General features: G+C 48.7%; 11 protein-coding genes across 27 annotated transcripts; 5 read left to right on the forward strand and 6 right to left on the reverse strand.

Moving 5' to 3' along the window:
* Positions 1-13,542: 13,542 nt before the first annotated feature.
* ANKRD54 (ankyrin repeat domain 54) lies at positions 13,543-22,181 on the reverse strand. Its single transcript, XM_030549302.1, has 8 exons — positions 21,944-22,181; positions 20,208-20,255; positions 17,851-17,949; positions 17,538-17,609; positions 17,036-17,083; positions 16,795-16,919; positions 15,784-15,891; positions 13,543-15,309 (listed from the first exon to the last, which is right to left on the reverse strand). Exons 1-8 carry the CDS (start codon positions 22,179-22,181, stop codon positions 15,235-15,237), a joined length of 813 nt encoding a protein of 270 aa, XP_030405162.1. The 3' UTR covers positions 13,543-15,234.
* Positions 22,182-22,760: 579 nt separating this feature from the next.
* Positions 22,761-37,556, forward strand: EIF3L (eukaryotic translation initiation factor 3 subunit L). 2 transcript variants are annotated; one of them, XM_030545998.1, is made up of 13 exons: positions 22,761-22,882; positions 23,113-23,152; positions 24,846-25,056; positions 25,721-25,800; positions 26,879-26,940; positions 28,629-28,698; positions 29,192-29,265; positions 30,306-30,477; positions 31,281-31,435; positions 32,569-32,739; positions 34,807-35,304; positions 36,544-36,624; positions 37,327-37,556. In XM_030545998.1, exons 1-13 carry the CDS (start codon positions 22,850-22,852, stop codon positions 37,363-37,365), a joined length of 1,686 nt encoding a protein of 561 aa, XP_030401858.1. In that variant the 5' UTR covers positions 22,761-22,849; the 3' UTR covers positions 37,366-37,556. The 2 variants fall into 2 exon arrangements, with proteins under 2 accessions (XP_030401858.1, XP_030401867.1); XM_030546007.1 differs by lacking the exons at positions 22,761-22,882; positions 23,113-23,152; positions 25,721-25,800 and having other exon boundaries at positions 24,978-25,056.
* Positions 37,557-44,648: 7,092 nt separating this feature from the next.
* MICALL1 (MICAL like 1) lies at positions 44,649-74,055 on the forward strand. 2 transcript variants are annotated; one of them, XM_030546030.1, is made up of 17 exons: positions 44,649-44,811; positions 52,796-52,844; positions 57,112-57,253; positions 58,423-58,526; positions 59,468-59,604; positions 62,222-62,820; positions 63,361-63,424; positions 65,370-65,740; positions 66,054-66,532; positions 68,320-68,454; positions 69,247-69,373; positions 69,822-69,912; positions 70,422-70,495; positions 70,901-71,015; positions 71,420-71,466; positions 72,129-72,286; positions 72,325-74,055. In XM_030546030.1, the coding sequence occupies exons 1-16, from the start codon at positions 44,666-44,668 to the stop codon at positions 72,242-72,244; spliced, it is 2,796 nt and encodes a 931-aa protein (XP_030401890.1). In that variant the 5' UTR covers positions 44,649-44,665; the 3' UTR covers positions 72,245-72,286; positions 72,325-74,055. The 2 variants fall into 2 exon arrangements, with proteins under 2 accessions (XP_030401890.1, XP_030401881.1); XM_030546021.1 differs by having other exon boundaries at positions 72,129-74,055.
* Positions 74,056-74,610: 555 nt separating this feature from the next.
* On the reverse strand, positions 74,611-81,212 carry C1H22orf23 (chromosome 1 C22orf23 homolog). Of its 6 annotated transcripts, none has more exons than XM_030546080.1 (7): positions 81,145-81,212; positions 79,191-79,311; positions 77,899-77,961; positions 77,254-77,442; positions 76,586-76,717; positions 75,713-75,813; positions 74,611-75,388 (listed from the first exon to the last, which is right to left on the reverse strand). In XM_030546080.1, exons 2-7 carry the CDS (start codon positions 79,300-79,302, stop codon positions 75,284-75,286), a joined length of 702 nt encoding a protein of 233 aa, XP_030401940.1. In that variant the 5' UTR covers positions 79,303-79,311; positions 81,145-81,212; the 3' UTR covers positions 74,611-75,283. The 6 variants fall into 6 exon arrangements, with proteins under 6 accessions (XP_030401940.1, XP_030401912.1, XP_030401903.1 ...); XM_030546052.1 differs by having other exon boundaries at positions 76,586-76,708; positions 80,994-81,196; XM_030546043.1 differs by having other exon boundaries at positions 80,994-81,196.
* Positions 81,213-81,233: 21 nt separating this feature from the next.
* Positions 81,234-87,798, forward strand: POLR2F (RNA polymerase II subunit F). Of its 3 annotated transcripts, none has more exons than XM_030546114.1 (5): positions 81,234-81,355; positions 82,044-82,113; positions 82,942-83,072; positions 85,240-85,311; positions 85,687-85,840. In XM_030546114.1, the coding sequence occupies exons 1-5, from the start codon at positions 81,336-81,338 to the stop codon at positions 85,709-85,711; spliced, it is 318 nt and encodes a 105-aa protein (XP_030401974.1). In that variant the 5' UTR covers positions 81,234-81,335; the 3' UTR covers positions 85,712-85,840. The 3 variants fall into 3 exon arrangements, with proteins under 3 accessions (XP_030401974.1, XP_030401984.1, XP_030401964.1); XM_030546124.1 differs by having other exon boundaries at positions 85,690-85,840; XM_030546104.1 differs by lacking the exon at positions 85,687-85,840 and adding an exon at positions 87,613-87,798 and having other exon boundaries at positions 81,235-81,355.
* A 3,085-nt stretch (positions 87,799-90,883) lies between these two features.
* Positions 90,884-103,679, reverse strand: SOX10 (SRY-box transcription factor 10). Its single transcript, XM_030546137.1, has 4 exons — positions 103,533-103,679; positions 101,974-102,432; positions 93,898-94,163; positions 90,884-93,399 (listed from the first exon to the last, which is right to left on the reverse strand). Exons 2-4 carry the CDS (start codon positions 102,381-102,383, stop codon positions 92,684-92,686), a joined length of 1,392 nt encoding a protein of 463 aa, XP_030401997.1. The 5' UTR covers positions 102,384-102,432; positions 103,533-103,679; the 3' UTR covers positions 90,884-92,683.
* Positions 103,680-144,558: 40,879 nt separating this feature from the next.
* Positions 144,559-158,776, forward strand: PICK1 (protein interacting with PRKCA 1). 3 transcript variants are annotated; one of them, XM_030546172.1, is made up of 13 exons: positions 144,559-144,820; positions 145,858-145,951; positions 147,833-147,944; positions 148,866-148,994; positions 149,120-149,186; positions 152,070-152,159; positions 153,672-153,725; positions 153,830-153,892; positions 154,330-154,463; positions 155,049-155,141; positions 156,045-156,095; positions 157,844-157,988; positions 158,475-158,623. In XM_030546172.1, the coding sequence occupies exons 2-13, from the start codon at positions 145,911-145,913 to the stop codon at positions 158,525-158,527; spliced, it is 1,032 nt and encodes a 343-aa protein (XP_030402032.1). In that variant the 5' UTR covers positions 144,559-144,820; positions 145,858-145,910; the 3' UTR covers positions 158,528-158,623. The 3 variants fall into 3 exon arrangements, with proteins under 3 accessions (XP_030402032.1, XP_030402024.1, XP_030402019.1); XM_030546159.1 differs by having other exon boundaries at positions 144,564-144,820; positions 158,470-158,776; XM_030546164.1 differs by lacking the exon at positions 156,045-156,095 and having other exon boundaries at positions 144,562-144,820; positions 158,470-158,776.
* A 1,664-nt stretch (positions 158,777-160,440) lies between these two features.
* Positions 160,441-175,621, reverse strand: SLC16A8 (solute carrier family 16 member 8). Its single transcript, XM_030546151.1, has 5 exons — positions 175,273-175,621; positions 171,006-171,319; positions 170,187-170,330; positions 167,920-168,792; positions 160,441-163,651 (listed from the first exon to the last, which is right to left on the reverse strand). The coding sequence occupies exons 2-5, from the start codon at positions 171,232-171,234 to the stop codon at positions 163,263-163,265; spliced, it is 1,635 nt and encodes a 544-aa protein (XP_030402011.1). The 5' UTR covers positions 171,235-171,319; positions 175,273-175,621; the 3' UTR covers positions 160,441-163,262.
* Positions 175,622-178,569: 2,948 nt separating this feature from the next.
* Positions 178,570-198,000, reverse strand: BAIAP2L2 (BAR/IMD domain containing adaptor protein 2 like 2). Its single transcript, XM_030546182.1, has 14 exons — positions 197,016-198,000; positions 195,130-195,205; positions 194,776-194,862; positions 192,189-192,250; positions 190,814-190,885; positions 190,235-190,351; positions 189,629-189,775; positions 188,601-188,753; positions 188,131-188,272; positions 187,551-187,761; positions 186,646-186,717; positions 185,806-185,986; positions 180,554-180,594; positions 178,570-179,306 (listed from the first exon to the last, which is right to left on the reverse strand). The coding sequence occupies exons 1-14, from the start codon at positions 197,052-197,054 to the stop codon at positions 179,231-179,233; spliced, it is 1,476 nt and encodes a 491-aa protein (XP_030402042.1). The 5' UTR covers positions 197,055-198,000; the 3' UTR covers positions 178,570-179,230.
* A 1,448-nt stretch (positions 198,001-199,448) lies between these two features.
* PLA2G6 (phospholipase A2 group VI) lies at positions 199,449-224,790 on the reverse strand. 6 transcript variants are annotated; one of them, XM_030546186.1, is made up of 17 exons: positions 224,584-224,789; positions 219,828-220,071; positions 219,310-219,525; positions 217,845-218,025; positions 215,498-215,685; positions 214,635-214,731; positions 213,185-213,367; positions 212,704-212,812; positions 212,147-212,308; positions 209,993-210,083; positions 207,677-207,840; positions 206,952-207,102; positions 206,631-206,767; positions 204,832-204,986; positions 203,716-203,883; positions 200,877-200,950; positions 199,449-200,639 (listed from the first exon to the last, which is right to left on the reverse strand). In XM_030546186.1, the coding sequence occupies exons 2-17, from the start codon at positions 220,034-220,036 to the stop codon at positions 200,495-200,497; spliced, it is 2,430 nt and encodes an 809-aa protein (XP_030402046.1). In that variant the 5' UTR covers positions 220,037-220,071; positions 224,584-224,789; the 3' UTR covers positions 199,449-200,494. The 6 variants fall into 6 exon arrangements, with proteins under 6 accessions (XP_030402046.1, XP_030402053.1, XP_030402061.1 ...); XM_030546193.1 differs by having other exon boundaries at positions 224,588-224,610; XM_030546201.1 differs by lacking the exon at positions 224,584-224,789 and adding an exon at positions 224,038-224,057.
* A 2,806-nt stretch (positions 224,791-227,596) lies between these two features.
* Positions 227,597-237,782, forward strand: MAFF (MAF bZIP transcription factor F). Its single transcript, XM_030546240.1, has 3 exons — positions 227,597-227,781; positions 234,496-234,565; positions 234,891-237,782. Exons 2-3 carry the CDS (start codon positions 234,530-234,532, stop codon positions 235,302-235,304), a joined length of 450 nt encoding a protein of 149 aa, XP_030402100.1. The 5' UTR covers positions 227,597-227,781; positions 234,496-234,529; the 3' UTR covers positions 235,305-237,782.
* The last annotated feature ends 3,837 nt before the right edge of the window (positions 237,783-241,619 follow it).

Below are 241,619 nucleotides of genomic sequence, written 5' to 3' on the forward strand. Positions count from 1 at the left end.
CTGACTCTAAGCCCACGTCCAGACTAACCCGCGGCATCGGCGGGTTAAAATCGATTGCTCGGGGATCGATATATCGCGTCTAGTCTGGACGCGATGTATCAATCCCCGAGCGCGCTTACATCGATTCCGGAACTCCATCAACCCGACAGCCGCGGACATCGATGCTGCGCCGTCCAGACGGGTGAGTACCTCGATTTTAGAAATTCGACTTCAGCTGCGTTATTCCCGTAGCTGAAGTTGCGTATCTAAAATCGATTTTAATACCTAGTCTGGACGTGGCCTTAGGGTATGTGTACACTGCAATTAAAAACCTGCGTCTGGCCTGTGGCAGCTGGAGGGCACAGGGGAGCTGTTTAATTGTAGCATAGATGTCCAGACTTGACCTGCAGCCTGGGTTCTAGGACCCTGTGAGGGGGGAGGGTCCCAGAGCTCATACTGCAGACTGAGCTGGAATGGAATGTCTCCACTGCAATTAAACAGCATCACAACCTGAGCCCATCTGAGTCAGTTGGCATGGGCCAGGCGCAGGTGTCTAATTGCAGTGTAGACATACCCTAGGGCTCAGTACTGTAGCCAGGCACAGTTTGTCAGGCTCTAACAGGAGCATTTTGAGCCAGGGAAAAGACTAGGTTAAGGTTTTGGCTTTAGGTTGGACCTCTTATTTGGCCTTCCATTTGTCCACAAGGGGGTGTGTGCACTTTGGCTTAGCTGGAGGGCTAAACTAAGGAACAAGAGGGAAACGGCTGCAACAGTTGCATTCTCACAGCAAAAGGCCTGCAAAGTATCAGGCTGCAGGGACTTAGCAGAGAGCTGGCACTGCACCCCAGCTCCCTCCACACTGCTGTCTTCTCCAACAATGCTTTATAGAGCTCATTTAAAAGCAAGGATCCCATGACTACTTTAGAGGGAAACACAGCCCTAGAGTGAAGAAATGAAGACTCAGGACTCTGTGCAGTGTGTGAAATCCCTTTGACGTCAATGGAGCTGCACCAGGGCTGAATTTGACCCAGGAAAAGAGCACTAGGTAGTAAAGGATATTGTAGAAAGAAGAAGAAAGTGAGTCTGTATGATAGCAAAGGTGCAGAACTCCAAGAAAGCATCACTTTAAAATCTGGGTTCGGGTCCAGCTCTCCCACACATTTCCTGTGTGACCTTGAGCAAGGCACTTCATTCCCCCTGTGCTTCCATTCCATGTGTGTGTGAGGGTGATAATAATTCCTTTCTCCCACTCTCTGTCTTGTCTGTTTAGGCCCCCATCCTGTGACCAGTAAGCAGATGCTCAATTTCACGGAGATCAATGTGATTACTCATGCATGTAAAGATCAGCACATGTTTTTCAGGATTGGGGCCATAAACTCTTTGGGACTCATGGATGTCCACTCAGATTCATGTGCACTTGCATCAAGGGGAGCTGTGTGCACAGAGATGTGATCAGGCCCCATAATTGTTTTTCAGACTCTCCCAACTTGTCCCGCAACGACTCCAGAGAGCGTTCTCTGTTCACAGCTCCCCCCTAGGAAATACCCCATGGTCTTATCCAGAACAGACTCAATAGACCCAAGACTCTGTATGCTCCCTGCCAAGCTGGTCCTAAATTCTCTAGACAGACCCTTGGATTCTGTGGCAATCCAGCACAGCAGATTCAGATACATGTTTGCATTAAAGTTATTCTGAAAATGATTATTACACTCGGCATGATATTCTCCCTCTTATTTAATTAGCTATTGAACTTAATTAGTTTTGCACTGCCCACTGCAGGCTGCAGATTTTTGTAGTGGCAATGCATAAATAAATCCTAGATGTTCTCAAGTTGGAAGCAGGAGGTTTTGGCAGCTTGGCAGGGGGCAGTTAGGCCTGTAGGCTCCCTGGGAGGCCTGGGGAGTATTTGGATAAAGATATCAGTTAGATGTTTTTGCTGAAATGGTCCATTGATTGCTATTGTTCCAGGCTGTCTGCAGCAAGCACTGCCCTGCTTTATACTCAGTGCATATTTGGCCAGTTTTCTTTCCTCCTATAAGGCCTGGAGACTGAATATATTTGAAACAAAGGTTTAAATCCTGGTGCAAGGGGTGGATTCTGCAGTGGATGCCACAGCTGCAGAATTGCAGAGTACAGAGTGTCTTGTCTCATATGGTTAGGGTGACCAGATGTCCCAGTTTTATAGGGACCATACCGATATTTGGGACTTTGTGTTATATAGGCGCCTGTTACCCCTCCACCCTCGTCCTGATTTTTCATACTTGCTGTCTGGTCACCCTACATTTGGTCAACGTGACCCCAGAGCACAGGAGAGCACACACGTAAACAAACAGGCTGGTCCTGGTGTCACACAAAGCAGTGTGGGATAGCAGTTGGCAGACTGCCAATCTAGTGCAAAGGGGCAGTGTGTTCACATGAGCATTAGTCCACACTAAATAAGTGATGTGCTTAATATACTGTCGAAGTGATTATGGAATAGGTTTTACCTAGCCAGTTAGTACACTCTGAAGCATGGCATGATGCATTGTGCAGATGGAGGTCACTTGACTGCATACTAATTCAAGTTAATGCAGATGAACCCCGCTATGTAGACAACACCTAAATGAAACACTACTGGGTTAGTTAGTTAACTCTGATAAACATCTTTCAGAGGAGAAAAGCATTAGCATCAGGTACGCTGGGGTGGATGCTGCAGAAGCAGACACCTGTGGTCTGAGGAACGGAGCACTGGACTGGCACTCAGACCTCTTCTATTCCAAGCCCTGCACTGACCCACTTGGGCTTTCTGTGCCTCTAATTCCTCACCTATAAAAGTTAAATACTGATACCTCCCCACCTGCATAAAGCCCTTTTAGTATTTGGAAGAGAAGCAATTTGCAAATGCTGAATATTATTAGTAGCAAACGTCACTGGGAGCGAGCAGGAGGCAGAGGGACACAGAGATGAAGAATGTCAGAACAAGAAGAGCGAGAAAAGCAAATGAGAGAAACTGGTTAATGATTCATGGGCACCACCAATTCAGGGATCATTCCACCTCACCTCATCATTGTGTGTCCACATGAACAAGCAAAGGGGACAATTAGAAAGAGATTCCCTGGGGAAGCTGGAGTGAGTGGCTCCCCAGGCAGAATGCCATCTACAAGGAGAGAATCATTAGTGGCTGGCCAAAGAGGAACCAGAGTGGATCTGGGATATGCTCTTACAGCCTGTGTGTCACCCACCAAGGAGTGTAACTCTTGTGTTGTCCTAGTGAATCACTCCCACTGTGCCAGGTGCAGGGTCTAAGCAGGGTGGAGGTAGGAGTGGCTCACTGGGAGTAGCTATGCTGAGGTTTGTGCTGCTTTTGAGTTACCAACATCAAGCCACATCACAGACGGGGTGTGTTTATATGCTAGCTGTGGTGACGATGGGCTGCAGGCTGAACCTGTTCACAATGGGCATGGAAATCCAGGGCTGGCTCTTCCCAGAGGGTGCAGCCAGCTTCCCTGATAGGGGCACAGGGATCCAGCTCCATCTCTGCAATGGTAAATAGAACATCTTCAGAGTGTGCTGCAATATTAACCCCTTGGGTGCCTCTCTGGGATTGGGTAAGGATTGTTATCTCCATTGCACAGACGGATAAGAGCTTTGTGTCTTAGTCCCTGTGCCCACTGAAAGAAGGAAGGGCAGCGATGGGACTAAAACATAGATTCTCCTGGTTACTAACCCTGTAGTCAGTCCATTGAACCACAGGACTTACCCTTTGAGGAGGACTGCTCCTGTGGGCTGTGCCAAGAGGGCACAAAAATAGCTTGGCCCTTTCCTGCTGGGCTTCACTCTGAGGAAGTGTCAATTTTTTCTAAGCTATAACAGACACAACCATGATGCTGGATCATGGCATTGGGGTGGAAAAGACCACATGAGCACTGATAGCCCTGATTTCCTTTCCCCTCTCCTCTCCTCTCCTACCAGACCTGTGACTGAGAGTTCCTTCCGATAAGGTGTCTGGCTTACTCCTCCCAAATCCCACCCCCACCCAGCTGGGTTGTGTTAAAGACACCCAACCAATACCATCCCCACCATCCTCTTCCTGGACAAACAGCGTAACATGCAGGGAAGAGTTCAACAGCTAGCAGAGAATCCTTTCCTGCTGCCTCTCCAATCCCAGCTCAGCTGAGGGAACAGAGGTGATCTATGGTTCCCCCTTGTCAAGGTGAACCTGCTCATTAAATTCAGGAAAGGGGGGGAAGTGATCTTTGGTGACTGAAATATGTTGTGGTACCTTCCAGGAGAAAGAAGGAGAGTTGATGACCTGCCACACCTGCTATTCACACGTAAGTTAGTGAAGGGGTTCTGAAGAGCATATAGTCAGTCCAATAGTTACCTAGGGGGAGAAGGACTGAACTAGTCTCTATTAACAACTAACAGAGCTGGTTGGACAAAGCTAAAAAGGAAACCCCTAGGCCAGGTGGTCCATTCCTCACCTCTGACTTGTGTGTTGTTGTCCTGATTGCATGTTTTAAGATCAGACAGGAAAAAGCATGAACAAACTCCCAAACAATGAGGCATTCATAACCCCTTGCAAGCTCTTCCACAGCCTAGTAGAACTGTCTTGGAAAGCTCTCTTCCTTGTTTCCAGCCAACCAAATTAATGGCTGTGGTTTTGGGATTATTTTTTTATTTGGATGTTTAATTGTGCACTTTCCCCCCTGACCTTATGCCTCTGTTTATGATCTCTGGAGGTCCCTTGGTATTATTCCTCTGTCCTCACTAATGTCTGCAGCTCATCTGAATTCAGTAGCCACTGTAAATGCCATTAACACACTGCTTATACCCTCCCTCTGCCCACTAACAGAGATGGGATGCAGTTTCAAACTCCATCTAATTTGCTATTTATTCCCATTATCCTTTGTTCAGGGCTCCTTAGACAGTCATCAGTGCATGTGGTCATGGTGATCTCCAAAGTGACTTGAATTAATTCTGAGTAAGGACCAGGCTCATTGGCCAGATGACTATGGGGGAGGGGTCAAGTTATAACGTCCCAATTGTATTATAGCATAATAATACCTAGCTCTTATACACAGAGCCCTTCAAAACCATTTTTGCAGATCGGATGTGGATCCAAATTTTGTATCCATTAGGGCTCTAGTTATACAGCACTTTTCAACCTTAGATCTCACAGCATTTTACAAAAGAGTTCAGAATCCTCATCCCCAGATGGGGAACCTGAGGTGCAGAGGTACTGTGACTTGCCCAAGATGACCCAGCAGGTCAGTGGCAGGGCTGGGAATAGAACTCCTGAGTCCCAGCTGAGTGGCTTGTTCATTCTTCCCTGTGTATACTAGGCCAGCCTATGTTTTAACCATGTTTCCGATCTGTATTACAAACCTGCACAGATTACTGTAAAGTAACTGTATTCTTGTTTGGCTGGATCCCTGTTTTCAGCCTGGAGTGCAGGGCTGGGTTTTCTAGCAGTCCTTCACAGTGCCATGGAAAGACAAGTGAACTGCATTGGCAGAGCTGTTTGTGTTAGGAAACTCCCAGGTTTGGATTACAAAGCAGTGCTGCAGGTCAACAGGGGAGGCAGGGGGTGCTGCAGATTGGAAGGTCCCACAGACCTCTGCACCTGTCCTCTAGCTCTGACCAGCTGTACTTAGCCCTATCAGCTCCTTGCTTTCATGAACACTGATTAAGAAAAGCAGGGAGTTTGGATGTTACATCCCTGTTGAAAGCAACAGGTGCCCCAAATCTGGGGGATATAAGATGGTTGTGCAGACACAACTAGTGCCTGAGCAGCATGGAAAATTCATACAGTTCTAAGAACAGCAATAATAAAAGATCAGCTTGGTGAAACAAGAAAACAGAGAGACACAGCAGGGTTTAATTTAAGTAGAGTTAGACTGATTGCCACAAAACCAACTTTCCAATATATTTGGTGCAGTCCCTCTGCAAAGCCCAGCCTCCTCTGCAGACAGGTTTGACATTCTGATATCTCTGCTCCCAGCTGCTCATTGATATTAAAATCAGCTTGCTCTTTCACTTTGTTCATTTGTTCTGATTAACCCTTGGAAAACTGGCTTGACTGGGTGAACTTGGCATTAGGTACAGAGGGGAGATAAAATAGGTTTTGCAGGAAAAATCAGAAGCTGGGTTGGGAGAGTGTGTCAGCATTGTGTTGCTGTGGAGGGCTAGCTGAGGAACCCAGGCTGGCATGGCTCTGCGAGGGGGTGGAGGTGGTTACACGGGGGTTAACACAGGAAGTGAGGAAGGGACATTTGGCAGGGGAATTAGGCAGCTGCTGACTTGTTTGAGGGGGGAGGAGGGTTAGGCAGCTGTGAGGGGCTGAAGTGCATTTAAGGGGCAGGAGATGTAGTCAGCTGGCATGTTCCAGGAATTAAAAGGGCAGTTTTGCAGAGTTAGAACAAGTCATGAAAATTCAGCCAATATCATTTGAGGGTCTGGGTGGCCTGGAGTATGTGCGGGCAGGTAGGTAGATGAACTCTCTCTGCCTCCTCCCCCATCTTACTCTTGGGGACAGGTGCTGGCTAGAGACTAGGGTGACCAGACAGCAAGTGTGAAAAATCAGGATGAGGGGTAATAGGAGCCTATATGAGAAAAAGACCCAAAAATTAGGACTGTCCCTATAAAATCAGGACATCTGGTCACCCTACTAGAAACTGAAGTCCCCTGTGTGTTCCCTTAAGGGATCATGTACAGGCAGCAACTTCACAAGCTCTCTCACACCCTGCAAGAAGGTGCCTCTGCACAGCTCAGGGAGTGGGAGGCACTATCTTTAGGGGAGTTAAACCTCCATGGCCCACTTCTTCCTTGCCACATTTGCTGGTACTGCCATTAAGCAGGAAGGAGGGTGTTAGCACCACAGTAACAACGTTTTATTAGGTGAGCACATCATGTAGGAACTGGACTGGGACATCTCTCACCCAGCTGGTGGTAGGATTGCCAACTTTCTAATCGCAGAAAACCAAACACCCTTGCTCTGTCTCCTTCCCCCAGGCCCCACCCCAGCTCACTCCATCCCCCCTCCCTCCATCACTTGCTTTCCCCCACATTCGCTCATTTTCACTGTGCTAGGGTTGAGGTGCTGGAGAGGATGAGGGCTCTGGTTGGAGGTATGGAATCTGGGGTGGGGCTGGGGGATGAGGAGTTTGGGGTGTGGGAAAGGGCTCTGGGCTGGGGCAGAGGGTTGGGGTGTGGGAGGGGGTGAGGGCTCTGGCTGGAGGTACAGGCCCTGGGCCTGCGATGAGGGGTTTGGGGTGTGAGAGAGGGCTCGGGGCTCGTGGTTGGAGTACAGGGGGAAGGGAGGAGTGCTGGGGGAGGAGGGGCTGAGGGCTCTGGCTGGGGGTGCAGGCTCTAGGGTGGGGCCAGGGATGAGAGGTTTGGGGTGTGGGAGGGAGATGGGGCGTGGGGCTGATGGGTTTGGAGTGTGGGAGGGGGCTCTGGGCTAGGACAGGGGTTTGGGATGCAGGAGGGGTTTGGGATGCAGCAAGGGCCGCCTGCTTCAGTAAGGACTGTAAAATGCTTTGCGTTGAGATCCCTGGATGGAAAGACTATAAAAATTCAGTATTACTAGTTTGCACAGAGACAGGACTTTATCTACATGAGAAAGTTATACTGCATAAGTGAAGGGGTGGATATAAACCTAGGTTGTTATACCGGTATCACTCCCAATGGGAACACTCAGTCCAGCATAAGTGCCTTTCTTGGCTATCTGCCTAAACCTTAGGGATTCCCCCTCGTCTAGCACCTTGGCAGAGCAAAGTTGGGATTTCTTGTTGGGCTGTAATGAAGAGGACCTGCCATGTTGTTAAATAGATGAGAGCACCGCAGCTGCTGCTCGCTCACTGGGAGGGAGACAACGATCTAGTCCCAGGTTCCCGTTTATGTACCTGCTCCAGCTGATCACAGGAATCATGCTGGCTGTTGCCAGGGACAGTGTGACTGTACAGACTGCAGAAATATGCCTTGCCAAACCCACCTTGCTATTGTACAAGTGCTCCGTCGTTTGAATAAATGTCAGGCCTCGAAACATGCCCCAGGGGAGCCAGCAGTGTGTCTGTTGAGAGGATGGCATCTCGTCAAAAAGAACAAGCACACCAAGGAAGAGAGGGACTTGTATTTATTCTGGGAGAAGTTCAAGAGTGACCCAGCCTCTGCAGGGGAAAGGATAGCTGTGCGGCTCCACCAAGGGCAGGGGAGTCACAAAGGTTTGTGTGGGGTGGATTTTAATGTTCATGAAAGGAAAGTCCAATAGCTGTGGACTAGAAGCAGGAATAATGTAAGCTTAACTCTGCTACTCTCTGCTGATGCACCTCAGTTCTGTTCTGTACCTGCCTGGGCAGGTGCATGTGCACACTGTGACGAAGTGGAGCTGTTCTTAATGTTTCCTCTGAATACTGTGTGGGTGCCTCAGTTTCTGGCTGACACTCTGTCTCCGTGGCAACTAATGGCCTGGGCCCTTCCCCCCTGCAAGGGGATGCTAAAAGTGTGGGAAAACAAAGAGGTCAGGTGACCTCCTGGCCCGGGAAAGGAACAAAGCCCAGAGGAGGAGGGGCTGGAGGGGGTTTCAGTTTGAAGCTGGCTGAAAAATGGAGAGGAGTGTGCCAACGGGTCTGTGGCCTCCCTGGGGCCCCCAGATGGACTTAACTAAAGGGGGTCCTGTTGTCTGTACTGGCAAGACCTGTCTTGGACTGTGTTCCTGTCGTCTAAATAAACCTGTTTGGCTGAGAGTCATGGTGAATTGCAGGAAGCCGGGGGTGCAGGGCCTTGATTCCCCCACACTCTGTGACACACACACCCATGCACCATGTTTTTGTAGAGCTGTTCACAACCCTGGTTCTATTTCCTGCTTGGTGCCAGTTAATTTTGACCCCAGCAATGTGTATGAGTAGTCCCAATTGCTCTACGCATTCTGCATGGCTTTGCACTGATCTACCTTATTACCTGCTGTCGCCTAGCTCTGTCAGGTCCCTGTGGTGGAGTTCCTCAGTCTTCTCTAGCCTTGCCTAACCGAATTAATTTTGAGTCCTCTGCAAATGTTGCCCCCTCACCTTTTTTGGGATCACTGATAAATATATTGTTATGCTGAAAGGTGACAGTGGCTGCCAGCAGGTGGGTATTGGGATCCAAGACCCATTCATAGGCCTCCTTAAGCCAATGTCAACAGAAGCAGCAACAAAGCCCTTTTATGTGGTTAAAAACAGCTGGAAGCTTTGGGGCTACAACCTGGGGAACTAGCCTGCATGACAGGTAAGAGCTAAGTGCATGGCCTGAGAGGTGGTCCTGGCTGCAATCGCAGGGACTAGAATATGGGTTGCAAGCGGTGTGTGTTGGAGGCAAAATGCTGGGTGACGCTGATATAAGTGTGATCCTGAGAGGAAGCAGGAAGACCAGGTTTCTTGGGCACAGAGCCTGGTGGAGGGTTAGATTTGGGGATTTCTGAGCAATGAAATTATCTGTTGTTGTTTGCTTCCACTACGTTGAGGGAAACAGGACTTTGTGTACATATTTTTGTAACCAAGAATATACAGTAACTCCTCACTTAAAGTTGTTCCAGCTAACGTTGTTTCATTGCTGATTAGGGAACATGATTGTTTAAAGTTGTCCAATGCTCCCTTCTAACGTTCTTCAGCAGCCACCTGCTTTGTCTACTGCTTGCAGGAAGAGCAGCCCTTTTGAGCTACCTGGTCGGGGTTTGGAACCAGGGTGGACCAGCAGCCCCCCTATCAGCTCCGCGCTCCCCTAAGTTCCTTGTGCTGCAGCCGCCCAGCAGGCTATCAATCGGCAGTTCAGCTGTCCCTCCCCCCACTGCTATGCGCTCCTCCTGCCCTCTTCCTTGGAGCTGCTCTCAAGAGACTCCTGCTTGCTGTGCAGGGGGCTGTCAGGGTGTCCCCCTGCTCCTGCACCACACTTACCCCTTCTCCATATAGAGCAGGGAGAGGTCAAGGACAGAGAGAACTTGGGACAGCACCTGCTGTCTCAACTTCCTGATCCACTTAAAATGACAATGCACTTAAGAGTGGGTCAACTTACTTAAAGAGGCAGTGTGCATCTCTCTCCCCCCACCACCACCACAAGGTGTGTGTCTGTCTCTGTCTGCTATGCTGTCTCCCCTCCCTCATGTTCCTGCTGCCTTGTGTGAGAGGATACATTAACAATAATGTGTTAACCCTTGAGAGCTCAGCTGAGTGCTGGTTCATCATTTAGTAATAAAGCATTCCCTGGGACAGGGCTGGCTCTAGCCATTTCGTCGCCCCAAGCATGGCAGCACGCCGCGGGGGGCGCTCTGCCGCTCGCTGGTCCCGCGGCTCTGGTGGACCTCCCGCAGGCGTCCCAGCGGAGGGTCTGCTGGTCCTGCGGCTCCGGTGGAGCATCCTCAGGCACGCCTGCGGGAGGTCCACCATAGCCGCGGGACCAGCGGACCCTCCAGAGGCACGCCTGTGGGAGGTCCACCAGAGCCGCCTGCCGCCCTCCCGGCAACCAGCAGAGCGCCCCCCGTGGCATGCCACCCCAAGCACGCGCTTGGCGTGCTGCAGCCTGGAGCCGGCCCTGCCCTGGGAAATATCCCTCCTTCTTCCAGCCTATAATCTCACCATCTCAAGCAAGCTTCACAATCATCATAGCTGTGAACAGTATTAAATTGTTTATAACGTATACTGTGTATATCTATATAATATATAGATTTTTGTCTGGTGAAAAAAAGTCCCTGGAACCTAACCCCCCCATTTACATTAATTCTTATGGGGAAATTGGATTCGCTTAATGTTGTTTCGCTTAAAGTCACATTTTTCAGGAACATAACTACAATGTTAAGTGAGGAGTTACTGTACCTGACACATAACGGATTTCCCATTCTAACAGAAAAAATCCTGCAAGGGCCTGAATACTGGCTTAACTGCTTGGGCCAAAGGGGCAACCCTATTTAAATACTGAAGCTCTGGGACATCCTATTGTTAGCCGTAAACCACAATTTAAATTGTCCGTAAGTTCCTAGCCTTTATTTTCTGTCTCTTAACCAGTTCCTGATCCATGATCATGGTTTGTATCTCAATTGCCTACTTTATTTACAGACTCTCTCAGAAGCTTTCAGACAAATCCAGATAAACTCTTTATCTGCCAGTTCTCCTTTATCCGCTTGCTAATCAAACTCTGGCTCCTCACTGATTCACCAGTGGGCTCAGAGCTGCCAAGGCTGCTCTCCCACGCTGGCCTGGCTCTATGAAGAGAAATTATGTTTGTTCTGCACAGATCTTTCTGTAGCAAGGAGGATAAAAGATCAGATGCAAATACTGAGTGAATGGACAGAGGTAGATGAAAGGTTGGGTGGGGGGCAGCTGGTGATGATGGAGGATGGGAGTAATATAGTTTTCTCTCCTGAAGAGAGTTGTCTTGATGCCCTAGAGTTTAATTATTTCAGCAGCTGAAGACTGAGAGGTATTTCTGCGTGGGTATGCACCTGCACATGCTGGAGTGCATGTATCCCATTCATTTCTAATCGTACATGGGGAGCAGCTGCTTTAGAGTAAGTCCTTTTGTTCTTTGGCATCTATATAATTTCTGCATAGTATTTGTACGTAGTCACAGATGTGATCCAGTGCCTCAGTGCAATGCAGCCACATATTGGCCCTGTACATTGGATGTGCCTTAATAAACCCGTTCCTCAAATTGGCTGGCACTATCCATGAGGTTATATGGCTTGTGTCCCAGGCACATTGGCATGGCCTTCAGTGCCGAGGCCAGTCCCCAAGGCTGGGTGCTGTGTGTTCAGTCGCTGTGGAATTCACTCCTTGCTGAAGAATCTAAGCTGAAATTGAAAAATGTCTTAGGTCCCATGATTGCGAGGAAAAGCTTGAAAATGGGAATGGTACGTAACATGCTGCCTGCCTGAGTGTGCAGCTGGCCTAGTCCAATAGCTCTGAGTGGTGTCAACTGTGCCATTTGTTAATGAGTTAATTCTGAAACCCGCTGATGACAATTTTGTGTGAGACCAACGTGAAGCTGAGTTCAATATCAAAATAAACAGCACAGGGGAGATTGTATTGATTATTCATGTTCATCTTTAATTCAGTAAAAACCTAGATTTGTAAAATGTACCTGAAGCTGCCACAGAAGAGTGCTACAAAAGCCTGCAGTAGAGCACATGGGGCCTTCCACCAAGGGAAAGCTCTGGGATCCTATTAGGTGATGTATAACAGGCAACGTGGGCAGGACAGCTAAAGGAAATCAGGTACTGCAGACACAGTGAAGCATGATGAAGATACGATTTCTACATTCATAGCCACCCCTTCACTCTTATAGTAAACTAGAGCAACTGGGAGATCGGCTTAAGATGAGGACTGCCGAACTGAGCAGGATGGTAGGTTTGACTGTTTCCAGCCCAGGATTATGCATCATTGGATGATAGAAATGTGGTGATTACTGCTCTCTGGCCGGAGGGAAACAGCCCTGTGGAATGTCACTGTGAGCCCTGGTGCCAGCTTGGTCTGTGGGTATCTCATCCCATTGGACTGGCAGTAGAAAAGCAGAACTGCGAAGGGCAACTTGTACCATCTGATCGGTCTGCTCACCAGTTAAAAAGGATCTAATTTCCCTAAGGCATTTCATCTGCAACCAAGTGCTCTTACTAACCAGCAGCCGTGGCAATTTTCCCCAAAAACCCATCATCCTTCAGATGACATACAGCTGATGGCCCAGCCCATGGGTTGTTGAGGGAGAAACATAAAAAGCTGCTCTCTGAGAGAGGTATGCATTAGTGGGTAGTTGCAGGGGCTCAGAGCAGGCAACCACCATCATCCACACCCAGACATCACCCTTTATGACTTCAACCCTGTTTAGGGAGGTGGTGTAAAAGCTCAGCAGCTAACCTCACACTGTGGGGCCATGACACACTGCATGCAGCAACTTCTCATGCTCCTAGCCAAAAGGGCTCTGATCTCAGGTGTGAAATGCAACAAAAGCATACCGCAGTCAGTTCTAGCTTCAATACAAGCATCAGCGACAGCAACTGTGGCATTAAAGACAACCCTAGCTGCTCTTTCTTTAGCTCTTTTAATGGTCCCTTCTGTCTCACTTGGGGGATGCTCTTTCCCCTGTAATCTTTAGAATCTAGCCAATACCAGTCTGAGCCCCAGCATGTTGTCGCATTCTTCATTTGGCAAACTGTGATGATTTTACCATGTTTTCTCCCCTCCTGCTGCACACCAATGCTTGCTCTCAGACCAGTTGTGGTCAGACAGCATTGCTTTCCTCTCTGCAGAGTGCATGATAGCTCCTGGCCTGCAGTCCTACAACACACTGTGATTTGTGTAGGTTCTACAGCAAATTCATGTATTTATGGTTTGGATTCGTCAGCAATGGGATTTAAGATCAGAAGGTGAATCAGCAGCAGGGTCCAGGGGTCTGCAAAGAGGCCAGCGTTTGTGCTCAAGGCAACTCGACATTGTCATCTTTAATTCAAGCACTGCTTTTTAAGAGAAGTTGTTAGTGAGGCAAGGGTCAGGCCCCAGGCACAGGAGATAGAGGGAGAGATGTGAGTCTTGAGACGAAAGAACTGGTGGAGGACTCCAAAAAAGCTGACAGTATTTTAATGAATGTAAAATGTAGGAGTTCAGATTGCCGTCCACCCCCTTTCGTGTGTCTTTTAGCCAGCATGTCAGAACAATGTCTTAATATTCACAGTGACAGCTCCAGCAAAATCAAAACAGAGTCAGTCCCAGACTTCCCTCCCCAGAAGAGCATACAGAGCACTCTAAGCTGCATGCACCAGGGTGAAATCCAAGCTTTGGATACATGCGTCTAGTCAGTATCCTCTCAGACAAGGGATACACCTAAACAGCATCCAATCCTATTGTCCTCTGGATCTAAAAAAACAACTTGGAATGTTCATGATTCAGGGAAAGTACTGGCTGCTCTTGAAAATCAGTACCTTAAACAGAATCCACCCAGCTCTTATGAATGACCACACCCCAACAGATGGCAAAGAACATGCTGTTCTGTGGCAACTTCCTGCATCCTTTCCATGCTCCCCATTTCAGGCCTCTTGTGGGCATCACAACTCATCCAATCCATTGAACTTACTTAAGATTCCTTCCCCTCAAATGAATTTAGCGCTGATAAAAATGTGTCCAATTGATAGGCCTTCAGACTGGCATTTATTTTAGACCTGGGATTAGTGATACATGGGCAGAAACAACATAAGTTTGCCCCATCCTAGCAACATGGCTCAGGTCTAAGTTACATGTCAGCTACGCTGAGGTGGAAAGATGAGCTGTTCTAATAGCTCAAATCAAGGCCTGATCTCCTGGCTGAGACTGCTAATAAAAGGGAAGATCGAAGTCAGCCATGGTGCTGTCTTGTGAGACATAGATATCTGTCCCCTTAGAACTGGGCTAGGAGTGGGGGGGTGTCCCCCAACTCTAACTGGGCAGCCATAATCTGGTAACAACTTTATCTATATATTTATTTTTAACAAACCCATTGCTGTGGTCTCTGAGCACAAAGTTTTAGTGATTCCTTGAGGTGGGATCACATTGGAAGCAGCAACCTTGTGGTGAAAAGCTTTGTATCCCAGTCCCACACTGACACTCTTTCCCCTTTGACAGCAGGCCCCTGTCGGAGTTGAGGATGAAGGCCCAGGCTCTTTTTTTTATTTTATTTTTTCCTCTTCCTGGTTCCACCTACTCCAACCAATGCTCAGTGAGCTCTGCTGAATTTCCATCTTCACTTCCTGTGACTGCAAGAAGCCAGAGTCTCCCACCATCTGAACAAGCCTACTCACCCTGTGCAACTAGATACGGTGACCGTGTCCAGTCGCAGATCTGTACAAAGGCATGTCTAAGAGCTTTCCCTACCTGAATGCACCTGGGTGTGGCTGGTGACCAGCGGCACACTGGTGAGTGCCAACCACTCTGAGCTTGGGATGCTTTGAGGAAGGCTGCGTGTTCAAAAGAGGGACATGACACACAAGGCCAGCACATTCGTTAAACCATCCAATCTAGAGCAGGATGATAATAAGAGGGGCCCTTTGCTCCAAAAGTCAGGAGCTCCAGCATTCAATTGTCCTCCTAGGCACCTCAGAAGGAGGTGGTGATGGCAGCACTGGAGAGGATAGTCTGAGAGTTGAGTGCTACATTGGGGGGAGGGTCCAGCAGGAACAGGGTATCTGGCAGTGGCAGCAATGTTTATAATCTAGGCGATGCGCTCCAGCTGCCTCTCCCCTGGAGCCTCTCTTGTTGAGCAGGGGAATGATCTGAAATCCTGTTACCTCTTCTCCATCTTCTGCATCTGTAGACTGAGTGAGGTGAAGCTGGCCAGGAGGTCAGTGACCTCATCCACCTGCCGTAGAAACAATGCAGTTTGTTATCATAAGACAAGCACAGGCTGCAAGGGAAGGAAGACTGAGCTTAAAGCAGGATGTACCTCTTCCTTGCCTGGAAGGGCTCACATGTGTAGATGAGTGGGGAAATTCAATGTTCTCAGTCCATTTGGTCTTTGACCTCTCTGCTGAGTCTGCCGTTAAGGGTATCCTGGGCACTGGCAATGCTTTCTGTGTTGTGAATATCTACCCACCAGAATACAGACCTTCTTTTCACTACCCACTCCCACCAAATGAGTTACTACAAGACCTAGCTACTGTGAATCTTTCCGTCATTACATCTGGGCTCTAATGTGAACCAGTGACATGGAGGGGAATGTGTTTGTATCCTGGTCCCAGTCTTGGATGTTACTCTACTGAAGCTGTCTATTCTCTCTTGGATGTATGTGTGAAGCCAGCAACGCAGTATGGGAGTCATTCTGGCTGCCTCTTACCTGCTCCTTAGTACTGGTCCTCTGTAACCTGGAGCAGAGATCATCCAAATGCTCCCGCTGCTCATGCTGCCCAAGGCGCTCCAGGTATTCCCGCAACATCTGGATAATCTGAAACAGGCAATATGGTGAAATGCAAGAGCAGGACAGCTTTAACCAAGGCAGGGCACCGGTGGTACAAGGACAGAGGGACAACAGCAGCAGGCAGGCTATTACCAGTACTGCCACAAGCACAGTGTCGCTTCTGAGGTCTGGGGGTAGGCATCCACACAGGAGAGCAGAGCCATGCTCCAAAACAGCTGGACAGTGCCATTTGTAGAGGCGCAGTCCAGTGTGTCTCCAGAAGACAGGCCACATATTAATCAGATGCTGAGTTTTTTCAGAGGGGCTGGCCATTCAATTGATTCCTATCCATAGCTATTAGAACATAGTGATGAGACCAAAAGACCAAAGTCCTCAAAGGGCCAGCCTCACATCCAGTGGTTCCCTGGGTAAAAAATTCTTGTTGCTTTCTCCCTCTCAGGTCTTGCGTTACCCAAATCTCCTCCCTTTCCTATCCCGACTTGTGAACCTGGGCAGGTGGAGGTTCAGAGCCTGCCAACCAGCATTCTAGGAAAATGCATGGCTGTTCCTATTAGTCAGCTAGCTCGCCTAATGCCAGCACTGGGAGAACACATAAGGGGATTTCTTAGGGGTCCCTCCTATAGCCATTTCTTAGTTCTCACTAGCTGCCATTCAGCATTTTAGGGCCCACAAGCCCTGGAGAGATCCTGCAACAATTCCTAGTGGTGTTTACGGAGATGCTCTCCAGACGCAGAGAGAAGTGGGTTATCAAAGTCTGGGAGGGAGAAGGTCAGGAGTCCTGGAATTGCTAGCACGCTGGAGCAGCTGAGGTCCTCAAGCGAGGCACTTAAAGCAGTTACTAAACCCCACATGTCCTACAGAGTACACCGAAGAAAGGCAGTGCTTGGAGAGCAGATGCACACGGTATCAGAGAGTATGAATGTTTCTCACCTGCTTCACTTCAAGGCGCACGGCCTCCAGGCTCTGAGAGAGCCCTTCCTGCAGGATGTTCAGCTTGGACTTGGCGAGGTGCAGAGGAGTTCTCCCGGCTCGATCCAAGGCATCGACTCTGGCTCCTGAAAGGTGCACATGCACGGGGAGAGAGAGGTTGGTTTAAAAGTGGCGGTGGCCCTGGGGGAAGGTCAAAGAAGTGGTGGTGGTAGCTTTATAATTTGTTAAGAGGAAATGTTACCTCCACGCAGCAGCAGGGTGATGACAGGAACATGGTTTGTGCAGGCAGCTGGGAAGGGAAAACACAAGACACACAACTCAGAGTAGAGCTACAGTCTAGGGAAGGGGATCCTGCTCAAGTTCTAAGCCCCCTGGGCATCACAGCACAGGCAACCAGCTCCCTACAGGGTTCTTTGTCAGAGGGTACAGCAGCACTCCCTTTTGAAGCCTGCTCACCAATCAGGGTTTACAGCCTCTGCCAGCAAGCTGGATAGTCTCTAAAACGGGCCTCATGTTTCTCAGGGCCAGTAGGAGGAAGGAGATGTACTTCCTTCAGCTCTGACCCTTACGCCTTCAATTAAAGAACAAAGCTGATGGAATCCCAAGAGTCTAGAACAGGGATTGGTTGCCACAATACAGGGGAGGGAAGGAAGGAAGGAAGGAAATTAATGGGGATCTTCACAACTCTGGGCACAAAGATCATTAGGTTACAGAAGCCCTGATTTCAAGCTCCTGGCGCTTACCCAAGTGTAATGCAGTGTTCCCCAGTCCATCTCTCTGGTTCGGGTCTGCCCCATGGTCCAAAAGCAACTGCACTAGAAACAATTAAATGGACCTATTTCAGTCTCTTCCCTTTGCCCAGCAGGTCTAAGAGGGAAAAGCCAGCATTGCCCACAATTAACGGTTTAGAGGATCTTGAGAGGCAGCACATGCACATGCCAGGGATTGAAGGGGAAATGCTGCTTTTAGCAAGGTGTGCAATTAAGGAAATGCAGAGATTCCTCCAAAACCCCTCCCACAAGGAAACTGGATCATGGAACAACCCTTCCCACTCACCGATGCGATCATTGCCATTGCAGGAGGCGAAGTGCAGGGCTGTACGGCCTTTGTCATCTGCAGCACAGGGGTCAACCCCATCTTCTAAGAGTTGCTGCACTGACATCGCCGAGAAAGAGAGAAGGGGAGACCGTGTTAATTGGGAGGGAGAGCTGATCAGTAGAGCAGCTATGAGACACGCAACCAGATGAGTGCAAGAGCCAGATATGGGAATGAGAGAGACTGATAATGGAAAGAGATCCCCTTGTCCCACCTTATTTGTTCCTCTCTGTTCCCATCCATCCAACTACCCCTCGAACGCCAATGGAAGGGAGACCCTGGTGCAACTTAGACTGCCTCCGTTCCTCAGCAGAGAAGGAAATGTTTCTTTATGGGGAGAATGAGTAACAAGTACAACTCATAGTCACGGGACATTATTGGAGCAAACAGAATTCATGGATTCCAAGGCCCAAAGGGACCACTGTGGACATCTAGTCTGACCTCCTGTGTAACACAGGCTATAGAGCATTTTTTTTTTTAAATTCACCCTTGATTTAACAATGGTCAGTGACGGAGAATCCACCATGACCCTTGGTAAATTGTTCCACTGGTTAATTACCCTCACTGTTGACATCTTATTTCCAGACTGAATTTGTCTAGCTTCCACTTCCACCCACTGGATTGTGCTATGCCTTTGTGTGCCAGAACGAAAAGCCCATTATCAAACATTTGTTCCACATGTAGATACTTATGGACTGTAATCAAATCACAGCTTAACCGTCTCTTTGTTAGATTCAGAAAGCTGAATCTAGATAGTTTAACACCGTAAAGCATCTTTTCTAATCCCTTAAGCATTCTCATGGCTCTTCTTCAAGGTCAGTGACCTTTGAATACTAGAAGCAGTGAAATGAGCGAGGTTAAGATTACAAGAGTTATCAATCCTCATTCTTTGGGGTATAAATTAATCCCCAGCTCAGAAGGAAGCTCCCCCTGCATGGTTATTCAATTAGGGGGCTTTAAGTCTTGCTCTAAAGCATTCATTACTGGCCAGTGTTGGAGGCAGGACACTGGAGTGATCCAGCTATTGGCCGGTTCTAGTGTGGGGGTTCCAACATTACCTTCCTCCTGGGTTCTAGGGTTGGAACCATTATTACAACTGGGATTCCTTCCCTTGCCCCTCCTGGATTGTTTCTAAACTTAGTGGGGAAAAATGGTTCAGGGTTAAAATTGGAAGTAACACCTGAAAAGATGACTTTGCCCTTAGAATAAGTGCAATTCTGCTATCTTAGCCAGGGGACAAGAAGAAAGACTGACAGGCCAACTAGGAGGAAACATTAATGTGAAGTCCCACTTAATTATCTCCCAAGACCAGCAGGAAACAATTTAACCTTTCTCATTCTGACCATGTTTTGAGATGAGTGAAGATTTGGTGCAATGACAGAAAAGATCAAAGATTATTTCCAAGCTGATGAGTAACTGATTCAATACCAATCACTTCACTGGCCCGACAGGATATAAAACATTGCAAGATTTAATACAGGGATCTGCATATAGATTTAGAACATGTTTTACAACTATAATACAATGGGACACATGGCTTTTAATACAAAAGTCATACTGTATAAGTCATTTCTGACTCAGTACCTCAAGCTGAGACATGTTCATTAGCGTGCTGCATCAACAGATTTCAAAGCCCTTCACAAAAATGAGCAAGTGTCATCTCCCTGCCTTACAGATGGGAAAATGGGCACTCAGTGACTTGCCTAAAGTCAAAGAGTGAGTCAATACTCAATATTGTTGCTTTGTTCTCCCCCATCTGTCTGTATCCATGGGTTGTCTCTTGTCTTATACTTAGCTTGTAAACTCTTTTTGGGCAGGGATCATCTTTCTGTTCTGTGTACAGCACCTAGTACAGTGGAGTCCTGGTCTGTGACTGGGATGCGTAGGTGATATGGTCATACCAATAACAGTAGCAGAGGCAGGAATAGAATCTGCATTGCCTGAGTCCATTTCTCCTATCTGGTGTGTCATGCTCCCTGACAACAGACTGGGGCTGTTTGTGCAACAGTCACTTGTCTTTCTTTCAAAAAGAGCTTTGCTCTCCTGTCCTGCTGCAGAGTGACATATTACTATTGTTGTTACCTTGGCTGAAGTCTCTGTCACACAGAAAAAAACCCATGAACTGGAGAGGGTAGAAATGCTAGATTGAACTTTACACCCGCCCTGTCCTAACAGAACAAAACTATTTCTGCATGTGCAATGTCTGAACCGCTGGTTCTACAAACCACCTGTATTTCCCTTTCCTCCCCTCCAAAGCCAATTGCAAAACTGCCCTTCCAGGGAAAGGTTCTGAGTCGACCTGGCCATTGCAGGCTCACCTGTTTCTAAGTCGTTAGCATTGGCGGATTCTCTCAATCGTTTCAAAGCTGTGGAAAAGAGAAAGGATTACTGCAAAGAACATAGAGAACAGGGGTAGTTCCACTATTAGAACCCTCTCTTCAGGTCAAGTCCCAAATTCAGGAGCTAAACCACACTGGAAGGATTGGCTTGTCCCTAGACGAAGGGATATGTGAGATCAGGGCCCCAGGTAGCAGGAGACTTCATGGTTTTCTTCGAAAGGTGGTCATTAGCCTTTCCTGCCAGACAGCACTTCCCAAGGAAGCCTCTTTGTAGTGTAACACCGACAGATCCTGGTCCTCAACCTCAGACCTCTGGAGCTAAGTGCATGAGCCTCTACTGCATGAGCTAAAAGCCATATGGCTGTTAGCTAAGGCTGTAGAGCAGACTCATTAACCTCTCTGAGTGGTCTTGGTGCCCCAACAGGGGACAGAACACCACACCCAGGAAGTGTGTGGGTTACAGTAGCTCAAATTTGAAAGTGAATGAGAACCTTTTCCCAACTCTCCCATGCAGCTAATCTTAGACCTGGTTTACACTGGGGGAGGAATCGATCTAACTTACGCAACTTCAGCTACATGAATAACATAGCTGAAGTTGATATACTTAGATCTACTTAACATGGTATCTTCACTGCAGTAAGTCAATAGCTGACACTCTCCCGTCGAATCCACCTGCGCCCCTTGTCATGGTGGAGTCCAAGGGAGAGCGCTCGGTGGTCGAATTATCACGTCTAGTCTAGACACGATAAATCGACACCCGCTAGATCACTGCTTGTTGATCCAGAGGGTAATGTAGACAAGCCCTTAGATTCTGCCATCTCCTCTCTACTCCACCAATGAAGGGCGTATGAATTCTAATAAAACATCTTGATTGGAAGGGTAGGTTATACAAGGGCTTCCACCTAGACTCGGACAACTTGGCTATGTGTCTGTACCTGGTTACCCATCTCATGTCCCATTGCCAGCATTGACTCAGAGTCAGGTTGCTGCAATGTCATGCTATTACTACCATCCTTTTTCCTTCCCAGAGTGTTTCTTCCTTATATATTAATGGAAAGTATTGTGCTTCTTTGTATTCTTAGCAGCAGAGTTGGAAATGGCTCTCGATGGGGTTTGACTAGCACCAACTGAGTGACCTGTATTCCTCTTTGGTGGTTGCCATCCTGTGCACCAGAATAAGTCTCCAGCCTTTATGGTTGCAGAGGGCACGCTGTAAACAAAATATATGCCAGGACATCTGTCAATGCCTACAGCCAACTTGACCCAACAGTTTGGCAGTTTTAGTTCTGAAGCCTAGTGATATGACTTATGCTAGCCATTTCATTGCTAATCAATTGTTTAGCGCAGCTCGATTTACTGTGAATGGACTCTCATTATAACCTATTAGAGGCCAGAGCTGGGCTGGGGCCTGACTGGAGGAGGGTACCACCATTAACTGTTTTCCAATCAGACGTATGGTCTTCGGGGGGACAGGGCGGGGGCCCAGGCTGGAGCAGAGTCCTAGATTGCATTTCCTGCTCCCCTGCACCAGCTGGACCCAGCAAGGCCCCTCCAGCCGAGGGGAAGAGGTCACAGAGTGGGGCCCCCCGCTTCTCCCCTTGGCCGGGAGGGGGACTCCCTCCGTGCGCTCGAGCCTCATGCCAGCAGGGGGGCTGCGCCCAGGCCCTCCCCTGCGGGGACTGCGCCCATCTCCCCGCCCCGCGCTCGCCCCTCACCGTGGATCTCTTTGCCCGTGGGCCCCAGGGCGCGGTGCAGCCGGGCGGCCCTGCGCTGGCGGCGGGCGGGGATCTTGCCCGCCGGCGGGTCGCGCTGCCACAGGACCTGCAGGAAGCCGAGCGAGGCCGGGCCCAGCGGCTCCGGGGGGCCTCGCAGCGCGAACCCGCCCCCCGGGGGCCTCGGCGCCTCGTCCGAGGCCGCCACGGCCGCGCCAGCGCCAGCGCCAGCGCCTTCCATCCCCGCTGCCCCCGCGCGGCCTCCCGAGGGCAGGACCCAGACGCGCTGACAGAGGGCGGGGAGAACCAGTAACTATAGTAACGAGGGCGGGGAGTCAGAGCCTTTGACTGCCTTCCCCAATCACAGAATCCGGCCCCAAGCAGCCAATCAGAAAGGGGGGAACGGGGGCGGAGGGGGGGGAAGGAGGGAAGAGCCGGGGCAGGAAACGAATGACAGGCAACTGCTTCATCCACCTGGAGGAGAGTCTCCAGGCAGCAGCCAATGAGAGACAGTCTGAGGATGACAGATCGGTATTTCACCCAATGAAAGCTCTAACCAGTCCGACTAGCCGTCAATCAGAGAAGGGGTGAGGCTGGGGAAGTGGTTAAGGGTTTATTTGGGTTTGGAAAGAGGAAGGGGGCGCAACTTCCCAAGTTCCCCCCCTGCCTGCGTCACCCCCAGCCAGCCTCTCCCGCCCCGTCAGACCCAGTCACCCCGCACCAAGCCTCGCCCCTGGCCCAGCCCAACTCAGGCTGTAGCCAAGCCCTAAGCCCGCCCCCTTCCGAGCGCTGCCTAAGACTCGCCCCGCCCCTTCCGGTTCTCTGCAGGAAGCGGCCGCGTTCCCGGCCGGAGCCTCTTCCCTGTTGGGCCGCCTGTGCCCGCCGCGTGCCGAGCCCGCCGCCCGCACCATGGCCTACCCGGCCGAGGACTACGACACGGAGGTACCCGGCCCCTCCCCGCGGGCAGCGCGGAGAGGCCGGGCGGGGGGCGTGGCCTGACTCACCGCCAGAAGCTGGTTGAGGGGCCCGGGGAAGGGCCTGCCCCCCTCCCCCAGAACGGGGCGGGAAAGGGCCTGGCTTCCCCTCCTGACCCGGGCCCGCGGGGGGGGGTCCGTTGTGTATCTGAGCCCCCCGTGGTGACACCCCCCTTCTGTGTCTCTTTCTCCCCTCAGGATGCCTACGCGTACCAGGGTGACTATGACATGCACACAGGTGAGTCCTGCTGCCCGGCCGAGCCGGGTGCCCACGCGTTGCCCTGCCCCTACCCCAGATCACCCCCGGGAGTCCCTTCCCGCCCGTGTGTCCCTGAGCTACAACTGGCACATAGGGGATACTCATGTGACTATCCAACCGGGAGGGTCTCATCCCTGCCCACTCCACTCTCCCCTTAGTGGTTTCTCTGCTTTTTTGTGTGTTGGTAGTTGGTCAGAGACATGGCATGGTGCTAAGGGTATGTCTACATCTACAATTTTGCAGCGCTGGTTGTTACAGCTGTATTAGTACAGCTGTATAGGGCCAGCGCTGCAGAGTGGCCACACTTACAGCAACCAGCGCTGCAAGTGGTGTTAGATGTGGCCACACTGCAGCGCTGTTGGGCGGCTTCAAGGGGGGTTCGGGGAACGCGAGAGCAAACAGGGGAAGGAGACCAGCTTCGCCGTGGTTTGCTCTCGCGTTCCCCGAACCACCCTGCAAACCGCAGGGAAGGAGACCTGCTTGCACGGCGGTTCGGGGAACGCGAGAGCAAACCGCAGGGAAGGAGACCTGCTTGCTCAGGGGTTCGGGGAACGCGAGAGCAAACCGGGGAAGGAGACCTGCTTGATTACCAGAGGCTTCCTCAGGTATGCTGGGATACCTGCTTATTCCACGGAGGTCAAGAAAAGCGCTGGTAAGTGTCTACACTTGATTACCAGCGCTGGATCCTCTACACCCGAGACAAAACGGGAGTACGGCCAGCGCTGCAAACAGGGAGTTGCAGCGCTGGTGGTGCCCTGCAGATGTGTACACCTCCTAAGTTGCAGCGCTGTAACCCCCTCACCAGCGCTGCAACTTTGTGATGTAGACAAGCCCTAAGTCAGTGGTTCTCAACCTTTCCAGACCACTGTACCCCTTTCAGGAGTCTGATTTGTCTTTGCATACCCCCAAGTTAGAGTTCATGTAGAAACTATTTGCTTAGAAAATCAGACTAAAAATACAAAAGTGTCACAGCGCATTATTGCTGAAAAATTGCTCACTGTCTCATTTTTGCCATACAAATACAAAAAAAATCAATTGGAATATGACTATTGTACTTACATTTCAGTGTATAGAATAGAATCATAGAATATCAGGGTTGGAAGAGGCCTCAGGAGGTCATCTAGTCCAACCCCGTGATCAAAGCAGGGCCAATCCCCAGACAGATTTTTGCCCCAGATCCGTAAATGGCCCCCTCAAGAATTGAGCTCATAACCCTGGGTTTAGCAGGCCAGTGCTCAAACCGCTTAACTATTCCTCTCCCCCTGGATATGGCACTATAATCAAGTCATTGTATAAAATTTTAGTTTGTACTGATTTTGCAAGTGCTTTTTATGTATAGCTTGTTGTAAAATTAAGCAAATGTTTAGATGAGTTGATGTATCCCCTGGAAGACCTTGGTTGAGAACCAGTGCTCTAAGGGGTGGATATTGCTGGGGAAGGACTCCGACCAAGCAAGGTACCTCCTGAAATGTTACTCAACTCTATTCTGCTTTCTTGGTACTGGAGGTGCCTTCATCTCACCTTGTGGCCAGCTGGTTTGGATCCCCGATCCAGCCTGGTTGTGCTGTCTCTGGGCATCTCTCCAAGCTTCCTGGCATTTTATTAAATTCAGGAAAGATACAGAGCTATGCTCATAAATCATATGCTGCACTGCTGCCCTTTTCTTCCACAGGAGACCCCAAACAGGATCTAGCCTATGAACGCCAATATGAGCAACAGACCTACCAGGTGATTCCTGAAGTGATCAAAAACTTCATCCAGTATTTTCATAAAACTGTCTCGGATCTGATTGATCAGAAGGTGTATGAGCTTCAGGCCAGCCGTGTTTCCAGTGATGTCATTGACCAGAAAGTGTATGAGATCCAAGATATCTATGAAAATAGGTACAAAGCTATCCCTCTTACGGTGGGAATTGCTGTTGTAACTCCTCTTGAGGGGGTTGTGGTGGTGGTGGTGTTTTTTAATTAAAGGGAGCACCAGTCAGTTGATTTGATACAAATTTGGACTTTATTTAAAATGTGGACTGGGGGTAGATTTGGATGTCTGAGAAGGAAGAGATCCTTTCACTTCTAGATAACTGGTTTGCCTCAAACCCAGGTCAGTAGTGATTGAAATTCATACCAAATAAGTCTCAATCCAGTTCCTAATGTGCATATTAAAAAAAAAATGCCCCCATTGGTGCTCATTAGCTCACTTGCTGATAACATCAGAACATGCCAACGGTCAAAGAGGCCCCCAGTCATAGCATGTCTGACTCTTTTCTAGCGATGGTCCCTCCAGCTCATGACTAAGTCACACTTGCACAGGTGGTGTGTGAGACAAGCTTGCATTACTTCTCTGTGTTAAGGATAAAATAGGACATCAGTTTCCAGATCTGTTGAACTGGTCCCTCTCATGCATACTAGACTCATTTATAAATCTATGTGTGGAAATAGTTTTGATCTAACAAAGCATGTCTTCAGGATTGGAAATCTTTAACTCGATCCTTCTTTCACTGATGAATGAATAGTTTAATTTGTAATCTCCTCTGCATGTGTTTTTTCACAGCTGGACCAAACTGACTGAAAGGTTCTTTAAGAACACCCCATGGCCAGAGGCAGAGGCCATTGCACCACAGGTTGGAAATGGTAGGTATTTTGTTTATTGGAGGAAAGAGAGAAGCAAACTGCTTTACTCTGGAAAGAGACCCAGCTGATGTCTCTGTCCTGTCCTTTCCTGTTACACATCTACCCACTCAGTTCAGAAGCAGGCTTTCTAAGCATCATATTGAGAAGTGGAAGTGCTATAAATGTAAAATGTCAAGGGAGCTGAAAGTCACTGCTTTCTTTGCACAGGAGATATTTCCAATCTGTTCCTTTCTGTTGGAGCCTTCCCTGCTGATTTGGCAGCTGGACCCCCAATGCCTCTTCACATGGTGCCCTGGCACAGATGCTGTCTTTGCTGTTTCTGTCTGTTTTCTCTCTTCTTCTGTCTCTTCTTCCCCTTCCTTGCCCCTAATAGGGATAGCTCATTGGTTTGAGCATTGGCCTGCTAAGCCTAGGGTTTTGAGCTCAATCCCTGAGAGGGCCATTCAGAGATCTAGGGCAAAAATCTGTCTGGGGATTGGTCCTGCTTTGAGCAGGGGGCTGGACTAGATGACCTCCTGAGGTCCCTTCCAACCCTGATATTCTATAATTCTGTCCTTTGCTTTCTGTTTGTTTAGTTTTGTCCCCTTTCCTCCCAACACACCAGATTTCATGCTCCTCAAGATGAGCGTTGGCTATTGCTGGTGTTTGCTGGGCTTTGGAGCTGAATTCTGTGATGAGAGCTTCCCAATCTGCAGCTTCCCAGGCCTGTAATTGCTGAATGCTGTTCCTGTGGCCATCTGTTTCAGGAACTGCCAAAGAAGAATGGTGGGAAAGTGGGCTTCAAAGAATTGCCCACTGCTTTATCCACAACAGCACATCTGTCATTGGCAATGAGAGTGAATCCAAAGCCATGCAGCTTTCCCTATGCTCTCTGTTCCTTTCCTCTGTCCAGTGTCCCCAAGGTTGGGAAACACAAGTTCTTAAATGTTTTCTCTACTCAAGCCCCATAGGGGGACCCTCTTGCTCCTCTTTCCCTTATTGTAGCAGGGGGAAGACCACCAGTGTCCCTGAAACATCTGGCTATGTTGACCACTTGGCCAAATGTCTTGCTAATGTCCAGTTCTGCCATCTCTTCCAGATGCGGTCTTCCTGATTCTGTACAAGGAGCTCTACTACAGGCACATCTACGCCAAAGTCAGTGTGAGTATTTGCCTGTGTGGTCCTGCTAATTACATGCAGGCTTTCCTATGACTGTTTTGTAAAACTTGACCTCTCCTCCCTCTGGACCACACTGTTTGTGATTCAGATAACTCCTGCAGAACAAATCTGTTCATGCTTCTGATATGCTGCCATGAGATCCTGATTGCATCTTGAGAAACTTGTGCAAGCTTATGGTTGGTAATGCCTCATTTGAGTTCTGACATTTTAAGACTTGATCTTCCATCCTCTGCTGAGGCTTGTAATCTGGCTCTGCTTCTTGCTAGTGACTGCTAGCACAAAGTTCATAATAATTGGTTCAGGTAAGAGGACAAGGTCGTCGAGAAATCTATGATCTAAGTTAGGTCACACCTCCTTGGGTCAGTGGCAGTCTTTTTGTTCTGTGTTTGTGCAGCACCTAGCACAATGAGGCCCTGGCCATGACTGAGGCCTCTAGGTGCTGTGGTCATACAAATAAATAACTACAAATGACACCTGATTATTGTGGTGGGTGAATTAAGGAAAGAAGAGACAACAGAAAACAACTGGATTTTCTCCTTGACAGAGCTGTAATTCCAGGAGAAGTGTAGCTTGTTTTGTGTGTTTTTATGTAACTTTTACAATTGTCAGATGGGTGGGTGTAAGAAGCAGTGGAGTGGAGACTGATGGTGGAGTGCCAGAGTGAAAATGAAACTGATGTGCAAGAAAATGCAGCCTATCACTCCAAAGAGGAGGAGAGTGAAAGAGGGTTTTGAATCCCTAGTGGAGAAGGAAGATTGGGCAGAATAAATGGTTCAAGAGGTGAGAACAGGAAGGAGGAGAGAACTGAGACTTAGGGAGGAATTAAGCTAATTAGAAAGGGAGGATGTGAGACTTGACATGAATGCTGGAATAGGAAGATGGTCAGGTGATGGTTCAGAGCGGGTGGAAGAGGGAGAAGATCTAGCTGCACTGTTTGAATAGACTTGGAGAGGGGAGAAGCAGGGAGATTAGGAAAGAGATGTTGCATTAGTGTGAGATGTGATCCAGGGATTTACTAGGAATAGATTGGAATTACCAAGGAATAGATTGGGCAGGGGGAGGGAGGGCAGATTTTACAGGCATAGCATGGTGATTCTGTGCTGTGGAGTTCTTAAAAATGAAATATTGAGGAATGGAGGTGCTTCCCTGACACGCTTGCTCATTTTACAAAGTGGTCAATAGTGAAACACGAACTACCATGAAGAGGAAGAATTGACAGGATTTGTCAAGAGCCTTCGTGTGGGGGAGGACAGAGAGCTCTTCAAGATAATTTGAAGGTTTTGAGTCTGGGTGGTGATAGAAAGATGTTTAGGAGGAAAGGGGAGAAGTTCCATTTGTGAGATGTTTATTTTGGGAAAGCAGCAGGACCTCTGGAAGGAGTTCATTGAACATAAACAGTCAAGATTGCTTCTTGATAACACTAGTGTGCACTCATGGTTGTGATGGTGGGGTGTATGATGATGATGATTGGCCTGGTAGAGTATAAAGACGTTGGCAGCTCTACTGTCAGTGAAAGTGTGTCTCAGCTACTCTAGATTATGGCTGCACAAAAAGCATGATGATAGCCCTGAACTCATTCCTGCCACACTTGGGGGCCCTAAGCAGTTAGCAGGTAAGTGAAGCTAAGTAGACTGTATTGACTTCCCCACTCTCTCTACTTTTCATTACAGGGCGGCCCCTCTCTGGAGCAGAGATTTGAGTCTTATTACAACTACTGCAATCTCTTCAACTACATTCTGAGTGAGTTACTATGATCCACTTAGTGGTGTGTGAATTTTTGGGGCGGGGGAAGGAGGGAGGGAGGAAGAACAGAAGCATGCTTGCTTATGGATTGTAGAGGAAAGAATCCCATGGTCCTGCCCAAGGAAAGAAATTGTTGAATTGATAGCATGTCACATTCATCATCTGAAAACACACACATTCCAAATCCCTTCACTAATCTGAACTGCTCTGAGCAAAAGAAGAGAATGGGCCTTCTTTAGGTCTGCAAATGGTCGGTGGGTTATTGGAGGTGTCTTCTCCTTTTTCCTGGAGCCAGAGCACAGCTCCAAAGCAATGGCCAGAACCATTACATCATCTCTCTGTTGGGGACCTCGCTCAATGGGTGAGTTCTGTTCTGTCTCCACCCTTGAAGGGGAAAGCTACAGTGATGCCCATATTTCCCCCAACAGCTTCATGTCACTGTCATCCTACCCCTTGATTGTGGGTGATTACCTGTGTTTTTCTCCTACAGATGCGGACGGCCCTGCTCCTCTGGAACTGCCCAACCAGTGGCTGTGGGATATCATTGATGAATTCATCTACCAGGTACATGGCCTGTTGCTGGGCCTTCTGTTAGCATAGGTGCTTAAGACTGTTCAGTTCTCCATCATTCCTCCTTCCGTCCCATGTGATTCCTATAGCTGAGATCTCCCCACATGCAGAGCATCCAAGGGGGTACTCAGATTTGAGGTTCATGTTATTGGGGCATATTTGGGAAACTCTGGCATTTTATCCGTATTTCCATTTCAAGGTCCTGCATCCTGGCCTATTTCTGTAAAGTGCATCTTCCCTGACCCCAGCTCTCCCACATCTAAATGTTGGGAAGCTGCCTGGCTAAAATCATTTAGAGTCACAAAGAACTTACTAGAATGTTTGTCCACCCTAGCTGGCCAATGCAGGATTGTTTCTTATATATTGTATTTTTTCCACCTTTTAAATTTCTCAGTTGATGGTGCTTGTATGGCTTTTATTTGGAATAATCTCCAAGTCCAGACATGCAGAGCAATGCAACTAGTCTACATTCTGAGATCTTGCTGTCAGGAAACATTTCCTGATACCAGTTGTAATATCCCTTATTTTCTCCTTCCATCAGTCCACCCTCCCAGACCTTAAATTACATTTGTATTTCTGAATTCCCTTCTGTTTGTTGGATGTCTTGATGTGAAGGTGCCTGGCACTGTTCACACTATTCCAGGTGTTATCTTGTCATGTGCATATGGAGATGGACTGTCACCTCCTTGCTGTGTGATACAATGCTTCTGTGTGTGCATGTGAGCCACTTTTTCGGTGCCACTTCAGTCATGTCTAATTGTCTGTCCTTCACCTACCCCTTGGGTTTTTAGTGATGCTGCTTTCTAGGTTCTCCCTCATGCTGAGTATCTGCTTCCCGTTAGTCTTGCCCTAGGTGCATTGTGTTTGTAGAACTTTTCCTCTTGACCTGCCAAGTAATAACTCAGATTAAGTTGCTGTTGAAGCCTGTGACTTCCTGTACTTCAGTCATACGATAGAACTGTAGGGCTGGTGTTTAGATGAGTGTTTCCATGCTAGCTCCTTATCTGCTTGTCTGTCCTTTCCTCATCCCATAGTTCCAGTCATTCAGCCAGTACCGCTGCAAAACAGCCAAGAAGTCTGAAGAAGAAATTGATTTCCTTCGGTCAAACCCTAAGATATGGAATGTCCATAGTGTCCTCAATGTGCTACACTCCCTGGTGGACAAGTCCAACATTAACCGACAGCTGGAGGTCTACACCAGTGGAGGTAAGGGGTCAGGGCTCCCAAGTATGCTGTCCTGGCCAAGAGAAGTGATCAAAGGGAAAGGGAGATGAGGAATGGGATGCAAAATCTTTCTCCTTGAAGTTACTGGTTCTAGTCTGGGGTGGAAGTGACTGGGGACTGTTCTGTGAAATGAGCTGAGGTGTCTCAATTGTATTTAGCAAAAATCCAACCCATCACAAGTGACAGTAATTGTCCCCCTTGTTGGCAGCCTCAGCTTGGAGGCCCAGGATTGAGTGGGTCTGAGATGTAATCCCTTCTCATCCAAATGCACGTGATAGATTGGTGTTTGCTTACACTGCTGCTGTCTGTGCTGAGGAGAGAAAGCTTCAAACTCTAATGCTGTCGGTCCTGCACTTCTCACCTGCAGAAAACTCCCTCTAAAAATAGGTAAAAGCAGGCAATGAGTAGCTGCTGTCCAGGCTCTTCCAGTTGAGCTGTCTGTGCCCCAAGTAAAGCTCAGAGAATGCACATGTACCAGTAGAGTGCTGCTGTTTGCTGCATGGATGAGATTGCAGCGTTTTAAAGATTGGGACAAATCCTTGTTTAATGCCCTTTGACTTCCTATTGGTTTCATTGGCAGTTGAACTAAACCCTTAATTCTGGCAAGTGTTACCATGGGAAGGGATAATTATTTGAGGTTGATTGGGAAACAGGGTGAGAGCAGTGCTGAAAGCTGCATCTCCTGACTTAGTCACCCCTCTGATGTCCAGGGGGATGAGGTAGTTGAGCTGTGGGGAGAGAGCCCATTCCCCCTGTAGAAAGTGTGACACTTCCTCTCTTTCCAGGTGATCCCGAAAGCGTGGCTGGAGAGTACGGTCGTCACTCCCTCTATAAGATGTTGGGCTACTTCAGTCTTGTGGGGCTGCTGCGCCTCCATTCACTGCTGGGGGATTACTACCAAGCCATCAAGGTTCTAGAGAACATTGAGCTCAACAAGAAGGTAATAAGCCACAGCTCTTAAATGCTCCCTTCTGGGTTTAAAGTGCCTTTCTTTGAAAGGGCAGCAAATGCTATCTAAAGGTGTGAGAGCCCCAATCATCACAATGAACTGCCCAATTATGGAGCTATTCATTCCTGCTCTGAATGTCAGGTGAGGGGTGTCTACTTCCACCGTCACTAGGGGCTGTAGTCACAGCATAATGCAACACTTAATGCAAATCCTACACACATAGCTGTCCTCTGATGGCCCTGTGGCTGTTCTACCATGTATACGTGGTGTTGGGTGTTTGCTTTCTGGGGTCTAGGGTGCGATTCCATGCTGAGGGGAATGTTGATTGAAGCATCATATGCTGAAGTGATGTTGCAGTGCTAGTTAGTTGTGCTGGATAATGTTCCTTAACAGTATGGCACCCTGGTCCCATCTTGGCCCTGTTGGTACCAACCATTCTACCGCACATATCTGATCCTTTTTCTAGGATCATGCACCCCCTGTGATAGTTGTGATTGGTGCAGCTGGACTGCATCAATCAGGATGGTCACTGGACTGGTTTGGAGCTCTGCATGTTATCCATCTGTGTGCTTGTACTGTGGGATGTGGAATGGGCTATTTAAACAGCTTGCTGTGGAGTGACTGCAAGCACCCTGCAATGTATGAAATTCTATCTACTGAGCCCATGGCCTGTTTCCAGTGGGAAGGCATGGGATGTGTTTAGTGTGATACACAAGTAAAACTAGCATGTATGGGATGAAATGAAGAGAAATTTTAGGCTGAATATTGGGGGGGAATCCCCAGCAGTGGTGTCTGTTAGCCTGTAAATAATCTGTCCAGGGAAGGAGAGAACTTTTAAACACTAGCCTGGACAAGAAGAGATGAACATCGTGCTGGCAACAATCTTCCATTGCCAGGGAGATGGAAATGATCTGTTAGATCATTCAGTCTGTCTTCTATGATAGCTTTCTCATTTCTCTGTACAGGAAACACAGAGGGCAGCAGGTCATCCCTCTCCTTTCTCTATGGTAGGACTCGTTTGGAGACTGATGGAGATGGGTTCCCTGAAGGAAAGAGGTGTTAAAGGTTGTTGGGGGAAGATGTCTTTTCTAACTTTGCATGTTTGTGTATCTCTTCCTCCCCAGAGCATGTATTCTCGGGTGCCAGAGTGCCAGGTCACCACCTATTACTATGTGGGCTTTGCGTACCTTATGATGCGGCGTTACCAGGATGCCATCCGTGTCTTTGCCAACATCCTCCTTTACATCCAGAGGACAAAGAGCATGTTTCAGAGGACTACCTACAAGTATGAAATGGTAAGGGGGGCGAGGCCAGTGCACTATCCTTCTCTTACCATCTTTGACTTCTCTGCTGCTGTTGATACTGTTAACTTCCTCCTTAACCTTCTGTCCTCCCTTGGCTTGTGTGGTAATATTCTCTCAGCAGCTCTTTTTGGGTGAGGAGTCGTCCTTCCCAGTCCCACAATGTTAGCTCCATGGCCCCTCCTTCTCCCTCTACATCCTATTTCTGGGCAACCTTATCCATTTACATATTTTCAATGCCATCTTCTTGCTGACAGTTCACCAGTCTGTCTCTCCATTCCATGACCTGTCTCTTTCCATCCAATCTTGCATTTCAGCCTGTCTCAGTTCTTGGATGTCTCACTGACTGTTAGAACCAAGCACCTCACTTTCGTCTTAATTTCTACTCTCCTGTTCTTTTACTGTTGACAACACTAGGTTCTGTATCCGGATGGATCATTTGACTCCTCCCTCTTGCTTCTCACATGTCCAGATCCTACTGTTTCTGACTCTACAACACTTCAGAGATTTGGCTCTTCCTTTCTAGCCAAACAGCTAACTCTGCTCTCCACAGCCTGATTCACCTTTCAGCTACTGTGATCACCTCCTTGTTGGCCTCCGTGATACACACATTCCCCACCACATGCATTCAAAATGTGACTTCCTTGCATATTGATCTAAATTTGTCCCCCTGGTCTCTGTTCCACCTACTATCAGTTTTTAAATATGTTCTCCCCTTCAAGGCCCTATATAACTCTGCCTGTGTTTATGTATCTGACCTTGTCTTTTATCACATCATTCCTGCACCCTCTGCTTTCCCACTGGTGCCAGGTTTGCTGTCTCAGTTGTCTGCTTCTTCCATAACCATCTCCAAGATGCCCCTTTCTCCTGGTACAGCTCAATTCTGGTCTGCCTAGCCAATACCAACTCCTCCTTCCAAGTCCCCTCTTTTAGACTAGTGGTTTTCAAACTGTGGGTCGTGACCCACTACTGGATCGCGGAATGTAAGACACTGGGTTGCGGCGATTCTGGTCAGCACTGCCAACTGGGCCGTTAAATCCTGTCAGTGGTGCTGCCCGGCTAAGGCAGGCTAGTCCCTACTTGTTCTGACATCACGCCACACCCTGGAAGCAGCCAGCAGCATGTCCGGCTCCTAGGTAGGTGGGCCATGGGGCTCTGTGCGCTGCCCACACCCTGAGCATCTGCTCCGGACTCCCATTGCTAGCTGGGGAGGAGGAGGGGGGCGGTGACTGCGGATGAGAGCCTTGCAGAGCTGCTTGTGTGCCACCGCCTAGAAGCTGGACCTGCTGCTGGCCGCTCCCGGGGTGCAGTGCAGTCTGCAATGCCAGGAAAGCCAGAAAGCCTGCCTTAGCACCCCCCACTGCACTGCTGACCGGGAGCCACCCAAGGTAACCTTGTGCCCCAATCCCCTGTCCTAGCCTTGAACCCCCAAAAGCCTGGACCCCCTTCGTGCACCCTAAATCCCTCATCCACGGACCCCCAGACCCTGCACCCCGAGCTCTGAACCCCTCATGTGCCTCAACCCCCTGCCCCAGCCCTGAGCCCCCCCAAACCTGGAGCCCCCTCCTGCACTCCAAACCCCTCATCCCCAGCCCCACCCCAGAGGCTGTACCCCCAGCCCAGAGGCCTGACTCCCTCCTGCATCCCAACCCCAGCCCAGAACCCACTCCCACACCCTGAACCCCTCATCCGCAGCTCCATTGGATCATGGGCATCAACAATTTTCTTCAACTGAGTTGCCAGAAAAAAAGTTTGAAAACCACTGCCTTAGACTCTGTTCTTCTACAGTGCATACAACTGAATGAATAGTAGGTATTGAAAGAGAGATCTTTGAACTACCAATAGAGGCGTGTGTCTAAACTGATTAACCAGGCGAGCATTAGTAGCATTTCTGTAACTCATGTCTTACCTTATGCCTTCCCCTCCTATTGTTACTCCACACTCACCACATGGTGTCCCAGGTTATAAACGCTTTGGGGAAAGGACATGTCTCTGTACTGTGTGGCACCAAGCTCTCTTCTGGGAGAAGATGGCTTCTAATGACTGTCTTTTCGATCTCAGATTAACAAGCAGAATGAGCAGATGCATGCCCTTCTGTCCATTGCTCTCACCATGTACCCCATGCGAATAGATGAGAGCATCCACTTGCAGCTGAGGGAGAAGTATGGGGACAAGATGCTGCGCATGCAGAAGGGTGACCCACAGGTGTATGAGGAGCTCTTCAGCTATGCCTGCCCCAAATTCCTCTCCCCTGTGGTCCCCAACTATGACAATGTGCATCCCAACTACCACAAGGAGCCCTTCCTGCAGCAGCTGAAGGTATTCGCTGATGAGGTGCAACAGCAGGCCCAGCTGTCCACCATCCGCAGCTTTCTGAAGCTTTACACAACCATGCCTGTGGCCAAGTTGGCTGGCTTCTTGGACCTCACGGAGCAGGAGTTTCGCATCCAGCTGCTGGTCTTCAAACACAAGATGAAGAACCTGGTCTGGACCAGCGGCATCTCAGCCCTGGATGGGGAGTTCCAGTCAGCCTCTGAGGTTGACTTCTACATTGACAAGGTCAGTTTCTCTTTCCCTCTGCCACAGGAATGAACAACCATGATCAGAAATTCATCCCAATCTCGGGGGTACATGCCTTCTCTCCTCATTTCATATTCTTAATTGGAAGCTCATCCCCAGATGTGGTTCAAAGTGCTACTGTGATGCCAAGATCTTGTTGTTCAACAGTGTCCTTAATGGAGAAGTGGTAGTGCCAGGAGCATGTCTGGTCAGGCTCTTTGCCAGCCTTTAGGCCTGTGCCACTAGAAACACATCATACCTATTGGCCTGAGTAAACAGGCCCCAAATACTCCTGTCCCAGACTGGGGGAGACTTCTCCCTGTCACTGATCCTGGGCAGGATATGTTTCAATAATAGCTTAAGACTTCAATTTAAATACAGTGTCTAGATTTGCCAGCCTTCAGCGCCTCCCCTGCCCATCTCATTTCCCCACCAGGTGGGAGTCTCCTTGGCAACGCTGCTGCGTCACTAAGTGCTAAAGCCTTTTGCTCTGCCCACCCTCAGCTCTTAGCTAGCGTCTGCTGTGCTGGAAATCCAGACCCAAAGAATGATCAGACTCCAGCCTGTCCCTGAAGCTCAAGGCCAGCAGCTGCGCACAGGGAGGAGAAAAGAGTCCTTCCTGCTAAGTGAGGGCCTCCAGGTACATTGCCACTTGGCTCTTCAAAGAAAGTGTCTGTCGTCGTCACCACACCCCACACACCTGAATCTTGTTAGGGCACCTGGTGGATAGGATTGTTGCTTCTAGCCTCGTGGACCTTGGAGGTAGCCCTCTTCCTGCAAGGCCTGGCTCTTGCTTTGCCTGCGCCACCCACCCAAACCAAGTGGAACTGCCAGTGACTCCCAAGCATTAGCAGGAGCCCTGCTCCTTTGCTGCTGCTAGAGGGAGGCAGAGAGTGAACCAGACCTTGCAGGGGAAAGCTACCCTGCAAGGCCCGAGAGCTGGGATGGGGAGCCTCCACCATCAAATTGATTATCAGGGCTGAATGGAGACACAGCCACATTAAAGCATTGTGACTTGGAGTCCACCATGTGCAAGAGTAAATAAGAGCCTACCCCAAAGGGAAAAATTAAATTAGAGTGTTGTGGCTTAATTTTGAGCTCTTTCTGGTGACTAGTGCAGCTGAGGGGTGTCTCTGACACTGATCTCAGGCCTCAGTGGGTTCTTTCCCCCAGTAATGCTACTGTATACCCCAGAATTAACTCTGCTCCTTTCCTGATTGCTCCATGTTCTCTTGGCAGGACATGATCCATATCGCAGACACAAAGGTCGCTCGGCGCTATGGGGACTTCTTCATCCGCCAGATCCACAAATTTGAGGAGGTGAGCTGTGGGTAACTAGGGCAGGGGACTCTGAATAATCCCTGATAGGGAGCCTGGGGAAGGTCTAGGACTAGTGGGAGAGATGTCTGTGTGGGTAGGGACAACTTTAAGCTATTCCCTGGGGTATCCACCTGCGATGTGTTGTCCTCACACATCATTCTGATATGTTTGGTTCCACCTTGTGGGGGCTCAGTTTTCCTTAGATGAGTCTAACAGATTTCCATTAGTAGCACCAGTGGGAATCCATTACGGCCACCATCCTATGTAGGGCAGGAGGGACCCTTCTGAAGGCCTTGGGACACTGCTCCCGCATCTTTATAGGATGGCCCTGCCCTTTCTTGCTGCTGAATGCTCAGCAAGGAGGAACATACTGTCTCAGCCCCATTCTTCCAGCAGGGGCCACTGCAGGACCAGTCCTATCCAAGTGCTCGCTGCAGAACGAATGTGAACTGTCTTCACCCCATTCCTTGCGCTATCATTTTACTGAAAACACTTATACTCTCTTGTCCTGAATCTCCCCTGTTGTGGGGTGGGGAGATTTTTACTATTTTTTCTCCTTACTGTGGACTACGCTTGCTACTGCCTCAGGGCATTTGCACAGTTGAGTGTGGGAGTGTTTGGGAAGGTGCACTTATGAGAGCCCCAGCAGTGAGTGTTTTCTTGAACTCCCCTCTCTGTAACAGGCTGCTTCTTTTCTTCCAGCTGAATCGAACTCTGAAGAAGATGGGTCAGAGACCCTGAAACATTTGCTCAGGCTGACCAGCAATGTGGAGCGGGAGGGGAAATTATTCTATTTGCTGTGGGAAAGGGTAGTTAAGGATTATGGCATTTCTGGAATCTCCTGTGGCGCTGATATTTCTTACTTTGCTAAGTAGGTTGCTCAGATCACACCACCAAAGGACTGAGATCATCTAATAAACAATTGAAAATCTCCCCCGTGTTTTCAGTACCAGATACAATAACTTCTTTTTGGGAGAAGGTGGTTGCATTCTGGGCACAGTTGCTAGCAGTGTTCTCCCTTCCTCAGTCTCTCTGGGTAACAAGGATGGGGAACAGACCCCTTCCCTGCTTTCTAAAACTCTATGGACACTGTGAACCCAGAAGATTGTAGGGTTGATTGACGGGCAGGAAGAATGCTAGCAATCACACAGTTGGGGGCTGGAGGAAGTTAGAAACCAAATTGGTCATCCACTCACTTTCATCTATTCACCTCTTGAACTAAACTGAGCTGCCCATGACTCTGTTAAAAAGTTGATTTTTAATTTTTTTTTTAATTTTTTTGCTGCTTTGAGGTAAAAAGGCCTGGCATCTAGCTGAGGGTTTTTAAAGGAAGGGGATCCTGCTTATTTTCACCTTGCCCAGATCTGGTTTTGCTGGAGACTCAGGGTATGGCTACACTTGAAATTTCAAAGCGCTGCCCTGGCAGCGCTTTGAAGTGTGAGTGTGGTCAGAGCGCCAGCGCTGGGAGAGCTCTCCCAGCGCTGCACGTAAACCACATCCCTTACAGGTGTACCTTGCAGCGCTGGGAACTGTGCTCCCAGTGCTGCGGCACTGATTACACTGAGGCTTTACAGCGCTGTATCTTGCAGCGCTCAGGGGGGTGTTTTTTCACACCCCTGAGCGCGAAAGTTGCAGCATTGTAAAGTGCCAGTGTAGCCAAGCCCTCAGCTGGTGGTCTTGTAGACAGTGTGTGGTGTGAACCCTCAGACCTTAACTGAAGGTCCAGGAGTGAGACTTCTTCTCTCCCAAACATTCACAGGGGTGTGAGGAGGGATTTTGCTAATATCAATTGACAGTTTTACTTTGACTAAATCTCTTCTCAATATTTTGACCTGTGTCAGTTTCTCTAGTTCTCCAATCACCTGTGCATCCCCCTAGGCTAGACAAGACCTGAATTTCTGATGTGAAAAAACAATCGAAAAGCAATTTTTTTTTATTTTTATTTTTTTACAGAAATTGCTTGGGTGTTATTTCAATGAGCTAATATAGCAAAAAGGGTCCATCCCTAATTTTTTTCTGCTTGCAGACGATCTTTAAATAGTTCTGAATGTCTGAGAGGAAGCAACAACTGTAAGGGGAAGGCCTCTGAGTGATCAGAAAGCATGTGCCATATATACCAACTGTTAGTATCCATTCCTTTCATTCCTTTCTGCTGAGAGGGGCTTTGCTTGTTTCACACACTATTTTCTGTTTAATTAGTGTTCTGGAATAATTAGACTTCATTTTTGTGCCTTTATAACCATGCTGACTATGTACTAGGCACTGTCCAAATATCAGCTGCACTTTCTGCTCCAAACACTGAGAAGACAGGCAATTTGGCAGGAGTGGATGGGTGGGAGAAGAGATTGCATCAGGTATTTGTTCTAGTCCTCTTCCTAGCTGCTGTTAAATGGCATTTTCTTGTAGGCATCACACTACAGCTGGGTCTTGAGGGCTTCAAGGAGGAGATGGCAGAGATCTCATGGACTAGCACAGGGAGGGTGCTGTGTGGGAAGAGCTAGACACAGGTACATGAGGCTGGCAGGTTTGACAGGGTACATCTGCCATGAGTAGCAGAGTAATTATGACAGCAAACAGTTCCCCTTCCATGATCCCTAGTACACCGCATCCAACACTAATGTCTTTCTCAAAACGGGCTAAGGTAGAACAGTGGAGTTACTGAGCTACTCTTATTTTTCCAAAAAGTGTAATGAGATCTCAGCTTCCATCTGGCCAGCACCAAACTTGTTTCAACATCTCTTCTCAGGAAGACAGCTAGCAGGGCAGGACCTCTGCTTAGAGTTGCAAATGAATGCATTAGCTGTTTCCTGTAAGGCAAGGGTGCTGCTCGTGGGACCCAGCCTACTTTTAATCTGTCACTGGTATGTTAGGATTATAGACGCTTTAATTGCAAATACGCCATTTTAAACCTTAAATAATTAGTCACGTGCATTGTTCTCAGATAGTCAAACATGCCAGTTCCTCCGCTTGCATCTGTCAAAAGATTTCCTCATGCTACACATAATATATGTTACACATTTGCAGCCAGTATGACTGGCTCTGTGCCCTACGGCAGAGGCTGCGAAAGGTTAACTGAAAGGGGCTGGCTTTGTGGAAAGAAGCCAGAGGCGCTGTAGTTCTTGCATAGGGTGGAAAGATAGGCTCAGCTAGATGCAGTGCCTGGCACTGGCTGAAACTGGAGGAATGCAGGGCATTCAGCAGCAGTCAAACTGTAGGAATGTCACTAAGGCTGTTCCCAAGGCAAGGGAGATGGTTCTGTTATAATCCTTACTCCCAACCTCATCTGAGGGGGCAGAGTCTGACTGGGAAAGCCCCCTCTGGCAGTCCTGGCCAAAGTGGTTCTGACCAATGGGCCATCAGCACAAGTTGCTGCCATTGATGACTTGTGGCAGTAAGCGAGCTGGTCCTACTTCAAGCACAGAGCCTGGCAAAGAAGACAATCCAGCTGAAGAAACTTTTCCAATTCTGAGTGTCACATTGACCACCGACTACCATGGGGCATACACTGCCGAGACAATACAGTGGTGTTGAATAGTCATCCTTGTCGTACAAAAACTATTCTTGATGCAAAAGGTGACTCCTCTCCTTCCCCTATGCCATGTCATTTCAAGATACCTGCTCAGCAATTTTCCCTGTGTTCCTCAGGTTGGGTCCTGGCAGCTATAAAAGTACTTAAGGTGTAAACCCTGAAGAGGAAAGTGGAGTTTTAGCATGGTGTAATGGGATGAAACTGAGCTTGGGTAGATGTAGGGAATGAATGTTAGCATAGAACGTGACAACTCATCTCAGCAACATGGGCTACTGTGAGCACATCACAGCTGTCCTCTGCTTCCTCCACTGGCTACCCATGGAAGACAGTGTCCAGTTCAAGGCCTTAGCCCTTATCTTCAAAGCATTCAATTACAGTTGGGTGAATATATGATTTTTCAGTTTGGTGACAGTTCTGAAAAAATTCTGGTTTGGGTCTGACTGAATTTGAAAAATGCTCATGACTTGTCAAAGGCCATTTTGGGTTGAATGAAATGTTTAATTTGGAACATCTTGGGCAGGGTGCTTTTAAAAGGCTAGATCCAAAACCAAGATGAAGTAATGCAGCCACCACCTCCTTGACAAGTTTTAGAGCGTTTAGGGGTGAGGGCATTCAGCTGGGTTGTGGGAAACTTGGGTTCAATTTTCCCCTCTGTCTGATATGGAGAATGGATTTGACATTTGGGTCTCCCATGTTGCAGGTATGTACCCTAGCCACTGGGTTTCATTCTTACCTGTTGAAGCTGTTCCACTTTGTATAACTCATTACAGAGTAAGCCAGAGCGACTGCCTCTACGGCCTGGTGGTTTGGGCACTCACCTCTGGGAGATGGGAAGCCCAACTTCAGGGAAGAGCTTCAACAGTAGAGATTGAGAAAGACCCACATCAGAATAGCCCATAGCAGCTCTCCCACACTGCAGGAGTGTAAGTTTAAATCCTGTTTCCACATCTGGCAGAGGGAGGAAATGCTCCTGGGCCTTCCACAACCCAGCTGAGTATCCTACCCACAGACCCAGATTTTAAAGGAGGTAGTAGCACCACCTACTCCAGCTGTTGTGTGAAATGGCATCTTAGTCCACAAAAAAAAAAATTTTGGCTGAAACAATTCAGCAAATTTGTATCAAATCCATGCCTTTTTTGGCTAATTTACTATTTGCAAAAAAAAATTAAAAATCCTAGGCTACCCTAGCTCAGAGACAAAGATTGCAGTCAATTGCTCTGCTCCTTAGCAATAACAAAACTGCCTGCAGCAAGGGTGCAGTTTGTGCAGAGCCCTCTCTGCTGCTAATTCAAGATTCGGACCAGACTTCCACAGGAACTAAAAATTATCACGAACGTCACCACCTTCCGCTCCAAGTGCAGAGCCCCCCTTCTTTGATCTTGCATTTACCAATCTAAATATATAATACGGTGTACGTACACATTTAAAATATCCCCACAACATTTCCTCTCAGGGAGCGATCAAGAGACAGGAAGAACCACAGGGAGAGATGTTAGTCACGCTGCTTAATGCACTACTGGAAGATGTTCCGATACCACAGTGATGAGGGCTGTACAAGAGCCAGGACAGAACATCAGGAAGCATTTACTAACAGTGTGGTCTATTAGACTCTGGAATAGTATTGCCAGAAAAGCTGGAAGCTCCACCACTTCAGCAATTTAAAACAAGAAGGGACAAAGCTCTGGAGAGTATACTGCAGTTAATCCTGGGCTGGGCGGGGGTGACAGAGATGGTGTGATCCAATATGCAACCCCACGCTCTGAGTGTCCCTAGCCTCTATTTGCCAGAAGCTGGGAATGGGCCACAAGGGATGGACCATTTGATGATTGCCTGTTCTATTCATTCCCTCTGAAGCATCTGGAATTGGCTATTGTCAAAAGACAGGCTACTGGGCTAGATGGACCATTGTCTGACTCAGTATGGCCATTCTTATGTTCATTCCCATCTCGGATTCCTATAGAGTGCTGCAGATTGGATAAATAGCAAAAAGCTCATGGCTCCTCATTCCCAAGACTCGTGTGTAGCTATACAGAGGGATCAGACAGTATTGAATGGAAGACAGCCAAGAGACAGAATAAACTCTCCCAATCCCCACAGGGGAACTAGTGTCTTCTGTCAGTCTCTTCACACTGATGTTTTGAAAGTCAGGAGCTGTGTTTACAGTTTCAGCATGGGCTCTGTTTGCATTAATTTGAGCTTGAGGCCTGCATGGCATTCCTTTGGTGGAATCCTCATACACTATCTGGAGATATGTCTCAGCAAAAAACCACCACTGGACAAAATGCTTCTGAGAGCCCCGGTAGCCCCTAAAATTCCATCTACCTCAGTCCATGACTAGTACATTTTGCAAACAGGTTTTGAAATTTCAATGCAGAATCTGTAACTTAAATTTTCCCCAAAGGTAGGGGGTATCCTATATAGCGTGCATAAGTAGGAAGATTACACCTATTCTATTGTAGGATTTTCCAGTATCCATCAATGAGTATCCAAGATACCCTGTTGGGACTCAGGAGATCTGAGTTGCATTCCCTGCTCCGCCATTGACCTGCAGTGTGACCTTGGGTAAGTCACATCACCTCCGAGTCTCAATTTCCCCATCCGTAAAATGAGATAACAATACTCATCCTCCTTTGCGAAGTGCTTTCAAATCTATGGGTGAAAAGCGCTACAGAAAAGCAACCTACAATTAAACTCTGCCACTTTTTTTGTTCACCCCGTCTGTGGCGTATGGGCAATGAAATATTTCTAGCACACTGGAAAGCATTGGAGGCAGCACACAGAGCAGGCTCCAACAGCTTGTTAAAGGAATTGTGGCTTGCAGTGGTATGCTTTATTAATACTAGGTTAAGACCAAAAACATGCTCAATCAGTACATTCCATTCTTAGGTAGCAAATGCCTATAGAGTTGGAAGAACAGGCCCGAAGGGTGGAGGAGGCAGGGCTGGTAGCTGTCTAGGGCAGCAAAATGTTTTAACAACTGGCTGGCTGGATGCAGCCTGAGCCCAGTAAGAGTGTGGGAGTTCAGGAGAGTTACTGGTTTGCTTATGGCAGCAGAACCTTTCAGGCCCTGTGAGATGTGCAAGGGAGGTACATAATATAGTGTGGATTTCCAAGCTACCCACTCTCCTCTCCCTCCTTTGGTGCCAAATGCACCACAATATTCTTATTGTTTAGCCAGAGCGCCTGTTACACAAAATCCTGCTGTTCTCTCCAGCTGCCCTGGGGAAGGAGCTCAAATTAGGCCATCCCTGCCGGGCTACTGAGTAATGGTTGCAGCCCATTTTTCTCCGCTGGGTTAGTACAGGCGAAGGGAGGGATCTGCACAGAGCAGCACCAATAAAGCACATGCCCTACCGCACCCAGTCTGAGTCACACCCTGCTCCAGTCTCACTTATCTAACCAGTTTCTGATTTGGTTTCCAGGGTCCCTCCATAAGAACACACAAATGTGCTATCAGATACACAGTTATAACTTAACTGTAAACTCCCTAGGTTGGGCCTGTGACTTTATTAGCTGGTAAGTACCGTGTATACCTATGGGGCTGTATACAGAGGGCAAATAAAATATTATTCTCAGTTTTGTCCTCATCCTCAAAGGAAACCTGCACAAGACTTTCAAAAGACAAGCCTGGGAGCTCAAATTCATTACTCTGCTAGACACTAAAAATGATGGACTGAACAAAGACACTGGATTTATGGCTTATTACAACAATCTGTAACCCCCTAGCTCCTCCTCCCCTTTTTTGTCCTAAGACTGCAGAGATATTAAAGGGCCACTCTACCTTGAATGCTCCCTTCAAATACAAGTGCTAACTACTATCCTTAAACACGTTGCAGGTAGCTGAGCTGCTGCAGGCTGGGAGATGGGAGTACCTTTCCCAGCCTTAAGAGCTGTGCAGCTCCAAAGCATGTCTCCCCCACCAACAGAAGTTGTGCCAAGAAAAGCTATTGTCTCACCCACTTTTTTGGCTCTATTGTTATTCTCAGTGCCAGGATTGCTGGCAGCCCCCCGTGGCTAATAGCAGGCACTCGGGGAACCCCTTGGCCCGGGGCGGGCAGGCTGCGAGCCCCCTGGCGTGCTCAGACAGCGGACATGCCCAGGGCCAGCCGGACACGAGGTACCGGGCGGCAGTGCGCGACACTCCCCCTTGCTCCGGGGTCCGCCGAGCGCCCAGGCCCTGCCCCATGGCCCCTGGCCCGTGCCAGGCTGGGACCCTCCCCGCCGCGGCTCGGGACAGGTCTGAGCAGAGCCCGGCGCGGGGAGGGAGGCGCAGCCGGCGCCCGCAGGGGGTAGGAGGGAGACGCGGCGGGGCACGGAGCGCAGCCGAGCTGCAGCACCGGAGTCCTGTGATCCCCGCCCCGCAGGCGGAGCCCCCTGCCCACCGGGGCCGAGCGCAGGGACAGGAGCCCGCAGGCCGCTCCCGGGAGCCGCCCAGGCCCGGCCCGCGGAGCCAGGCCCGCTCCCCATGAGGCTCCCCCCGGCGGCGGCGCCCTGATCTCCGGAGCCGCCCGGATGGCGGGGCCCCGGGGCGCCCTGCAGGCCTGGTGCCGCCGCCAGTGCGAGGGCTACCCCGGCGTGGAGATCCGCGACCTCAGCAGCTCCTTCCGCGACGGCCTGGCCTTCTGCGCCATCCTGCACCGGCACCGGCCCGACCTGCTGTGAGTACCGGGCCCCGAGCGGCACCAGGCCCCGCAGCGCCGGCCTCGCCTGAGCGCCCATCCGGGGCGCCGCCGCGGCCCCTACACGGGGCGGGGAAGATCGCACCCGGGAAACCTGAGGGACTGGGGCGCGGGACACTGGGAAACGCCCTGGGCTAGAGGAAAGGGGGCCCAGGGCCCCCAGCTCCCTGGGGCAGAGGCACTGAGCAACCATCCTCATACCTGGGCTCTAGGGGAGGTGTCCCTGACGCCCAGAGGTGTAGGGATTTAGTGCACGGAGCTCCGGGACCCTTCCTGCCTCTGGGTTCACAAAGGGCGTTAACGGAGTGTCTGTTAGTGTCTTTTAGTTCTGAGATTTAAGAAGAGTTGAGGGAGCTGGGCCAGAGGGGCAGCGGGAGGAGTGGGGTGGGATGTTTGGAGACTGGCTCCTGGGTGTGCCTGGGTGGAAGCACCTTTAAAACATTTCCTGGATTGCAAGTGCAGTTCTTCCACATTTATTGCATCTCAATAGCTGTACCCTTGGAATGTAATAACAACAATAGGTTACATCTGTCTAAGGTCTTTAATCCATGGAGCTTGAAAACACTTTATCAACCCTATGAATTAAGCTTCGAGTATCTGTTAATTATTACCCACGTTCTACAGAGGGAGAAACTGAGGCACAGAGAGGTTATATGACTTGCCCACATTATCCAGTGAGAGTTGGGAATAGAACGCAGAATTCCTGATTCCTCGTCCCCTGTGCTTATCACAAGACAAATCACTCTGTTATTTGAAAAAATAAATAAAAATAAAAGTGAGGTTTGGGGAAGGAGCCCTAACCCCTATCTCTGAAACTGTCGCTATCAAATCTTATAGGATAGTCTGACGAGGACAGTAGGAAGTAAATGGGAAGTGATGTTCCTAATATCCTCCTATATACCCTGTTCCCCCCAAAATGGGCCTATACAGTATTACTGCAACTTGTGCCTGATATGCTCTATTCTGTTGGCTAAGGCATTTTTGCATTTATTTTGAAAATTCCCAGCACTGTCTCAGTCAGTAAGATTCTTCCTTTCCAACAATTGTTTATAAATGCAGCATGTATGGACAAAGCTCCGGAGAATATGCTGTAGGAAATGATCCTGCATTGGCCAGGAATGAGGAATGGACAAATGTTACTTAACAGGTGTCCTTCCTAGGCTCCTGTGATTCCATATGTATGCATATTTTTCAGTGGAGGAGGTTTGTGTGCTGATTCAGTTTCTTCCTGGCCTGATTAAGTGCCAGTGAGGAGGGCATGCTGCTTCAGTGGGGGACTTTCTGATCTTGGGTTAGGGGAGTGCCAGGTGCAGGCGTAACTAGTATAATGCTGCACTGAACACCAGAAACAAGTGATGATAACAGTGGAAAATAGCCGCTAAGGCTTCCCACCATGCTAGTGGCTTGGATTTTAGTTTCTCAGTCTGCACTCCTTTTTCAGGAGGCCCTTGGATAGAAGGGGAGGGACTGACAGATTAATGAGAGGGTCAGAGACAGGTGAGTTTGGGAATGGTGTTGCTGGGTTGGGGTGATGCTGTCCTCCTGGAGAAATCATATACCCAGATAGGCAGCTGAGATGATTCCCACTCCTCCCCCAAACTGCATGCTGTGGGCAGCTCAGAAATCCACCATCTGTCTATTCCAGTCTTTGCTGTGACTAGTGATCTGATGCTCTCCCCTTGTCCCTAGTACACACATTTCTTCTCACCCATAGGCTAGACTCTTAAATCTGACATACAGCAGTGCATGTTCCTTCCACTACCAAGGCATTTTTCTTATCACCCCAGTTGAGGTGGCTTAGCACAGTAGACTTCTCTTTTGTTTAGGTGCCCTCTGGAAGGCCTTCTATCCCAATAAAGATTGCTACCCAATTAACAAGAGACACAGTTTTAATATTTATGTGGCTGAGGAGCTGCAGCACACATCCTATTACAGTAGTTAGGTGAAGGTGCATGGATGGCGGATATAATAGGCCCCTGGTGCTGCGGTGGCTGCTGGACCCCGGTTGTGGGATTTTGGGGGGATTTTTTTGATTTATTATGCCCTATGCAGGTTCCGGGAAGGCTGAGGAGGCAGTACATGCTATCCAGCTCCCCAGGTTCATCAGTAATCTCCCTGGACTCCGGCCATTAGGGGTGGGGTGGGGTGGGGTGATTGGGTCTCTGGCCGGCCCTGGGCTCCTCTGGCTGGGGAGGGGCAGTTGGGGCTCCTCTAGGTATGGGGGGGGGGGATGTCGGGGCTCTGGCTGCAGAGGAGGGGGAGGTGCAGGTGGAAGGGGCGGAGCTGGGGCTAGCTTCCCTGAAGGGGGACTCCATCTGCCACCCATGAGAAGGTGCTATCTGAACTGGTGGGCTAGAGACCAAGTCTATTGCCTGCCTATTTCAGGAGTCACTTGCACAATGCGCAGCATGGGTCACTGGTGTGGAAGAGGCAAACTAAAACAGGGACAAGGAGCAATTCATACCCTTTTTATTTTTGCATGTATCTCGACTATTAAGGGGCTGAAAAGCAAACCAACAGGGCCAGCGTGAAAGTGAGATACCCAAAACCCTACAGTAAGCACCCCTCAGTCCTCTGAAGGCTTCCTCATTAAGTAGAATTACCATCCCGTTAAGCTTGCTCTTAGTATCAGTGGGCTTGAATCTGTTCCCTGGCAGATATCTTAACTAAGAGCATCTCAGTTAAGTGGAGTGAACTTTATTGTAAAGACAGACTTAGGGCCTTACAAGGACATAACATGTTACGGAAGGATTTTTCAAGGGGTGGCTGAAGGGTGTGCCGTCTCATCTGATTTCAGTCGCTTCAGCATGTCCTGTTTTGGAAACTCAAGGATATGGAGTAATAAATCTCTCAGACAGCGGAGCAAAAACATTCCCCCTATTCTTCTAAATTGTGTTTATAAAGCACCTTCAGTCCTCTTGGTAATAGTATCTGGCTGGTAATTGTGAATAGCCTTGTACTACAGTTAATGGGCTTCCAATGTGATGGGCCATTCCAGCCGCTCTCAAACAACCGTGCTGCTGCTGCTCATGCCGATTGCAGTGGTGCGAACCCAAGAGACCCTGAAGTTCTGGATACACATGCATTTATAGGCTATCATGTTCCAGCTCCATCAGGGTGTGAACGACATATGCATGCAGCAGCTGGATGGCGCTCAGTCATGGAACTCACTTCTGTGTAATAATACTAACCCAGCGCTCTGCTCCTTAGTATTTCTCCTGTTTCTAGAGTGTCTCAGTTTGTGCCTCTCCTCTTTATCTACCAGTTATGTGTAAAGCATTTAGCCTGTCTATTCTCTGGATGCGCTTGCTGCCTGTGGTGTCTGAGTGTTCAGTCCAGAACAGCTGCTGTGCCCCCTAGTGAGATGTCCTTGTCTTGATAAGTTCTTGGATGTGAAGGGGAAGCTGTTTGAGAAGAGGGGTATGATGATGCCTTTTCATGAAATGATGCAGAGACCATAGCCCGTCTCTTACCGTTGTTGAAAGTAAAGCTAGTTTCCATTCTTGCTCTCCTAAGTCCTCTCAAACTAGTCCAATTAATTTGAAATTCCACAGGTGGGATCTCATTGCTGGGTGTAAATACTCTCCTGGAAAGCTTCAGGCAAATGGGACAAGACTTTTGGAAGCAGCGAGAGTCTAAAAAAAGCAATGAGAGCTGCAAGTGCTCAGCACCTTTAGGATCTGGCCCAAGGTAGCTCAAGTTGGGCACCCAAACACAGGGGTGTTAAAAATATGAGCCTAAGCAATTTGCTGCTGGGGTACTGTGGTCTATGGGGTTAGGCACAGGATTGGGAGTCTGGAGAGGTGGCTTCTAATTCTGCTTTTGACCCCCACTGGTTTTGTGACCTTGAACAAGTGACTCAGTTCCTCTGTGCCTGTTTTCCCCATCTGTAAAATGGGCAACAAAGGTCAGTCTCCTGGCTGAGACCTGGACTGAGATTTTGGAGGTTTGGGTTCAGTCTGTGGCTTTGCTGCAGACTGAGTGTGTGACCTTGGGCAAGACGCTTAATTTCTTTTTTCCCCCATCTGTAAGACTGGAATAATATGTCCAGACCTACTTCACAAGAGGCTGAGAGGATTAATTAGCTAATGCTTGGACAGTGCTTTAAAAATCTAAAGCACAATGTAAGAATTTAGTGGGCTTCCCTTGCAGCTTAGTGAAGCAAGAAGCAGCTATGTACGTGGGAGAATGAACATCTCTTCCCATGTCCTTGCACTGCTGTCTTGCACAGAGCCTGTGGAGGGACATTTCGGGGTATAGACACCGAAAGACTAGGACAGTGTCTGGCCTTGGCATTTTTGGTGGGGAGAGAGAAGCAGATGTACACCGAAAATGAGAGGAGAAGGAGGGACACGCCCTAGCAGCATCAGATCTAAAATATTTAGTCTGTTTCGAGTCATCGGTTCAAATCCCAGCAGGGTCAGCTCAACTGTTCCCCTCTGAGAGAGGTAGAATTCTGTGCACTATGCTGTGTGGATTTTTCAGACAGGGTCTTAAAAGCTGAAATACTCCCTGCTGTGTGTGACCGTTAAAGAGCCCACAACGTATTTTGGAAAAATATGTGTTTGCTCTAGTGTTTGCTGTACAAAATGCCCCCTGCCTCCCAGTATTTTGTGGGCTTGTTGGCTGCTGTCCTAAACCACAGAGGCCACTACTGCTGCTGCATCTGTGTAATTGGCAAAGCACTTTGGGATGAAAGATGCTATATCCATGGAAATTCTGACTCCAAGTGTGTTCTGCTTTGTTGGGACTTGCTGAATCAGGGCAATCATTCTACTAGGTTGTCTTCCAGGAAACTGATTTAATAATGAGGAATGGTAATACAGATGCTTCATCAGGACAGTATTCCCATGAATCAGATATTATGGGACTGCCTTAGGCTGATGCCAAAGTAGTGATATGTATTTATCGAGGTGCTGGATAGTTGTGAAATTCTAAATTCTGGTATTTCAATCCAGGAGTCACCAAATAAAGCTAACGGGGTGTATTTTCCTGGAGGTTTACTGACCTGCAGCACCCAAATGCACTGGAAGGCTCCACCCCAATGCGTGTTAGTGACTCCCTCCCTGGGTGCTGTTGTGTGCCCCACGGAGTAGAACTTGGGCTCCTCAGGGCCAGATGGAGCTGTGAAAGGAATGTGATGGACAGGAAGAGGGGGATGGGCTGAAACCTACCCACCATTTGTGTGCTATGTTTCCCACCATGTAGATCTGAGGGAGGAGACCAGGTGGAGCATAGTGTTTGTGGAATTTATTCTCTACAGTCAAAGTTAAGACCCTTCTACCCTACCTTACTAGCAAAGCAACCTCTATCTTCGCACTCCCAGTCACTTGGTAACACTCATCATCATCTTCTTTCCGCATGCACACCCCACCCACCCAAGCAGAATGGGTCTGTCTGAATAAAGTGGTTTTGGGTTGGCAGAAGAGATTAGGGATAGGGATGAAGATTATTTTATATTTGGTCTGGCTTTGGATGCTCCTCATTGGCCAGTGCTATGGTTACTACAAACTCCACCAAAACCAGTGCTCAGTTTCCAGGCGAATCATGTACACAAGGAAAGCTAGGAAATTCAAATGACAGTTATTATTTCTGAAAAGGGAGACACAAGGTCAGCTGTCACTCTGATCTCATATCGCTTGTCTCGTGTTGCTGAGCTTCTTGTTTTTAAGAAAAACAGAACAAACAGAATTCTCAGGCTTTGAGTTATGATCATAAATATGTACAGGGAAAACACTTGTACAGACCCTTATCTTTAAAAAAAAAAAAAAAACAACAGACAGCTGTGAGCCAGTAAATCCAAAGTTAAGGTTATGGATGATAGGAAAAAAATGCCAAATATGGAGATGAAGAGTTAAGATACATCAAATAACCTTAACTCAGCCCTTGTATTCCCACATGCTCCCATTACATGGTACAGTGCTCAGCATACATGTGTGTGGGTGTGTGTGTGGACACATCTGTATGTGCCACCTACTTGACCAGGGTCTAGCCTCAAACTCCACTGGTCTTTGGTGAGAACAGCAACACCAATGTTTTGCCTCTGAACAGAGGAAGTATATTCTTGCTGTGTCAGAGACTGTGGGTATGTCTACATCTAAAATTTTGCAGCGCTGGTTGTTACAGCTGTATTAGTACAGCTGTATAGGGCCAGCGCTGCAGAGTGGCCACACTTACAGCAACCAGCGCTGCAAGTGGTGTTAGATGTGGCCATACTGCAGCGCTGTTGGGCGGCTTCAAGGGGGGTTCGGGGAACGCGAGAGCAAACCGGGGAAGGAGACCAGCTTCGCTGCGGTTTGCTCTCGCGTTCCCCGAACCCCCCTGCAAACCGCAGGGAAGGAGACCTGCTTGCACGGAGGTTCGGGGAACGCGAGAGCAAACCGGGGAAGGAGACCTGCTTGCACGGGGGTTCGGGGAACGCGAGAGCAAACCGGGGAAGGAGACCAGCTTCGCCGCGGTTTGCTCTCGCGTTCCCCGAACCACTCTGCAAACCGCAGGGAAGGAGACCTGCTTGTTCGGGGAACGCGAGAGCAAACCAGGGAAGGAGACCAGCTTGATTACCAGAGGCTTCCTCAGGTATGTTGGGATACCTGCTTATTCCACGGAGGTCAAGAAAAGCGCTGGTAAGTGTCTACACTTGATTACCAGCGCTGGATCACCAGCGCTGGATCCTCTACACCCGAGACAAAATGGGAGTACGGCCAGCGCTGCAAACAGGGAGTTGCAGCGCTGGTGATGCCCTGCAGATGTGTACACCTCCTAAGTTGCAGCGCTGTAACCCCCTCACCAGCGCTGAACTTTGTGATGTAGACAAGCCCTGTGACTGGGATTTATTTCAATGTCTCACAGATTTCCTGTGCAACCTTGGAAAGGTCACTGAGGGACTTTCTTCCATCCTTCCTCCTGCTGGGAGTAGTCTTATTGCCCATCTTTACACTAAGCTTTGCTGCGAAGCTAAACTGGGACAGTAAAGATGTGGACATTTTGTTTTTAGTGTAGCCACAACCAGTAAGTTTCCTCCTGGGTTAAAGTACTAAATGTAAGTAAGAGTGGCCCATTCTGACCTTTAATTTCTGGGCTTGTGTCCTCATCTGTAAAATGGAGATGATACTTATCTACATCACAGGTATGCTGTGATGCTGAGTTCATTGTTTAGTATAGAATACTGAGATCATCAGCTGGACGGTGCTGTAACAAGCACCAAGTGATGCTGTCATTACACTTCATATGTACACCAGAGACAGATCCAACTCCTATCCTACATTTTCCTCACACAGGGAACTGGAAATCTTACAACCGTTTTAACCCTTTACTCTCCACACTGGTTGGGCCTCTCCTGGCACAGGATATTTTAAACTGTTGCAGATAGGCTACATATACGCTCCACTGGCTATGATTTAAGTTGTCTGCAGCTGCATGTGAAATGCTAGAGTATGCTGGGGTTTAAAACGTGCCCAGATGCCTAGATTCTTGTCTGAATCTGGAAGGCATCCAGTGTTTAACGTTTCATCTAGCTGCAATACTGTATTTGATTGATCATCTGCCTCAGACCGGGGTGTAGGGGAGATGAGGGTAGAGTTGGATTAGTCTGAGGCACTTTCTCTGTATTTCTCCATGTTTGGGGTGTTTTTGGTACGTAATCTTAAATCTTCTACTCTGTCACAGTGGGGCTTCGATACTGGCTGGAATCTTTATGTGCAATTGGAATACAGATGATGATAAAGTCTGAATTTTCTGGCTTTCAGCCCTTTGTGTATTTTCAAATTGCAAAATTCTCTTACGGTCTATTGCCCTGTTTGCAGTCTTACATCTACTTTAACAAAGGTTTTGTTTGTCTGGGAATTTGGCTTTTTGTTGTTGGAATGCCCTTGTAATATTGGTTGTCCTGTGAACCTGTTTGTGGTGTCTTGTGGAGCCATTCCTCCCCTTTCTCATATCACCCCTCTGTGCTTTCTTGTTCCAGAGATTTTGATTCACTCTCCAAGGACAATGTCTACGAGAACAACCACCTGGTGAGTCCCCGTGAAGCCTTGCACTGAGGGAAAGAGGGAGTCAGGGACAATGGAAATAACATGATCGAGTATGCAATGTTGACATAAAGTGCACTCGAGGGCTGGGGGATGTGGTGGCAGTCATCTGTACAAGGCTAGAAAAATCTATTCACTCTGGATAAGGCAGAAGCTTATCTGGGTGAGTGAGGGGACCTGAAGTGTCTTCTTCCACACATTCTAAGCTTCCATTAAAGTGTTCTGAACTTTACCAAACAGCTGAAGACTGAATCTAACAAGAATCTGGTTAGTTTCACAACTGCTGTTCCCAACCTCATAGGTAGCAGTGTAGCTGTGTAGATTCATTGCAACTTCATGGCACTCCTTGGAAAAGCTATCATCTGCAGTAGAGGCAGACACTGGAGTTACTGACAGGGGAGGAAGGCCCAAAAACCAGAGGCTGGGAGCAGGACCGGCGCTAGAGTTTTTCGCGCCCTAGACGCACGGCCATTTCACCGCGCCGCTCCCACGGCTCTGGTGGAGCTGCCGCAGCCATTTCTGCAGAGAGTCCGTTGGTCCACGGCTCCGGTGGAGCTGCCGCAGCCGTGCCTGCGGGAGGTCCACCGGAGCCGCGCGGGACCAGCGGACCGTCCGCAGGCATGCCTGTGGCAGCTCCACCAGAGCTGCGGACCAATGGACCCTCTGCAGGCACGACTGCGGCAGGTCCACCGGAGCCGCCTGCCGCCCCCACCCCCCCGGCAAAATTCCGCCCCCGGAAAATCCTGGCGCCCTAGGCAATTGCCTAGTTCGCCTCAATGGAAGCGCCGGTCCTGGCTGGGAGTAGAGTAGATCAGTGACCTCATCTTCCCTGTCTTCCTTGCAACAGCCAGGAGGCATGGGTTGGCTTAAATTAGTGGAGACTCTCCTCCTTCACAGCAGCTAGGAGGCTCTGGAGGAGAACAGACAGAGAGAAAACTCCTGTCTCTCAGCAGCTAAAGGTATGGCTGAGCGGGAGCTTCACATTTATCAGACACTAGCCAGAGGCTGACATAAAAAATGGAGCCCGGGAGCATGGTCTAGGGACAGCACCCTCACCCTTCCCAGCAGCTGGTGGCAGGAGAGCTGGGTTTCTCACCAGGATGGACTTTCATGTCTTGACAAATAAACGGCTGGTAGATGTTTTCAAGTTTTGTTTGATGAGATGCACAGCAAAGGTGCTAGGTACACACAAACCACAATCGGAGCGGCTCCTAGTGAAGTATCACACTTGAGAAAGGAGCAGTTCCTGGGGATTGGTGACCCAAAGTGCAGTATGATCCTAGGGAAGGGACATTCCTGAGGCCAGCAAAGTTTCTGGCGAAGTGATGGTCCCAGAAGTGGTGTGGTGCCAGGTAGAACTACTACTCTGGGAGAAGCCATGATCCCAGGGGTGCCCTCTGTGGAACAGGATTGAATATGATGTCCTGGGGACGATAGTGCTTCAGTGAAGCAGTGTTCCCTCACCGCCCTTCTGCCCAGCTGCATCACCTCCAGCAAGCCCCACTCTTTGGTGCTCACTGGGGTTGGAGAAATATGCTTATTTGTTCCCCTTTGGCCTGAGAGGTTAGTGGTGGAATGTGCTTGGATCCCCTTGTGGCTACCAAGTGAGTGTAAACAGGAATCCAGTGAGAATGGAATGGTGAGGTTGTCTGAAAATATCTGATGTGAGAGAGAGCTGGAAAGACAAGGAGCCATGGAAGGTAGGCATCACCAGGGCTCGTGGAAGGCTTGGGTTCAAAAGCAAACAAGTCAATGGAGAGCTGGGGATCCCAGGGGTTCCCCAAAATAATCACACACTCCCATCCAAAGGGAACTGAGCTACAACATTTGGAGTTCATTCAGTCTCAGGGCTTCCTATACACTATGCTCCCACAATGGGATCCTAGCCCTGCTCTGTCTTCCACATCAGTCCATTTAGACCCTTAGCCCTTCTGCTGTCTGACTCTACCTGTAGAGTATTTGTGAGCCCCTTTATGTTTTCTCAGGTTTGTTTTGCCAATCCTGGTTGAGACACTTGAGTGGCAAAGTAGCAAGCCTCAGCAAACTTACCTCAGGGCAAAGGTGCAGTAGGTCAGCTACAGACATCTGGGCTGCCCTGCCAGAAAAGCAACAGCAAGCGCAGACATTTAGCTGCAGTGAGGGAACACGTCCCTCTGCTGGGCAAGCTTTGGTGGCGCTGCAGAGCCCAACCATGTCCTGTGCACTGTGCCTCATTATTCCTGGCTGGCAAATGTCCTGTTTGACCATGAATTTATCTGTCCATGCAGGAACCCCCATCCCAGTAGTATCTGCGCACCCTACACATATTAACGGATATATCCCCATAACACTGCTGTGAGGTAGGGCAGTATTATTGTCCCCATTTCACAGAGAGGGAACCCAGGCGCACACAAATTACGGGGCTTGCCACAGGTCATACAGTCAGTCTCAGATGGGGCCAGTAATTGAACCCTCAGCCCCCATCCAGTGCCTTAACCACAAGATCATTCTTCTTTGGAGATGAGACCGGGATCTCAGCACAGTTCCTAATGGGGCAAGTGCCCACCTGGCTAAAGCCACCGTCCCTCATAGTACTACTGGGCCGTGTTATTGGTGAGATGGTCCCTGGAGACTGAACTCCTTGCTTTCTCTCCCCTCAGGTCATAACTCTAGGGAGACTTCCTGAGAAGCGTAGGGAACATGGAAGAAGAAGCACACTGGGTGGTATAGCAGGGGTGAGAGGAGAGGGGAAGGGGGCGGCTGGAGGGTCACTGAGAACAAGAGCACCACTAACTATCCCTGCTTTTCGTTCCTCTGACATACAAGTGTGGCCATTGGGCCTCTGTTCTCCACAGGGTGGATTTGATTTAAATCTTAAATTGCTAGTCTGGCAGACTCAATTTAATCCTGGATTTCTACAAAAAAGTGCATTCTTGTTGGTTGTTATAACCTTAATACATATTCTTCACAACTCAGATAGATGTAGGTTTCATTTTTAGAAGGTACACACTCTACATTTTTAAACAGTAATCTGAAAAGTTTTCAAAATAAATCAGTTTTACAGCTATATCAGAAAATGAATGATTTGTTATTTCATTTACCAAAGGTAATTGAAGCAGATATTTATGAAGTCATTGGGAGGTGAACTATCTCCAAGTCAACAGGTTAATTGTTAATATTTGGACGATTTTCTTGCCATGCTGTGTTAGGAGGCGAACATCACCAGACAGACATTTAAATTGTTTTATTTAACTAAAACAACAACAACGTTAAGTATTCTGGATTTTTTTCTTCAACAGCAAACATATAATATTTTAACAAAATGAGTGTCCCTCCCTTCTCATATCTCATATAATTTATCTCCAGACTTCTTCTCCTTGTCCAGATCTATTCCACCCCCAACAATCTTCTATTCATTGAACTTTTTGAAACTTTGCATGTTTAGAGAGGTAAGGGATTGACTCTGTGTACACAAATTTGCAGAGGGACAATAGAGCTGAGGTCTGTTATTTCTCACCTCTATGTATTATTTATTTATTTGCTGTTAACAAGCATAGTATCTCTGGAGACACAAATCCACAGTTAGAACTGCAAAACTCTAGACCAGTGGTTTTTAACCTGGAGTGCATGCACCCCCTGGGGGGTGTGAGATGCCCTTTCTGGGGGTGCGAGACATGCCAGATTTTTTTAGAAGGTAAATCTTTTAAAACACAAATTAAACACAGGCATGTAAGTACAACTACTTTGTTTCATGAAACCTATGTATTTGTTAACAGTATACAGTTTTAAATTATTACTGTAATATACAAACAAAAATAGATTTAAGGGGTTCAGAATTTATTTCGAGAACCAAAGAGGTGCAGGCTGCAGTAAAGGTTAAGAACTACTCTTCTAAACTGAGCACTGAGTCCCATTGGTAGATAGAAAGATTAACCTAAATAATCTATACAGAAGCCTGTGGAACCCTATGAGATTGGGTCCCTAATCCATGAACTACTGGAACTCATTTACAAAACTTTTTTTAAAGATTACATGACTACATTGTCTCATACTATAGAATTAGAATTTATAATCCCTATTCCATGATGAGATATCTTTGAGCTATAATGTATCTTTAGATAGGTTTTTTCCTCAAAAAGCATTTTATCAAAAAAATCCAATTTCAATAAAAAAAATCCAATTTTTTTTTTAAAAATCATTGATTTTTATCCAGCCTGGTTTTCCAGTGGGCTTCAGTTTTAACTCCTGTTCTCCCTCTCTGGAACTCTCACAGGCCTTTGAGTTGGCAGAGCGGGAGCTGGGGATCCCCGCCCTGCTGGATCCCAACGACATGGTCTCCATGAGGGTCCCCGATTGCCTCAGCATCATGACCTACGTGTCTCAGTATTACAACCATTTCACCAACCCCAACCAAGGTGAGAGCTGCAGCCTATCCTTCCAGCTTCTGCCCTGACCCCCCTCTGTGTTATGTAAGGGAACTCAACCATACTTTTGCAATCTCTCACTGTGGCAGTGTCATCATCTGTCCCTCTCCACTCGGGTAGTGAGCTCATCACAGCTTCCTGTTTCCAACCCAGTGCTTCCTTTTCTCCCTGTGGAAGGTACTGCTTCAGGAAGTGACTGGGGTGTATGTGTGTGTGATTTGGCCTCCTTGAGTTAGCAGAAATTATTCTTGAGTTAATCACCATTCTCATAGCCCAGCAACACCTGGGAGGGCAAGTAAGTCTCATGGCCAGGAAGTTAGTGAGGACAGAGCACCCAGATCTTCCCTTGTTTCCATCTTTCTTTGGGGATAGGCGTCACAGCTGCCGGTGCTGTTGTACTTTAGGATGCCCTGGATGGTACCTGGTCCCACTTGAACAGTGGACAAAGGGTGTGGGGAACTGGAGTGATGAGAAGCTTAGTGCCAGCTGCCCAACAGAGCATCTTTCCTGTAGGGAGCTGGGCTTCCCACTCATCCTTCCCCGCACTACTCCCCTGATCTAACCCCCCAGGTGCAGCCCATTATAGCTTATAGTAAACCTCCTCCTGTCTAATATGCACACGAGCCCTTCTAAAGACAGACCCTGTGTCCAGCTACAGGTGCTCCCCTTCCTCCAGGTGTTAGTGAGTGTCAGCCCTGGCCATGGTAAGGGTTTTGTCATATCCTGCAGTCTGCACTCAGGAGCATAAGCGCCAGGGGGCTGTAATAATACTTAGCACTTAACCCAGTGCTTTGCATGCTTTAAGCATTATCTAGCTGATCATCACAACACCCTGTGAGGTAGTTAAGTGGGGTTATCTCCATTTTACAGATGGGAAAACGGAGGCACAGAGGAGGTGAGTGATTTGCCCAAGGCCACAGAAGGGAGTTGTTGTCAGAGCTGGGATTAGAATGCAGGATTTCTTGATTGTCAGTCTTGTGGCTAACCCATTACCCCATGCCTCTCCCTCCTTCCTGGAATAGGTACCGAGGTGTAAAAGTGGTCAGGTCCCATCCTGGTTCACAAGGCCAGATGATTTTCCTACGCCATGTGTTTTGCATGAATCATCCTCTTCTGTCAATGGCTGATTCCTCTTTTGCTCTGTCTCTCTCTCTCTCCAGCTAGAGTTCCTCCGCCCATGAGGCACCCGGCTGCTGCCTCATCACCCCCTCTGCCAGCTCCCAAGAAGCCTGTGCCTGCAGCGGAGAGCACCATGGCACCACAGGTACTTCATCTATTGTAGCAAAGTTAACCCCATCTTTTAACTTTCTGTGCACTGTGCTCATCACTGGAGCCTCTGAGTGAGCATCTGGCACAATGAGAGGAATCCAAACAGACAGTGTGTTGCATTCTCTGGGACATGAGAGTGTATGTGTCTGTGTGTTTTGTAGTGTGCTTTGCTTTGTGGTGGGTATTGGGAGAAGGCTCCAGCTTGAGGAATTCTCTCTCTCTAGAGGTCTTGGGTATTAAATGCTGCTCACTACCTGCTTCATTCGGTGAAGAGGGGGAAGAAAGTGCAGTGTGCAATGCAACAGGGCTCTCTGAGAAGCCAAAGGTTCATGGGTAACCCCAAGGCCCTCCCCTTTGGGGATGATGGAGTAAGGACACAGTCACTGGGATGGGTGAGGGCAGAGGATTCCCCTTCACTTCCCAACCCTCTGCCTCAGGATTCAACAGCAGGCAGGGATGGACCAGGACTGTGACTGCAGCCCTTGGATTCAGTAGGGGTTAGAAATGTCCCTTTCACCTCTTCCCTTCTTGGATCGGGCAATGGTTAGGAAGGGGGATGAGGATGTCCGTTCTGTACTGGGACAGGGCTCAGGGAGCCTTCCTGAGGATTGGGCTGGGGGATTGGGACAGCCCTTTCTCCGGGACTGGCAGGGGTTGGGCTGCAACCTGAACGTGGAGGGTGAAATCATTGCTATTTCTTTATATTGTCCTGTTCTTCTGAGTGGGGTTACACCCGAAGCTCAGCTGCTGAGCAGATCTCTCTTCTTGTACAGCAGTCACGCCCGTGGCCCCAGTCAAGATCAGGACCCCATTGGGCAGAGTGCAGTACAGATGCTCAGTAAAAGACAGTCCCTGCCCCAAAGAGCTTTCATTCAAAATACACTCTGTCTTGATTGCTGCCCCTCCAGTCTGTACTCTCCTTATGTTTTGCCTCAGGATGATGTTGTTGAAGGCCTGGCAGAGCGCTCCCAGTGCAACACACTCAGCAGCACCTGCGCAGCCTGCCACCAGCATGTCCACCTGGTTCAGCGCTACCTGGCCGACGGCAAACTGTACCACCGCCAGTGCTTCAGGTAAACCACCCCCAGAGCCAGAGCAACCCTTCATCCCTGCCCCTCAACACAGGCAAACTGTACCACTGTCAGTGCTTCAGGTAAACCACCCCCAGGCCCAGAGCAACCCCCTACCCCACTCCTCAACACTGCAGGCAAACTGTACCACTGCCAGTGCTTCAGGTAAGCCACCCCAGGCCCAGAGCAACCCCCTTACCTTCAACCCCCAACACAGGCAAACTACCAGCGCCGGTGCTTCAGGTAAACTACCCCCAAGCCCAGAGCAACCCCCCAGGCACACTGTACCACTGACAGCACTTCAGGTCAAACATCCCCAGGTCCCAAGTAACCGCCCACCTTCACACCTCAACACAGGCGAACTGTACCACCGCCAGTGCTTCAGGTAAACCACCACCAGGCCCAGAGCAACACCCCACCCCACCCCACCCCTCAACACTGCGGGCAAACTATACCACCACCTGTGCTTCAGGTAAACCAGCCCCAAATTAACCCCTCCCTGCCTGAGTTGACCTGTAGCCACAGCCAAGTGTTACCACCAGATTACTGTTGTCTGTCTGTTTGAGTGTATCAGAACACTGACACTGAGGTGTTGAAACAGACCAATGGGGCAGTCAAGGAGTCTGTCTGCAACCGTGACTAATGACAGGAGCTTTTAGAGGAAGGCAAAACAAACTCTAATACATGTCCCTGTGCAATACTGTACGATGGTAGGAAGAGGATTTCTACCTGTTGCTGTTTTATACCCTGAAGACTGAGGATTGAGACCTTAGTAACTTTACCCTACATGTTGTATCTCCAAATGTTCCCTTTAGCAACTTCTCATTCTTTGACTGTTTTAAGTGAGTCGCCTCAGTGATATCCTGGAACAGTGAGTTCCATGGGTTAATTGAGGTAAAAATAGCCTCTTTTCTCCATGTTCAAACTTGCTGCCTTTTATAAGAACATAAGAATGGCCGTACTGGGTCAGACCAAATGTCCATCTAGCCCAGTATCTGTCTACCGCCAGTGGCCGATGCCAGGTGCCCCAGAGGGAGTGAACCTAACAGGCAATGATCAAGTGATCTCTCTCCTGCCATCCATCTCCATCCTCTGATGAACAGAGGCTAGGGACAACCTTCCCTACCCATCCCGGCTACTAGCCATTTATGGACTTAACCACCATGAATTTATCCAGTTCCCTTTTAAACATTGTTATAGTCCCAGCCTTCACAACCTCCTCAGGTAAGGAGTTCCACAAGTTGACTGTGCGCTGCGTGAAGAAGAACTTCCTTTTATTTGTTTTAAACCTGCTGCCTATTAATTTCATTTGGTGATCCCTAGTTCTTGTATTATGGGAATAAGTAAATAACTTTTCCTTATCCACTTTCTCAACATCACTCATGATTTTATATACCTCTATCATATCCCCCCTTAGTCTCCTCTTTTCCAAGCTGAAGAGGCCTAGCCTCTTTAATCTTTCCTCGTATGGGATCCTCTCCAAACCCCTAATCATTTTACTTGCCCTTTTCTGAACCTTTTCTAGTGCTAGAATATCTTTTTTGAGGTGAGGAGACCACATCTGTACACAGTATTCAAGATGTGGGCGTACCATGGATTTATATAAGGGCAATAATATATTATCAGTCTTATTCTCTATCCCCTTTTTAATGATTCCTAACATCCTGTTTGTTTTTTTGACCGCCTCTGCACTCTGCGTGGACATCTTCAGAGAACTATCCACGATGACTCCAAGATCTTTTTCCTGACTCGTTGTAGCTAAATTAGCCCCATTTCATTGCATCCCCCCCCCCCCCAGCCTTGGGCTTATTTCTCTAGATTTCAGCATAAACAGTGATAAACCAGATGCCACTACATGAGTCCTGAGTGCCCTGGCACCTAATTAATCTTATAGCCACCAGCTGCATTGAAACAAACAGGAATCCACCAGCTTGGCTCTTGTGGGATTGAGTGCTTGAGTGGGCTTCTCTGGCTACGTCTAGACTACCTGTCGTATCGGCAGGTTAAAATCGATCCCCGAGCGCGCTTATATCGATTCTGGAACTCCACCAACCCCAACGGAGTTGCGGAATCGACAGGGGGAGCCGCGGACATCGATCCCGCGCCGTGAGGACGGGTGAGTAATCCGATCTTAGATATTCTACTTCAGCTACGTTATTCACATAGCTGAAGTTGCGTATCTAAGATCGATTTCCCCCCGTAGTGTAGACCAGCCCTCTGTGTGGCTCTCACTGTGCATAGTAAGGACAGCCCTGCTCAGGCTGGTATAACTTCCTTATTACTGATTTGTATTACAGTAGTGCCGAGAGGACCCGGTTCAAACACATAATGAGACAGGCCCTGCCCTGAAGCGCTTATAGTCTAACTAGATATGGCAGAGGGTGAAAGAAAGGCTCGATTATTATTCCCATTTTATAGACAAGGGACAGAGGCAAAGAGAGATTGAGTGACTTGCCCAAGGAGTCTATGGCAGAGTTGAGAACAGAACCCCAGTCTCCCGAGTCCCAGTCTAGTGCACTAAACATATGGCCATCTTTCCTCCCTCAGCCTTTTAAATTTCCCCTCCTGGAGAAGGCCCTTTTCCCACCTTCTCAGGATAGTTTGTGTGTCTCGCTGGCAGGTGTAAGGAATGTTCCAGCACACTACTCCCTGGAGCCTACAAACCTGGGCCGGAGTCGGGCACTTTTGTGTGCACTCAGCACCGGGGCAAGCTGGGCCTGAGTGGGAGGATGGAGTGCAGGCCCAGCCCTGACTTGCAGCACTCAGGCAAGAGGACTGAAGCTGGGGCAGCAACTGTGGGTGAGGATGTCCCCCCCTCAGAGGAGGAGGAGGGGAAAGAGGATGGTGTGCAGACATCCCTGGCGATTGCATTAGAGAGCCACCCACCAGGAGAGAAGGAGGCAGGTGCAGCAGAGAAGGGTCGCGCACCCGCTGGAGTGGAGATGGCAGCGTCCCCTGTCCGTGCAGAGAATGAAACGCCCAGCTCTGAGCCCTGCTCCCAAACTCCACCCAGGCCTCCTCTCCCCAGCAAACCACCCGCGCCCAGCCAGGACAAAGCCAGCCCACTGGATGGACGGCTCAAGGACACTCGTCCCACCCCCGCCCCGAGGAGGGGTGCAGACGCAGCAGCCCCGTCACCACCAAGCTCTCACCCCGTCCCTCGGCCTAGATCCAACGTGCAGAGTGAGGCCTCTGAGCCAGGGCCTGGCCTGGTGAATGGTAAGAACGTGCAAGGATGGCGTGTGGGGTGGTCCCCATTTCCCCATTGCAGTGCAACTTATGCTCAGCAAAGTCTTTGTCCCTGATGAGGCTCAGCAATGCCCTTTCCCTGCCCCTCTCAGACTGATACCCCCAGATCTCTGATTGAACCTTGGTCTTGATCGCTGAGCTTCAGTCTGCCAGCTGTCCCCAGAAGTGGCAGAGGAGCGCGGATGGGTCTGGTGCCCTAGTGCCATGCTGTATTTGGGCCTGACAGAGTGTCTCGATGGCACGCAACACTGTCCCCAGTGCTACTCCACAGCTTCCAGGAGGCAGGAGTGAGGGCAGCTGCAGGGGGTGAGTTTTGGTTAACAAGATTACCCAGGCTGAAGTCTGGCCTGGTGCTGGGACTGACACCCCTACGCCAAGGGTGAAAATGCTGTGGGACCTGCAGCGAGCAGCCAGAAGACAATAGGAAATCTATTGAGCTTTTCATCTGCTTCCTAATGGCCTTTTGCTTTTCTTACCATGTGTCCTGTATCTTTCCCATTGCCTGTCTAGGTAGGATGCCTGAATCTGGCCCCCCAGTCCCCAAACCAAGAGGGAGACCCACCTCCTCAGATCGGTATGTCCTTTGGCTTGCCCCGAAACCATATAGACCAGGAGGGATGTGCGTGCGGTTAACTCATGAACTCTCCTTCCAGCCCCACCCCTCCCTGGCTGATCAGCTGGCAGTGGGGAGGGAGGGCCTTGTGGCTAAGGCCTGGGGAGCCCCCAGTTCTGTTCCAGGCTGGGACTCAATGCGGGGCTAGAGCAGTGCTTCCCAGATATTTTACTGAGCACAGCCCCCAATTCCATTTGGTCTTTTTTGCAACCCACCCATTGCGAGGAGGGCCAAAATCATAGACCAGTGTCCTTTGCCACCTTCCTGCCCCACTGAGGGGCACCACCTACCCTCAGCTGCTCCATCTGCCCTGGCACCATGACCCTAATCCCAGCCTGGTGCGGAGGGGAGGCCTTGGCTGGAGAACGTCCCGTCCCTCACTCATTCTCCAGTGGTGGCTCCTGTCCCGTGGGATTGGATACAGCTCCCAACACCAGGCATTGCAATTTGGGGCTCGGGATTGCAGTCCACCCTGTCTTGAGTGGCCCAAACCTGAGTGGTGCTGAGACCCCATGCGGGTTGCAACGGCTGTAGGACTGAAGCTGCTGCTGTGGGATGAATGCAGGGCGGTTTGCCCTCCAGACTCCCTCTTGGGGCCTCCCCTCTGCACTGGGCCCACAACCCACGTTGAACCTTCCTGCAATCCACTGTTTGGAAACCACTGGCCTAGAGCAAGTCCCTTCTCTCCTTGTGCCAGCCTTTCCTCATCTGTACCTGAGGGGGGATAATGCAGTGTCTGCCATTCAGGAAGACTTGTAAAGTGCTTGGAGATCTTCACGTGAAAGAGGCTGTGGAAAGGCAAAGAACACATTTTGTACTCATATCTCAATGTCTATACTTTGACCTGTTAAACTGTTACCCCCAATTGGTGGGTATTACAAATTATGTATTCCTTACACCATCCGATCTTAAACCAAACTTCGCACCCCTTGATAATCTGTATGTTGTTCCCTGATAACCAGAAACTTCTACACTTAAACTCAGTACCGTTCACTTTTTTAAACATCGTCTTAATAACATTTTTAAAATTTGATTGATGTATTCAGGATTCCAAGCCACCCTGAATTGGCAACACAGAACAGCTGGGGAAGAGGAAATGTTTGGCTGCCTGGGGGAATGTTCCACATTCCTGGGCGGGGGTTTCTGTTGTGTGTGTCTGGCTGTAATGGTGATACTTTGCACCTATACAATGCTTTTCATCCAAAGATCTCCAAGTGCTTTGCAAAGGCTGGTCTGTATCATTGTCCCCATTTTGGGGAGAAACTGAGGCATGTAATGAGTAAAGGCACCTCACCTGCCTCAGTGAGCAATGGGGCAATTGGGCATCTGAGACATTTTCTTGCATTGATTATTGGGTGAAAATTGCTCCCACTGCATTCCTCTCCCCAACTCATTGTGTAAAGAGAAGTGACTTGTGCTGGGGGAGAGGCAGTTCTCCAGCTCAGCCAGAGTGCTCGAAGATCCCAGTAAACAGCCCAGCTGGCTGGAGCCATTTGCTTAGATCTCCTCAGCCCCCAGCCATTAGCGGCATGTCCACTAAGCATGGCAGATAGTTTAATCTTTCTTGCTGTGGTGTGACATGGGGGATGAGAGAGATGCCACATTTCCTAGGAATGGCCAATTAATATTGTTTGCCAGACTGAAATGAGGGTACAGAGCTCTGGTTCCCAGCCTCATTAGTGAGGCTGGAAGGTTTGTGCTCCCCCTGCCTGTGAACCCACATGCCCAGTCCTACCCTCAGCCTGTCCCTGGGGGTGAATGCTCTGCAGAGAGAAGGCAGGGGCAGCCCTAGCCTGTCGTTTTCCCCCTTATGGGCAATATTCTACCTGGTTTGTCATGAATTCTCTCTTCCATGCATCCTCCTCATCCCCTCTCCATCCCTGACACCACTCTTCTCTTCAACTAGAGCGGGAGCTGCTGTGAGACCAAAGGACCCTCCGTGGATTGCGTTGGTCCAGCCAGAGCCCAAGAGGAAGCCGGCTCCTCCCCCGCCAGGCAGCGGCCAGGAGATTCCCACGAGGGCTTCAGAGGAAGAGGAGGAGCAGGGGAAAGGGAGGGAACGGGAGAGCAGTTCCGCCAGCAGGGAGCCCAAAGCCTACAACCCCTTTGAGGAGGAGGAGGACGAGGAGGAAGGTGCAACACCAAAGAGCATGCCAAAGCAGGACCAGAGTGAGAGCATGACAAAACCCACTCATCCCTGGTACCGCATCACCCCCACCAGCAGCCCCAAGACAAAGAAACGTCCAGCTCCACGAGCACCCAGCGCCTCCCCCCTAGGTGAGTCCCTCCCACACCCTTCTGTGCACACCCATCCTACACAGAACTCCTGCCTCTGTCGCCCTTGGACACCAGGGATAGGCAGCCCTGGCACTTTCACCCCTCCAGCAGGCAGAGCAAGTCCTAATGTCTATGCCAGCTGGGCTGGGCTCTGTGCTACCTAATCCTGCTTCCCACCCAACCTCACAGGGTGGGTGTTCGAGAGATCTCGCTCCTGAAGGTGCCTCCGACATTCTCCATCTGTGGCTGGTACAGGTGTGGGGGGGTATTTGTTACTTCCCGTTCCCCTCTGACCTCTCTCTTTCCTTTGTAGTTCACCACCCTATCTCCAGGCTCTCGCACTCAGAGCCATCCTCCTCCACCCCATCACCTGCCCTCAGCCTTGAGAGCATTAACTCCGAGTGTTCAGCCAAGGCCGCTGGTGACCCGGATGAGGCGTCAGTGCCCAAGAGCTCCTCCGAACCCACGGTCCATGTGCCGGCTGCTTCCAAGATCTCCTGTGCAGACACTCCGCTCACCAGTGTCTCCTCCACTGAGAGCCCCACAGCCCCAGCCAGCCTGTCCGCCAACTCCTCCTTCTCTTCCTCCAGCGAGCTGGCCAGCTCCAGTGGGGAGGCACAGGGGGGAGCTCAACAGACCAGCAAGAGCCTTTCTGCCAGCAATTTAAAGACCAGCCCCAGCCAACTGCCCCCCAAGTCTCCTGCCAGTGCTAGTCCCACACCCATCCTGTTGGCCTCAGACACGGGTGAAGGAGGCCCCAAGAATTCCCCATCGCCTAAGCCTCAGCTGAAGGTAGGCTGGTGCATTTCTCCTAACCCCTCCCCGACCCTCATCACAGCAATCATCTTGTCCTCCAAAGAGGCCCAGAGGAGATGCCCTTCAGTGCCCTTTGGGAGGGGAAACCCACCCCTACCAATAGGCCTCTGGCCTTAAGCTGCTCGCTGTTTTTCCACCTCTCAACCTGGAGACATCTCCACACTGGAGCTGAGGGTCAGGCTACCAGTCTCCAACACTCTGTTATCATATGGTGATGTCTTCACCCCAAAGCAGCTCTGGTGCCACCAAGTGGTGAGACTCTGTACTGTGGTTTTCAGTAGTAACATTCTGCTCTCGACCCATTTGTGCAACATTGTTGGCAGGGCCGCCCCAAGCGGCGAAGCAGGGGGGAAAAAAGAAAAATAAAGCCGATCGGTGGCACTTTGGTGGCAGCTTAGTTGCGCCGCTTCATTCTTCTGCAGCAGTTCGATGGCAGGTCCTTCGCTCCCTCCAGGGCCGGCTCTAGCCATTTCGTCGCCCCAAGCACGGCAGAACGCCGCGGGGAGCGCTCTGCCACGCGCCGGTCCTGCAGCTCCGGTGGACCTCCCGCAGGCGTACCTGCGGAGGGTCTGCTGGTCCCACGGCTCTGGTGGACCTCCTGCAGGCGTGCCGGCAGATGCTCCACCGGAGCCGCGGGACCAGCAGACCCTCCGCAGGGACGCCTGCGGCAGGCCCACCGGAGCCACCTGCTGCCCTCCTGGCAACCGGCAGAGCGCCCCCTGCGGCATGCTGCCCCAAGCACGCGCTTGGCACGCTGGGGCCTGGAGCCGGCCCTGGTTCCCTCTCTTCCTCTTCGGCGGCATTTCAGTTGCAGCTCAAAGAGGAAGAGAGGGACTGAGGGACCAGCCGCTGAATTGCCGCCAAAGACCCGGACGTGCTGCCCCTTTCCATTGGCCGCCCCAAGCACCTGTTTCCTTCACAGGTGCCTGGAGCTGGCCCTGATTGTTGGCACAGAATGTGACCACCAAGAGCTGGTCAGACAGAGCCAGAGCTAGGATTCTCACAGTCTGGTGGAGTAAGCGCTAGTTAAATGGTAATCATGCTCTTATTCACCCTGCCTCAGGGTACAAATCAAAACAAATGAAAATGCTGCTCAGAGCAAAATAGCTTTCCATGCTGTTTATGATTAAGCTGTGGAACTCACTGCCACATGACATTACTGAAGCAAATAACTTAGTGTGATCAAGAAAAGGATTAAATATTGATACAGATGAGAATAGTATCTGCAGTGACGCTGGCTAGGATAAAATAACCAGGGCTATAAATCCTTATGCCTCAGGGGACATGCTAATCACTGGCTAGAGTCAGGAAGATGCACCTCCCGTAGTTAAGTGAGGTGGATTCTGGGGGTTTATACCTCCCTTGGAAGCATCCAAGGCTGTCTGCTGTCATAGACAGGATACCAGAGGATCCAAAGTAGCTACAGTTTCCCACCAATGCAACTCCAGCAGTGGAAGCAGTAGTAAAAACTATGGTGTAGACAGGACTTGGGTTCTTTTAGCACTCTGGTATCAAACCATGCTCTGGAGTTGCACTGGTGGGGAATAATACCTGCAGAGTTTGCTCCTGTAGACAAGGACTGGTGGACCAGCTGTCTACTCCACCATGGCAGAAGCGGGGATAGTGGCTTAGGTGGACTGTTACTCTGCTCCAGTATGGCAGTTCCTATGAGAGGGCGTTTGCTCAATGTTCACACCCTGCCTGGGATCTTCTTTATTGCTCTCTCCTGGGCACCAAATCATCTCCTTGGTTGTTTTCCCCAGTCTTCATGCAAAGAGAATCCCTTCAACCGGAAGTCGTCACCTGTCACCTCCCCCTCAGCCCAGAAACTCCCCAAAGGATCCAAGCCAGCACGCCCTCCTGCACCAGGACATGGCTTCCCGCTGATCAAACGCAAGGTAAAGAGGACAGAGGAGCATAGGGGCAAATGTCACCTCCCCACTGTTGGCTGGGACTGCAGCTCTGCTTGCTGAACCCCTATTTCCTTTCCTAGATTCCAGCGGTGGGAGGCATGTATGGCTGGCTGTTGAGGGATCTAGGGGATGGGTGGAGAGCCTCCTTGTGCACGCATACTCCCTAGAAGGCTCTTCAGAGTGGTGTACATTGACTTGCGTCACTAGTGGCTCCCTTTGGGAGCTGCAGGTTGGCCAGACTGCCTAGAACCAGCTACCCGGGGCCTTACCTTGGCTCCCACTCTCTTCTCCCCACCCAGTCTCTGCCCCTAGGCATGTCCTGATTCACCGTATGGTACAGCAGTTGCCATACCTCAGGAGGGAGTTGTCTGAGCAAGAAGGGTGTGCTGAACAAGTGGGGCAAAGTGTATCCACACCGCTCCTCCAAGATAACTGGGGGCCAGTTTGAGCTGTTGATGGAGGGAGATTTTAATGCATGTGCTGCAAGTGCATCTTGCCCCAGCAGTGCCATTAATCTGTGTGTGATGGAGCAGGGTGATTTCCCCCAGGAGAGGTTTGATTTCTTCTGATGCTGTGTTAGTCCTGTGGGAGGGAGTTGGTCACTCCCATTGCTCTCCCTCCTCCACAGAAGAGTGCTAGTCTCCCCTGCTCTTTCCACTGCCCACCAGGGAGTGCACTGGGGTCCCCAGGCAGGATGCTGGAGCAGATCGGTCAAGGGCTGCCCAGGGAAAGCGGCTGCCCATTGCAATGGGTGTTCCTGCTTGTGTGGTTTGGTAGGTCCAGGCGGATCAGTACGTCCCAGTGGAGGATATTTACGGAGAGATGGACACCATTGAGCAGCGGCTGGATGAGCTGGAGCACCGAGGGGTGGAGCTGGAGGAGAAACTCCGCAGTGTCGAGAATGGTAATGTGGATTATGCCAACCGTGGGGGTTGGGTGGGGACAGGAGGAGGGGAAGAGATGTGTCGTAGAGAATAGGGAATTTTAAGATGTAAGAGCTGTACCATCCCTGTAATGGGGGGAAATGAAGAAGAAGTAGTGATAATATGCTCTCTGTTTAAGGTTAGGGTGATGAAGGATCAAGGGAGTTGAGTGGGGGAAGGGTAGGGCTATGCCAACTGGCTTGGGCTATGAGGAAGATGGATCAAAACCATCACTTCTCCATGGGAGGCTGAGAACTGTTTAATTCACTCCACTTCTCATGTGTTCAGGAGCTGGATGAGGTCAGGTTAATTATAAGTGAATCTCTCCCTCCCGAGTGTGGTAGAGCCTGTCTTGGCTTGCTGCGCTGTGTGGGCAGAAAGCCCTGAGGAATGTCTCTGAATTCTCTTTCTGCCTGGTTTGACTGGTAGACAGCCCCGAGGACAGCCTGCTGGTGGACTGGTTCAAACTCATCCATGAGAAGCACATGCTGGTGCGCCGTGAGTCTGAGCTCATCTACATGTGAGTAGGGGGAGCACACTGATGCTGCCTCCAAAGCTAGGGAGGACAGAAGAGCCTCCCTATTCCCACCTGAGACGCTTTACTAGAAGGCCCTGATAGGCTTCCTAGTCAAGGGGTGGGGCTAGCGATCTATGAAGACATTGACTCTTTGTCCAAGTGTACTTGGAACTACTCAGAGACTGGAGCTACAAGAGCTGTGGGCTTCCCCATAACCAGCTCTCCTGCAGTGTTCCCCATGGCACTTCCTTCTGTAAGAGGCTGTGAGCACCCTGTAGCCACAACTCCTATAACAGTCTTTACTGGATGAGGCTGGGGCTAGCATTGCTAGGAGTACAGCCAAGGCTCCTGCCCTTTCACTACAAGTCTCCTGGTAGGTAAGGCTAAGGTCACAGTTGTTACTTTCAAACCTGACCCCATGGAGATGGCTTCCCAGAGAGGACATCTGCTTTCCGGAGGGATCTCTCTGAGCCTTGCAATGGGTTTTTGATGGTGTTTCTCTTTCTTTGCAGTTTTAAGCAGCAGAACTTGGAGCAGCGTCAGGCTGATGTAGAGTACGAACTGCGATGCCTTCTCAATAAGCCAGGTAAATCTCTTAGTACTGGTGAAATACCACCCTGAGCAGGTTCTCTGTCCCCCCAATGCCCATTATACTTTCAGTCATGGCTAGTCCCTGGGTAAAAGGGACCAAATGGGACTTGTTTTTGATGGATATTAATACTTCTCCTTAACTGGCTGCAGGGTGGCTGTTGAGTAACATGAGACAGTCCCTCCCCAGTACCAATTCCTGAGCATGCTGTCTAGACTGTATTCCCAGTCCCCACATTGAGAGGCCATCATTCTAACCTAGTGTGGAGATCCACAGAGTCATCTGCTAGGCTCAGGACAGGAATCAAACCCAGGTCTCTTGTATGACACTCCGGACCCCTGAACTCCTTGCACAAGAGAGTCACTTAGTCATTTAACTCCTTGTCTTTTCTGGGGTGGCTAGCTAAGGACTGGACGGATGACGACCGAGAGAGGGAGACGGTGCTGATGCAGGAGCTGGTCACCATTATTGAACAACGTAATGCCATTGTCAACTGCCTGGATGAAGACCGGCAAAGGTAACACGGCGGAAAGGGGGAATCTGTCCGAAACCCAGCTGCCTTTACAGCCCTGTCTGAGCGACACAGTGGAGGTGGTGGTGCAGACCACCAGTATGGGGTGAACTTGTACTGTGAAGTGCAACACCACGATGCCACTGTTACTGACAGATCTTCCCGAGGATCCCCCAATCCTTGTTCCTGTCAATCAGTGCTAATGACTTGTGGGGATGGTGTGTGTGTGTGTATCTCTGGATGATGTCTGTCCTGGTCTGTGTATATGGGGAATATGTCATAACTGTAGCAAGGGATTATGGGATACCAGTGACCATACCAGTCATGAGCAGTGGGGAGCTCTTCCAACCATGTTGTGGCTGTTGTCCTGAGAGTGGAATCTCTCAACAGTTTCCAACTGTTTCTTTCAGAGAGGAAGAGGAGGATAAATTGTTGGAAGCCATGATTAAAAAGAAAGGTAAGAAAGTGAATGGGAGCCACATTCCAATACTGGAGGACTTCAAGAGTCCTGGCTGCTCTCTCACGCTCCCAAGAAGAGGACAGAAGAATAAAGGGCATTAGTATAAATACACATGAACATGTGTATGTGTTTAGGGATTTATTCTATTATATGTAGGTTCTTATATCACACCCACCACCTCCGAGCATCTTCCACAAATGCATTATGCAATCTGACTAACCCCCATCACCTTTTCTCCTCTCCTCCTGTTCCCATAGGGAAAAGTGTGTTAGACTGTCTAGATAATATACACACACTTTGCTATGTGTTTAGGTTAGAGAAGGCAAAGTCAAAGAAATGTGCTTTGCACTTGGAGCAGAAGGTGGTGAGGTTTGTATTGGTCCTTAATTCCTGCGGAAGTTCATTCTGCAGCCTGAGAACAGCTCCTGAGAAATCTCTGTCTCCTGTGTCTAATCTCAGTGACCTGCACTGAATGTGTGTGTGTTTTCATTCAGACACTGGTGGCTCACACAGATGTATGCATCAAATAGTTTAGCCCCAGTCTGCATACGTCACACAGGTGGAGGCACGTGTCTATTGAGTGTATAGGCACCAGTATGCATGCATACTCCTGGGCTCTGTCCTTTAGAAAATAACCTCTCCTTGCAACGCTTCTGCAGAATTTCACAAGGAGTCTGAGGGCAAGAAGAAAGGAAAGTTCAAGCCCATGAAGGTGCTGAAGCTGCTTGGCAATAAACATGAATCAAAGAGCAAGTCACCTAAGGAGAAAAGCTAGAGCAGGAGAAAGCCAGAAGCAAGGATGGATGCACTGCTGTCTGATTGCATCAGCCCTCCCTGTGGCTGGCTGGATACCTGCCACTGGGGCTTCTGCCTCCCACTCCTCTCCAGAAGCTGTCTGTCTCCTCTCGTCAACCCCCACATGCCAATGCTGATTTCTCCCAGGGAAACTTAGCTTTCAGCCACAGACGTGGAGTTGCCCAAAAAAGAGGAGACATGGCGAGTCTGATCAACAATATTCCCCCTTCCTAAGGCTGTAGAGAGCCTGATCAGAGGAGAAAAGATACTATCCACAAGCTTTGGGGAGTGGGGAGGAGGGGAAATAGCTTTAGGAGATATTACCCAGTTGTGTGTTTATTACTATTATTATTATTAACTGTCTGAGCAGTAAGTAAAGGATTTTGGTGTTTGTGGGAAACTTGCACTAATTGCCCCGTCCCTCACTCTAACTGTGATAATCACATGTGCCTCATACCCTCTGCCTTGGGGGCTGTACACAGTTGTCCCTCCCCAACTCCAATTCATCCCCTTGCAGTCTGAATTCCCATTCTTAACTTTGGTAAAAGACTCGGGGGCTTATAAACAGGATTATTTTATTGGCACTAAATTCGCATTGAAAAACTAAATGAAAAGGAAAGAAATCCCCAAAATTTCCATGCCTTGGGTTCCTAAAAAAAAAAAAAAAAAGTAACCTCTGTCCTGTTTGTGGAGAGATTCCCCTCCCCCTGACGACACGCACCCCACGAGCTTCAGGACTGGGCGGGGTCAATGACAGGGCCAGGCAGAATGGCTAAGGAAAAGGGATTATGGAGAGTCCAACTGGACATGTCCAAGATACCCCACCCAGGACATCTAACCCTCGCTGCAGCTGCTAAATAGACCCACGCTTATGCTTTTTGGGGGGCAGGGAGGAAAAGAATGCAAGACTTTATTCAGTGCCAGCGAGGTTATCCTGTTGCCTTGCTTGCTCGTGCTGCCCTCTGCCAGCTTGGGAAGTGGGAAGGGAATCTCAGCTGGCCCTTCTCCAGCTTTGTCTGTATTTATATTTTTAAAAGTGCAAAAGGGGGGATTTGGTTTTTTTTTTTAATAGTGTCATTACTAGATGGATTCAACCCCATCCAGCTTTTTAAACCCTTGTTTTATTTGTTGTGTGTGTGCGTTGGGGGATGGGGAGAGCAGTCTTCCCTCCTTCCTTTCTTTTTTCCGCCTTCTCCAAGGTGAGGAGCTATTTATTGAGCTGTTTGATTGGTCTGAGTTAGACACTGAGTTTTGTGCGTGTTGGTTGGTCAGCTGTTGTCTTGCTTTATTAGCAGAGTAACTACCAGCCCAGAGCAAGCTGCTGCATTCCTTTTATAAAAATACTACAGGTTTGATCCAAACCACCCTTGGTGGAGTATATTTTTATACAGGGATCCCTGTTTACAAAACCATTGAGGGAGCTGAGTTTATCATTTTGGTCCCAAGGGCCACCAGTACTGATTGGGGCAGCATACGCAGCCCCTAGGAATGGAGGGCCCCATCATACTCTTGCAACCCCCAACTGGCTGCTCCAGGAGCAGTGGCCACGTTTCTATGGTCATCTCTGGAGAGGGGAGATCCCAAAGCACAACTTACCCTCTCCAAAGCAAAGCAGTCAATTTGGCCTTGTAGCGTGCAGCTGAGCCACTGTCAAAGGCCATTAGAATTGCTGCAGTCTGACACCCCCAGTCCTACTCCCGCCAGTATTTTGATTTGTAAACTGTTACACTGTACTAACTCTGGGATTGCCATTCATCTGCAGAAAAATAAAACCAGTGGAGTTAAAAAAAACTACTGCCACCCTGTGTTGCTTATCCTTACCTGTGCTTGGCTCACGTTAGGTATCTGGCTAGCTTGGTTGGTAGTACCTGCACCTCTTAATCTCAGGATTATGGGTTTGAGCCCAATGTTGGGTACTTACCTGGCTTGGGGAGGTTTGGTGGAGTACTGCTGACAAATAGTTCAGCCGCTGAACCTAAGAAAAGGATGAGATTGGGGATTCCAGCAGCCTCTTGGTTCAATACAGAGGTAACTGGGTGAAATTCTTTAGCTTGTGTTATGGAGGAGGTCAGACTAGTAATGATCCCTTCTGGCTTTAAAATCTATGAATACCTTGGCCCCACTGCCTTTGGCCATATCAATCCTTGTCAAGATGCTCCCAGGGAACAGAAAACAAATGATCAGGGAACAGACTCTTCTGCACTGCGAACCCCAAGGTGAACTCTTCCCCTGGCCCAACCCATCGTAACCATGTTTCTAAGCCTGCATGTTTTAGTGCATGAGCAAGAGACAAGATCCTAAACACACACACACACACACACAAAATCTCACCAAGATGCAATCACATTAAAATCAAGGCTAATATTTATGTAAGGCAGTGTGGTTGCTCCTCCCTCACCTGCTCTGGAGCAGCAGCTGACACAGCTTCCAGGGCTGTGCTGACATGAGTGATGATATGGATCAGTGACGAGGAAGTAAACAATCCCATTAATTTTCAGCTTCCACAGAAACAACCAGAATCCCCAGAGTTTGGGCCATATGGAAAAGGGAGAGAGATTTTCCTTCTGGGTGTCTGTTGTGCAGGTCAGCTTTGTTCTCACACCTTAAGACGTGTCATAGGTGGAAAGAGACCTTGCGTCACCATGTTTCAGAGGCGACTGGAGCATGCTGAGGTCTTTTCATCTCCTCCTAGTCCCTCCAGAGGAGGGAACCAGGCTAATTCCCTGATTTGGTTCCCCCAACCATCAAGTTCACCCAACCGTGAAACAGCTGCCTGAAGGGAGACTAGTCAGTGTTGATAGGATTTTGCAAAGATTTTCTCTTGTTATGTATTTGCATAAACATTTACTGCCCTCTTGGATTTACGCAACAGGTGCTACTGACATTCCTCCGAGAGGATCTGCCTTAGATGAATAGGCATAGACCAGTTCTGTGACCCTTTTATGGTGGAGGCCCAGCCCTATTGGAAGGGCAAATAAAGAAGGGGTGGGAATGGTCTGCTCTGGTGTCTGGTCTTGGTCTAGCTATTGGGATCAGATTTGTTTCCCACAGGGAGGATTTTTGCCATTGCCTTTCTCATGTCCTTACTCCTCCTCTTATCGATGATCTCCATCTCCCGCAGTTTCTGTAAGGAGCAGAACAAAAAGGATGAATTGGTGAGAATGCCAGAAACTCCAATTTTCTGCCAAACTTGAGAATGAAGGATCCTCTTCCCCAGTGAAATTACATACAGAAATGATAGAGGGGCTGGAGGCCTCTCTCCCGCCCCAAGCTCCTAAATTCATCCCTCTTTTTCTACCTCATCTCCTGAGAGAAAATGCTGGGCTCTCCTCCTTCCAAATCTAGGCCACATCTAGTTATTGGATAGAAACCATAGAACTCAGATCCTCCAGCACCAAGGTTCCCTCAATCCAACATGCTGCAGAGGCCAAAGGGGTTCCGAAGATACCTGTGAGATTTCAGTGAGGACAGTCCCTCGATACTGCTTGCTCTGGCCCAGAGCCTCCATCTCTGCCAGGAATTCCTTCCGCTCCTGAATTTCATTCACCACTGAGCACAAGAGAAAGAGACATGGACAGAACCAGTCAAAGTGGGGATACACCAGCATTGCCTGAATTCTGACCTCCCCACTTCTCAGCCCTGTTAGAATATGGGCGTGTGAGGGGGGTAATAAATATCTAGAATGACACTGACTTTGCCCTCATCACCACAGTATCTTAGCATCTCCTGCATTTAAGGATAGAAATAGCCATCTCTTTATTTCTCTTCCCAGCTTCTAGGAAATACAGCTTGATTTGAGGCTGGGGAGTGTTTGTAAAAGCTTATTCAATGCAGTGGGATGTTGGGATTCACCCCATAGGATTCTACACGCCAAAGCAGAGCAGTGGTCCAGCAAAGGCCCAGTCTACATTAAAAGTTTTGTCAACTTTATTGGTTCAGAATGTGAAAAAAATCACACACCAAACTGACATAGCTATGTCTGCAAAAGCCCTACTGTAGGTGCAGATATCCTAGCAAAAAAGCATTTTTGCTAGTGTAGCTTTTTATTTGGGGGAAGTGGTATAAACTATACTGCCAAAAGCACTTTTCTGCTGGTATGAGCTGCATCTCCACTAGAAGGGTTTGCTGGTATAGCTATGATACCATACTACTAGTATGGCTATATCAGCAAACCTTTCTAGTCTAGATAAGGTCTAATCCAGCATTACGCCTGCCACAACAAATCTCAGCTCACTAATGCATGAATCCCCCTCACCCTGCCTTTTGTAAGGGGCCTGTATCTAAGGCCTTCCTTTGTGCCTTGGCCTATTTCCATACATACGTTCTTCAAACCGGTCAGGTTCAGGTATTTCTTCCTCTGTCTGCACTGGCTTCTGCTGTGGCTTCTGTTCCACCATGTCCTTTCCAGTTGCTAAGATATTTTGGAGCCTCTGCTTCTCCCTCTCTAAGTCGCCTGTGGAAGATAAAGAAAACAAATCTTTGTCAGACTGAGGCAGAAGTACAGTCTCCCTACCAAGGCCCTGCTGGCAGCTGTGCCTGGACACACGCAGCTGGAGAGTCTATATAAGTAATTGCACAGGAAATATCTATTGTGGTACATCCCATTCGCATCCTATATACAGCACAGGGACTACACGTACTGTACTGACGGCAAAAATACCAGCTACATTTACATCAGTGGTCTGATACCAGTCTACGAGCCATAAAATTATGTGAGAATTGCCTTGTCACAATAAGGTCAAGTGAAATCCTGTTCTGTCAATGAGCCACCCAGCCAGCAGGCAGGGTTGGGATGTAATCATCAATGAAGGGAGGCGCTGTCAAGAGTCCCCTCACAGCTCTGGCTTTTGTGCATCTGCCAATGGATTAGAGAGAAGGAAGAAGGAGGTTGGAAAGCAAATAAGAGAGTCTTCTGGAGAGTGGAGGAAAATCGGAGGGAAGGAAAGACAGGAGGCAAAACTGATCCCTTAGCAGAATTTGCTCACTTACGAGTGGCCCGGGGTTTGAATTTCTCTCGGGTGTAGGCATCGGCTGCCCGGCAGATCTCAGCAGGTCGGAGATGAGGTCTGGCCAACAGAGTGACTGAAAGACAAGGCTTTGGTGGAGAGGGTGCAGGCTGCGCAAGCTGTGGTTCTTTGCTGGATGTTGGGTTGCAGTGAGTGGGCAGGGAAACACCTCCTGGGAAAGGGAGGGAAGACAATGGCAGGTTAGGAACAGCCAAGTCTGTGGCGTGGTGATTTCCCTGGACCACATAATGCGGTTCCAGTATTAGTCTCAATCCCATCCAGTCCTTATAAAGAATATGAATAGCTACCAAATTTAGCCTTAAATGATGGAGACTGGATGCGGGGTTCAAGAGATACTGTTGTATGATGAAAGAGATGAGACCAGCTGCAGTGGACCAAATGCTGAGGAGAAAGAGATACTCCCCAATTTCTTCCCAATCCTCCAGGCTATAGGCAAATACCCTCTGTAAAAAGAATGATCTATGTATCTGCGCCATGTGAATGCTTCACCACAGCAGCTGTAAGGTGTACACGGGGGTTAGGAGCAGAAGATCAATAAGCAGCAACCTGCACAAGGCAGAGTACATGCGTGGGGGTAGGAGGTGGACAAAGCTGAGGCATCACTCACGTTTCATGCAGTCCATGAGGTGGCGTTGCTGGAAATTGGTAAGTTTGGATTCCTCCATCATCACTGGAAGGTAAAAACCATCTGTAAAGACCCCAGCCTGAGAACTCAGCAGAAACAGCCTGAGGAACTACCTGTCCACTTTAGGCAACCAGAACAAACAAGGGGAAGGGCTTTGGAGGAAACCCCATATTGTAATCGGGATCCTTTAGGAAAAGACCCAAGTGTTTTAGGCTGAGAATTTCAAAGGTGGGTGCCTAAAGTTAGGTTACTAACTCCATGTTTATGCACCTAAATAAGCAGCCTAATTTACAAAAGTATTGGCATTCTCTTCCATACAAAAGGAAACACCAGCTTTAAAAATGGTACGTAAGGGCTGTGGTGGAGGTAAAACTGTTCTCCCAAATTTGAAAGCAAATGAGAACAGCATTTGCAGTAACAGTAGCAAAGGAACTAGTTATAAGAGCTATTGAGCCTAATCCTTTAGCTGATCACCAACTGGGGGATCAGGATGGTATTACCCACATGGCGTAGTAATGTGGAATTAGTACAACAAAGGGGTTTTATGTCTTCAACTTTGGCAATGGTTGGAGAAGAGAGACAGAACGAAGTTATTATTTAGTATGTTGTAGAACCCAGAAGTGTGCTTGGCAATAGGTGTTGTGTAAAAATCTAGAGACTGACAGGTAGATTGGATTAGACAGGCACTTTACAGGAAATACATAGAAGACGGGTTCCTGCCCTGAAAAGCTTATACACTAAATGATGGATTTGAGATGTGAGAATATAACAGAGAGCAGGAAAGGGAGGGGTGAGGAATGGCATGGGTTTCGGTGATACAATGATGGCTTTAGTCAGTTTAGGCAGATATATAGTTTAGTGGTGCAAATTGTGTATGTGGGGGAAAGGGGGCTGCAAAAGGGGTCTTTAGGAGTTATTTGAATAAGGTGAGGAAGAAGGATGAGAGAATGGATTTAGGAAGAGCATTCCAAGCATCAGAAGCAACATGGACTATTAATGTTCTTTCTATTCTATGTAGGTTCTTTTACCATCCTAATCACTGTGGTACCTGGGCACCTTCCAGTAGTGCTTTAAGCAAGGTGATTAACATCTGTTAGACGTGCTTCATTCTCTCTTTCGTCTTCTCCATGGGGAGAACTGTGTGAGTGTTTTGGTTTGGTTTTTTAAAATGTCCATACTGCTATTATACAATGATCCAGTGAAGCCAGAAGCATAATATGAGTTTAAGGGGGTCAATGGCCTTTTCACTGTTCTCCATTCAATCTTCCTGCTACCTTTAAGCAGTTCTTTTGTTTCTTGGCCATAATGAGCTGTCCCTGGAGAATGCCAGAAACCAGTTCCTTTTGGGACAGCTGGCACTGCTCTTCTTCCATCCTGGGAAGACATTATGAAACCCTGAAAATGACAGTGAGGCAAGGAGTCAGTAAATCATATTCAACTTCTAATGGTTCAACTCAAAAGAACATTCTCTCTTCACCACCCTCAGTAATTCTAGGATCCCATTACACAGTCTCTACTACCTCAAAAGCAACCTTAATACTTACTTAAATACAGCTAATCCATTGAAGTCTTGACCCTTGAAGAGTTACTGTAGTGTTTGAGGGACTGGCTGGAATCTCCCATGCCCTCTTTTATTCTCCCCTCTGTTGCAGTCACAAACCTGCTTCCAACTAAGAAAGGTTGTGAACCCCTAAAACCCACCACAGTCCTACTAAGCACTGCTCAGACTGGAATACCTTGACACCGCAAATTAAGGTGCTGTAATTGTAGCACAAGTAGACATACCCACATACGTTTTAATCTACATAGCACAGGTAACAATGGTAGTGAAAATGTGGGAGCATGGACTTCAGCATTGTTAACAATCCAAGTATGTACTAAGCATCCCCTGCAGGCTTGTGCTGGGATTGTTAGCCTGTGCCGAAGCCCATGCCACCACGTCTTCGTTGCTACGGTTACTGGTGCTAGCTCAATTAAAGCTAGTGTTGGTATGCTTACCCACACTACAATTACACCTTACTTTGCAGTGATGGATGCATGGACTCAACACATTTACATGCTTGATCTCAGAACATGGCATCCACGGCACTTCATCTCCTGGGAAGATAACAGCTTTGCTGCCTATCCTGAATATACCTAATGTAATCTGAAGAAGAGCTCTATGTAGCTCAAAAGATTGTCTCTTTCATCAACAGAAGTTGGTCCAATAAAAGATATTACCTCACCCATCTTGTCTCCCTATATAATTTTCATTAAAGCTGGTTTGATCTATAGCAGGGGTAATCAATTATTTTTGTCAAGGTCCAGATTTCTGGGTCAAGGTATAACCAAGTTCCAGGGGAAATAATAAAGAATACTGACAATAATGATAATAAGTAAATAAAAAGATTTCGGGGTCTGTTCAAAAGCATCTGGCAGTCCACATTTGGCCCACAGTCTGCCTATTGACTACCCCTGGTCTATAGTCTTCAAGGACTTTTAGCACTGCCACACACAAACGCACACACCCTCCCACCACTGGCTGAAGGAAAAACACCCTTTTCCCTCCACATGGCATGCAGTGATGTAGGTTCAGTTCACATCTGTGATGACACAGATGACACCACCATCCAATGCCATAGAGAAGACACCTTGCTCCACAGTCCAGCCTGGGGGGACACTCCTCACACCTTGGCACAATACTCCTCTCTCACCCAACTCTGCATTGCCACAGGACAGTGCCCCACCACAATGCAATGCCATGAAACAACACCCCACCCACCCCATTGCGTAATGCAACAGGATGATGCCCAAGCCCCCTGGAGAAATGCCGAGGCGCAACACAATAATGCAACAAAGCAAGTCCCATGACCACACAGTGCAACGGCACCTGGGCTCGCCTCCATGCCCCCCACCGCGCACAGTAATGGCCCCACTCATGCCCAACAAGGTGCAATGCTGCGATGTGGCACAGGCCCTCTCCCACAAAGGGGCGCACCTAGGGCGGTGCGACGCTCCCTCCAACGGGGCCTCGCCACCCAGCGCCCAGTGGGAGGGGAAGCCTATGGGGTGACGTCACATCGGAGGCTAGGATGCACCAGATGGGGAGAATGAAATGCCAAGGTCATCTTCCAGTCTCCATGGCAACCCGTGCTGGTCCCTGATTGGCGGGTGGCCCGGCCCCGTCCCGGGAAGCGCGGAGATTCGGGCGTCCGCAGCGATTCCTCCTCGCTCGAGCCTCTAGCTCACCCGACTTAGCGGCTCCCGTTACCATGGGAACCCGCTCCGCCGTCCGCTTCCGCTACGTCAGCGACGACCCCGGAAGTGGCTGATTGGAGGTCAGTCGCCGCGCGCGTGGGTTGCCTGGTCTGTGACGACTCCCTGCCCCTGGGGGTCTGCGGTTGGATCGGGTCGCGAGAGTCTCGCGCCGGGCCGGCAGCATGTCCGACAACGAGGACAAGTGAGAGGGAGGCGGGGGGCTCGTGTCCGGCCCGGGGGGAGGGGTCAGGCCGGGGGCGGCCCGGTGAAGGGGTGATGGTGAAGGGGGACTCCAGGGGGCGGGGCAAGTGGGGCTGGTGGAGTGGTGGGGGCTGGGGGGCCGAGGGGAGCGGGTGGCTGGGTGGGGGTGGGGACTGGGGGGCCGAAGGGAGCGGGTGGCTGGGTGGGGGTGGGGACTGGGGGGCCGAAGGGAGCGGGTGGCTGGATGGGGACTGGGGGGCCGAGGGGAGCGGGTGGGGGTGGGGACTGGGGGGCCGGGTGGATGGATGGAGGCGGGGAGGGAATCGAGGGCGGCAGGTGTGGCATTGCAAGGGAGAAGCAGGGAGCAGTACGGGGTGGCCCGAAGGGAGTGGGGTGGGGAGGCAGCAGGGCTGCATTCGTATCTCCAAGGTGGGCAGCAGCAGCCTATAGGCTGGGATCTGGCTGTAGGGTGATAAGTGACCTTGTGTCAACTTCCATTTTTTCCTGTATTTATACCTGCTCCTGTATTTTCCACTCCGTGCATCCGATGAAGTGGGTTCTAGCCCACAAAAGCTTATGCCCAAATAAATTTGTTAGTCTCTAAAGTGTCACAAGGACTCCTCATTGTTTTTGCTGATACAGACTAACACAGCTACCACTCTGAAACTTGTGTCTTTTGTCACCCACAGCTTCGATGGTGATGACTTTGACGATGTGGAGGAAGATGAAGGGCTAGATGACTTGGAGAACGCAGAGGAGGTTAGTGCTCAAACCCTTCTTCCCCTCAGCACTCTGCATTGTGCCCACATGCTTCACCTAGCCTCCTTTTTTATACAGCATGTACATTTTTCCCAGACTGCTCCAAGTTCCTGTCATCCAGGGAGCTAGGGACTGGGAATAGCAATTGAACCAAAGTCCCTATGATGACACTGCAGAGTGCCTGCTCCTAGAGCGCTCAGCTGCCATAAAAAAGATGGAGAAAAGTTGTTCTCTAGTCACAGAGGGCAGGACAAGAGTTGGTGGGTTCAAGCTACAGTATAGCAGATATAGATTAAATCTCAGGAAACACTTCCTATCTGTAAGAACAATAGGACAATGGAACAGACCACCTAGGGAGGTTGTGGAAACTCCTTCACTGGAGGTTTTCAAAAAGAGGCTGGGTAGCCATCTGTCTTGGATGGTTTAGATACAACAAATCCTGCATCTTGGCAGTGGGTTAGACTAGATCACCCTTGCGGTCCCTTCTAACCCTACGATTCTATGCTCTTGGTCCTATAGCGCTCTAGAGAGTGAGACACTGGGCATGGGATTAGAACCCAAGTCTCCAATATGGAAGTTCAGAGAACCAGCTGTTAGGGCACTGGACCCAGAACCTCAGAAAGCCAGTCTTGGTATCTCTGTATATTAGTTAGATAAATACACTTCCCAACTGAGCTTTCTACTCTGCTTTACTCAAAGTCCTTGGCTAGAATTCCGTGTAGACTTTAAACCTTCATTTTCTATGGTTCCAATGTCTGACAAAATCTGTTAAGGACCTAGAGCTCCCTCAATGTGCTTACAATAGTTTATATTCCTTTATTTCTTCAGGAGGGTCAAGAGAATGTAGAAATCCTTCCATCTGGAGAGAGACAGCAGGCAAATCAGAAGCGAATCACAACTCCATACATGACCAAATATGAGCGAGCCAGAGTCCTGGGCACTCGTGCACTCCAGATAGCGTAAGTACACTTGTTTGACCCCCCAGCCTTGGCAATGGCATGTCATGGCATTTCAAAATGTTTTTTCCATGTTTAAGTTACTTTCTTACTGTGTGGGATCTTCCATAGCTCTGATGATTCCCCACCTGCCCTGTGAGGTTCTGTGTCATAGCTACTGCCAGCTGCGAAGTGCAAGGGCCTGGAAATGGAAACTGGAGCCCCTAGACAAGTCTGCAGCCTTCCTAAAGCATTATACCCAGGACAGTGCTACTGATGGCTTATCCTTTATGCCATCTGTCTCAGTTGCTTCTGAAGTGGGAGGCATTTCTCATCTGTAATCAGCCCTCTCTGCTGAAGACAATGGGAGGGTGGGAGTAGTGTGCTTAGGTGTATCTCCTTCCTTACCCAAGGGGAAACCAAACTCTGCTGAGAAACTCAGGATATTTACAAAAGCCAAGACCCCAGGGGAAATTTGAGGTCTTCATCAACAAATATCATAGGACTATAGAAAGTACGAATGGAAAACATGTACCTAAACTTTTAGATTGCAATTATTTTGAGGGCAGGGACTGTCATTTACTTGCTTGGACAGCAGCTGGGACAATGGTACCCCAGCTTGGCTAGTTTCCCAGCACTAGTGCACTACTGTTGTTCATGTACTATCTCACCCGCTGCTCGTGGAGGACTGCGCTCTGCTTTCTCTGGTGCTTTGTCCAGTCTAACTTTAAATTATGCAAGCCGATGGGACTTGCACTCCTTGGGAGACTATACCACAACCTAATAATCTCAGCCTTAGGAAAGTTTATTTATATCCATCTGAACTAATGTCTTTGCTTGTTTTCATCCTGTAACTCATGGTTATATCCTTTCAATTCCTCTCCCTTACACCTAACTGTAGGTGGCTATTGAGTCTCTCCTTAGTCATTGCTTTGCAGAGATATTATTTGCCTACCCATCATTTGGCAAAGCCATTCTTTGAATGTTCTTTTAATTCTCTGGAAGGCAAAAAAAAAAAAAAAGTTCTGAGCAATGAAGTGGGTCCCCCATGGCTCTGAATCCAAGAAATGCCGGTGCCTGTTGCTATATTATCTACTCAAGCTGTCTTTAATTCCAGATCTAGGCCAGCAGCGACCCCCAGTGGCCGAGTTCACACATGCAGTAGAACTTCAGTTACAAATAACTTGGGAATGGAGCTTGTTTGTAACTCCGAATTGTTCGTATCTCTGAGCAAAACATTATGGTGGTTCTTTCAAAAGTTTACAACTGAACACTGAATTAGTATAGCTTTGAAACTTTACTATGCAGAAGAAAAATGCTGCTTTCCCTTTTTTTTAGTAGTTTGTTTAACACTATACTGTATTTGCTATTTTTTTTTGCTCTCTGCTGCTGCCTGATTGTGTACTTCTGGTTCTAGATGAGGTTGTGGTTGACTGGTCAGTTCATAACTCTGGTGTTCGTAACTCTGAGATTCTACTGTAATAGCACACGCTTCCCTTGCTGCTATCTCTTAAAAGGAGGGTTACAGATAATCCTCATCTTTGACACCCCACTCTCACTTCCCCTCCAAAAAATACATTAAATTTTCTATAGTTAGGAGTCCTGATTAAGAAAATCAGCCCCTCTCTTTTCCCCAAAACAAGATCTGCAAGATATTGAGCATCTCAGCAAAACAACAATCCAGTAGGTGTGGAGGTGAGAGGATGATTTCACTGTGCTTTTATTGGCTAATAAATGGTACTTATTACTGGGTTAATTTTAGAGTCACTGTTTTCCGTCCTCACATTAAAATATGTTTGGAAGTGACCCGTGAAAGGGATGTGGGCTTCATTGTGAATCTTAAATCCCAGCTTGTAAGCAAAACTGCGAAAAGGGCCAAGAGGGGCATTCAACTAAAAACTCTACCTGTGGCCGCTTGCACCCTGTTATTAACTGCCAGACATGCTACTGCCGCAATAGGAAAGAGTCTTGGGAGGAGAGAGATTCCTGAAGAGCTTTGTCCTCCAAGTCAATAGAGACCTTGCAAATCAGAATTTGTCATTCCATTGCACCTGTCATTCCATCCTTCATGCTCTGCTGGACTTTATCTTGGTCACAGACATGTTTGGAAGCAAGTATCCCCACATGCTTTAGCATATTTCTCCCACTCCCTGCTGCCCCCCCTCATGATTGTGGATATTCTTCCTCTTAGGATGTGTGCTCCAGTCATGGTAGAGTTGGAAGGAGAGACAGATCCTCTGCTGATTGCAATGAAAGAACTCAAGTAAGTCCTGGAAATTTTGGCAGTGAGATGTCCTTAGAATTACATTCTTCTCGTCAACACTCCAACGATGAGGGTTTATTTCCATTAGTTTCCGAGGCTACAGTTTGTGTGCTCTCTTGGTAACAGTGGGGGAATACAATCTCCATGTTCATTCAGGCAGTCTGTCCTTGTGTCTGTGTCCCTCTAAATCAGGTTTGTGGCTAGAATGGAATTTCTGGCCTGGCCCTTCCTCTTTTCAGTTCGGAATCTGTTCCCAGCAGCAGATAGCTTGGGTGTCTGTATTCTCCAGTCCTAGGAACTTCCGCAAAGTCCTACTGGTTAGCAACATTTTCCTGTTTTACTTATTGTATATTGGAATTCATATTTTTTCTTTAGCAGGATCCTAAGGGCCCCATCATGAACTTGTTGGGATCGAAGAAGTCCCTGATTGGAACTGATTCAAATGTAGCCATTTGGACAAATTCATATTTTCACATATTTCCACTAAAAAAATAATGTGACTTAATAGATTAAAATGACTACAAACACATGGTGGCCATATTAAGAATTCCCTGACTCCCTCCACCTGTTCCCTCCTGTGTTCTGTTTCTCCCTCCTACCCAGTACCTTGTGCCACAGCTTCTTTGGCATGAGAGAGAGAGACACGTCATGCATACACACCTACCAGCTGCCTAGCCTGATTCCTGCCACCTCTCTGGCAGTGGAGCTTTGGATTGGTATCTGGATACTGACACACACCATTTGAATTTCAACATACTCCAAAGAAGTGGATTTATCCCATCCCTTTTCATCTTCTGTAAATCATCTCACCTCTGGCTGTGTGAAAGTGGTGGGTGGAGGCTGTTGAGTGGGTGACTGTGGGTCACAACTCACCCTCCATTCAGAACTCCCTGCTGGCCCAGAGTTCCTAGCACAGCCTGTGACCTAGCAGACTGGCCCATCAAATAGCAAACGATCTCCCCACTTACTCATCAGATATTGGTTTTTGAGTGGAATTGGTGTTTTTGTTTGGTTGGGATCTTTATGCTTCAGTGCATTGTAATTTGTCCTGCAGACTTTACACCCTAATAAGAGAGCCTTATCTTAACTGCATTCCTTCACCTTTATCAGCAGCCAGTACCATTTCAGTTGTGCTCCTGAAACAGCCAGAGTTGGTTCTGGTCAGCGCTAGAGTGCAAGACCTGGGAAATAATCAGAGGTGTAGGAGAGAGTGGTTGTTTCTTGACAGGGCACACTCTGCTCTGTCAATACCAAGTCAATGCCTCAGGATGGTGCTAATGAGTGCTTTGTTACTGGAGAGGCCATCTTTTGGTTAAGACTTAAAAACATTATTCTGAATGCTTGTGACCATTAAAGATCCCATGTTACTTTCCACAAACTGTAGGGTTGTAAGCCTTAGGTCCTGGCCCAGTTCCAATCTGGTTAATTACATTCTGCTGACTTAAAAATGCCTCATGTAGATTAAATTGAATTCAGTGTTTTCTAACTTCTTGTCTCAAACTGTGGTGCACTGTTGCTGGGTACTGTTAGCAACAGCTGCGTTCTGACTTAGAGGTAGCTGTTTTTGGTGGTGGTGGAAATGATCTCTGTTCTGTGCATACTTAAAATACACCCTAACCCCGTTATAACGCCACCCGATACAACATGAATTCGGATATAACACAGTAAAGCAGTGTTCCAGGGGGGCGGGGCTGCACGCTCTGGCAGATCAAATAAAGTTCGATATAACGCGGTTTCACCTATAACAAGGTAAGATTTTTTTTGGCTCCCGAGGACAGCGTTACATGGAGGTAGAAGTGTATATCAAGTGCTTTGGATGAAAGATACTATGTAAATGTTAGTTGTTTATGAAATTCTTCAGAACTCTCATTGCGCTATCTGAAGTGGTTTGTGGAGAACTTATCATTGTGGGTTTCCTGTCTGTCAGAACAGTAGCTTCATTTTTCAGTTCCATTGGCTCTCCCACATGCCTCTTGGGATGCGCAGTCTCTTATGTTGTGATGTTCAGTGGCTTTAGATTGTTTCCAGTGTAAGAATTCAGCACTGCAGCATGCTGAGCTCCTCTGTTGTTTGACTTCTTTGGGGTTGCACAGCACCTTACAGGATCTGACCTTCCAGGGAAAAGAACTTTCACTGTAATTCCGAATCATGAGCACCCCACCACACCAGAAATCTGCTAACGAAACAAAACCAGTGAGTTACTAGCTCTCACCAGCATGGCACATCTAAACTCCTATAGCTTGCTGAGAGGGTGTAATTACAGCACTGGCATTTTCGTTTACCACTCTGTCCTCCCTTCAGAGCTCGGAAGATTCCCATAATCATCCGCAGGTACCTGCCAGATGGAAGCTATGAAGACTGGGGTGTGGATGAGCTAATTATCACAGACTGACCTGCTTCCTGTCATTGTCCCTGGTTCCTCCTTCACCTGCAGATGCTTTTATTTTTGTTTATATTTGTGTAAATAAATAATAAACCCCTATTTTTAAGCAAATTGTTGGTTTTTTCCCCCTTATACAGTTCAGTCTGCTGTGGCTGGGGGGAGACGGCCTCTTCCTCCTTGCCATCAATTCGATCTGTAGTTATTCCTTCCCTCTGCCTCAGCCAGCCCTGGCTTCTCTCTTTAGAAGCTCAGTGCCTGCTAACTTGCTGTTAGGCTCACTGAGCAGTGTGAAGTGTCTTTCCCTCAATGCTTCCACCTCAGAAGCCCTATGCTTGTAAGCTAGTGTAAAGATTGAGGGGAGCAGCTGTTTCCCCCTACTTAGTGGCCCCTCATCATATTAAGACTTTGCTCTGTAAAAATGATCCTGCAGCTGCCTGGCTTCCAGAAACCCTCTGAAGCAATTAAGAGCCCTCTGCCCACACCCCTTTTTACAACAGCCAGGGGTTGGAGTGGAGGAGACACCTTCATTGCCTTCCAGTAGACAGCAGGGCCTTTGTGCCCTGGAGCAGGTTGCCGTGGAAACTCCCAATTTCCTCTCTGATCAGGGCTGGCTCTGGGGGCTTCTCAGGAGTATCGTAGAGCAGCTCTCATCAAATCCCCCATTGTTTCTCCACTCCTGCCCCCCTCTTCTTATCAATCACCAGGATCCCCTTTCAGTGGCAATGCCCCAGCAGGAAGCGCAGTTGCCGGCCTGAATCCCCACCAACTGGGAACCTGTTCAACAACTATAGGTGCAGTCTGTTCTTCTACTACATATACAGTCATCCGCTCTCCCCATAAGTCTACCAGTGCCTTAGCCATTGCCCTACTGTATGTACACACGAGTGCCTCCTTCCTCCACATCACTGCAATAGCTAGAGAACCATTAACAGCTTGAGTTTTTTCAAAACAATCTGACTGGTTAAGAAGTGGTGGTGATGTTCTTTAAGACAGCAGTAGCCACGTTAACCTCCACTGTTGACATGGTCCAAGAGAGGAGCACAAATGGGGCCTACTCCTCTGCCACTAAGAGAAGCTGTTTCTCCATGGTAAAGTCCTCATGGGCCTAAACACTGCTGTTGCTTCTAGATTTTGCCCTGAAGCCTTTGTGTGTGTAAAGACTTCAGCTCTTGGGGCAAAAAAGCCAACAGGAGGGTAAAAGAGCTAGTGCCTTTCATCGGGGCCAATTGTATTATTAAAAATTGCTCTTGGGTTTAAAAAAACCAAAACCACCACCAGTCTTTGGTTGTGCATGCTGCCCTCTGCTGTAGGTTCATACCTGAAGCACAGGAGCTGTTTTGCCCGTGGATAACATTTCAGTGCCTGTGCTCTTAGAGATAATTAACAATTGTAAAATATATATTCCCCGACACACTGGGCGTGAGTGCCCACTTTCCCTAGGGGTTTATATCCACCTGCCTGTAGAATTGTTACACAGCCCTACAATATACCAACCTCTGTACGTTACTCATATAATCACTTAACAAATCATATAGGCACCAGTTAATCTCTCTCTTGTGTGTGTAGGGACATGAGACATAAATAAGGGGATGGCATCTGAAGCAAGTTTAAAAGAGCTGAATAGGTCATTGGCCGTATGAGGTAAAGGGGGGATATATACCCAGCTGCATCTAGGGAAAGGGTGTAGACTCCCAGGAAGCCAAGTATTTGCTGTCCATGCCATCCTTGCCAAGAAAAGGTTAATCCACAGAGCGATGGCCTTCAGCCCTGTCCCCCACCCCTCCATGGAATCCTTTAATCACGTTGGCGCGGTGAAATTTCAGTCATGAACGGTGTCTTTGTGCAATCGTTTTGGCGTCCGCAATGGAGCGCAGGGGTCGTTTTCTCGGCCCTTCTTTTTTAAATGACTTCTTTGTTTCATACCCGCCTTCTCCCCCCCCCACCTCACCCCCCAGCATTGCATCTGTATCAGATACGATTAAAGGGACAGCAAAGGACTCCAGGCCAGTTCCTGCTTGGCTGCAAGGGGAGTGTTTAACCCCTTTGTTCCCAGTCCAGAGGCTAAGGGTGGGGTTGTTCTGGATCCTGTATCAGCTGGGGATAGAGGCCTGGTGATACTAGGCCCCCCTCCCACTAGATGCTGATCAAATGAGAACCCCACCTCCTTCCTTAAACTGGAGAGATATGGGAGGACATTTGTATCATGAGTAGGAATTCTCTTTTCCCACTCCTCACCTACTCTTTACCCCTTGTGCTCAGCCCCCTTCCTCCCCACAGTCAGTCTCTTCCCTCTGAGCTGTCAAACAATGTCATCGATCGATAGTTCTGCAGACCCTTCCCCCAGTCAGTGGTTCATAGTGAGATTTCCCTGCTCTCCTCCCTTTCAAAGGCTTTGCCCACTGCTCTGGTTCCCTTTCATTTCCCTGCACCGAACAAACTAGTCTATGTGTTTAGGTCTGAGTCATTCCACTGATGGTGCTTGTGTGCTGCACACCTCTGAGGCACCTGAACTGAGTGGGCCTCATAGATGAGCTCTTCCTAAGACTCCCTTTGACTTCAGTGGGCTTTGGGTCTGGTCTGTAGTTCCTAGAACATATACATATCTGCTCACCCACTGTGCACTTTGCATACACAAACACACTGAACCAATCACATGCCTCTGCTTAGGAAACCTTGGATCTTCCTAGCTCTTGTTGTGTCCCTTTCCTAGCTGTGCATCCTCTGGTTCTATCTGGCCAACACTGCCCTGGGGAGACTTTGTTCTGAAGTGGGGCGGGCTCTATCATGTGTTATGCTCGTGGAGGGAAGTAGGTTGGTGTTCATGTGTGCAGGATCCACACAGGCAGGCAGTAGCCCTTGCTTAGTGGGTGCCAGATGTTAATTTGCAGGTCAGAAGATATTGATAATGTTCAGGAATGTGTGTGGGGAAAGAGGGCTTCTGGTATGGAAGTATCATGATCTAGTGCCTGGAGCTGACACTCGAGGTGAGGAGAAGAGAAACGAGGCCCCTAGTCCAGGCAACACTATTAACTCACTGTCAATATCCTTTCAGTGATGGGCATAGAAGAAATGTGTACATGCACCCAGGGTCTGTGCCATATAAAGGCCCCCCTTCCCTCTTACTGGGGAGGAAGGATAAAATGTGTCTGAAAGGGGAAAAATATTAAAATTTGAAAAAATGGACACACACAAATGAAACCTTTAAGTTTATTATTCCATACATTTAATGCAGAGTTAATGGTGCTAGGACAGCATATTCTGGGGGCAGGGAGGGGCTTGGTGGAAGGGGAAGGTGTAATGGAATAAATAAGGGGAGGGGATAGCAGTGGGTTACATGCATACAGGGGAGCAAACGTACTACATGCTCTTTTCAAACACGACAGAGGAGGAGTCAGCCAAAGCTAAGGGTGGAGAGAAAGGTGTATAAAGGTCATCCTCAGTGATCTCAGTCAAAGGAGAAAAATGGTAATGAGGATCACAAGTTCTGCTTGGTCAATCTGTCTCATCCTCCCAGACCTGCATATCCGCTGGGGGTTCCATCATATGTTTTTGGTGGCCAATGGGAGGGCATCATCTTCTCCCACTTTCAGTTATGACGTCCTTCATGTCAGCATGCTCTCTGGCACTGTGAAGCTCTGCTAGCCCTGAAGATGTGGGACGGGCAAGCAGACCACCCAAGAGAGCAAGCAGGGAATGAAGATGAAGACAAGAAGGAGGGGAACCAGTCGAACCACTGAGGATGGTTGCTTCCAGTTTGAAACCCAAAAGGGAAGGCGAGTTAATTTTCTTTTTACGTGGACTAATTGTCTTATCCAACGCTGAGAGCTTTCCCCCCTACTTGGTGCCACAACAATATCTTCCTCTTCTTTATGAGGGTAGGCCAGAGGTTTTGGCAAATTGGAACAAGCAATGAACAAGCAGGAGGGGATGTATTCTTAGGTTCAGCTCTGCTTGGGGGCCCAACCTTGCAGGTTTAAGGTGATTATTTTCGCAAACTGTGTTTGGGCAAGTGGGATTCATGCTGATGCTTCTGTTTGCTGCAATATCTTCAGCTACTCTTCCCTCACATCCAAGGCACGCACACACACACGTGCCAAAAGGACAAACACTGCCTTGGCAATGTATCTTTTGAAATATTAGAGGGTGAATGGAAGGATTTAGAAAGGACCATGAAATGTTTGAAACAAACTAGCCATGCAAAATAATCGTAAGAAAGGAGGATTCCGTCTTTGTTGCCTTAACAGGCCAAGAGGCCATACACGCACTCACCCCCGCCCCAACATGTATGTTGTGACATGAATAAGCTAGAACCAACGATACGGTTCCTGAGTCCAGTACAGTATGGTACAGTACAGTAAAGAGAGGGTGGGTTGAGGGAAGGATAGGATGCAGATGTGGAAGTCAATAGGAAAGCAAGCATAGGTTGGTCTTCCAACAGGGATCAAGAGTCATGCATTTGTGAATTTTAGATGGGAATGTTGCAGAGCACCAGTCACAAGGAAGTTGACTTTACTGCCCTACCTCTCCTACCACAACATGTCCACCAGGGTGCCCAGCCAGCTACTCTTCACCCACAACAGGTGACAAAGAGTTGGCCATTGTGGCCTATCTGAAACACTTGCTAAGTCACTGAAGCAGTTGGGGGGCTGTTAAGGATGGGGGGTATCTCTTATTTTACAGTCCAGGGTGTGCACAATGAAACCCACCATGACCAGTCACTCCATGTCTAGAATCATCCTCATCTAAAAGACCAAAAGGGTTTTGCAAGCCAGTTGGGTTGGCATACATTGAATTCTGGGGGGGAAAGGGGTAAAACCTTTCTCTAGGCGGTGAGCCAGCGATAACCAGGGTCAAGATAGGCATGTCTAGATAGTCAGTGGGTTCTGGTGGCTGGATTACACTGAATGACCTCGGAGTTTGGAGGCCCTCCTGCCTGTGCTGATCCTTCTGAGCCTTTCTGTTGCTGCTTTGGTCACTGTTCCCCTTTTCCTACGGTCTGGAGAGAGTTGTATACACGGGCTGTTCCCAATGTGTGGGGCTGTGGGACTGTGGCACAGAGGGTGCAGGGTCAGAGATGGCAGTGTATAGGGGACGTTGCGAGGGTCCCATATACGAGAAGGCAGAGTAGAGGCCAGAGGCTTGGCTGGCGTGACTATAATAGGGTCCTGAGGGCTGGTGGTCGGGGTAGTCAAACTGGGGCCTGGAGATGGAGGGGAAAGCCGAGCCATAGTGGGGCAGGCTCAGGGACGTATATGCTATCTGGGAAGTGGAGGGCTGGTCAGTGTAATGGCCTCCAGGGGCAGAACCCTCCGTTTTCACCTGTGCCTTGGAGTCCACCACTGATGACGTGCCAGCAGACAAGGAGACTCCATGCTGCTTGGAGATCCAGGCAGAGTGTCCACTGGCCGCAGCCAGGGCACTCCCAAGGCCGTAGCCAGCGGCCGCTGCTGCCGCATAGCCCCCAACATGGCCTGGATGGCCAGCGTGTCCATTGGGTGGCAGGTACTGGTCGAATTCATTGACATCAAAAGTCTCCATGTTGGACATCACTTCATGGCTGATCTCCCCGATATCCACGTTGCCAAAGTCAATGTGAGGCTTGCCCCCTTCCCCAAGAGAGCGCCCTTCCCGCTTGGAGTCAGCTTTGCCTGCCTGGAGTTCTGTCTTTGGAGTTGTTGGAGGAGTGGGGGGTCCATGGCTTTGACCTGTAAAGTGAAAACCATTTGGGGGGAAAGAGAAAGAAAATGTGATACCAATTCACAATATAGCCCTGGTACAGCCTGACAGGCAATAAAATAGCTCAGCCAGCTACATGCAACAGCTCTGCTCCTCCTACTGCACAGACCCAATACTGCCAGGCCTCCCTGGGAACCTCACTGTAGAGGGACAAGAAGGGAGGAGGTGGCCAGCCGTAACCAAAATGGCAACTGTGCATATGAACCCTGTGGGAGATGATTTCCCACCTTCCAAAGGGATAGAAACACCTGTAGAGTGCAGGCGTCCCCAATGCTGGTGACAGCACCAAGCACATAGGAGTCATGCTCAACTACTGGGTCCCACCATGGAGAGAGGATCCAGCTCACAAGGTGGTGTCCCAAGACTTTTAGAGAGCCATCGATTCTCCAGATGGCTTGGGGGACTCTCCTTGGGAGGAGGATGAGCTGGTAGTAACCTGCTGGTGTAGCTGCAGACATGGGACTGACCTGAGGAGTGCTCGGGGTGCCCGTCAGACATGGGGGATCCTTCCCCAGGGTGTCTGTGATCCAAGTGGGCATTCTTATAGTGGGCCTGGATAGCTGCAGTCCCGCCAGCTTCTCCCTCGGTTTGGCCCTCACCCTCGCCCTGGGAGGCCTTGCCATTTTTCCGCCGGCGTGGCTGGTACTTGTAATCAGGGTGGTCCTTTTTGTGCTGCATCCTAAGTCGCTCTGCCTCTTCGATGAAGGGCCGCTTGTCGCTTTCATTCAGTAACCTACAGAGACCGGAGAAGGAGGAAGAGATGGGAACAGGGATGTCAAAATCCTACTGTAATGCATCATGGGAACTAGAGATCCAGCCCATTTCAGATACTGCCAAGCATCATAGAGAAGGTAGAGAAGTATTTAAATAGAGTCCTCAAAGCTTCAGCCCCTTTTTTATTGTTGTTAATGATTAAGCCCTGACACTGTGTTCAATGCTGTTCAGAGTCAGAGGAAGCCATGGTCACTCCCCCAAGTGGATTACAATCTACAACCCATATAAATTCACCTCCTCCCGTTCCATGTTTGTACTTGCCTTAGGGGACAAAGTAATCATACTATGATGACTGAAATTAATGCAGGGCTTTATAGTTACCAGACAAGCTGGACTAAAAGAACTTGCTGCAGACGTGAAAATTGTGACTATTGCTTGAATTACGGAAGGGTGGCAAATCTTTGTTACTGATAATGCTTTGTCATGTATCTCTGTCTCTCTCAGATCAACTTGTCTCGGTCACCTTAGCTTCAGAGTTTCTGTGTCCTGTCCTAACCTTCCATCCTTGCCATTTTATAAGTTTTGTTCTATCATCTTGAGTGTGAGTGATCACTGAGCACAGAATGGCTATTGCATTTGCCAGCACAGTGGCTGTGCTGCTGGGATCTGCCCCTTAAAGAACCCTGGTATCTCCTAAGAGTGAGTTACAGAAGATGCTGGAGGAAAAACACATTTGCTTTGCTTCTACTTTGAGGATTCTTGATCACACAGCTGCCATTTTCCATCCCAGAGGTGGTTGATGTGGTTCCTGTGCTAAGGATCAGAGAGTTGCAGGTGCTGAGACACAGCCAGGATCAGGCTTGTAAATCAGGATCGGTTTGTAAATCATCTAAATACTATGGTGCTGGACACTGTAACAATAGATTAACTTTGATCTTTGGGTGAAAGACTCTATGGAAATGTAAAATCATTCCCCATATACCTGTCAGATCTAGGGCTGCTCCAGTCAAGACAAAATCACCTAGGAAATTATGTAACAGAACCACTTTGGATGATGGAAAAAGAGATGAAACCCATTTGATCAGTCATTTTCTTTTAATTTTGAAAATGTTTGATTTAAATTTTAATTTCTTTTTCCTCCTTTTCATGTGACCTCCAGGGCATTCTGGTTTCAGCCAGAAGAATCCAGAACACTGAAAAGGGTCAAGGCTGTTTTTATGGGTATTGCAACCCAGCCAAAACTCTGAGGCCACAGAAATCTCAAAAGCAAAAACTTGTTCCTTTATGAGATTTCCAGCCTAAAGAGACAAAGCTTTGGGGATATTCAGCCAAATGTTGAAGAGGAGTCTCTGATCCCCCCCCCCCCCCAGCCTTAGAGGATCTGCTTTTGCAAATTCCACTGATTAGATGTAACCCTTTGCAGAGCAGAGGATTAAAAACCATGAATCTGCCTTAGAGAATTTAGGAGGAGCAGCAGTTGGGGTTTGAGGGGCCTGTTGGTAAAAAACAGTGAGGAAAATAATAGGATCCAAGCAGGTCCTGACCAGCATTGAAGCACCTCCATTTTTCTCCTTCTGTCCCGCCAGCCAATAGCCAGAGGGTGTGATCTGCTTTTGGAACCTCTTAAGGTGCTGACCTGGGTTCACACCAAGCAGCCCTGAGAAGGTCATGGCCGCACATTGCATTCCACCACTGCCTTAATCCAGGAGATTAAACAACTGAGCCGCCATGAGTCCAACACCAGCTTTCCTGTCTCCCTCCCACCGCCATACACCACGCTCACACATCCCGAAGAGCTCTAATCCTCCACCCTGAATTGCTCCACACACAGCCTTCCATCACATCTAAAGGGACACGCATAACCTCAATCTCCTGCAGCTCCCTAGCGAGAGACCTGCATTGGGAATTAAACATGTCCCTGCAAAGCGCTAGCCCCTGCATCTCCCAGACTCCATTGGCTGTTGAAGCAAAAGACCAGCTGTGGGAATGGAACCAAGCTTTCCACCCTGACCGTACAGAGCACTATCCACGAAGGAACCAGTCACCGGCTCCTCAGCACTCCTAGCCCCTCCTGTTGCACAGCAAACAAGACTCCGAGACTGGGAATGGAACCCACATCTTCCACATGAGCTCAACCTCTCAGCCCCTACTGATTCCAAGAAGTTCCAATATCCTTCACCTTTATTTGTGGGTGGTACCAAGCATATAGGGTTACTGAAGCTGAACTGCCAAAGAAAACCTGCAATGGAGAGAGAAGCTGAGACCTCTATATTCGTCTCACTGATGACCTAAATGACAGTGATCTTAGGAACTCTAGGAGATGAACCCTGGGTCCACTGAGCTGTGCATGCCCTCCCCAGCTTCCTGCCAGCATCCTGTAACCCTGCAGACAGCAGGATCGCATAAAGTCCATTCCCTCCATCCTTGTCTTCTCTCTCCCAGTCTCTCTGTTCCCTCCTCCCTCCCTGGGATCAGAGCTCAAATCGGCTTTAATAAAGTGAAACCGGTGTGAGCAGGCAGAGGCCAGGAGATTTAGGGGATTTAGATTTCACTTGTTTCCTGCTCCTGCACCCCCTGGTCTACAATGCAGTGGAATCTTGCAGGGACACAGAAGGGAATGGATCACATACCAAAGCCCATGGGCTTAAGTGGGTCTGAACTGAACCTTCTCCCCCCAGTGGGGAATGCTCAGTACAGAACCCATTGGAGACCCCTGTTTTGGTAGGAACGGAGAGATGAAAACTCTGTCTCCCTCTTTTGTTCTCTTCTTCACCACCATATCTCTTCTCGCACAGGCGTTGTGCTGAATGGTGGTGGGGAACCTAAGCCCTGTTTCTTGCATGTCAGGTGACTGGAGCAGCCTGATGCATGGCCCCTCCTTGTCACCCACGAGTGGCAGCTGCTGATGAGTCAATGTGGCATGAGGGTCTCAGTAGCGCCAAGTTGATGCAGCGCACGCATGGATGAGGGAAGGATTGAACAGGAGGTTAAAACATTGCGGAGTAGGCGGAGATCTCTCCCACATACAGGCCCTGATCTTCCAGGCATGGCTTGGCTCCCGGGGCCCACTGCCTAGCTAAAGTGGGGTGTAGGTAGAGAAAGGTTCTGCTGCTGTTCAGATACAAAGATCCCTTCACCCCATAGTCAGCTCTTTGCTGCCCCTTTCTACCCATGTCTCATCTGTTTCTGGCCCTGGAGATGTTTCTGGCATTTGGACTAGTGTTCGTGCTGACCTTTTCAACAGTCATTACATCCCACTCCATTTGAGAACTGTTCCCTGCCCTGTAAGGAGCAGGAAGTGCCCCACCCAGATGAGGAAAGGGGAACCTTTAGGCAGGACAAGTGAGGAAGTCCCCCTTCCCCCTGCGTCCTCAGGTAATCATGCATCCTTGGGATGTGGGAGGGGGTCAGCCCAGCCTGCAGTGCTGACCTGGCTGCTGCTGGAGAGAGGAATAGCTTCTCTCAGCACACCCACCAATGGGAGGCTAAGAACAATCAGTGAGTGTCTAAAGCCAGCTGTACCCATAAGAGAGCCATCAACCCACCGTCAGTATCACTCAGACACACACACACGCATGTGCCAGTTATGCTGGGGAGGTTGACAGAAGCTCCTGGCCTTGCTGAGGCATGAACACCCGCTGCCCCAGGCTGGGCCATCACCTTGCCAATTGTCCCAAAGTGTTTGCAAATGAAATTGGGCACTAGGGTCAGATTTGAGAATGGAAACCTTCATTTGGGGCCCAAGGGGACTCTGCACTGAGGGTAACACCCCTTCCACCACTGTGTAGCTTAGTACTGATGTCTATCCCTTTTCCAGTGCGTTCCTAGGACTCACACACAAGCTGTGCTGATGCACCTCTCTCCTGGCCTACACCACTCCTGCTGTTCTAGTCCTGCCCCAGTCCAGCTCAGCCAATGCACCGCAATCCTGACCTGGAGCAGTGTCCATTCCATCATTCTGTTCATCAGTGATTTCCTCCCTGCCACTCGGTGGAGCCTGGCTGGAATCTGGTCCCGCAGGTGGTGCTCTACTGTCATTAACATCCTGTTTGCCTTTGCCCGACCAGCAGCTGCAAAGTCTATAGTCTCCCACACTGCAGCCCAGTCCTGGCAGTTTCTTTGTTATTCCCCAAAGGGTGAGGCTCCTGATTCTAACCCTCTCCTAAGCGGAAAGAGTTGGTGTAGGTGTGAGGGGTCAGCCTTGACACCCCGCACAACCTCCCAAAGGAACGTTTGTCTACATAGCACTGATGCAATTTGGCGTGGCCATCTGCCTCCGTGGCTCCCTCTTTCTCCCTGGTTGCCTCCTTCCATCTCCTGCAAAACAGCATGTTTCTTATCCTGCAGATCTCAAGTGCTTTACACAGCACTTGGTTTGAGCTCAGCAGCACAGTGGTTGCGTGAGCAAACGTGGCAGCCGTCCTCCATGCAGCGATCACTCACACAGAGCTAGCCGAGGGGATAGATTCCATTTTGTAGAGAGGATCATGTTGGATGGGACCCTGAGGTTGTTTCTCAATCTACTGGACTCCTTCCAAGAAGACACACAGGATTTTTAACTATCCTGTAGGCAGCATCTCCTTCCCCACCCACCAGAGATGGGCAGAAACAAGGTCAGTTTAATGTTGCTTTCAACTGATCTCTCTTTCCCTCTCTGTCGTACAGAGCTTATAGTGGATTTCTCTCTGCCTTAGGTATTTCTAATGCACCCATTAGCACAGCATCTAAGCACCGACATAAAATCAGACTCACCTACACGGAAGTATATCTAGATGGCCCAAATTTTCAAAAATGACTGGTGATTTTCGGTGCCCAACTTGGCACCTTACAGGATTCTGATTTTCAGACATTCAGGCCTCTCTTCAGGGATCTCAAGTTAGGCACTCAAAATTGCTAGCCAATTTTGAAAGTCTGGATCATGCTGTGTAGTGTGGAGTTTGGAGTGGGAGGAAACTGGCATCAGAAAATTGTCTGGAGGACTGTGGAAGACCATAGGGACTATGATAGTGTAGTAAATTTCCTATGGGACAATCACCCTTTGGGTGACTTCCCCTGGCTTTTGTGGTTTTATTTTATTTTCCCACACCTAACAATGCCAACAAAGGCAGTGCAGACACCGATCCTGCCCATACATGCACGCCCCCAACTTGCTGTGCCGCACTGCCCAACACAGACTGGTAAGAATATCTCCGAAGGGAGCAGGTTCCCTGCCAGTCCATTAGCAAAGACAACACAAATAGCAGACGTGGGGGAAGGGGGAGACTTTTCCCTTTTAAAAAATGCAAAAGTATTTGACAGTTACAGTCTGAGGCCCTGATCTTACAAACTGCTCTGTACAACAGACTCCTGTGCCCAGGCAGAGCCCTATTGACTTCAGCAGGCTGCCTGTCGGCTCTGTAGTCTGCCTGCAGGATCAGGAACACTACAGCTCTCAATAGTGTTAGGACAGAGTCTAAGGTCTATCACTGCAGCACTGTGCGGGGGAACAGTCATGTACAATGCTGTCGCATATCTGGACAGTGGAGCACTCTGGTCTCTTAGGGCTGTTACTGGAGTATTTAAAGGCTCATGTACCTCAGTCTTGTATCTTCAGGCCAGAACAGTAATGTAGCGCTTAAGGAAGTCATTGCTACAAAATCCTGCAGGATCTTTGGAACGGTACAGTAGCATTTTTTTAATAATACTTTTGAAAATTAGAATGGGGGTCTTGCTTCTCCAATAGAATAAAATGTTGGGGTGGAGGTGGGAAGAGAAATCATGAAGAAATCAGAAGGAATGGTTAGGAGCAAAGCATACAGGAGATAATTGTTATTAAAGGAAAGAAGTGAAAGTGCAAGGAGAGAGGCAAATAGACAGCATAACCTGACTGCATTACAAAGTGGGAGAGAGTAAATAAGAGCAATGATAAATGCTCAGTACAGTCACTTTGCTACCACAAAGGAGACAACAGGGGTGGGTTAGTGCAATGTGAACTAACTGGGAGCATCATTCTGCTTGGTATCCAGAGGTGAGCACAAGGTTGGAGTAATCACAGGAAAGGTAGAGGGAGAGGGGAATGGGAAGGGTTAAAAAACACCCAGGCATGGGAATCATATTTGAGGCCTACCACAATTCCCTGCGTTAACTCTCCAAGGAAATCATTTTGTTTTGAGTTCCATGAAAAACAGAGGGGGTTGGATAAACTTATTGATGTGATCAAGGCAGAAGCTAACACCCAGGGGCTCAATTCTCCCACACAGGTGGAGCTGACAGAAGTCAGTTGGATAATCGAGCCACAAGTGGCAATGGGATGGTCAGAAGGGTGGGGTTTGCTTCTGTTTTGGAAAAGAATCTGGTCTTCCTGCAGTTCTCAGGAGACATCCCACCCCACCCAGTGGGTGGGGGTCTCCTGTTAAGGGTAGCGCCAGGGAAGGGAAGGGTATGAAAGGGGGCCCATTTCTATCTGTGGAACTTCAAGGCCATTTACATGAAGCTGAGGGGTTTGATTTGTGGCAGGAGGTCCAAGGCAAGGAAGTGATGGTGGCGGAAAGGGGTGTATCTCGGACAATCCCAGGGAGGGGAGAGGCATTTATAATAATTTGCTGGAGTTATTCATGGAAATAAGGTGGAAAAGTGGAACCACTGGCCTTGTGTCACATGGATATTACGTGGTCCCTCCACCCTCATCTCTTGGCAGAACCTAGCAGTTCCAATGGGGGTGACTTCACGTAGGGACCCTGGGGGCAGGGAGGATGGGGAAAGGACCCAAAATTAAAATGGCTTTTACAAACTGAGGGGGTAGTGTGGGTCCGAGGGATGAGCATGTGTCTGTGTTAGGAAGAAGGAAGTGTGTATGTGTGTATGCATAGTGGGAGTGGGAAGCCTGTGTCAGCCTGTACAAACTTGCTACAGGAATGGCTGCTGATTTGCTGTTATTAATTATTTATTGCACGCCACAGGCCTGCAAACAGAGGCAGAGTTGCAGCCCCTGCAGTCTGAGAAGACACAAACAATGCTGTTCAGCCATAAAAAGCTGGGAATGGCAAGGCAGGATGGCATACTGGGTGCATCGGTTGGAGTTTTTTTCTAACAGCCCCCTCTCTCCACCATCCCTCACTGTCCTCTTTTTTTCACGACTTTATGCTGGGATAACCCATTCTCACCCCCACTTATGCAGTACCTGTGCTGTCAATGTTAAATTGACATCTCCTTGAGCGGGATCTAGAACCAGCAGCTAGCCGGGACTGTGGCTGGCCATCAGAGAACACGTTCTTTGGGTGGGATGCGTGATTGGGTTGCACTGCTTGGCTACCTGCTCTCTCTCCAGACAGGAGTCCAACCCACTAGGTGGAGCTCTGGGAGTTAGGGTCATCTAGCCGGTGATCTCTCAGACCTGGTTCAAACAGGCCTGAGGAGATCATGAGTGTAATGAGTTTGGTGAGGGTCAGCCTAGTTAACCTTTCTGGGCCTTGGTTTGCCAAACAAACACACACAAACCGAGAGATTGGGCAGCTGAGTCTCAGGAGAGGACCAGGACTGGAGTGGCACAGGCCAGGAATGAGGTATGCTGGCACAGCCCGAGTAAGAACAGGTTAGAATGGAATAGCCAGGTGGGGGCTGCAGGTCAAGACTGGAAGAGCTTTGCAGAGGAAGCTCCCCATATAGCTGATGCTAATAACCATTGTTGGTTCTTCACTTTCCTGTGCTTTTTCTTTACCCCTGTGATCTTTCCTTTTGAGGAGGAACTCCCTTTAATAGATGCCCCTTTAATCTCATTCTGTAGCCAGCCTCCAGTTTGAGATGCAGCCTCTCCATGATTCCATTTGCCCTCACCCTTATGCCCTCCTTACCTCCAGAGCTTCCCGAGGGTCTTACTGAGCTCTGCATTGTGGAGGTGAGGGTACTGGTCAGCCAATTTCCTGCGGGCTGCCTGTGCCCACACCATGAAGGCGTTCATGGGCCGCTTGACATGGGGTTTGCTTTTGTTGCTCCCATTGACCCGCACAGGCATGGGCACCAGGGTCCAGTCGTAGCCACTCAGCACCTGGCTCACTGCCTCCCGGATGCACACGGGGAACTTATCGTCGTCCGTCTCTGAGTCTTGCTGTTCCTTCTTGACCTTCCCCATCTCTCCACTCCCAGAGCTGGTGAGATGAGAGGGGGTATCTGATGCCATGGAAGGTCCCGGTGAGAGGCAGTGATGGTCTTCGGAACCCACCGGGCTCATTTCCACCTCTGAAAGGTCTTGGTCATCTGTCATTATATCTCTTGTTCTTGGTCTTTCTTCCTTCTCAATATCTGTCTTCCCACTGGGGAAAAAAAAAAGAAAGAAGGAAAAAGCAAACACCAAAACTAAAAGACTTGAACCTCTCCCAGTAACCGACCATGAGACAGGAGCCACTTGATAAAAGTGAAGCAAAGGAGCTGCCATGCGTGCAGCTTACGGGACCCACAAAACCCATGATCAAGTGGGGGAGGGGATCCTGATTAATTGGAGTCAAGAATCAGAGGGGTAGCCGTGTTAGTCTGGATCTGTAAAAGCAGCAAAGAGTCCTGCGGCATGACTAACAGACATATAGGAGCATGAGCTTTCGTGGGTGAATACCCACTTCGTCGGATGCATTGGATGCATTGATTAATTGGAATCTCCTGATCTGTGCTCTATTCTGGAGTTTAACATGGGCATGTAGAGGGATCTGCTGCTGGCTAAGCACATTGGTGACATGAGTCAAAAAGGAGAGAACAAGGGGAAATGGACCCCATTCTTTAAGAATAACCTTACTCAGGGCCCTCCCCAACATTTGGCCCTTGGGAATGACATTTTCTCTTTAAAACCTGCCTTGAAAGTCTGACCAAGAACATAGATGGGAGGAAATGAGTGGCTTCGTTATTAATAAATCAGAATGAAAAGGTCACCAGGTTGCAGGAGAAAGTTTAGCAAGAGTCGCTGAGTAGAGGCAAATCCTGAGCGCACCCCTGAATTGCCAGGCAAGGAATCTGATGCAGACTGGGAAAATGTGTTTGTGAGCGGAAACGCTAACACTTTGTACATATGCATATATTTCTTTTTAAGCCTCTTTAGCAAAGTCAAGTCTTTAACTTGCCCGTTTCACTCATCCCCCCGTCTCTCCCTCTCTCTCTGCGGTCACCTCCAAAAGTCCCTGCCACCACCCACCAGTTCTCCCACCTTATTAAAGAAATGCTGAAAAAATAAAGCCCCCCACCCACCACAAAATGGTTAGAAAAATGCGTCTCCTTTGGCTTAGTTGTAAAAGGGGCCAATATGAAGCAGGGGTTGTTATCCCCCCCAGTGAGGGAGGCAAGGACTTTTCCTGAAGAAGAGATTGAAAAAGTAATTGAAGGTAGAAAAAGAGCGAGCGAGCGTGTGAGTTCAGGTAGGAAAACTTACGTTGGCTGGTCTGCCTGGTAAATCCTGAGAGGGCTGTAATTTGTATCCCAATAGCCCCTCTGTTCTCCTCTTAGAGCCCTGGCAGCGTAGAGAGCCCTGCGTGGAGGAGACTCTCAGACGAGTGCCATTCCTAGAGGGAGGCTTGGTTTTTACTAATCCCCTGGCTGGATGTCTCTCTGACTGGCTTGCTGCTAAGCACCGGGGGAGGGAAGGGCAGAAGGTGGAGCTAAGCACTCCTTATAGCTGGAATACATTGATTTGATGCAGGCAGGGAGGGGACCCTGACAGCGCCCCCGAACTCCACCTCAGCCACATGCACGCTCCTCGCTTTCTCGAGTGCAGCCTTCTCTGGGAAAGCTCCAGTCAACTTTTATTTTATTCTTTTTTTCCCCCTCTGGGGGATTTAAAATAGGACATTGTTCAGGTGGTGAGGGGTCTGCATTGTTATCTAAGTGGACTGGATTTAAGTCCCTGGCCTGGTCTCTCTTGCCCTCGACCAGCAGGGTTTGTTCTACGGGCCAGACCTGGTGACTTAGGAGTTAGCATGGAGAGGTGGGTTCTAGTCACAGCTGCTTGCTCTCCATGGACCAACAGGACCTGAGTGCACTGCAGATGGCGGGCCTGGTGTTATGGAGGTAGTGCTGTCCTATGAAGAAGACCCAGATTCAGTGGCCAGTCCTGGTCTTTCACTCCCTAGAGCTAGTGGGGACTGAGAATAGTCCAGGGTTTACCTGGGGATGATGTGCACTGGATACATTACAGGGGTTGGGGGATTTATACTTTGTGGCCATGCAGAAGACATGAGCTTGATTCCCTCTCCTGGGCTCTCATGTCCCCAAGGTGGGACTGACACAGGCATGCCAGTGAGGTGTCAGGAGTGTTTTGTGTCTCACCCATGCTGCTGATAACCCAGTAATGTATCCATTCAGGATTCCCTCTGCAAAGTTGTCAAAACCAGGAACCAGCTTTCCCATATCCTCCAATGGTACCAACCAGACCAGTACAGAACTCTTGGCATGGAGTCTGAAGTGGAGTGTCAGCTTGGACATGTTTCTGTGCCAGGCAAGGAATCACAGAGTGAAGAAAGGATGAGTTGTGGTGAGACTCGGGGAAATAATTCCTTCAAAGGAGTTCTAAGGATATTGTGAACCCCTGGATCACAACTTGACTCACTAGAAGGCCCAGTGATGGAATGACAGTGTAAATAATGGCTGGGCCCACCCAGAGAGATGGGGAAATAAAGCCAAGGACAGGTGGTGAGCATTTGAACTACAGTTCCCAGAATGAACCTGGAACTGACAACTAGAATTGTGTTATCTGATTGACAGAGTATAACCATTTTCCCTCCATAATTCTCAGTGGTTTCTTTCACCTCATGCATCTCAGTGTGGTGAGGGCTGGAGCCACAACATGGCACCAAGGACAGCTGCATTAGAGCCCAAAGGAGAAGTCTATGTTGGAAGCTTAATGAAGCCAGGTTAGGGGATGACAGGGGTGGGACTCCCTGGTGCTGATGGCAAGCACAGGATCACTGGCACCAACTTGGCATGCATGTAGTATTCAATGCACCAAAGGGCAGCTTTCTGGGGAGGGCTTGGCACCAAATAACCCCCTACAAGGGGACTGACTTTAACCCTCCCTTCCTCCTTCAGCACCATCTGTCTGTCCATGTGACAAAAGGCCAAGGCAAGGGTCTGGTGGTTCTCTCCTATCCAAGAAACACAAGGACTCATGGCACCTATCCTAGTACTGTCCCATCTTCCCTGGGAAGGTGAGGTGTGTAAGCTCCACCCTCTCTCTGTCTTTCTCACACACACTTCCTAATGGAAATCTCTGGGGAGGAATCTCAGGCCCTGATTCCTAGATTAAAATGGTGTAGGTGCTGGTCAGGTGAGTCCTCCCAGGTGTTATCACACAGGTGTGTTCCCCTATTGGGAAGAAATCCTATGTGTGTATTCCCAACAGAGATTCTGGTGGGCTGTAGGGAGAGCTCCCACTGGTCTTGCAAGGGTTGTTTGGCATTTTTAGCCTCTCTTCATTGGGATTTTTGTGACCTGCTAAAACTGCCCTTGTAAAGGGAAAAGAACTGGGGCAGGTAACCTCTTCCCAAGAGCCATACTAATAGGCACATGCTAGATGCAGTGTCGCTGTATCACATAGACTTTGCTGAACTGAGCATGTCTTCTTTAGTTTGTGAGGTTCATCATTAGGCTGACAAGAGCCTGTGTGAGGGATACAGGAATCTCCATGGAGAAGAGGAACAGCCTGAGGGAGGAGGAAGGGGTCGTCTCCTGGTCCCACTGAGAGGTAGCCACAGCTGAGAAACACTGGCCTGATTGTTCCCCTGTCTGCGGCTAATATCAACCTGGGATGGGGGAAGGGCAAAACAGGATACAATAAGATGGGGCATTCGCTTTCCATCCCTCCAGGTGCAGGTTCCTACTGACCTCGGGAGACAGAGAGAATGGGGTAGGGATGTTTTTTTCCCAGGAGTGGGATTACAAGGTCCTGGTGGCCAAGTGGTAGGGAATAGGTCATTCGAGGATTGAAGCGCCTGCTCTAAGAGAACCCCACTTAAATCTGGGGGGAAGGTGGGACTGGCGATCCCACCTCTTCAATGCATATGTGTCCCCAGGGATTTGAGGGTGGAAAGTGTACACTGACCTTTCCTAGTGTTGGGACAAAGAGACAAAATCAGAATGAAGCAGTTCTTTTAAAGCATGAAGTTGTGGACCATCACTTGTTTGTTTGTTTATGTTGCAGTAGCACATAGGGGCCCCTGTCACAGACCAGGACTCCAATATGCCAGATGCTGTACAAACACATGAGAAAAAGACAGTTCCTGCCCCCTTATGTTGCGGTAGTGCCTAGGGGCCTCAGTCAAGGATCAGGGCACAATTACGCTAGTCACTGTACAAACACATCCCCAAAAGTTGGTCCCTGCCCAGGAGAGTTTACCATCTAGGTAGTTTCTGCTGAAATGACGTGTGGGAGCACCTCCTATTAAACTGGAAAAGGAATTTTTCTTCTTTCTTCCTCTCTCCATTCCCCTCCTTTTTCTCTTTCTTTGCCCCATCTCTCTTGGTCCCGCTTTCTTTTTCTTTACCTCTGTGTCTTGATTTCCCCTCTCTTCTTTTTCCGTCTGATCTTGGGATTGGTTTCCAGTTCCCGCCGTGTTCCTCAAAGACTGGAAGGCAGCACAGGTTTTGCAGCCTAATTTCCTGTCCTGGTAACTTTTCCTGTTGCACCAAGGCAGCATGGTGGGAAGTAGCCAAGGGAATTTTCTCTCGGTCATTGTGGCTGACGGTGGGGCACAATTTCTCCAGTTGAGAAGAGAGGATGCAGAGTGAGAGAAGAACAGCGACTGTCTCTCTGCGAGGAGTTGTGGGTGGCATTTTTCTATCTACAGATGAAAGTTGTTGCCTCTTCGAGGATCTCTGTAAGGGTATGTCTACACTGCAGCTGCAAGGTGTAATTTCCAGCGGGAGCAGAGATACTCACTTTAACTCTGATTGAACAGAAGTGTAGCTGCTACAGTGTGAGCAGCAGGATGGGCTGTCAGCCCTGACTATGATCCCATCCAAGACCATACGTAACGGCTAACCCCTCCGACCATTTACATTGCCGCGGTGACACTTCTATTTTTAGCACTCTAGCTTGATCTGGTTTATATTCAAGATGGAAATGACACCTTTGAGCTCCTGTGTAGACCTACTGTGTGATTGAGAAGCCTCCCAATGTATTTCAGCACTGATCGTCTTTCTAAGGATAAGAGTCCCTTGGGTCGTGCACTGGGTACTATAGTACTCCGGCAACAATCTCTTTAAGGCTTCCATCCTTTTTTCCCAGTTAAATTATATTTTTTTCATTATCTCTGTAAAGCTACGATCTCTGGGTCCTCAGGTTTTAGACTAGAAAGTGTAGTCCAATGGTTAGGACATTGGCCTGGGACTCAGGGAACCTGCTGTGCCACACACTTCCTGTGTAACCTTGGGTAAGTCACTTAGTCTCTCTGTGCCTCAGTTTCCCATCTAAAATGAGGATAATAGCACTTCCCTGCCTCACAGAGGTGCTGTGAGGATGAATACATTAAGACTGTGAGGGACTCGAGTACTACAGTAATAGGGGCCATATAAGTACCTTAGATAGATCCCAACTGAGAGGATTTTCAAATCCTCCCATATAAAAACATATAAAGCCAGTGGTTCCTCTGCCGTAATCTTTTAAGTGTGAGGTCCCCCAGAGCCAGTACTGGGCACCCATCCAGTTATACCTCTTTAATAATATCTCAACACACACACATTGTGGGCTGTTTGTTTGGGGCACCTCTTGATAACCTCCAATAGGTTGCAGCTCTGTCAGCTTGACAACTCCGGGACCTAAACCTCTGACAGTCAATGACACCCTCACTCTGTGGCCTGGGCTGGTTATGTGTTTCATGCTCTTTACTATTACATACAGTTCTCTAAATAATGTAGGACTGGTCTGTCTAGGGGACCTTCAACCACTGTATGTCCCATTGCTGCACTTAGGATTGTCAAGGTAGGAATTGCTGGCTGACCTGCAGTACAATCTCAAAGAGGGAGACAGGCAGGCAGGCAAATGTCTCTCAAGGGCCCATGGCTTTGGATTGCTCTCCCATGGGCTATGATTCTGTTATTTTAAAGTGCTCCTTCGCTCCTCTTCTTTTCATCCTGCCAAGCTCTCTGTGCAGGAGGAGGCTCCATGGGTGAATTGCCTAGCACTCCAAGCTCCTATTACCTTCCATTCCCACTGCAAGGGGATAAGGTTAGGCACCAACATGGGATCCTGCTTTTAGCCAAGCATTAAGGGTCGAAACAGGAAGAATGAGTGAGCCACCAGCAAGCCGGCAGGAAGGGTGAACCTTCCTAGGAGCAGTCTGCAAGTAGGATCCAGGCTCAACGTAACTCTGAAGAGTTACAGTGCAGTAGTACTGTAATGGTAATGAGATACCAAGAGGCCAATTCATCTCTGGGACAACTCCATGGAAGTCACTTGGGATTAATTTGGCCCAAAGAGTCTACCTGGTGTGTGACTAGGAAAGGAAGGTCAAGAGTTCCACTGGGGTGTGATTCAGGAAGGAGGAAAAGTCTATCTGAAGGAGGGGATGGGAAGGAGGAGTATCCTTGCAGAAAGGAGGTGAGGGGGAGAAGCACAAGAAGTCTAGGGATGCCTCCATTTTGAAGAAAGCTTTGGGTGCCCCAGGGCCACACTTATTCTTAACCAACCTTTCATTGGAGCTCCATAGTGAACTTATGCATGTGATTACGTACACACCACAAATACCTGAGCTTCTTCACCCCAGCAGCAATCTGGGTAAGACAAACAGCGGCTGCTTTTGTGCCATGTCCCTTCTCGGGGGCACAGGACTGGTATTGTCCTGGGACCGCATGGGAAAATGGGAGGGGCTCACAATGAAATCTTTCCATACAGTAAAACAGCGTCAGAGTGGGGGGAGCAGACACTGGAAAACACAGACACACAACAGCCAAACAATAATGCCAGTGTGCCGAGGGAAACGGAGACCCATGAATTGGAAGTTTGATAAGGGTTCTCTCTCTCTCTCAACAACCCCTTCAGTTTCCCTCTACACCCCCCTCCTTCCCTTGCCTGCTTTCTTGTTTGGGCCTTTAACAGTGCGCTGTCTTTGTTTGAGATACAGGTGAATGACAATCATGTGATTAACGCACACACACACACGAAAAGCTTTTTAAAAGCGTCCAGCTTGCCTCAGACCCAAATAGGAGAGAGGAGACAGGACTAGCCAGAGCAGAGAGAGCAACAGCCGGACAGCAGGGCAGGGCAGGGCTCTCTTGCTGGGAACCGACTCCTCTTTGAAACGACCAGACCTGGTCCTGCAGCCATCGTTGGTGCGTTCCCTCTGGGATTGAGGATACATGCTGCTTTTATGCAAAAGAGGTGGGGAAGCAGGAAGAAGAGTTGGAGAATGTAGGGTGGGCTGGGTTTTTATTTTGGAGGGGGTATCTTGCTGGGTCCCTCTCCTGTTATTTTTGTTTTCCTTCCCCCATGCTACCCTCCCTCACGTCCCATTGGCAGGGGCAGTGGATTGGCATGGATTTCGGCTGGCTGTCTCTCTCTCCAGTGATATCAGGAAGCCGCGATGGAACTAAAATGAGGGACCTTTCCAGTGCCGTATTGGGGGGGATAGCAGAGACAGCTGAAGGTTTGTCCTTTCCTTATATTGCTAATCTGGTTGAGGGGGACCTGGGGAAATGGAGATGGTAAGGGCTCTCCACCTTGCCTCTTGGGGCAGCAGCATCTCCCTCCTGTTTCCCACTTTGCCTATCCAGGCTCCAGTAATGCTCATGACCTGCCCCAGGTGCCACCGCACACATTGGCTCTGCCCTCACAGGTGTGCGATGCGCTGCCTTCTGACATGACAGAAGCGGATGTAGAGAACTCTACCTCTTCCAAGGTGCCAGGTATATGAGGAGACGGGGGTGGGGGGGAATCATTCTCACTAGAAAGAGGGGAGGGCAGAGGGGATGTGAACCCAATGATCATGGGTGGGAGGAGAACTGAGAGGTAGATTCCTTTTGTCTTGTGCCCCACTGGGGAGCAAGCAAGGGCTGGATGGCTGGAGGGAAGATCCTAGACAAAGGGGACGTCGGACATACCCTGGATATCCCATTGCCTCAGGCAGAAACAGGGTATCCAATATACACAGTGAGAAGTGAGAACTGTGTCTCCCTTCTGGTGTGAAGATGTCACGGGGCAGTGCCGTGACATCACCTCGCACCATTATGGAAATGGCTGTGAAGTCAACCACACTGCTCTGTGACATCACTGGAGGAAAAGGAGGCCAGGGAGAGGAGTGTAGAAAGAGAGCCAGAAAGGTTTCAGTGACACAGAAATAGCTGCATAATCATGAAGGCAGTCAAAGGGGAATGCCAGGAAGGAACCCAACGGATTAGCAGGGTCTCAGCAAAATATGCTCTTTGTTTAAAGCTGGTCTGAGTGTGACAGTCAGAGAGAGGGAGGGAGGGGGAAGAAAAGAGTCTATTATTCTAGTAAAATGACACGGTAAAATTTATGGATCTGATTCTGCTCTCACACCAGTTTGACACCAGTGTAACTCTATTGACTTCAGTTAAGTTACTCTCGATTTACGCCTGTGTTAGATCAGAATCAGGCCCTATCCATTTATAGAGCCCATCACCACAGTATCTAAAAACAGGCTCTTGCCACTGCCCCAACACCTTCTTCTTCCCAGATCCCTCCCTGAGCAAAGGCCACAACCCCTCATAACATTCACACACTGGTTTTGATTTTCAAAAGTCTTTCCCAATCACAGCAGAATTTATAGCATCCCCATGTTTATGTTGGGCTCCAGGATGATGCAAACATTGCCGTGTCGTGAGGTGACCCTTCTGTTCCAATGGACAGTTCCAGAGTGGTAGCCAGCCTGGAGTCTGATCAGCCACAGTTTGTGACAGAATCAAAGATATTTTTCACCTGACATTGGGGTCCCTGCAGATGCAAGGCAGCTGTAAAAGTGACGGACAAATTCTGGTTTGTTTCATTCCACATAATTTTTGGCAGAACCCACTGGTGCCAGTCCCAGAGCTTCTCAAAGGCACCATTCAGTTCTCCCTCAGCCACTGGCCAAGCGTCAGTAGTCTCAGAGGATTCACCACAGGAGGGTCACCCAAACAGGCAACAGTGGAGGGGTAAAAACAAAATCCTTGACCTGGCCACAACCACTCACTCTATAACAGTTTCTGGTTGTTGGCTCTATGTGGCTGAACTGCAGCTGTCTGTGGCGTTCCCTCAAGGGAATTGCAGTAACTGTTGTCATGGGGAATCAGGAGCAAACTAAAGGCATCTTAGGCATGGAGGTTGTTTACCATGTAATGAGTTAGTTATTTCCTTCTGTTAGAAAACGTTCCCTTCTTGCAGCAGGCCCAGTGGCTGAGGGAGAACCAGATTGCATTCCCCATTTGTCTCTCTCACTTTCTGAAGCACCACAGGCTCTGGGAGGTCAGTGGTTCCTGGGCCCAATTAGCAGTTTGTACTGCCCCACTGAACAATCAGGTTCAGGACCCAGTCCCATTCTCTTACTAACCTGAGGCAGGCTGGTGGTACTGGGAATGCTATGGAGCAGTGGTCCCCAGCCTTTTTGTGACTAGTAGCACATTCATGTTTTCAGAAGAGTGTGGCGGGCGGTAACAATTTTTCAAGACTTATTTTGTATTTGTACATTAAATAATATGAAAAACATCATATTTAATATTACATAAGATATGAATCCAGAGAGAAGCCACGAGGACAGAGAACACCGGCACCCCAGCCCCGGAGTTCTCTGTCCCCGGCAGGTGCGGGGCCGCAGCTTCTCTATCCTGCTAGGCGTTGGCAGGCCCTGTGCCTGCCAGGAACAGAGAACACTGCGCTCGCAGCCTGAGTTCTCTGCCCTCATCAGGCGTGGGGCAGTGGCTTCTCTCTCCTGCTGGGCACTAGGCGGGCACTCATAAATGCCCCGGTGGGCACCATGGAGCCCGCAGGCACCACGTTGGGGACCACTGCTATGGAGTCTTTTCCCCATGGATTCATGAGGATTGAGGGTGGGATATGGAGCCTTTTGCCTTTAGGTTATTGATTCCAGTCTAGCCCCGAGTTATTAAAAACTGAGAAATGTTTATCATTTCGGATTGTTCACTCAACTGTGTGGAATGAATAGGGGAGGAAAGCGGCAGGGGTTTTCAGCTCAGTTACTACCAGAACAGGTGTCTCCATCACAAAAGCATCATGTCCAGTGACACTAGTTGTTCTCTTTGTTACAAGTCCCACCAGACCAGCCAAAGATGGAATGGGCCACAAAGACAAACCGCCCTCCTAGGCAGGGCTGAGGGACATTGGTGGGGCAGGATGTGCAGGAAGCTGGCACGGCTGCTGCCAGTGCTGTACCTACTGTTTTGGGATAAACAGAGGACTTGATTCTCCAGTGCTTGCAAACTGAAGGAATGGGTTGCTGAGCAAAATACTTCAGAGAGGAGCTATAGGGGACCCCGCTAGAATGAGAAACAAAAATTGATGTGGAGATCACCATAAAGACCCCAGGCTCTATATCCATCACCTTGGTTATTCTCACATTGTTTTGTGGATTGGTGAAGGTTTTACAATTACTAAATAGGACAATTTTCCTGCATTACTAGGGTCTGGGAAGATCAAAGAGGGAGCCAGGCAGAGCATGTCTGTCTGCTACCTGCTTTGACAGGTGGCTCTCAGCCTTCTATTCCCTTGCTATTAACCCCCTCATGTCCTAAAACAGAGATATGGTTTCCAGGTGTTTGTCAAAATGAAGCATTACAAAGGTGGGGACTTGGGGGAGAATCCCCAGTTTTGCAGTTGCACTAGCTGCGGTTGGGTTTTCTGTATCCAATCTGTTGTACCAGAGAGAACTTTGGGGTTCTTGAAGGTGATATTTCTGTGAAACACAGGGAATTCTTGGAAGGTAGAAGAAAGGGGTTATCTGGTAATGGATATAACATAGACAGTGGGACCCTCCTGTCTGAGCCTCTTGTTGCAGAGTCTTTTGGTGAGCACAGGGGGTTCTATTGAAGGAGGATGATGGGGTGCTGGGGTGATCTCTCTCCCACTCTCTGATTTCTCTGCTGGCCCTCTGGCTGTAGGGAGACTCCTAGGAAGTCACGGAAGGGTTAAGTCGAGAACTCTTCAATCTGCTGCATTGGCCCCTGTAATTCCTCAAGGAGAGTAGGAATGGAAGAACAAGGAGCCCATTCTATACGCAGGAATTAATAGCGAAGAGTCATCTGGGGTGTCATTCAAGCCCTGATCAGCTCCCGGAGGAATGTGAGGGAGAGAGCAAGAAAGAGAGCAAGGCCTGAGGCTGAGACGTCAAAGCAAGGGCAGAAACGGTTCTATTGGTAACCAGAGCTACCAACTGGCATTCAGACAGTGCGACATTCCTCCCTTTAACCCCCAACCTTCAGAGTCCCCTCTGCCCCACAGGGCTATTTCCAGTCCTTTTGCCCAAAGCATCACCACACCAAAAGGGGACTGTTTACATACTGTAAGTCCCCAGTTTTCTGTCAGTTTCATGCGAGGAGGGGGATGTCTTCATACCATGAATCCAGACTCTCCTTTGCCTTAGGCTGGGAGAGGCTGTCTCTCTCTATCTTGAACCACCAGTGCGATACCAAAGGCGATCTTAATACACACCAGAATCTCACAAACAAGTCATCTCCTATAACCCCAGTTGGAAGGTTGGGCTTGTTTCCTTCATCCCAGACTCACATGAGAGACTGAAGAGGGATTTAAATTCAAGTTTGTTAATGGAGAAGGTCCTCTAAAATTCAACCCTCAATGATATTCATCAGAAATATATCCAGCCTGGGAAATGGGATAGCTAGGGAACTGAGAATGCAATACAGAGTCTTTCACCTCTTGGGCATTGGTTCCAAACTGACATCGGGCAAAGGTCAGGCTTGCTACCCAGCTGATTTTTTCAGGATAATCTCAGTTTTGAGGCAACTGTTCCACATCCTACAGGATCCTCTTAAAAGATGATTAAAAGGTCAAGAACAAAAATTCAGGCCAGCAAATCAACGTATCAGGTCTTCACAATATTGCACCAGAACCTCACGAGATAGCCTTGTGATGTTGCATTGGGATACAACAAGCTTTGCCTGAAGTGGTACACATAACCGATGAGAGAGCAAAAGAGATACCGAATCAGAGAATCATAGCACTGTAAGGCTGAAAGGGATTTTGAGAGGTTATCAAGACCAGCCCTTTGTGCTGTGGCAGGACCAAATAAACCTGACAGCTCCTTGTCCAACATGTTCTTAAAAACATCCAGTGACAGAGAGTCCACAATGTCCCTTGGAAGCCTGTTCCAGAGCTCAACTATCCTTATAGTTAGAAAGTTTTTCTAATATCTAACCTAAATCTCCCTTGCTGTAGATGAAGCTGATTACTCCTTGTCCTACCTTCAGTAGACATGGAATACATTGATCACCATCCTTCTTATAACAGCCCTTAACATATTTGTAGATCGTTATTAGGTCTCTCTTCAGTCATCTTTTCTCAAGACTAAACATGCCCAGTGTTTTTTAACCCTTCCTCACAGGTCAGGTTTTCTAAACCTTTTAACGATTTTGTTGCTCTCCTCTGGACTCTCTCCAGTCTGTCCACATCTTTGCTAAAGTGTGGTGCCCAGAACTGCACATGATATTCCAGCTGAGGCCTCAGCAGTGCTAAGTAGAGTAGGACAATTACCTCAGGTGTCTTACATGCACCATTCCTATTAATACACGCCAGAATGATTTTAGCCTTTTTGCAACTGCATCATGTTGTTGATTCATATTCAATTTTGATCCACTATAACCCCTAGATCCTTTTCAGCATATTACCGCCTAGCCAGTTATTACCCATTTTGGAGTTGTGCATTTGATTTTTTCTTTATAAATGTAGTACTTTGTATTTGTCTTCATTGAATTTCATGTTGTTGATTTCAGACCAATTTTCCAGTTTGTCAAGGTTGGTTTGGATTTGAATCCTATCCTCCAAAGTGCTTGCAACCCCTCTCAGCTTGGTGTGATCTGCAGATTTTATAAGTGTACTCTCCACTCCATTATCCAAAACATTAATGAAAATATTGAATAGTACTGAACCTAGGACAGACCCATGCAGGACCTCATTAGATATGTCCTCCCAGTTTGGCAGCAAACTGTTGACTGCTACTATTTGACTATGGCCTTTCAACCAGTTTTACCCCCACCTTATAGTAATTTCATTTAGACCACATTTTCTTTGTTTGCTTATAAAAACGTTGTATTGGACTGTGTCAAAAGCCTTCCTGAAATCAACATATATCATGTCCACATCTTCCCCCTTCTCAACTAGGTTAGTAACCCTGTCAAAGAAGGAAATTAGATTCGTTTGGCATGATTTGTTCTTGACAAATCCCGGTTGGCTATTACTAATAACCCTACTATTTCCTAGGTGCTTACAAATTGATTGTTTAATAATTTGTTCCAATTTCTTTCCAGGTATCAAAGTTAAGATGACTGGTCTATAATTCCCTGGGGTTCTCTTTATTCCCCTTTTTAAATATAGGTACTATATTCTCCTTTCACCTCTAGCTCACTGGTTCCACTCTATCCCAAGCTGATAGTGAACAAAAGTTCTGTTTAATAGTTGGTGGATCTAATCTTCAGTGGCCTGTGTGAAGTGAGATTATTTAATCTATCTACTATCTAGGTATTCCTGATTCATAGATTTCAAGGCCAGACGGGACCATTGTGATAATCTAATCTGATCCGTTGCATAACACAGGCCAAAAAATTTTACCCAGTAATTCCTGCATCAAGTCCATACCTTGTGGCGAGGCTCAGCACTGCAGTATATAATGCAATCATCATAACTTAGTATCTGGGCACCAATAACCAGTCTGATACCCAACCCAGTTCCTAGCAGATGTCCACATCACAAAAATACCATAAAAAATGGCTACTAATTGGCCTCCTTATTGGCAATCTCAGCAGAAAGGGCAAGAATTGATTGAGGAATGAAGACCAAATGTCACTCTCACCATTAGAGGAGCTCCATTAAAGTTCCCCTGAAAGCACATTGGTAGGGCAGTGTTAGAGAAAGCTCACTCATTGCCTTTGCTAGTGCTGCACTGGTTCTATGACCAAATTGTAGTCTTCAGGGCTATTTATCTGGCACCTTCACCAGCACCAAATTCACTTAAAACTACAGCTTATCATCAGTTATTATTGACTATCAACACGTGTTCTAGTGAAGAGAGGAGTCTACAATGTAATGTGTATATTCCCTCTCTCAAAGAAAATACTATGTAAATCCAACACTGCCACCATGATAAGGGTCCATTGTCAAGGAAGGGTTAATAAATGATGCAAGGAAGGAGCCCTTTAAGAGATGATGAACTTTGACCTTTCATAAATCACACTGGCTGGGTTGTGAGTGTGTGGGGTGCTATATGCAGCTGCGCGCGACGTTGACATTGTTCCCACCATCTCTTAAGTGCAACAAATCCCTCTATTGTGTTCCTGGTTTATCTGGTTCCTCTTGTTTATTAGCAGAGGTTGTTTGGCACTGGTTCCAGCCTTGGGCGGGTGGAAAGAGTGCTGGCACGCACCAAAGGAGGGCGGGGGGACGGGGGACGAGAGGAGTGCATCAATGGCTTTATTGTCCCCTCTTTTTTGTTTCTCCTGTAATGATATGTTCAAAAAAGGGTATTAAAAAAGAGAGTGAGAGAGAAAGAAAACTGCTCAGCGGACTTGGTAAGAATTGTTGTCTGGGCCCGAAGCGGATGCTGCTGCAGCTGGGGAGGATGGGCCAGGACAGAGCCGCGACGGGGCTGCAATGCGCCTTTATGCTGCTCATTCAGGTTCTGATCTGTTAGCCCAGTTACAGAGGCTGGAATCCACAGGTGCCAGAGCTATTCATGGGTGGGTGGGTAGGTTTGTGCACATGCGAGGTGGGGAGGGAGCAGTGTTTTCTATCCTGACCATCTAGTTTGAACCTGAGATTATGAGAGGAACGGCTCCTCCTCAAAGCACTAGGGGCTCTTTAATTCATTGCGAACCCCCTCATGAGCAGTATTGGGGGTTCCCTCTCAAATTAGTGAGGCCTTTTACACCTAAGCCATGTCTACGCTAGGATTTTTGCCCCTAAATTTCCCACCATTTCTCACACTGGTGCAGCTCCACTGGTGTTACCAATGGTGGTAGTGGTAATGTAAGCAAAGTGCTGGTAGCCACTGGCATTTTTACCACCATCTTGGCTAGCCCTGTTGTGTGCAGTGTTAGACAACAATGTGGTAGAAACTCCAGTGGCCACAGGAGCCTTGTCTACATTAGTGCTCCCACCATTACTACCACTGGAGCAGCTGAACCAGTGGGAGCAATGGTAAGAAATATTTAGCCAAAAACCTAGTATAGACCCAGCCATAGCAAAGTACTGAGGAGTTCCTTCTCAGACTACCAGGGCACTTCTACCTAATCGGAAACCCTCCTCAATTACCCCTGTGAATCATGAGAGGTACCAGTGTAATATAAAGAGTGGAACTGGAGAAAGAGGGTCAGATTCCAGGAGGCACCTCATTCAGCCTGACACCTGGGGACTCAGGAATGCAAGACGAGTCCAAACTTCTAACTCTCAAACTCTAGAGCCCCTGCATATAACATGGGCCATTCAGTCTCATCTTACTTAATAAAGATCTCTTTCCTGCATCTCTGCCTGAGGCCTCTCTGCCACATCATTTATTGCTAGTGAAGATTTCCAGGTATTCTAGCACCCAGGCTAAAACTATCTCTTATTTCTTGCTCTCCTGCACCTTCGTAGGATATACACAAAATACTGGAGTCTCATATCTGAAGTCTGATTCCACCTTAATCCCACCTCGCCATGAGTAGTATCAGGGGTTTGTTCTCAAACTACTGGGGGCTCTTTCATCAGTGTATCCCACCCAGACCCCAAAACTATTGGGAATGGAGCTTAGCTCTAACATCATACCAGCCCTGGTACAGTAGAATTTCGAGTAAAGATAATGTAACTCTGCCTCATGCATTCATGGGGCTGTTTCTTGGGGAGCATGTGAAGAGTTTTGGTACTGGGGCCTGTACCATTGTAATGCTATAGGGGATTCAGGGTTATAGGGGACCCCTTCACACACACATGTTATTATAAAGCTCTGGAATATGAAATAAGTAATAACTAATAGATGTTTCTTATTCAATTAAAATTAAACAGATTCTCCCCCCCAAAGTAACCTTAACATGGAACAATGAACTGTCCAGGTGGGAACAACGAGACGATCCAAATGGTGACAATGGAAGCGTCCAGTAGTGATTAGCTCTGTAACCCGAGGCACTCTCCCCCGATTCTGGGATTGGAACATTCAGGTCAGCCCCATGACCCACCTCTTCCACCCCACACTGGCTGCTTTTGTCACAATACTCGTCTGTTCTGCTTCTCCCCATTAGGAGACTCCACCTGAATATGACACTGGCTTCCTCCTGCAGTGAGTTCTGTGTGTTCAGCTGTCCCTCTCTCGTCAGCTTGACCTCACAGACATGAGGGAGGTTTGGATGGGCAGAGAGTGAACAACTCATGTCTCCTACCCCTATGCTGCCTTCTCATATAGACATCCAAGGGAAATTGCCCTTGGCTTACCAACCTCCAACTCAGTGACAGAAGGTTAATGGGGGATTTCAGAGTTCTGATTCTGGGGAGTTATGGTGTTTTCCAAGGAAGTATCTGGTTTTGTGGGGAATTTAACAGCAATCTTGAGATGGAGTGAGATTTGAATGAGTGGAGCAGCAAAGGGAGGTGTTGATGGGATAAGCTGGAACCAATGAAAATCCCTTATTACGAATCAATCAATAACCAAAGAGGAAAATTAACACTCAATATGCACATGAAGGTGAAACACCTTTCTCTGCCCAGATACAATGTGAAAGACCCTCTCTCAGTCCTCTGGCTCGCACGATTATTTAGGATGGGTTCAACTCTAACCTTTCCTGCTATAGTCTTTTGGTGCAGAAGCAGGGTTGAAGATGACTCTAGGAACTTCCTGATGGAGAGATATTTAACCTCTCTGTATGGCCGAGTTTTCTCTGTGTCTGTGGTGATATTTCCTCTGCTTTTCAAAGTGTTTGTCCCGCGCCACAAGTTCCTGTTATTCACAAAAGAGAAAATCAACAGAAAGTTCCTTCTAGTGCTCAGGAATTCACTAATGAACCACCATTTGAGCACCAAACTCAACAGGTTCTAGCAGCTACGATGAGTAATCATTGGTAGGTTCTCCCTGGGGAATGCTTTGTCGAACCATGCTGTTTCTGAATTTTTCCAGAGCCTATGGCACTGACACAACTTCGACAGGTTTCAAGTGTCCCACTCCTATCACTATGTTTTGCTCTGAATCTAAGGGAAGTTCACTTCGTTGCTAGCATTGATCTGGCCGTCCTTAAATCACTATTGGCACCAGGCTGTAAATTCTTAACCAGAGACTGCCTGAGAATTCCTAGTCACTGATCACACCATCCTGGACATTTTAAATCAAAGAAAGCACTGGCCTTGAAGCTCTTTCCTGGAGACAGTGCAGACTTCAGAGTTCTTAACCAGAGACCGCATCAGCATCAAGAGAACACATGACTAATGGGGATTAACCCCTAAAGCAGTTTAACTAGAGGAAGTTTTCAGGGGAGTCAGCCACTGTCACTCAAAAAAACACTTGATCCCCATGCTTGTTACACACAGGGACTAGAAGACCAAAGAGAATTAGCTCAAGGATTTCACTGGTGGTGGGTAGCAAACACTTGAGAAACTCAGCTTGAGTGGTACAACTGGACTGACCCATTGCAGGTGCAGGACTCCAGGCAGAGGAGGCAATGGGCTGCTATTGAACTACATTCCTTTGAGGTTTATAGGAAGAATATCTCAGTATTAATTTTAGTTTGTGCTCCCCATCATCTGTCCCCACAGGGGCCACCCGGCATTCATGATTGTATGGTCACCCTACAGCCCAAAGACAAGGGTCCTATCACCCACTCCCCCTTTTCATCATCTGTTCACTTTCAATTTGAATAGACATGTGAACATTTCCTTCTTTCACACAATCCATTCTCTCCCCCCACCCTCAGCAAAATCTCCCTCCCTCCCCCTCTTTTCTCTCTGGAACTTCCCTGCAGCTGCAGAGCTGGCCAGACAATCGGGTGTTTTACAGAAATACATTTTTGGGCTAATTTGCCATGCATAAGTGTTTCTCTTACCCTTTAAAGGCAGAGAACAAAGAGCACATTCTCCAGGCGCTCTGCCCTGTTGTGAGCAGCCCTGCAGCTGTACAGCGCTGTGCTACCCTCCGCTCTTCTGCTCCATTCTCTACTAGCTTTGTAAGGAGACGGGGCACTGCTTTTACCAGTCCCACCAAAGACCATGCCATCTCCTACCCGCTGTTATGTATTTATTTTTGTTTGGAAAGCAAAACAGACCAGGTGGGGAAGGAAGGAGTGTGGTAGCATCATCTCTCCGCATAGGGTGACCACATAAGCCTTTATTTTAAAGCGAAATCCCTTATTTTAAGAGACATCCTTTATTTGAAGGCATATCCCTTACTGGTGTCTAATGTCGCACATCCTGTACCAGGTTAATATTAGATGCATTTTGCCTCATGTATGTCAACAACAATCACGCAAAGGATCGTATACAGTCATACAAATGGACAATATTATGCTGCATATGATTTTGTATCATCAATGAGTCATAGTGAGGTACTGACCATTAAAAATAAGCTTTGTCTTATATTTATCAGTATTGCCCTTTATTTCCTTAAAATGCAGGTAGGCGGGCACCCTACCCCCACCTTGTTAGTCTGCAGGGGAGGGGAATTTTTCTTCTTCATGTTAGGATGCTGACTGGTGATAGGAATTGATCCAGCAGATTGGCATACGCAGAGGAAGAACAAGTTCTGTTTGAGTGCCTCATGCCTGGCTTAGCCCACAGGTGGGGAAAGGGAGAAAGTTTGGATTAGTTGGGATCTGAAGGCCCAAATTCTAGATCCAAACCTATTGTCAATATTTTGGGGGTTCATTTCAGAACTTCATATCCCTAGAGAGTGGCTTCTGACAAATGCACTCTGACCCAACAGGGCTGGTTTGATACAAGCCAAAGAGCCCCACTTTCTCCCACATACAGCCAATCCAGCGCAATCCAGTTCAACCTCACTGTCCCCAGTCCAACTGTGATCCATTCCAGCCCATTCCAGTCCAACCTACATGCACTCAATCCAAACCAAGCCAGTGCCAATTTCAATTCAATCCAAGCTGACCCAATCCAACCCAGTTTAACCCACCCTGACCAAACTATGTCCAATGCAAGCTGCTCTGATTCCTTTTAAGGGCCTCATCCAAAGCCCATTGAAGTTAAATTATACCAAGTCAACTAGATCAAACCCAGTCTAATCCAGTCCAAAGCAACTGTGCCTAAAGTATTCCAACACAGCTCATTGATCCTACCTAGTGTAATGCATTCCAACCCCATCCTATCCAACCAAGTCCAACTCAAAAGTCCAATCCAATAAAAGTATGAACTGTGGTGATTGCCCTGGTTGAAGGACTAACGCCAAGACTGGTTCAAACTCAGAGATGTTTTAATGTATGTTTATTTATTAAAGTAAACACTTCCATCAGAACCAGGATCTGTCCTGCAGGACTGGATCAGCATGACCGTTACAACACAAGATATCTAGAGGTGTTCCTCTCTCCCTGTTATGTTCAAACACAGCAATATGGATCCTCCAACCCCTGCTGGTTACTGCACTGATACAGCACCCACCCCTTCATCTGCAATCCTCTCTGATACATTGGCACTATTTTTTTCATGGTTTGCAGAAGAGCTCATAGACTCAAATCAAGAGCAGGGCCACATTGTGCTGGGTGTCATAGAAACATAGGAAAATGTGGCCCTTGCTCCAGAAAGTTTACAAACTAATTTAAGAGAAGAGGCAAGCAGTGAGTGAAAGAAACAAACGGAATGAATGGGGGAGGGATGACAAAGGTAACAGCAATAAAACCAGGGATCTACATAGGCTGGCAATCTCCACAACCTGGTGTTTTGTAATTATTTAAAAGGATCAGGGATTTGGGGAGTTGGAGGAAGGAGGGGAGTTGAGTGGTTTTATTTTGCCCCAGTCAAGCCATGGTTAATTGAGAGGTTTCAGGTTGGCATTACAGCAGAAATGGGTCTAGAGGAGGTATCTGGCATTGGAAAGGGTAGTGGGTTTATGGACTAGATCAGAGAGGGTGTGCCATGCATAAGGGGCAGCATGGAAAACAGCACAGAGACAGCTGGACAAATGGACAGTCAGGACTGGCATCAGTAGCAGAGCAGTAAGTGTGCAGGACAATACAATAAGAGACACAAGCGCAATGGGTTGTCAATTCCTCCGTGATAGTCTTGGGCAGAGTACCTTGGAGCCTGCCAAGCTCTCCCCAACCAGCTGTGTCACAATTCCACAGATAGCATGACCAGATGTCCCAATTTTATAGGGACAGTCCCAATATTTGAGGCTTTGTCTTATATAGGCTCCTATTAACCCCCACCTGCTGTCCCAATTTTTAACACTTGCTGTCTAGTCACCCTAGCCCCAGAGCTCGCTGATCCTTCTCATATCATGTCTCACATAGTCCCACAGAGCCCTTCTGGCCACTGCCATCAACAATGGCCAAGGGCCCACCAATCACTCTGTGATTAGCTCTGGATCTGAACCATGGCATTGGCCAATTTCTCTGTGATCATCTCTGGTATAATGCTATGGACCTTGCTAATCCTTCTGATCAGCTCCAGCATGGTGACAGGGAGCCTGAGGCACTTTCCCTGACTGGTATAATGGAGCTTACCAACCCCTCCCCCATCACTTCTGGCACAGCAGTGTGAGGCCTGACCATCCTCCCTGATTATTTCTTGTATAATACCATGATTTCCAGCATGTTCTCCTTGATTGGTTCTGGCGCAGCATCACAGAGCTTTCCCGTTTCCTTCCTATTAGTCTTGGTACATCACAAAGGATCTGTCAATCCCTCTCTGATAGCCTTTAACACAGAGCCCATCTACCTCTCCCCGATCAGTTGCGGTACACAGCCACAAAGCCCACCAATCCTCCCCAGCTGGTCCTGTTACAGCGTAAGGCATCTCATCAATTCCTTTCCTAATGACTCTAGCCTACCCTCATATCTTGTGCTGTAGACATTAACCCTTTTCATTATATATGCATTTGGAAGAGAGCTTTTTTTGAACAGAGTTAATAAATGGGAGGTAATCACTTAACTGCCTCTGGTTTTATAGCACATATGGCATCACTGAGAGTCTGAGGGGGGAGTGTCTGAATCAGAGGGATCTTTCAGGGGAACTGTCACTGGATTGCAACCCAGAAGGTTCATCTGGGTTCAGTTCCCACTCTTCCTCCTCACCCACTGGATGGCTGTATCTGGGCAGGCAGCACTGAATTAAGTCTGTGTGAGACTTTGATCCACCAGAATCTCAGAGTCATGACCTATCCCAATTCCCGCTCCATCAGACTCCCTTCTAGGCCCCCTGCTCCAGAGGGATCCCTCCGCACTGTTCTGTCTGTTAGAAGGTGGTGGATGAATACTGCTCTCCTCTTTCTGGCTGCAGGAGAGGTGAATGTGATAATAACCTGGTCCCCTGTCATGCAACCCGTGTAACCCGTGACTCAAGTCAGGTGACTGGGACCAGGAAATAAAGTTCAGCAGCTCCCGTGTGTGTGTCAGACCTTTCCCTCATCTCCAGAGTTCCTTCTGTTCTTCATCTTCTCTTACCCACCTGGTCTCAGTGGCTCCTTCTTCTCCCTTTTACCATCTGACTGTGCCTAATTTCTAACAGAGGAAGCCAAGTATTGACATACTCTGTCACTGACACAGACAGACCCATGCGTGAGTTGTTGATGCTGGTAGTGGATCCCAAGAGTTCAATGCTGTGTGTGTAGTTCTCAATTCAGACACTTCTGAATTCAGTGGGGTTGCCTGGCCCCATTTTCTAGTGGTCCCTCACTGGAGACAGTGCTTAAAGTCAGGCAGAATTTTCTCAGTCTTCTGGATGACCTCTGTACATGAAGGGAGCACCATTGTGGGCTTGTTCTGGAACACGGGATCTGGATTTTAGTGATCTGAGGATCCTGCCTTAATCTGCCACTGTGAATGGATTTGATGAGGGGTCTTTGGGCTGCTGGAGATGCACTGGGCCACTACATTTCTTTGTTTCCTAGCCTGGATCCCAGAAGACTGGTGGCACAAAAAGTGGAATTTAGTGGCCTTGTAAGTGACTCAACTAAATGCCTGTCAGGTGTAAACAGGCAGTGCAAAGAGAAGGCTGATCTCTGCAAGGGTCATAGAGGCAATCCCCATCAAACAAAGATTTATCAAATTTAGCATCCAAGATGGGGTACAGTGGACAGGAGCACCTTACATCACTCTCTGACTCACCAGAGCATCGTGGATTTCAAAGAGTCATTGAACAGTGTCCTCTTTGTGGCTGTTGTGTTGACAAGTTCTGAAAGGGAAATTCTGCCTCATCCTCCTAGGGACAGCAGCCAGGAGGCATAACGTAAAATTGTAGGATGCGAGATTTTCAGGGCTTCAACGAGGTTTCCAAGGTGGGAGTGGGGAAGGAAACGATACAGCCCAGGTGATCAGAGTGGCACAGGTAGGGCTGATGCCAGCTGAGATGTGCCAACAAAAGCACCCTAAGGACCAGTACTAAGTTAGTAAAAGCAGAATGCCACTTCAGCCTTTGTGGTTAGAGTCACAGAAAAAAAGAGAGCGACAAAGCAGATCAAGGGTAGGGCAGGGAGAGGGAGCCTGCATATTTATGTTTCCACATGATTTCCTTGGCTGTTTTCAAAGTGTTACTATAACACGCGCATACAAACACACCAGTCCCATGTGATCTCTCATTTACGAAAGCAAAGTCGTAATGTAGTGCTCAGCCTGCATCCTCTCATCATCCCACCTGACCAACATGTTTCAGGGATACAGACTGCAACGCTACAGTCGACTCTGCTGAGGTTCCCTGCCTGGCCTGTTGCTCTCCTAGGATTGGCAGGGCATAGAGGTTCTGGTAGACAGGAAACTATAGCTCTGCACTGTCATGTGGGAAATTAGGTTTTCTTTCTTGTCTGGTGTCTCACTTCCTGTAAGGGACAGACAGCCAGGAGTCAGGCTTACCCAGGCTTTCTGAGGTCGCAGTGCTCAGCAGTGTCACATGACCCAGGTTCCTCTCCATCTCACTCTCCGGGGCTGGGAGTGCTCTTTCTGGCCCTGTGCTCATGGTCCCAACCACATCTCCCAGTGTCCACATGTGGGCTATCAATACAACTTCAGCTTACTCTGATTTGTTCTTTGAATTGTCGGTCTCCCCTCTAGAACAGCATGTGATCAATAACACCTAATGAAAGAGGAAGCTTTGTTGGAAAGGGGTATTGTGGGGTTAATCCACTAGCCTCTCACTTCTGAAGATCTGGGAGTCACTGGTGATATAAGTGGTTTTGGCTTTCAGTCTTGTTCCAATTTATGAATATCACAAACCCACAACACTTGTGAAATTGGTCATCTCAGCTAACTAGAGGCCCAGGACATGCATAGCAGAAGGTGCTGTGTGTCAGAACTGAGGAGTGTTAGTAGAACTGTCTGGGAGCCCAGGACTGGAATAATGGAGATTGGAATGGGACAGATTATCATAGAAATGTAGGATTAGTAGGGACCTCGATAAGTCATCTAGAACTAGCGCAGTCCCCTGCACTGAGGCAGGACTGAATATTATATAGACCAGTGGTTCTCAAACTTGGTCTGCCACTTGTTTAGGGAAAGCCCCTGGCGGGCTGGGCCGGTTTGTTTACCTGCCGCATCTGCAGGTTCAGCTGATTGCAACTCCCACTGGCTGTGGTTCACTGCTTCAGGCCAATGGGAGCTGCAGGAAGTGGCACGGGCCAAGGGACATGCTGGCCACCCTTCCTGCAGCCCCCATTGGCCTAGAGCAGTGAACCGCGGTCAGTGGGAGCTGTGATTGGCCGAATCTGCAGATGCGGCAGGTAAACAAACTGGCCCGTCCACCAGGGGCTTTCCCTGAACAAGCGAGGACCCGAGTTTGAGAACCACTGATATAGATGATCTGTGACAGGTGTTTGTCTAACCTGTTCTTAAAAACCTCCAGCGATGGAGATTCCACAACCTCCCTAGGTAAATTGTTCCAGTGTTTAACTACTGTTACCGTTAGGAAGTTTTTCCTTATGTCTAACCTAAATCTCCCTCGCTGCATTTTAAGTCCATTGCTTCTTGTCCTGTCCTCAGTGGTTAAGGAGCACAATTTATCACCCTACTCTTTATAACAACCTTTTATGTACTTGAAAATTGTTATCAGGTTCCCTCTCACTCTTCTCTTCTCCAGACTAAACAAATCCAATCTTTTCCATGTTTCTTCACAAGTCATGTTTTCTAGACCTTTAATCAATTTTGTTGCTCTTCTTCATATTTCCTCCAATTTGTCCACATCTTTTGTCTCATTGGCAGAGCTGTTTTTCTCTGAGAAGGCCAGGACTCCATCATCCCCAGAAAGAATATCCCAAGGAGGGAAAGCTGAGACACTCCCCACACTGCCAAGATGTCTCCAGTCACCTTGCCAAGACTTCAGATGGAAACCTTCCTAAAGAGAATGGCTAGCTCACATTTTTAATCTTGTTGTGGTCAAACCACCAACCTCCTCCCCACCTCCCTTTCTGAGATAACGAATCCTGTCTTTAAAGTGCTGAAAAAATAGCGCTGCTGCCATCCTTAAAATTCTCCTCCCTCTTCAATGCCTGTCCTGCACCCTCACTGAGTCACCTTCATGAAGGGTTAATTCAGCCAGGGCCTTTCACTCCAAGTTGTTTTCCAAGAGGCTGAGATAATAGTTCTCTTGTTACAAACATGGCTTCTGGGCATTTGGTGATGCTTTCCCTTTTTTCTCTCTAAACCACAAAGGAATCTTTTGTTCCTTTCTGAGTCTCTCTTACTCCCCGAACCCTGCTCCCGCCTTTTCCCCCATTGGCTGCCAAGTGACTAAGGAATGGCAAAAAATGACCATAGCACGGTCATGGAGAATATTTCTCCAGCTCTGATTTGATTGGGACATTAAAGAGCTCCGTGAAGGGCCCTACACCTTCCATTAGGCTTCTTCTAGTAATGAGAGGAGGGCAAAAACCTCAGACACACCAAGGTAGGCGATAGGTTGAGTCAGTCCAACATGCTTACAGGAATTTCAGATATATAGTCATGATGCCTGTCTAAGAAGAATCAACAACGGGGACTAAGAACTGGCAGGAGTCCAGTAGTGGCCACATAGAGTCCAGATTTCTACAGGAACTTTACATTTATTGAAACACACTGAATGCACAGAAAAGTCATTTTCTTTGCTCTATACTTATTGTTCAACTGCTTGGAAACAGGAGCTGCCACTCTTTGTTAAATGGATTTAAATGTCATCTAGTTCTCTCAGAACTCCCATTGGCATCTTTGAATCCCTGGTTGCAAAGCTATTGTGTACAAGAAGTCCCTACAGTGAAACCCTCAGTGGCTCCCCACAGATATATCTTCCTCCTGCCTCAGGGTTAGCCCTTCCATGGCTTCTTATAGATATAGCACCACCCCCAAGTCGATAATCCCTCAGTGACTTCCCAAAGTTATCCTTCCGCATCCCACATCAATAATACCTCAGTAACTCATCATGGAGATCCCTCCACTTCCCACAGTGATAATGCCTCAGTGGCTCCCGAGATATATCCCTCCACATCCGATGGCAATCTCAGTGATTCTGCACAGATATTCCTCCATCTTCCGTAGTGATAACACCTCAGGCATTCCTTAGTTATATCCTTCCCCTTTCCTTGGAGATAGTGCCATAGTGACTCTCCATATATATTGTTCCACCTCATATGGTGATCACGTCTTCGTCACTCCACACAGACATCCATCTGCCTCCCACAAAGATAACACCGAAGGGTATGTCCACACTACAGAGTCTATGCTGGCAAAGCTATGCCAGCAAAGCTGCCTAGTGTAAACACAGCTACATTGACAGAAGTCATTTTTCTGTCGATGCAGAAACCCCACCTCTCTGAATGACATTAACTATGCAGACAGAAGCACTCTCCTGTTGACACAGGGCTTGGCTACACTTAAAAGGCTGCAGTGATGAAGCTATGTCACTGTAGAGCTTCAGTGAAGATGCTACAGGTAGATAATCCATCACCCCAAGAAATGGCAGCTATGTCGGTGGGAGAAGCACTGTCAACATATCATTGTCTACCCTGGGAGTTAGATCGGTGTCACTGCATCCCTGAGTGACGTGCTTATAGCAATATAAGTTGCTAGTGTAGACCAAGCCATAGCTGTTGCATTTTGTTGGCATAGTTATGTTGGTCAGGGAATGTTTTTTTCTCTTCACTGTTATTGTCTCCTTGCCAAGAGCATGTCAGCTAATAGATAAAGGCGTATTCTCTCCGTTTTATGGATGGGGAAGAGAGGCACACAAAGATGAAGTCATTTGCCTGAGGTTACCCAGGGAGTGTGGGGCAAACCCAGCTCTCCTGAGTCCCAGTCTAGTGCCATAACCGTAAGACCATCCATCCTCTCTAAACTATGCCCTTCATCTCCACTGCTTGATTCCTCATTGAATCTTCTGAGCTCTCCCTCTGTCTAGGGATAGTGAAGCAAGGAGAGTATTTTCTCCCTGGTCTAATTCTCCTCTCACTTACACTGGTGTAAACCAGGGGTGACTCAGTGAGAGGCTAATGAGGCCGTCTGTTCAGTGGCAGAAGCACGCTGGAGTGCCAGGGCTGTGCTCTATAAGGCTGCTTTCTGCTCCTTATGGAGAGTGATAGGTAGGACTGTTCAAGTCACTTTCAGAAGATAATCTGCCATCATTTAATTTCAAGAGGAGGTGGATTATTGATTCCTATTTAGATAATTTTAGATAAATCAAGAAAGATGGGGGGCTGTGGGGGCTAAATAAAGCCAATGAGATCACGTGGTCCATCTTTTTATTTGCTGTTCTTATTCCGCTTTCAGATAACAAGGCCTCCTTTCATACAGAATGGGAAGGGGGTAGGGCGGGCGGGGAGAGGGGGTGTCACAGTCACCCCAATGGCCCCCGGTCACTTCTCCACGCTCCTTAATGTGATGTTCCCACTGTTGGAGAGAGAGAGAGAGGAAAAAAAACAACAGTGATCTCATGATTCCAAAACTGACTCATGCAAACAACACCAGGGGGATGGGATGAGGGAGACAGGAAAGGAGCATCATGGGGGTTGAGAGGATGAGTGTGCAGGGAAAGGGGCAAAGGGGATAGACGTATAGAGGTGAGAGGGATGGGGGAGGGAAAGGGCAGAGGTGATGGGGGACAGAGGCAGAGAGACTGGAAGGAGCTAGGATGGGGCAGGAGAGACAGGGAGAAGGGGCTAGGAGGACTGGAGTGGATGTGGTTTGAGACAGGGGATCAGAAGATGAGGGAGGAGGTATGGAAGGACGGTGGGGGCAGGGTAAACCAGAAGAAACTGGGAGATGGAGGCAGGGCAGATGAGGCAGATGCACTGTGGGACAGGGTTAGAAATGTCATGTAGAAGAGTTGAGGGCAGGGACAAAGATAAGGAATTGAGTGGTTAGGGATGGAGGGAAGAAGGCATGGGGATGTGGGAGGCACAGAAACAAAGGGTAGGAGGAGATAGGATATAGGGATGAGGCATGGCTAAGGTGAGGTGAAGTAGATGTGGAACAGTAGGGACAGGAGCAGAGGGGTAGATTAATGCAGGCTGTTATTTCTTTCTCTCCATTAGCACTACAGCATGTAATTAAAATCTGCAAGAGAACAAATTTGCCTCATTCCCTCAGGGCTGGTGAAGCCTGGGAATATTATGAAGACTAGGACTTATTATTACCTTAGAGGACTTCACATTGTCCTGTGGGGGGCAGGAGTTCTGGATTCCATTCCTACATACACATCTTGCTCTGGCTGGAGGGAATGGTTTGAGCCTCCATTAGGCACAGACAAGAACTGTGGTGTGTAGGGCCCCCCCAACACTCCCACAACTGTCTTCCTTGCTTTTGCAGAAAGAAAATGGGGAAGTGGAGTTGCGTAGAGTCAGCAAGAGATGCCCTGGCTCCAGTACTTACTGTTGCCTTTGCCATTTCCCATCTGGGAATCTGCCACCCAGCAGAGCTCTTCCTGCGCACTGAGCGATCACAGCAGGGCCTGTGCATTTCATCCCACATTGCAGGGTCAGTGCCTAATGATGCCACTTCACGAGGCCCATTTGGGGACTGTTTCTTTGTCCCCAGAGCTGAGACTGGCTGCACACAGGAATCCACCCCTGAAAACCTGAGAACATCCTACGGATTGTGGGACAGAGGTGAGCCCACCTCCGCAGGGAACAATGGCTGAAAGAAAACAAGGTCCTGCTGAGCAACTACCTTTGGATCCTGGCATGTCCAGGAAGAGCATCCCCATCTGAGTCTGAACTGATGGGGAGCACATACACAGGCACCCCACCCATCGAAGTCGCAGCTGGCCAGGCCTTGGACAGCTTCATTTCTGTCAAGGACAGAGGTGTAGGGGTGAGGAATTACTCCTCAAAAATGAAACTCCCATCAGGGAGGAAATCCCTGAACCTTCCCAGTTGTGCCTTATTAAGGGAATTCATTACACTGCAGCCCTCCACCCCCGCAAGGCAGCTAATAGGTGACCCACTGACAGTCTCTGTCCATCACTCATTTCTGTACACAATGGGGTAATTAAACCCTGACCCTTTGCTCTTTTTATCCGCTTCCTCTATATGGAAGGGGCTCTGCTAAACCCTCCATCTGTAATGAGGATGTAAAGCTCAGGAAGGAATTGCTTTAAAACAAGAGAGAAGGAGAGCAATAAGGAGAGACTCAGAGCATTGATGGGAATGCGGCAGAGAACAGGCTTCCCAAGCACACAGCTCTGCTGGGGCACCCCAAGCCCAGTCCTTAACCCTCCCTGCTATCCCAGCCCTGGGCTGCCCACCCACACCTCTGCTGATGCGTCTCAGTCCTGGGCCACCAGCACCACTGGTTAGTCTAGTCTTAGTTCCTCCCACCCCCATGCAGTTCTGCCAATGTAGATGATTCCTGTCTAGGCACATTGCACAGCTCTGGAAATGCGCCTAGATCCTGACCTCAAGGACCCCTTTTTCTGCCTCATGAAACCTGGAAAGAGGCAGAGAAGGAGGGAGCGATGAGAGTTCCCTACTGGGACGCTGGGGTATGTGCAGCCATTTTGACTTGTCTGCACTGGGAAGCTTTAGGTGGTTGGGGTGGCGGAAGGAAGAGGTTCACATTCTGAAGCCCGGATGGGTGAGGATGTCATCTCGACCATAAGTGATGCATGAGATGACAGGAAGTGAGGATTTGGGCCACCCCCCTGAAATCACTAGACATGTACGAGAAATCTCCACAGCTTGACAAGTGTGCTGAAATGACATGGAAATAAAAGAGACTGGTTTCCTTCCTATCCTGAGTGGAGAAACCACCTCCCTCCCACGCACGAGCCAGAGGGGCCGAGGCCACCAGGAGAAGGGCATGATGGGTAGAGCAATGCCCCTGAACAATTGAGCACTGTCCCCAAGCACTGCACACTCCAGCCATCTGAACAAAAGACTCACACACAAGAGACCTGACTGTGAAGCTTCCATCCGCTTTCATCACTGACCCCCGGGGCAGCCAGGTCATGGGGTCAACCCACTTAAATGCCAAACTCAGCCAGAAATAGAGGCGGGAAGTGGGCAGGGGTGGCCAAGTGCAGGGGTCCCAGGCATTTGTGGGGTTCTTTGACTAAGCCATTTAATTTGCTTTTTGTCAAAGACACATTTCCTCTGTAATAAAAATGGAGGGGAGGTTGCAGTGAATTACGACCCACACTCAACAAGAGTCTTTTACAATCTGGAGGTGAAAAAGGGCTGGAGTAATCAGACAAGTTAGAACCAGACATAAGGAGGGCAAGCACTCTGCCTGCTTCCCATCACCCCCCAGCTCTGCCAGGGCATGAGTCCTCCCCTGGAATACCCCTCACTATTCCAGTTCTGGGATTGACAGACAACTTTGCCAGTGAGCTCATCCCTGTCCCACAGCACTCATAGATTCATAGATTCATAGATTCTAGGGTCAGAAGGGACCAATGTGACCATCTAGTCCGACCCCCTGCACAAACCGGGCCACAGAACCCTACCCATCCACTTCTATAACAAACCCCTAACCTATGCCTGAGTTATTGAAGTCTTCAAATTGTGGTTTGAAGACTTCAAGCTGCAGAGAATCCACCAGCAAGTGACCCATGCCCCACGCTGCAGGGGAAGGCGAAAAACCTCCAGGGCCTCTGCCAATCTGCCCTGGAGGAAAATTCCTTCCCGACCCCAAATATGGCGATCAGCTAAACCCTGAGCATGTGGGCAAGACTCACCAGCCAGCACTCAGAAAAGAATTCTCTGCAGTAACTCAGATCCCATCCCATCCAACATCCCATCACCAACCACTGGGCATACTTATCTGGCGATAATATCCCAGTCCTGGACTCCCACACAGCTTTGCCAATGCACCTCCATCTTGATCAGCAGATACTCCAGTCCTGAGCCTTCTCCTGAGCCATGCCATACAGTGCAGTGGTTTTCTGAGCTACACACATGGAGTGGCTATGTTGACAATCACCAAATTACTTTTGTGACTCAAGCCAGGGCCTGGATTTTCCACCTGCAGGATTTGAGTAACTCCAATTACATTTGGGCCCCTGGTTTCTCAAGGCGATGGGTCAATGTACTAACTTGCTTCATCACACCCATCCCTTCTATACCACATTTTCCTTCTCCCATCTGCCAAAAAAAAACACCAAATACCACTAGAACAATCTGTAATACACAAATCCTTGCCGTTCAGGAGAGAGACAAGTGCTCTATATGTGAAGGAAAACACCAGTGGTTTGGTATGATCATTTAGGTAGCTTCCTTGTTGGTAGATGAGTGTATAGATATCTGTATCTAGCTACACTACTTATGTAGATTTGCTATCCATGTGATAAACTGCAGACATGTAGATAAAATACATCTATCATGCATCCACTTCACCTCCATTCTGCCCATTAAACCATCTCCTCTGGAAAAGCTTCTGACATTCCAAACCCCAGACAGCTTCAGAGAGATGAAACTTAAAACAACAAAAGATCATACTTCCACCAAAATACCCACTTTTCCCTGACAAATGTGAAGTTTGCTTCCCTTCCCCCTACCCCAAAAATTACACTGGTCTGAAGCCCAGGACAGCAATATTAAGTTCTAATTGATCTTGTGACTACAGAAGGCTAGAAATGGGAGCATCACATGGTTGGAAAGGAGGAATTCCTAGCTTGCAAATGGGACACACAAAACTTGCTTCTAACCTCGGGAGGTCTTGAGATAGTCTTTGAAGTCACAAGATGTATATGTTTAGGAAAGATTGTTTAGATTCTTTTTAGGGGTGGTTTAAATGTATTTGTTTTATTTGTTTTTCTTCTTTCTGAGGTGGACTCATAAGCCTACATTATACACCCATGAGGGCTCCCCTCCATGTGCCACATTCTGCACTGAACAGGACAATGTCACCTTGTCGCTGGCTGATTCTTTTCCACACCTTATAAAGGCTTCTTCATGCATCTGGGGCACACTGGTGGGGCGATGCAGATACTGGGCTGGAGGAATGGGTGGATTAGGGCCAGAGAGGATGCTAATCGTCCCCTCTCCAGCCCCCGAGAAAATCCCCCAAGAGGATAATACAGCCTCAGAGTTGAGAATTTAAGTGCATAAGTGAGCTCAAATTTGGCCAGGCTGACTTTGAGCTGACAGACTCAAAGACTGAGGTATTAGAGAGGCAAAAAGAAATGTGAGACCCAACAGATAGGGATGGGTTCACTGCAGAGAGAGAGATTGGGGGGGCTAACTAGTTTAAGGCTAACTAGTTTAAGGATGTGATTTGCTTGCAGAATCCTTATTACTGGTGATTAAGTGCAAGCTGAAAAGAAGCCAGCTTGCATCTCAGAACCCAGTGTGAGTTTGCAGAGCTGACAGCATGGGAGTGTGTGGAAACTGCTTTACTTGTAACCTAACCTGAGCCCGTTTGGTCTGGAAGCTATTGAGAGACAATAAAAATGGAGCAGAGCTGCATTTTAAGTCTCTGTCCCTACAGTTAATAATCAGGCCCAACCTTAAGCACAAGCAAAGCAAATGGTCACTTGTTGGGACTCATTATCGCATGCAAATTCTACAACTTGTCTTCCCTCTTAGTAGCAGGACAGTGGAGGAGGGAACCCCACACTGTTACCTTTCCGACCCCCTAGTCTAGCAGCAAAACCAGGGTGGGAGGGAGTTTGTGCTCTGATCTCTCCTTCTTTCAGTTTGGTGCCCTGCCAGTCATAAGGCCAGCTGTACTAAACATCCAGAAATGCCTCACAAAATGATTTTCACCAATGCATTGTGCAAGAGCTATTATTCCTCTTGCAATATAATAACAGTCATATACTCACAATCAGCAAACCGTATTTCTTTGCTATTGCACCCTCATTTGTCTTCATGGCACTGGGAGTTCTCAGCAGTGTCCACAAGATGGAACTGTTCCCATAGAAATGAAACACCAACCCCGTCAGTCACCTTTTTCTCTCTGTTATTTGGCTACCTTTCATGGAGCAAGAAGCAACAGGGATCTTGTGTATGTAATATAACTTCTCAGTTCACTTCTCTGTAAACCAGGAAGTGTCAAGAAAAGTTCTGAACCATCTCTCTGAATGCATCCTTTTTTTCTTTTTGCAAAAGGTGCAATTCAGATCCCCTCCAGCTTTCCTTGTAGCCCTAAATTTACCTCTAGTCTTCAGATTCCAAAAAAGTTCCCTGCAGTGGGCTTATTGACTAAAGAAAATGGCCTTTACAAAATGGGTTTGCTTAACTAGAAGCTAATCCCACATCCTTGCAAGCTGAGTTCTCTATTATTTTATTATTAAGAAAAATTCAACTTTGCATTTCTGTAGCTCCTTCTATCCTTGTATCTCAAAGCACTTTACAAGCATGATTCAATTAACCCTGCCAATGCCCCGCTGCGATAAGGAAGTACTGTTTGCCCCATTGTACAAAAGTGAAAAGAAACAGACAAGGAGGTGAAGTGATTTGCTTGGTCGTTGATCTAAGATTGAACAGCAATTCGGTGACAGAGCTGCTAATAGCATCCAGATCTCTTGACTGTTGTAACAGGTGTGATCATACCTACTACTAGGCAGCCAATTCCCTGTGAAAGGTATGATTCAGTGTTTCCAAGGGGGACAGGGAATTACATGATTCTAATGGTATGAAATAAAGCAGGGTCCAATGGATTGGGCACTGGATTGGGACTCAGAAGATCTGGATTCTATTCCTGTCTCTGCCAATGGCTTGCTATGTGACCTTGCACCTGTCATTTTGCCCCTCTCTTTTCCATTCTCCTGTCTATTTGACTGTAAACTCTTTGGGGTCATTAGGTGGTGTCCCTTCTTATGTATTTCTGCAGTGCCCAGCCAGTGAAACTCGCAGATGGGGTCTCTCTTTGTTACTGTAATATAAATAACTACAATAACAATAACACAATTAGCCCCACTGATCTTTACTGGGTAGAATGACCAGATGTCCCAGTTTTATAGGGACAGTCCTGAGTTTGGGGGCTTTTTCTTATATAGGCACCTATTATCACCCACCCCCGTCCTGATTTTTTACACTTGCTTTCTGGTCACCCTATTACTGGGGTTACTTTCAAGTTAAAAAAAAAATCAAGTACATTGTTAAACTTCATTAAATGTGATCAGTTATTTTAACCTAAGAACTGAAAGGAATTTGAGTGGTGAGATTTTAATAAGAAAACGCTTTCGCAAGTAGAATAGATTCCTCTTATAGGGTCATAGCTTCAGCTGGAGAACATTGAAATCCATGGAGCTATGCAGCTTATTATCAGTTGAGCATTTCACCTTTAGACTCTAGGGGTGAAATCTTGGACTCATTTCAGTCAATGGTAAAATGCCCATTGATTTCAGTAGGATCAGGATTTCACTCTAGTTATTTCTGAGAGGAGAGGATTTTCTGGTCAGAAGTGTTGAGCATCTGCTCGTTCTGGTTAACTTGGAAACCAACTCACTTCTCTTACATCCAGGACAGCAAACTCATTCTTAACCTCCACCTATTGTCACAAATTTACTGCAGCAGTGTGAATGGCTTCACCTTCAGGTGTTTTGATCAGTATGGTTATCATGCTCAAGTAACTGCAAGAAAGACATTATACACTCAGAGAGAGAGAGAGGTCATTGTTATCAAGTCCTTGTTCCTGGTCAGAGAGGAATTTTCAGATCAAAGACTGTTTCTTCTTTGCTGTGTGTCACAAAGTCAGGCTTGGTGTCAGAGTCATTTAGTTCTTCAGAAGTTGGTCAATGGCTGGAAGAAATGACATATGATGCAACAAGTCACTGTATTCTACAAAATCAAAGAATTCTTTCACTTACTGAACCCTCTTTGCAGAGGTAGGTAACTCATTGAAACATTTGATGGTTAAATCCTTCTGCATCCTAGAGAAGATCCTTGTATGAAAGTTTGACAATTGCCATTCTACACGTGACAGTTGCAGTAATTTTGCATACAGTTGTGCTGACTGGCTTTCAAAACGTTTCTCTCCATAGGTCACTGCTGCATTAGTTTCAAAGACGTCTCTCCCAGGTTTGACTGACTCTGTGGGGAGATCGCATCTACACTTTCATCTGCAGCATCAATCCAGATTTTGTTCACAATCATGATCATCTTCTGAAAAATCCCTCCCTGTTAAAGAGAACCATTTTAAATTACCTTTATTTGACATGCCTTGCAAGTGAAAATGGCTTGTTCTCTAGCTATTAAAGACCACGTCAGAAGTATGGGAAATCATTTGCCACAATATTCTCACACACTGCGTAGCCCCAATTAATTTCCTTATTGATTTTGGATTCCACAGACACTTTGGTGAAAGTGCAGTCCATTGATAAATAACTGTGTTGAGCAGAAAGAGGCCAGTCCCAGTTCTGCCATAGTCGCTTAGTGGAAGAAGACGAGCAAGGGTGGAACCAGTTTAAGGATGGGCTTAAGCACCACCTCTTCCCTTCTTCCAATGGGGAGCAGCAAGGAGGTTAGAGGTGGGAGCTAGGTTCCTTGAGCTCTCAGCAGCCATGCTTGCAGGCTCTGCAGCTGCACTGAGGTTAAGCCCTTGAGTGTTACCTGTGCTGTGTGAGAGATGGTGGCAGAATAGGGCCTACTGGCCAAATCCACCCAGGTCAATCTGTCACTGACATACTTGGAAGTATATTTTACTGCAGGCAGAAACATAATGTACCTGATGTTAATTTTGTTATATTTTGAAGGAGTAGGAAGTGACAGAAGTAACTTCTCATGCACAAGGGATATTTTGACATCCCACCAAGATCAGTCAGGGACAAGGGACGTTGCTCTAGAATTTGAGACAAAGACAATCCTGCAAAATTTGCAATGGTTGGTAACTCTAGTCTGTATAAAATACAAGGACATTGTTCCTTCAACTGACTGGCATGGCTAAGACAGACATAGGGAGGAATTGTGTTGTATAGCTGAACTTATTTCACTTATTAGACCAGTACTTCCCAAACTTCTGAAAGTTGTTCCTCTGTCAGGAAAGAGAAAACCCCTCTCCGCTCTGCAATTCTGACCTCTATTGTTAAAAAGCCCACGTGTCTTAATTTATATATTTTCTGTCCCACTGCAGCTAATCTTTTGTTCTCCCACTCCATACACATGCTTTGGAAAATGCTAATGTAGAGCTTTATGATATTACTTCGTCTTTTGTACATGCTTTGCTGAGCAGTGGAACAGGGTGGAATGTGATTTAAATCACAAAGTGGAAAATCTTGATTTAAATAATGGATTTTAAGCAACTTTTCCATTTGTACTTCAATTATTTTCTAAAGAAAAGTGCATTCTCATTGGTTGATATAACCCTCAAAACATGTTGATTTACAACTAAGTAGAGTCTTTACACTAGAGTTGGTACATCTTTTTGCTATTTAGGAGGGTACATTATAACTACATACATTTATTTAAGCAATTTTATAGCCTAATATTTTCAGATTCTTAATAATTGTACATTTTTAGTATGCTAGAAAATGGAGAATGATACATCGCTTATTTACTAGATACTTAACTTTTTGCTCATGATTTGTGTCAAGCTGCATTATGAGTGTAACTGGAATGTAACTAAACACACAACAGAATATAAAATGTATTTTTATTAAATAAAACAAACTTATGTGTTTTGGATACATAAACTTCTCTGATCAAAGCAGATTCACATTTACAGCTAAATGATTTATTAAAGCAACAGAGGTATTAGCTGTAGACTGGGAATTAAACTGATCATTTCAGGTCAGCCTGGGAAAAAATTCAAATATCCCTAAGTGAAAGTGACTGGAGCTTACTTTCCTACTCGCCTGAGGCAATGGCTGCACTAGAGTTTACAGCAGCGCAGCTGCATTGATGCAGTTGTGTTGCTGTAAGCTCTCTAAAGTAGCCACTCTAAGACGATGAGAGGGTTCTCCCGTTGGCTTAACTACTCCAGCTCTCACGAGCTGCAGTAGCTATGGCAGCAGGAGAAGCTATCCTGCCGACACAGTGCTGTCCACACCAGCACTTATGTCAATGTAATTTATGTCACTTGGGGGGTGGCTTATTCACACCCCTGAGTGACATAAATTATGCCGATATAAACTGCAGTGTGGACATAACCTTAGTCTCTTGAAAACAAGACAAGACTTCCTCCTAAGTTACTGAGGCTGTCCATCAGACTTTTAAAACTAATAGATCCCATCCCTTCCCTCTTTGTTTTTATACATACAAGACAAGTTTTCCTGCTTTTTCAACTTCCAATTGACTTTCTCAACTTTGAATGATTTATTACAAATGTAAAAAATATTCTCTTTGTGCCTGCAGAAGAGGCTACTGATATCAAAAGCTGGTTTAGCACTTCAACACACTCTGGTTCCAAGTGCCTAGCTAGTGACTTCCACCAGTTCGGTGGTGTGACTTTCTTTAAAATATCATCAGCAAACAAGTACTGATTGAATGGTTCACTTCCAGCCCTGACATTTATTATGTTTGTCTTGACTGATGTGTGATTATTAGTCATAGCAGCATCTTCTTCAGCAGTTAGACATCTACCTTGGTACTTTGGGTTGAGAACAGTGACAAGAAAATGAGGTAGAGTAAATGCTTGATCTATCTGATTCTTCACTGTCTGCAATTTAACTTTGTTGCTGGGTATTTCTTTCTTCAATGTCTCTTGACATTCTTTCCAAATTTCAACAGCACCAACAATATAGCAGCAATTTTTCTGCAGTTTGTCCAAGGTTATGGAACTAGGTTTCAGTATATTCAGCATATCTTCTACCGTTCCCTTTAGTCCAATGTTGACTACTTTATCGTTTATTAGCACAGTAAAATATGGCAGGCAGTCCATAAGAATAGTGCAAAAATAAATGTACTGACCAGCTAATCCAGATTGTTCAGACACGTCCACATCATCATCTTCAAAGTCATTTAACTTCTGAGGAGCATTTTTCATAATGTTGTTTCGTTTCAACAGGCAGGCCTTGTAAACCACGCAACAAAGAGATCAAGTATCTGGCACAAGTTCCTTTTTTACCCAGAGGTACAGGAATTTCTTGAAAATATTCCCAGGTAGGATCTGTTTTATGACCTGCAGCCATGGCAGTTCTTTTTTTCAGAGCACAGGTGTTGAAATCAACACGAGAGGCTGCACTCTGAAGAATACTGATCCCTTCTTCACACAGTCTCCTGCATTGATTCCAGCATTGCTTTTTGGTTGCACATGCTGCTCCTTCTCCCTTGTTCCATAACTCCGCACCCCCACACCTAGAAAAACAAGAGCCATTTGCACTGCACTATGTTATTTGTTTAGAGAGAGAGAGGGAGGGAGGCAGTTGAGAAATTAATGGATTTCTTTTTTTGTATTGTCTGTGTACACATGCAAGGAAACAGAGCTAGGCCATTTACTTGAAGTGCTCACAACCATCGAGAAGCAAGGGCGGGTAGATTCTGGGCAGATCAGTGTTTTTTTCCATGAACTGCAGAGTAAATTTCCATGGTGGTGGGGTCATAAATATTCATAATTTGAGAACTGAGACAAAGAGAGCTCAGACAGGGAGAAGCTATAAAACAGGAGTATGAGACCACCAAGGAGGCTCAGTGGATGATCCTGATGAGATATATCAGTTGTTCCCAAACTTTTTTCCACCAAGGACCCCATTGCCATCTAAGTGTCCCAGAGCACTTTCATTTTCTGTACATAATTTTCCTGTTGTTTTTGTTCTAGGGCATATACCATTTACTTTATCTGTAGTTCTTTTCCCCCTAAATGAAGGTACTACTTTCCTACCTTGTAGAAGTGTTGTAAGTCTTGACATATGTGGCAGAAAAAGTACTTCTAAACCTTCACAGGGAGGGTGTAGTCCTGAATGGGCATCACTGGTTCTAAGAAAACATTCCCACCAGTGTGGGAACACCTCCGTCAGCATGACCTCTCATCAGTGCACGAGGTCATGCTGTGTGGAGGACATCATTTTGAGAATAGCAACAAAGAGTCCTGTGGCACCTTAAAGACTAACAGATGTATTGAGGCATAAGCTTTCGTGGGTGAATACTCACAAACGGGTGTCCATCATGCAGCAAAAGTGCAGGAAAGCTGTTCCAACATGTTCTGGTCCTGGCTTAAGGGATGGACCCTGGCACAAAGGTCTGGGGACCCCACATTGGAAACCACTGAGGTACATGGTGGTGTCTCCTGGAGTCCGAGGCTGGATCCCAATGCTTGTGATGACTTTGCCAGTTTCTTGCACTTAGTAGCACAGGCTCTGGGTAACCCACAGAATCAAGCCCTTAATATAGTACATATGCCATATTTATAAAGCTTGACCTCAAAAGTTAGAATCAGGGGGAAAGCATATTTCTTTACATAAAAAAGCAGCCTTTAACTCAACTTTTTTTAGTACAGGCTCATGGATTCAGCATATTTTTTATTGAAAAGTTTTGAGATAGGTTTTGTATAAATTTGGATTTCATTTTAAACAGGTTTATTTTTCAAAAGAAAAATATAATTTAAAACAAATAAATAAACTGATTAAAACATTTTTTTAAATAATCAATTTTTATCCACCCTGCAGCGAAATAATCAACAATGTTGAAATTAACAGTCTAATCACAGGCATCTGAGTTAGCAACACTGAAATGGTTCACATTTCAAAGCTATTGTTTCACAATCTCTGAAAACTGCATCACACTTTGAAGGTTTTCTTTGCAAATATAACAGCTAGAGTGGAGGTTCTCAAACTGTAGTCCGTGGACCCTCAGTGGTCCACAAGCTCCATTCTGATGGTCCGCAGACAGTTCCCTTTAAGATGTGCGTCTGGGCAGCTTCACATGAGAGAATGAAGGGCCACTCACCTAATTAGTAGAGTTGTGCAGGCATGGCTCCACTAATTAGGTGCCTGGACCCTGGAGAAGATGCACATGTAAGGTGAGCTGGTGGCCTTGGGGGGAATAGGTGGAGGGGCAGTGGAATGAGAAGAGGGGGTGGGGGGAATTTGGGACATGCAGGGCTGTGGCAGCCAGAGAAAGAGGTGACTTTTCACAGCTCCAGGGCTGCAGCTGCTGGGGAGAGATGGCCCTCTTTCCCAGCCCAAGCTTGGGGACTGCTGAAGCAGGGGGGAGACCCCCACTCAAAGATTCATTAGATTCAAGGGTCAGAAGGGACCAATGTGATCATCTAGTCCGACCCCCTGCACAAAGCAGGCCACAGAACCCTACCCATCCACTTCTATAACAAACCCCTAACCTATGCCTGAGTTACTGAAGTCTTCAAATTGTGGTCTGAAGACCTCAAGCTGCAGAGAATCCACCAGCAAGTGACCCATGCCCCACGCTGCAGGGGAAGGCAAAAGACCTCCAGGGCCTCTGCCAATCTGCCCTGGAGGAAAATTCCTTCCCAACCCCAAATATGGCAATCAGCTAAACCCTGAGCATGTGGGCAAGACTCACCAGCCACCACTCAGGAAAGAATTCTCTGCAGTAACTCAGATCCCATCCCATCCAACATCCCATCACCAACCACTGGGCATACTTATCTGGCGATAATCAAAGATCAATTGCCAAAATTAGGCTCTCCCATAATACCATCCCTTCCATAAATTTATCAAGCTTAATCTTCCCAGCCCCAGCTCGGGGGCTGCCGTGGCAAAGGAAAGAGGGCATATCCATCGCATTAGAAAGGTAAAACTACTAACATTAGAATGAGTTGTGTGCTTTTATTTGTAGAACAAAAAAAGTTTATTAAGTTTTTTTTTTAATATAGCGCTTTTATCCAAGGTGCTTTACAATAGTTAGCTAACAGTACAAACCACATTTGGAAACAACAAGGAGTCCAATGGAACCTTAAAGACTAACAGATTTATTTGGGCATAAGCTTTCAGAGGTAAAAAAAAACCCATTTCTTCAGACGCATGGAGTGAAAATTACAGCTGCAGGCATTATATAATGACACATGAAGAGAAGGGAGTTACCTCATAAGTGAAGAACCAGTGTTGACAGGACTAATTTGATCAGGGTGGATGTGGTCCACTCCCAATAATAGATGAGGAGGTGTCAAATCCAGGGGAGGCAAAGCTGCTTTTGTAAATAAATCTGTTAGTCTTTAAGGTGCCACCAGACTCCTTGTTGTTTTTGTGGATACAGACTAATATGGCTACCCCCTGATATTTGACACATTTGGAATGATCATTAAGTGGTCTGCTGAGACCCTCAGCAATTTTCAAGTGGTCCACAAAAAAAGTTTGAAAACCATTGAGTTAGAGACTTTTTTTAAAAAAACTGAAAGCTGAGATTCTAGAAACCTGTCTTTACCTTCCGCCATAGCAGACAGTCCTTTGCACACTGCACATTCTGGGAAAACACTGCATTAGACTAAGAGCACAAAGACAGTAAGGCCCAGATTGCCAATGGTATTTAGGTGACCAACTTCCATTGATTTCAATGGCAGTTAGGATCCTAAATACCTTTGAGGATTTAGGCCTAAACGTCCATCTAACTTTCAACATACCCAGAATATTCGCTTGAGGTTCTCATTAGCCTGAGCAGGTCCACTTTGGCAACTGATCAAAACTTATATAGCACCATAAAATGCATCCAATTGGGGAATGCTGTAGTCTACCTTCAGTGTAGAATGGGGTTCACCAAAGTATAGAAAGTGGAGGTTTTGTCTTCTGCCAGAGGAGAGTTTTGGAAATAGATTCGCTTTTCCTGAGCTTTGTTGAAGATCTATTTATTGTCATCAACATGAGTAAAGCACTCCACCTGAAAGTTTACCAAGGACCAGCAAACCCACATAGCCAAGAAGTCTTTGGCAATCTAATAGGAAACTATGTCAACAAGAAAAGCAGCAAACTGGGAGGAAAACCAAACCAAACCCTGAACAGCAACACAATCTACTGTGCACACGCCCCGCCTCATAGTCCAGGACTGAGATTCAGGCCAAAGGTTCTTTATTTTACATAAGCCAAGCTACCAAGTGAGGGAGATTGGCTATTTTAGACATTTCTGACGAGGCTGAGAGTGGATTCTGCTTAAGAGAGGGGCTGTTTTTTCTGTTGTCACCAATACCAATCCCATGCTTAATTTAAGATGCTGTTGGATGGCTCGGCCAACCTCAATCTTTGCTATTTAAGTGTAGGCACTTCTATGGTTGTCATCAGTGTGGGAGCCGAGAGCCTTGCAACCTAGCTTCACAACCAGGCATGGAGAGGTGGGGAACCCCCCGCCCCGTCACAGCTGGAGAACCGGGGAACAGGACAGCTGAAATGACTTGCCCATGACCGCCCAGGGTTGCGGAGTGACTTGCCCCTGGTTGCACGGCCGGTGGCAGGGCTGGGAAAACAGCCCAGACCTCCCAAGGCGCCGCCATGCCGCCCTTCCTCTCTCCACTGCACAAGACGAGACGGGCGCGCTGTGGCCCCAGCCGCTCTAGTCGGGCTGGGAGCCGAACCCCCGGGGCTGCTGCCGCGGCCGCGCACCCCCGTCCCGCTGCAGGGCGCAGGCAAAGCATGTGACGCGGGCGGGCGGGCGGCCCCCCCCGGGCACTTCTCGCTGCTAAGTGACGCGGGGTTTCGGCAGCGGCTCCCAAGCGGCCCCGCTACGGGGCGGGACAAGGAGCAGCGGCCGCGACCCTCCCGTCCCTTCCCCTCCACCAGAGACCGCTGCTCCCCGCAACATGGCGCGGCAGGGGGCGAGCCAGAGCTAAGCCCCGCCCCTTCCTCATTGGTTGTCTCGAGAGCCGCCGAGCGCTCTCCGTCTCCATGGCAGCCCACTCTCCTTTCCCCCTCTGTCTCCGGGATCCGGCCCGTCTTATCGCGAGAGGAGAGCGTGGGGGCAGCGGGCGGGTCTCTAGACACGTGCTTCCCCCCGGCACGCGAAGCGGGGGTGAGGGGGAAGGGGGATTAGGTAGGAGGCTTCCGGCCCGGAAGTGACGTGAAGGAGCGGTGTTCTGACAGGTAGCGGCGGCAGGTGGATGCAGGTACCCAGCTCGAGCCAGCCGTTTCCGGTGAGTGACTAACCCCTCCCCCATTCCAGCTTGCCAGACCCCAAAGGGGGGGCGCCTCAGGGGTCCCCATTAGCCCCTGCCCCCACCCGAGTCCCGGGCATAGCCTGGGTCCGCTCTCCCCGCCCCCGCCGGGAGCTGTTCCCTCCAGAGGGCCCCCCCCCCGTGCTAGCCTGGCCCCCTATGCCTCGTCTGCTGTGTCACCGCACCCCGAGCAGCAGAGAGGGATCCCCCAGTGGTTGGCAGCCATGTCGAGCCGCCACCAACCCCACTTGGCCCCTTGGCAGCACAGAACCTGGCCAGTCGCCACACAGCATGGGCATCTTCTCACAGGCCCACCCAGCGTGCAGGCAGGCTCCCCGTATCCAGTGCCAGCCGCCCCAACGGCGTGACAGAAACTGGGAGACTCTGAACATGGTGCGAACCCAGAGAAGAACCACTGTGCGGTTACTGTGACAGAGGAGAGGACGAAGCAGAGAGACATTTGCTACACTCCTGTCTGAAATATGAGGGAACTGGAGAAAGCTACTTCCTCAAACTGTAAGAAATTAGAAGAATTCCTGTGAAAAAGCAGTGAGGGGAGACTGTGCATAGCCCCTGGAGGATGGAAGCAGAGGACAGTGTGATACGTATCGACTTGCCCCAGAATGAAGAAGAAACTGAAATAGTAAATGGATGAAGGGGATAAGACTCAAGATACCATTCAAAAGTATTGTGCAAGCAGATACAACACACAAAGAATCAACTTCCAGAATGGACTGTTTTCTGTCCTAAGCATTGCCAGTACTTGTATAGCTTGCGAAACAATAAAAAAACAACATTATTATCTCCATCCCCAACCCAGAGTGGAGAATCAGAAAGGTCTGAAATATATTTCTTCCCCAAGGCAGGAGAGGGACTGACAGCTCCATCCCCCACTGGAAGAGAGAGAGAAAGGGGCTGACAGAGGGCACAGTTTGAGTCTTCAGTTTTAGTTGCTGAGCATAGATGAATTCAGATAACTATGTTTACTGGGTTTTGTTCTTTTTTTCTCTTCCCAGGCACTTTGGTGTAAACGGAATCTCAGGTCAAAAGACTCCAGCCAGCCAGAGCGATGTTTGGAGACTTGGACTATGACATTGAGGAGGATAAGCTGTGAGAGCTTCACTTCCCTTTCCCAACAACTGACCATCACTAAGAATAAGTCTACACTACACTGTGACAGCTGCAGTGCTGCTGCTATGCTGTGGTAGTGTAGACACATATTACAGCTATGGCAGGATTTTTTCATCACTGTAGTAAATCAACTCCTTTAAGAGGTAGAAGATAAGGTTGATGGAAGAATTCTTCTGTCAACCTAACTCTGTCTACAATGGGGATTAGGTTGACCTGATTGTATTGCATGGGACCTGAAATTTTTCATAGCTCTGAGCAGTATAGCTAGGTCAACCTAAGTTTTAAGTGTAGACGATGCCTAAAGAGCTGCAACCAGGACCTGCTCAAAGCAGGCAGAGTTGTTCACTCCTGGTGATGTGTGTTGGAGATTTAGGTTAATTGTTCAGTCTTGATCTCTTGCTCCCCATGACTAGGAGGAATGAAGCCTTGCAGTGGTGGTGAGCAGAGGGAAGAGCTTTCTATTGCTCTACAATAACTCTTCCTAATTTGCTGATTGCACAGAAGTGTTAATATGTTCTAAAGGGGCGCACTCTACTGAAATGGTAGGGAAGGATGTAGGAAGAAATGGCAGGAGAATGTATAGTCCTTAAGGCTTCGAGTTTGTCACGGAGATCAGGGAAGTCACAGATTCCATGACTTTTGCAGCATCCGGTGCACCTGGCAGCCGCTGTGCCAGGCGCATCGGCTGCTGCTGAGGTAATCATGAGCCCCCGCGCACCCACAGCAGCAGAGTTTGGGTGTGAGAGGGGTAGGGGGTTGGAGCACTGGACAGGGTGACGTGGGCTCTGGGAAGTCCTTACCTGGGGGGCTCCCTGGAAGCAGGGACATCCCCCTCGCTCAGTTGATAGGCAGAGGTGTGGCCAGGTAGCTCTGTGGGCTGCTTCCGCCCAGAGCACTGGCTTCGCAGCTCCCACTGGCCAGAGGGAGCTGCGGGGGTAGTGCCTGCAAGCAGAGGTAGCAAGCAGAGCTGCCTGGCAATGCCTCCGCCTAGCAACTGAGTGAAGGGGATGTCCCCACTTCTGGGGAGCCCCCCAGGTAAGAGCCGCCCAGAGCCCTCCTCACCCTGTCCAGTGCCCCAACCCCCCTACCCCTCCCACACCTGAGTTTGACTCACTGGTATATTTAGTTAAAGTCATGGACAGGTCATGGGCCATGAATTTTTGTTTATTGCCCGTGACCTGTCTGTGACTTTTTTACTAAATATAGCTGTGACTAAAATGTAATAATATTAATAATCCATAGATCTATGACAGTCATGTGGAGCTCCCACAGCATGACAGCACTAGAATTTTATTTGGAAATAAAAGGGTTTTTGCGGAGTAAATAGAGGGACTCTGTTTTGAGAGTAGTCCTCACTGTCAGTCCTATTTCATCGCACATATTTGTGTTGTGCATTTATTCACCTAAATCTTGCACAGAGATTTGAAAAAAATAGCCACCAAAATATTTGAGGGTCTTAAGTATGCTTCACAGTGCATCATGGAGTGTGTTTTCTATCTCTATTCCTCACATGCACTCTGAAAAAGATATATTGGGAGTTCTCTCTCTCCATTCCCAGTGACAGAAGACAGGGGCCTGGTTTTGACTGCAGCACTGGATTTGCTCACTAGACTACTTCCATTATCACATATGTAATCATTAGCCTCTTGTTCAACTTAGTGATTTCAAATAAACATGTCTAAATCATGTCTGGGCAAGGTCCTTCCAGTCTGGGCTGGAAGGCTAAACAGCAGCAGTAAGATGATTAGCTCAGATGAGAAGCATCTGGTATATTTTCAGATTACACATTTTAGCTCTTGCATGCAGATACTGCTATATAAATCTGTGTCAGTGACTATTTCTCTCTCTATATTGTTCTAGTGGGATCCCCACCGTTCCTGGGACAGTAACCTTGAAGAAGGATGCTCAGAATCTGATTGGGATTAGCATTGGGGGAGGAGCACAGTGCTGTCCCTGTCTCTATATTGTTCAGGTGGGCACTCATGAAAGAGGAGAGTATTATGATTGTCCTTGTGAAGCAATGTTAAACTTGACAGATGGAAGCTGAGGGGGGACATGGAGAATCTTATATTATCTGCTCTTGTCAGAGTGCGAAGCGTCCTCTTTCTTTGCCATCAAATGGAAATTTCTCACCATAGCTGGGAATAATTCTGGAAGGATAGGGTTAAGACTTCTGAATTCACACATCCACCTGAGAATCAGCAGAGTGCTGGAAGCATATTAAAATTCAAAGGGGTCTGAGCGGGGAATGCCATATGTGATGTACTAGATCAGTGGTTCTCAACCAGGGATACATGTACCTCTGGGGTACATAGAGGCCTTCCAGGGGGTACGTCAGCTCGTCTAGATATTTGCCTACTTTTACAATAGGCTACATACAAAGCACTAGTGAAGTCAGTACAAACTAAAATTTCACACAGACAATGACTTGTTTATACTGCTTTATATGCTATCCACTGAAATGTAAGTACAACATTTATATTCCAATTGATTTATTTTATAATTATATGGTGAAAATGAGAATGTAAGCAATTTTTCAGTAATAGTGGCTGTCACGCTTTTGTATTATGTCTGATTTTTGTAAGCAAGTAGTTTTTAAATGAGGTGAAACTTGGGGGTACACTAGGCAAATCAGACTCTTGAAAGGGGCACAGTAGTCCGGAAAGTTGAGAACCACTGTATTAGACTTCAAGAAATCCTGCTGTAGATGATGCACAAAGTGGAGATGACAAGCCCCAGAAGGAACCGTGTGCTCAACTCTCCTCGGATCCTTGTGGGGTGTCTAAATGTTATGGGTTGGGAAGGGAAGTGAAGTAGAGGCTGGCCTATAAATAAGACTAATTGCACTCCTTTTTGGCTCCATATTTCCTCTGCTGTTCCTCTTCTCTCCTAGGTGTTTGATAACACTCCAGCAGCGCTAGATGGAACTGTGGCGGCTGGCGATGAAATCACGGGAGTGAATGGGAAGTCAGTAAAAGGGAAAACCAAAGTCGAGGTAGCCAAAATGATACAGGTGGTAAAGGTAAGGAGTAGGAACAGTCCAATGGAGCAGGCTGGGTCACAGTTTATAAACTCTTGTCCTTCAGTAGAGGAGGCCCCTGCTACTCAGTTCCAGAACAACAGCTCTGGCTTTGCTATTCCATCCAGGAAGAAGTGACGATTCACTACAACAAACTCCAAGCCGACCCAAAGCAGGGAAAGTCCTTGGATATTGGTAAGACATGCTGGTTTCTCTCTCTCCCTTGATATGCAGGGTAGGAGGAGGGTGGTGAGGAGATCCCAGCCAAAATCAAAATCAGATTTTGTTTCAGTATTTGCTGTTATTTTATCTCCTTTAAATGGACACAAGCTAAAACTTGGGTGGTTGTTTTTTTAAAGTCCTTCTCTGTGTTACTAATAATACCTGACTGTTTAAAATTAATTTAATTTTAATCAGTTTTGCTGTTGCTTGCTTTCTGCATTGTGTTCAGTTTGGACAGTGAAACTCAACAAGTCAGTTTCACATGCTGTCTTTCATTCAGTCTGCTCTTGCTAATGTTTTTGGATTTCTAACAGTGCATGGAAAAATTCCAGTCCAAAACTCCTGTCTTCAGTTAATCTTATTTTAGATAATCATTAGGACATTTCTCTCCATACTGAGTTTTGTAAACATTTTTTTAAACAAAAGCTACATTTTGAGTTTAACCTACCTGAGTGTCGTTTTTAAATGTGACCACGTTCCTGGCACTCTAGAAAAGCTGCACAGGGCATATAGTAAAGGGCAGCCCCTCTTATTTATTTCTTTGGATTTTCTTTTGTTTTCATTCTCCCTTGTCAGTGAAGATGCTGACAAACTAAAGGAAAGTCAGACGAGCAGTCAAAAATGCACAGGGGCTGGGAAATGGATTTCTGAGAAAAAATTAGAGCAAAGGGCCTGATTTATCAGAGGTGCCAAGTATCCACAACTTCAACTGGCATCACTGGGAGCTGCAGGCACTCAGCATTTCTGAAAAATCATGCCCTAAATACATGTATAGTGGTCATAGGATTATGAAAAGGGCATAATTATCTTCAGGAATCTGAAAGGAATGATCTCCAAACAGGGGAAGGAAATGTTAAGGATGGTACAAAGACTTTTAACTAAGAGTATGTCTACAATAAGAAATTAATTCAGACTTATTCTGTTCAAATTTTTGGAAGCGATTATATACATTCGGTGTTGTGTATCCCCACTAAAGCATGTGAATTCGGCGGAGTATGTCCACAGTACCGAGGCTAGCATCGAATGTTGGAGTCCCTGCCACCCACTGAAATTGTGGGTTAAGCTCCCAGTGCATAATGGGGCAAAAATATTCTCGTGGGTGTTTCTGGGTGTGTATCGTCACTCGATCCTCCCTTTGTGAAAGCTAGAGCAGACGCCATACTGCCAGCAGATGGTGCAATACGGTACACCACCTCTCTCATAGACTCATAGACTTTAGGGTCAGAAGGGACCAATATGATCATCTAGTCTGACCTCCTGCACAAAGCAGGCCACAGAACCCTACCCATCCACTTCTATAACAAACCCCTAACCTATGTCCGAGTTATTGAAGTCTTCAAATTATGGTTTGAAGACCTCAAGCTGCAGAGAATCCACCAGCAACTGGTACTATGAATCAACCTCGCATGCCCTCTCATCTTTCTATCTACTCTTTTATCTAACCATTTCACACCTTTTTTCGGCTACTGTGAACTGAGCAGCACAGCTTCTGCCGCAGACTCTGCTCTCCTGCTCTTGCATCGCTAGCTAATTTTTCCATGTTGTCTGTCCTGGGCTTGCGTGCAAACTACAGAAGGCAACAATTCCCCGCTGTTTTTCGGCCATCGTGAACTGAGCCACACAGCTTCCGCTGCAGACTCTGCTCACGCTTCCACCGCAAATTCTGCTCTCCCGCTCTTGCAGCTCTAGCGAGCTTCCCAACTCCATGCATCTCACAGTAGAAGCGGAATGTATGGAGCTGTGACCCAGAGCGCCCATTAGCCTCCCTGGCTTTTTGGTACGCTTACCTGAGCTCCTTGGGTTTTGTACGACACTGCTCTGTGTCCCTGGAGTAGCCTCTTTCCGTCATGGCCCTGGAGATTTTAGTGTATGTATTTGCGTTCCTTTTTTTGGAATGTAATTCTGCCATAACAGACTCGTCTCCCCAACATGTAATGAAATCCAGTGCCTCCCGTTCGGACCATGCTGGAGCTCGTCTGCGAATCTGGGACTGTGTGATCTCCTGTGATGGTGGACTCTGCATGGTTGCCTGTGATGGTGGACTGTGCGGATGGTCACCTGTGCTGATGGTGACTAAACAGGAAATGAAATTCAAAAGTTCCCAGGGCTTTTCCTGCTTACCTGGCTAGTGCATTGGAGTTGAGAGTGTTGTCCAGAGCAGTCACAAGAGAGAATTCTGGAATAGCTCCCGGAGGCCAATAACGTCAAATTGCGTCAAAAATACCTTTAACCCAGGATTGCTATCTCGATTTAAGCGCTACTCCACTTGCCGAGGTGGAGTACCGAAATTGGATTAAAGAGCCCTTTAAATCAGAAAAAACTGTTTGATTGTGTGGACGGAATCTTTTTTTTTCCGAATTAACTCGTCCAATTCCGAAATAACAGACTAGTGTAGACCAGGCCTAAGAGTCATGAGATAAAATTAAGCTAAGGGAAAATTTTGGCTGAGTACTCAATCCTACTTGCCTTATTCTCACACTATTCTGTTAACTTAATTGGAATTAATCAGTTGAGTAAAGTAAGCAAGATGTGGTCTTGAATGTCAAGACATTTCCTATGGTGAGATCTATGAGGCTGTGTCTTCCAAAGGAAGTTGTGGAAGCCCCATTGCCTGGGGTATATAGGACTTGAATAGAGAACATATTGTAGGGAACATACCTGCATTGGCCCTGGTTCAGATCTTCCCTGCATCTAATTTCTGTGGCATTCTCTTTCTGTTCAGTCTCCTCTGAGCTCTGCTAAGGTAGGCTCAATCTAGCCAGTTTGGTACCTGAAACCTGAGTTTTGTTAACTATGTTCTTTGTTATTGTGGAAATTACTCTGATCCTGAGTTTTGACACTTTCTGCTGGGTGTAGTGTTGAAGAAAGTGAAGCACCGATTGGTGGAGAACATGAGCTCGGGTACAGCAGATGCCTTGGGACTAAGCCGAGCCATCCTCTGCAACGGTAAGCAGCCACACAGAAAGACACCTTCCTGTTTGGCTACTGGCAATGTCAGTTAGGCAGGTATCCAATAAAGTCATGGGGGGTAGTGTTTGTTAAGCTGGTGCCCAGTAGTACTGTGGGGCAAGGGGTCTGATTAGGGCAGGCACCTCTCCTGATACTTGCGTGAGACACAGTCTCATGTACTTAGATCACAGGCCAGTGAGCGATTCCTGTGTGTTTTTTGTTGTGCAGCATTGCAGTGTTATGACTGCATGGCAATGCAACCTTGAAGCATTTTGATTTTGTGGCACAACAGTCATTTTGCAAGGTCAAAATAATTATACCAACAAGCAACAGCCCTCATATCTGCTAGTGTCTTTTCTATCATTTCTTTAACTGTATTCTGACTACAGGCATTTGTTTCAGTTTTGTTGTGTCATGTCACACCTTATAGTAATCCTTGTGAAACACGCTGCCTGCAAGTGTCTCGTGCATAATAAACCTGGATTCAAAAAAGTCTCCCTGACTGAATGGATATGTCCCTCATAATGGTGTCAGTCACACCTAAAAAATGCAAAACTGAAGTTCCCTCTGCAGTCCCAAATGGATATGGCAGTTCTGTACTTCTGTGCTGTTATACAGCTGCCACCTTCAGTCTGGATGTGGCTGCATTTCAGTGGTGAATGAAGTGATTCTCCATTAAGCTTTTCAAGTGTGTTAAGAATGCCTAAATTATTGTGAGATTGGGGCTATAGATCAAATTTTAAACCTGGTTCCAAGTGTAGGGAGAACAACTTTGCCAATTACTTGTGGCCCAGACTTCAACTTCTAATAGTCAAGGAGTTCATGACTGTTCATATGTTCAAGCCCCAAATAATAAATGAATATGTCAGGCACTGTGGGATGTCTGGATAAAAGACGTCGTATTAATGGCTGTCAGGCATTTCTTCATGTATAACCTCTTCTGTCTTAGTATAGTCGTAGGTTATGCATGAACCTGGGCATTTCTTGAGAGATTCATTCAGCTTTCTCATCTAAGGGGTGCAGTAATTATCTAGCAGTTACCCCGTCCCTCCTTCTAATTTGTCATAGTTAAACACAAACTCTGCTTTCTTCCCTCAGGATTGTGCCTTTTTGTCATTTATTACTGTTGTAAACAGGGCTGCTCCCCTCTGGGAAATCCGCTGTGTCACTGTATATCATGATTGCATCCACAGCCCTTGACATAATGTTGCTGGGGCTCTTTAACTGGTAGCTGGATTGACAGGACAACAGAACAGTGAAAATCAGGGACCCATCCGGTGAATTTCAAATAGGTGATGAGTCAAATTATACAACTCTGAATCCAGTTTGGATTAATTTTTTAAGTTTTACCTGTTGGGTAAGGAGCCAGACTTTTGAGGAGTGGGAAGAGGGTGTTTTCAACCATTCATATACAATAAATGCCTTCTCCTTTCAGCCACTCACATCCCTATGTTCCCCTGGACTTCAGCATCATAACCACGTGTTCTCTGGTTCTTTGCTCCCCTCTAGATGGACTGGTGAAGAGGCTGGAGGAGCTGGAGAGAACCGCAGAGCTGTATAAAGGTAAATTGCCATCTTCTGTCAGACATCTCGATTGGGATTGGAGGAGGGAGGATAATGTGTCAGTGGGATGATTTGTATGTTCTCTCTCTCTTCTCCCACCACAGGCATGACAGAGCACACCAAGAGTCTCCTTAGAGCTTTCTTTGAACTCTCCCAGACACACAGAGGTAAATAGACTGGAAGGAATTCAGTCCTCAAACTTATAGCAGGCTGACCACCCTAGGATGGGGGAGTAGATGTCTATGATATTATCAGATCTCAGAAGCATCAGGCCTAATCAGTACTTGAACTGTGACCCGCAACGAAAACTAGGAATGAGTGAGAAAATGGTGCACTTTCTTCCGAGTCAGTTCAGAAACAATTCCCTAGCATGGTGTTAATGGGCACTGTGCTGCCATAGGTACCATCTTTCGCATAAGACATAAAAGTGAGTCGCTGACTATTTGTGGTCTTTAAGGAACCTCTGGCATTCTGCAAGAATAGGATTGTTACACTGCTCCTGGCCAAATTCTAACTTGTGGGAATGGTTGTTAATATCAGACATGGAGGCTTCTCTCCAGATAAACCCCTTCTCCATTTGTATGTATTTTATTAATTTGCTCAGCGTTTGGAGATGTTTTCTCGGTCATTGGTGTACGGGAACCACAGCCAGCTGCCAGTGAAGCCTTTGTGAAATTTGCAGATGCCCATCGCAGCATCGAGAAATTTGGGATCCGCCTACTGAAAACTATCAAACCGGTAAAGAATCAAAGCACAGGAGAGGGGATTGGCACCAGCATACAGGAGAAAAGAGGGGAATTGTGGGAGAGGAGACCAGAAATGGAGGAGTCTGTCTTTGAGGGTATAGTCTTAAAAATTGTGATGGGAAGAATTAGAAATAACACTATAGAAACTTTCTTTAAAGGAACTTTATAGACAGTTAAGACAGAGTAGACGTTGTAAATGTATCTATGGTTTGCAGAGTTATTTGAACATGGTTGTTCAAACTTTCCCCTCTGGCCATCCACCAACTAGACTGTCACACTTACACGCACACTCTCCAGTGTGCCTATCCTCCTCTTGGAGGCTCCACATCTGTTGATAATGTACTTACATCTACATAGTCCCTTCCGTTCTTGAGCTCTCTGCTAAGACTGTCAACAAAAGGGAACAATTAGTACCAATCATGCTGTGACTTCTGTGACATGGACACCTGCCCCGCTGTGAACGAGACTGAGGGTGTGCCCTAGCTCATTGCAGCAGGCCATCAAGTCCTTTTAGCTCCCTTTTAATGCTCCTTTTCCTCCTTAGCTCTGTAACTTTACTAACATGTTTTCTCTGCAGATGCTGACTGACCTGAACACGTACCTCAACAAAGCCATTCCCGACACAAGACTGACCATCAAAAAATACCTGGATGTCAAGTTTGAGTACTTGGTGAGCTGTTATCTCTCTCTTAACATCTGGGAGAGATTAGATTTCATAGAATCATAGCATGTGAGCACAGAGAAGACCTATTCATTCACATGTACTCCATTTCCTGGTCAAGAGTATTCCAAATCTTATCTTCTTTAGCACTTTCTCCGGTCTCCAGGACCCAAGAAACATGCTTCAGCTACTTCCCTTGAGAGACTATTCTGCAGCCTAATAGACATCACAATTAAGATACATTTCCTGATATCTGCATGACATATTGCTTAGTTAAATTTAACATCCTTATTTGTAAGGGTGCTGCTACACAATTTACTGTCTTGGAATCTCCTAAACACTTCCTCTCTCTCCTCAGCATTAATATCCTTCAGATACTTATAGTTGGCCATTATTTAGCCAAGCTAGACAATTGACAATCTTTCCTCTTAAATCAATCCTTTCAGTCCTTTAATTGTTTCATTGCTTTCTTATTTATTCCTGGTGACTTTTTGCTGTGGTAGTGCCCCAAACAGCACAGAGATTTTTAGTAGATTATAAGTTCTTTAGAGAGGGACAGAATCTTCCTGTATGTCTGTCCAGGTTCCTATACGTTTTGGGTGCTCCTGTAGTATAAATAACAAGCCTCTTCCTCTTCCTGCCTGCATACTTCCTAGGAGGGGCATGCTTACCCTCCTTCCCCTTTCTCAAAACAGGGTTCATTCTTCTTCTGAGATATTGCATCTGGTTCAGCTGGGCTTTTCCCAGTGTCCATGGGCGCACCATTTGACAAGGTCTTGAGAAGCAGGGACCAACCCCCTACACGTCTGATTGCCTGGAAACTCGGTCACACAGTACTTTGTGTGGAGATGATAGTTTTTTTCTTTTTTTTTAACCTTCGGTGTTTTCTGTTCTTTAATCCTTCCTTTGTAGTCTTACTGCCTGAAAGTGAAGGAGATGGATGATGAGGAATACAGCTGCACTGTGAGTACAGATTGCAGGTTGTATTTCTATAGCATTTTGTCCTCCCTCACATGCAACCCACAAAAACACACATGTGCCTGCATACAGGCATACATTAGGCCTGCTAATAATACATTAAAATTGTTAAAGTGTTCAAACATGAAGGTCTTTGAGTGGTATGCAGAAAATATAACTGATACTATTTATGAAACACATCCCATCATCACAAACCATTGAGACCAGTCATCATCTCTATTGCATGCTCACTGAATTGTGTCTCCTACTTTTCTAGTAATACTAGTGTGTGTTAAGGATTACTATACAGTATTATCCTAATGGATTTCACTTGAGTATAAGGTGCAGTTTATCTAAAGTCCTGTATTAGATACTCTGCATCCCACACTAATGCAAATTTGTTTGTAAGTTGCATTTGTAGTTGTTTAAGGAAAATTGATTTCAGGAGAAGCTCTCCTAGTGACAATGTATTTCAACAAATATTCATAATTATGATTGGAAGACTTCCAAAAATCCAGTAAAATCCTCAAATTAGCATGGAAAATAATTCCTAGCATTGAATATAGCCTTATGAATCTTCAAAGTGCTGTACAAATCTTAATCCTTACCAACAACTTGTAAGGTAAATAAAGATGCCCTGTGGATGCTCCGTTTCCCCAACTATAAAAGTGGGATGTTGACTTGTCCAGGGTCAGAGATGGACTCAGGATCAGAGCTGAGATTAGAACTCTGTATTCCTTGGTACCCAGTTCTTTGCTCAGAGGACCAGACAATGGTGCCTCCTTAGTAACTAGTAAAACTTGAGTAACCCAACACCTAATGATGATGATATACATCCTGCTAAATGGGAGAAGAAAATCTCTCCCTCTGGCCCAGCAGGGTGCCATTGTTGGGCTTTGGCACACATGAATTACGGGTACATTCCAGACCCACAGGCAGAAGCAAATATGTGTGTAGGGAAGAAGCACTATCTGCTGTGCCCTGTGCTGACAGTCCCCATCGCTTTTCTCTCAAATATGTGCTGTTGGACAATCAGTAGTTCCACCCTTACTGACTTCCAGTGTCATGACTAGAGGCAGGCAACACACGGACGCCTGGATAGACTTGCCCTATATATTCAACAGGGCTTTAGAGCTGTGCTCCGGCTCTGCTCAGCTCCAGGCAAAAACTTGCAGCTCCACTGCTCCAGGAGGGATAGCTCAGTGGTTTGAGCATTGGCCTGCTAAACCCAGGGTTGTGAGTTCGATCCTTGAGGGGGCTATTTAGGGATCTGGGCATTGATCCTGCTTTGAGCAGGGGATTGGACTAGATGACCTCCTGAAGTCCCTTCCAACCCTGATATTCTATGTACAATAGTTAGGCCTCTGGCACCAGTCTTGTTGGATACTGGTGCCTCTCTCAGTAACTCAGCTAAGAACTCCAGTACCAGCTGGCTATCTGTTCTCACCTTTCCAGGTTGAAAGGGACTATAAGTCCCATTCCCTTGTGTCACGGTAATGCTCATTTCATCATCCCTGCTATTATGTGTTTGGCCAGTAGATTTGGATGCCCAGAGCTCTGGGCTCCAGCTCGTACCTTGCCTAGGACTAGCTCCATGTTCCTAGTCATCAGTGGTTCCTGTGCTGTGTTTCAATGGTCCCAAGAAGGCTGCAGCAGGATCCCATGGTGACCTGAGGTTCAGGGGATCACATCAGTAAGCCTCTGGCACTGTGAACTTTTTGGGAGTCTCTAAAATGGTGTGGTGTTCTTGGCAGGCACTGGGTGAGCCCCTCTACAGGGTCAGCACTGGGAACTATGAGTATCGCTTAGTCCTACGCTGCCGCCAGGAAGCACGCACGCGCTTTGCCAGGATGAGGAAGGATGTGCTGGAGAAGATTGAACTGCTGGACCAGAAACATGGTGAGTGTCACTGGCCTCCTTCATGGCCCTTGTGGGCTTCATCCAGACAGGAGTTCTTTTGCCCTTGTGGTCCCTCCTCATCTTAGCCCAGAAACCCCTGCTGCCAGCATCTCACTGACCTCATCCAGTCTGGGTGTCTGGTCCTCACGGACCCTTCTGTTACAGTGCTTGGGAGACAGCTGTGCACAGAGCATGGATGTGACTGTTGCATAGGAATATTTGGCTAATCTCAGGGAGGGAGACTTGGACACAGGCTTGAGGGTGAGGGGAGAGATACTCCTGTGGGTTCTGAAAACCCTGGGGAACAGATTTGTTGCAATTAGCTTAATCACATTCTGGGATACACGCACCCCACAAATCCAGGATAACGGGGGGTATGGACATGGTGGTTGGTCACTGAAAAAGCAAGAGTGCATGTGAGAGGGAAAACACTATCTGCAATATTCCCCACTGACACACTCCCAACCCATCCCCTCTGCAGTGCAGGACATCGTGTTCCAGCTCCAGCGCTTTGTCTCCACCATGTCCAAGTACAATGATGACTGCTACGCCGTGCTCCGGGACGCAGATGTCTTTCCCATCGAAGTGGATCTAGCACGCACCACCCTGAGCTATGGTCTGAAGGACGTCTTCTCAGATGGGGCAGAGGAGGAAGAGGAAGCAGGAGAGCGAGAGGCCAGGAGGAAGGAGGAAGCAAATGGTGAAAAACTTATTGATGATGCCTGAATATGCTGACACAGTGGGCAGGAAAGACATTAGAGACTGATAAAATCTATTTCACATGGTGATTCGTCCTCAGTGATTTTCTGTATAAGCTCAGCAAGGGATTCCTCCTCTGCTTCGGATGGGGACAGTTGGGATGACTTGGGCGCAAAGTCCACACTCTTTCCAGCCTCCACTTTTTTCCTTCCCTCTCTCTTTGCCTGGATGGCTTTCCCCAGCGTTCCATTGCCCAACTCAGAGGCTGAGGTAGGGGGTTACTGTGGGAAACCCTTTGAGGAATTCCCTCCCTGCACCATATGATTCCACCTGCGGAGGGGACCCTTCTGAGTGTGAAGGGTACATCCCTCCTCTTCTGCTGCCTGCGTCTGCTAAAAATAGCACCTGAAGAGGGATAACTATGGACAGCAAGAACAGCTCCTCCTGATCTGCCCTCGCTAGATGGAAGTCAGCAGGATCACTCGCTTCACTGCTGACTACCCTGGGACCAGAAGGTTTTGCCTCTCTACTTTCCCACTTCAAATGTTGTTTACAATTCTACTGCCCCTGCTGGCTCTAGGTATATGTGAGGATGCTAGAGGAATCTGCCCCCTCTCCACGTGCTTTGGCTGCTGTTTCCTATGGAAGAGAAAGAGAACCCAGGCAAGCTGAGGTGTAGAACTAGTGGTAGATGTAAACAAGTCATCAACCAACAAGGGACTGATGAAATCCTTCAAGGAAAGGGCTTCCCATGTGTAGCATCACCCTCCCCAAAGAAAGAGAAGGGAACTGGCCTTTATCAGAGAGGAACCATCTTCAGTAGGACATGGGCAAAAGGTGAACCTTCTACTAGTCAAAAGGAGGAGGTTTGTGAAATTCACGCTGGATCAGGGGACTCTGGTCCATGTGTTTCTTTGGTCATTTCCCCTCTCACATTTTGCTCCTGGTTGGCCTTAACCAGATTTGCTCCTTGAGGATGCACAGCTTATCACGTGCACCCCTCCCTGTGCATAGGTGCCAAGATGTGTGATCATTATAAAACTTGGGAGGAGGTGCTACAGCCTTCTGTCAGAGAACGTGTTGAACAGCACACAGTCTTATGGGGAGGGGAAAACAGTGCCTGCAGATGGAGATTATTTTAGACACGTGATGTAAGGAGCATGGAGTGTTAAATCACCCACCTCCACCCTACAGCTCGCCCTGTAGCTACATGACCATTCAGTTCCCCATTTTGTGCTGTCCTTGGGCTGGAAAGCCCAGCTGGAACTCATAGCTAAGGCTCCTCACCCCCAACACAAGGCAAGGGGAAAAAGAAAAATCAGGGGAAGAAAGGATTCCTCCCAATCCCCTTCCCTTTCTCTCTCCTTTTTGGAGTCCCAGTTCTATAGAGTGGCTTTCTGTTTGTGGCAGTGATCTGTTGGGGGTGAAGGTTTTGACTTCTCCCCACTCTCTAAGGATAACACGTACCAGCTGGTAGTGAGCAAGGCTATTAAGGGCATTAATTTATGATTTATATGTTTTTTACTTGTTTTGTTTCTGGACTCTGTTGTCATCTTCTCTGTGAGTGCCTCAAGAAGGCCAGCTAGGGCTAGGCTCCTCTGGAAGACTTGAATGGGCTTTAATATGCTGATGGATGACTCTAATAAAGAAAAACATAACATTTCTATTTTCCTTCCCCTTTTCACTGGCTTTTTCATGATCTGTTCGCTTCTCCTCATCCCTCTGGGACCTGAGGTGGGACATGAAGGTTGTGCATAAGGCTATGTTCCTTTTGTCTTAAGGGGAATATTAACTCCTTGAACAGAATTATGGTGGCCATCACTGCACCTTGCTTTGTGATGTACATGCTACATAAGGCTATTTACACAGGGTGTCCTATGTTCCTAAGTGTGCTATGGCTTGGCTTAGAGGGCGAACACATCCTTGCAGAACACAGTAGTCCACCTCAATCGTGTCCTGCAGCATCCCTTGCTATTCCAGTGGTAGGTTCTAACCACAGACTCAGCTGCCACCCCTCAAGCCTGAGCTGGCAGTAAGTCCTGACCTTCTTGTGAGCAGAGGCTGCCAGCTGTGTCAAAGAGAGAGCTTATAGGAATGGAAAATGTCACTGATGGAGCTCCAGCAAACCACATTTCACCAGCTCTGGCCACACACTCTCTCCCTAAGCTCTGAATTCTGACTGGCAGAGATCACAGGGCAGGCTTCTTAGCATCCCATTTGGAGTGTTACAGTGCAATATGATGGCACCAACTTTTCTTTTAAAAAGCACTCCTCATGCTTTGTCCTCTGAGGGGTTCTAGTGGCCAGGGTGACACTGTTTGAATGGGAGTTGGACAAGAGCAACCACAGTAATCAAGGACCTTGAGGGACCAAATGTATATAGGAAAACGCTGTTGGAGAAGAAGTATTGAGTGCAGTCCAGGTCCTGAGCTATGATAAGCCATATTCAGTGCATCTTGGAAGGGAACATGGCAGAGGTAGCTATATACCATCTTCGTGGCCCCTGGGGGGTCAGGGAAACTGCTCTGCTCCTGGGACTTAGAGTAGCCTGAAGGCTGTTGTAAGTTACAACAAGCTGCCCATATCCCCCGGAGATGCTCTAGCGGCAACCTTTTTCCCTGGCCAGGCCCCTATGCTGAGGCCAGTGTGGAGTAGCTCTCCCTCCTGCTGAGTTCCCATTACAAAAGAGGCCTGCCCAGCTACAGCTTTGTGCTGCCTATGTTGGGAGACAGACTCTGACCACAGCGTTATATAACTAGACTTCATGAGATGAAACTGAATAAAGGAAAATGTTGCCTGGATAGTTGGAATCCTTTACTACTAGTGAGGTCCCTGTAGACTGGATTAGTTTCCCAGAAGATGTGGTGGAGGCTCCGTCTCTCGAGTCACTTAAAAGTACAAGATTGAACAAAGCCACAGAGAATATACTCTAAGGAACTAACTAATCATGATGCTCCAAAAATGGTCAGATTTATTTGGGAGTTCAGATAAATTTTAATGTGAATACAGTGCTGGTTGCAAGTTACAAGCGGAGCCTCCTACACAGACAGAGGGGGGTAGCTACAGTGCTCTTTGCTCCCTCACCTCCACCTCCTCTGTCTCAGCTGAGTCCTAGATGGAGGGGCCACATCTTGGTTGCAAGCCCCCTGGCTCATTGAGGTCTTGTCTCATTTTAAAAACTGTCCTTATTGCAGCAAATCAATACCACTTGTGTAGTAGCAGCTGGAGTGCGACCTTCTCTCTCCCCGCCCCCCCCCCCACCAAATTCCATTTAGCTGGGCTATCAGTAATGTCTCTAATGACTAGTCCCTAGTTCATATTCAAGCCAGTGACCTGAAGTGAAATGCCTGTTCTGCAGGCCTTGTGATCCCTGCCGTACAGCCCTCTGGCTTCTGATCCCTTGGTGTTGTAATAGGTCCCTTGAGGTGTTGGCACGGGGTGTTTGAGGTGAAGTAATTCAGGAAACTGGAAGGAAGGGCTTTGGCTAGGAGTGTCAATAGTAGACCCAGTTCTAAAACGGATTAAGTGTGGTTTCAGCATGCGAGGGAAGGTTGTTCTCTTAGAATCCAGAAATCCATCTCTTAAGCCTGATTTACTACTTGCTCAAACCCCCTCATTCATTGCGTCCTCTGGCTGCTGCTTGTTCTGCCTGAACATTGATTCCTTTATATAAGGGGTTTTCTTTTAGTTAACTAACATACACACACACACACCATTGCTGCAACATGGATAATCCCTCAGGACATGGTATGTTTTTTAGTGCCAGGGCAGTTGTTAGCTAATGGCATTTAGTTGGACTATTTCCTTGCTTTGTGCCCTTAACTAGAGCTTTCCCCCCAGTTCCTCCTCCTTGCCCATGAAGCATCACAACCACTTTGCTTTTGGCCTGCCACCCCCTCAGATAATCTCAAGCTGGGGTCAGAATGAAGTCTCTTCCCCTCACTTTTAGTATTGCCTAGGAAGGGGAAGGCCCTACCTTTCTCTAAGGCATTAGTTGTGGTTGGAGGCCAGGTCAGAGAGAGTGACATGAAGTATGGCAATTCCTGTAGCTGCCCTCTAGCTGTTTTTCCCTACACCATCGTCTGCTTCCATGACAGCCTAAACCAACCTCCCTCCAGCCAGGTTCATAGTGTGGCCTCTTCTGCAGTCTATGAAGCGGAGTCTGCCCTGACAGCCGTGGCAGATTAGGAGAGGCATTGAAGACTGAGTAAGTAGTAGCAGATATGATCATAGAGAGCCCCTAACTCTCTCTTAGGGTGATAGTGCAGAGGGAAAAGTAAAGTTCTCTGGCTGCCTCTGCTGCTGTTTAAAAATATTTCCCAGGGACAGTTTGTAGGGGAGGCTGGTTTTCAGTGTCTTTGAGCCTGTGTTGAATACATCAGTGTACTTGCAGTATACTGTTACACAGACATTATATATGGAAAAATTCCTTGCAGCTCCCCCCCTGCCCACCCAACAGCTTCTTCCCCAGCACACTCTCCCTCTTCAACCCCTATTCCCTCCCCCATATATTTGTCTCCAAACCAGGCCAGTCACACACTTTAGCATTAGCTCTTAGTCCTGGCTTTTTACTTGCTAAAATCTCTCTCTCTCCACTGTCTGGCCAGAGTTGCATTCACCTGGGACTAGCACTGCCCCCTCATCCGCAGGCTGCTCAACCCCATCTGCACTATGGTCCTCTGCTATGTGGTTCACTGCATCACTGGTCATGACAACAGCAGTGTTGGTGCTGTGGGACAGGTGGTGGTTGTCAGCAGCATGATCCACTTCCTGCGCATCTGACTCTGCCTCTTCGGTATCACTGCCACCCCCTACCGAAGGAGTCTTCTCTAGCTGGGGTGTCTTCTTCTCTTGATTCAGGCAGCAATAGGTGGCCGTGGCCAGGAAGAGGGAGGAGAGTACAACCTCTGAGCCAGCCAGGTAGAAGATGATTGCATAGTTCTTGAATGCATCCACCAAGCGTCCTGATAGTCAAATGAGAAATAATTAGTGTTAGACTGTCAGCAAGTCTTTTCCAATGACATGGAAGTTGCTGAGATCAGCACCTCAATGAGCTCTCTGTGGCTGGGGAATAATTTCCTAAGGAAAGAGACTGAACCAGGCTTATTGGGATATTCAGAATTACACTTGACAAAACCCTGGACAATATACAACAGAAAGCCATTCTGTGTTGGCTGAGAGAAACAAATGGGATGTGATCCAAGAGGTGAGTCTGTGACACTGCTTGTAGCTACTAATTTGCCTTTGTTCTGTAAGTGTTAAGTAATTATGACACCATGCTGATGTGGTCTGACACAGCTCCAGTCCATCTTCCCAACATCACTGTATGACGACTCAGAAGAGGCAATGGAATCACATGCAATGCTGTGGCATAATGCTTGAAACCAATATTGGGGGGGGTCTTTGAATAGTCCCACAAGTTAGGGGGCTCATGGCATAACTCTGCAAAAGTCAGGATTGTTCTGTGTGCGTGGTTGGACCCTACATCTGACTGCAGGCTGGGTAAAGAGTAGGGAGTAGTAGGGGGTAAATCTTAACACACAGCAAGCCCTGCAGACCAAGCAGTGGCTAAGCAGGGTTATGCCAAGCAAAGTGACACTTACTTTCTTCCCACTCAGCTTCTGCTCCCTTGAGTCAGATCAACTGCGTTTACCAACAGACTCAAGCTTCCCCCACCTTCAGGCCCCTACAGCTGCCAGTCACTATGGGCTAGATTCTGTTCTGCGTGGCATAGGCTGAACACATAAGCTTAGCCACAGTTCCATTCTGCCAAGGTTACAGTGACAGCTATTCTCTGGTTATCCTATTTTACAAACAAACTGCTCTCAACGTATAAAGATGGTCCCAGCTTCATTACTGCAGTATCCAAGATCCCTCTCTCATGCCTCTATTGTCCTTGTCTCTCTCCACCATTCTGTATTGACTTACCCAAATAACCGTAACCCTCTTCAAATCACGACTGGATGCCTTTCCGGAAGCATATATTATTGGTTTCAGTTCAGGGGTAACTGGGTGAGGATCTCAAGCCAGTGTTATACAGGTCAGATTAGACCTGTCCCTTCTGGCCTTAAACTCTGTGCATAAATGGAGAGGAGACAAAGCATCTCTCCCTCTCCAGGCTGTTCAGATCCCCTAATGGTCTCATTCTTCCCTTTTCTTTCTGTTGCCATTTCTCCCATGTTCCTTCCTTGAAAGAAGCTGCTTCGGTGTTGCACACAATATTCAGTAAAGGCCTATTTCTCCCCCCTTTGCGTTTTTGGCTGTCATGGCACCAAGCTCTGGATTCTGACAGGCCCACCAGCAATACTGAGCTAATGTCCCCTTCCCCTGCCACCACAGCTGCTTCATGAAGCCCCATGAATCATTACCTCTGTCTCACAATCTATTTCAGAACTCTCCCTGAAGTGGGCCAGTGTCCGCCTGCTTGGGCCTGCTACTCCCCCTGGGAAGGGAACTAAGCATGTTCCTGTTTGGATCAGCGAAGAGTAGCCAGGTACTGTTGTTGTTAGTGAGGGTTCTCACAGTGACCCAACTTAAGCCATAGGTCTGGTCCTCTCCTCCCTACAATCATAGTGTAGGACTGGAGGGAACTGCAAGAGGTCATCTAGCCCAGTCCCCTGCTCTGAGGCAGGACTAAGTAGTATCTAGACCATCCCTGACAGGTGTTTGTCCAACCTGCTCTTAAAAACCTCCAGTGACAGATTCCACAGCCTCCCTAGGTAATTTGATCCAGTGCTTAACCTTCCTGACAGAAAGATTTTTCTAATGTCTAACCTAAATCTCCCTTGCTTTTGCCTTCAGAGGCTGTAGTGCAGTGGTTCCCAAACGACCCCTTTGGCATCTTATTAAGTGTCCTCGACCCCAATCATTCTGGTGTGACTAGAACACCCGGCCAGTTTGAGCTCTCATGCATGGTGTGTGAGAGGTCATGCTGTGTGGAGGATGCCATCTGGCGAACAAAAATGATGTCCTCCGTGCAGCAAAAATGCGGGAATGCTGTTCTCGCATATTCTGACCCTGGCTCAAGGGATGGATCACCAAGGGCTGAGGACCCCATTTTGGGAGCCTCTGTGCTAGTGGAGGGTTTACTATGGACAAGAAGCTGGATATGAGTCAGCAGTGTGCCCTTGTTGCCAAGAAGGCCAGTGGCATATTAGGCTGCATTAGTAGGATCATTGCCAGCAGATTGAGGGAAGTTACTATTCCCCTCTATTCATTACTGGTGAGGCCACACCTCGAGTATTTCATTCAGTTTTGGTCCCCCACTACAGAAGGGATGTGGACAAATTGGAGAGAGTCCAGCGGAGGCCAATGGAAATGATTAGGGAGCTGTGGTACATGACTTGTGAGGAGAGGCTCAGGGAACTGGGCTTATTTAGTCTGCAGAAGAGAAGAGCGAGGGGGGATTTGCTAGCAGCCTTCAACTATCTGAACGGGAGTTCTAAAGAGGATGGAGCTCGGCTGTTTTCAGTGGTGGCAGATGACAGAACAAGGAGCAGTGGTCTCAAGTTGCAGTGTGGGAGGTCTAGGTTGGATGTAAGGAAACACTATTTCATGAGAAGGGCGGTGAAGCACTGGAATGGATTACCTAGGGAGGTGGTGGAATCTCCATCCTTACAAGTTTTTAAGGCCTGGCTTGACAAAGCCCTGGCTGGGATGCTTTAGTTGGCGTTGGTCCTGCTTTGAGCAGGGGATTGGACTAGATGACCTCCTAAGGTCTCTTCCAAACATAATCTTCTGTGATTCAGCATGGCATTGGGATGGTTGGCACAGCATGGAGAGGAGCTCATTCATGCTGTGTTTCATGCACTGCCATGTTATGGCTGGAGATATGGGTTCAAATTTTGGCTTAAGAAAAGGAGCAAAGTGATTGTCAGTCTGGGCCCTGGTAGGCATTTACCTATAATACACCAGAGACACCTCAGCAAATAAATTATTTAATAAATTTGCCCTTGTTTTCCTGTTTGCATGTTATCCACAAATAGACTTTTACAAGAACTGGTCACGTTCTTCAGACACTTTACTCCCTTCGAAGAGAACAAACTATTCACTATTAGTTACATATTATTGCCACTCCATAGATGCTGGAACTAGGGGTGCTGCCCTACCTGCTGGCTTGAAATGGTTTCCACCATAACCAGGGTTTACTGTTTGGTTCAATGGCTCTTCGCACCCCCACTGTACAAATTGTTCACTGTACACCCCTTCTCCACTCCCTTATTGAATGAAAGACTTTGAATCTTCTCTCTAAAAGAGATTTGGAGATAGCCCTGTGCACGATTCTGGCAGGGATGTATTGCTCCAAACATTCATGAGACTTGTGTTTTCTGCAAACAAAAATAGTCACGCTCATGAATATGCACAGCAACACAGCAGACGGGCTGTGAATACAAATGAGAAGCTGCTGGTTTTAGTCACATTAATGTTCACAAATGCTTTTTGCAGTTTTTGCCAGGCTTTAAAAACAACATAACCTTCTCTTCTTACCCACGCAAAGCAATAGCAGGGGGTGCTGTTGGTCAGGATAAAGGGACGCAGGGGTAGATCCCACTATAGGTAGCCCTAACTAAATGCTCGTAGCTGCTAATTTTTTATGAGCAAAATTACTAGAATTCACAAAAAGAATCTCTCAGAACACCGGTTATATCAGTTTTGTTGTGCATTGAATTGGACTCAGATTCTTCATTTCAGATGGTCTTTTTTTATAGGGACAATTGAAATGAAAAACCAGCTCAGTGTTTTGTATATTTTGTGAAAAACTGATTTAAAAAAAAAGAGAGAGAGAGAGAGAGAAAGTGTATATACCCGCACACACATAATAAAGCAGGGGTATCTTTTCCCCCCACTTGTGCAAACAGAGGCAATGAAATAGTCCCTCATTCATTCCTCTCTAAAAATAGAAGTTGAACTGTTCAACTCCCTTCAGTTCTTCAGTAATCTGCTTAGATGTCCTCTCCCTCAAGGAATTAAAGAGGTGCAGCCTCATGAACCGTTCAGATGCCAGGTACTGATGCCACCTCGCCCCACCCTGATATCGACGATGCCATTGGATGACTATGGATACCATTCCACCAATCAAAAGTTAGGGCTAGAAATATGCAGTTAAAATGTCTGGATGCTTCCAAATTCTTGAGAGGACTTAACCATTAGTGTTACCCTGTTGGTCAAGAGTCCCAGTGTCAGGCCGGGAGGGCAGCTGGGTGACCGACATTTCTCTCAAGCACAAACATACCTGCTGAGGGTGGCCCAATGAGCACAGCAATGGCTTCAATGAGCAGGACCAGTCCAATGGCACTGGAGAACTTCTGGGATCCAACAATGGCCATGAGCACCTCAAACTGCAATGCACCCACCATGCCATAGGAGATGCCAAAGAAGACACAGAAGATGACCAGTGCTGTGTAGGTGTTAGCGCTGGCGCTGCAGATGTCTGTCAGGCCATTGAAGAGCATAGCAAAGCTGAATAAGTAGGCGACATGGGGACGCATCCACTTCAGCCCGGCTAGCATCCCACAGGAAGGGCGGGCAAAGATGTCTATGAAGCCGATGATGGACAGCAGGAAGGCAGCGTCTGTGTCTGGCACTCCTATGTCTTTGGCATAGTTGACCAGCAATATGGGGGGCACAAAGAGACCCAAGACCATGATGAACTTAGCAATGGAGTAAATGACAAACCCCCGGTTGGAGAAGATAGAAAAATCCAATAGCTTCTTCCCTTTCCTGGGCTGCTGCTGCTGCTTCTTGGTTTTCTTTGACTTTTTGGCTCCATCCATGGTGCTTATGGCCTCCTCTGCCCTTTCCCCAATGGGCAGCATCTCCTTGGCTTCATATTTGTCCTGAACTCTCTCCATCTTCCGCTTCATGCCTGCCTCGAGAGGTCTCATGACTGCTCCACAGGTGCAGCAATTGAGCAGCAAACCCCCCATGATGAGGAATCCCCCTCGCCAGCCAAACTTTTCGAGCAAGACCTGACCCAGCGGAGAGAGGGCAGAGAGGAAAACAGGGCTCCCAGCTGCAGCAAGCCCATTGGCCAGAGGTCTACGTTTGTCAAAGTAGGTGCCCAGCATGATCAGGGAGGGCTGGAAGTTCAGAGCCATACCTAGACCTGTGGGCAGGGGTAGGGGAAGGAGGAGATGGAGATAGTAATGGGTGTGAGACAACAGAGACAAGAAGACCACAACAAATGCAAACCTGTCAGAGATTCTGCATGCACACACCTAGCCCAAAGATCCCATCATGTAGTTCAGTTCTCTTCCTGAGTCTCAGACTCTCCCACATGACTTACTGTATGAAACTCATAGGCAGAGGCAGGCCCAGGTCCCAGAGAGCTTACATTGCACTGGGACCCGCCCACTGCCACCTGCCTTTGGCTACCCTGTTCTAACTGGCAGGCCTCTCCTGAGAGCCTGTATCAGGACTGCTCCACTATCACCTTACTTGCGCTATTACCCTTTAATCTCTTGATCAGTCCCACTGTGACCCCCACCTCAGGCTGTTCCATTGTCAGATTGCATCCCAAAGAGAAAATATTAAATGGACCAGATTTTTTTTTTCTGTTACTATGGGTTCTTCTTCCTCCTAGTGCATGTGTCTCTTCCCACGTGCCCCCTCAGAGCTCAGTGGTTCCCCCCACCCCATGCCCCAATGACTCTGCCTCTATGAAGACGGCTGGGTGGAGTTCCCTCTCTAGCCCATCCAATCTTGCTAAATCAATTGATGAGTCAGACCTTAAGGTGTTTCTCCTGCCAACCAGTGAGTTCTGAGCAGATCGTCCTCACAGTGCTCTCAGCCTTTGCCAGCCAGAGAACAAGGGTCCTGGACTGATATCCCTGGGCCAGCCTGATTCCATCTCTGCAGCTCCAGATGGAGGCAGGCAGAAGTCTCAGTCACTGCCCGGACCCCTCCTCTTGCCTCCTCCAGCCTCAAGAGCCAGTGCAATAAAGCTGCTGCCATGGCAGGCTGTCCTCCCAACAGCCACGTCAGCTCCCTGAGCACATCCACAGTAAGGAGAAAAATCCTCTTCCCTTAGCAACCAAACTCTGTTTCTCCAGAGCAAAGGGGGGTGGGGGGGAAAACCATGTCATGAAGCTGTACAGGCTCCACTTCTCTCCCCTATGGCCATGTAATCCTTCCATGGACTTAGACCCCTTTATTTCTCCATCATCCCTGCCAGTGTTCCTCACAACTCCTGGCTCTGCCTTGTTTCCCTCAGGTAGCAGCTTGCAAGCCTAAACTGCATTTAAGCATGTGTCTTGCTCACACAGATCCAGTGGAAGCACAGACAAGGCCTCTCTATGCCCCGCCCCGCCCCCCCCCATCTCTCCCTCCCTTATCTGCCTTCATATATACACATCTCCAGTCACTGTGGTAGTTAGACATCATCTATGTCCCTTCTGTCTCTATCTCTGCCTATGTCATCCACCCCCCGGCCTCAAGCTGCTGGGATCCAACAGGTGCACTCCCACAGCTGCAGTGCTCCCCCCTCCGTAGGACTCTCACCTGTCAGCATGCCCGCGGTCAGGTACAGCTCAATAATGTTGGTGGTGAAGGAGGCTAGGATCATACCGGCTGACGCCAGGAGCCCACCGACAAGCATCACAGGCCGGCACCCAAACTGGTTCACCATGATGCTGCTCACAGGCCCTGAATGGAAGTCGAGCAGCCAGAGTGAGAACCAGAGAAAACAAGGCATTAGGGCAGCTACAACTGAGAGACTGCTCCACACGCCTGCAGCACGTGAATGCAGAATGCTGAGGCCAAAGGAAAGCGCCCTCCCTCACCATCAGCTCTGCTCTGGAGGTCGACTGTCAGTCAGCTCTAGGGTCCAGACAGAGTAGCCCTGGCTCCACACTGCCACAAGGGAGACCTGGCTTTGATGCCTTCTTTCCATGGGGCAAAGAGAGACTTGGTGTAATATGGAGACAGCTACACTCCGTTTCAGTGAGGGCAGCTAAAGGGGAGAGAGGGACACCCCTTCCCCACCCCCGGCGCTCTGGCTGACCAAGGAATGGAGCTGACGAGCAGGCAAAGAGCACTTCAGGATGCCAACAGAGACATAGGGGGTGTCTGAGACATGGGGGCATAAACCAGGAACATTACATGCTCATCCCCCTTCTGGAAGGGGTGCTGGGGACAGAGGTCTCTGTCACCCTGCCCCACCGTCCCATTTGGTTTTAGTGCAGAGGAGGGTTGGGAAGCATAAAGAAACAGATAAAGACCACAGGAGGCGTCCACTCAGTGCCGGGTACGTGTCTGAGCGGGGGAGGGCTAAGGTGGGGGATTGTTGGAAAGGGGCCGGGCTCACGCTAGCATTCTCACCCGTGCCATACAGCATGGCCAGCATGATGGACGAGATCCAAGCTGTGTCGCTGTAGCCCACGTGGAAGTCATGCATGAGCTCCTTGAAGTAGACGCTCACTGCCTTCGGAAAGGCATAGGAGAAGCCAGTGATCACAAAGCAGCCCAGCAGCACTATCCAGCCCCAGCCACCATCTGGGGGCTTCACTGAAGCCGGCGACTGGCACTCCTCTGGGTCAGACCTCCCCATTTCCTAATTTAGGGGGGAGGGGGACCCAATGCCAAGCGGGAGTTGGGAATGGGGGGGGTGTGCAGTGGACACAGATCTCCAAGAGCTGCAGGAGGAGAAGAGCATACAGGACACATGGTTACAATGGCAGCTCCAGCCTTCTGCCCGGTGCTCCACCATTGCCTGTTGAAGTTCACTTGTGCCAATATTTACTCCCACTGTCTCTGACCTCTGTCCCCTCGTCACATAGTGCTGCAGCGTGGGCTAGTGGCTAATGCACTGGAGTGGAAGGCAGGAGACCTGAAGCTATTCCAAACTCTTTGCCACTGACCTGTTGGGTGACCTTGGGCCTGTCCCTTCATCTCTCCTCTATGCCTGGTTCCCCTCCCATTGGTTGGCTGCCTTGTCTAGTTAGGCTAACGTTAGGCTAACGCTCTTCAGGGGCTGTCTCTCAAGTTGTGTTTGCACAGTGCCTAGCACAACAGGGCTCTAGTTTGGGTTGGGGCCTAGACATGCTATATAACACCATGCATGCTCCCTGCAAGCACACTGCAGACAATCCGCCACCAACCCCCGCCATGCACCCTCTTTTTGAGCTGTCGAGGAGACAAATTTTTGAAGGGGTGTGTGCAAGCTAAAGCTGTAGGGTATTTGCATGCCAAAGAGATTAGGGCTCTGTACCTATATGGTATGGCCAGAACAAAGGCGGGGCATTAGGGAGGGGGACGGGGGCTGTCTTGTGACTTTCCCTCAAAAGCCTTAAGCTGGCCAAGAATTTTGCTCCCACTGGCCAGTCTGGGTTTGTTTTTCTCACTTCTGCAGTCTGTGCCAGGGCGCCCATCGGGCCCTTCTCAGTGCTGAGCATGATGGACCCCGGGAGCATGTAACATCAGCATGGGGAGGCCACAGCCTCTCTCCTGGTCACCCCATGTCTCTGCAGGAACAGACTCTATGCTTTGGCTATAACTGCTAACACAGCACTCTCTCACTCCTGGCCAGGGTGTGGATAGCACATGGTATGACAGGTTCCAGGGAACAGGTGGATTTCCTCAGGCTTAGCTCACAGCTTGCCATGCTGCTTTCCTCTCCTGGCAATGCAGGTTTCCCCTCCCAAAACACCTCTCCCCACTCCAGTGTCACTGGCTGCAGTACATTGGATGGACAGTTCACTCTGTGATGATGTCTCCATTCCCTGCCTCAGCCAGTCCTGGGAAGTCCCAGCCTTCATTGTGATCTGGGAGTGCCATATGAGCCAACAAGGTTCTCACTTGACAAGGCACAGGACGGGGAAGTAGGAGATCTAAGCTCTATCGCCAGCTCTGGTGCAGACTCTGGGTGATCTTGAGCTAGTCATCTCCCCTCTCTGTGCATAACAGAGAGTCTTTTTCAGCCCCTTTATTACAAGGGTGTTATCAGTGATCATATTTGTAAGGTGCTTTAAGAGTCCAATTTGGAGAGCAGCGCCTTTTTCTCCAGCTCTAGCACCAACCAGCCTCAGTAGTTTTCTGAGGTTACTAATTCCCCCCCCAGGGGGTGAAGAGCTGGTGTTACACAACTAAATAGGTTATGGTGTAGGCTGTCAGCAGGTCCATATGGCACAACTAAAAATAGGGCTGGGTGTCTGCAATCACCACTTGAGTAAGGATTATGTAGCATCACATCAGCCGAAATGGCGAGATTGCCTGTGGTCCTATGGTAAGGGACACTGCTATACCCACAATGCACTGTAAGACTGATTTGCATGAGAAGGCACCATTGGCTTTGGGCCAATTGTCACTAATCAGGTTTCTGAGCCAGGCTCAGCACATACAGGTAGGCTCAGGGCTGGTGACCCCAGATGCCCTCAGCAGAGTCTCCCTTCCCCCACCAGGAGGACCCTTGTTCTGGGAAAGCGTGGTCAGTTGTCCTACCACAACACACTGTTATTGGCAAGTGCCTTGGGCCAAGCTCTGTTGAAGCGAAGCTGGAAAGGCTATTTCTGGCACCTCTCCCACAAAGCCTAGCCCAGTGCCCCCTAGTCAACAGTTGTTGGGAACCTGTCGCACAGGAAATTAATGGACAGAGGGATCTTGCTGTGAGGGTGGTTTTAAGCAGTGTCTCCTTTGGATGGTTCTAGCCAAATGCTTTTCATGCACAGAATCATCGTGTGCTGTGAGCTTCCGAAAACAGGCAGGCAAGAGGCCGCAAGCTCTGCCTGGTGTTTTAACCCATTTATAGAAGGCTCCAGCTCCCCTACACCAGCTCTAGCATTCTCTACCTGCAGCCAAGCAGCACTGAGAAAATCATTCCAGACATAAGACTTGGCGCTCATACAGCACCTTAAGTGTTCAAAGTGCTGCATGTACATTAGCCCATTAATATTCATCCACACACACACACACACACACACACGTGTGTGTGTTACAGGTGGGAAAAGTCAGGCACAGAGATGATAAATTACTGGCCCAAGGCCACCCATTTGCACTGTCAGGATTAGAACTCAGGAGCTGTGACTCCCCCAGTGCTGTGTTTATCTAGACCCTACTGCCAAAAAGAATCTGAGCCTTACAACCAAGTCTCCCTGACTCAGTGCAAATGAGTGACAGACAGCAGTAGAAACGGGCTGTTGGAAAGGCATTTCCACACTAAGTATTCACTGCCCGGGGTGAGGGTAAACCCAGATTCTGCTGTCAACCACCAACAATTCTAACCTTTTACTGCTCCAAATGATCACTTCAAACAGTGGCACCACGGCAGGCTGATTTAGTGACATTCCAGTCTCCGCTCTGCCCACAACCTGTCTCCAACTTACAATAGTAACTTGCTTGCTTGTATTACAGGGCATGTGCGTTAATGGAACTAAGATTCCCAGATCAGTCTTGGACCTGGACCACTGGCATCATCTGATGCATGCAGCTCTGTTGGAAGAGTGTCTGCTGCCTAACGCACACACCCACAGGGACATCTGCCCCAGATTGTTGCTGTTAATTCCCTCTGCCCACCCTTATGTTTCTCAATCTTCTTGAAACCTCTGTGCTCCAGCACCATGATCAGGGGGGGTTTGGGAAGCAGGCAGGCAGTGTTCATAAACAACACGTCTCCTCGTTCTAAATGTTCAATAGCTTCTAGGAAAGGGCATCGATTTGGCCCTCTGGCACACAACAGCTCATTTGCAAAACATGGTCTGATGTGCCATTTACTCCAGGGTCTGAGACTGGTGTGGGGCGTGTAGGTTTCCCGCTCAGAAGTTCACAGTGAATACACTGGCTGTTCTGATCATTGCTATGGGGGTTGTATGCACTGATGTACACTGTGTCTGGGCCTTGCACACCACTGCTCACTACTATTTTCTCTAGTGCCAGGGAGGTTTGTTTGGATATTTTAAATACTCAATTCCCAGTTCAAACACACACTACAGTAGATGGATCATTGGCAGGCAGAGACTCCGCCCCGAACGCTAACACCCAACACATCACACCTGCATTCTCAGGTGTCCCCATAGCACCCGGCACCTTTGTAGCTCAGTGCTGATGTCTCAGTTATGCCAGGGTGAGATTCACCACCAGTGCTAGAAAAACCACATGCAAGGACAGTGCGCTAATGGTGAAAGTCACACTCTCAGCCTTTGCGTGCGGGATGGGCTACCTTCCGCCCCGGGACTAGCACTGAGAATCGCCCTCCATGCACAATAGGATCCCACCACTGGGGAGTCGTCCCAGACCCAACCTCTGAACAGAGTGGATCCACAACTCGAGCTCACTGGCACTGGGAGTCAATGGGATCCACACACTAGTGCCAGCATTCTCCTCTAGTGTCCCAGCTCAGTGGGGTCCCTGCTCTGGTGGTGGTGCCAGGGTTCACCTTCCAAGAGCAGCGGATCCATGTCACAGAGGGCGAGAGGGTGCACGGGGAGAGCATCCAGAAGAGAATTAGATAAGCTTTCCCTGGCACAGGCTGACCTATTAATAGGCTATGCCCTGAGACTGGCATTAGCCTGAGCAGCAACCAGGAGAACATCCTGCACACACCACTAACCTACCAAATGAATCAACGCTCGTCAAAGTGCATCTGGATACAAACCTCGCAGGATGGCAGCTGCCTGTTCACCCTCCGAGGTCCAGGGGGCTGATCTGTGTGGTGCTGCTTGGCTCCTGGAGGGGCACGTTAGCTTAGATGGTGTTTTTCGGGGTTAGCTCCATGACAGATGGCTGGCAGCAGCCTGCTTTCTTTTCCAGGACAGTAAAGTCCCCCCTTCAATCTGGATTGCAGAAAATCCTGCACGGCTTCCGGTCCTCTCTTGAACTACCTGCTGCTGGTGGAGTCAGACAGTGATCCCCAGCTGCTGCAGAGACCACCCCCACCCAAGTCCTCTCCTCTGGGAGTCCGTGGGTGCAGCACAGCTTGCAGCTTGAGCCCCAAGGTGTTTACACTGTGGATGTGGGTCAGCAGCTGCTTATGTTTTAAGGTCGGCAAAGCATCAGAGGTGCTGATCTAGCAGAAACCACCTCCATTTTTAAGAAGCTTTCCCAGCCAATGGGAAGGAGCAGCCTGCATGCCTGGGCCAGAATGCCCCGGTAATCCCACGGCTCAGCACAGAGAGACGGCTGGGAGCCTGCCCAAAGATTCCTTATGGCTTCCCCTCTGCACTCACTTTCCTTTGCAGGGAGGCTCTTAACATTTGTCTCTTGGCTTATCAGGATGGAGCAGCCTAGGCAACAACATCAAGGAGCTTTACAAAGCTGGAGCGTGAATGTGCAGTGCAGGCGACGGGGCAGGGAAGGTGCAGTCCTGGAGCAGGGGGAGCAGAAGGATGAGGCAGGGGGTGCAGTGGTTAAGGAGGGGGATCAGGTGTGGTGACGGAGCAGGATGGGGGGGTGTTGCAGTGAACGGTGCAGAGGATGCAGGGACAGAGCAGGGCATTGTGGGGATGGGGGTGGGGTGCAGTTACAGGACAAGGGTGCCGTGCTGGAGTATGGAGGTGCTGCGACGGAGACAGGGTGCAACGATGGAGCAAAGGAAGCAGAGCAGAGAGTGGGCCATTCAGGAAATGCTCTGAAGTAGCAAGCAGGTGCTTGGATTCAATGCTGATGAGGGCCACATATGCTAGTAGATAGACAGGGGAGGAACATGGAGGCCTTCCTGAACAGCCTCCTTACCACCTGCCTGGGGTAAATTCTCCCTTTAAGAAGTGTGGAAAATCTCATGAGTTATTCCCGTCTCCTCGTGGCATATGGCTGGAGGGCTGGTTTGGCCAGGGCTCCCTTCTGTTGCAGACGCCACAAAAAAGCCAAGTGAATGCAGGGCAGGGATGGCCGTCTAGCACACTCCAGACAGCACTCACCTAGAGCAGGCAGAGCCGTTGGCGTTAGGATGCTGGGGCCATGCTGGGGAGATCGGTGCACGTAGAGCGCCAGGAGAAATGCTACAGTCACCAACCGTTAAAAAAAGCAAAGCCCCAGGGAGGGCAGAATTCAGGCAGCCTCTGCAGCTGATTGGAGGGGGCGTGGGGCTGCTGGGGTGGGAGTGAGGGAGGGTTAAGCCACCATAATAAAATCAGATGTCTGCTTTCTACCTGAAATCACCACTGAGAGTGGCAAGACTCATCCCAGGTGTGGCCAAAGGATTGAAGACATGCACACCCTGGTCCCCAGAAGTGAAAGGCCTATGGTTTAATCCACTAAGCTTCTTAGCTTCCTTCCCCCTCCTCCATCTCTAAATTCCTGCAAGAGGGGGGGCTGGGGTAACAGAGTAGGAGGGAGGAGAGCGGGAGGGGCTTTGGGGAGCTGCGGGGGCGGGGGAGTTAATATCTATTAATAAGGCTAATTGGCTAAAGCAGCCACAGCAGGTCTCTCCCCAACGCCGGGAGAGCTCAAAACAACAATGCTGTGTTTGTGTGCAGGCCTCGTGAAGCACCGAGGGCGGGGAAGGACACCCCCCCCCACCCCCTACACACCACAGCGACCCAGCCGGAGACAGGGAGGCCAGGCATATTTTCATTAAAGCAGGTTTAAAAGGTGACTCTCAAACTCAACACCTGAGCAAGGGGCTGGCGCCACCGATTCTCCCAGGGGAACCAAACTCTGTGCAGGGGTAACGGGGGGGAAGCGAGGGGGGTGCCACATTTCAGTGCAGAGAGGTGGATGGGGAGAGGGTTAGTAGGACCCCCATTCCTTCAGATCTAGATACCCCCCGGTGCCGACGGTCTGTACTGGGAGAGCTCACCTCCCTCCCCTTCCCTGCCATTCTCTGGGCACCACTCACTCCACTCTCCAGCCACATCACCCTCCTCAGTAGTGCTCTGACCCTAGGAAACCCCACCACCCTGCCTCCCAGATACCCCCAGGCCTTCTCTCAGCAGGGCGGTGCCCTGCGCTCAGCTACGGGAAGGGAGCACACAACTTTGCTGCCCCCACAGGTGCTCAGTGTCAGGTTAGGCGCTCACCCACCTCTTACTCTGCTCTTGAGGGCCTGCCTGCAGGGAAGGAGCAGAATAGCCAAGGTGAGTGGGCAAGGAGCATGTACAAGTTAAAAACACAGCTCTAGCAGCTGCAGGCCTGCCTCTCTCTCTCTCACACACACACTACAGCTTTCCTCTGGGCAGTGGCTTTCACAAGAACCGGACACGGCTCAAAACACGCCACAGCCTTCGGTGCTGCTGTGAAGCTGAATTCAAAGGAAGGAAAGGAGACTTGAGTGAGGTTGCAGCACAGGAGAAGGGAGATTTTAAATGAGATGGAGAGTTGGTGAGGCCAAGTGAAGCAGGCAAGTGGCTCCAGGTAGCAAGAGCTTTGGAGACCTTTCCCACCATTTTACCCAGCACCAAGGGCCATAGCAAGGCTGAGGAGCAAACTCCCGGTCCCTTAGGTGGGTGGAGGCAGCAGACTCAGAGATTTATCTAGATGGTTCAGCCACTACAGCCACACGTATTAGCAAGGCTGAGGCACCACGTCTACACAGCCTGCAGCAGCGAGTCTCAGAGCCCAGGTCAACAGCCTTGGGCTCTTGCCACAGCGCTAAAACTAGCCGGGTTGCTATTGCGCCTCGGGCTCTGAAGCCGACCCAGCTTCTTAGGTTTCCATACCAAGCCCAAAGGTCTACACAGCTATTTCTAGAGCCGTAGGGCAAGCCCAAGTCTGTAGATGCAGGCTCTGAGACTGCCGCAGGCTGCCACTTACTGAGTAGACCTACCAAAGGCTAAGCTTTCCCAGGTCTTAGTTTCCGTGGTAGACACCTGCCCCTGGTATCTCTTCAGGGAGGCAGACAGGAAGGACGGTCAGAGGAACCAGGACACACAAGGAGATTGTGTTTTCCATTTTATTTTAAATATATATTATTGTTATTATGTACAGAACCAAACACAAGGCTGCACAGCTGGGTTTCCCCTCCCATCTTAATACAACCCTGGGGCTACCAAACAAGGGGGTGGAGGAGAGGGCACTGTGAACGGGCAGGCATCCTCCCCACAAAGTGCTTTGAAACTCAGTGGCCAGTTGCCAAAGGCTCTGGGGCGAGGAGCTGAAAGGAGAAGACCCCTGCTGTGCAGTTACCTGCTGACCCATCATGCAGGGACCTAACCCCAAACGTAGGTCAGGAATCTGCTCAGTGGCCAAATAACCGTCAGTACTTTACAACAGAGAGTAGGGCTCAGTAGGGTTCTCCGTTTCTCCTGCCAATATCACCCCATGCAGCGCAGGTGCACAGACCAATGAGGGACGCTCCTTCCTCCAGCTCCCAGTGCTTAGGTATAAGCAACCCCCTGCCCATACTACCAGCACCAGTATCCTGGAGACGCCTTCCACTCAGCGTGACCAGCATCACACATGCCAATCCAAAGAGAACGCTGAAGAAAACCAGGGAATCTATTTACTGCTGGAGTGTGCCAGACACAGGGAGTAAGACTGAGGCACGGCCTGAGAAACTGCACTAGGTTAGTGCCAACCTGAGGTCACAGTGGCCCAGGAATGGGTTGGGATTGTGTGTTTCTACCACATCTGCTGTTGTCAACCCGCCAGAATCCGCTGCTCTCCACGGCCCCCTTTCACCGGATGATGGGTGCCGACCGGTCGTTGGTGACAGTGGGGCGCAGCTTTACCGTGGCAAACGGGTTGGTGCCGCTGGAAGGAGAAAGGCAAGAGGAGAAAGAAAGGCTCAGGAAAGGCTGTTTCAGCACAGCCCAGCTGTAGGGCCCTGGCAGAGGCCCTGTCACAGAGAATGTTGTGGGGGCGCGCAGAAGAGACAGTAGAAAGCTTCCCTGCTGAAAGCAGGAAACGTTCTCATTCGGATGGGGGCCACCAGATGCAAGTTATCAATGTAGTTAATTATAATACATCCCCATACTCTCTCCTGGTAACCCATCCCCTGCCCCCCTGACAGGGCCACTCCCCTTCCCTCCCTGCATGGGACTTCCACACACCCCCTCCTCCTGACAGGGCCATTTCCTTCCTCTCCCTGACAGGGACCCTCCTCTTCATCCCCTCCTGGTAGAGCCACTCCCCACCCTCTCCCTGGACAGGAACCCCTCCTCCACTCTGGCACGGCCATTCCCCCCTAGCCTTGACACAGTTCACAAGATGAGCAATTAGCCAGTGATGGAGGAGGAGTTGTGGGAGGGAGGGCGGTGGCAAGGGTTCAAATAAGAGAGAACAGGGAGGTGGCTTGGGCATGTGGCTCCTCCTCTCCCCCTGCCCTTTGGCTGGGGCAGCAAGAGCCCCCCTCCCCGCTGTTGGACAGCATTTCCAAGAGTCGCCTCCTGCCCTGCCAGTCGCCCATCCCATCCCCCACTAGAGAGCCCACCCCACTTTGTATTCTCTGAAAGGTTCAGAGATGGAGAGGAGATGGTGAAAGCCTGTCAGATCTGCTTTGTCATCTCCCTGGGGCTGGTGCAGCTTGCTCGCTAGGATACATTTGCTAGAACCTGTCCAGAATAGCTCATGATGGGGCTTCCATACTGCTTCCTTGGGAAACTAACTGGCAGTCCAGCAGCTCTCACTGACCTGACTTTCCTGTCCTAATTTGCTCTTAGTTACACCTTCCCTTTGGACCCTTCCAACGGGGCAGTTCTGAGGGACCCAATTCATCATCTCCTCAATCTGGGAGCTCTTACTCCAGTTCCGCCGGGAGAGGCCAGAGAGGGGTCTGGGGGCCTTGCTAGAGACTAAGTGTTTTTTCCCTCCTCTCATTCATTGTTCTATTTTTTAACAGTGATAGGAGTCAGTCGACAGGGCAGTAATTGTCATGCTCACTGTTCCTTCCTTTTTTGGAAGACTGGTACCACATTTATTTTTCTCCAGGCACCTCCCCAATTTTCCAGGACTTTCCAAACAATGAGATAAAACCACCAGTGATCCCAGACTTCACTTACCGGGGGAAGAGTTCTGGCAGCTGCTCCTGCACAGCTGACTTCTGCAACGAAATGAGACAAAGGGTCAAAAGCTGAGAGCAAGCACATTGTGCAGGTTAGAGAGAGGCACAAAGAGAGGAGGAGGGAAAGACACACACACACGCACACACACATACACAGATTTTCAAAAGCACCTAAACAATTAAAGAGCCCCAGTCCCACTAACGGGATGATAGACTCCATATCCCTTTCTCCAATCTCCATTAATTGGACTTGGCTCCTAAATAGCTTAGGTGCTTTTGCAAAATCCCACTAAAGCAGAATTGCAGAGAACAAATATCCCCCTTTCTATGCAGGGGGAAGAGGGGATTTTGTCCCTCCCCCTACAGGCTCCCAGGCCCCCCTCTCTTTCTCAAGGAGCAGGGTGCATTTCTCATCACGGGAGTTTAGGATCTGCAGAGCACAGCAAAGAGCAAACAAACAAAACTGGCACTAGAATTCACAGGCTAGCATGGCCAGAGATGCCCTCTCTGATCACAGGAGGGCCTGGGATACCATCTCCCGCCCCCTGCATACTTCCTACAGCCTCATATATAGGGGCCTACTAAATTCACAGCTGTGAAAAACACGTCACAGACTGTGAAATCTGGTCCCCCTCACCCGTGAAATCTGGTCTTTTGTGTGCTTTTACCCTGTACTATACAGATTTCACAGGGGAGACCAGCGTCTCTCAAATTGGGGGTCCCGACCCAAAAAGGAGTTGCAGGGGGGTCATGATATTGCCACCCTCACTTCTGCACTGCCTTCCAAGCTGGGCGGCCAGAGAGCAGTGGCTGTTGGCTGGGTGTTCAGCTCTGAAGGAAGCATCCTGCCAACAGTAGCACAGAAGTAAGTGTGGCAATGCCTTACCAGGCCACCCCTACTTCTGTGCTGCTGCCTTTAGAGAATGGTGGCTGCTGACTGAGGGTCCAGCTATGAGGGCAGCAGTGCAGAAGTAAGGGTGTCAATACCATACCAGGCCATTCTTACTTCTGCGCTGCTGCTGGTGGCGGCGCTGCCTTCAGAGCTGGGCTCCTGGCCAGCAGCCACCACTCTCCAGATGCGCAGCTCAGAAGGCAGTGCCACCACCAGCAGCAGCAGAGAAGAAGGAGTAGCAGTACTGCAACTCACCCCCACCCAATAACCTTGTGACCCCCCACAACTCCTTTTTGGATCAGGACCCCTACAATTACAACACCAGAAATTTCAGATTTAAATAGCTGAAATCATGAAAAATAAAAATTTTAAAATCCTATGACTGTGAAATTAACCAAAATGGACCATGAATTTGGTAGGCCCCTACTCATATAATATACAGATACAGCTTTACAGCAAGATCCCAACATACGCTGCCCCAAATTGTGCCTCTGGGCTGCCCTGGAGGGACCAACCCTGGGAGGAGATGCTACAGCCCATTTCATCCTGGTATCTGCCGAGCCTCCAAAGTGAGTGATAACTGATGATAGTGGGGCTTGTGATGCAAATATCTGCCCCTCTAAGTACTGGATTAAGACCCCAACTCATTTCACACAGCTCGCTCCACAGCCATCAGCTGGGAACGACTTTCATTGACTGCTGACCTACGGCTGGGTCAGAGCCAGAGGAGAAAAGCTCCCACTCCTCGATCCCCTGAGGTGTCCAGTTTCTCAGCCTGGAGCTGGATTGGAACTAGTGACTTTTAGGGGGTAGGTTAAATGTGTCCATCCCAGTCCCCTGAGCCAGGCAAACTGGGGCTTCACCAGAACTGCCAACCCAGAGGTGAAAAGCTACATATTCCATTTCTCAATCCCTTGAACCATCCAGAGCCCTCCAGCCTGGGACTGGAACCAATCACCTAGAGAGGACAGACTCTCTATCCCATCCCCCAATCCCCTTTGGTATCCAAACACACTTCCGCCCTTCACCCTGCCTTCTTACCCCATTCTGGGTCCAAACTGGAACCTAAGATCTCAAGTGAAAGCCTCTATTCCCCACCTTGCTGAGACCCGAGTGCAGGCCCTCTACTCCCAGGCTTTTATTCACCCTTCCCCATCCTCAGCTACCTTTAGCAGAGGCACTCAAAAGAGCTATCCCTAGCCCTTCCAGGGAGAGAAGGATGGCATCTCTGTCAGCTGGTCCCCAGCCCAGCTCCATCACTCATGCTCCTACTTTTAGCAGAAAGAGCTGCTGCCCCGAAGCCACCAGAAATCAGGCTGGGATGTCATAGAGAAGAGGAGTAAACTGAAGGGCCTCTGCTGGGTAATAAAGGGAAGAAGTGAGAGGAGAACGGAGGCCAGGGCTCTCCCACAGGATAGGGCACAGAGTTTGCTAGGGATGGGTGGACAGGAGCTGTGCTGAAAATGACTTCATCCTGCAGGGAGGTTCAAAGGGATGGAGGGGAGCAGCTGTAAAGTAGCCCCTGCCCAGCGGAGTAGCTGAGATCAGCTAGGGTGGATTCATAGATGGCCAGGAGCAGCACTAAAGAGGCCCAGCAGCAGGGCCATCCTTAGCCATAGGCAGAATAGGCAGCCGCCTCGGGCACCACTAGGTCTGGGGGCATCGCTCTGCTGGGAGCCTGGACAGACGGGAAGCAGTGGAGCATGTAAGAGCAGGGCTGCTGGGTCCTAGAGAGAGATGAATGCAGCACAGTCTGAGGGAGGGGATTGGCTGCTGGGGTCTCTGGGAAGGGGTGGGGGAAGGAACTCACCTGTAGGTGACCAGATGTCCCGATTTTATAGGGACAGTCCCGATTTTTGGGTCTTTTTCTTATATAGGCTCCTATTCCCCCCACCCCCATCCCAGTTTTTCACACTTGCTGTCTGGTCACCCTAGGTACGGGTAATTGGTACCTATATAAGACAAAGCCCCAAATATCGGGACTGGCTCTATAAAATCAGGACATCTGGATCTGGTCATACTAGCTGGGGAGCACGTCTCTCCCCTGGGCTGGCAGTGATCCATCTCATCCGAGGGGAGCTGCACAGGGCAGGATGAGCTGCTGTGGCTCCATGGGTGCCCCGTCCCTGAGATCAGATGCTGTGCTAACTTCACCATGGTCAGTTAGGCTGGCGGTGGTGCCCATTGGCGTGTGATCGGACCTGAGGATTTGCTGCTGCTATTGCCACTCTGCACCCCAAGAGATGGATTTTGGGGTCCTGCAGTTTTCCACCTATCTCCTCCTCTACTGCAGCTGTTGGACCAGCAGGTTAGGGGGTGAACTAAGCATGAAAGCAGTACTGTGTTGCCATTTAGACTGTAATTTAACAAATTTGGTCCCCAAAAATGCTTGCTAACAATCCTGAATTCAATTTCAATATATTTTTTTAAAAAAATCAATATCTTAGCCAAAAATAGAAAATTAAGTTGTTGACTATTATTTGTGACAAGTTTGGTATGGGGAAGGGAGTGGGCCAGTTTTCATCAGAGAAACAAAAAATGTTGACTGACTTTCCTATAGCCCTGTTACTGCTAAATAGAGCCCTCCAACAACTGTAATATGCTCATCTCTTTACTAATGTATAGAGAAGGGGTCGGCAATCTACGGCACATGTGCCAAAGGTGGCACGCGAGCTGATTTTTGATGGCACGCAGCGGCAGGCTGAGCAGCTGAGCCCACTGCTGTTCTGGGGTTCCGGTGGCTGCCCCATTGCCACCCGGGGTCCTGGCCGCTGGCCCCACTCACCACCCACTGCTGGCCTGGGGACCCCCAAGAAACCCCAGGCTGGCAGCGGGCTGAGCAAGCTGGCGGCTGAGACCCTAGCTGAGCCATTCAACCTGCTGTCGGCCTGGGGTTCCATTCACTCACCTGGCAGTGGGCTGAGCAGGACTAACTTCAACAAAATAGGAAAACAAGAGCAACTAATGACAAAGTGCAAGAACCTAGAGCAGTGGTCCCCAACCTTTTTCGTCTGGCGCCCACCAGACAAAGGACTGTGGCAGTGGACAAGCATCCGTCAAAATGCCGCCAAAATTCAGCGGCATTTCAGCGGCGACGCCTCTGGATGACGCTGTTTATCGGCAGCAAGCATCATCATCCAGAGGCATCGCCGCCTAAATGCCGCTGAATTTCACTGGCATTTCAGCAGATGCTTGTCCGCTGGCCAGTACGCAGGTGCACTGAGAGGCCCCTGCGGGCGCCATGGCACCCACGGGCACCGCTTTGGGAACCCCTGACCTAGAGAGCCTCCTGAAACACGGCGATCATTTTGATTTAAATGGACTTGAACTGTATGAAGAATTGAGTACACTGTCATCAGTGTTGCCACATGCAAAATCGATGATGGACATTGTACAATTTACTCATACCAGCAAACTTGTTGACATATATCCTAATGTGTACATTGCCACGCATATTCTACTGACAATTCCTGTAACAGTAGCATCAGGAGAACGGAGTTTCTCAAAACTAAAGCTCTCTAAAAACTATCTCCGCTCTACAAGGAGTCAGGAACACTTGATTGGTCTTGCTATTCTTGCAATCGAACAAGACATCACTTTGTCTTTGTCATATGATGACATTATTACTGATTTTGCAGCCAAGAAAGCCAGAAAGATTGCTTTTAATTAAAACAAATCCTTGTTTCAATACCTCTTCATAGAAATTTCCAATAAAATGTTGACAAATTTAAAAAATTATATTATTTGCATCATTCTGTCAAATCAGAATTTTTTCTACAGTGCTACTTCTTTAGTGCTAGTCCATCAGCATTACAGTGTGCTTAACTGTGTTAAACTGGTTTTAATAACATGCATGTGGCAAGTTTTCCAATACTGTAAGCTTATGTTTGTGTTGCTCAGAGCAAGACAGGCACAGGGGCACCAGTTTAATAATCCCGCCTAGGGCACCATAAATCCTAAGGACGGCCCTGCCCAGCAGCATGGGCTAGATGGATGAAATCTGTGATGCAGTGAGGTCAGGATGACCCTTCCCTTCCCACTAAGCCTGGCTGGAGTTGGTGTGTATCATGGCATCACAGAAATGTAGGGCTGGAAGGGACCTCGAGAGGTCACCAAGTCCAGCTCCCTGCGCTGAGGCACCGACTAAACCTTGACCATCCCTGACAGGTGTTTGTCCAGCCTGTTCTTAACAACCTCCAGTGACGGAGATTCCACAACCTCCCTTGGCAACCTGTTAACTATCCTCAATTAGAAAGGATGTGAAAGCGAAGGTCAGTGTTGGTTGAGGGACACACCCTAGCCCACAGATCCCCTCTCACTGCCTTAGCTCAGGTTAGAATAGTGCTGTGCCCACTCACCTTGGAATCCGAAGGAGCAGCAGCGCTAGCCAAGCTGCTCTGGCGGCTGCCAGCACCAAGCGAGGCTGGAGAAGGGCTTGGTGACTGGGGCGAGGCAGCGTTGTGTCGGTAATTTCCTGCTGACGGGACACTGGGGCAATCCAGGCCATCCATGCTGTGACTGCTCCGCAGCGGGAAGGACCTGAGCAACAGGGGAAAGGAGAGATTCCAAGAAGAAAAGACCCGAATCCAGCTCTGGGGAAGAGTGCTCTGGGATCTCTCCATACAGCACATGTGGTCTGAGACTTCCCCTCCCAGGATCTCTCCAGAGGGAATGTGTCCCTTGTGAATCCCTTCCAAGAGGTTGCCGTAGGGCAGGGGTTCTCAAACGGGGGGTCGGGAGGGACCCCCTCAGGAGGTCGCAAGGTTATTACATGGGGGGGTTGCGAGCTGTCAGCCTCCACCCCAAACCCCGCTTTGCCTCCAGCATTTATAATGGTGTTAAATGTATAAAATTGTTGTTTTAATTTATAAGTGGGGGGTCACACTCAGAGGCTTGCTGTGTGAAAGGGGTCACCAGTACAAAAGTTTGAGAACCACTGGCCAAAGGGAATATGTACCCCTAGGATTTACCTCCTAGAGATTTAAAGGCCCCTGGAAATATTGTGCCATAATGGAAGCAACACGTCAGAGTTTCATTAAGAAAAGCCATGTCCAAGGGTGCCAATGGCCCTCAGACAAGTTTTTGAGCATGCCCAAGAGCCATAGCCTTGATGGGCAGCTCCACACAGGACAGTGCGTCACACAGGCACATGCTCGCATGAACGACATACAGACATGCACTTCAGCAGGTCCCATTACCTGGTGGGTGGTTCCTTCAGGTCTCTTTCTCCCCCCAGGGGCTTTATGAAAGCTTCAGGGAACCAGCCACTCCTAAGGCCCAAGAGACAGAGAGGACAATGAGCCTTTGCAGCAACACGTTTCTTAGCATTCTGCTACCCATCGTGGAATCTGGCCAGGGCGCTGGGGCGAACACGCTCATTGCATGGAGGGCCCTGATGAGATCTTAAAATGGCCACCAGCCACCAAGCCCTTTGCCTTGTGTCTCAGCTGAAAGAACAGCACTTCCAGCAGCACGTGGACCCCCATCTAGCACCAGGCCAGGGCCTTCGTTCAGGGACGACTTGGAGGCAAGAGCACCATTTACTAAGCCACCGGCACCTGGGTTTTCCTAGGAGAGCTCCCCCCGCACTGTTGGGAGTGGGCTCATATTGGACACTTCTTTGGACAGAGACAAGGCTGACCCCAGAAAGTGAAGACAGTTTTGGAGAATCCCCTGCGACTCTCTCCTGGAAACTCCCCTGCTCCAAAAGGTAGACACAGCTGGGATGAATGAACCTCAAATAGAAAGGCAGCATCTGGATAAGAACTATATGGCAAGCAGGTACCCCACAAATTCCAACCCACACCCTGCCCCACATTGCCAGTAAGCCATGCCCCATGTCAGATACCAGGCCAGGGATGGCACCAGTTGTGCCATTCGGTAACTGTTCCCTGTGGTGCCAAGCACTGTGCCATAGCAGTAGCTGCTGCCCATGTAAGTGAGAAACGCCTCGGCTAGACTGAGACTGGCATTGCTTTTTTAAGCAGGAAGCTTAAGGGCAGGGCATTAACCCTTGGAGTCCAGCTCTTCACAGCTGGCTTGCTGCCTTCACCAAGATCCCCCATCCAGCTCAGCACCACGGAGACAGACTGAGTGCACTTACATGGATGATCCCTCTAGCTTGCCGTACAGCCAGCCGTTCTGCACCTCTGGGATCAGCACCGTGATGACGTCCCCGAAGTTAAACCCTAGCAAGGTGCGGTTGGTGCCAGCAGAGTGGGGCATGATTGCCTGGACTCTCAACACGCTGCTGCCTCCTCCCACGTGCTCTCCGAAGGAGCTGGAGCGTGAGCGCTGGCCGGCGGAGACCAAGCCTGCCAGGAGCAGCCAAGGTGTGAGAGGATTCAGAGGGCTTCTTTCGACCTTAGACTCCCCTAGCGACCCACCACTGGTGGAGTGAGACACCTCCATTGTCCATTCAGACCTGGGCTTCCCTACCCCACTCACAGAGTTTCCCTAATGGGGCCCTGACCCTGCCTGTTTGGCTCCCTGTTCATTCACTCGTGGGCTTCATCCCCACCCTCCATGTACCCTGTCCTCTCACCCTTGCATAGAACAGGTGCCCAAGTGCACCCTGGGACAAATGAATTATGGGCCGCTTTGTCCCTCCCAAATCCAGCATGTATCTGCTCACATAAGGTACAACCAGCCCCACACCACTGCCCCCATCTACCCAAACTTACCAGCAGATGAAGTCTTCTGCAAGCCTCTTCTGGTTGGCTCTGGCTGAGGAGGGTGTCTAAGAAGTTCTGCAGGCTCCTGGGGGAAGGGGCTTGAATTACGTCCAGTCATGGCTGAGCCAAAATCTCCCAGAGGCTTCTGAGGCTGTTGGAAGGAAATGAAGGTGAGCATGAGCACTACACAGAGGAGATCCCTCTTCAAGAGAAGCCTGGTCCCTAAAGGAGTGTATCCCTCTCCACCCCCAACACTCCTCCACACACACAACCTCTCCCCTCCCGCCTCCCACACCTCGTCTTGGATAGCTAATGCCACCAAGGGAAGACAATCAGGTGAGGCCCTGGAGGTACAGACTAATGGAGTACACATGGGATTGCCTCCCACCCCAAAAAAAAACAGACCCTGGGGAAAAGCTGGGCTGACCCTCTGTTCTGGGATCTGGAGGGGAGAGATCATTTGTTGGCATTTTTCTCACCATGTCGAGGTGGCTGGGGGTCAGGCGGCCTGACGGATACCCCTGGCCATGGGAGGCACTGAGCAGGCTCGGGGAGTGTCTGCTGCTTGGATTGCGGATGGCCTCCAATTGCTCCTTCCACTTTGGCACCTTGCTCTGTATGATGCCCCAGGCCTGGGGAGAGATAGAGAAGAGAGATCAGGGGAAGAATGGGAGCAGACCAGCTGTGAGGGGGAAAGCTACAACCTGTATCCAAGTGCAGTGTCCTCATAGCCACCAGCAAGGTGAGGCAGGTGAGACACTCTTGCCACTCTACGAGCCCCTCAATGCTGACTGGCAGAGGACCAACTGTTCTGTAACTCCCATCAGGCCTGACACACTCACTACCCCAACACACTGCCATCACAGCATTTATCTGTGACGAGTGTTGTGTGAAATATCAGTGGAAAGCTGGCGACACACCAGTCATGAATATCATCGAGTGCTGGACGGTGTGTAAAGAGCTATGTACGTGCGCCAGAAATACGTTTTTGGGGCAGACCTCATAAACAAGTTTGTCCTAGACAAAGGAATGCTGATTAGCCTGTTTGCCTGGGTCTGTGGTGTCAACTGAGCATGATGATGTCAGAGACAGTTTGCCTCTGAGGTAAACACCAGTTATCAGGAGGATGAGGAAATAGCTTGGTGCTGGCACACCGCAGGATACCACAGTCTGAACCCCGGCGGGTCGTCCTAACTCTTAAGAAAAAGACAATGAACTTTGAGGGGTATAAAGAGAAGCAAAAGGGTCCCTTATGAACCATCACTTAGTGGACAAAGAGGCAGTGCTCTCTGTATCTTCGAACGGTGGATCCCGGAAAAGCTGCTTTAGGTAAGAAATTTTTTCTGAGACAAGGATTGTAAGGTACACATCCCCACATAGAATCATTGAATCGTAGGACTGAAAGGACCTTGAGAGGTCTTCTAGTCCAGTCTCATGCACTCATGGCAGGACTAAGTGACTATGGCTATGTCCATCCCCGCAACCTCGGGCCACACCCCCTCCTTACCCTGCTGTAGACCTGGAGGAAAGTGCTGGAGAGCAGCTGGTGCTTTTCAGCCAGGAAGCGGTAGCGGCGCTTCTCCTCCAGCTCAGCAGCCCTCTGGCTCTCAGAGACAAATGCCTGCATCTCCGAGTGCAAGCGCCTCACCTTCTCCTGGGTGGACAAGAGGAGGAGGGATTGATGTCAATGCAGCACCCTGAGTCTGCTCAGAGCAGTATTTGGGGGAATAAACCCAAGGTTCCCCTCAGCTGGCTGCATCATCAGCCTTTATAACCCCGTTGCTATGCTGAAGCAGCACACAACATTTATAGGGATCGAGCCCCAAATCTTATTTTAGTCTTTCCACGCAGTTTGCCTCAGAAACATCCTGCAGGAGGGAGTTCCAAAGATTAACAGTACCCTGTGCGGAAAAGTATGTCTCCTATCTGTGTGTCAGCTTGCTGCCTTTTGCAATCCAAGGAACAACCCCTTGTGTTCTAAGTAAGGGAGAGACAAGCTATAAACTATCTTGGGCTCTGAAGGCATCATCAGCATCAGCTTGTGATGACCACTCTCCTCACTCCAGACTCTCCTGCGTCTCAGGGCCATCCTTGCTTCCACTTCATTTCCCACCTTCATTTCCCAGACGTTTTTGTCCTGAGTCCTCTCCATCCTCCACAGCTCTGACATGCACTTCTCCAGGTTGGCAGCCCTGTGTCGGTACTCCAGTTCGTAGCGCTGATGGCTATCCTGCCGGGAGCACAGAAGGAGACCAGAGACTATGAGGAACGTTTTCTAAAGCATGGAAGGGACTTAGGAGCCTAAATCTCATTGAAAGTTAATGGGCCTAAATCCTTTTTGAAAATGGGACTTAGGAGCCCAGTGAATCCTAGCTACCACAAAGGAGAGCTGGCCAAGTCAGCCCATGAGGACATGGCAGCTAGACAGAAGGAAAGTCTCTCTTTCTCCAATTGGCGAGAGACACTTCCCAACCCCTGCCCCAGGGAAAGCCTGGAATATCCTTGGAAACGCCTCAGGGATGAAACAATGATTTAAACCATCGAGAGGGTGAAAGCCTGAGCTGCGCTGAGACTCAAAGGAGGGAGGGGCACAGCGAGGGTGTGGGGAGAGAGGTCCAGCACCCTGCTTAGGGGCTGGGGAGAGGGAAGCCTGCAAAGAGCTCAGGAGGGACAGGGAAGGGCTGAGGCTCACGCTGATGAACTGCATGTCCAGCTTGGTGTTTTTCTCCATGTGCTGCAGCAGGTCTCCGTGGAATGTCTGAGCCTAGATGAGGCAGAGAAGTCATTAGAAACTGCCCCTAGCAGCTGGTATTATTGGGCACTGCTGACAGCTGGGAGGTGAGGGGACCTGAAAAGAGAGAGTTAGGGAGTGCCAAGAGAAACCCCCCCGTCCTGACTCCTGATGGACATGCTTGGCCAGGCATCTGCAGACAGAGCCGATACTGTTTTTCCTCCCTCCTTTTGTCTTGTCTAATCAGACGGAAAGCTCTCTGGGGCGAAGGCTGTCTCTCCATGTCAGGGGCAAAGGCTCTCTGTCCTCTAGATACTGCTGTCATATCAATAACAACCGAACAGCGGGAAAGGGTTAACATCCTTGTTTTTCACTAGTCCTCTCCTTCTCTACTCCACCCACAACAGCACTATGGGGGGAGGGGAATGGAAATATTGGCACGTCATAACTGGATGCTGCTTAGATCACACATCCCTCCTAGGGTTGCCAGGTGTCCAGTTTTTGATTGGCACGCCTGTTAAAAGTGCTAAGGCAGGCTCCCTACCTGCTGTGGCTCCACATGGCTCCCCAAAGCAGCGGCATGTCTCCTCTCCAGTGCCTATGCACCGGCTCCGCAGCACCCATTGTCTGGGAACCACAGCCAATGGGAGCAGCACTTGCAGATGGGGCTGCACCTCCACGTAGGAGCTGGAGAGGGGACATGATGCTGCTTCTGGGAGCTGCTTGAGGTAAGTGCTACCCATAGCCTGCACCCTGTTCCCCTCCCATGTCCCAACCCCCTGCCCCAGCCCTGATCCTCCTCCTGCCCCTCAAACCTCTCATTCACAGCCCCATCCCAGAGCCCACACCCCTAGCCGCAGCCTGCACCCCCTCTCACACCCCAGGCCCCTGCCCCAGCCTGGAGCTCCCTCTCATCCTCCAAACCCCTCAATCTCATTCTGGAGCACCCTTCCGCACCCCAAATCCCTCAACCCCAGCCTCACCCTGCTTGCACCCTCAGCCGGAGCCCTCACACCCCCGCCCCGCACCCAACCCCCTGCCCCAGCCCAGTGAAAATAAGCAAGTGAGGGTGGGGAGAGTGAGTGATAGGGGAGAGGGGGCGGAAAAGGGGCAGGGCCTCAAAGGAGGGGCAAGGCAAGAGTGTTCAGTTTTGTGCAAGTAGAAAGTTGGCAACCCTAACCCCTCCCCCAGTTCTGCTCACCACAAACTGGGAGCAACCCACCCCAAACTCTTGGTATGGAGACAACAGATGGCATCTAGCCACTGCAGCTCCATTAGGTCCAGCATACAGCTAGGGGCTGCTCCCAGTAGAGATGGGCCATGGCAAGATACTCACCACTACTTCCAGGTCAGAGTTCATATGCCTGTGGGTGTCAGACATCTGCATCAAAATTTGACCTTCAAGAAAAGAGATCAAAGTATCATAGTCAGACCTTCCTCCTTGCGTTTATCATTCTCCTGCAGCAAGTTAAAACAAAGGGGCCATTAGCACTAATCACCACTGTTACATGACCAGCACAGCGTTATCTTGGTGCAAAAGTCCAACCACTATCTCTGTGCATTAGCTGTCTGCTGGGGCTGGGTCCAAGGTGTGAGGAGAAGGTTTCAGCCAATCTGCTCCGTTCTATAATAGCTGCTCAATCCCTTTCTATAGTTTCACTGATTATCATCAGAATATGCATGTTATAAACCACACCTGAGGGCTAGTGGCTTAGAGCACCATGGGAAACTGAGGTACCAGCTCCCAGTCTTCCAGTCTCTTGCACAGTGCAGTTAGCAAGGGGTTGGAAGGCTGGGATGTATGCCTCAGGGCAAGCCATTGTGTACATTGACTATCTGCCCCAAGGACCCTGGATTCTGCATGACACTGCGGCAGCAGGCCAAAAATTTGGTGACAGCTTTATCTACATGAAATATCCTTGTCATGGTATAATTCCCCACTCTGAACCTTAGCGTCCAAAAGATGGGTACCAGCATGAATTCCTCTAAGCTCAATTACCAGCTTAGTACTTGTAGCGCTGCCACCAACCAGGAATTCCAGTGCCTGGTACACTCTGGTCCCCCCAAAACCTTGCCCGGGGACCCCCAAGACCCAGACCCTCTGGATCTTAACACAAGGAAAGTAAACCCTTTCCCTCACCGTTGCCTCTCCCAGGCTTCCCCTCCCTGGGTTACCCTGGAAGATCACTGTGATTCAAACTCCTTGAATCTTAAAACAGAGAGGAAAATTCACCTTCCCCCCTCCTTCTCTCTCCCCCTCCCAGACTCTCCCTGAGAGAGAAAGTAATCCTAACACTGAGAGAAAATTAACCTCTCTCTCCCCCTTCCCTCCTTTCTCCCCACCAATTCCCTGGTGAATCGAGACCCAGTCCCCTGGGGTCTCACCAGAATAAAAAAACAATCAGGTTCTTAAACAAGAAAAGCTTTTAATTAAAGAAAGAAAAACAGTAAAAATTATCTTTGTAAATTTAAAATGGAACATGTTACAGGGTCTTTCAGCTATAGACACTGGGAATATCCTCCCAGCCTAAGTATACAAGTACAAATTAGTCAAGTATCAGAGGGGTAGTCGTGTTAGTCTGGATCTGTAAAAGCAGCAAAGAATCCTGTGGCACCTTATAGACTAACAGACGTTTTGGAGCATGAGCTTTCATGGGTGAATACCCACTTCGTCAGATGCATGTAGTGGAAATTTCCAGGGGCAGGTATATATATGCAGGCAAGCTAGAGATAATGAGGTTAGTTCAATCAGGAAGGATGAGGCCCTGTTCTAGCAGTTGAGGTGTGAAAACCAAGTGAGGAGAAACTGGTTTTGTAGTTGGCAAGCCATTCACAGTCTTTGTTTAATCCTGAGCTGATGGTGTCAAATTTGCAGATGAACTGAAGCTCAGCAGTTTCTCTTTGAAGTCTGGTCCTGAAGTTTTTTTGGCCATCCTATTAACTCTTAACTATCCATTCTATTAACTCTTAACTATCCATTTATGACAATCCTGTTTGTAAAGAATGCAGAATTAAATCATCCTGCGCACTTAGAGGTGCCCGCCCTATGTGGCTTATTGTGATATTACATTCCATTTAGTTTACACTGTCCCCATGTTTCTGTTTGAGATGTGCCACAGATTTTTGTATGAATATGTTGCGATGGATGGGGGTAGGTAGAGTGACGGGCTGCTGAGTAGGAAGCAACTGGGGATCTGAGGAAGGTCTGGGAGGCAGTTGGGGAGATAAGCACATTAGCTGGATCTTTTTGCTAACGTGATCAGCAGTGAAATAGTTAAATTGCCATCTTTAGGTTTCAGAGATGGCCCATGTAGGTGAATGGGGGCTGTCTCCCGTCTCTCTGAGTTCTCAATTTAGGCCGGCTGCAGACTCACAAAGGCAGGACAGCATCCGTTACAGTTGGTTCATATATTCAGAGTTTCCTCACTGCCATGACAACACAGAACATCGTTTGTGTGAAATGAAAGCTGGGACACTTGGATCAGAATTCTGCAGCCAGGGCTGGATTCCAGGGCAAAGCCCCTAGCTATGCGATCCCCTGGGCTCCGTGCTCTGCTCTACCACATACAGCAGGAGGCCTGGGCGTCTGTCTCTGAGGCAAGTGGGATACGGGGAGGCTAAGCCTAGTGCTCTGAGGGGGTTAATGCTCTGCAAAGCCACATACGAAGCCTGGCTTTCAGGCCTTGGGATCAGTGGGGGCTGGGAGTGTTGCACAGACCAGGCCTAGCACATCTGGGGGTTAGCAACGGGTGTTGTCATGCAGGAGACTCAGGCTCCTTTCCCAGTGCAGTCCTTCGTTCCTCATGCCTCTTGGTGCGATGGGAGCACTGGGGCGGGGAAGGGCTGGGCTGGGCTGGGCTGGGGAGGAGGTCAACATTTCAAATTGACCCACCTCCCAGAGACAGTCAGTAGGAGAAACTTACCCAGCATTTGTGAGGTGGAGCTCTGCAGGGCTTGCTCCCCAATTTTCTGTATTGCCTTAAAATAGACTTCAGCTGCCTGAGACAGTGCTGCAGAAATATAAGGAGAGAGGGCAGCTGGATTAAAGCTTCCCTAAATGACCCTGCTCCATCCTTGTCCTCTTCCCCCTTTTTCTTCAACTCTTCCCTTCTTTGCCACCTCCCATCCTCATCACCTAGTCTCCTGCTACCCACAAACTCAGAACAGCCCCAGGAGCACAGACTGATGCCCTCCACCTGCCAATCAAGGGTGATGTCCATGGACACAATCCAAGCTGTCCCCCCACTAAGCACAGGCGGAGTCCAGACAGCACTCACCATGGAAAGCACGTAAGTAGTTATTGCCCAGGTAGACCAGGTTCTCCAGGGCAGGGTTAAACTGCTCCAAGATGCTCTGTCATCCATCCAAGTTGGGGAGAGGGGTGAAAGAACACCACAGGTTAACGCGATCCTCCTCCACACCCCAGGGCCTGGGATGAGGCCTGTGCCCTCCTTATGTGATTCATTTGACAGAGCTGCGGCCTACCCATCCCACCAGTCTCTGGTTTCAGGCTCAGGCACCCTTCTCGTTGGGGAGGTCCAGTTCTTGCATCTTCTCTTCCAGCAGAAAGCAAACATTGGGGTGAGGTGATCAGGAGATCACCCTTCCCTCTGAACTTCCCCAAGTAGCTACTACCCTCACCCAGAATGTAGTAGGCTTCTTTCTGCCCTCAAGGGTGGGTATTACTTCCTGGCAACTATGTCATGATCATCAGGGCCCCACAGGTTGATAGAGTCAAGGCATGGTGCAGTCTTAACCCAGCCTCATATGTCTATGTACTGTATTAACCAAAGGTGGGCAGTGTGCACAGCACCCCTTATTACATGCCATGCAGGGGCAGCAGTCTGGAAATTCGGACGTGGGATCTAAGCACTGCACAAAATTAAGGAGACAGGCCCAGCACAGAAGGAAGTGCCCTCACTTGTACACTCCAGCCCAGCTGGGCATGGTTGTGTGCAGGATTCTTTTAGAAAGAGCTCCAATCCAGGCAGCATATTTACCAAAAAGGTGCATTGTATAATTTGATCTGTACATCAGAGACCAGTGAGATCAGTCTGGTCACTTTGACAAGGAGCTGCACAGCCACTAATCTACCCTCAACTTGCGGTCAGAGAAACTAGTGCCTAGGCATGTTTGATTCACTTGGGAGTTTTAACTCTTGTCTACATGCACTGGAACTCTCTGCTGTTGAAAGGGGTTTTTCTCTTCCCCCCAAATTCACTACAAGATGCCAATTATAAGCAGGTCTCATGCTGTGTGTGCATGGGCAGATGTACACTTGTAACTAGAAAAACACCTGTAACAACTTGCATTCATGGAGAGACACAGTAATTGGCCTGGACACATAGTGGCACTCACTAATCCTTGGTGTCTCTTCAGACATACACAGATTTTCACACCAGTCATGCAGAGCACACACAAGGGAGCTCTCACATGCCTCCCCCAGACACCTTCAATACAAGTGTTCCCCCCTCCTCCCGAATATAGTTGTTAAGAGATGGGCCTTTCCTATTAGGTAACACGTAATTCACCCCTCCATTACCGAGGCAGAATTACTCCCCACGGTGTATTCTCCAGGGCTTTGATCAGTCTAGTTTTACAGGTTCCAAGCAATGGGGCTTCCACCATTTCCCTGGGAGAATATTCCACAGTCCAGTAGATCCTCACTGTCCGGAAAGGGTTCCTAAGATCAGCCAAAATGCTGCTCAGTTTCAGCCTGTTTCTTTCCTGCTTTATCCTCTTGGCTCACTCCCTCCCTCCTTTCTGGGACAGCCCCCTCAGATGAGCCTCTCTAGCTCTCCCATAGTAGGGATTCACTGGGAAAGGTGCTCTGCCTTAATACACCAGAATGCCCAGAGGTTAACCCCAGCACTGCTGGGTTCTGCGCTGAATTACACCACGCACCCCTTTGGCCATCACTCTGTTCTCACACCAGGCCAGGATTCATACAGCCTTGGAACTACACCACTTTACACCAGCTGAGGATATGGCCCACAGATGTTAAAGCAAATTAAATCAATTAATTAATTTAATCTCCCCCCCAGAACACTCCATTTCTCTTGTGCTTTTAAATCCTTTATGAAGGATCCCCCAACCCCATGCGTCTCTCACCAATTGGGAACAGCCCTTTCACTCCGCAGCCTGCAGAGAGGTAACAGCTCACCTTGTAGATGAAGATTGTGGATCTGTAGGACTGCTCCATCTCACCAGTCTTTTGCAGGGAGGTGAGGGGTTCCCAGAGATCAAGAAGTTGACGGGGAGAGGACGAGTTGTCCTCAAAAATCTCCTGAGAATCCAATTGCAAGGACCTAGATGGGTTGAGACACTCTCTACCCGGCACAGCAGGACACCAGGAAGAAACATGTCCAGTGTGAAGGGATGAGAATGCCACAAGGAGGTTTAATAATTCACCAGTCAGGATGCTAGAACTTGATCCTTGAATGTAACCAGACACCAAGGAGAGAGGAACCTTGTGCCAGCCATGAGGGTCATGTGACTTTCTCCTTTACTTATTTATTGCAGGTTTCGGTATACAGCTCACCCCTCCCCCCCCATACTATCATGTGCTGGTCCAGTCATCTTCATTGTGCCTCACCACTGTGACGCAGATGCCAATGGGCACCAATGGGGAAAGGGTTCACTGTTCTTTACAACCACCTCCTGTCTCAGACCTTACAAACTCACTACACCCAATACACCACTTTCATGGTCATTAGCCACAAAGGGTAGCGTGTAAGGTCTCCACTGAAAGCTTGTAACTTACCAATACTCATAATCATTGTGAGACATGTGTACGAGGGACGTTTAAGGAATAATGTAGCTAAAATCACGCCCTTATGGCCTTGGAGCAAAAGGTGAATCACCAGGAAATAATGTGTCTCAGTGATGGCCCATTCAAGTGGGAGGAAGTTGTCACCCTGTATTGCTCAGTTGTCCCCCTTTGCACCAATCCAGAAAAGTCAATGAAAAACCAGCGAAGTATAAACACTGAAACCACTTGGCATTGGCAGTGGAAAGGATGGCAGGACAGCCAGGGAATCGCCCTGTCTGTGAATAAGGACAAAAGACTGACTGAGGATATCACAGGGTGGAGAGAGACACTCTGCACCCATTCACTGAGGAGGTACCTTGATGAGCGGGGTGCTTCGTGAAAGACAGGATCCTAGTTCCTTGGGGGCAGCAAATGCCTAAGGATTTTGTTTTGTATGGAGCCACTTGTTTTCATCACAAACTTGTTTCTATTGAATCTCTATTTGTTCTTAAATAAATGTCCTTGTTTTACTATAATTGAACACAAGTGCTGTGTGATAGGGGAGCAGTGAGCTAAGGTAAAACTGCTAAACTGGGGTACACTCTTCCCTTGAGAATGGAGAGCCTGGGATTTCTGGGGGTATCCAGTGACAAGGGGCTGGACACCACAGGAGGACACTTTGAAGGCTAGAGGCTGGGGAGCATTTATAGTCAACCTGCAGGTCAAAGGCAGGGCCCATACAGCCCAGAGGAGAGCGCCTGAGTGGCTGCCAGGCTGGTTGTGTTAGGGAACTAACACCCAGCTGGGACAGGCAAAGACTCCCCGCATAGGAAGCTACTGGCAACAGCTCTGTGTGCCCCAAGAGTCACAACCACATCCCTTCCCAAGTCTTAGGGAAACAGAATTTGCTCAACCTTACACCACCAAGCCCCACTAGTGGGCTTCTTTTAACTCCTTCATACATGCAACCTGGTCTGGTTGGCATCTCTACTCCAGGACACCACACCTCTGCCCACAACATATCAAACAGGCCCCAGGCCCAGCACAGTTCTCCGAGGTGGGGGAAGCCCCTCTCTTTACAGGTGCTAATCTTTTGGATGAGATGCAGAATCAACACCCTGATACCTCATGATCATTAGATTGCAATGCACTTTGGTGTATCCTCTGTTCTCCTGACCCAGTTCTGGGTTGGTACAGACTGCTTGTCCAAAACACCCGCACAGCTGTGTGATGTTGCTGTGCATTGTTAATCAGCCATTACATTCCACCTGAGAAGAGGCTGCACTTCACTTGTGACTGATCCCTTCATACAGATAGAGGGCAGGATTCTGCTCATATACACACTGGTGTAAATCAAGAGTGACTTCACTGCAATCAGTGGATTTACACTGGTGTACATGGGATTAGAATCAGACCCAAAGCCCTTTGGGATCTTGCAGGATAGAAGACACTACAGAAATACAAAGCTTATGATGATCAAATGGACTTCAAATTTCCCTTTATTTCACACGTTGTAAGTTTCACACCAAACCCTCTCTTTGCAACACCACTGCACCTGGTTAGTTTGTTTTGCGAGGCAAAAATGTTGTGAGATTTAAAAAACAGAGCACAGGAAAGTGGGAAATGACCTGATGAAACGTGAACTCCAAACAGTTCCTACAGACAAAAAAATTCACCTCTATCGAAAACTAAACAAAACGCAGCACCAATGAGTGCCTTTTAAGAGTGCATTGGAATTCCCAACACAGGAGGAAGAGCTGGGGAGAGGGAGAATGAAATAGCGGAAATCCATCTAACAGCAGGGGTCGGATTCCTCAGTGGGAAATGATCACAGAGAATACAGCATTTAAATCATAGTTATCTTTTTATTCTGTGTTATCAGCCAATATATGGCCCCCAATAAATGTGGTTTAATCTTTGTTCCATGACTGAAGCAAGAATTTTGCTCCTCATCACCTGACCCTTGGAAGGGAAGGAAGAGGGAGGGGTTTCCACTTCTCAGCCCATGAGTGAGGACTATCAGTACAGGCCAGGCAGCAGGATGCATTGGAAACCGGGAAGCCTCATCCCCTTCCCCCCAGGTCTGCTCACACCACCCTAGTGGCCAGAAGCTGTTGGGAACTGGGAGGGACACTGGAAGGAGAGATGGGAGGAGCCACTGAGTGGGGAAAAAGGGGCACTGAAGCAATAGAAAGGGGAGCAGTCACAGGCTGTAACAGATCAAGGGAAGATCATCCAGCATCCCTCACCCCAAGACTGATAATGGATCACAAAAGAACAATCACAATACTTTGGATCCAAAACTACTGCAGGGACTTTACCCTCTTCCTGGCCCCTTCTCCGCCCAGACCACATGGGGTATCAACTCCAGTTCCCCACACACACGCTTGCAAGAGTGGATAAATCAGTCCTCAAAAGTTTGTCTGTGTCTCACTTTCAGTGTGCCATCCAGCGTGGGAAGGCCCAGCACCACAGATATTCTAGGGGAAGGGAGATCTGTTCCAAAGGTTACCTTACAGAAGGTCTGCTCAGGAGGAGGGAAGCAGCGTGAGGTCTGCCCTTGCTCTGTCAGAGAGATTCAGGACAGGGTGATTTAGGGACTATGCCCATACCTGGGGGAGTACCAGAGACTGCACTCCGAGTACAGGGGACTCAGGCCTCCAAACCAGTTGTAAATTCCCAGCTGACACCACATGTGTGTGTGGGGGGAAGAGGGGAGTACTGCTTCATATTAAATATCTCTGATCCCTGAATTCTTCTCCCCAATGTCTCGGTCTGATGGCAAGGACAACCCCTAGACCAGTCCTTCTACAAAGGCTGTTGCTTGTTGCCCACTTCCTAAGTCACTACTGTCGGGATAGGGCACTGGTGCCTTCGAGTCTCCCAGAGAGTCATCGAGTGAGAAGCTCCTGCACCAGCTGCTTGAACTGCTCCTGCTGTTGGCAGATGTAGAGCTGCGTATCCCAGAGTGCGTTCACTAGGATCGCATCATTCACCTCATCCAGCATCACGTCAGACTGCAGCTGTGGGCTGAACCTGTGGATATCAAGATGTCACCAGATGGGACTAGGGAAGACAGGGGCAGCAACACAAGAAGGGACAGGCAGGGATGAGGACACAAATATCAAATGCAGCACCACATGATGCCTGGGGATAGGGAGACATGCCACACTCTGGTCTTGAGAGAGGGGGAGAACACTGGGAAGAGAGACGACCAAACAGATGGCCCAGCCCTGAGAGAGGGGAAGGGCACCAGCCAAGAAAAGCTCATACCGGAAATAGCGGGTGTCTGTCATCTCACACCAAGCCCTGGCACGGTCCACGGCCGGGCCATCAGCATCAGTACACTGCAGGGGGAAACATGCCCACTCTTAGGTCACTCAAATCAACCTAAACGCTTTTATTCCTCTGCTTGTAAAGTAAGGCTCCCTTGGCACTGAGTCCCACTGAACAGGCCTCCAAGGGAGAGAAAACTACATTTTGGAAACTTACCCACCAAATGATGTAGGGGAGCTTTTCTACAGGCCCTGCTGCAGCTCCCCATGGGGCTGAGTTCACTCTTCTAATCCTTTTGGTGTCCCAGGCCTCCACAGTTTTGTGTGCAAAAAAGGGGCCTTGGCGGTGATTCTAGTTTGGGGCTCTGGGTTCTGAGCCGTGAAATCTCTCGGATTCTGTTTATAACCTGGCTTCTGCTCCAGGAACATGATGCCAGAAGGGGCTGCATTCATTACGAGCCCTGTGAGTTATGCTGGGGCAGCTTTCAAATGAGACCTGAAATGTAGAGCTCTTGGCAAATACAAACTCCATGGAGGTTTTCTGGTCTGTAGGTATAAGGCTGAGAAGAGCCAAGGACAGGTCAAAGTTAAGGTTATTTGGGGAACCTTAACTCCAAATTTTCTTTTCAAGAATTGTTTTTGTGAACAAAAATATTCTAAGCTTCTTTTTGTTTAAAGTGTGTGTGTGTGAGAGAGTGAGTGAGAGACATATCCAATCTTCTCTCTACTATAATAGTTTTTATTCAGGAATTTCCTTAATTTGTTTGTGTTGATGAACGATCATGATGGAAATACAGAAGATTTTTCTAAAAGCAAAATACCCCGTTTTTCAGGGCTTAGTTTTTAAACCAGGCCTCCAATTCTCCACCTGGAATTTTGCACTCATAAGTAAATTGCACCCATTTTTGCATCCACAAAACTGTGGAGCCCAATTTGAAAATTAGGTCCTCTGTGTCCTATCACTTGGAGAGGCTAACTTGGTGAACCACAAACTTTCTAACACAAGATCACCTCTGCCAAGAGACAGTACATATAAAATTTCTGGCAGAAAGCAGTTTGTTTGACAAGGTTATGGTGGCTGGTGTCAAAAAAATCAGGTTTATAAAGGAGTGTTTTATACCCTCTCAGCTATAGTGTCATTAACAGCTCCATAACCCATCACACCAACGCTCCTCAGGATTAATTGAGACTGTTTGATACTTACACTACAATGCCCCCTGCTGGTTATCCTGCCTTCTCATTCGCTCCCAGAGATAATCCACCTAATCCCTTTACAAATCTACATGTATTTGAAGGATACAAGTGCCAAATAGGAAGAAGAATTCTTTAGGCTGGGCCACCTCAGACCATCTCACCCCTAACATTCCTGCTTTCCTGTGACTCCCTCAATACCAACTGACAGGGGACCACCCATACTGTAACACTCATTAGGCTGACATACTCATTGCCCCAGCACACTGTCATAATATGTATCTAAAGGTGTCATGAAAGGTATCATATGTAAACTGGTGACAAGCAGGTCCCGAAAGTCACCATGTGATATATGTACGGGGTGTAAAAGAGTTTAGACATGTGCTGGAAATATTAGCTTGAAATGTGTTTGGGCAGCAGTGTATAAACTCGGCCTGCCTTATACACCGGAATATGCATTTACTCACATGACAAGCTTGGTTACAGGCAGAGGACAATGCAAGTATCTTTACATATAAGGTAAACAAAGCCATCAAGCTAAACAAGTGAGGAGAAGATCATTTAACAATCATGCTGGGGGACAGAAACCCCAGAAAGCCTTCCTGGCTCTCAAGGCAGAGACAATAGACTTTGGGTAATATAAGGGGAGCAAAGAGACCTTTTTAGTGATCCATCTCCGAGGGGACCTAGGGTACAGCACCCTTCGAAGCTGTAAAAGTTGGGTCCCATAGTGTGGAGGGTGAGGGAGGCTGGTAACTTGATGTAAGAAAGAAAATGATGTAGGCAAAGATTGCAACTTGTGTGGGTTTTTTTGTTTGGAAACACCCATCTCTTTCTTTTGCTTTGTATCACTTCAACCTGTTCTTTGTTAATGAATCTCCTCTCGTTTTATTAAAAAAAATCTCAGCGCTGTGTGGATTAAAGAGAAATGTGAGTCTTCAGCTAATCTAACAGGCTGATGTGTGCTCTGTCCCTATGGAAGGAGCAAATTTACTGATGTCTGAAAGCGTCCAGTGACTGGGGCTGGACACTGCAGGGAGATGGCTCTGGGGAACTCGGGTTCACTGATTGTTACCTGCAAGGAAAGGCTTTGACTGAGAGAGTTTAGACTAGTTTGCTGGTCAGGCAGGTGTTTCAGGGAGCTGACGCACACAGGGCTGAGCAGCAGCAAAGCTCTCGCTCTTGCTAAGGCAGAGGGGTAACACAGTGGCTCACAGTTCTGGGTACCACAGGCACGGTGTAACAATTCCCATGTCACTGCTTAACCCACTTTCTAAAGCACGAGAGAGGTTTTTGCTGCAGCAATTTGCATTTTCCAAAGTTTAGAGAATGAGGGATTTAAGGAGGCTCTAAGAGGAGGAATGATGGCAGCTGGGATAGGAAGTGATTGTAGACACCTTGCTAGGGAGTAAGACCCTTGTTATTGAGCTCTGTAGGTTGGGGAGTGGTTCATGGAGCTCTCTGAATAGATGTCACAGGTGATCCCCACATCCTTGCTGGAATTTAAAGGGTAACAGCCTGATAAGACCCAACTGAGCATCTTTTCTTTTTAAAAATAGTACGATTTAGCATCAAAAACCACCTCCAGTGTCCTCCCTGTGCCACTCCACAGCTTCATCCCATCCAGCCCACCCCCCTTTACTCACACAATCCACCACCATCTTGCCCAGCTCTTTGGCCCCAAAGACAGTCTTGGCCAGCTCCCAGGGGTTGGAGGGGCGGAAGACATCCACGGATCTTACCGGGACCTGCGGAGGCCTCCCCGTTCCAAGGGAGACCACCACTCCCAATTTCCGCACCTGCTGGCTCTGCCCCTTTGGAGGATGGAGAAACAAAGTTTTGTTAGCATGAATCCGCAGTATTATCCCCCAAAAATACACAAACAGGATGGGGAGGGGGGAGTTTCATAAATTGCTGTCTGCATTTCATTGCCCAGATTGAGCTGATAATACTGGGGACCTGTATGGATCAAGAGATTAATTACATAAAATCACCCCACATTCCCCACCCTCCTGCACAGTAATTTAGACACATGCAGCAAAGAATCCTGTGGCACCTTATAGACTAACAGATGTTTTGGAGCATGAGCTTTCGTGGGTGAATACCCACTTCTTCACATGCATCTGAAGAAGTGGGTATTCACCCACGAAAGCTCATGCTCCAAAACGTCTGTTAGTCTATAAGGTGCCACAGGATTCTTTGCTGCTTTTACAGATCCAGACTAACACGGCTACCCCTCTGATACTTAGACACATGCCTTGCCCATCCTGAACCAGAACCTTTCCTTTCCCCTCCGCGTGACCCAAGTCTTCACTGCCAATCCAGCCCCATGCCAGAAGTGACTGACAGTCATCAACCTCTGTTCAACGTCCCATGTGAAATAACTGGGGGAGGAATCTTGGCTTTGTGCCTACAGCACAGCCGGCAGCATCACACAAAAAGCCATCACCACATTAGCATGAACTGGCCCTATCTGTTGCTTCCTCCGAGAGGCTAAGAACTGAAGGAGACACAGACAAAATGAGCTGATCCTCCTACAACAGCCAGGTTGGAGCACTATATTGGGGAGATCCGGGGAGCTTCCAGTTCCGTTGTTTAGGATGCACTACCTGGTTGGTGGCTAAATACAGGACTCTGGTCTCAGAGAGCCACCAGTTACAGCCCCCTTCCCAGGGAGGAGTCATTTACAACCAAACTGCATTGTAACATCATGCCGGAGAAATCCTCCAGGTAGTAATTAAAGCCCTAGGATTTACTCTCACCTTCTGGCTTAGGGACTTGTTGTACTCATGGATCTCTGTCATGGCATCCAGGGTGGGGTTATTGGCCAGCAGCCCACCATCCAAAAAACGCCCGATTGGTCGGAAGTACGTTGGGGCGGCACCACTGCAGCGGGCAGCGCGCCACACAAGCTGGTCTGTGAAACATGAGACAGAGCATAGGACTGACTGACTTCTTGTGTCACCATGAACAGACAGACACACTGCTGAATGGTGAGGCAAGACAGAGTAGATTTTGGGAGGAGGGGAAAAGGGAGAGATCTGTAATTTCAGAGGCCCCCTCCGCCAGTTAGCTCTGCCCTCTTTCTTCATAACACTGTGTGCTTTGCCTGGATTCACTGGAGAATAATCGCTTGTGTCAATCAATGGTCTCCAAAGTGGGGTGCGCAAGAGGATCCTTGGGGGTGCATGGCAGGAGGAGGAGTTCGAGCGGCTTTGTTTTCTTTCTTTTTTTTTTTTTTCTCCTTTGGCAGTTTGGGCGGGAGAATGAGGTTGGTTTTTTTTTTTTTTGCTTCGGTGTGGCAGGGGGTGCATGCTCAAAAAATTTTTTACCCATAAGCGTGCGCGATCAAAAAAGTTTGGAGACCACTAGTGTAAATGATGGCCCTGCAATATCCTCGCACTCATCTCCCCCACCACCACCACTCAAGCCTCTTTTAAAGATACTGGGCCAAATTCATCCCTGCTGGGACTCCGTTGAAGCTGGTAGAGTTACGTTGGGGATGAGTTTGCCCATTGTATGTAATGGATCCATTCACTAGCCCAGGAGGGATGGAGACATCCCTTTGGATCCCATCCCCATAGACAGAGGCAATGCATAACTGGGGTGGACCACAATTTAAAGGTTCCGGCAGGGGGAGGCACGTGACTTCCCCACGCATCACCTCTGGATCTACAAGCTGTTTCTAAATGGAAGACAGGGCAAGCTCCACCGCTGTGTGAGGGGCGCAGTTTCCCCTGGGCAGAGCTCTGCTATAGGAGCTAGAGAGTGGCCTCTGCCCTGGGACCAGGCCTGGAGCATTCAGCACAAGGTAATCTGCAAAGCAGGCACGGGGAAGCACTGGGATTCCAGCAGCAGGGAAGGAGAAATAGCCCCATGTGGGGGGGGGGGGCAGGGAGGAAGGAAGGGGTCAGCCCACAGCCACACACCCTGCTGCTTCCTCCCTCCCTGCGCTGCACAGACATATGGTGAGTGTTGCCACCAGGGGGAGTCTTTGTCTACTCCCTGCTGGGTGTCCCCGCGAGACACGGGGCAGAGTCTGCAGCAGCCCCTCTGGATGTTGCTAAATGGAAGACAGAAATCTGTGGGGGCTCATGACCCCGCGTGCCTGCACCTCCACACATCACCTCCGTTCACAGATGCAGGAAGCTACGTTGTCCTGACCCTTTTCCAAAAATCTGGCGGTCCTTCTGCACCACTCTTCTCCCGCAGAGCCAGGGAGAGTGCCTGCTGAATTTGCAGAGTGGCAGAACATATCCCGAGGTGGCTAGGCCAGCGTGCTACACCTTATTGCTGCAGGAAAGCAGGAACAGTCAAAGCAGGACAGGTGAGAGGGGAGACTAAGAAACTTCCACTAGGACCAAGCTCTAAGGATTGTTAAAGTAGAGAGTAACCCACTGCTGGGACATACCATCCTGCTCTTATGATGGGTAATCCACTATTGGGATGTACCATTCTTCACAGAGGGGAGGAGGGGCTCGAATCTCTCTCTCTCTCTGATAAGGTCCTCTTCTCTGCCAGTCACTTGGACCAGTGGACTCTGGTGTGTGAAAGCATTTACCTTCTGGCTTGGTCAGTGGTTTGAAGGGGTCTGTTGTCTTGACCTCAGGCTTGTTTTTCGTCGCTGGCGCCTTGTAATTCCGGAAGAGGTGGAGCTCAGCAGGTTGCCGGTCACACAGGGTCCCTGTTACTATGACCCTGTGGGAAATGAAATGAGAAACAAAGATTAGTGTTGAAACAAATTTGGTTAGGCATTATCAGCCTCTGAATCAACCTCTGTTTCCTGATCTGGTCCATGGCCTGGCTGAACGCCTCACCACGGAGCCTGCCGAAAGGAGGGGAGGGAACAATCTCAGCAAGTGCAGCTCCAGCTGGGACCTACTTGGGTTTCTGGACATCTGTCATTTTGGTGTGCTCTCCAAATTCCCTCTTCAGGAACTCATCCAGGGGCTCCGACTCGTATGGCCGTGACCCTCGGAAAACCTCATTCTTCATGCGGAAGTACAAGCAGCGCATGTAGTCCACCGGCTTCCCTGAGACACAGAACGGCATTAGCTGTAACCAGCAGTGGGAGGCAGATGGAAAAGCAGAACCAGCCAGACCCAGGGGATCAGAACTCGAATTCCCCAGGGCATCACACTCAGCCTCTGCAGTGTCTACCTGGAGCGGGAGCCATGTGCCTAATCCTCTGCAGTAGGCTCAGTGTATGGGAAAGCCTCTGAGGGAGGAGGGCAAGTTCAGAGCTGACTCCTCAGGATTCTGCAGACAATAACCAAGAGCTAATGAATCTTGTCATAGACCCTTGGTGGGGAGAAGACCAGGAACACCTGGTTGCCAGAACACTGCCTGTTTGCTGTGTGACTTCCCAAATTCCAAACAACAGGTCAGACCTTTTCCCAGGAGGAGCAAACACCGATCAGAGTTCTGGCATTTGTTTGTTAATACATCCCACTTCCCTTTCAGCTGGTAGCAACTTCCCAGAGTGATGGGCTCACAGAGCTGCACCCCCTGCCTGCCCTGCTCGCCACACACCGAGGAACCATTCTGACTCAGGCTTAGCAATGGCAGTGCCTGTGGATCAGAGCTGCCACCCCAGTCGTCCCTTACCATGTACAATAGCCAATGCCAGGATCCCTCCTGTGCTGGTCCCTGCGATCCAGTCAAAGAGCTCTCTGATTGGCCGGCCAGCAGCCTTCTCAATAGCAATGAGAAGTTGGATGAGCACCAGGCCCCGGATGCCCCCTCCATCCAAACACAGGAGGCGATCGTACCTAGAGAGGCACCAAGAGAACAGGAAGATGGCGGCTAGGTTATGCATTAGGACATACGTATGCTCAGTGCAGCAGACAGGATGGACGTTCCTCTATAAACTGGCCTCTTCTCAAGCACCCTGAACCCCCTCCCTGATGCCCCAACCTCTCCCAGCACCTCCCTGCAGCCCCTCAAGTGTCCCAGCTCTCCTCCCAATTGCTAAACCCTCCTGCAACCCCAAAAGCACTCAACTGATTTCTCAGCAGCCAAACCATCCTTAAACATCCTCTTTTGCCTTTCAGGTTCTAAAGCAGCCATCCACCACTATAACCAGCTCCCAGACCTCACCTATTGCCAGTTTCCTAAACACACTCTTTTCAGATACCATCCACTGGGAAATCAGGGGGAGTTGCCCAGGCTAAACAAGGTCTTTCCACAAGGTGTGAGATATTGGATCTGAGATCAGAAGCCTCACACAGACAAAAGAAATAACACTGTGGAGAGCCGCCTTCCTGTCACCAGATGTAGCACTCTCTTATATCCCAAAAGAACTCATCACTGCCCTGTCAACACTCTGAACAATTTCACGGCTGATCATTTTAGCAGAAACACCCAGCTAATGTGCCTTCCCCACAAACTCAAACATCTCTCAGGCACTAAAATCTCCATCTATCCCAGCCACCAAAACCTCTACCTTCCCCCTGAAACATCCCCCACAATGCAGTTACATGTTGCCATGACAAACCAAAGACAGCAGCACCTTGGTAGAGAAAGGACTGATCTCCAGATGGTGTAAACTGGTGTCACCCACCCACTTCAGTGATCAGCAGTTATGCGTTGTTAGGGACAACAGTGCATTCTTGTAGGGCACGGGATGTCATTCCCTTCAATGGACCTATGCTGATTTACACCAGCTGAGAACCTGGCCCTTTACATTGAGATGCATTGTAAAATAGAGGGAATTTAATATTCAAATGTATTGCACTGGGGGCCCAGCGTCTTAATCTCATTCTTAGTTAATTCAACAATCCCTCCCCCCTCACACACTTACCAGAAGCTACCACACAATTCCCAATCTGCTGCCCCAGAGTGCCAGGGAAACCAAGGGCCTTGCTACAGAATTTAGGGCCAGCTCAATGCCAGGGTCCTCGGGCCTTAGTGATACCAGATCCATGCACATCCCATAAGAACCAGGAGGAGGAGAAGGCCTTCAGCCCCTCAAGAATGACAGGGATCTGCTCCTCTCCTTGGCCTCTGAGAGGACTGGGCATGCAGTGCAACTTCTCCTGATGCCCTGAGTTATGGCTCTCAAGTTGGGCAGGGCTCTGGTATAACCCATCCACTTGGTGGGAGCTATTTCCCTTGAAGACAGGGATTCATTGATGAAGTCCTTCCTGCCGTGTGTGTTTAATAAAGATTTTGGAACAAATGAGTATAGCTCCCAAGCCTTCCACTGCCCTGCCACCACAGCTGTGACTGTCGCCAGCCATTCAATTCCTTCTCACCAGTACAGCTTGTTTTAATACAATATTCCTTTTGAAACAACAAAGCATAAGCAGGACTGGACACTCCTTTGATTTGCTGAGGACAGTTTCCTTATTTCCCTCCCCCGCCCAGGACCCTGCTGCTTGCCCTCCAATCACACCCTTCCCCACCCCGGTGCATTGCAGCAAGAGTTTGTTCCACCAACATTCCCCCTGCACTCCATGCCATCTTTATGCCTCCCCTCCCTACCCCACACAAGATGGATGCATCACATGAATCATGATGCTGCCAAACCAGTGCAGCAATTGGCACAGAGCTTTGCAGCCATCAAGTCGATGTGTCGGGCTGAGCTAAAGCCTGCACTAGCTGCTCAACAGCATTAAATGGGTGATGGTGGGGGCAGAGGTGGCAGATTTTAATCGCCCAGGTTGGGTTCCATTAGGGGTGTAGGCCAATGCATGGGCACTAGCAGGGGGAGAGGGGTCACACATGGGTGTGCTGCGCATGAGACTTTAGTCAATGATAATGAGAGCAGAGAACCTCACACATGCATGCGCCCCCTGCACGGAACTCTGGCTTGTTCCAGGAATGAGGGCGCCACGCATCACAGGGGGAGGAAAAAGTCACTCCCCCCTGTCCCTGTATTCAAGCCGTGCAGTTGTCTCATGAGCTCCACTCCTCGCTTACGTTCTCTTTGCATCACTGGCAGAGTCCACAACATCCGGTGTCTTCAGCAAGTGGCCAAGTGCTGTGGAAATATGGATGATGCTCTCATAACCTAGAGAGGCACAGACAGACAGCAGGAGAGAGACACACACATTTAGTGTAGTAGAGGGAGGAGAGGAAGATGCAGGAACAGGGCCTTCGCTTCACCTGGGGTGCGAATATTTCCTATGGGGTCTCCTGCATCCCTAGAGCTCCCCCACTGCCCTCTAATCTTCTACCCTATCCCTCTAGTTCCCTTTCCCACCCTTCTGTCCCTTATCTCAGAGCTCGTGGCGGAAAAGACCTTTCATGTCTGTCCCTTCCCTGCCAGGGCAGACCTGCTCCCTGCAGTACAATCTCCAGTGCTTCAACGTCCCAGACAATGAAGCTTTCACCACTTCCCTTGGGAGATTCTTTTGCACTTACACAGACCTCACCATCAGGAAATACTTCATAACAGCCAGTCAAAGTTTTGCTGTTTCATCCAAGCGACATCTCCCTGCTATTTAGACCCTTCTAGCACTCCTGTGGGACAGATACTTGTCACATTGCCTCAAGTCACTATTTAGCAAAGTTATAGTTAATGGGCTCTCTATTGCAACAAGCCAAGTCTTTACTCTTCGTTCTGCCTTTCTGTCCTGTCCCCCAGTAGCTGGTTACTGACACAGACACATTCCACCCCTCCAGCAAAGGCCTTGCATTGTGTTATATCAACACTAAGAACTTCAAGTTCCCACCCTATCAAACAAGTTCTTTGTCCCTCCTCCCTCGAGTGGACAAGCCACTGCATGCAGTGCCACCAATTCACCCCTTCCTTAGACTCCAGGCCAAATAGGATCAGAAATCAAATCCCAGAGAGCAGGTAGCCAGAGAGCTTTCAAATAAAGATGCAGAGGAGCAGATGGACCACCAGAGTAAGACAGAGAGGAGGCAGGTCCCAGCAGCTGCAGGAAATGAGAAAGAAACCTAGATTTAAGCCTGGGAGATAACCAGACATGGAGGTTTGGAAGCCTCCTCATTACCCATCTGCAGCTGTATCCCAGGCCACAACCTGGGAGAGGACAGGGGGGCAATATGGCCCAGATGAGGTGCCAGCCTGTGAAACCAAACAGAAAATGGGAGGAGAAAAAATACATTATTGCCAGCGGCTAGGAGGAAGCAGTGGATCTTTGGAGGAATCTCAGCACTGGATGAGGTTTCTCAACACACATTTAGGTCCCTGATAAAAACAGCCCTGTTCTGTCAATATATCAGAAGACTAATCCTGGAAGGACACTCCCAGACCTCCACCACTCCTGAGAGAAGAGGGGAATTCAGCCCTGGATCTCCTTCCTTGTACTACTCCAGCAGTGGAACTCCTGGAGGTACAGATGCACCTGCTGGGGTGCCATGAATCCATTTTCTCTAGAGACACCATACAGGAATGGTGCTAGGCTTGGAGTGAGAATCCAGGGTGGCCATTTCTTCAGAGCAGCAGAATTACAGGTAAGTAATTCCTCCTTTGTCCTTCTACCCACCCATTGCTCCATCCTACCAATGAGACCCTATCACTGGCTTAGAGAGAAGCCCCTCTGCTGGGGTGAGAAGGGAATTCATTTTCCACATTCATCTATCCCAAGGCCTCAGCCTTTCCCTCCACTAGCTTTCAGCCTTCAGGATTTGGGCCCCAGACACTCCCATGTCTCATTCCTCCCCACCTCTCCCCCACAGCCAGGATGCCCCATCACCAACAAAGAATGAAAAACTCAAGACAAATTTCAGCTGAGCTTTCTTTTCTGCCTCTCCAGCTGAACGGAGGTGGGTGTCTCAGCATATGGGGATGGACGGACATAGGTCCCAGATTTATTCCAAGGGTGTGTGGCCAGTCACCCAAAAATACTCCTCCTCGGGCTGGTGCACTACAGGGATGTATCCAAGAATCCAAACAGACCTATAGATGTTTTCCTGGGCCATATAAGAGAAGGGTAAACCTGATCCTGGGAAGAACGGGAGCAGGCTGACAGCTACTAAAGGCAATGAGAGCTGGGAGAAGGGACGGAGCCACAAAAGTGCAGGACAATCCAGAGAGAAGCGCTCAGAGAAGACTGTGAAGAGAGAGAAGGAGTGAGAGAGAGACAGGGCCAGAGAGGGCTTTACCTAAACTGTGGCCGTTGTTCCGTGGGAGCTGTGGTCTTTCTGGGGAGGTGGACAGCGATGGTGATTCTGCGGATGCCATGTGGGGGGATTCGGGGATAGGTGGGTGGCAGCGTTCCGTCCCTACCATTTGCAGCAGGCCTAAGAGCACCTTCCGGTTAGCACCTTGCGAGGTCGGGGAGTTGCACATATTAAAAAGAAAATCAATACACAAATCACAGGGCCATTCCATACACCCTAGCAAGCCAGTCCTGTGCGTACAGTAACTGAGGGATGAGAAGTGAGGTAGGGATATACTTTCTGCATCCTTCCACAACCAGACTTCAGGGCATGTGCTGTGTTGGGATCCCTCACCCTGCATTTCACAGCTGCTTTACAGGGCAGACACTGCACACTCAGTGTGCTCGAGGACGGGGGGACTGCACCTTGGTGGTTCAGTTGCCCTGCCTTTCCCCATAGCGCCCCTGCAGCATCTGACAGCATGGCTTGGAGAGGGGCAGTATGAGACTTTCCACTTCTACCTCCTGCTCCCTTCTTCCTCTCTTCTGCGCAGGGCTCACCTTTGCTAGTCCTGGCAGCCACCAGCCCTGGGGTCTCTCCAAACTCATTGGGGATCTCAACATCTGCTCCAAACACAATGAGGGCCTTGATTGTCTCCAGGTGGTCTTGCTGTAAGAGGGGAGAAATCTCTTGTCATAGGCAACACTCCCTTTATCCGCCTGCCGCCGCCTACTTTGCTGGGCCCTTTCGCTCTCAGTCTCGGGTGCTCCTGCTAATTAAGAACATCCAGATGAATTCACCTCCTTCACATCACTTGAGGGCCAGGGCCTGTGATGTTCCCGGTGTGGGCACCAGAACAGCTGAACCGACTAAACCCAGCTAGAGGCATGGAGAAGAGTAGTTGTGCATACTAACCCCTCTCTCATAAAAAAGAATAGTGGGGCCTGCTCCAGCGTGTTCTTTTCATGCCCTGGCCTGGAAGAAAAGTTCTCCATCAAATCCCCTTGGAAGTGCAGAACCTGCAGCCTGGGAGAAACTCACCTTCATGGCCAGGTGCAGCGGGGTGTTGCCATCCTGCCCCTTGGCATTAGTGAGAGCCCCATGCGTCAGCAGCACCATGGCGCTGTCAAAGCGCCCGCGCTTGACCATGATGTGCAAAGCCATGTCTGCCGTCTTGCTGACAGAATTCACGTCACAGCCATATTCAATCAGCATCCGGGTCATCTGTGCCCCAAAGCCATAGAGAGAGAGGGAGAGAAGGCAACAAGGAAGCGTGATAGCTTCAGAGCAACAGCGTGGGTGGGCAAACTACCCTGTTCTTCCTTAGGTAGAACATGCCAGGCAGTGAGTGCTGGAGCAACTGACAATAGCAGTGGGGAGAAGAAACAAAGACTAACGTAGACAAGGTCTAACAGTTAAGTGTCAGCTACAAAGCCCTGGGAATCTGTATTATGACAAGGAGGATCTTGTGAGGTTTCTCTAACACTTGATACTAATACAGCTCTTCACTTCAATGACATGCTTCTGAGTATCTCGCTTGTGTCTTACAACGAAACACAGGAATAGCGCCAAGCAGAATCAGAGCTAAATGAAAAACGTGATCCCATTTGGGCTAAAATCCTTGGCATATCTGAGGGAAGATTCTGTGCAGATTTTGGCAAAATCCCCCTGTTCATTTTCACTGTCCCACCTTATGAGCCAGGCAGTTTCAAGCCTGTTCAGTACTTGACTGGGAGACATCTAAAGAGAACCTAGATGCTGGAGGAAGGAGTGCTGGTAATTCAACAAGAGGCACTCTCCTCACTAAACTATGCCTGAATCAGTGCCCTGGTATGGCATCAGGGGCGCGTTATACCAGCTTGCCTGGCATTTTTCACAAAAAATAAGGGTACTGGTCCCAGTGGGCAGGCCAATTTCCTCTCTGGGTGATTATAATGTGCCTAGCTAAAATTCCCCTGCAGTGAGAAGTTATTCTTCTGTTTCCTGCCTTAGAAACTGCTATATAACGTTGATGGCACAGAATGGCTGCCATGTTCCACCCCAGAGGTGGCCTTGTTTTAGAGGCAGCACTAGTACTCCATGAGAAAGACAGAGAAGGAGAGCAAGCTGGCAGTCCAATAACCATGGGTACTCAATGCCAGGATCTGCCCACTTCACTATAAGGGTCCACAGCTCTCTCCCTCCACAGTGGATGGTACCGATTCTCCCAACTAGTATCATGGGAAGTGGCCTGGGGAAAGAGGCTGCTCTACCTGAGAATCTGAGTTGTGGGTGACCAGTGTCTGTCTTTTGGGTGGCCTGCTGGGTTACTGTTCTCTAAACGGAGTCACACACGCAGCAACATGCAGGAAGGTTAATGTTTTCAGCTGGAGGAATTAACGGGGGAAGAGGGGAGCAGAATTTCAAATGAGAAGAAGTGATCCAGTGTGACTGTATGGCATGCTGGCATGCCTCTCAGTTTGCCCCTCTGCCTGGTATCAGCTCTGCTTACCTCAGCGTTTTTGGCCCAGTGGAGCACAGCTGCTCCATAGCGGGGATCCTTGAACTGAACTTGATTGACATCCACTTCAAGAAGGGCCCGCACACACCTTCGGGAGGAAACGAGATGGAGGCATGGAAAAGGAACAGTCATGGATGGGGACAAAGACCCCAGCCTGCCAACAGCATGCAGGTGTCGGCACATCCTTGAGAGCTCACGCTGGGGAACTGTGGGTTAACAGCCTTCTCTCCCTCCACCCCACTTGGGATGCTCTGTGACCTGGGCAGGCCCCTGAATAGCAAAGCATCCAGTGCTCCCTGCTCTTAGACAGAGGAGCAGCTAAGAGTCAATGTGCTACTAAGGCCACACTAGCAGAGAGGACAGCAGGCACCGGGAGAAGATACCTGGAACCCAGGCCATTGGATCATGCCCTGCTAGTGAGGCAAATGGACACTGGGAGGGAACAGAGCATTAATGCTAGTGGGTGACATTCTGGGGCTGGCCCATCCTCAAAGGCAAACCCACAATGGTAGTGGGCACACAGGATCTGAGCATGTGGTGTCTTAAGAGTGCCTATTCTCAGAGAGGCACGTGAGCACAAGGCAGGGGCACGCTAGCCAGGCATCAACCACGGAGTTCCATTCCAAGCAGGGTGAATGGGTACTAGGCGGAGTCTCAGTCAGCGAGCACTATCCTGCTGTCACTCCTATCCCAGCAAGATAGGCAAGCACTGGGAAAGGGCAGGCGAGTCTATGCTAGTCAGTGATGCCCTGACAGCAGGATAAGCAGGCACCCAGGGAAGAGCACATGGGCTCCAAGCCCGCAGGTGGGGCCCTTCCAGTGCTCCGTTTCCAACAAGACAGGTGAACACTTACCCCTTCTGGGAGTACTTCACGGCAGTGTGAATGGGGTAGCCCAGTGTCCCCATGACGTTGCACTTGGCATGGCATTTCAGTAGAGCCAGAACCACATCCTCTTTGCCCAGCTGGCAGGCTAGGTGCAGAGGCGTCTGTCCCTGATTGCTCAGGTGGTTCAACCCAACAGATGGCTTTTTGCCCAGGAGCTGAAAAGAAATTGAACAGCAAAATCTCTCTCTCTCCAGGCTCTGAGGACTGCTCCTGGGGACAGTATGTGACTCATCCTAAATGGCACAGCTTGTCCCCATCCCCTACCCTAGGACCACCCCACAAGTCCATCGTGGTGGTTATTTAAACTCTCCTTGTTTGTCCAACAGGGAAGTCCATTACTCCACCTTGCGCTCTCCCCTTTGGCTCAAGCTTAGGTTAGAGCCTGAATCCAGATCCTGCTTAACGTATAAACAAAATAGAAATGTTTTCAAGACTTTGGTTTTGGAAATGTCAAACAAAACAGTGTTGTCCGTTTGTTTGTTAAACTGACACCCACACCCACACCCTCTCTCTGCAGGAAACAAAAACCCACCAGAGAGGCAGAAAGTGAATCTGGACAGTTTAATTTCCCTGTTCTTGCTGAATCAAAGGGTAAACAGCATCCTGGGGGAGGTCAATCCAGTTTCAAATCTCAGGGCAAACCCATTAAGCTACTATTATTATAGTAACATGGAGAGGCTGCCCCGTTAAATCAGGATTGTTTTAGGGCCCCTGAAAGGTCCAATACCCTAGATGTGGCGAGGCCTCCTCATCCCACCTTCCTTGTCACAAGTCAAGAAAACCCCTATGGTCTGTCCCAAAACTCTCTTGGATTCCTCCAAAGTCCAAGACCGACATCTAGAAAACTACCCAATCCAAAAGCCAAGAAGTAGGAGAAATGGTGAAGTGCTGCAAGGCTATCTGGCTATGGACATAGAAATACCAGCACTGAAGCACCTTCTCTCACCTCACACAGATCACCATTGACCTGCCATAGAAAGAGAAAGCCAGTAGGAAGAAAACTCTAGTGGTGCTGGTCAGATCAGACCAGATGCGATCAGATACAGCCGGACTTGGCCCTGAGGAATTTCTACATACCAAAGTTAGGGCTGTAAAGGAGGCAGAGCTCTTCCCTCTCCTCTGTGACAGAGGCAGCAAAGTCAAGCCCAGCAGAACTTTCTGGACTGCAAATCACAGTGAGAACTCAGTCTGCCCCCACTCGACTCCAGAACCTCTTCTTGCAAAGAATCAGCCTCTTTTCCCAAAACCCACCGCAAACTAACCACAGACCAGAAACACACACACCTCCACTCAAGGGTTTGGCCACCTATCACTCTGAACCCTGCCCTTCCTGAATGGTATAAGAATAGAGAACAGCCAGCAAAAAAGAGTCTCCAATGCCACCTGTCAGTGTCCAGTCTCCTTCCCCATCAAGATTCAGGCCCGGGCACAATGCAGAGACAGCACTTGTCTATGGACAGCAGGCAGTCATCCCACAGAGTAACAATGGAAGCACATCTGTAGCCCACAGGTCTATACTCAGACCAAATCCATAGGGTAGTTATGGGCACCACCAAAACCTCAGGACCACAATCCTTAATCTTAGCCTGTGCAGACGCATTTTACTCACTAACCCTTCAGACCAGCAGGAAGGAACCACATTGACTCAGTCCATAAGGATCTAGATTGTCAAGCCTATCTGGCCAACATACCATAGTAACTAAACAAGGACCCACAGGAATCATGGTTTGGTCTGACTCAGTCCACACACAGCTCTGACTGTCATGTCACCTGACTCAAGGGGAGGCAGGTTTAAGGACGGACTCTGCAGACTCTGAAGAATGAGGGGAATTGGTCAAGCTAGCCTTTGACTCTCAGTCACAATGAAAGGCCACGAGAAACTTGGTTTGGTCTTCCCTTGCTATAGGCGCCACAGAAGCAAGAAAGAGAACTCTTGGCCTAAGGCCAGAAGTAGATGCAAATAAATATAGGGTTTTTTTGATGCACTCGTTTTGCACCTCATCCTGTTTTACTCCTGTCCCAGAGCACTCTGGGCTTTAGAGTTCAGTCCTGGAGAACTCTGCAGTCACACAGACAGCAACGTCCCTAAAGAGAGAGGAAATGGCGGGGGGGGGAGGCTGAGATCAAGCCAAAGATTTGCACCCTCCTGTCCTCCTGCAGCAGCAGATCTATTTGGCTTTTTCTCCTCCAAGTGCAGAAAGCCTTGCTTCTATCTCCTCCAGACGTAGAGCACTGGGTTCCTTTCTTTCACCCTCACCCCACAGTAGGAAGAGTACTCAGCAGCCAGCTGGAAAGCCCGCTGCTTCCCCCTCACCTTTACGATCTCAGGGTTACTCCCTCGGACTGCATAGTGAAAGACTGTCTCCCCGTTTTTGTCGGTGACATCCAGCCGGGCATGGCACTCCACCAGCTCACACAGACACTCCATGTTTCCCTTCCGGCAGGCGAGCTGCAGTGGAGTACAGCCATCCTCGCACTCTGTGCTGTTCACACAGCTGCAACACAAGAGAGTAAACAGGAGGGTCCCTGCCCTGAGAGAGGACACTCAGTACAACACTCTCCCAGAGGTTTGCATCAGATTCCCTAAATTACTGTGTTAGAACTAATTGTTTCATGTACTTGGTGTTTATGAAAGCAAGGGGCAGAGCATGGGGAAGTGCTATGCAAGCTTCCTCCACTCACATCCCTGCCAAAGCACTCATTCCTGCCACCTAGTGCCTCCTGCTATTTCAGTACTGGAACCACCACAGAACTGCTAACATTCCTTGCTCCTGATGTGCAGCATCCTCTGCTAGATTGTACCCAATGACCAAGAGGAGAAAGCTCCTGTATTAACCCCTCAGCCCCTGAGCCTATCCAGTTTCTAATTCCCCTTGCCCACACTGAATGTTTTCCCAGATAAATGCTGAAAGGGAACCGGGCATCTAGGCCAAAGTGATTTCCAGCACTTTATTATCTAGAAAGAGAATTCCTCTCCCTTCTTGTTGCTTATGTAACATGCCTGCACAGTGTACCACAACCCCCTCTAGTGGTTGGTCCACACAGATTATATAAAAGCCTTACTGCTGCTACCAGCTAATAGATTGACTCCTTCAGCTCAGATGCAGGAGGTTGGTGCTGAAGGTAATGAGCTCAAAGTTCACTAGCAACTCCCAAGGTGAGTGTTAGATTTATACCCTTCAATAATGGGCAAGCAGCAGGTTTAAAACAAACAAAAGGAAGCATTTCTTCACATAATGCAGAGTCAACCTGTGAAACTCTTTGCCAGAGGATGTTGTGAAGGCCAAGACTATAACAGGGTTAAAAAAAGAACTAGATAAGTTCATGGAGGATAGGTCTATCAATGGCTGTTAGCCAGGATGGGCAGGGATGGTGTCCCTAACCTCTGTTTGCCAGAAGCTGGGAATGGGCGACAGGGGATAAATCACTTGATAAACCTGTTCTATTAATTCTCTCTGGGGCACCTGGCATTGGCCACTGTTGGAAGACAGGATACTGGTCTAGATGGACCTTTGGTCTGACCCAGTATGGCTGTTCTTATGTAAGCAGTTATCACACTCATCATTTGACCAAGCTAGGCATTTAGGCCACTATCTGCCAATGTGAGGTCAACGGAAGTTGCAGGAGCCAAGCTCTTCCAACAAGCAACCTACTTTTATTTATTTAGGGGCTGGAATAGGGATTTAGGAGCTTGACCTTGAAAGCATGGGCCTGAAGTGCACTCCGGGCCTGAGCTAACTCCTAGTGATACTCCTTCAAGAGAGCTCCTCAGCCCTTGCCTTAGGATGCGATTGTGTTGGAAACTCCCCGGAAGCTCTGTCTCCACTGCCACATGTGCCAGAGACCAGTAGGGGTGGTTACGGAAACAGTCACTCAGTTGCTGGAGGACCTCCAGTTGCAGAGGTTGTGGCGAGCTCTCGTAGAAGGGGCGCAGCCGCCTGGCATACTGCTCAAAGCGCTCAATGGCATCCGTCTCATTGTCTAACTGGAAGAGCCTGGAGAAGAGTAAAGGGAATGAGAATGCAGCCCAGCTCCCCTTGATAGAGGCCAAAAGCCAACTCTCCCTAGCACCAGGGAGACATATTGATTCTCCACACCCTAGTGCTAGGCATTTCTCCACCCGCTTGCATTCACTCTTAAGGATTCCTCACCCAGTTGGGCATCCTGTCCCCAATGACAGCACCTGCAGCCAGAAAGACGTTTCCATTCCCCAGGCTGCCACTCTCCCTGTTCTCAGAAAATTTCCACTCTGGCTCCAAAACATAACCCGAAGAGGAAAGGGTCGTCTGTCACTCACCGAAAGGCGACCAGATGACTCTGGGGGTTCACCAGCAAGCAGTCCCAGGAGCGAGCGTTTTTGCTCTTGTACAAGATCACCCTGTCGTCCTCTCTCAGGCGTGTGTGAGCCACATACTCTGCCAGGGGCACCTCCTTCACCCGGTAAGGGTTTGAAAACAGATTACTGTAACTGTTGATGGTGTTTACAAGTCGGCCAAAAAACTGCATCTTTTGGGGAAAACAACTGTCCGCTTCCCCTCACCCTGGAAGAAATCAAAGTCCAAATTCAGCCTAGGTCAGTACCTTCTCCCACTGCCCATATCTGGCAAAGCCAAGAGACTTCCATTCAGTGACCGTAACCCCCAGCTTCCCACTCCCTACCCTCAACGCATTGTCTCAATAGGAGTCCATTGACTCTTCATGTATTCCATGAGACAAGATATGCCATCCCTATCCAGTGTGCAATGCGGGGTGAAGAGTTGGTCCCCACATATCAGCTGAACAGATTTCTAGCAGGCACTGCCTGGCCCTGAAATTTCAGCCTCAGTCAGGGTCAGGGTCCCATTGTGTTGAGTGCTGTACTGTGAGATGGGCCTCATCCCAAAGAGCTTACCATCTACACAGACCAGGAGTGGGAGAAAGGCCAGGCCTAGTGTCTCCATTTTACAGATGGAGAACTGAGCTGCAGACAAGTTAAAGTGACTTGCCCAAGGTCACACAGGGTGTCTGCGTCAGAGCCAGGAATCAAATCCAGATCTCCTGAGTCCCAATCCAGTTCCTTTGACATAGTACAACCATAAAAGGTGTTGAAGCTCTTAGCTAAGTCCTCAGCCATCCCTTGCAAACTACGGCCATGATTTTGCCTTATTCACATTACCTCACCAACACCACTTCTGTCGCCTTCCTCAACCTCCATACTAAGATCCCAATCCTGCAAACATAAGGGCTTAATTTTACTACCAGTAGAACTAGTCATGGCAGTAAAGTGTTTGCTATCAGAGCCTAAACATGCAATTTTTAACTTGGACCACATGGAGCGGTATGAAACAGATGTCTGGAGTATAAAATTAGTGTTGTATGGAAGTAGACGGCCATGGGCGTGGCCTAGATTTGAAGTTGACAGTTATATTGAGGTGTGTCCTGGTGTATGATTGTTAATGGAGAGAATTATTTGTTTTTTTTAAGTGCAAGCTGTTTGTACAGCGTTCATCATTTTGGGAAGTTATTGTCTGACATCTTTAGTAGACTTTAGGTGACGAAATGAGGAAGCCTGTCTGCTAATGTGTTGTAACAGCTGCTTGTGGATGGAGTTAAACGTTGCATATTTTGCACAGAGGAGGAAGTTGGGAAAGGCAAATACATCATATTGAGTGTGAGGCAGACGAGAGAAGGTGAAATCATGGTGTAGGTCACATGAGATGGCTGAAGACTTAACTAGGGATTGGATGGCTTTTTTATGGTTATATTTGTGAAAATCACTTGAACAACTTTAACTGGTTTTTAAGGAAGTTGCCAGGTTTTTGAAGTCTACATGAATGCTGATAGTCCTACAGACAGCTGTACACCTTGATACATCCCCTTCCAGAGCCCTGATGCCCACAAACCATCCTCAGTCAGTTGCCCTAGTGGCCCCCACAGCTGCAGTCCACCATAACCATGTTCCCCATTCTCTCCATGCATGGCCCAGCTACTCTCCCTGCTATACCTAGCCTTGCTCCTCTGCCCACAGCCCTGATTATAAAACATCCTTGGTCCCCACCAAGCTCCCCACTCTTCCACCACACGCCGCTTTGAAATATTGGTATGTATTGACATGGGCACATAGTGTCTGTTAAATCTTTAATTTAAATCTCTGCAGTAGGGAGGAGAGAGTGTCAGTATGGATCTACTAAGACAGTACATTACATGGACAAACGTTTCTTCTGTAAGTACACTTAGGCCAGGTCTACATTACAGATCTGTATCTAACGAATTTGCTCAGGGATGCAAAAAATCCACAGCGCTGAGCGACACTATACCAACCTAACCCCCCTGTGTAGACAGAGCTGTATCAGTGGGAGATCTTGCTACTGCCTCTCAGGGAGACAAATTAATGCCACTGAGATAAGCTCTTCCAGAGCATCTCACTAAAGCACTGCAGCTGCACTGCTGTAGATGAAGACGAGCCCTTATTTTTTTCTTTCCGGATCCTGCTTCCTCACACATCCACTTGAAGAGAACTGAGGTGTGCTCCTTACTGAAGGGAGACTGAAACACTCCTATCCTGTGTGCAGCATTCAATCTGATCACAAATTAGTATCAAGAATATAGCACTTCGAAGAGGTATGAGTCAGGCTCTAGGTAGCAGCCTTCCAGCTCAACCGTCTGCATGTGAGGAACAGATGCTGCAGTAGCTGCTAGACTCCAGCAGAAGGGATGTTAAGTCCTTCAGGAATTCGGCAAGGACATAGCCTAAGAACTGAATCTGGTCTGCTTAGATTGCCTCTAAACTGAAAGGAATGGCCAGCCCGCTGACCACCCACCCTCAAAGACTTTGCCCTGACAATGAAACAATGTCCTCTCTTTACATCCACCATGTGCAGCCATGCTAAACCCAGAAGGTCACAGGGTTTAGGAAGAATATTGGCATAGAAACTACCTGATTTAAATAAAAATCAGACCACCACACAAGAGTTTGGGAGGCTGGCTTAGGACTACTTCATCCTTCTGAAAATTTGTATAAGCATGTCATCAAAGCCTGCAGTTCTGTAACTTTCACAGATATTATAGACATAAAATGATAGATGCAAGAAAAATCAGTTTCTGTGAGGGTCTAAAGGACCTTAGGAAGATAGAGTTCAATCCCATGAATTTTCAAGTTATGATCTGAACATACAGATTCATCAACTCTTTAATATACTGTTCCCTAAAGGATGACAAGGCACCGAGACGGGTTGCACCAGCATGTGGAAAGCAGAGAAAACAGCCAAGTGAATTTTGTTTACATCCCAGGAGAACCTTAAATCAGTCCAGGGTAAAACCAGTTCTAAAATAACTAGCAAAGGGACAAGATTGGAGTTCCACAGGCCCCTTCTTCTCAGAGAAAAAGCATTCTGGATCAGAGAAGGCCTTATCTCTCTTGCATTATACAGACTGTGGCTATCCACCGCATAATTTGTCAGGGAAGGGATCCCTGAACCCTGACATTTTCCTCTATCTACCAAAGCAGAGGGATGGCTCAGACACAGGTTTGATACAGGAGGTGGGAGGTGACAATCTGTGGCCTGTATTATGCAGGACATCAGACTAGATGATCATAATGGTCCCTTCTGACCTTAAAGTCTACGATTCTATGATTCTAACTGAATGGTCAGAAAAAATCCAAACCTAAAAGCAAGAAAAAAAGACCAACTAATTTCTATTATGTATATAATTTAGACTAAAAGCATCTTAACCCCAATACAAATGCCAACTCAGGGAGAAGACTGGGTCCCACAACCTCACAAGATGGCAGAACAGCTGAAGAGAGTGATGGAGGATTTTATACCCTTGGTTGGAGAATGTCCAGAGCAGGTGGAATTGATAGAGTGCTTAGAACGGGGGTAGTCCATCTACACTAGGGTTCCTAATGTTGCTAATATGGATGGAGCTAAACAGGTGTTAGCAATGAAGGGACATATTTAAAAAACTTTCTTAGCGTAGGTAGGGCCCCAGATCTCTGCTGTAACCATTAGATAATGGTCATCCCTTTTTAGCAAGAAGGGGAAGTTAGACAGGTGAGTTCAGATACTGAACAGCTCCTATGCACATAACTTTTGGGGGAAACCTAACGGCCTAAAAACAGGATCTACAAAACAAATAGCAGGACAAGGGAAATTTGACACAGGGTATCTAACGCAGCATTTCACCACGCTCCCAAAAGAAATCTCAGACAAACCCCAGCCACTTCCAAGCTGGGGAAAAACCAGAGATAGAGGGGAAGCAGGGGAATTTCTGCTAGTTACAGATCTCTTTTTTGGATTCACTTCTACAAGAGAGGAAAAATGCTGATTGGAGAGAAGGAAACAGAACATAAGCACAAGATAAACAACCTGCACAAGGTGGTCTATCTTTTATCCCCACCTATCCAAAGAGGAGATACAGGAAATGAATTATATGCAAAAAGAGGAACAGAAAACCGCTTCAACGAACACCCCCCCCCAAAGAGAAAAGCAAACATGAAGCTGGGGCTCTTTTGTTCCTTTACTAACAGCTGACTTCAATCTAGTCCGTCAGTCATTTCCAGGAAGGGCATGTGGGGATTTCGCTGTGCCCCAAAGACACCCACTGGCCTTGCTGCAGTTTGATCCCTTGTGTCGAGGCCCTGCACTGCGCCATCCCTCCAGCTGAGGCTGGAAAACCCCCTTCGCAGGGCCACTCGGCCCCACGCCTGCTCTGGGCGGAGCGGGCTCAGCGCTTCATTCCCCTCCGCCAGGCAGGGAAGGAGGCAGCACCACGCGGGGATCTGCGGGGTCGCGCCACGGGCTGGGGCGGGGAGCCGCCCGCCTGGCCGTCCGGCCCCGGAGCAGCAGCGCCCGGGGACAGGCCCGGCGGGTGCAGTGGGAACAGGGCGGGGGGCGCTGAGCCCAGCTCCCTGCACGGCAGCACTGACTGGGCGCGCACCCCCCGCCCGCGGAACCGACCGACCTCGAGCCCGCACCGCCCGCGTGCTCGGGCGGCTCCTGCGGCCCCCACAATCCTTAGCGGGAAGCCCAGGCCCGTGCCCCTCCCCCAAACTCGCTTATCGAGTCACTCACCCACCGCAAGCTACTACCCGCCGTCCGCAAAATATACTGCAACGTCACGTGATCCCCTCTTCGCCAACCACAGCGCTCGCTCCTTCACTCTCCTGCCCCGCCCCACCCCCTGGCCAATCACAGGCGCCATCCGATCTGGGCGGGGAAGAGGGCAGGACCTGGGGCCCGGATGACTTTTGTTTTTGAACGCCCTGTCAGAGTAGTGGAGTTCCGCCGGCGGCCATGTTTGAGCGGGGCGGATGTAAAGGCAAAGACTGATGGTAGCGTGATAGGCATCTTTGTGAGGGGCAAAGGACTTCCTCACACACACACACACACACACACACATTAAAGAGACAGTGACCTGAAAACGTTCCCCCATTTCCACTGAGCCGTCGTGACTTTCCCGTTCAGTGGCAGGGGGAGGGCTCTAGATTCTGTGCTGTGGGGAGACCAACCTCCTGCTCTGGGCCACACTTCATTTCTCTGATGGAACAAGAGTCGCTTCATGGCTCTGGGGGCTGCACAGCGCCCCCGTCCCTGCACCCACATTGCAAAATGTCCCGGACAAAATTAATTGTCCTTTCCCGCCCACCTCTAAGCATGAAACTAGCCTCGTGGCCGGTCTCATACTTAGAACTGGGTGGGGATGGAAAAGGACAATCAGTTCTCCCTGGGACATTTTGCAAATCTGATTTTTATTTCCCTACATTTTTCTGTGAAAATGTTTCAGTTTGGGATAAAAAAAGTCCAGTGTCAGAAAATGTTTCCATCTTAAAACACCCAGAACCTGAAAAATGAACCTTCCTACCACAAACAGACCTTTTTACTGAACGTCTTTCAGGTTTTGTATTTGTCAACCACAATTAAAATGCTCGTGTTGAGCCAAAAGCCCCTGCTCTTTAAAAAGAAAAGCGTGCGGGGGGGTTAACTAAAATATTTCAATTACATTTCCTAAAGTCATAGATTTTAAGGCCAGAAGAGGGATCATTAGATCATCTAGTCCAGGGGTCCCCAATGTGGTGCCTGCGGGCTACTGGCTGGTGGACGAGTATCTGCTGAAATGCTGCTGACAAGCTGCGTCATCCAGAGGCATCGCCGCCAAAATGCTGCCAGTTTTCGGTAGTATTTCGGTGGCAACGCCTCTGGATGATGCTGCTTGTGGAGAGCATTTCGGTGGAGCCGCTTGTTGGCAGAATTTTGGTGATGTTCGTCCGCCGCCACAGTCCTCTGTGGCTCATTGTCTGGCGCCTGCCAGATAAAAAAGGTTGGGAACCACTGCTCTAGTCTGACCTCTTGTAGATCACAAGCCATAAAATGCCACCCAGTCACCCCTGTACTGAGCCTAGTAACAGGTGTCTGACTAACATATGTTTTCCAGAGAGGCATCCAGTCTTGATCTGAAAATAACAAGAGATGAAGAGCTCTAGTCACTGTGCAACAACGTGATGTCCAGGCTGAAGTCAAAAATACCCTTTTTACAGTGTTGCCCACTCTCACAATTTTGTCATGAATCTTATGATAATTACTGTTTTCCTTAATGCCTCAGATCCTGGAGGCACATGGATACGTGATGATTTCAGCCTTCATTCTGAAAGAAAAAGTAAATTTCTAGCCCTCATGGCTGTGGAGAAAGCTTCAAAATGTGACTCCAGTGCCTGCTAAAGCAGTGGTTCTCAACCAGCGATACGGGTACTCCTGGGGATGCACAGACGTCTTCCAGCGGTACATCAACTTATCTAGATAGTTGCCTAGTTTTACAACAGGCTACATAAAAATCACTAATGAAGTCAGTACAAACTAAAATTTCATACAGTGACTTGTATATACTGCTCTGTACCTATACACTGAAATATAAGTACAATATTTATATTCCAATTGATTTATTCTATAATTATATGGTAAAAATGAGAAAATCAGCACTTTTTCAGTAATAGTGGCTGTGACACTTTTGTATTTTTATATCTGATTTTGTAAGCAAGTAGTTTTTAAGAGAGGTGAAACTTGGGGGTGTGCAAGACCCACTTCAGCTGGACCCACTTCAGCAGTACAGTAGTCTAGAGAGATTGAGAGCTACTGCCTTAAAGTCTCAAAAAGCGGAAGGCAAATAAAAATAACACCAAATCTATTATTTTTACACAATCTCATGATTTCAAAACCAATCTTGTGATTTTTGGTGAGCCTGACTTATGATTTTTGAACATTTAGCGTTAGCAAAACTGGAGCCATGAACGGCAGGACTATCCTCTCCACTTTTAATATATACTCATCCAACATTGTAAAAGAAGCTGTTTAAAATTCATTCCTAATCATGAGTGCTTTGAAGTCCTCAGATGCAAGATACTATTAATAACACAGTAATAATACTGCGCACAGCGACAATGCTTTCCACCCAAGGATATAGACTCATAGACTCATAGACTCATATCAATGCACTTTGCACAGGTTAATTAATTTAGCCTTACAAGAAGTCTGGGTGGGAGGGGAATGATCAATATTCCCAGTTCACAAAGGGGAAATATGAGAGACTAAACGTTTTGCCCAAGTGCGACAAGATGGGTGAGATAAATAACGCTGTTAAGTTTTGCTTTCTTTTTCTTCATGTCGTGGAGTTGCCATTTCGGATGGTAACATTCCATATCATCCATTGTTGTATGCAGTGCAGTTGCAGCCCTGCTGGTCCCAGGCTATTAGAGAAACAAGATGGGTGAGGTAATATTGCCCAAATGACGAAGCCAGGACTACCACCTACACCTTCTGATTCCCAGTGCTATGTTTTAACCACAACAGAATCATCTCTCTCTATAAAAGTACACATATAATTAATAATGATTAATGCCAAGAGTCACAATGGTTATTAACACATACAAGAACAAACGTACTTGGCCCTTTAAGATTAATGCCCAGCACCAAGATGGCAGCTTCCTGTCGCTTCCAACGTCTGTGCTGTGCCCTTTGCTAAGATGGGGACGGAGGGAGGGGAAACAATGATGTCATCGCATGACTGTGTTTTTATGAATGAAAAGAATCCTGTGAGTGAGTAATTCCAGGAAACTCATATTACAACTCAGCAGATCTCAGCCCACAGCCCAGCTCCTCTCCAGACAACAACTTCAAACAAGCAGGTTACAGAGAAAAAACATTAAGAAAAAGGTTCTCCAAGGGGATAAAGAAGGGAGGAGAGCAGCAACAAAGACTCGAACTAAGGAACACAGCGCAGTAAGTCAGAATTCTACTTATCTCTTTCCCACCCCTCCATAGGAGGGGTGTTTACAGACTTCAGAGAGCTTGGGGTGGTGTATTTATGTTGCTGTGTATGTGTGTATCTAACCAGTGCGGGCTTTTTGTTTTCCTTGTGCCCTACCTACCCAGAGAAGGATAAAAAGGCTGAATGATACAGCTCTTCTCTGTGGCGTGTTTATTTTAGGAGTGCGTGTGTACAGCTAAAGGGAGGGTTGATGTCAGCTGAAATCAAGGCGGGCGAGAGTGTGTCTGGTGATGGTCATGGTTTTATCAGTTTTGGATATTATAAGGGGTTTATCTTCAGAGAAGCATGTGAGGCGAGGAGCAATGGAGAGGATCAAGTGTTCAAAAGCACGGAGTGTCTCTGTGAGTGTGCATTCATGTCTGTTTTATACACACTCATTGCTGAGCTTAGACAGCTGTGAAGGCAGGAAATCTCTCAATAACAGAGAAGTTACTCATGGCACAAATTAACTGTGTGTGGGGCGTGTGTGTATGTGAATGAAAGAGTGGTACAACTGAGGCCCTGATCTATTGAGAATCTGCTGGCACATTTAATAACACTAGAGATGTTAGCCCTTCTATCCTGGCCAAATCTAGGATTGCCATCTGTCCAGATTTTCTCAGGGTGATCCTTTTTTTAAGGTAAGTATCAGAGGGGTAGCCGTGTTAGTCTGGATCTGTAAAAGCAGCAAAGAATCCTGTGGCACTTTATAGACTAACAGATGTTTTGGAGCATTAAGGTAGTTTTTTAAAGTAGTTGTCCTGGGAAATCTGTATGAGTGCTCAGTACACACTGCCAGCTGTCCAGTTTTATGGGCTCAGGATCATCCCAGATATCCCATGTGTTTGTACCTCAGAGATACACAATCACAGCCAAATGCCACCTGGAGTAAACTATGAGGACCCCATCTTGTGTTCATCTTGAGCTCCCATTGACTTCAGTGGTAGTGTTAACTATGCAACAGTTGCAAAATTTAGCCCCTAAATTCCCTCTGAGGTTTCGTTTGGATAAATATTCTTCTTCCTTTACCTTCTGTCCTGAATTATTGTGTAGTATTGCTGTGCACTGTTGAGCAGCTGCTGAGTTTCAGCCCAGAGGTGACTGCATTTCAGTGGCAGACGAAGTGATCCCTGTGTAAACAAACAGCATAACTTGGAAATGATTTTACAGAGCACTTCGAGTTCTAGGGATAAAAGGTGCTAGTTACTTTTGCCAGCAGATGCCATACAAATACCAGGCTTATTTCTTATTCTAAGGGTATCTGGGGTGGGGGGAATGACACGGTCACACATGTCAACATGTGATGACTTGTGGGCAAATGCTGAATTTGTAATGACTACCACTGAGTATACATTAAGCATAGATGATACTTGTGAGGAGATGTGTGTACTGTTTCTTTAAATCTATAGCAGGAAGCCAGGCAGGAAGGGCAGGGGAAAGTTCGAGGCAGAAACTCTATTAGGAAAGCAGAGAGAGTAGCTTAGGGTTAATACTTTCTTCATGTTCAATGTTAGAATTAAGCGACTCATTATCACATGACAACTGTTATATCAGATCCCACACAAATACTTGGAGATAAGGTTGCTAGGCTGTGAATCCTGCTAATGCAAGCCATAAAAAGCAAGGAAGTAGCAGTTAAGGCATTCACACCCTCCCACTTCACGACACTCATTAGTTCCTCTTCTGAACCTCACATACCCCCTCTCCCACCCACAGGTCATACACTGGTATCTTCACCCTCCTCCAGTGTTTGGGACGCTGCTTAATGCTCAACATAATCAGCATTGCTGGGACCTGCCTCTACTGAGCTAGGTTGCGGAGGGATTCCCTTTGGAGTTCTCCCTCTCCCACAACACTGAATGGAGGTTTCTCCAGGCAGATGCCTCCCTTTAGGTGCAGCTATTGCTCACCCTTCAAATCCTGGTGCAGAGGGAGAGGAAAAGGTCCAGTTTTCCCCTACTGGGACAGCCTAATGCACTGTCCCAATAAGGAATTACTGCTAGAATTAATTGCTACTAGCAGTAGTTTTACCGCATCCGCACACACTTGTGACCATTGCTACCTCCTCCCACTCAGTGTCAACCAGCGTATCTGCCTACTTCTAGCACACCCATCACAATGGTATCGACAGGGCCAGCTCCAGGCACCAGCGAAGGAAGCAGGTGCCTGGGGCGGCCAATAGAAAGGGGCAGCACTTTGTCCGTTATTGGGGTGGCAAGTCCAGGTCTTTGGTGGCAATTAGACGGCGGGTCCTTCACTCCTTCTCTTCCTCTTTGGCGGCAGCTCAATCAGGTTTTTTTTTTTCTTTGCCGCTTGGGGTGGCAAAAAAGCTGGAGCCGGCCCTGGGTATCGAGGCACCTTTAGCTGCCAGGCCAGCTCGCTTCTCTCCCCCATCAAATCACAGAATTATAAACCTCCTGCCACCTCCAAATGGTGGTAAGGGAAGAAAAGAAGCTACTTCTCTTCCTCTATTGGGGGAGGGAATCTTTTTTTTTCCCTTAATCTAAGTCCAGTGGAGCTACATGCTACAATGCTGGGCATGAATCAATACAGTGAGCCCAATCCTGTTCCCAATGGAGTCAATGGAAGTTTTGCCCCTGAGTTCAATAGGAGCAGCGTCCAGCTAAGTGGGATTGCTGTTGGAACCACAAACATTGAAGCATGGGAGTTTGGCAGCTAAGTACCTTGGAGGACTAGGCCTGAATTCCCTGTCCCTTGTGTGTGTTAAATCACACTCCTAAAGCAGGGAGGACTGGAGGTAGTTTATAGCCATTCCAACATGTGGGAAAAAACAGGGACTGAAAAACACTGATCAGCTAAACATGGTGTTTAATGTTCTGCGTTAGTGTGTGAGGCACAATGTAGCTGAGTTACTGCCACTGGGGGACCCAGATAATTGAATTTCCTGACATTTATGTACAAGGTATCTTAGCTGTAACATCTCACCCACGCTTCTTAAAGTAGCAGAAGACTGACTCTGGTAACCACAAGTGGGAGCCTGCTCCCTGTCTCTGATTCCATCTTTGCCAGATCAGAGAAGTCTTACCCCAGTTTCCAGCCTCTGACAGTGGGCATCTCAAGTGACTATTCTTGTGAAGTTGAACTAAAGTCCTTTCACCTATGACAATGGCAGACTGAGTCTGGACAAGTGTTTCTGTATTTGGCTGCAATGAACTCAGGTTACATTAGGATCTGATTTTTTTGTCTTAGTTACTGTAACCTCTTAGAGCCATAGAATATCAAGGTTGGAAGAGACCTCAGAAGGTCATCTAGTCCAACCCTCTGCTCAAAGCAGGGCTAATCCCTAGACAGATTTTTACTACAGTTCCCTAAATGGCCCCCTCAAGGATTGAGCTCACAACACTGGGTTTAGCAGGTCAATGCTCAAACCACTGAGCTATCCCTCCCCCCAGTTTGGCCTCTTTGCCTCTAACAGCCCCCGTTTCCTTCAGCCAATCAAATATTGAACTGTTCAGGTCATCCACCTCTCCCATTGCTCTGACCATGTCACTCCATCCATGACCCCCATTTTTAGTATCGCTCTTATTGTATCCGATGCCAGCTCCTCACCCACACACATCCAGGGCCCTGCATATTCCACCCCATTTCCAACTCTGCTCTCATTTCCTTCTCCTTCACTCCCTATACTTCTCCCAACCCTTTCTTCCCTAGGGCTCTTTCTCATGCTCTTGTATCTCCAGCTTCCCTTGTACTGCTCCCTGCGGTTGGAGCAGTCTGCCTCTTCTCAACCATCAGGCAGCATCCCTCTGCCTTCAAAGCCACCTCTTCCAACACCTCCTCCTCTTTCTCTTATCACTAGCCCTCACACCCTCCCTTACCTGGTCTGTCACCCCTGTCCTGTCTTGCTTACACTGGAAGCTCATTGGGACAGAGAACGCATCTTGCTGGGTGAATTCACAGCGCTCTATGGCTGCTGTTCCATGATAAGCATGGTCACATTTCAGCCTTGCAACCCTTCCCCACCCTGCCACAGTGGGAGAATTACCAAGAAGGGAGCATGTATAGCCTTGGTGACCTTGCTACCCTCTGTGCTGAATCACAGTGAGATGGCTTTTCTCCCTCCCACACTCCTGCTACTTCCCTCACTCCTGCTCCTCCTGCTCTGGGACTCTCCAGACATTTGATTCACTCAGCCACAGAGCAGAGGAGTCTTTGCCACCTGCCTGTTCTGCGTCAGCCCCTAGCATGGGAGAGTAGGGCAGAAAGCATGAGGTGTCCGTGAAGTGAGGTGACTCCTGGCACTGACACTGTTTCGTTTATTTTGGTTCGTGTTTGAATGGGCTTTGTCAGAGCCCCTGGTTTCATGGCTCTGCTCACGTTTCACAGGCAGGGCAGGTAGCAAACTTGTGCGTGGTTGTGCAGGTACATCTGGGCACATCCTTGTTGTGTATTAGACCCATGTGCATGTAGGTGGGACAAAAAAAGTGTCCGTATTTCTAGTGCCTTCTATCCCAATTGGTTTTCTAGACAGTGATCGCTCTGCCCTCTCATGAGATGGAAGGTGGCTGCTCTGCGGCAGTTTAGGGCAGGTAACAAGAATGATACCGCTCAGCCAGGTGGAGGTCTGGGTGGTGTTTCTACATGCAGGCCTACGTGAGCGCATTGGCAGGAGTCGCCTGTATTTGTATCCTCACAGGGGGCGTGTGGAGATGGATGGCAGGAGAGAGATCACTTGATCATTGCCTGTTAGGTTCACTCCCTCTGGGGCACCTGGCATTGGCCACTGGCGGTAGACAGATACTGGGCTAGATGGACATTTGGTCTGACCCAGTACGGCCGTTCTTATGTTCTTATGGTGGGGTGGATCACAGACTCTCTCTGGTCCCCAGAAGAGGGCCCTGCCTGCCACAGGGCAGTCAGGTCAGCCCATGAGGGAGCTGCCCCATTCCCGATTTGCTCTGGCAGTTACTCCTAGCTCAGACCGGCCTCCTCCATCCCCAGTGGCATCTACATGAACCCCTGAGGTGACGTCCTGCTTGCTGCCAGGGCTCTGGTTGGGGTTCAGGATTAAAAGAGACGTGCCTCAGTCCCCTTCCGCCTCCAGTTCTGGGCCCTTGTGGAGAGTGTTCTCTGTGAGTCTGGCTTGCCCCAGCTTGTGGGTTCAGTAAGATATCATGTCTGGGTATGTCTCAGCAGAGCAAAGCGAGTGACTCCTTCCCTCTGCTGCTAGCCTGTCTGTCCCACATCCCGAGGGAAAGACCCATGGCTCAGCTCTGCCAGCTGAGCCCCGGGGGCTTTGGGTGGAGAGGGCTCAGACAGACAGTGAACCCTGAATGGCTTTTGAGAGGGGCAGGGGAGGCCAAAGGAGCCCTTTGCGCTGCTTGTGACAGGGACTCCTCTCAAATCCTCTAACTCTAGGGCACAGGACTGGGGTATTTCAGACAAGTTTGTAAGTTTCGAATGGCCACCTGCTCTCCCCTACTCCTCCTGGCCAGGCTCAGACATTGATTTTTGGTCCCTGGCTTGAGCCCCCTTGTGCTTGACCTTTCAGTGGGGCTCGGCCTCGGCAGCTCCCATTGACTTCAGTGAAATCTCTGTTCCCCACCCCTCTAGCCCTGGGCACCCATCTGTGGTCCCCAGAGAGAGTGGGGGAGGGGGAGCACATCCCCCTGCACATGCAGATGCCCCAGTGGCGTCAGTGCTGAACCCTGCTCCCCTCCCTGCTCTTCGGTTTTGTGGGGGCCTGTGCCACAGCAACATGCGCAGCTACTGCAGTGGATCCCTTCTCTTATGCCTGTCCTCCCCACCCCCAAAAACCTGCCTGCATCCATCTGCCTCTTGCCTGTTGCCCCCAGCCCTCCCTCTCCTACGCATTGTAATGTGTCAACAAAGCTCTTCTTCCTAACCTGAGATCAAGGGAGGGAGTTTAATCTCTGCCGGGGCCCACTGAGCCAGACAGGGCAGGCCAGGTGCCTGCAGGTGAGAGGGGGGCCTGGAAGAGCAGAGCCCCTGGGCAGTTTCCTGGATCACGCCGCAGCCCTACCAGCCAAACATCCCTTTCCCTGTCTTCCCTGCTGATCTCTGGTCCTGCTGCTGCCTGTGTTGCTTTTACTTTCCCTTTAGCCATCCTTTCCAGGCACGGACATTTCAGTGACACACACACCAGCGGCCTCCCCACCATGTTTCCTCTCAGTCAGGAAAGTTCTTGCCCTCTTGCAGTTCCTGGTGAAGGCAGGTGCTGGGCCCATCTATTTCAGGAGGGACACCATCTATTTCAGGAGGGACGGTGTGGGGCAGCGGGGAACCGTCTATAACCTGCATTGGGGGACAGGTGAGGGGCTCTCAGAGGGAGCCCTGGGTTCTGGCTGCTGCTGGTCATTTGGGGGAAATAAGGGAGGGGAAGGAATTTTGGAATGTTTTGCTTTTAAAATGAAATGACTCATTCATTCAGTGCTGGTCTCTGCGCTCCCCTGACCCCCATCTCTCTAGCAGGACAGAGGGTGCACCCACACCTCCATGAACATGTCCTTCTTGGGGAAGAGACCAAGTGATTTGTGTTCCAGGCTTATAGGGCTGGGGCAAGAAATGCTGGGGAGCAAAGAAAGGATGTGGGGGGGAATTTATAGGGCCAGGCTGTCTTGCCCCTTCACCCCACTAACAGAGCCAGAGGTGTGAAATGAACAGGGATGGAGGGGAGTTACATGTTGCCTCTGGCTTGTTTGCAGGGTCCTCGTTTGGGGAGCACGACTGCAGGAGACAATGTCTGCAGACAGCTTATCGAGCAAGGCCCTGAAGGTATGAGTGAGTTCACACCAAAGAACACAGCCAGCATCACCTCCTCTCTCCCTGCTGCCCCATCCTGCCCTGCCCCATTCCTCTCTCCCACCCTCAGGAGTGGCGGAAGTGCCCTTAAAGTGTGGGGGCCACTGGCACCTGAACCATGGCCCTGCCCCTCACACCACCCCTTAGCCCTTCCACTTTTAAAAGTGATAGGACCATGGTCCCCTGGTCCCCCGTCTTCTGGCACCCCTGCCCACCTTGTACTCTCTTTTGTTCCCCCACCTCCCTTCCTCCTCTCTCCAACACACTCTTTGCTCACCCACTGTCCTCTCTTGGCCAGATCAAGCGCGAGCTGGGGGAGAACACGCCCCACCTGTCGGACGAGGAGCTGATGGGGCTGTCAGTGCGGGAACTGAATCACCACCTGCGGGGCCTCTCCAAGGAGGAGGTGGCACGGCTGAAGCAGCGCCGGCGCACGCTGAAGAACCGTGGCTACGCAGCCAGCTGCCGGGTCAAGCGGGTGTGCCAGAAGGAGGAGCTGCAGAAGCAGAAGACGGAGCTGGAACGGGAGGTGGACAAGCTGGCCCGAGAGAATGCTGCCATGCGCCTGGAGCTGGACGCCCTGCGGGGCAAGTACGAGGCGCTGCAGGGCTTTGCCCGTACAGTCGCTGCCCATGGCTCTGCCACCAAGGTGGCCACCGCCAGCGTCATCACCATCGTCAAATCCGGCACCAACCAGGCCACATACTCCTAGTGCCTGCCCAATCCCCCACAAACTGCATCCTCCCTCCATGGCTGGGCCCAGCTCTTTACCCAGAATGGACAGCGGCTGCCCTGGCTTCTCCCACAACCCCTGCAGGAGACAGAATTGACTTGAAGACCTTAAAACAAGTGGTCCCTCGATTTCTCCCCACTTTGAACCAAGTGGTGGTTCAGCCCTCTATCCACCCCCGCACCCCAACTTGTCAAGCTGGGTGAAAATGTTCCAACAAGAATCTCCTAGCTGAAATATTCCCTCCCCAACCAATTGTGTACTGTATAAAAAGTTTCCTCTTAGATTCTCCTGCCCATCGGTGCCCCTCCCCCTACATTGGTAGGGGTACAGCTCCACTGATGCCAAGATCTGTGAGATAAGGGGGGTGGGGGGGAGAAGAGAATCAGGAGCCAGGCCAAGGACCTATTCTGCTTTGTCAAGCACAGAGCAGGGGATGGGATACCTGTCCAGAGAAGACCCAGGAGTTGCCAAAACCTTGCTGCCCTCTCTCCCTAACTTTGGCCTCTCTATTCCAGATTTTCTGTTGTGGCTTCCCCTGAGGCAGATAAACTGCAACCCTCCCTGCCCCCTTGTCAGTTGCATTTCAGGGGTCTTCACTTCCCCAAGCTGCCACACATTTTCAGGAAGGCCCCGAAACAACTGCTATTGAGAGCAAATGGCAGAGGCTCTGCTAGCTGAGTTAAGCCTGTCTTCCAGGGATTGGGCATTAAGGGGAGTCAGGGTAGTGCTGGGGGAAAGAGAGGTTGCAGTTTTATGGAGATGGGGAGAAAAAAGAGAGGACAAGTGTGTGAGTGATGGAGAGACAACAGGCTCTCTGTAGCACGTGTCAGGACTGACTCAGCTCCTGGCCATTATAACGCAGATCTGTGCTAGACATCCAGGTGATGAGCACACTAGAAATACAAAGACTCAGCTGCCGGGGTGAATTTCAATTTAGCAACGGGGCTACATTTCCAAGATCTCCTGCATGGCAGGGAATTGGTTTTGAGAGAGTGACCAGGATGAGAAAAGGAGAGGGAGAGCGAGAGAAGGAAAGAGAGGGAGAGTAGAGACACTAGAAAGAGGAACAGAGTAAGTGAAGCAGTTGGATAGAGAAGTAGCAGCAGGACTATGTTTGAAATACTGGAGGGAGGAGAGACTGTTTCAATCACGTTTTGTGACCACAGAATTTAGAAGCTCTGAAAAGAACAAAGGAGGCACAGCATGTTTCGGTGCGGCCCTAGTTGCGTAACTGGGAGCTGGCACAATTGCCAGATGAGCTGCAGAGATAAGCCACGCAGAAGGAAGTTGTAGTATCAATCTGGTTTTTGCTGGGCTGGATCCATTCATACAGAAACCAGCACAGCCTAAAAAGGCAGATGGAGCCAGTAACCAGCTGAAATGGGTTGGACGCTCATGTTTGATTCTTTAGCTTTAAAGATGGAATTTTATTTGGGGGGGGCAGGGGGAAGAGAGCAGTGTCCTTTTATCTCTACTTACACACATGCTCACACCCTTTCCTTCCAATGGTGACATTTCCTCCATGGCATGGTGGGACTCTTCAAAAGACCAGCAGGAAGGAAATAAATACAGCTGTAGTAGAGATAAAATTACTAGTTACATGACAGTAGCACCTGGACATCCCCACCGAGACTGGCACCCTGTTGTGCTAGGCACTGTACAAAGAGAGGGAGAGCGGGGCATACCTTCTGGGGGGGAGGGGGGAAGCAGAGCCACACAGGTGAAGTGACTAACTCAAAGTTGCCCAGCAGGTTGGGGGTGCAGCTGGGAATTGACAAGCCAGGTCTCCTGACTTCCAGTTCAGTGCCCTTTCCCCTGAACTAGGCTGGCTCAACCCACTAGCTGAGGGAAAGCGGGAAGGTGGAGAGCCCAGATGGTGGCTCAGGGAGCAGGGGATAGTTCCCCGCTCCCTACCAGTCTCAGGCACCTTTTCTAGTATCATTGAAATAGGAGATTGGGCACAGGAAGGAGGCGGATCCATAAATAAATACGGACAGCGTAGGGGTCAGTAAAGGTAATACCGGGCAGTCACCATTAGGCATCTGTTAGGTTAGAGAAGTAACCCCTTTGTTTCCCCCACATCTGGTTGGTGGTCCCTGTAGCTTGCCCTGCCACCCACCATAGTGCCGCAGCCAGCTCCAGAGCCAAACTTTCTGCTCCCTCCTCAGTGTACTTTGTGGGAGGTTTCATGGTTAGCCTCTCCCTTCCCCTTCTCCACCTTTGGTTTATTTATTGCACGAATGTAAGTTATTTTCACGTCCTCTTTGCCATTCCACCTCTCGGCACAGCCAGGATGTTGGTACAGAGCCGTACTTTATATTTTATATATGCAAATCACATTTTATCTTATACTTATATAGAGCAAAAAAAAGGTATTTATTTTCTGACGTACAGTAAGTGATCTACCCAACTCCTCTGTATTTTGTAACTTTACAAATAAAGTACGTTTTTTCCACAGAGAAGGTGTGTTTATTAAGTTGTAAAACAGATCTCTGGGCTTATCAAACTGAATAAGTATTGCCAACTCTTGTGGTGCTCTGTTGGCTATTTTTCTCAAAGCCCCACTTGTTGGAGTCAAGAGCTTGGGTGGAAAATATAATTTTAATTAAAGAAGTAAGTTACTAGCTCCGCCGGTTGGCCAGAAAAGGCTCAGTAAATGAACCGCTGTACCCGAAGTGCTCAGAACCTGGAAGCTGAATAAAAAGAACTTGTGTTCTGTGTAGTCACATGATTTGGGGGTTTGAGGTCTTTTAAAACACTTAGGGTTGTAGATACTAGTGATTCCGGGTCCTAGTGGCAGTGGCAGAGTGATAGGCCTCAAGTTGGACTTCACTTTTATACACAGGACAGGTCCAACATGGGAGGCAGCAGCACAAATGCGTACAGTGACTAGACAAGCTGTCTCAGCCCTCAGGTTACCACCTGGCTGGTATTTAACCAGCCTGGCCATTTTTTTTTAATGGATTTGCAATTTCCCAGAAAAATAATTTAGATCTGCCTTTTTTTTGAATGTGGGTCTACAGATTTGCATTATCATCACAATACACTGGGATACCTAATGTTTAAAGTTTCTGTGTTTGGCTAAAGATGCTGCAGTGTTCCCACTTCTGCAGTTTAAGTCATAACAGTTCAGTATGGGTGAAACTACAGCAGCTGTCTGCCCATCAACACGCAAGCACACTGCATGTGTGTGTGACAGTGTGTTTGAGTCATGCGAGAATGAGGAGACTGGTATGTTATCAATCTCTCTAGACCAGCAGTTTTCAACCTGCGACCCCCATGCGACCCAGTTTGCACAAAGCTGCGGCCCAGCTGCATGCTAAAGACCACCACGCTGTGTGGCAGGTGCGGGTTCCCAGCTGCCTGACCGCCCAGCGTGGCAGGGATCCGGGGCTGCCGGCCAGCCCTGTGGGGTCCAAGGCTGCTGCCCAGCCCTGTACAGTTTGGGGTCCGGAGCTGCCAGCCAGCCCCATTGGGTCAGAGGGCTGCCCCATAGCGTTGGAGCTGTTGGCTGGCCCTGTAGGGGCAAGACCCAGGCTGCCACCCAGCCCTGCACAGAGGCTCTGGGTCCCTGCTGCCGTGCCCAGGGCTCCACGCCTGGCCCCACTCTGTGGAGGGGTCTCTGGGCGGGAGGCGCTAGACACAGGGGTCCATCTGTGGGGGAAGGGGTGCACTGTGGTTCTCAACCTGTGGCCCAGCGGCCCACAATGATAAATAGGTTGAGAACCACTGCTCTACACACTGTACATGGCAGTTGAAGTGGGGGGGGGTGTTGCAGAGTTGCTTTGGGGACTGGGGTTGTGGCAGGCTTGACATGCGTGTGTGTGGAGGGAGGGGTGCTTTTTTTTTTTGTTTTTTTTGCCTTTCAGAGGTGGTAACCCTACTCAGCCCTGCCCTGCAGCAGCCACCCCTAGGGGCAAGATGACAATCTGGTCACCCACTAATTGATGAAGGGGGCAATTAGTGCCAAGGGCTGCCAGGGTTCTGGAGCTGGAATGGGCTGGAGCCTGAGTGCAGCTAGATGGCCTCTGGAAAATACAATCAGGTTGTAACTTTCAGTGCTTTTTGAGGTGGAAGGATCTGGATACTGAGACCATTGGCTGGTGTACATAGAGTCATGGGGGCTGTAGGGATGGAAACACTGTGGGTCCATTCTGCTGTCTACACAGGAGGCTTGGAGCCAGGAGACCACACCACCTTAGTAATTGACTAAAGGGTGGGGAGGGGGAAGGAGGAGAGGGTCCTTCCTGATGGGGAACCTACAAGGAAACAGGAGGCCCCTGTGGCAGGAATGCAGAGTGCAGCAGGAAAAGCAGGTGTAAGATGGAATTCCAGGAATGTTACCTAGAGGTCAATGACTGCTTGGTAGTTGGTCCCACCCGCTCCACATTCCACAGAGCTGCCATCACCACAGGAAAACAAGGATTCTTTTAACCTACAGGGACAAACATGTGAAGACTTCTGCTGCCAGAGCCCTGGTGAGAGGGATTACCACAGAGCTTTGCAATGTGCACAGGTAAGTTCCCAGCCTCCGGGCAATGTTGAATCCACAGACCTGTTCTGCATTTGACATCCAGTCTCCATCTGCTTCCCACTGCAGCAGCCTCTAGTGCACTCCTGCCAGAATTTATGTTCTCAGCCTCCACCAGCCTACCAGGATCCCTCCTCTAGCATAGTCTCACTATTGGTTAGGGGCTGGGGGGGGGCACTCCTCCAATAAGCAGGATCTTGTTTCTTTGGGGATGCATCCATACGAAGTAGAAAGGGGGTCCCTGTAACACAACTACCACATTTATCACCAATTTCATGCTGGCAAAAATACAACAGAAGCCTATAACCACTTGGTGTTTTAAACTAAACTCAGTTACCTTACTGTAATACTTTGTAATTATATTTCCCTTTTCCCATAAACAGATAATCTCAAAGCATTTAGCTTTATCATACTATTGTACCAACAGGGAAATGGAGGCATAGAAAGGTTATGGCCTACTTTTCTACATAGAAGTGTAGGACTGGAAGGAAGCTCGAGAGGTCATCTAATCCAGTCCCCTGAACTCATGGCAGGACTAAAAGTATTATCGAGACCATCCCTGACAGGCATTTGTCTAACCTGCTCTTAAAAATCTCCAATGACAGAGATTTCACAATCTCCCTAGGCAATTTATTTCAGTGCTTAACCACTCTGACAGTTAGGAAGTTTTTCCTATGTCCAACCTAAACCTCACTTGCTGCAGGTTAAACCCATTGCTTCTTGTCCTAACCTCAGAGATTAAGGAGAACAATTTTTCACCCTCCTCCATGTAACAACCTTTTATGTATTTGAAAACTGTTATCACGTCCCCTCAGTCTTCTCTTCTCCAGACTTAACAAACCCAATTTTTTCAATCTTCCCTCATAGGTCATGTTTTCCTTTAATCATTTTTCTTGCTCTTCTCTGGACTTTCTCCAGAGAAAGGGCTTCTCCAGGACTTTCCTTGGACACAATACTCCAGTTGAAGCCCAATCAGTGTGGAGTACAGCAGAAGAATGACTTCTCGTGTCTTGCTTACAACACTCCTGCTAATACATCCCAGAATGATGTTTACTTTTTTTTGAAATAGTGTTACACTGTTCACTCATATTTAGCTTGTGATCCACTATGGCCCCCAGATATCTTTCCTAGTACTCCTTCCTAGGCAGTCATTTCCCATTTTGTATGTGTGTAATTGATTGTTCCTTCCTCAATGGAGTATGCTGCATTTGTCCTTACTGAATTTCAACCTATTCACTTCAGATCATTTCTCCAGTTGGTCCAGATCAATCTGAATTTTAATCCTAGCCTCAAAAACACTTGCAACCCCTCCCAGCTTGGTACTGTCTGCAAATTTTTTAAGTGTACTCTCTCTATGCCACTATCTAAATCATTGAAGATATTGAACAGAACCAGACCCAGGATCGATCCCTGCGGGACCCCACTTGATATGCCCTTCCAGCTTGACTTTGAACCACGGATAACTACTCTCTGGGAATGGTTGTTCAATCAGTTATGCACCCACCTTATAGTAGCTCCATCTAGGTTGTATTTCCCTTAGTTTATGAGAAGGTCATGCAAGACTGTACCAAAAGCCTTACTAAAATCAAGATATACCACATCTACCACTTCCTCCCTAGCCACAAGGCTCGTTACCCTGTCAAAGCTATTAGGTTGGACAAATCCATGCTGACACGTCCACTAATTTTGGGTGCCAGGCCCTAGCAGCACGATTCTCAGAAGGGCTGACCTCCTGCAGCCCCCAATGCCTTAAATAGGACTTG

This window comes from Gopherus evgoodei, chromosome 1 (genome assembly GCF_007399415.2).
Source record: "Gopherus evgoodei ecotype Sinaloan lineage chromosome 1, rGopEvg1_v1.p, whole genome shotgun sequence".
NCBI lineage: Eukaryota > Metazoa > Chordata > Testudines > Testudinidae > Gopherus > Gopherus evgoodei.

Bases quoted from the DNA above. Each gene is read 5' to 3' on its own strand.
- SLC16A8 (XM_030546151.1), bottom strand. From the start codon at position 171,234: ATGGGGAGGTCTGACCCAGAGGAGTGCCAGTCGCCGGCTTCAGTGAAG. The intron at 168,793-170,186 runs GTGAGAGTCCTA...CCCTGCCCACAG, and splicing joins GACCGCGGGCATGCTGACAG to GTCTAGGTATGGCTCTGAAC. The intron at 163,652-167,919 runs GTATGTTTGTGC...TTTGACTATCAG, and splicing joins CATTGGGCCACCCTCAGCAG to GACGCTTGGTGGATGCATTC.
- MAFF (XM_030546240.1), top strand. From the start codon at position 234,530: ATGTCTGCAGACAGCTTATCGAGCAAGGCCCTGAAG. The intron at 234,566-234,890 runs GTATGAGTGAGT...TCTCTTGGCCAG, and splicing joins TATCGAGCAAGGCCCTGAAG to ATCAAGCGCGAGCTGGGGGA.
- ANKRD54 (XM_030549302.1), bottom strand. From the start codon at position 22,181: ATGGAAGGCGCTGGCGCTGGCGCTGGCGCGGCCGTGGCGGCCTCGGAC. The intron at 17,950-20,207 runs GTGAGCCTGCAA...CGGCGATGTCAG, and splicing joins TGCTAACGACTTAGAAACAG to TGCAGCAACTCTTAGAAGAT. The intron at 17,084-17,537 runs GTAAGCGCCAGG...TTCCCTTCCCAG, and splicing joins GAACACTGCATTACACTTGG to CTGCCTGCACAAACCATGTT.
- POLR2F (XM_030546104.1), top strand. From the start codon at position 81,336: ATGTCCGACAACGAGGACAA. The intron at 81,356-82,043 runs GTGAGAGGGAGG...TGTCACCCACAG, and splicing joins ATGTCCGACAACGAGGACAA to CTTCGATGGTGATGACTTTG. The intron at 85,312-87,612 runs GTAAGTCCTGGA...TCCTCCCTTCAG, and splicing joins ATTGCAATGAAAGAACTCAA to AGCTCGGAAGATTCCCATAA.
- EIF3L (XM_030545998.1), top strand. From the start codon at position 22,850: ATGGCCTACCCGGCCGAGGACTACGACACGGAG. The intron at 32,740-34,806 runs GTAAGGGGGGCG...TTTCGATCTCAG, and splicing joins CTACCTACAAGTATGAAATG to ATTAACAAGCAGAATGAGCA. The intron at 35,305-36,543 runs GTCAGTTTCTCT...TTCTCTTGGCAG, and splicing joins TTGACTTCTACATTGACAAG to GACATGATCCATATCGCAGA.
- BAIAP2L2 (XM_030546182.1), bottom strand. From the start codon at position 197,054: ATGGAGCAGTCCTACAGATCCACAATCTTCATCTACAAG. The intron at 187,762-188,130 runs GTAAGTTTGGGT...TGCTCCTGGCAG, and splicing joins GCAGAAGACTTCATCTGCTG to GCTTGGTCTCCGCCGGCCAG. The intron at 180,595-185,805 runs GTGAGTGGGCAC...ATTTCGTTGCAG, and splicing joins CTGCTCCTTCGGATTCCAAG to AAGTCAGCTGTGCAGGAGCA.
- PICK1 (XM_030546159.1), top strand. From the start codon at position 145,911: ATGTTTGGAGACTTGGACTATGACATTGAGGAGGATAAGCT. The intron at 147,945-148,865 runs GTGGGCACTCAT...CTTCTCTCCTAG, and splicing joins CCTGTCTCTATATTGTTCAG to GTGTTTGATAACACTCCAGC. The intron at 152,160-153,671 runs GTAAGCAGCCAC...GCTCCCCTCTAG, and splicing joins CCGAGCCATCCTCTGCAACG to ATGGACTGGTGAAGAGGCTG.
- SOX10 (XM_030546137.1), bottom strand. From the start codon at position 102,383: ATGACAGATGACCAAGACCTTTCAGAGGTGGAAATGAGCCCGGTGGGT. The intron at 94,164-101,973 runs GTAAGGAGGGCA...CGGTCTCTGTAG, and splicing joins ACCCTCGGGAAGCTCTGGAG to GTTACTGAATGAAAGCGACA. The intron at 93,400-93,897 runs GTCAGTCCCATG...TTCACTTTACAG, and splicing joins GCACCCCGAGCACTCCTCAG to GTCAAAGCCATGGACCCCCC.
- MICALL1 (XM_030546021.1), top strand. From the start codon at position 44,666: ATGGCGGGGCCCCGGGGCGCCCTGCAGGCCTGGTGCCGCCGCCAGTGC. The intron at 69,913-70,421 runs GTGAGTAGGGGG...CTTTCTTTGCAG, and splicing joins GAGTCTGAGCTCATCTACAT to TTTTAAGCAGCAGAACTTGG. The intron at 70,496-70,900 runs GTAAATCTCTTA...TGGGGTGGCTAG, and splicing joins ATGCCTTCTCAATAAGCCAG to CTAAGGACTGGACGGATGAC.
- C1H22orf23 (XM_030546043.1), bottom strand. From the start codon at position 81,023: ATGACCTTGGCATTTCATTCTCCCCATCTG. The intron at 77,443-77,898 runs GTGAGTGATGCC...TCCCTTTCCCAG, and splicing joins CCTCATGGACTGCATGAAAC to GAGGTGTTTCCCTGCCCACT. The intron at 75,814-76,585 runs GTATGTATGGAA...TCTTGTGCTCAG, and splicing joins ACCTGACCGGTTTGAAGAAC to TGGTGAATGAAATTCAGGAG.
- PLA2G6 (XM_030546186.1), bottom strand. From the start codon at position 220,036: ATGCAGTTTTTTGGCCGACTTGTAAACACCATCAACAGTTACAGTAAT. The intron at 215,686-217,844 runs GTGAGGGGGAAG...ATTTCTTTTCAG, and splicing joins GTAACCCTGAGATCGTAAAG to CTCCTGGGCAAAAAGCCATC. The intron at 204,987-206,630 runs GTAAATGCTTTC...CATGTTTCACAG, and splicing joins ACCACTGACCAAGCCAGAAG to ACCAGCTTGTGTGGCGCGCT.